The 286,173-nt window shown below is 45.3% G+C and overlaps 7 protein-coding genes and 3 long non-coding RNA genes across 19 annotated transcripts; 4 read left to right on the top strand and 6 right to left on the bottom strand.

The window, feature by feature from the left end:
* Positions 1-11,361: 11,361 nt before the first annotated feature.
* H3-3A (H3.3 histone A) lies at positions 11,362-17,862 on the top strand. Its single transcript, XM_066993634.1, has 4 exons — positions 11,362-11,512; positions 12,762-12,916; positions 14,334-14,487; positions 17,223-17,862. The coding sequence occupies exons 2-4, from the start codon at positions 12,789-12,791 to the stop codon at positions 17,349-17,351; spliced, it is 411 nt and encodes a 136-aa protein (XP_066849735.1). The 5' UTR covers positions 11,362-11,512; positions 12,762-12,788; the 3' UTR covers positions 17,352-17,862.
* A 20,382-nt stretch (positions 17,863-38,244) lies between these two features.
* ACBD3 (acyl-CoA binding domain containing 3) lies at positions 38,245-53,115 on the bottom strand. The gene is made up of 8 exons (XM_048057547.2): positions 52,804-53,115; positions 46,540-46,681; positions 45,357-45,497; positions 44,479-44,637; positions 43,108-43,282; positions 41,033-41,225; positions 40,017-40,301; positions 38,245-38,954 (listed from the first exon to the last, which is right to left on the bottom strand). Exons 1-8 carry the CDS (start codon positions 53,066-53,068, stop codon positions 38,743-38,745), a joined length of 1,572 nt encoding a protein of 523 aa, XP_047913504.2. The 5' UTR covers positions 53,069-53,115; the 3' UTR covers positions 38,245-38,742.
* Positions 53,116-57,101: 3,986 nt separating this feature from the next.
* Positions 57,102-70,080, bottom strand: LOC136790346 (uncharacterized). Of its 3 annotated transcripts, none has more exons than XR_010830106.1 (7): positions 69,957-70,080; positions 68,475-69,039; positions 66,385-66,655; positions 65,112-65,212; positions 62,516-63,874; positions 59,611-59,672; positions 57,102-59,389 (listed from the first exon to the last, which is right to left on the bottom strand). It is a non-coding gene; the product is annotated as an uncharacterized lncRNA (long non-coding RNA). The 3 variants fall into 3 exon arrangements; XR_010830107.1 differs by lacking the exon at positions 69,957-70,080 and adding an exon at positions 69,139-69,204; XR_010830105.1 differs by lacking the exon at positions 69,957-70,080 and having other exon boundaries at positions 68,475-69,069.
* On the top strand, positions 69,234-70,079 carry MIXL1 (Mix paired-like homeobox). Its single transcript, XM_048057549.2, has 2 exons — positions 69,234-69,554; positions 69,636-70,079. Exons 1-2 carry the CDS (start codon positions 69,249-69,251, stop codon positions 70,077-70,079), a joined length of 750 nt encoding a protein of 249 aa, XP_047913506.2. The 5' UTR covers positions 69,234-69,248.
* A 1,251-nt stretch (positions 70,081-71,331) lies between the features above and the next one.
* On the bottom strand, positions 71,332-111,452 carry LIN9 (lin-9 DREAM MuvB core complex component). 3 transcript variants are annotated; one of them, XM_066993631.1, is made up of 15 exons: positions 111,328-111,452; positions 100,131-100,163; positions 98,954-99,048; positions 95,385-95,489; positions 93,375-93,508; positions 90,607-90,732; positions 85,830-85,987; positions 84,512-84,645; positions 83,401-83,520; positions 83,130-83,231; positions 78,007-78,087; positions 74,583-74,708; positions 74,059-74,241; positions 73,866-73,963; positions 71,332-72,696 (listed from the first exon to the last, which is right to left on the bottom strand). In XM_066993631.1, exons 1-15 carry the CDS (start codon positions 111,404-111,406, stop codon positions 72,591-72,593), a joined length of 1,680 nt encoding a protein of 559 aa, XP_066849732.1. In that variant the 5' UTR covers positions 111,407-111,452; the 3' UTR covers positions 71,332-72,590. The 3 variants fall into 3 exon arrangements, with proteins under 3 accessions (XP_066849732.1, XP_066849733.1, XP_013029505.1); XM_066993632.1 differs by lacking the exon at positions 95,385-95,489; XM_013174051.3 differs by lacking the exons at positions 98,954-99,048; positions 100,131-100,163; positions 111,328-111,452 and having other exon boundaries at positions 95,375-95,491.
* A 1,369-nt stretch (positions 111,453-112,821) lies between these two features.
* Positions 112,822-119,734, top strand: LOC125182047 (uncharacterized). The gene is made up of 3 exons (XR_007160957.2): positions 112,822-112,931; positions 114,186-114,281; positions 119,518-119,734. It is a non-coding gene; the product is annotated as an uncharacterized lncRNA (long non-coding RNA).
* Positions 114,276-143,610, bottom strand: PARP1 (poly(ADP-ribose) polymerase 1). Its single transcript, XM_066993630.1, has 23 exons — positions 143,437-143,610; positions 140,679-140,841; positions 139,675-139,793; positions 138,397-138,611; positions 133,018-133,114; positions 132,571-132,687; positions 131,479-131,655; positions 130,883-131,024; positions 129,204-129,344; positions 128,310-128,552; positions 127,199-127,267; positions 126,265-126,397; positions 124,740-124,935; positions 123,123-123,251; positions 121,663-121,746; positions 120,619-120,741; positions 120,077-120,205; positions 119,277-119,375; positions 118,604-118,756; positions 118,213-118,340; positions 117,782-117,843; positions 116,613-116,727; positions 114,276-115,104 (listed from the first exon to the last, which is right to left on the bottom strand). Exons 1-23 carry the CDS (start codon positions 143,554-143,556, stop codon positions 115,023-115,025), a joined length of 3,036 nt encoding a protein of 1,011 aa, XP_066849731.1. The 5' UTR covers positions 143,557-143,610; the 3' UTR covers positions 114,276-115,022.
* Positions 143,611-156,759: 13,149 nt separating this feature from the next.
* Positions 156,760-173,943, bottom strand: LOC125182008 (uncharacterized). Of its 2 annotated transcripts, none has more exons than XR_007160849.2 (6): positions 172,011-173,943; positions 164,067-164,143; positions 161,452-161,541; positions 160,860-161,051; positions 160,010-160,111; positions 156,760-157,332 (listed from the first exon to the last, which is right to left on the bottom strand). It is a non-coding gene; the product is annotated as an uncharacterized lncRNA (long non-coding RNA). The 2 variants fall into 2 exon arrangements; XR_007160850.2 differs by lacking the exon at positions 172,011-173,943 and adding an exon at positions 165,242-168,377.
* Positions 173,944-174,078: 135 nt separating this feature from the next.
* STUM (stum, mechanosensory transduction mediator homolog) lies at positions 174,079-216,233 on the top strand. Of its 4 annotated transcripts, XM_066993627.1 has the most exons (6): positions 174,081-174,359; positions 203,785-203,964; positions 204,785-205,152; positions 206,945-207,142; positions 210,158-211,127; positions 213,352-216,233. In XM_066993627.1, the coding sequence occupies exons 1-3, from the start codon at positions 174,173-174,175 to the stop codon at positions 204,808-204,810; spliced, it is 393 nt and encodes a 130-aa protein (XP_066849728.1). In that variant the 5' UTR covers positions 174,081-174,172; the 3' UTR covers positions 204,811-205,152; positions 206,945-207,142; positions 210,158-211,127; positions 213,352-216,233. The 4 variants fall into 4 exon arrangements, with proteins under 4 accessions (XP_047913468.1, XP_047913469.1, XP_066849728.1 ...); XM_048057511.2 differs by lacking the exons at positions 204,785-205,152; positions 206,945-207,142 and having other exon boundaries at positions 174,079-174,359; positions 210,329-211,127; XM_048057512.2 differs by lacking the exons at positions 204,785-205,152; positions 206,945-207,142 and having other exon boundaries at positions 174,079-174,359.
* Positions 216,234-219,086: 2,853 nt separating this feature from the next.
* ITPKB (inositol-trisphosphate 3-kinase B) lies at positions 219,087-279,188 on the bottom strand. Of its 2 annotated transcripts, none has more exons than XM_048057508.2 (8): positions 278,809-279,188; positions 276,414-277,524; positions 231,692-231,791; positions 230,802-231,015; positions 229,109-229,313; positions 224,850-224,951; positions 223,829-223,900; positions 219,087-221,529 (listed from the first exon to the last, which is right to left on the bottom strand). In XM_048057508.2, exons 2-8 carry the CDS (start codon positions 277,362-277,364, stop codon positions 221,314-221,316), a joined length of 1,860 nt encoding a protein of 619 aa, XP_047913465.2. In that variant the 5' UTR covers positions 277,365-277,524; positions 278,809-279,188; the 3' UTR covers positions 219,087-221,313. The 2 variants fall into 2 exon arrangements, with proteins under 2 accessions (XP_047913465.2, XP_066849727.1); XM_066993626.1 differs by having other exon boundaries at positions 278,813-279,188.
* Between the last annotated feature and the right edge of the window lie 6,985 nt (positions 279,189-286,173).

The raw sequence follows: 286,173 nt of genomic DNA, 5'->3' as shown, positions 1-286,173 counted from the left end.
AAAAAAAAGATGCCCGTAGAAGGGAAGAATGTAGAAGCAGTTGTTCGCTGAGGTACCCAGATTAACAAAAGGTGGGTTAAAAGTTGCTCTGATAAGAATTCAATGTTTCCCACTTTTAGAAGTGTTCCTATACATAGGAGGGAGAAGGGCTAAACGGTATCACTTAAAATATGAAATGGATGTGTATGTTCCTTTTACAGTATTTTAAGTGTGCAGAGATATTAACAAAAGTGATATTGAAGTCACTTCAAGAAGTTGAAATCATATCTTTTAAGAATGGATTTTCCATCTCCTAGACAGTCCATCATATGCTGTAGTACATGTGGAGACTGTCTCATCTGGATATATTTTCTCTAACATTTTAATGGTATCACAAAGTATAAGTTGCAGATAATATATTTGCAAACCTTAAACATGCTACACATGTTAGTTTTTCATGGGGGATCAGGATAGCATGAAAAGAAACCTCTGTGTGCATGTTCTCATGACAATAAATAAGACAATAAATAAGAGAACATTTTTTCCTTCAGATACTGACATTGTACTGTTTGACAAAAATGTAATTAACCATAATTAATCTAAGTTGATACTTGCAAGTGAAGCTTCCTGCCAAATGTCAATAATCACCTGCTTCAGTTTCTGTGTCATCAGCACAATGGCTCCAGACAGTGTGTTGTGATACCTGATGCTGGGTTGGTAGCAGCTGGGGGAGAAATACAGATATTGCATTACTTATATTACCCCTTATTAGTGCAGTAGCTTCTGCTGTGAATGCCTAGATATCAATTTCCTAACAAGTCTGTGGTGAATAACTATATTTTATTCTTACAGATCACAGTTGGTAATGATGGAGATACTTAGACGTAATCAGGATTTAAAAATAGTTGTTAACCTGCTTTTTGCCATCACAGTACTCCCTTTGCTGTGTATCTTATCTTTGTCTCCATCTTATGCGAGGATGTTGAAACTGGGTTCTTTCAGGGAAGAAATATGCACTGCTCTGCATATGTAGGTAGTGAACCTGAGAAACCGAGGTCTGGTTTTGTCTGGCCATGAGTATCAGCAGCACAGCCAGCGTTGATTGTGGTGTTGTTAATAATTTTAAATTTGGCAACAATGGTTTGGGGTGAATTGGCTAATTAGACACCCAGGTAATATTGTAGAAGTTGATACTTCTCTAGTAATCAAGGAGAGTCTAGGATTTCTGTAACCTTGTGTTTACTCTTATTTGCTAGTCTCAGTGCTTAGATTTGATCTGTCCTGATTAATTTTAACTGAATGCAGCTGGAGAATGATGAATGGGTTAGTTGTAATGTACAGTATATTTTATAGGAAAGCAATACCGAAAGTAGGTCTCTGCCTCTTTACTTTTGCTTTCCCCATAATGAAGCTAACTGCTTTTAATTATAGTTTGTAGAGATACTACGCTGAATTACTTGCTCTCTGTGTAAGATCTGGATTCTAGTTTCTTAATTGGCATCTGAATGTTTGGCAGCATTTTCAAAAGTCCGAAGTTAAGAGTGAGCGTACAAGATGAGATCAGTACCATGCACACGATATATTTCTAATGCATCAGACCTCTATGCCTTAAAGTTTTGAAGAAACATTAGAGATTGAACATTCACATGCCCTTGCAATGTGAGCGTTTCATTCAGTTGTGACGCTGTTTGCAATAATATGAAGCTCCTAGAGCAAAAGAAATTGCGCTTTTCTTGAAATGATCAGCTGAATGAGAGGGGAAAAAAAAAGAGAGAGAGATTAGGTATCCTTATATGTCTTTCATCTGAGATGAAAGCGAATTTGAAAATGTTCCTTGCTAAAACTGAAGCTGTATTTCCAATAGTTGGGAGGAGCTGCCAGGTTATATTACCTAACCCACATCTGGTTGCTTTTGGTTTACCTGGGAATATTCTACAAAGGAAATGAATGCAGAAAAGGAGGACATCAGGAAGGAAAAAAAAAAAAAAAAAAAGAAAAAGGAAGAGAACTGTTTTTAAACAGAAATTTAGAGCAGAGTGCCTCAAACAAGCATACCATCTTTTCAAGTTATGTTCAGCAGAGATAACAAGCGGTTAGCAGTTTGTTACTAGGCATGGCACACTGTGGGTGTTCATAAATCCTGTTTAAAGCAGATCACACTGTTGGTTTGTTTGCTCCTTGATACGATGTCAAGTCAGGTCCTCAGCTACCGTAAACTGTTAAAGCTCCACTGGCTTCAGGGAGAAATGCCTTAACTTATGGATCCAGCCTGCAGTGTAGAGAGGCTTCATTCTTTGGATGCTGAGTTTGACACGGCTTCCTTTTGCCGAAGTCATTACTGACCAGCTACATTCAGACAACGTTCTTGTAACAGTAATATTTATCTTCCTGTTTAGAGAACGTTCTGCTAGCTTAACGAGGACTTGCGAATGAATAATAATGGGTGCAGTAGTACAATTTTGGGGGGAAAATGCTCATTTTTCTCCGTTATTTTTATACGATAAATTCAACTTTGGAGAACACTGACTTTATAACGCTACAGCTATGAGAAGCTTCTTGTTTGCTCAGTATTTGAATGGTTTGCCATTTTGTTTATACAACAACTGTCATTGGTGAATTCTGGACTCTTCTCCGGTATTTCGTCTAATCCTTTCCAAAATAGAGGTAATTATGTCATTTATGAGGAATTTGTAATACAGCATAGTATGCCCCTTGAGGATTTTTAAGTCATATTTATGTGAGGCCTGGAAAAATCCTGTCCCCACATGGTTATACTTGAACATCAGCGACACGACAATGTTACAGCTGTGCGTTTGTTCCTTTGTGTTCCTGCCTGGCTTGGGCTCTGGCCTAGGAGTGTTGTCAGTATCAGAGCACGTCAGACGGCTTGATTATCAAAGAAGCGCTATGAAGAAGTCGTGCTAGTGTGTAAAAGTCACAGTCAGAAAGCCTTGTTGATGATATTTGCTGGTTTGTTTGTTTGTTTCTGTCTTTTTTTTTTTTTTTTGGTGTTGTCATCGTCATACTTCCCCACCCCACCCTCGTTGTTCTTTTGTACCAGGAAGTATCAGGAACAGTTTATCAGGAGAAGCTGTCCTGCCACTAGAGCCATGTCTCAGGTCTGCAGAAATAAGCGTGGCACTGAAGTGCGCTCACTGCAGGGTTTGTGCAGGCAGCCCTCTACCTGCTCTTTACAAAGTGACATTGTGGGTCTCGTAACCAAGAATCCTAAATATTGCAGATGTGGGGTGGCTGATCTTCCTGGACCTCTGAGCCACGTACCAAAATGTGGTACTGCTGGATAGCTAGCTTATTCTTCAGCGAACCAAGGGAGAAGGGTACTGCCTGTTTTTTGCAGGTGGGAAATGACAGCAGCTCCCAGGAATGCTAGCTGGCCATTGTGGGTCAGGGCTAGGCCGAAGGGTGTAACTTCACGATGTTATGGCATGTATAATGTCAATTTAAGTAGTATTGGACAAATTATTCCTTCACAGTGGGGATTTAGTCTTTGTATGTCCTCTCTGTTGGATGCAGGACACAGTGCCAGCATGGGAGCTGTGCTTGAAGACCTTCTTGCCCAGAGGCTGGCAACCTTTCCTATAGCTCTTTGTTGCTGCGGTTCCGGGTGGTGCTTATTCGCTGCCTTTGTCTTGAGATCCATACTCAGCACTCCGCGTTAAACCCAGCTGATGTTCTCCACGTTAGTGGCCTGGATCGAGGCTGGTATTTTAACATCACTCAAATGCCTGAAGTAGTAGTGCCAGGACTTAGCATACAAAAATCGTAGTCAGTCCTCGCAGAACATAAGGTTTGCCAGGAACACGCAGTGTTAGCACATGCTGAATGTGTTCATTCACATTTGCCTTGTGCTGCTTGTTTGTTTGTTTTGGTGGGTTTTGAACTGTTAAGGAATCAAATGCGTCTCCGCAAGCACAGCTGCCTGACATTTTCTTTAAAATTCAAAACTGAAAGATGAGATTTTGATGTTATCATCACCTGTCTGCAGGGATTTGGGGCTTATCAGCAACTGATTAAGATATACAAGTCACGTAGGAAGAACTGGTGCTGCCTGAGAAATTCTTCTTATACACCAAGGACCACTGCTTTAAAGGAACTGGGCCCTGTGAAGGTGGTCAGCGTGCTCAGGAGCTTCTATTTCTTGCTCTAACACATGCTTCTTCAGGGCATGAAGGCAGGTATGTGGGCATATCTAAAGCATTTTTTTTTAAATGGGTTTTAATTGTGGTGCCCCAGTTTGGAAATGCAGTTAAAGGCATACTAGGCTAGATTAAGTGCTTAATACCTGCAAATCCTTTTATTCTCAGCTGGGATTGTAGGTACTCAACGCTGTGTAGTAAGGACATGTTAGTTATTCTGTAGAGGAGTTGGATGCGAATTGTGTTGGATAAGTTCCTAGGCATTAGGAAACTTTACTGGACAGCACTAATATTAAGCACTAATAACCGCAACTGTAGTTTTCACATTGGGATGCCTCATGAGATGCAAATTTGCAAAGAGGAGGAGGAGACAAGACCAAAATAATTTCAAAATGTGGCACAGTACAGTGTAGTCTACAAAATGTGACTTACAAGGAATGTTGGGAAAAAAGGAAGCTTTAATTTCTTTTAAAAAAAGCAAACTGTTGTCATCTCAGACTGAAAAGAACATAAGTAATGTTCTTTCCTGTCATCTTAAAATATGCTGTCTGCCACTCCATCTTTTCTTCCCCTTTTCTGATGTCACTTGGGAGACTAGTTTTCCTTAAAGTGGGTTTTCAGATTTGGGAGTCCTTGTTAAAAAAGATGGCATATGGCAGAACACCTCACAACTGTGTGAGGGTCAGCCCTCAGAATAATAATTTCATTTCTGAGAACCTTCCTCAGCTAACTCACAGGTTAGGCTTGTGAAGCATCAATGCCATCTCAAGACAACCTTTGGCTCGTGTTTTCACATAGAAGAAACAGGCCTATTTTGAAAGTAACCCATCCACAGAATATTACTGCCAAAAATTAGGATATTGGGCATCATACCTGATGTTTTGTTCTGCTGTTTGCTGTTGGAGCCTGGGTACTGCACTCTGTGCTGTTTGCATTGTACTAAAACATGCCTGAGTTTCGCTCTGACTGCTGTCCCCGGGGCCCTCATGAAGAAGAGATTCATAGATTCATATCTCATGAGATTACCCCACTGAGCAAAGAAATTAAATAAATAATGTAACTCTTTTAGTTCTGTCAAGTATAGTAGCTCACAGAAAGAGCTTTTAAAGGCAGTGTCAGCATGGGCTAGATACTGCATCAGTGCAGGAAAAAAAAGACATCCTTTCTAAGAACAGTGCTGCAAAATGAGGCCAATGTGAGCCTAATGGGTGGTGGAAAACAGTGAGCCTTTTTTTTCCCCCCCCACTCCCTAATGCAAGCCTGCAGGGGTTTATTTGCCAGTGTGTATGAGTCTTAGATCAAATCAGCTTGCTGAAACTGTACTACAACAGGAGCTCAAAATAAATCATTAGAGTAGTGGGCATCTTATTTGGGAACCAATCGGAGTTTGTGCCGCTTGTTTCTCCTTAGCAGCTTTAATGAATTTATCAACACAAACTAGGAAATAAAAGATCTTACAGTAGTCTCTATGAGGATGAAGCCCACCAGAAGTCCAGTTCCTTCCACAGTACAATACAATGCTTCTAAAAGACGGAAAAGTTTGTTATGATAATTTAGTCATGTGCGAAGAACCAGGAGAGCTGAAATGAGTTTAATAATTTTGTGGTACTGTAACTTTAGAAAGAAATGTTCCCTGGAAAAATTGTTCTTCCCTGTACTGCAGAAAATCTTGCAAAAGCCCACTTGGAATGTGTCTATCAACGTGCACTAACTCAGCCAGGTACAATAAATTTCAAAATCTTCTATTTCCATTACAGAGGGTAAGTGCTCTTTTCTTTTTTATTTGTCCGCCAGCCCTTTCATTCAAGGCCTTGGACATAATTTTGTAATAATAGTTCGCAACATATTTCTGAAAAGCATTATGACATTTGATCACGTTTTATCTAAAAATCACAGATACTCTGCCCTATCACATAATTTCCAGCCTTTGAGTACAACAACCTCCCAATTATCTGTTGAACGCTATTCCCTATCTGGTGCTAGGACTCTGTTTCTGTTTCAGTTAACCCTTCGGTGCACTCTGAACGGATGGTATCTGGTTAAGGGTAAGAAAAATAGCGTAGTGGTATGCTGAGAAAAGCGAGAAGAAAGGTGTAAGCTCAGCAAAACCATTAAGAAGGGGAAGCTCTCTTGACAAGGGGAGGTCCCTGACTGTGTAAACGTGTGCTACCATTATTGTAGTGCTTTTTCATACCATATATTGTAACAAAAGAGAATATAATTATCCGATATTAAGCTTGCAAGTTAAACATGGTGAAAACATTATATAAAATAGAATATAGCTGTTAAAAAAGCTACCTTGGTTTCTGCATCGAGTTTTTATATTGTTAATGTAATAGGAATTCTGTTTTTATGTGTGTGCGTAACAAAGTCCTGTTTCCACCTTAAGATAATGAACTGTCATATACAAGCCCTTGCAAAGCTGATAAGTAAAAATGGAGGCAGTGGTTACAGCTACAATGAACCTTTAGGTACCTGGAACTCTGCCTGATGCGTAGAGAAGAACAATTAAATATATTTTTAACTTCCAGTCTTTAAAAGGTAATGGACTTGAATTTTTACGGATATTAAAGTATTAAGCATATTTTAAAAGCTGTAAGAAATAAATAAGAAACCAAGATAGGAATTGGAATGTAGCTTTGGGACGTCATTATAGGGTGCTTTTACAGGTTTTCTGCGCACCACACTTTCCTCCAGAGGAAACTCAGTAGACCACGGAAAAGAAAGGATTAGTACTTTCTAATGTAATGTTATTTACTCTTTCATATTCCGTAGTACCTCATTACTGATGAGAGATGAGTTCCAGCAGTGCATGCATGTTATAATAGGCGATATAAATGAGATTATAATAAGAGAATCCTTGATGATACACAGGGAATTAACAGACAGGAGTCCATATAGAAAAGCGAGCATGTACTCAGAGAAATTAAGCATGGGATAAGTCGTTGCTGGAGAGGAACCACAAAGGTGGAGGTTGAATCAAACTCATCAAGCCTCCTAAAAATTTGCAATAATCCAAAAAGAGAAGCAAAATCCATGAGTCCCAAACTTTATTGTCTGTGCTATCGTAGGCTTATTTTCACTCCTTAGAACCGTGTCCTTGAAATTCCTTTTGGAAGAAACTTTTCATTCTCAGTCTCAGCGAAATGGTGTAAATTAGAGGGGAAAAAAGGCTGGAATAAAAATAATAATGATAATAAAAACAGATTTACAGTTCTTAGGTTATGAGACACTAGAAAAATACAGTTTTTCTCCAAACTAGATTGTTCTGAATCTCCTGTGCGTAAGTGTGAAAAGAAGTGCCTTTGACAGGACTGATTTTTTTTCCATTTTAAAGTATTTTAAAAATAAAATAGCGTATTATATAGATTATTTTAAAGTGCATTTTATTTTTTTTCTTAATTTTCTTTTAAGCTAAAGTTTATTTTAAGTTTAAAAGTTTCTTTTAAACTAAAGAACCCAGGAATTCCAAGGCTCCTGTACCTGTGGCACGGGTACTCACTCATTCGTTATTTATGCAGTGGGACTTTCCTCAGGGATCAGTCTTCGGGAAGGTACATTAGCATGTGTCTAAATCTAAGAGTATCTATCTACCACTGAAGTCAATGGAGCTTAAGTAGGGGCTTAGAAGTATATATGTTTAAGACCTTTCTTTAAATAGCAGGGCCATAATGTCAATATATGTGAAGTATTTTGGAGAACAGGAAAAGGCAAAATACATGCTTGAAAGACCCAATGAAAACAGATGAAAAAAGTAATGTGTGCTACTATTATACAACTTTTTGCCTGTATTTCTGGTAAGTGCACATTTCTACAGATCCAGTTACTAGTTTTGGCCTGTGTATAATTTTCCTCTTTATTGACAGAGTATAAATAATACACATGGTTGTGCATTGTATGATATAATAGCCGATCCAGCATGCCAAAGAGCTGTGTATTACAATGGACGCTGTTACAATGTTATGTATACTTTCTGTGGTTTACAAGCTCATGACATAGATAATTTCAAAACAATTAATAAACAAAAATTATTTACACAGAATTATTGTAAATCATTTTGAGGTTTTAAATGACTCGTACTTTCCAATGTAAGTGCCAGTGCTTGCTGCCCTTAGTAAATTCCTAGTAAAAACGCTAGAAATTGTGTAGATGATTATTTAGGACAACATTCACATACACACCAAAATGTACTATTAACACAAAGCTAGGGTTACAAATGTTTTCATCCTGCAAAAATACACCTTAAGAGGAAGATAGTTTAAAAACTTCCTAGCATATTGTACTTAGATTTTACTTTAATTTCCAGGAGAAGTTTTAACTGTATAGCTGCTGCTGCAACCACAGCTAGAAACTAGCCAGCAGGCTAGCCAGGGCTGGAGCGGGGACAAAGGAATACTGGACAAGAGATTGGAATCGCCTAGGAAAGGCTATCAAGGCTGGGAGCTGCAGAAGGAAAAACATCAGGTAAGGGACTGGGACTGGCTGAAAAACTAGGGGGAGGTGGGAGTGGTCTGGCATGAAAAATGAGGGCATGAAAGATGGAGATAGGGACGAGGAGAAAGGAACATTAAACTGCCTGAACAAATACATGGAATCGAGGAGGTTGTTTAGGGAATGTGAAATCATGAAATGTCCAGCAGTCTGGGAGCTGAGACAGAGAGCGAGTATGCAGAATGTGAGTGCAGATGTGGTTAGGGGTTTGAAGGAGAGAGATGGATCTTGAAGGAGAATGGGAAGGGAGAACTGGATCCTGGAGGAGAGGTGTGGAAGTCTGAGGCAGGCAAGTGTGTGTTGTATGTAAATAAAGCTAGTATTTTATACTCCTTCCCTCACTGGAGTGTCTGAGTAACTTTTCACATAAAAATTAATAGCAACCCTAACCTCCCCTGGGTAACAGGAGGAGACCTTTCTTTATTTGTTGAGTGGGGGTTAGCGGGGACAAGTGGTTTGGATTTTTACTTTGTGCTTTCTGTGGGGATAGGAAAGAAAAATCTTTGATCAGAGACTGTTTGGAATGAGTTTGGTGATATAACAAACTGTGAATGTCTCTTATAGTGGGAAAATCTTTTTCAGGTGTTCCTGAAAGATGCCTGCAGTGTTGCTTAAGAACAATTATACTCCGGACTTGCATGTTCTCCTTTGTCCAAGTGCCTTAAAAAAGGCACACTTCATCTTCTCTGCTTTGTTTTGTTCTGGGGTTTGTAGTCTGTTCTGTTGCAAAGGAGAGCAGCTGCTGCAGTCTGTGATGTTCCTGGGGATGATGATTTGTTAGCTCTTGTGCTAACCAAGCCCAATGCCTTACTCTGGTATTTGGAGCTGACTAGGAGGTGTCTGAAGGACTCAAGCTTGAGGCTTTTGCTCCAAAGCAAGTATTTATTTATTTATTGTCAGTAACAATTTTGAAGCTGTATTTTCAGCTTGATACAATGAGTTGCAACTAATCCAACCTGGTATGAAAAATGCATTCCTTTCTCTGTCCAGCCTGTCCTCAGCACGATAAGAGTCTCCCAACAAGGTGAAAGATAGGATTTTGGAAAACGTATGCTGCTTGGATATAAAGCCAAAACGTGTAGGGGCTGAGAAAGCCTGCCTCTCTGAGCTAGATAAGGGCCGTGCGCTTCCTGTGAAAGGTGTTAAAAACATCAGACAGCTTCTCGTTTCAGTGTTCCTCTTTTCTGCCCAGCGTCACTTCAGTTTTCTTTGGCTCCAGCCGCTCTCCACCCTAATCTCATTTCCTCTACCCATCGGGACACGCTACCAGCGGTTACTCCGGCTGTGGACGAAGTACTGCCGCTGCCCTTGGCACGCTGTTGCCAGCTAAACCCGCGGGATCTTACTAGGTTGGATTTCTTGGGGGGTGTCTCACAGAGGCTGGAGGGTATCCTTGTGGCCTGCGAGATGAAGGCCCTGAGAGAGGAGCACCCAACGCTGGTCGCTCGAAAGTTGGAGCGGTGCGTGTAATTACCGCCGCCCGTAAGCGCGGGGGGTCGGCGGGCACCGCGCCCCCGGGGGCGGCCGCAGGTTGGGGCGAGCCCCGCCGCCCCCTGCCCCCCGCGCGTCACGGGATTCCTGCGCGCTCCCGCCAATCGCGGCGCCGGGCGCTGCGCCAGCGGCAGGCCGCTGAGGGGCGGGGGGGGGCGGGCCGCGAGCTCCGTGCGGCCGGGGGAGCGCCCTGCCCCGCCGGCGGGCCCGGCCGCGGCCGGCTGCTGGCTGCGGGAACGGGGCTCGCGGGGCTGCTTCCGTCTCCCCTGCTGGCGTTCCCGGGGCTGTAGTTCCGATGGAAGCGATCTCCGGGTTGTGAACCTCCGGGAGGTTTCCTGCAGCTGGGAACCGGCGCCGCTGGCTTGGGACTCCCCCAGCTGCTCGTTACCCTACGTGTGTTGTGTCGGGTGGGTGCCCAACTTGGCGCCTGGCTCTCAAAGTTCGCAGAATATTCTGCTGTGCGGCTCCGAGTTCTCCCTCCGGCTACCCGTTAGGATTCTGTTCTCTCACAAAATAGTGCCAAGAGGTAAATCAATCCTCTAATTCTGCTTCCTGACTAAAATCCTTGGTAGCTTCACCCGAGCAGTCGCCTCTGATAAACTCAGCAGGGTCACAGGGTGCGGTACGTCCGCACGCGTTGTGTCATCGTTTGTAATAAAGACTTTGCAAACCAAATATGACTTCCTGTACCCAAGTGACAGGCAAGAGAGGTTTGCATGAGTACAGAATTTGAGGCTGTAGCCGAAATGTAGTTAAAATCGCAAGCGGCTGTTCAGCCAAAGCAGAGGTTACTTTCACATGGGGCGTTTTGTTACCGATGTCAGCAGAAAACAGAGTGAATTTCCCTCGTTACACAGCACGGCAGCAGCCCCGACTGAGCGGGGCCTGCCGGAAGCGCCTGCTAAAATTCACACCGCGTGTCCCACCGGAATGGAAATAGTTCGGGCGATCCGACACGGGAACGAGCTGCCTCCGCCTTCCCGAGCCGTTAGCGGGGGGCGGTTGGGCGGCCGTTACCGCGGGGCGGCCGTTCCCCGCCGCGGCCTCGCGCTCCCCGGTCGGTGCGGCCGGCGGCGTGCCTTTTGTGTTTGTACACACGGCGCCCGCGGAGGGAGGGAGGCGGCGAGCGGGGGGGCGGCGCCGGGGGCGGGGCGGCGCCTTCCCTCCATTGTGCGCCATTGGCCGGCGGGCGGGCCGGGGGCGGGGCGCGGCGGGGCCCGCCCCTCGCCAGGCGGCCATCTTCCAATTGTGCTCCCGGCCGCCGCCGCCGCCAGCAGCGGCCGCCGCAGCTCCGGCTCCTCCCCGCGCCCGCCCCCTGCCCGCCCTCCTCCCTCCCACCCTCCTCCCTCCGTCCCTCCCTCCCGCACGGCAGCCGCGCTCGCCCAGCGGACGGGGTAAGTCTCGCGCCGCGCCCGCCGCCCCCCCGCGCCCCTCGCGGCCCCCCCGCCGCCCCCCGTCCCCCCTCACAAACTTTTGGGGGCTCGGCAGCCGGCGGCAGCCCCCGTCCCCCGCCGCCTCCCCCGCTCCGCCGGAGCGGCTCCCTCCGCCGGCACCCCCCGGCCCCGCTTCTCGGGCCCTTTGCCCCCCGCTGGCCCCTTCGGCCCCGCTCCGGACCCCCCCCGGCGGCCTCCCCGGCCCCTCGGCTGCCCCCCGGGGCCGGCATCCCCCCGGCCGGGGCCGCGGAGCGGGGGCTCTGGGCAGCCCCGGGTAACTCCGCTGCCTGCCTGCCTTCCCCTGCTCCCCACAGTTGTTGCTCAGCTTCACCATCTTGTCTCTTTTCTCTGGTCACCGACCATATTTTTTTTTCCTATTGCATAAAAAAAAAACAATAAAAAGGGAAAGAAACGGGCCGAAGGAACGACCCAAACCCCACGCAATTTTTCGGTTTTCGAGCGTAAACTTTTCCGCTGCCCCCCCCCCCCACGGGCACCCGCATGCTTTGCAGCTCCTCGCAATTTTTTCGCGTTATTTTTTTCGCGTTTTATTTTTCGCCTCCTTCGCCGGAGAGGACTGGGGCTGCGCTTCGCGATTGTTTCCATCTTGTTCTGGGGCCGGGAGCCGAGTTTGCCTCTGAGAGGCGCTTGGGAGCGAGGCGGCTTCGGGGGAAGCGCTTCCGCGGAGCGCAGGCGAGGCGGCTCCCAAGGCAGCCCCCCGAAAAGTTTGCCGCTCTCCTGCGCTTCCCCCCGGCCCCTTCCCTTCCCTTCCCGCACGGCAACCGCCGCTCCGCGCCTGATCGCCCGCCGAGCGCTGCCGGCCGGCGGAGTGTGTGTGTGTGGGGGGGGGGGGGGCAGCCTTTGGGTCCGGCCGCCCGGGGCTGCCCCTCGGCTCTGCCCCCTCCTCCGCCGCCCCGGGGGGGGGGATTTGGCCGGGCGGAGGCCGCCCACCGCCTGCAAGCCCCCCCCGGGCGGCGTTCGCGGCACTTTGCCGGTGGCTGCCGGCCGGCGGGGGAACCGCAGCCGCCTCTCGGCGCCCGTCTCCCCGCGCTGGTGGGGCCGCAGCCCCGCCGCCCGGCCGGTGGGCGCAGCGCGCGGGGGGGGGGGGGGGGGGGGGGGGGGCAGCCGGGGGGGGCCGGTTTAACGTCCGTCCCCCTCCTCTCCCCGGGGGACAGCGGTCGTTACGCGGGGCGGGGGCTTGTCGCCGCAGGTGTAAGGCAGCGACGTCGGCAGGAGCATGGCCCGCACCAAGCAGACCGCCCGCAAGTCCACCGGCGGCAAGGCGCCCCGCAAGCAGCTGGCCACCAAGGCGGCGCGCAAGAGCGCGCCCTCTACCGGCGGGGTGAAGAAGCCGCACCGCTACAGGTAACGCAGCGCCCCGCACCGGCGGCACCGCACCGCTCCGCACCCCCCAACCCCCCCCTCCCGCAACGGGCCGCGCTGCGGGGGGGCGGCGGGCGGGGCGGGGGGGGGGGGGGGAGCCGCCGCCGTGCTCCCTCCCTCCCTGCCTGCCCGGCCCGCCGCGGCTCGCCGGCCTCCCAACAGCCCCGCAGCCCCCCCCGTTAATTACAATTTAATAATTATCGTGCCTTTTCGGCGCCTTCCGCCTTTAACCCTTCAACCGTTAACGCACCGCGCGCGCGCGCCGCTGCCGCCGTGGGGGTGGTGGGTGCGCGGCGTTCATTTTTGGCACGTGGGGACCGCGGCCCCGCAGCAGGGTGCTGCCGCCGCCGAGTTTACCGCCGCGGAGCGGCTCCGCTTCTGTCCCCCCTCGGTGCCGCTCCGCCCGCCGTGGCGGTGCAGCGGGCACGGCCGGCCACGGGGGGGCGCGAAACGCCCGCGGGCGCACCGCGGCTCGTCCCCGAAACAGCCGCTCAGAGCAAGAAAGGGAGTAGTTCGTTCGGGAGGAGAGGCGGAGCTTGTCAGCGGCGCTCCGGTAGCGAAGCGCTCCGCCCGGGGAAGCCCCTCCTCAGTCCGGAGCAGTGAGAGTCGCGCTGCAGCTTGGGGACGGTCCCGGGATAGGTGTGCGTGTCACCTGGGGAAAAGCGCCAAGTTAGTTGGAGGAGGAGCGGGTTGCGCATAGTGAGCGTAACCGAAAGTTTACTGTGGGAGGCGTGAGGCTGAACTGACAGGCTAGGAGGCAGGTTATAAGGCTGGAGTTAGAAAGTACCAAACTTCTGCAGAAATAATTGCGTTGCTAACTTTTTGGGTAAACTCTGTGTGTAAGTATATTGTCCATCAGAATTTGTAGTTCTAACACCAGGAAATAGATGGGATACTTTTACTGGTAACGCTATACAGAATATAAATTCTCTTACTTCTGAGAATGTCGTCAGTGGTTTATGTCAGCAGGGAGGAAGAGCCAGATGACCCTTAAAATTGTATTGCTTTTCAGGCTAATTGCTAGGAGGGTACCTCCGGTACTGCTGAACAAGGTAACTCACGGCAGTCTGCCCTGAGACCACTAATGCATATCAGTGTAAGGTAGCTGATGTGCGTTACACAGCCTTTTCATTGCCGTCAGGACCCTTGACAACCTGGTCTTGTCCTGCAGGGATCCCTGCTGGGGCCATTGGAAGTCCGTACAGATCAGTGGTGAGAAATAGGGGCCCTTTGAAAGAGAAACTGGTTTCCTGTTGTAGATGCTGGGATGCTTCTACGCAGTATGTGCATGTAATTAGTTTAGGTTAGATTGCGAACCCGTATGTTAAGGTGATGTAGAATTATGTTTTGAATACTAATTCTTTTTTTTTTTTTTTTTTTAATTATTTAATTTTAAAAGGCCAGGTACTGTGGCTCTCCGTGAAATCAGACGCTATCAGAAGTCTACTGAACTTTTGATCCGCAAACTTCCCTTCCAGCGTCTGGTGCGTGAAATTGCTCAGGACTTCAAAACAGATCTGCGCTTCCAGAGCGCTGCTATCGGTGCTTTGCAGGTAAGTGCTGCTGGGAGAAACACCTCGCCTGGGTGGCAGTTGGTATGGGTTCTCAAGGAAGTTGCTAAAGCATGCATCTGTCTGCTTTCCAAAAGAAGCCATTATTGTAAGGACACAACTACTGCTATTGTAAATGTTGTAATAAAGTGGCTCTTGCACCCTAAAAGGCAGAGGTTTAAGGTAGGGGAGGGCTCTGCCCCCTGCCCCGTTGGCCAGAATGTTTCTGTGGTTAGCTCTAGCTGCTCTGGATTGGTGGGCAGAGCTGCTGTCGGAGGGGCTTTGACATGGGGGATGCACCCTCACAGGCATCCGTTGCTCACAGTTGATGCGGTGATGCCCTGCAGTTACCATAGCTAAAATAATGCAGTGGCAGGTCAGCAGCTCCTTATAACAGCTACAAATGTGTTTTTGTAACCAGCTACCCCAGCTCTTCTCCAGGTGACAGAAGAGTTAGTTTAATAAGACACTTAAGATAAATCTGTTTCTTCTGTTTTCAAGCATTGTTAGAGTTCTTACCTTTGGAAGAGAGGAAAGTGTCATTGTGTAGAACTTTCTAGTCTGTCCAAATGGAGGTCTTCCTTTGAAAAATAAAACCAGCTTGATGAGCCACACCTAAACGTGGTTGAGGAAATAAGTGGTTTTGTGTAAAGTACTTGATAATAAACACATTTTCTTATATGTTAGTTAAATAACTGACTTAAAATACATTGACAGTGAAGTATCGATTGCTCCTTCTGACCAAAAATCTTGGCAGTATAACTTAAAATCTAGTGTAACCTACTTAGAACTTGATATCCTTGTTAAAGTAGTTGTATGCTTTTGCTTCCTGTGTTCTGAAAACTGATGGACTCCAGCTGTGTAGCTGTACTTCCTAAATACGGTGCCCAAAAGTTTAATTCTGTGGCAGAGATTTTGCATCTAAGTTAGGTCCCCTCCAAGGCTGTGGAGGGAATTCATGGAACATCATGGAATTAAATGCTGCATTTCTTTCTCATGAGAGAAATAGATTCCTGATTTAAAAGATTGTTCCAAAACCGATCTGTAATTATAGAATATATTATATCCAAACACAGCTGTCTTTTTCTGATTCATGGCTTCCACTTTGGCCAAAATGTGTGCCATGATGTCCTGTAAACTTGAGCACACACTTGGCTTCAGAAGGTGACTGCATTTGTATGGTTGCTGCTTTTGCTTTTAGTTGGTGTTCTGACTTTATTGCTGTGAGTGAATATGTTAGTTCTTAAATCGTGAGGTTTATCTGTGTTTTGGTTTTTTAAATCAGGAATTGTGTGTTAAAATTTAGTCAGTATTAGATTCAAATTCAGAATGCTAGCTTGAATGTTCCTGGTTTTGTGTTAAGCAGTTGTTAGAGAAGTTGTTTGTATAATATTTGTACAGGCATATTTTCAAGAAAAAAAAAAGGCAAATTTTTAACTCTTCTAGTACCATGTTGTTCATGCTAGTATTGCTTACTTAGTGAAGTGTCTTAACTTTTCATGTAGAGAATTAGCAAAGCTGTGTTAGGATAACTTATGGCATATGAAATGACTTAATACTACAGTCAGCATCTGCTGTAGTAAATACTTTTTTCTTCGAATTAAATGTTCTATGTAACCTAGTAAGTTGATTTGGCGGCTCACACAAGCTGTTCTTTTGCATGTATTCTAGAAGGGTGGACCTCGGCCTTCCTTCTGGAAGCGAGCCCCATTGCTTCTGTCTTTTTATCCGAAGTGCATGCCGTGTCCTGTTCTGCGTCTGATAGTGGCATGCTGCTTAGGAGGCTGCTAGGTGCTAGAATTCTGAATCAACCCCAAAATGGGTAAACTGTTGTTATGTGCTAGGTTTAATACCAGCCAAATTAATGTGAGTTAGAAGAATAATTAGGTCCAACTGGGCATCTGTCTAACCCCAGATCCGGTCTGCAGTGGTTTAGTAACGGGGACAGCACAGTGATATCGGGGTTGTAGTTCTCCTAGGACAGGGCTTGTCCTTTGCCCTTCGAAGGTGCTGGCCGTGTGATTCTCACAGACGTGAGAGCCTGCTGTGTAGCTGGGGGCTGTGGCATCTGTGCCCCAAATATGATGCTTAGGGAGGAACAGAGCATAGGATCGTGAAAAGTGTCTAATAGTAATTCTCAGACTGCTGGTCTGCTTTTGGTGATTCGAGGGGTTTGTCAGTCAGAGGTGTCGTAAGCTTGTATCAAATAATTCTCAGTACGTTTCTTTTGCTAGTTTGTGATTTTTGAATTAAGCAACCTCTTCAGTTGTATGCAGCATCCTACAGCAAGGAGCTGTGTGCCTTAACTGTGTGTTGTGAAGGAATATCTGCTCTTTTCCTTAGCAACAGCCAATTTTACTTGACGCTCAGTAGCTCTTACTTTGGAAGAACAGAAGAGTAACTTAAATGGTGTAACACTGCCTTTAAAAAGAGAAGTTCTTAAACAAACTCACCTTTTGATAAGATGATCCCTTATCTGTGAGAGTGCTGTCACAATATTTATTCAGTTGTATTCCAGAGGATGTCCTCACTAAGTGGTAGTAGATTTGACATAGAATATTATTTGGAGGTTTGTAAGAAAACGGAGTCTTTTATGTTTTAACAATCTAAAACTTTTGGTGTGTATTAATAAAGATAGAAGCTTAAACTTAATGCCATCTTATGTTGTACTTGGAATTCTTTTTTCTCCCTTATACTCAGAGAGTGAAAGTGTTCTTAACTCTTTTGTTCTACACTAGGAGGCAAGTGAAGCCTACTTGGTTGGCCTGTTTGAAGATACCAACCTGTGTGCTATCCATGCCAAACGCGTCACAATCATGCCAAAAGATATCCAGCTAGCACGCCGCATACGTGGAGAGCGTGCGTAAACTTCACCACGATGGGTTTGTCATTCTTGAAGCAAAATATTCTTCCTGTTATTGGTAGTAATGAACGTTAGATATTTTTTCCATGGGGTTAAAAGGTACCTAAGTATATGGTTGCAAATGGAAAAATAGGGGACAGAATTGGTATTGGCAAGTTTTTTTCCATTTTCATTTGTGTGTGGATTTTTAATAGAAATGAGGGGGCATAAAACATCAATGCAGGCAAAAAAAAAAAGTCTCAGTGAACAAGTTTCAACAATTCAGCTTTATAAAAATTATAAATAAACCTGTCAAATTTTTTCTGGACAATGCCAGCATTTGGATTTTTTTTAAACAAGTAAATTTCTTATCAATGGCAACTAAATGGTGTTTGTAGCATTTTTATCATACAGTAGATTCCATCCATTCACTATACTTTTCTAACTGAGTTGTCCTACATGCAAGTACATGTTTTTAATGTTGTCTGTCTTCTGTGCTGTTCCTGTAAGTTTGCTATTAAAATACATTAAATGATGCCTGGTTTTAGTCTTGATTTTTAAATATTACGTTTGGGTTATATTCGATTAAAAAGTAATCAGTCTGTATCTGGATAAATTTTCTTACCCCTTTCCTTCTTCTCTTCCATATGTGGCCTGAATACCTAAGGTAGATTTAGGAAACAAACACAGCTGATATTACCTTGGCTGAAGTACTGTATATGTAAGGGTTTTTTTTAAGAGGTTAAAATCTGTCTACTCCACATGAAAGCAAGTTTGGTGTGTGTATATTGCTGCGTAGAGTCTGGAGCTCAACTGAGCTTTCTAACTTAACTGCTTTTTCTTAGCACTGTAGCTTTGTTGCTGTTTAGATTCTTCTCTTATTTGAGTTAATGCTGAATTTGGAACCATTTATCTTTTTGTGCTTCACTAGACAGTGCAGTCAGTATAAGTGGTGTTTTTTTTCTTTCTTTTAATTATTATTAAACCTTTCTGCACTCCATTATCTGGTTTCTTGATTTGTAGGTATTCACTTTCTTGGTTGACTACCTCCTTTCTTTTTCAGTAACACTCTCTAGGATGTTGGAGAGCTTAGTCCACATGACTAGTAGTGGTTTGTACGCTCCAACCAAAAAGACACTTTCGTAATGTTTTTGTTAAAGTACTTTATAGAAGCAGTACTTAGACATGAACATACATTTAAAACCTACTGTTTTTTATATACCTCCTTCCATCACTGATGAAAGCTCCTGCAAAGAAATTTACTGCTGAGATTGTCTGTCAAAACGTGGTTTAAATTTTTCACCTGAAACTGGGTTAAAGATTCTGATGGGACGATCTGAAAATGAGTTATGTGGTGTATTTCTTGATAGCTCTTGCAGATGATGAAACGAGTTACAGAGAAGAAAACACATAGGCAGTGAATGGATGCAAAGATTCATACAAAGCTTATTTTGCTGCTAACTACTTTGAAGAAGCTCTGAGTGAGTTCTAAACACACGAGTGAAGTTGTCTGAAGATTTCTAAAGAGGATTAATAGAGATGTATTATCTGCTTTGGCATCTAGAACAGAGCCAAAGATTACAAAATAAATCACATCACTCATAATTTGCTGTCTGCCAGGGTTGTGCCATGTAAAGTTTGTTCTGATGGAGCAGTTTGTCACAGAGAAAACTAGTGCTAGACAAAATGTGACTGCACACACTTGATGCCAAGCAGTTCATAGCTATGAAGTAAAAATTAAGGAGAACTTGTTTTGGAGCATCCTGAACAGCAAATATAAAAGGTGTACAACTGAGATTTAACTGATATGAGATGTCACTTCTGTTAGGTTGATAACAGCCCTGTTAAACTTGATATAAATGCATTTCAATATACCAAGTCTGCAGATACTAAATACTATTTTGTCCTATACCTCAGAATTGTTTCATGCATCAGTCAACAATGCTGCAACCACTCACACAAAAAGGTAATAAAGCTGTTTTGTTTTTTTCGATAATGTGGAATTGTGAAGTATTGACAAAAGAACTTAAGTTTTTCTTTCTTGTATATATATTAAAAAACCAAATCTAGAAATTCTGGTATGCAAATGTAATACTGAGTTTCTCCCTTTAAAAGAGAGAGTCGGGATGAGGAATACGATGACAGTGCAGGTAAACTGTTCAAGGCAGAAGAATTCATAAGGGAAGACTAAGAGGATCAGGAATTAGGCAGCTGACAGCATTAAAGTGTGCAGTGCTACACCTACAGCTTAGGGTAAGCTTTGCTTCTTTGAGAGTGTTCTGACAGTTGTGGTCCTAGAGATACCATGTGTATTGATACCAAGTGTGTTGTCTTGTTTTTATTCCTGAGGAATCTTAGGGTGCCACCTCTCTGCTCTTCATTTGTCTTTTCAAATTAGATGAATTTTAATTCTTCAGAGATTTTTTTTCCCACTGCGCAAGGGAACAAATTATTTAATTTCTAGCTTTCTTACCCCCTGTCCCAAGTGCATGTTTTGTCTTTACTGTGCAGCAGCATGAAAATAGGAACAATTAATCGTCAGCTTTCACTAAGAGTTGCTTTTTTCTTAATATTTCGCCAGAATGGTAAGGTTTCAAAGGTGTCAGTGTAATTTTGGATGGATCTTCTAGTCAATGCTGTTTAGCTAGGGTTAATGAAGGGAGGAGAGTACAAAAGGTGACTTTCCTTTTTTCTTCCTTTTTTTCCTTTTTTTAATGCTGAGAGTTCTGTTATTCGGGATTATATTTTCCAGCAGATTTTGAAGCTATCTGTCTGTTGGCATAACTTAACCAGAGATGACAGTTCATTTGCCAGGCCTGGGAGTCTCTCAAAAACAGGCTGCAATATAGAAAACAAAGCAGAAAGATGGGCTTAATACAAAAGCTGCTAGAGGAGATGGACCTTCTATGGTTCCTGTTTAATCAACTTCTTTTCCTTGTGTAATAGCATTCCCACAAAAACGTTTTTGGAAGGTGGTGTGGAGGGACAGGAGGACTGCACAGCACTCAGGATCAAGGATTAGGGTATACACGGATCATTAGAGAAGGTACGGTGCGGCATGTTACTTAGATTCAGTTCTTAAGCTGCAGAAGTGATGCTGGTGCTTCCTTCCTGTAGCTGCTTCAGGATTACAGGATCCTGCTCCCTGGAGTGAAAAGGAGGTGCTTCCAAAATAGATCTGATGCAGTTACGTGCAGTAGAGTGTTTTAAAAGTAACTGGAGAGTTGTGTTTTGATTGCATCAATCTTCTTCTTTCACACATCCATCCATGCTGTTTGATGGGAGTGAGCAATAGCTGTTGGTGGCCCTGTTAGTTGTCTGCATATGGAGGTTTGGGTATCAGCTGAAAGGAAGTTCAGCCTGTGCTGCAAATTATGCAGGCATTCATCAAATAGGTACTGCAGCTGATCTTTTCACTCTCAGTTGCCTGGGCTGCTTCCACTGAAGCTGGCAGGTGGGGAAATGGGTTGCATGGGGAGGTAGCTGACCCACAGGATGTCTGCTACAACATTTTGTTGCTCTTGGGTGCCCTAATTGTTCTTTTGATAAAACCAAGGGGTCGTCCTCTTGCAACTGTATATGCCTACTTACTGGGTGACATCATTTTTGAGGAAACTACTGACAAATTTTAATGCATTTTACAATAATTTTAAGTTTTTCAGAGTTGCAAGCTTTTCTTTGGCCAGTTTTGCAAGCACTGTTTATAATCTTACAAGAGTCTTAGTATCTACAGTTACCGTGAGTTGAGGAAATTGTCATATTTAAAAATGTTAAATCCTATTAACTTCTGGTGTTTGGGAATTGTGGGAAAAGGGGAATATCATTAAACTTGAATATGGACTGATTTAACAGTGACAGAAAAAGAAACCCACTTAACTCACACATGCTGCATCATCTTTTTACACGCGGGAGAGATGTAATGCTGATGTAAAGCATCTGCATTCTGTGGAAGAAACGGCTTCAGGTTTCTTTCCTATCTGAAAAAAAAAATAGGTTGAACTTAGTTCCTAAAAATAGTTAGCTTTTTTCCCCTTACCGGTTCTACTGTTTCCTGGGCAATTCATTACAGGTGGGATTCTGAATATTAGAGACAAGTTGTGGTCACTGGGAGCAGTTTGGGTGGAGGGATGGAAGTGATGTAGCTTGCTGCATGTTAGTGGTAAATGTTCAAAGGTAGATCACCTGTTCAAGACATTGTTGCATGCATGTCTACGTTTGAATGTCTGAATTACCTTGTGAAGTATTTATACACATACTATACATATATGTAACCTGTTTTTTAGGTCCTTGTTTATTTTTTTTATGTTAACAGCTGTATTTACTTGCATTTTTTCAACAGTAAAACCAAAAGATTTTGTAAAGTTGAACACTGTCTCAACACAAAGCAGTCATGCCTACTAGAAACTAAAGTGAATGTACTGGGAAGTAACTTTTCTTTTTTTTTTTTTTAATCTGAGGAGGCTTTGATATTTTCTGACCTGGATAATATGTCAAAAACAAACAAACAAGGAAAAAAAACAAAAAACACACCACCTAGAAAAAAAATGAAAAACTCTGCATCTATCAATATTAGAATTAAAAGCGTCCATTTTGGTTGTGTACTCTGACCTGCTTATTGCATGCTATTGAATTTCATCAGATGGTACCTAATCCAGTTGGTATTGTCTCTTTGAATTTGAAACATACGATGGATCTAGCAGTCTGAAGACTTGCTATGAAAGTGCTCTGAAAGCATCTCTAGTGATTATCTGGTTTCTGTTTGGCAGAGCCACTATCTGATAGTTAAATAAGGCAATGAATTGCTCTCAGAAAGAAAATAAATCCCCAAACTAAGATTCATCCCACCTGTTTTTTTCATTCATACCACCCGTTACCTTGCTTCTGGCCCATGCATGGGGATTTTAATTTATTAAGAAAAAGATATTCAGATCCTTGTAGGAGGCTAGGTACCGTCTTTTCTTCATTCGAGGATTCTCTATTTTTGGCAGTGATGAGATACTTCTGAATGAATGGGAAAGGGCAGCATGAGTTACAGCTGTAAGTCTGAGGAGCTTTTCGGTGGCTTTCTGCCTGTCAACCCTCTGAATATTACCTGTTACATGATCACAACTAAATACCATATGTAAGAAACTATTCGAAAAGGAGAGTATTGCGTAATTGTAAGGAAATGGGTTTAGGAATGCTCTCCTTTGCAGCATGCCTAGGGCGTAATTTCTGCTTTTTCCTTAATGGTGCTGCTTATTGCTCCTCTGCAGTAGTAACACTGAATATCAAGATGCTAAGGTAAAATCTCACAGAAGATGAGGCTGGAGCTGAAGGCAGGTACAGCATGTGCTGTCATTCACGAGTGGGAAACAAGCCTAGATTACTGCCCATTTCTCTTGATAACACATTTGTAGGCCTATCCTTAGCTTGGGGTTTGAGATGCGCACGTGTATTCTCTTCTGCGTTGTCCCCTGCCAGCAGCATCCTCCTCATCTCCTGCTGGAGGCAGGCAAGTATGATCTCTAGCACCGCAGGGGTGCTTTATGTTGCTGGAAGCTCCTGTGAAGTCAGAAAGATTTAAGGGGAAAAAAAAAAGCCAAGAAAGAAAGAGAGAGGGAAAAAAAGCAAAAAGCCATCCCTACAGGTCTGGAAAAAGCTGGTATCTCCTGCAAGCATTTGGACCATGCATTCCTTTCCTCTTACCTTGACAGGAACCTAGCTTCACCTCCTCGTTGATGGTGAGTATAATATGTGTCTTGTCTGTCTTCATCTTCTTATGCTCCGAGTGGACAAAGATGACACTGCAGCCGTCGGGTGGGAGATGCTTTGTTCTTCCCCTTTGCTGGGGGAGGCGGCCTGGAGAAATGATACCTGCAGTCCTGCTCTGAACACGTAACTGCCCAGCAGCTGAGGCTCGGTCAAGCAGCTTGTGGGTTGGAAGGCTCCCAGGCCAGCACGTGGACGCTGGCCACGCGGGTGCTGCTACATGAGGAGCACAGGTTCTGGAGAGGAGCCCCAGATGGGTGCATCCCCAGGACTGCCTTCTGCTGAGGACCTCTGTGTCACTACATCTAAAGGCTGGCGTGGCTTCAGTCTCCCCACCAGCTAATTTGGGTCTGGGATTGCTGCTAGGCACAGGTACACATAGACCTGAGACTTCAAGCTTTGGCTTAGCCACAGAGCAGGTAGAGAACTGTCAGAGGCAGCAGCACAGGCTTCCTCGTGTGAGCTTGCCAATGCGCCTCACCCCGCGGGCCCACCTCCAAAGGTGTGCAGATGATGGCTCTTTCTCCTTCCAATTACACTCTGCTGAGGCTGTGGGCACAGCTCCAAGGAGATGCCTGGAGAGGAGGCACCTGGAGAGATGCTGCTATGGGTGCACCCCCTGGCTTCCAGGAGGTAACTGGCAAGGTCGAGTCCCCGTTGGTCAGCAGGGCTGTGCCAGGTCCCCAGAACTGCAGGTAGCGGTGCCAGCTCTGGGAGCGGTCCCGGAACTGTTGTCCAGAAGCTTTGCCCTGCTGCTGGCTGGGGCTATGCTAGATGGGGAGCTCAGCTGCTTCCCAAGGTGTGTAGCAGAAACCAGGATAAATGGTGTGGGGAGGAAAAAAAAGCAAACAACAACATTGGTTGCTTCCTGCAGCGCCCATTTTCATGCCCACATGTGCAACAATGCAGTAGTAATAGAAATGAACAGTAGGATTATTTTTTTTTGATTGAGGAAGGTGGATTGATCTTCCTTCAGTGATTTGGGGTAGGTTTATTCGGTCTTGCCCTCCCACCTCCTGTCTCCTCCCTCCATCCCCATGACAAAGGACGCCTTCCTGCTTGCCCTTCTCTGCCAGCTGAAACGCTTTACATTGGTAGCTACTTGCACTTGTTTTGAAGCTACAGACCCGACTCTTTGATATAACAGCCAGCTAGGGAAGTTAAGAGATGCTTTCTCTGTAGTGTGAGCATGAAGCCTACCAGACATCGAATCCCTCTAGAGGAGGACACATCTGTTCAGGAATCTGATCTCATTGCTGCTGTATAGATTCCCCAACTAAATGGACCGTTTGCTTTCATGAAAGTAATTGCTTTGAATGCTGTGGGAGAAGAAGCCAAAGCCACAGACAGTATCGAACCTGCTAGTGTTTATTCAATAAATTAATAAAATAAACACTAATAGGGGAGCACTGAAGTTCACAGCAGTGAAGTAATTTATTTTTAAGCCTTTGTGGCTACTGCTAGCATTGAACACCACAGTTGCCACTATCCATAATGCAAAAAACCTGGCTGCCCGTGCAGATAGCAGTTATACTGCACCCGTGAGCGTAGTGGAACCCAGGCACAACAGCTCTGCAGAGCCATATCTGTTCCCATCCACGCTGGTGAGGAGCTGCTCTGCTTCCACCGCAGCTACGTGAGCAGCAGGACGTGCTGGGAAATGTGCTGATGCCGAAGGGGGGCTGGTAAAGGTAGATTGCCTTAGGTTTACTTGGTAATATTGCCTTGGGTTTTGTTTTGTTTTGTTTTTTTAAAAAAAGTAATCTTTATGATGAAGAATCGTTTTTACAGAAGCACAGCTGTTAAAGTAGCACTGACAAAACTTTCAAGTTTTTTGCCTTTACCTAGGCCACAGCCACCAGTGCCTGTGCAGGCACTCTTCGGAATGTGTGACGTGCAGCAAAAGGGAGATCTGTGGCTGCTCTCCCTTGTGAATCCACACGTGCACTGCTGCATTTTCCATCCTCTCCTCACCTTCCTCTGAGAGGTTGTGTTTGCAGCTTTGAGGCAGACGCAGTCCTAATGAATAAGTCCTTTCTTGCCTATCTTTCAATAAATGCCAGAATAGCCTGTGTCTGTATTTAGATTCCAGCATTTGCTTTGCAGACAGCTCAGAGTCAAGGTTCATGTCTCAAGTTCCAATCTGCAAAGATGTGCAACGTGAGGTAGGGAACGGGACACAACAAATGCCCAATTTCAGCAGTCTCCTGGCTTGATCTGGTGTCATGCAAAGATCTGGTTCCTCCTAATGCCAGCAAAGGTTTTGTTGAGTGGTTATGTGCTTTACTGGCTAGTGAATGAAGATGGATCCAACTCGGGACCAGAGCTACCTACACTTTCCTCTGAGGAAAATACATGCCCATCCCTTTCCCCAAGATGGAGCTTGTTCAACTTTCTCCCTCCGAGTCCACACCCCTCCCCATGCAAGTGAGAAGAAGGCAGTGATGTTAGCTGAAACTGTTAGCCCTATGCCAAGGGTATTTCTCAGTCCAAAAAAATAAATAAGGTAAAAATTCGGTAGGATAAGTGTTTTAGTTCTGGACTTCCAGAAAGGTACAACACAGAGATAAAATCAAAGCTCTGCTGGTGTGCAAGGAAGGAGTTGAGGCAGGACTGCAGAAGAGGTCCCTTTTGGGCAGCCAGCTGAGAGCAGAGTATTCCTGCCGATGGAAAATCTGCTTTCAGCAATGATGCTGAGCTCCCTGCTGCTCTAAATGTTAGTGTGGATGTTAATAACGATATTACTACATTTCTGAACAGCTTCAAGCAGCAGGAAGCGCATCCACCTTATTTAAAAGCAGCTGAATAAATGTATTTTATTTACTGGAATGTCACAATGCTCTTCTGGCTATCAGACCCATCGCTGGTATCACCAGTGTTGGTTTCTGCAGCTCTGCTGGATACAGAGCCACACGGCGCTGATGTCAGCAGCCAAAATGGGTTTTTAAGTGAGAAACTCACATCTTTGGCTGCGGATTATGTCTCTACTTCATGACAGCCATCAGCCAGCGATAGTTGAAGGCTATTACATTAAACATATATGTTTTAACTACAGTTAATTGATTCTCATGGGAAATCAGCATGCAGTGAGCCATTTACCATCTATTTATCATTACTTTTTGCTACATGAGGTCAGCTGCCTGGTGCCATGATAGGTGGATCTCCTACCTCGATGGCGCTAGCCTTTGGTTTGGGCAAGATGGAGCTGTCTGCCTGTCTCAGCTGCTCTGTAGGTGCTGTGTGGGACCTGCCTCCCCCTGTTTCCTGTAGCTGCTTTCATTTTTCTGCCTGGCTGCTGAAGGCAGAGCCATGTGCATGCCCCCAGGCTGTGTATCAAAGCCAGACTTCCCTTGGCCATGGCTCAGGACTTGCTCTGCCATAAACCATGAGCGGAGCGTGCCCCTGCTTGGCTGGTGTGTTGAGCAGATGTTTAGGATCCAGTCCGAAAAAGCTGAAAAGCGAAAGAAGCAAGATGCAATGATTTCCTCTCCTTCCTAACAGATGGTAATGCCCTTGCAAACCTTCTGCATTTGCAACGCCAGCCTGCAAATTCAGCATTTGCAGCTGTTCTGGAGACGGTGGATGTATTGCACAAACGGTGCCTCCCAGGTTACGTGAGCGTGTGTGAGGCTGACTCCAGCTGCAGGGGCGGAGAGGGCTGAAAGGATGCCTTGGAGCCACCCAAAAAATACTGCAAGGGTCTGCTGGAAATTTGGGGATTGCTTGGCTCTGTCACATCCAAGCCAGCCACTTTAACCTCTCTGTTCTTTGTATTTATTTCTCACAGAAGCAGCTCGGTTTTCATGATAAGCTCGTTACCTGCTGTTGCTGCTGTTCTCCAAGGCTAAACAATGTGGCTGTGGTAGAAATACAGCCCTAAGAAGAGTCGTGCCTCTTGGTCCAGTTCCGTGTCCTTCCTTTGCCCCTGCACATGGGCATCAGCGGTGGGAAAACATGCTGACATTGTGGGTGGCATTGGTAGTAAGGGGATGGTTGGACCGGATGATCTTGGAGGTCTCTTCCAACCTTGATGATGCTGTGTGATATAACGAGTGGGGGAGACTTCAAATTCCCCTGGACCTGGCTGTGCACTGCCAAGAGGAGGTGACCTGCTCTTTTCCATCTGAGAGAGGAGCAGAGTGCTGGAAGCCGAGCTGATTTCCCCTATTTTCAGCCCTGTTACTCAGTGATCATCCTTCCTCTGCGCCAGGTTAACCACCCCCCTGAGCCCACTCGTGAAAGCATTTGGTCAGCTAATCCCTCCCGTTCCTATTTAAGCCGCCTTGAGTGCATGGATGGTGTCTGCGTACGTACAAGAAGGGAAGGCATCAGTCAGAACCACACCTGGGGGCAAGCAGGAGAGCTGAGCTGCAGCGGGCTGTGGTGCTGGCTTCACCCTGGCGCTGCTCAGCTGTGAGCATCCGGGGACAGAAAATGGGAGGGTGATAGTGCACTTTTCAGGCTGCTACGGAATAAATCCATCACTTACCAGACCCAATTAACCTGTGTGCTTCGTAAGGAGAAATTCCTTTCATCCACAGCACAACGGTCTCTGCAACAGGATGCTCGTGGCAAGCATCGTCTTGGGGCTGCGTCAGGCAAGAAGTTCACATTTTGCACAGGAACAAACTTCACTGGGCTGATTTTCTTCTCTCGGCAGCTGAGAAATTCAAAGAACACTCCTTGGGGCAGCAGCTGAACCGTGCTGTGCGATGCCTTTTGCAGGTGATTGATGCCTCAGTCAGCAGGGCTGTGCAGTTGTGCAGCACCGCGGGGGGCACGGGGCTGGACCCACAGCCCAGCTATGGGGGCAGCACTGCCCTCAGCTTCAGTTCATTCCTGGATCTCTGTGTTGCAGGGAAAGGACAAACGTTTCGCAAGGAGAAAAAAGGGGAAAATGCCTCTTTGATCGATTACTTTGCTAAAGTAGTTGAAAATTGCTCCTGCCCATTAGACATCTATTCTGGGAGCAGAGGTACGGAGCGATTCAGCGAGGAGGTCAGGTAGGCTGTGCTGTGTGCACTGGGGCATTTTTTGCCATTTTTTCGTTCCTTTAGCAAAAAGACAAAAAGCACTGGGGGTAAAGGGCTCGTCTAGGAGGAGATTTGCTCAGGGCATGGTGTCAGTGAAGAGAGGAAATGGGATGCTTACACACGGGGGGGAAAAAAAAGGTAATTTTAGCCTGTGCAGTTAAATTTCCAGAAGCACTGAACACCTGGAGCTGCGTCGGGCTGTCATAGGAGCTTGTCAGTCTGGCAGCACTGCCGGGGGAAGTGGCCATCTCAGCACCCAGCCTGGCCTGGAAAGGTGAGCGGTGTCAGGCACTGCGGGACAGAGGCAAACTGGCAGCCAGGGCTGGAAAAGAGAAGATTTTGGGTAGGGTGGGAGAAAGCGAGGGGGTCTGCCCAGCAGGCAAAGCTCACCAGGGCTGTCCAGCACCACGAGACCTGGAGCCCTTCCTGCCTCTGAGTCCTGGCAAAGGAAAATGAGGCTGGAGGCTGTGGTTTCTGGTTGGCATGCCTGAAACACATCAACAGAAATAATATTTGGCTGGCCTGAGTGGGAGCGTGCCAAGTCTTTTGTGTCAGAGAGAGCGGATGTGGCACTCGGTGTGCTCTGGGTCAGGGATGCCAGCTCCTGACGGGATGGGATGGGCAGCGACAGGCAGGGCTGGTCCACAAAGTGCGGACATTGGCCTGGGCTTAAACAAAACAAAAAAATAAAACAAAAAAACACCCCACTACATCGCTTGGTGAGGCAGACTTGGGGAAAGCTCCTCAGTTCAGTTTGGTGCTGTGGCAGGACAGCCGGAGCAGCCGCTGGATGTCTCATCTGTGTCTCCTGGGGGCATCCCTGCCTCCCCTCTGCCCGCCCCACATCGTTCCTGTAGCAGCTGCTGGTCGTCCCCATGGGGATGGATTTTGGCGAGGAGATGTCGTTCCTTTTCACCCATCTGTGTTTGCTCACTTGGCTGTCTGCCTGACATCCCGTCGGGCTTTGCAATTAGCACCCATCACCTCTCCCACCAGTAATTTTCCTGGGTTGCAGTTGGGGTGTTCCCTAGGTGTTTTCCTGTCCCTTGGGCTGTGAAATGCCCTGCCACTTTGTGTTTTGTTTAACCTGAACATAAGCATGCAGAGGCTGACGGGGGAAGATGAGAAATGTGGCAGAGACGCAGGGGGGACAGAATTTGTATCAGAAAGATGCGCAGTAGTGCCTATTTTAGGGGTTTTGTGCTTCTGCTCCTCATCATCCCATAGAAATACATCTCTTTAAATGGACATCAGCTAAGAGAACGCACATACGTTCTTCCATGAAAGGCTTCCCATGCTGTAAGCCAATGTTCCCAGCACTATAAATTGTTCCTATAAAAGATGCAAACTCTCCCTGCCTCTCTTTAATAACCAGGTGTCGCAGCTGTAACAACACTGTCATAGTTCACGCCAGGTCTCTAGTCCCCCTTCTGCTTGCCTCCTGGGGGCAGAGCATCCCCACACAGAGGTGGGTGCCCCGCTGGGGACAGCAGGGTGGGCTGGGGACGGGGAGGGGAAGGTGCTGGTGAGGGTGCTGGGAGAGAAGCTGGCCACAGGGGCAAAAGCAGTGGCAATGGGGTTTGAAATAAGCTACTAGCTGTCCTTCTGAAATGTAGAGGTATTATTTGGTCACTGAAACCCCCAGGGCCAGGAAGAGGTGGCTTTTGGTTGTGGTTCACCTTTTCTCTCTTGGATGTATGGCTAGGTGCCTCAGGTGGTGTGGGAGGCTATAGGTCGGGGAGGATCTGTACCTCTGAGGTCAGTTGCATTTCTACAGTCAGAAATGGAACTTAAACACGCTCAGCCTCTTTGCTGCTCATTGCATGAAAGAAATGGGGAAAATTTACAATGCAGCCCGTCTCATCACCGTGCATCTCATACGTACCATACCGCACATTTAGCGAACAAACAGCCCGCATCCTGCCCAGGGCCAGCTGCCCTCACATTGCCCAGTTGAGTCTGAAATTTCTACAGGAGAGCAGATTTCCCTTTCCCTAAGTCCTGTCTCAGCATCTGTGAATTTGAGACCCTCCAGCTGCAACACGGGGATGATTCCCCACTGAGACCAGCCCTGTTGCGTTATGCTGTTACAGTAATGCATGGCCAAGCATTTGCACAGTGACAGCTCTAATGAGATAGTTTTCTAACTGTGCATATAACCTTGTCACAATCCTGATAAACTAATGCTGCCAAAAAACCTTTTTAACTAGCTAAAGCATTAACTATGATTGCCTTACGGCTTGTTAATATTTTGGTGTTCTGCAGTGGGACTGAAGTAACTCCAGGAAGGTGGACGTGTTGGTGCTTCTTGCCCTGGCTGTATATTTAGCTCTTATGTGAGGGAAGAGGGTGATATAAATAATTCCAATAAATTCATCAGCTCCTCTTGCTACACCTCGGGGGGGGGGGGGGGGGGGGGGGGGTGGCAGAGAAATCCATGTAGAAGCATGCTTAACAAAACAACATGGGGCTGTCTAAGTGGGTGCTTGCACCTACATGTGCTAACTGCCTACTGCCAAATGTATGAAGAAGAAAATAATGAAAGGGTTAATCCCATGTCAGGGGCCGTAGTGTGTTGGCAAGTGGCTGCACTGATAAAGTCTGATAGAAACACAGAACACGGTTAATAGTGTATCTATCTTCTCACACCCTTTTATTGGCACACCACCTTTCATGTGTGGGAAGTCCCCATGCCCTGAAGGCAGCATGCCGGCCCACAGTTGGCTGCTGCTCATCCCAGCAGCTCGGATCCGGAAACAGGTTGAAAATATGGTTGAAAATATTCAACCATCCCAACGGGGCCTTCAGCTGGACAGCCTTGAGCAGGAGCCGCCATCACCTGGAGCTCATGAAGGCCACCAGCTCCTCCCAGACCATCTCCAGGTGTCACCCATGGAAAACCTTCTCCCAGGTGCTCCTGCCACTTCCTGCCTCTCCACGTGTCGAGGTACGATGGAGGCCCAGGCTGCTGTGGGTTTTCACTGTGGATTTAGGTGAGTTATCGCATCTCTTTCCCCCTGCTTTGATGTGACACTGGGGATGGGCCTCATCTCACAGCAGACAGGTGGTCCTCAGTGGGGGACCAGACCTGTGTGGTGCAAGTCTCCTGACACCTCCTGACGGTGACACCTCACCGTCTGCCTCCCAGCTATTGCCTGGGCCGTGGTACCTGCAGGTGGGTCGCCTTCCCTCCTCACGAGCTGCCTTCTGTGGTGCTAAGCTCTGGGGATGAGGACGGCTGTGGCGAGGATGCTGGCTGTCCTCTGGGAAGTGCCCGGAGCCCCGGCTCTGTCCAGCCCCAGCCCGGCAGCGCCTGGAAAATGTCCCCTGGCTTCCCCTGCGGAAAGCAGCTTGGAGACGCAGTGAAAAGCCTTTGTCTCAGCTTCCTATTGTTTTTCCTGCTTGCCTGTGGCCGGGCTCACCGGTGGCTCTGGGATTCCTGCTGGGACAGCACATCCCTTGCTCTACAGCGTGTCCTCCGCTGCCCTCTCCAGCAGCGGGGAGCACGGTGGGTTTGGGGCAGGACAAGGGCCTTGCGCCTTCCTCCCCGTGGCTTATCTGCAGGGATTTATCTGCAGAAATAACGGGAGGTGGCAGCTGGGGAGTGCTGACAAAATCCTGCCTGTTTCTGACAGCATTGTGGCTTTTCCTGTTGTTTCCTTTGTTTGGAATTAAACAGTCGGTGAGGAGAAAAAAAAAAAGAACGTTCTTAAAATAACTTTGTGGGCTTGCTGGTGCTTCAGCAATCCCCCCATGCCCAAGCACGCTGGGGGGAGGCTGGAGCCTCAAACAAAATGCCACGGCTGATGTATGACTGCTTTTTGAGACTGTCCCACTCATCCTGAATTACCTAATAAGCACTGTGCATCAGTAAGAAAAAAAAATAATGAGGAGGAAGGGTTATTTATTTATTGTGCCACAAAAAGAAGCAGCTGTGGGAGCAGGAAGGCAGCAGTGACTCCTGTGCACTTGAGTCCTTAGGGGAGGAAAGTGCTGGGACAAAAAAACACTTGTGTTTATGGTGAGGCGTGAAAATCTAGAGGGGTGAGTTTGGCAGCCTCATGGCATGGAGAAGGTCAGTTTATGGCTTATAACCCAGTACTTAGTCACAGAAAAAATACTGGGCTGAGGATCCTCAGTCTCTGGCTCCTCTTTTTTGTTGTTTTTGTTGTTGTTTGTTTGTGTTAGGGTCACTGGCAATGTGGTAACACCCCCACCGCAGCTTTCCGAGGGCTGTGCAGGCGCCATCCCTCCTGCCATGCAGGTGGGGAGCCCAAGGCAGGGGGCGGCCAAGCCGTCCCCACTGCCCCCTGACCGGGCAGGCTGCTGGCTCTGAAACTAATTCCCAAATCCTGATTCTTCAGCCACAGCCCCACCTAACGGCACAGCCGCAGCTGCTCCCTGTGAGGCACTGGGACATGGAGCTGGGGGGGGCTGACTGGCCGGGAGGCCTCGCTGCCGTCCAGACGGAGCGCCACAGGCGGGAGGGGTGGGCTGGCACGAACCTCCCCAAGGGCAGCAAGAAGTGCGGAGCCCTGCACCTGGGGAGGAATGGCACCAGGACGTGCTGGGGGCTGCTCAGCTATTAAACAGCTCTGCAGAGAAGGACCTGGGAGTCCTGGTGGACACCGAGCTGAACACGAGGCAGCAACGGGCCCTTGCCGTAAAGCAGGCCACCGGTACCTTTGGCTGCGGTAGGTAAAGTCTCGCCAGCAGGTCGAGAGATCCTTCTGCTCTGCTCAGCACCGGTGAGGTCACAGCTGGAGTACTGTGGCCAGTTCTGGGTCCCCCAGTACAAGAGGGACCTGGACATACTGGGAAGAGTCCAGCTAAGAGGGCCACCAAGGTGATCAAGGTACCGGAGCACCTGTCCTGTGGGGAGAGGCTGAGAGGGCTGGGACTCTTCAGCCTGGAAAAGAGGAGGCTTAGGAGGGACTCTTAGCAACGTGTATAAATACCTGATGTATCGGTACATAGAGGATGGAGCCAGGCTCTTTTTAGTGCTGCCCAGTGCTGAGGAGAAGAGGCAATGGGCAGAGACTGGCACACGAGAGGGCTCATCCAAATATCAGGAAGCACTTCTTTATCGTGCTGGTGACAGAGCCGTGGCATGGATTGCCCAGAGAGTGTGTGGAGTCTCTGTCCTTGGAGAGTTTCAAAAGTCACCTGGAGGTTGTCCTGGGCAACCTGCTCTGCTTGTCTGTGCTCGAGTTGTGGGGGTGGGAAGGGGTGAGGTGGCTGGACCAGGTGACCTCCAGAGGTCCCTTCCCAACCTCAGCCATTCTGTGGTTCTGTGAAAGATGCTGATTGATTGATTGATTCTGTTTGTAGCCAAGGAAGTCACAATAATGGTCTGTATCAGGGACAACCCCACCCTGTGTGTGCCTTGCCTCGTCCCCTCCGTTTCTTTGCCAGCAGCAGCAGCGACAAGCACAGGTCCATCACTGTGGGAACAAGGCTTGTCCCGCGGTGCCTCAGGGGTCTCAGGGAGCCACAGGGCTGGGGCCCAATGTTATGCACGGACTGTGAGTGCACACCCCGTGCCAGGCAGGAGAATAACATGGCCAAAGTTTGCTCGTGCTGCCGCAGAAGGCCCCTCTCTCTTTCTCTGACCCTAAGCAGATGCAGAGGAGTGGTCACTCTTGGCAGCATGGTTTCAGATTCTCCTAACACCAAAATCTGGCTCTGGATCACAAGGTCAGCCTCGTGTGGTGACATGGCTTGGGTTTCAGCCACTACTGACACTTGAAAATTCGGAAGCTTCAGCCACCAGGACGCAAAGCAGCAGCAGGACCTCCTCTTCCAAACCAACCCCCGCTTCTCATGGCCTTTTGTGCCTTTTGTCACTGCCTCATCTTCAACCCTAGGCAGAGATTAAGTTCAACTAAAATGATCATTAGATGCGTTTACCGTTAGGAAACTGGTGCATGGCAACAGCACTCATCTAAACACTTGACGGCCAACACCAAGGACTCTCTGATTCAACAGTGAATTAGAGAGGACAAGTGTAGGCTGAAACAAGGTATTGGTGTGATCATCAGGGCAGCACGAAGGAGCTGGTTAACGAGAGCAAGGCTCTCACTCTCCTTCCCCTGGCTTGTACAATGAAGATGACGTAAAATGGGAAGGTGAAAAGGCCAGGGGCCAGGAACAGAACTGGTTACAGAGAACAAGTAGCATCTTTTTTTCCTCATTCCTTGCGATTCCCTTGTAGGACACCACAAGATAGCTTTACATGCATAGTATCACTAATCCAGATGTTTTAATATACTTAAGTCAAGCTGACGTTGTTTCTGTGAACCTGACACCTTTGAAAGGCTTTGAGTTTGCAATCAGCAGGTCTGAGATGACTGCTATTTGGAGAAAGACCAGGGATAAAATTTCATGCTCTGCTTAATCTTGCACTGTGTGGTACCAGAGGATGCAGCTGCAATGGGAGGTTATTTTTTTTTTGCCTATTAATACTTTTATTTAAAACAATGGATCCAGAAGCACATAGCTCACATTTGTAACCTGCCCTGTTAACCCAGCTTTTGGTACTAGCACTGCTGGCACACCTTAGCCCAGTGCAAGCAGAACAGAACTACGATTTACATGACTGCGTGTACATGCATTTTAGCTGGGCTCTCGATCTAAGCAGTGCCTTTGAGCAGTGCCATGTGTACGGAAGGTGCTGGCCCCATCCCAGTAACACGTGAGTGCAGCAAATGGCTGATGAGCTTAAGAAAGGGCAGAAGCTACAGGACATGAAGCCAGAAGCCAGGAACGTGAGTGAAACAGGCTGGGAGGGGTTTGACAGCTCAAGGGGGCTTTTTTCAGCTTCTCTGTACAGTCTTTTCCCTGCAAGTGCACTAATGGATGGGAAGAGGACTGGGAGCGCAGGATGTGATGCTAGAAAGAAGACAGTACTGAGCTGTCAGAAAGCAGCCCTCATGATGCTGTTTTAGATTCGTAGGGCTAACAAATCCACTGAGCTGTTACTCGGTTTGGAGAAGAACACACAGCACACAGATAAAGGATGGCTGCTTTATATCTTTACACTCAACAGTTCCATGAAACCTACTCTTGTAATTTCTAGAGCAACTGCGTAAGTAGGAGGTGGTTAAATGGCTGAACTATTCTTTACGGCCTCCTTTGACAACAGATTAGCGACTTCATGACCCCCTGCCCTTCACACTGCAGTTACCTCAAAGGCTGCATGCAGCTGCTGTAAATCACACAGCATCGAACCTGCAACTTACAAAGCAAAGTAGAAGGCACAGTGTTAAAAGCCAAGGCAGGGTATGGGGGGGGTGACGAAGAGGATAGCCAAGGCAAGCAAGGATATCACACAGCAGCCAAGCACCTTAATTAGCAAGTTATTTCACTTGTACTAAACCTTCTGTGAGATCAGAAGTGAGGAAGATGTTGCCATGTCTCCCATGCAACTGCCTCAAGAGGCAGCACAAGCAACATCCCCACATGAACAGTGGGTTTGAGAACAGTATCATTTCTAATGACTGCTTGTACAGGCCCCATTTGTCCATCAGATTGTTTAATATTCCTCAAAAGAGCAGTGCATTTGGAATCTAGCTTTGTCAGTCTACATTGCATCACTGAGCTATATTGCAAGTGACCCAGGCGATTTCAGAAAAAAAAAATGTTTGTGATAATGCTCTTGTGGAAGAGAGCTACCTTAAGTGAGCTGGGAGAAGTACAGTGCTTCACTTTTAATTAGAGAAAGGAAGGTTTATACATGCATGTGACATGTAAAAGTCAGTTTGGGGTAGACTTGCTGTTGTAATTACTTTGGTTTTCAGAGCACTTTCAAGATTCACATGAAACTAATCCGTAACAGAACCAGACTAATAAATGGCAATTTGAACTTATTTTTCAGCATCCCCCAACAGCACAACACTTACTTTTGTTCTCACTAAAGAGACTTCTGCTCCCCAGGTGAAGTCCTGAACCACAAGCTAGAGATGCTGCTGTCTATGGGCATAGATGAGGCCCATAGGACCTGAAACACTGAACTTGTAAGAAACCCTCTCCTGGCCTCAGCTCCAAGGTAAAACGCTTCTTAGTAGTAGATAGCAGCACAGCACAGGGTGATTTGGGCCAACCTTAGCGTAACTTGGCTTTATGGACTGAGGAGGAGAACCAAGATGATGCACAGTGATACCCATCTCCTGCTCTTTGGGCCAAGAGCCATGCCAGGAGCCCACAGCTCAACCTCAGGCACCCATTACTGCAGCACCCAGATCTTGTACAAACCAGCACTAACTAGCAGGTCTCATTGAAAATATGCAAACAAAGTTATGTGAGTGATGCAGCTGCTGCCAGCAGTACTTGGCTGAGTAACTTAGAGCCAATTCACTGCTGCTGGATCTTCAGGCTCTTCAGGACCACGTAGCCAGCTCACATTGCTGCTTGAAGCTGGGCTTGGCTCATTAAACCTCAGGGGCAAAGGCAGGCACGTTTCTCCCAGGCAGAAAACAACTCACGGCTTTTGGCTGCCTGCATCCAACCTTTTCTGACACGGAAGATTGCTTTCAAAGCCAAGTGATTATGCTGTTCAAGCTGGGCTCTTCCAGTATGGATGATGCCATCTACCAAACAAGCTCGAAACATTTCTTGTAGAGAGCTTCTGGCCCAACTGATTAGGCTGCTAAAACCAGTGTTAGCATGGAACTGACTTTAAAATTGAAAGGGAAGATGACAAGCTTATGGCTATTCAGCTAAAATGCATAGCAATGCCAAGGTTCCCAAATTAATAAGAAGCCAACAGTATTACAGATAAATGTATTTTAATTAGGATTAAATACTATCTCAGGGTATCTTGAAATTGCACTTGTACTGCACTAATCAACAGCCAGAGGCAATAAAAAAGTCTGAAAAAACGTAAAAGTTTAACATCGAGACATGACAGTAAGTGCTGCCATTTAAAGCAACAAACACCACTTCCAAGAACAGATATTCTTAGAGGAAAATGTCATAACAGTTTTGTATGGACAAAAATCTAAATTGAAGACTAGAAGAAATATATTAGTGCCTGCCTTTTTAAAAGTTTTTTTTTTTACATTAAATACAGTTTTTCTTTAAAAGCAAGGTACTAAATTCATGGTTTATATACTGTATGTACACAAGAGCAGAACATTGTACAGTGTTTTTGGATAAAGCAGCACTAACTAGCTAAAAGCTGGTATGGTGTTGCAGAACCAAATGCAAGATGACAAATTAAGCACTCTAGGAGAAGTATCTCCATGGTTGGTGTGAGTAAAGTAAAGTATCATGTATGTACAAACTGATCATTCAGACAAATCCCCCAAACTCAACATCATTTGCTGTGGAATTGTACATGCTACAGCTAATCAATGGAAATCTTACTGCAAAAACTGATCTGACAGACCCAAAGTAACCAATTCCTTTCAGTAACAAAGTGCATTACCCATGCAGAGCGCACTTCCACAAGTCATCATTGTAACGCATGACCCCCTGGGTGCAAGGCTCCAAGGAGAGTGTTTACTGCATCCTCAAGTCAAGTAGCCACCTGCATTGTTCAGCTACACAAAATCTGAAATGCCCCAACCGAACCATACAAGCCATATGAACTTGAGATTAAAGATACACTATTAAATATTTATGTGCATTCTGGCTTTCTGCAGTTACAGATCAAAGCAGAAAGTTTGCACACAAGTACCACCAGTTCAGATTAAAAGGGACTGGCAGTGATTTCCATAATTAGTGCACGTTAATTCCTACACTTCAGTAAAGCAACGTTACTGTTCTTCAGATGCATGACATGCTTCTTTCTGGCTTTAGAAAAAAACAGACAAACCAGGAAGTTGTGCAGATTTTTTTTTTTTTTAAACCTACCCCGTTAAAAACCCAAACTTAGAAATTGTTTGCACCCTGGATCAAGGTCAGTTGCCTCCAGAAATGACTTTTGTTCTAGGATTAGCAGCAGGGCAGAGATTAAGGTTCTACTTGTTACCTATGTTCTCAATTGTGTTTCAGTTTATGTCTTCAGAAGAGGTTACTTGCTGTACTTCCATGATGCTGTTCATCCTTGCCTAAACTACTACACTAGTTTAAGGAACTGAACGTTTCTTCTTTGATGAGGACAGAATTGAGACAACTTGTTTCTAAACTGCATCAACTTAAATTTTCAAGTTTTAATGGTGTAAAAATCTGACATTCGATTACAGTTAAGAGAAACTCGCTACACAGCAAACTGCATCCAAATCTACCAGCTATTGATGGGACCTTTAAATTAACTGTTAACAAGGTATTCAAAGCATACAGACCTGGAAACATCAGATCACTCAGCCAGTGAACCAGCAACTTCCTTCCCCCTTTTTACATGAGGCTTGAACAAATGCAGCTGATGTGACCTTAAGCACTGGATCCAATGATTTCCATTGGTTAACTTCAATACCCAAAATGGCTGGGGAGATCCTGTGTTAAGCCCAATGCAATATGCATTAGTGTCATGGAGCAGGAAGATCCCAGTGTCTGCTTGGGCAAGTTCACACAAACCATACAGATACAGACAGGGTAAAACACAGACTCAAAAGGATCCATTATGCTTGAAGAAAATTCCAAATAAAATGACATCTTCTGCACAGCCCAGCCTCAAATACAGCCACACCTTTATCTAGTATAATAAACTCTGTAGTAAACTGTTTTTGACCGCCATAGAGAGTAGGAGTTGTCAAATTTAAGGAGATAAACTCCTCTCCCTGGGTACTGGTGGCTGCCAGCATACACTTCTTCATGACAGTCTCGTCTGTACACAGGCACTATTTCATCTAGCTGAGGCTTGTTGGCATTCTTTTTGGCTTTTTCTTCACTGCTAGTATTTTCTGTAAGAAGAAAAAAAAAGCAACGGTTAACAAGGATGACTACTTTAGAAATAGGAGTCAGATCTTAGTTTTGCAGCAGACAAGAGACTACTTTGTTAGTTTAGAAATCTGATGGGCTGAGGTTCATACCAAGGCTGCGGCTAAAGCATTCAAAGGGAAGAGGAACAGTACGCATAGGTTTGTGTGTTGTGCTCCTTCACTGAAAAAGCATCAATTACTACCTCTTCAAGAAAACAATCATCAGTTTACCATTGCAATACTGCACTGGATGAAAGGTAAGTTTGACTCTGGTTCAATATAGACATTGCTTGCTTTAATCACAAGATTTACACTTTGATATAAAAACCTTCTACATGTATCTCCAACACAGCTGTGTCAGCTTGTAAAGATGTCAAGCTCTAGTTTTAAGATATTACCCCCACGTTGACTGACTGCTACTGACCTTCTGACACACTTGCTACTGTTTAGCAGTAATGTCCAAAAAGCTTCTGCTTCCTATGTCAGAGCAGTTCCTTCTAAGCAAGTTGCATGATGTTTCTTGCATGATGGTTTCAAAACATTGTCTTTTTTCCTGATGGCATGCCAGGCTCCCCTGTAGGTAAAGGCTAAGACCTGGGTCTTGGACAATATAAGGAACTGCTCTTCTAAGCTATTCTGAAGCCTCAAGGAAGTTTCCTCCTTAGAAAGAGCTCATGAACAGAGGGGCAGGACTTTTCTTAAAGTTTCAATGTGCCGATCTGCTATGCTGTACTATAGCATGGGTTTCAATCTAGCCTACTTGATAGCTGAATTGGACAAGAGGGCACACTAATTTACAAGTAATACATACGAGAAGGATTTCCTCACCCTCAACTATTTTAACCTATCAGTGATCAAATGCAGCATCTAATGTTACTGTCAGAATTTTACTTTCTATTTAAAATTGCACACAAGATGCCAGCTAGATGGAAGCCACACACTGTAGACACTGGGGATTTAGGAAATGGCATAAGACGGTCAGTGGGGTTTTCCTGCATCACAAGTTCTGCAAGACTGGAATTTCGTATAAATAAGCGTGCTTACCTTCCTCTTCATCCTCATCATCACTGGATTCACTGACATGCACACTGACTGCAGTATTAGGGGAGTCTGTCCATTCAAAATACACCCCAAAACCAATATCATAATTGTCTGTAGCAAACTCCCAAAAGAGGTAAGACCCCTCTTCGTGAGTTGGTACTCTAACTGTAACCACTTCTCCTCGGCCCACTGTGATCACAGAGTCTGCATCCTGACGGATTTTTTCTTTGAAGTCTTTTATCTGGGGTCGTGTCCACATGGATGGAGCAGCTATCACTGGAACAGAATCTAGACAGGGGAAAGATATTCCAGTTAAGCTTTGTTTCAGTAACGTATGTAGCATGCTGAAGTCTGCTTTAGGTGCACTTGAGGACCATCAGAGTTGCTTCTGTTCAGACAGGGACTGCACTAGTACGGGTTTCTTACTGAGATCCAAGCAGGTCTTGAAGACTACTGATTGTGGATGAATGTAAAAAGGACAACACCCAGAAATACCAGTGATGGAAGATCTGCTGGGAGGCTACTATTCCTGCTCTACTTCCGCAGCTTCCTAGAAGCAGCTGGAGGAAGGTGGGAGATGCAAGGGGACTGCAGCCTGAACTGCACACAGAACAAGGCTAAACCACAGGAAGGGCAGTAGTAACAGAGAATAAGACAACTTTCTTTGAATCCCCAAGACTAAATAAATGCTCAGTTTTGACATTTGAATACACCTTTGCACAAAACAGCTTTCTGCTAGAACTCATGCAATAAAACAGACTAAGTCAAGAGTGAAAGAAGATTCTGTATCCCATCCACTTTGCTGGAAATGCTTTTGCTGCTTCCTCTGTCCTCCCCCAAAACATCCTCTGCCTGTGCACTGTTCTCCCTTGAGAAAAACTAGACCCAGAAATCAAACCTAGCCCTTGCATAGCTCAATGAAGCCAAGCAAAGAGCCACAGTAATCATACCTAAGACATCTAAATCCTAATGAGGGCTTTTGTGATTTATCTTTTATTAAGTGATGTAGCTAATCCTACCTTTTGGTCCATTCTCCAGTGCTTCTTCCAAAGCCTCTGGATCCAGCTCTTTTTCAGGGCTGTCTGCATGCGTACTGGCTTGCCCATTAATGGATGGGATATCCCCTTGGGCAGGTGTATTCACCTTTGATGCAGTGGTCAGAGGTGTCCCTGCTGCTGCCACGACTGCCTCCTGCTGTTTTTGTAAGGCTGCCTAAAATGAAAGAAATTAAGTGAAGAAAAAACAAACAACAACAACAAAAAGTCTCCCTTTTGCAGTAGAAGTTATAAATGGAGTCACCAAATTTCCTTTCCTCCCCAATAGGAAGCTTGACACAAAACACCAGAAGCAGCACACATTAACCAGTGAGAATTTCATGTACTTACTATCAGGGAAGTCCATATCACTTAGTGATAGTCAAATATTAGTTAGATTCCAGATTTTAGCAATCATACAGATTCTGTCCAGGTTCACTACCAAAGCTCCATTTCAACGGAAAGTGGTGAGGAACTTTTTATAAGGTACTGTATACAGCCTTTGTGAAATTAATCATATCAGAAGATCAACCAGAAGCAATCGTGACACAACAGTACTTTTAAACTGCATTAAGTTCCAAGGTGACTGAGGTAACAGGCATCCAAAAGGAAAGGACTCGTCAAAAGTGTTACGTAGGCTACCTGAGTCTTCAGGAACATTTAAGCAGGATTAGATAATCTTAGCTCAGTTATTGCTTCTTTTTCATTTTTTCCTCCAGCAGTGATGTCCAAGTATTGATTTGAAAGATGAACTTCATTGCCTGGCAGATATATTAATTTGTAAGCCACTACAAAGAAAAGACTGTTTTGCCCTGGATCTCAGTGGGCATTAGTCTTCTCTGTGTAGAAAACAGGCAGCCATAATTGCAAGCAAGAATGCTGGCAAGGAAAGTTTTCAAGGAAAATTGGCAGCATCTCTTCAGACACCTCGGTCTCAAGGGAGCGGTATCAATTACAGAAGGCATCGAGAACAAGACTGATGAGACCGTAGCTTTCACTTACCACTATGGTACCAATGCTTTGGTGTCAAGGTGGCATTAAGCCTGAAGAGCAACTATAAAAGGGCAGAAAGCCCCTGACTTTCCTGTACCACTTCGGTTCTGCTCCTTCCGTGAACAGCTCTTAGCTGAGAGCATTGGACTCTTTAAAATACAAATGTCTTCACAGGGAATTAGCCACTGGATTTTACCTTCAGCTCAAGGATAACAGACCTCAAGCTGGCAGATACAGGTTATTTAAGATTCAGATCCTGCCCATCGAGGTCAGACATGCTGGAGTCTGAAGCCTGTTTTACATCTGTTTAAGACACTTACCCTGAACTTTCAAAATAAGCTTCAGAGAACACAGCACGTTTTCCAGAGATGCAACATTCCTCCAAACAGAGGAGTAGCTTTTGAAGCCCACACACAAAGTCTTTGTGCAGAAGCAAGGTCCTTCTCCCACCCACTGCTACCAGAAACATGGTCTCCTTCCACCCAGACCACAAGCAGGCTATTGCAGGCAACCAAACAACTTCTTAGACACTTATGTCAGACAAGATGCAAGAGGGGAGAGAAGTCAGTACTGCTGTAAGCGGATACTGCTATAAGTTGACAAAAAGGAACAATCTCAAACCCAGTAGTGGTGTGACTGTGCTACGTGCGTGTTCGACTAGAAACATTGCCAACCAAAGCCTGCTGCTCTGCAGGTCCTCAGGTGTGATACATATATCGAGAAGCACTTGAACAGGGTTGTTCATACTCACTGCACTGGTGCGTACCCCCATATAACTGGCCATAAAATAGATGCTGCAGCAAAGCACTTAACATTTTGTTTCCAGGAATTGCATCAAAGTGGTTAATAGATGCTGCTTAGAATTTTCTTAACTAATGGCTGCTTCAGAAAACTACTTGAAAAGACAGAGAGGCTTTGGTGTTTGGAACTGAAGCAGCATTAGTCACTAGAACACTCTTTCTCCTCCTTCTAGCAATTAGCTTTTCAAGGAGATAAAAGTAGGCAAGTTAACATCTCCCAAAGAGATTATAACACAAAATCCAAGTTTCTCAGCTGGTCTGTCATACCTGTTGCTGTGCAAGCTGGACTTGATACAACTGTTGCATGTATTGTTGATAATGCTGTTCTTGAAGCTGTCGAATTAGGATCTGCTGCTGTTCATAGTTGCCCGGATACTGCTGGGCTGCGTACTGCTGGAACTGCATGGCGGTCTGGGAGTTCAGTGCTGCCATGATCTGTTGCCTACATTAGTGGGAAGAGAGCATGAAGATTACAAACAGCTGAGGTCATTGGGAAATTCCTGTACTTAGGTTATTTAAGTGACATCTAATTCAATTTCTGCAAAAAAAATGAAACAAATCTACATAATACAGCAGAGCCCAGAGGTATATGCAAACGTGAGTTTTGTCTAAAAATATGCTGAGAATATAAGACCGAGCAACAGTTTCTACCTAATATTTTGACAACATCAAGTGTTAAAAAAAATCAAGAGCTCTTAGAGAATTCTCTATCTATAGTCCAATATATAGTCCAATAATATATAATATATAATAGTATTATATATATATAATGTATATAATAATATATAGTCCAATAAAGAGGTAGTGCTAGAAAAACATATTACTAAATTTCTCAAACAACCAACAAATTTCTCAAAAAAACACATTTTCTTCCTCCAGAAAACATGCAGAAACCATCCTAGTAGCCCTTCTACAAACAGTAGTAAGAACAGGCCCACTGTGGTACTGCATGTCAATATTTTTTGTTAAATCTAAAAACACTTCATATTACCACCTTAATTTCCCAAGACACTGTGCAACCATATGAAAGCATGACTGACCGTGGCCTAATTCACAAACAGAAAAAAGCTGCCAAATAGGGCATCTGCATCTCCAACAAACTGAACTGCTGAAACTTCAGGAGAAACACATGGGTTCATCAAGCACAGGCTCAGTTTTCCTCCCCTCTCCAAAAGAGGGGCAGAAATTGTATAGTAAGAACTACCACCTAGACCCAGGATTCATTTTTTCCTCATGTGTTACATTCATCAATGACCAGATATTGATACTTCAGAGGAAGATAAAAGTATCATGCAAACTTAATAGTTCTTTCCTTCCTATCCTTCTTTCTTGCCCTCCTCTAACACATTTCATGAGGTGCATGCAGTCCTTGAACACACAGATCTCCAGAGATTCTCTTCAAACAAGATCTCTCTGGCAATTTTAGCTGAGAAGACTGCATACAATAACATGTTGGGATAGTTATTCTCTGCAGACTGTATCCCTCTTCACTAAGAACTGCAAGTGTCACTGCTAGACTACAGTGGTCTGGAACTTCAGGTATTCAGTGCTAGCATAACTATTTATATGGTTAGATAGAATTGTCTCAAATGTAAGACAATTACTTTCTTTCAAGTGTTGTTTACTTCAGCTACTCACTTTTGTTGTTCCATCCGAAGCCGTTCCTCCTCTATTCTCCTCCTCTCTTCTTCTTCTCTTCTCAGTCTCTCTTCTTCCTCTCGCCTACGTTTTTCTTCTTCTTTTTGTAAACGCTCACGCTCCTCTTCTTCACGGCGCCTTCGTTCTTCTTCTTCTCTTCTGCAACATCCACTCAATAAGATATTGAAATATTTCTACAACCCTAGGATGAGCTATTTTCAGCATGCTGTAACCTGCCTTTTGCCTACCCCAAAAAAAGCTTTTCATTTGGCATCATCTCCCACTTCAACTTGACTGGAGAAGTGTCTTATTGCATACCAAAAGAAAACCTTACTGTTTGGTCTTACTGCACTACGCAGTATGACAAACGTAAATTGTGTATTTTAATTTGATATCCACTCTAAGCTATTATTATACGACCTGTAGCAAAGAACTGTAGAAAAAGCATCTGGAAGAAGTCTTCAAGGCTTCCAAGTTGTAATATATGTTCAATAATCACAGAGATACTACTATTTAATAATCACATGATTTATAAGAATAGTACAGGACATCCGGACATCCTTTCTTTTAGTATGGGTTAGCAACTTGATAAGAGTTTCAAGTATCTAAAAATTTCATTTTCTATACGTTTAATATACTGACGTACCAGAGCAGATATTTTGTGAAGTGCATATTTCTTAAAGAGATCACAGCATCACCACATTTAAAAAAAATCTTATGTTCTAGTTATATTCACCTGAGAAAAAAATCATTAATTGCTGGCAACGTACAAAGACTTTGAGAGCAACTGGTTACCAACAGCCACCCGAACTTCAAGCATTTCTCTTCCCGAAGTGATTTCATCAACCTAAGCTAGATGCAGCAGTGAAAAACATTACCTTTTCTTTTCTTGTTCTTCTTTTTCTATCTTGTGTGAAGTAACATACGTTGAGAACAAGTGGCAGCACCTATTTAGGAGCTTAACAAATTCTGTCATAGCTTCTTGTTTTGACATGTTTCCAAGGGCAGCCCATTCCTTCCTGGGGGGGTAAGAGAAGGGCAGAGAAAAGATGAACAGGTGGCTCAACTCTTTGCAAGTCAGCAGTGAACTCAGAAAACACAGAAAAGGAAAAACAGTTGGGAGACCGAGGACCAAAGTTTAGTATGTGGCATTTCAGAGAATCAACAACTTTTCCCTCGAAACAGATCTTAAACCTGCAGATTTCAGTGCTCTCTTCTACCTGAACAACCATTTCAAACAGACATATCCGAGTGCTTATATGAAATCTAATACATACCATCAGCCAACCCTACTTAGAATTCTAAATAGTGTCCAAAAACTTCCAAGGCACAAGTAAACTGGAAGATGAATCTTTTATTTTCACCCTCCTTCCACTCTAGCTTGTGGAAAAAATGCATACACTTTCCCAGATGAGCAAACACAGTAACAACCATTGATTAAAGTTCTCAACCTAATTGACTGCAACAGCTTGCTTCTTTCTAAAGAATGGCTACATCTCTTTGAGCAAAAACAGTGCACTGGGTCCAGCTCTGAGAGGCAAAGTACAACACAGGACTGCCCTTCTCCACCAGAAACAGCATCAAACAAGAAAACTGCAGGCAGAGACTGCCCTGACCTCACCTAGATTTACTAGACTGAATGCAACATGTATCTTATTTCACAAATTATCCTTAGCATTAACAGGAACGTTATGGCAAATGCTGTTACCACTGGCAAAAGACTTGGACTGTTGCAGCCCTGATGTGAAATTAGGAGGAGGAAACTTGGGCCTGCACGTTAATGCAGAGCTGACAGGCTTTAAACTGCTATGAGAAACCGGACCTCAGCACAAGAGCTTCTCCCAGTGTGGCTTAAAAAAAAATCAGTAATCGCCTGATAACTCCTTTACTAAACAGTGACTCATATTTCTAAGATGTATTTGAAAAGGCTGCTCTCACATTCCACTACCATCCACCCATATTGAGGCAACCCACATACTTTTCTTATTGTCGAAATTAGGTGGCATTTACTTCAGGCAGGAAAAGCAGAGTTATGATCAAGGAAGGCAACAGGCCTTTTACCTTCTATCATTCCCCAGCACATCAAAGAATCCAACTTCAGGGCAAGTGTCAGGGTTGTAAGGTCCCAGCAGAACCTGCTTGTGCAGCGCCACAAGTTTGAGTTTTTCTTCATATGTTGGATGAAAGGCTTTGCCATCTTTTTCTGTAGAGGAAGAGAAAGTTTCACTGTTGTGATTAATTCGTTAAGCACAAGACAGCAGAGTATTTTGTATAAACAATCACAACCTCTTCTCTAAGAAAAGGAGACGAAGACAAGTCATTAAAGGTTTGACAACTGAAGTCGATTCGATTCAAGTAAAACAATTTGTCCAGAAGAAACACATCTAACTTCAGCTGCTGAAACTTAACTCTGAAGTGTTTTTATCATGCTATCTAGAGTGAATCTTAGCTAGAAAGTTATCACAAATATTTATGTTAATTAATGACCATCATACCATATGGACCTATATTGCCAAAATACCTGAAAGCTTAACTTCATTTCAAACATGTCTGCCAAGTGTATTGTAATGTGGATAGGAGGGATTTTCTACAGAAAGATGTGAGGTTAACTTTATAAATAGCTCTTCTTCCGTACTCTTCACACTGGTGAATGCAGAACAAGCAAGGTTAAAGGCAAGAAAGACTGGAGTGAGAAAAATTGTAACTATGGGAAAGTTTTCCTTGAGGCAGTTTGATTGCTGCACTTTGCCCAGGCAGCTGGAATAATTCCTCACAGTGAGAAATTTTAGAGGTGACTTAACCAGCATCAGCGCGTATAGAGAGCTCTGGCCGTAAGATACAGGCAGCATAAACCAAAACAGTATCACAGTTCCAGGGGCTCCACACCAACACCTTCCAAAGCACACCCGGTTAGATCCCATCACGCCATTTACTGGTGAGAAGAAGTTGCATTGATTTAAAACAATACTTGAATTAGTCGACTAGGACTTGCCTCAGCCCATTTAACAAACTGTCATGACAAGTCTAAGAAACAGACACCCCTATATGCAATGACTTGGTTAAATAAAGACCCTTTTCCTGAGCAGGAAACCCAAACGAATAAGCATCACCTCTTTTGGGAAGGACTGAAACGAGGAAGCTGTTATCGGAGGTAAACAACAGTAGCACAGTCACGTGAAACACGTAACTGCTCTGCGCTCAGTCGGGAGTCACAGCACGGCTGCCACTGATTTCCAGCTCTCCTTTACCATAAAGGTCACTTCGGACCAAGCTGCCCAGAGCCCAGAACCGAACAGTTCAACTCATTCTCAGACATTCAAGCTGACACACTAAGAAACTGCTCAGCTGATGATCGTAAACAGAATCATTAACAGGAAAAGAAAAATCTCAGAACAGAAGGGGAGGGAAAACCCCTCCCCTGGGGCTTGCTGAAAACACTGCTATCAGTCGGTATTTCTGAAAACTGAGAATCAGAGACAACCCCAGAGGAAAAGCGTTTGCATATCACAGCAAGATTTTTTTTTTCTTGACAAAGTTTACTATGTTTACTGGACTTATTCTTACTGGATTTATTCAGCTAAAACATCATGCAGAACAACTGTGCACATACCATTAGCTTTTAAGCCCGAATCAAATTAGGAAGGCGGACATTTAATCACTTCTTACCCATTCCTAGAGGTTAACTTCACTCTTTCAGAATCTAAAATTATTCGCTTTTTTCCCCGCATCACAGAATCTTTCAGCAAATATCTATTCCAGCTTCAAAAAACAGAAGGCTTTGTGCACAGAAGTGTCTATTCCTGAAAATGCACCCCCCCTCTAATCCCATCAGGTAAAGAGTGACCCAGACTCTACCTGGTGGTACCCAGTGAAACGACAAGAGACAGCAAACAAATTGAAATACAGGACATTCGACTTAAGTGTAAGAGGTGGCCTTTTTCCACCCTCTTTGCTGGGCGAGTGATCAGCCACAGGCACAAGTTGCCCGTAGAGGCTGCGGAGCCTTCATTCTTGGGGATATTCAAAATCCAGACGGACACAGTCCAGAGAAGGCTGCTCTTGCCAAGCCCTGGAGGTCCCTTCCCACCCCAGCAAGCCTGTGATCCTTAAAAGATGCCAACTACCACATCCTGCAGCTCCACCCCCAAGGATACAGCACTTTTTGCAATGAAGCCAGCAGAGGTAAGCTCTCTCCCTGGTCTCAGGTCTTACCACCCAGACACCCAAGGAGCCCGTTGGCTTTTCCTGACTTCCAAGCGCTTTGCACTTCCATCAACCTTTATAAACAGCAGACACTTGGAAATCACACTTAGTACCCCAGGGCTACATGCTTAAAACCAAGTCAGTTCGCAAAGGGTACTGAAGTGAAGCTGTTGCTAGGCTTCTGCGAGAGGCATGCCTCTCGAGGGGTCGCTGCAGCACCACTTACCTTGCACAACCTGTGTACCTGTACGGGTCTGCCAGAAACGCTGCTGCTCACTCTGCTGGACTGATGCCTAAGCCAGCTGACGCAAGCATTTGTATTCACTTTTGAGCAGGGTTAAAGCAGAAAAAGAGATGATTTCCTTGGGCAGCTGAGCGCAGCACACCTGCATTTTCACAGAACTGAGAAGTCAGACCTGAAGGCCTAACAAGGGAAGGCAAAAATCTGCATTTACGAAGAACAGGAACCCAAGGGAAGAAGAACGAACAAGCTAAATAAGAGATGAAAACAGACCAAAGAAATAAAGAGGCAGGCATTCAGCAACTTGTAGATAATACAGATCAGAAGCAAACTCTCAAAGTATTTGGAGCCAGTCAAGAGAGAGTAGTCATACGCTAGCCATTTTTCAGTTGAATTCTTAGGCAGAAACCATGCTGTACAATTACCCTGAAGATTTAGAAGTGCTGCAAGTTGACCTGGACCAGAGGAGCTGAAGCCATCTGCAGAGTTAAACGTGCCAAAAAAGAGTCTTAGTGAGTGCAGATAAGCAGAAGTGCCAAATTCATTCACGTATCCATGACTGTATCATTCAAGTAGGTATTACCCACGGATCTTACGCAGCTGACAGGGAACTTAGGAATATCAAACAGCTCTAAGGGACACAATAAGAAATCCGGACGATGTGCACAGGAATAGGTGGGGAGACCGGAGGGGACAGATACACTCAGCTGAATATTCCTGAATAACAGCGCATGGGAAGCCAAGGACATTCCTTACAGTACAGGTAGTTGACAGGGGCTTGAACACCACCGTTTGTATTTGCATACACCAAAAGATGAAGTCATCCCAATAACTACTAATGAAAAGCACATAATGGAGATTTATGTTGCTATATGGCACTGTGCTACTGGAATGAACTCGTATAAAACCACAAATTCAGGCTCCAGGGAGCTTAACAAATATGCTTCAGAAAACACTGCATCATGCAGTGTACTTTCCAACTTCAGATTTTTTCTTCCTGTAAGGAACACTGCACAATCTGCTGCAACTTCCACTCCAGCTCATCTACTGCACTCACCCGAAATGCTTAATTCCCACAGAACGGCACTCAGTCCCAGGCAAACAAGGAAACAGTCTGAAGTGTCGTTTGTCACCTTGTAGCTTTTAAAAGCCAGTATCACATATGTCAATGCTATTCATTTGCAGTGTTTTAATGAGCAAGACTAAAACCAAGAAACATGAGAACTGCTTACTTTGGTCTGCAGGCAGTGATTCCACCTCTTACACTTGTAATTCTTTTTTTCCTGAAGATGCTCTGCATCAACAGGAGCGTTACCAATCAATCCTTCCTATTAAATCTGATCGAAGCTTAACTTTATAAAAAAATGTGGATATATTATAGGGTTTTTCCTTTTTTTTTTTTAGGCAAGAATCTACTTAACTAATGAACTACAACCATGCCATCAAATTAGCACACCAAAAATGAGGTCAAAATTCATTTTGAATGCTATATTGCTGAGTTGAAGATGCACTCCTGTTAGGATAAGAGGAAATAACTTGGAGTAGTCAAACAAAGTTGGAGTACTTACGGCACCAGGAGAGCTTTTACACTGCAAAGTGAGATGGTTTGTACAGTCTGCCCAGATATGCAGCACTGCAAGTCACTTCAGACAATGCATGCGCACTTCAGGGACTGTCTTATATTGAAGGCTGAGTAAAATGGCATTTCAATCACGTGATACAGAAAATTGTAAAGCCAGGCTGATACCAGAAGAGATTTGCTGGCAGATCTATGTGAGTTACCCCCTCCTACAGCAGGGGACAGCTAACACCTTGAACAGATCACCTGCACTGACAGATCCCAGTTCCACAAGCAAAAGCAGCTGTCAGAGACACTCCTCTGTCTTCCTTTATCAGAGACAGACTAAAGTAGCTTTCAAGGCTCTTTAATATCCTAGCCTATTTTCAGTTGTGTTTTTCACTGTGTTTACACGCACTCCCACCCTGCCGTCTTGGCTCTGAGCAATTCTGCAATATGCCACCACAGACAAGCATTAGCAGCCATTGTAGCCATCTCTAGGAAGAGAGTGCATTACGAGTTACAACCAGAGAACTCAGTCTATACGCTGAAGCAGAGAAAAAGCTACTGAACTGGCGATTACCACTTAGCTTTGACATCCAGCAACTTCCTTGGTATCCCCCCCGCTCAAGCTCCCCCCACCCCAACAGCCGCAGTTAACCCAGACACCAACCTCCCCGCGGGCTGCCTTTAGTCACCAGCTTGCCTCACAGTAGCTGTATGGTACGTTAATATCATACACTGAAGCACTGGTACCAAACAGCTTTAAGACGGATCAGGTTTTTCAAAGATTTCCCCACCACCACCTCCGTATCAATACGGCGTAGAAGAACGATCAGAAAACAAGCATGCAGAATTCATCCCTGTCGACACACGACAGCCTTCAGATCCCGAGCGTGTTCCTTTCTGAAGTAAAGGAGGAATCTGTATTTGTTCCTCAGCATCCACAAGGCTGCCCACTCCCACCGCTGTTTTGACAGCGGATAAACCAAAATAATTCGGAAACAAGGCCAATTACTTTTGGAGTCATACAGATATAGAACGAGCTAGCAGAATCAGTAATCTGAGTATTATAAGCTCCTGTAGCTCATCATCACATCTATAAATAAAAACCCTCGTGTTACACCAGTTTCAGCAAAAAAAAAAGTACACGTGAAGATAGATGCGATGACTCCGCATGACTTATTCTAGCCATAAGGCCAGAGGAGCATGGTCTTCAGTTGGAAAGTCTGACAGCTTCATACAAGGCGGGAAGTTCTCTTATGAACAGAACTGCGCACTGCAAGGAGCTGCGGAGGGCTAAAGAGCAGCAATAAATTGCAGATGCGCTTTTAACAAAAGGAAGGCAACAAAGAAACTGAGACAAAATGAAACGCGCCACAATGACCTATAACCTAGAAACATGAATTCTCGCCATTCAAAAGGAGTTAAATGCAAAGGGTGAGTAGTAAGAGATGAGACGTAACAGACATACACCAGGTAAGCCCAAGCACAGCACGGAATTTCTATACTGTCGATACCGGTTTCAGCAGATTATTAAGCCGAAGACAAAATGAAATCACAGCTGACTGAGATGAGGGATTTGCTACTGCAGAACCATTTTTCTGCATCACGTTTTAAGAACAAACACTCATTAAGAAACTAAAACCCTCCCAAGCAGCTTGTTGTACAGAGCGGCAAGAGACAGAAATTACAGCGCTCCCTGCCTGATACGGGGCGGCAGCAGCTTCTGACACAGCAAACCGAGACCTTTAGGATTCAGAGATTCTTACCAAAAAAAAAAAAAAATACATCTATATTAGGATTTAAATGCTTTGTGAAAGTAAATAAGAACAGGGCCAGGACGCAGAACGCTGCTTATAGCTTCACATGCTAACAGCTATCGGGGTGTAAGTCAACCAGAGTGACGAAAAAAGACGACCGTCCTCCCAGCTTTCCACCTGCTGCTACACTCGCAGCTCTGCCGTGGGCCACCCCACACCAGACCGCCACCCGACCAGCCTTCACAAGCACAGGGTAAAACCGTCTTTACCGCGGGCACGCCGCTCCCCTCTGCCCTTCCCCAGGCAGCCAGCGCCTCTCCCCCCCAACCACCGCACAACTGCCTTCCGAGGGACGGAGCTGCGCGTGGCGAGGTGCCTCCAGCTCCCCGCGGGGACAAACCTGGGCGCTGGGCTCGCTTTTTGCGCCGTGTTTAATCCGGGCGGCACGAACCCCAGCACCTCAGCCCGGCGCCGCCCGCCCCGCGCCCCCCGGGAGCCCGCGGCTCCGCCCGGCTCCGAGCGGCCCGGGGCCGGCCCCCGCCTCCCTTCCCGGCGCCTACCCTTGAAGAAGCGCAGCGCCAGCCCGTACAGCTCCTCCAGCGCGAAGCCCCAGCGCCGCTCCGGGCTCAGCGCCGTCTCCTCCGCCGCCGCCTCCCCGCCGGCCTCCGCCTGGCCCTGGCAGCCGGGCCCCGCTCGGCTCCTCCCCGCGGCCGGGTCGCCCTGCCCCGGCCTCGCTTCGCAGGGCGGCGGCGCCTCGGCGTTGGGGCTCAGCGTCAGCCCGTCCACGGACACCTCCAGGCGGCCCGAGCCCAGCGCCGCCGCCATCCTCCGGCTCCGCTGCGGCGGCCACGTCCCGACTTCCCGTCCCCTCCGACCCGGATCTTCCGGGCCCGCCCCGCCCGCCGCCAGCGGCCGCCCCCCCGCGGCACCTGAGGGGAAGGAGGGAGGCGGGCGGCCGTGGCTGCCGCAGCCGCCCGCCCCCGTGGCCGTGGGGCGCTGCTCACAGTAACCCTGCTACCTAGCCCCGTGCTGCACCAGGGGACAGCCCCGCGCCTCTGTCCCCAGTGCCAGCAGCCCTCGTTACAGCGCTTCGCGGAAGCCTTGGTCACGTTTCTCACCGAAACACAGAAGGCACTCGCTGTCCGTGCCCTGTGTTGAATGGAAACACCGCGGGGAGAACCAAACACGAGAGAAAAGCAAACGACTCCGCTTCCTCCCGAACCTCAGGGGCACGTTGAGGAGCCCACCGTCCACAGGTGCTTGCTGGCCTGCCGCCGGTTTCCTAGGTTGTGTGGCGTGAAGCTGCCCGGGGGTTTACCTTCCTTCGAGGCAGCTTCATATCCACCTGCTGATTGCCCAGGAATGCTGCTGAAGAGATTTTATAAAGTCACGCTTATAAAGTGTTCTGAAGCCCTTGGATGAAAGAAGAAACATAAAGTTGTACTCACTTAATTTCCAGCTGGTATTTCTTGAAAGAGTGAATGCCAAACAGGACGCTTTATTAGAAACGTGTAGAGAAAGGCGGAATTTAACTCAGATGATGATTGATCTAAGCTTCAATAGATATTTTACAACCAACCAGAAATCCTTTGTAGCGTGTTCAATAGCTTTTGTTTTCCTCTTGGTTAAGGATCACAAACAACACCGTAATGTTTGCTTTATCCCAAGACTACAGAACAAGGTTGTATCATCCTCCTCTGACAATTTTTGCTTTCCAGGGCATGCAGTTCCCTGTACTGACTCTGCTGCTATCTTGTGTACCAGGCTATCGGCAGCACAGATAATTTTATCTCCTCATGCCTGCACCCTGCTTTACAAAGTCTGGCATTTCAGTATCAGCTTCACTTTAACATTTGTTAGTTCATCTATAAAATTACTTGTATTAAAATACCTGTTTTCAAAGTTTTGGTCTGACACATTTCCTGCTTGGTTTGCAGAGTTTGTACTTCATAAATATTTTATTTTGCATTAATTTTACAGTTTATTCCATAGTGAGATTAATCTTAAAATTTCTGCTTTAAGAAGCTTTGATTTCTTTATCCTAAATGCATCCTTCAGATAAAAGAAACAGACATCCTTAATGATCCCCACAGGGTTTGCTATGTTTCACCCAAATGGAAGGAAATATTTATTTCGTTTTATATACCAGCAAAACCGGAGGTGTTTCTGCTTCATGGTAGGAGCTGCTTGAAACTGGACAGCCCTTAAGTTTGCCTTCACGTTGGGAGGCCAAGCTAAATCCAAGCTAAATCCACAAGCATCTTGCTTGACAAGCTGATTTGGAGAATAGTCACAGAAAACTGATTTGTCTCCTAACAGGATCTCTCCTGTAGCAAATGTTTGGTACATTTAGCGAACGTGTGACTGTTCCTCTCTTCTCCTGCCAGCAGCAGAGATTTGCCCTCAGTGGCTCCCTGCCTGCCCTACCCCTAGCACAGCTGTCTGGTGAGCATGGAGTAGACCTGCTACATCCACCCTCCTCTGTTTCACAATGTTTCCAAGTCCTATTTACAGAGGCAGATATGCAGTGTCAGTATAAATGCCGTGATGTGCAACTAGCAGACAGGCTGAGTGCCTGATCAGGTATAGGAAGGGGAAAAGCTGTAATACAAAATACTAGAAAAAAAAATGCAGGTTGAGATTTTCCATCAGGAAATCCTGTCTGGAATAATGTAATAACAAATGAAGAAATATTTTCCCAGAGTTACCAATAATTTATATCTTTGAGAAAACCATTAGCTTAATTCACGGTTAAGACGAAGATACTGTGTTCGGTCAGTAAATAATTTATTTCTTGTAAAAGCTGGTTATGCATGGCAAATGAAATACAGAAGAAATTCAAGTCCCAGAGAGGTAGTCTAGTCCAGCAACAGTTGCCTCCGCTAGGAAATGCAGTCCTAGAAACTTTTTGTATAATAAATTAATTATTTAAGTGAAGCTGGTAAATGTTTAACAGTGAAAAATAGCAGTATTTGCAACTGTACAGTAAAACATTAAAATATTCATGGGGCACAAGTCTGACTTAAACTAACTCTTCCTGGTACTCACAAGTACCAAGACCATCATCAGTCCTTCTTCCCAAGGCGCCCATGGGTGAAATATGTGTGTTCCTGGCCACTGGGGCTGTGCTTTAAAGGAGTCCCACTGGCACAGCGGCTTCTTGCTGGGGAAGGAGCCTTGCTTTGTAAAATGTTGCCTGATGTGTTGTTTGCTAGAGCAAGGGCTGCTAAATATTTGGTTATCTTAAATGAACATCTCTGAGCAGTTAGATCTGGCACTGCATTAGAGGCTCAGAAACGTAAATCATTCACTATGAAAATATTGTTATCAGCTTTGCAGGAATGGCTACGTTAAATAAAACAGGTATCAACAGCGTTCCCAGCCCTACCATTGTCATACCAGCCCAGAGCTCCTGTGCTTCAGGACTACGCTAGAACACTTTGAATCCGTTTCTGCAAGACCTCCACCATTGTCACCTCCAGAACTAATAGTTTCAGTTTTACTAAGAAATAATGAAATCTCCAGAAACAGAGGAAAAAAAAAACAAAACTATTTTTTGACTAGAAACCCGTATGTGATTTGGGTTGATGCCTGAAAATAACCACAATACTCTTTTATTTTTCCTTTAAGAGGTCTCCTCTAAAGCACGGTCTAATCTTGCCTTGCACACAAGAACAAACAGTGCTGTGTGTTTCACATCCTGTTAGACAACTCTGAAAAGCTGCAGTACAGTTGCAATCTTGAAAACATGTTCTGGTCCCTTCTGGGACCTCTGTACAGCAGGGTGGATAATACTTGTCTCTGCTTTGAAGGTAACAGTTCACTGTGCTGCTGCCTTGCATTTATGTAGTAATTTATGGTGACATGCACACCGAGTTCTTTAAATTATTACATGAGCTGCAGAATAACAGTTAATCAGATGTAGGGTCTGGCAATACCTTTTCAGCAGTGTCAGCAAACTGCTGAAAACAGGTTTATTGACAGAGTGCTAGAGAGACTCATGAGGAAAAATGCACGTGCTAAAGTCCGTCTTCGCGTAATATTGCCATTTTGACAGCAAGCAAACATCCTTTAGGAGGATGCAGTTATAACAGATATTGGCGTTCAGTCTGATAAAATAAACTATAGCAGTTTAATATACCTTACGCTGATACAATTCTATCTGCAGGAGTAGAGTAACCGATCACGCCTTTTTCAGGCACTTGCTGAGAGAAGTACAGCTCTGTTATCAAGAAGTCTTTACTAAATGAGATATGGCCAGGAATTTGAGCACTTCCTGAATTTAACCAACTCCTCTAATAAACTCATTTTACAGTAGAGAGGACATGGAAATTGGTGCAATTAGCAATTGCATTTCTGGCTGCCTGCCCAGAAAAAACTGTGAATCAACAGCCGGAACAATGATTTCCACCCATATAAGTTCAGAGCACCTCTCTCGGTGCTCTTTTAAAACACCTCCAGGAGGGTACTGACCTCTGAGTCAGTGTCTAAACCCAGCTAGCACGTGTCCCCAGTGGGAGACCCCTGCAGAGCCAGTAAAACCCTGCCCCGAGTTCTCCTGATGTTCTGGGTATATCCTCCTCTGCGCTTTGCTGTTGTACCAGCTTCTTCTCTTCTGTGTCCTCTCCTTTTGGATTTATTTTAAAATGAACTGTATCTGCCTTTGGGCCTCCAACCCACCCAATAGCACAGGAAATAATAGGCAGCAAAGTGCCTTTGTTGCAAAACTGTTTGCTGACCCTCCTGCCTGTGTCTGGGGAAGAGCGGGGCTGTGTGTGCAACAAGCAGTGCTATTCACGTCACTCTCTTCCATTCAGCAGTCAGGAGGATAACATACCTTTCAAAAGAATGCATTAAACCTGTAAACCTGTCCTTCTTCATCTAATGGTCAGGTGCATGCTTTTCAATGAAGAATCTGCTCAGCTGTGGCTCTCTTTTCCTTTTTTTTTTTCCTGGTTTGGGTTAAATTGAGAATGAGTTCTCAGGAAATGGCTGCTGTCATAAGGAGCCACACAGCACAGCACACAGTCCCACCAGCATCCCTGTACCAGCTTTTATGCTCATCCCACCTCTCTCCTTCACCTAGTTAAGCAGGCAGAAAACTATTTGCTTTCTAGGTGCTGGGTAAATTTCTTGCTGGCTTAGAGAGCAGGCCTAGTTCACTGAGGGTTCAAACAAGCACTGGAGGTGGCAGGAGCAAGCTACTGGGAGCAGGGAAAGGAAGATGGGAGCAGGCTGTCCTTTCATGGACAGCCTGCAGTTAGAGCCACGAGCTAATGCCAAATAGTGGTGGTTTCACTACTGCTCCTACCCGCGTCCTCCATCCCTCTTTCTTGTGCTGAGTCCAGCAATGGAGCAACTCCTGTGAGAGCTGATGCAGCTGGCTGATCTAGACAAAAAACTATTCATTTTTATGGCACAGTTAGTTTTCTGCTGTTATCAGTCAGATGAACAGAATTGCCCTGTGGCCACACAGCCACTAGATGCAGTGTAAGGAAAGTAACGTAAATGGGAAACATGGACAGCAAATAGCTCATAGATTAGCTCAACTGTAATACTGGACTGCACCTTAACAAGTAGCTATACCAAGTCAGCTATCCTGCTGTTAGACTAGATAGTTTGCTTTCCTACCTGTGCTCTTCTGCTCTAACAAACATATTTTTAGTGCAGGAAGTGTATTTTTATCTCCTTTATTCTGTGCTAGTAGAGCTGCACTACAGCAGGCAATTTCAGCCTCTTCTGATTTGTGCACTGCTAGTGGAGACGCACATCTAAATCTATCGACTTCCACCCCGTTATGGCTTTTATGGACCTGGGAAGTTGTTCACAGTGGCAACAACCATAGATTGAAATATACTGCACAGCAGAACTGCTGAGGATCACCCAAGTCCCTTAAGACTGGCGAGAGTGTTTGGCATCATTTCCTCCTCCTATTTTTTTTTTTTTTAATTTTATTTCTCACCCAGGATAATAAAATCAGAGTAGATTACGGACAGCAAAGCAACTGAACAAAGATGGAAACTTGAGCTAAAACCTCCTCACTCCAGTTTCTTAACTGACAGCACTGGACAAATTACTGAGACAGGGCTTCCCATTTTCTTTATGTGTGAGTAGGATGTCCTCAAAGGAGATAAACGATAACATAATCTCTTACAAGAGTAATGTAGGATCCTTATTTACATGTCAGTATAACAAATCTGAGTTTGCACTAGTAACTGTGCCTTCTCTTGGCTTTCAGAAGTCCCTCTGTGAGAGATGGTGGCTCCTCCTTCCCATCACTGCAGAAGGCAGTGCTGGATCTTAGTGAAATACAGCCTCCCTTCTTTCTTCCCTCCTCCCCCTCCTGTTTATTTTATTTTATTTTATTTTATTTTATTTTATTTTATTTTATTTTATTTTATTTTATTTTTTCATTTCATTTCATTTCATTTCATTTCATTTCATTTCATTTCATTTCATTTCATTTTTTTGTTTTAAAGAGCTTTATTCCAAGATCTGGTTCACAGCCCAGTCCCATAAAAAACTGAGTCAATACAATTGTCAAGGCTGCAAAGAGAGGAGTGTGACTGAGTTAAATGGTAGGCAGGAATTCCTTAAACTGCCGAACCCTCATTCTTCATCAAGCCTAAAGTCCAGACTGGCACATCAAGTACATCTGTCACCTGAAACAGCACTTTTGGCTTAAAATATTTATTTACATACCTTCTGGCCCATATCTTGCCGATGCTTGAGAGGAATCACTACTGAACAGGTCATACATTTTTCCTCTTAAATATAGAGATATGTTGAATCCTCTTCCTTTTGTATGCTTTTCTGCAAGATCGTAGAATCTTTGTATGTGGAGGGGAAGGACATAGTAACAAATAATTCAATGTAGTCATGGAGTCATCGACTGGAGACCTCGTGTATCTCATGTAACAGGGTCTGGGGTGGCAGGCATATGAGGGAGTTTTATGAGGGAAAACATGGCAAGAAGTAGAAAAGTTTTCAAAGGAAAAGCTTAAACAAGTTTACAAATAAAAAGCTTATTCAAGGTGATTATATCTCAGTGTCCAGATTTCTGAACTATATTCCCAGGAGAGAAGTACCTGAAGTGTTTTATTCAGCATCTGGGCTGCAGCAATCCCAAACATAGGTCCTGAAGGCCTAGAGAAGAAAATTTCTCTAACCAGAAGTAAAAGAAACAAGATGAAAGGTTTAGCAACACACCAATTGCAAAAGTATCCAAATACTGTTTTTTTTTTTTTTTAATATATATCTTGTTTTCCTAATTTTGTAAAGTACATCAGAAGGAATGCGTCTGCTTGTAGAGAAAATGCCTTTTCCCACCCCCCCCCACCCCCCAGTGGCACACTGCAAGATCTTACCTTTTAATGCCTTGCAGGAGTTAGTTTGATGATTCCTTCTGACACCCTGAAGCTCCAAGACCCTACAAAGCAGTAGTGAAAGGATTAAATAAACTACTCACTGTGGAAAATACTCACTGTGAAAAAGCATGGAATCAGAATAGCAGGCACCTAAGGTTTCTGTGGCTATTGCATGAGAACGACAGATTCGTCCTGTCACCAGTGAAGGACTGCATACTATTTTCTTTTCTTCTTTGAACAAATGGGCGCACGGCCAATGATTTACCAGTCTCAATTCTAGACGTGTGGAAGCCACTTAGTTGTCACAAAGACTCAGACAAAGGCAGGCAAAAGCTTTGCAAACAGTCTCAGGCATCCCTATTTAGAATGGAGACTGCTAATGCTTCATTATCTAATGAAATAAACTCTTAGTTATCATGGGATATAATAAAGTTTTAATCTGTGGAGTATTAGAGGATAAATAAAAGCTCTGGCTGGGGAGTTACTGAATGATCAAGAATTTCCAGTATCCTGTTTTCTAAGTGCCATTCAAAAAATGCAAACTTAAATTCCACAGCAACTCAGCTTGCCCCCCTCCGCCCCGAATATTATGATGTATACACGACTTGACACAAAAATGTGCCGATTCTTACCTGACAGCATATTGGTACATGCTGTAGCACGTAAATTCATCTCTGTTGACATGTCACCCTTCTTCAGCATGATTTTATTCAAACAACCATACAGTGTGTGCTTGCATGTGCATTTGTACTTACGAGAAACTAGTTCCCCTAGGTCTTTACTCTGCTGGTTTTGCACCTGGGAGCTGTTCCTTAAAAGAATTCATATGCCACATTGTGAAACAGGGTGTTGAGCCCTATGAGGTTCACACGAAAAAGAAGCAGAGCCCCAGCGATACTTTTTGGTGAGCGGTTTCCAGAGAAAAGCAATCAAGGGCCGGTGGTGCCTCATTGTGCTACCTGTCCCTTGCGCCGGCGCAGTGATGAAGTAGAGGCAAATCCCAAACCACAGGAGTCCTTCTGCTTCGAGCAGCCCCTGGGGCCCCCAGTAACCCACAGGGCCATCACGTGGCACAACTGCTGGACAACAGCTAGCGTGCGTCTGTTTTTCTCTAGCCTGCACACAAGTGGGACTTGAGCTACCAGATGCTGCTCACACCTGCAGAAGAGTGAAAAGCCGAGTGAAAGTGCGTGTGTGTAGGGGATTCCTAGAAACCCCAGGGTTTTACAACAGAGCCAGGAAGGAGCACTGGCGCTGAGGCTGCTCCTCGGCTCTGTCCTAAACTTCCCGTGTGACTGCAGGCTGCTTGCTTTCATTTCTGGGTGCCTCTGAAATATTCCTGTGTGGGAACTGGGTGCCAAGACGGCCCAGAGAGCTAAGTCGGAGCTCAGAGACACACAAGGGCCTGTCCTACAGTATGCGTGTTTCCAGCCCGGTGGCTTTGTCTGATGCAAAATCGCTCCTCACATTGCCTAACTGTCCTGTCACCTTCGGTAACAGTCGTGTTTGGGTCTGACCATTTCCTCTCAGACTGGTGAGCTCGCCGCCACTTCAGACCCACGTCAAAGGACTTTACATGTCACTTACAAACAGGCAGTTCCTCACCCCTGCTACAAAGACCCTATCTGCACTACAAAACGAACAAAATCAACCCAGATACAACAGCGTGGCTCCTCTGCACTGGTTTGTCTCCTTGAGGATGCAGAAGGGACCCGTAAGCTGCTCCGCACTGTGAGGCAGCTTGGGGCTTTCCGTCTGCCTGAGCGGCGTGGCTGGCCAAACCACAGGGGCAATGCTCTGCTTCTTGTATTGCCAGAGCATACCTCTATGCCTCTATACCCAACTGTATGTGAGTACCATCCAGCAAAACCGCCCAGAGAAAAGCTTCGCTGGTGTATTGCCACTGTGTAGGAACTGCTAATGGCACATAGTCAAGTGCTAAGTTAAAGTCGGGCTATATTGCAAATCAGGATAAAATTACCTTTTTGTTAACAAACTGTGTAAAATTACCCAGTTCAGCTAACCTTGAATCCCTCCTAGTTTCTGGGGAGTTTATGTCCCACATTCCCTGAACTATATAACAAGATGATTGCTATAATATTTTATTTTGGTTGTGTGCACATGAAATAGGGCAGAGTGTTAATACAGACGAGAGGGTGCAGAGCAGCAGCTGTTACACTTCCAAAGAGCATTACTGATCTTTTTATAGTTGGCTGCAGTTGGCATCACGGCTAAATAGAGTCTCACTCTAAAATATATTCCACCCGGCCTGTGCAGCCTTAAAGCCATGCGTTGCTGGGAGGAGAGAGGGCCATAGGAAGCGATGAAATGCCAGAAAGGCAGTAAAAGCATTGGGTTTGTTTTCTTCCTTTTCCCTGTACCCATTACAAGAAGCGGTCTAGAAAGACCAGATGCCTCTGGAGAACAGTGACAGTGAAACCTCTAAAATCACCGTTGCTGCTTTTGCACTGGGTGCCACTGTGGTGCTGCTAGAAGCTGGGTAACAGTAGCTGCGCAGTGAAAAACATTGGTGAGGAGCATCACACACCAAAGCCCCTTCAGGGGCCTGATCAGGAGTTTCCAGAGCTTTCAGGAGAGTGCTTTACACCAGCAGGACACTTGCGACTAAGATAATAACGAAGCTGGGTTTGGGGGAAGCTCATTCAGAACTCAGGGGTGTTGGGGATGATGACAGCTGGAGGTGAAATTTGTAGCAGCACAGACCTCCCAGGCAAAACCTCTGCACTTGGGATACTCCAGTGCGTGAAAAGCCACTTCCTTCCTCCACCTGCTGGAGATATGGGATGAGATACAGGATTTGTTTCTTCCATATGCCTAACATTTCTGTCAGCTACAAATACTGCCAGGCTGTGGAGCTGAAGTCACACATACTAACTAATTTTACCTGAAGTATGCGAACTGTTGCCTAGCTGGTGTTGCCTGGGTGTACTTTGTGCAGGGAAACTGGGACCGGTGCTCTACAACATCCCCCACGATGTCATCCCCAGTGCTGCCTCCACGCATTCCTTCACCGTGCTTCACAGGAGGCACTCTCCTTCTGATGTGAAGAAAAAGTAAAGAGGCGTGTGATGTGCTCCACGGTTTCTGCACCTGCTGAAGATGCTGGCAAGAGTTTGAAAACTGATTGTGGGAAACACAGGCAGAGAAAAGAAGTCAGGCAGACATGCAGTGACCCCATCTCCTACAGCTCTTTATGCATATGTGGTCCTAAATAAAATTAATGTCTGAAAACAGCTTTTCCACATTGGCTAGCCAAAAGAATCTGGTGAAGATGCACTGTTGCACACCTTGTGAACAGCACTAGGGTAAGACCTGGAGAGCAGGAAGGAGGCACCATCCCCGTTCTGGAACAGGGATCGCTCCTGGGAACGACACTGTGTGTCTCTGCCAACACGCCATGCACCTTCCCTTGAGCAACAGGGCAGTTCAACTAGAGATTATTCCAAGGAAACTCCTTATCTTCTGCCTTTATTTTTTTTTTAAACGATTGATGTGACATTGTGCCCAGTTTTGCAGTTTCCAGCCGCTGTCATAACGCCTTTGTTTGTGCTCACACTTGAGGCAATGATGGCTGAGTGTGGTGACAAAAGACGACAGTCATGGTGGCACTGCAAACAGAAACACACACCATGGTGCTGCTGCACCCGTGTAGTGGGTTTACGTGGCTAGGCTTTGGTAACAGGGGGCTGCAGGGGTGGCTTCTGTGAGAATGATCCAGAAGCTGCCCCACGGTAGATAAGGGGCAGTTTCAGCTGACTCCAAAGGGCCCTGTTGCTGCCCCCACTCTGCGTCTGTTTTGCCCATGACGGTAATTGTTGAGTGATCTCCCTGCCCTTATCTCAACCTTTGAGCCTTTTTCATCGTATTTTCTTCCCCTTTCCCTTTGAGGAAGGGGAGTGAGAGGGCGGTTGTGGTGGACCTCAGCTGCCCACCTGAGTGAAACCACCACAACCCTTCTTTTGAACAGCCTTGCAGCAAACTCACCACTTCTCTTACCTTCTCTTACCTCTAAGACCTTAGGACAGCCTGCCAGGTAATGAAGATATGATTGTAAAAGAGGGAAAATGTGGTTTCCTAAGGATACGCGGCCTGGCTAAGATGGCAGTAGAGAGCTGCTGTGGTCACCACTGCCTGGAGTCACCCTCCGTCTGGGACTGCAGTGTCTCTTAGAATAACACACACGTTTGCTCTTTGGCCTGTGTCCCGTGGCATGGAGAAACTTCCAGGGGATGGGGAAGAAAACCTGTCAAGGAGAAAAGTCTTAAATCTCCCAAGCAATATCGATAAGACAAGCTTGGTCAAATGCAAAAGAGAGGAGAAAGAATCTACGTGACTAAAAGATAATGGAGAAAGAGATAAAACTACCAAAGAAAAGGAAAGAGGAAGACCTTCTGACAACAAAGGGGAGGATTAGACTAAAGAGGTGACAAGGGTGTGCACTTGATAAATGGGGCCCAAGTCAGATAGAAAAATAACCCTGCCAGAAAGCAAAGCAAAGGAGCTGAGTCTGAATAATGGGGAAGAAAAAGAGCTGCGGTGTAAAATGGGTGAGAGGGAATACGAAGCACTGTGAAGGTCTGGGGTCATAGCTGCACGAGGCAGGCAGCTGGGGGCACCGGCCAGGCTGGAGGGCAGGGGCAGTACCTGGGAGGAGGCAGCCGGGACATGCCCATGTTTGCAGAGAGGAGCGAGGCAGCACGCAGGGTGGTGTGAGCCTGCTTATCCGGGGCTGCTGGGGCAGGGAGAGAGGACAGGCGGGGAGGAAGACGGGGGTGCTTTTCTATGCAAGCATGCAAAGCTTCAGTGTAATCCAGACAGCAGGAAATCATGCCGTGGACTTACAAAAATCAGGATAACCCACGGAAACAATGCCAACTGCGTTTGTTATGTGGCATTTTCTTTCTCTGTCTCTTCTTCAGTGCAGTTTTAAATAGCAAAGGAATATGAGTCAATTCATGCACGGAAGAGGATTACTTCATTAAATGGCCTAGTAACCACGGTACTCCCCAGCTCTGATCACCAGAAACTGCTGACTTAATGATCAACTGCAAATCCTCAGCTCAGGTGGAACTTCCCCCTTCCACCTAAATGTTAAAGCTGAAAATCTTCCAGACTGTACAGGGGGCCTGAGTATCTTTGAAATAAAACACCCCAGAAAAAAAAATGCCACTGCAAAACAAAATGACTTTGTTGCAACTGCCAAAATACTGGAGACCAGTAGCCCCTTGTCTCTAAAACTAACCAGAAGAGAAGACAGGAAACATTTAGAATGAATGGTGAAGACCGAAGCCTGAGCACCAACCCCGGCATGTACTAAGCACACGCCTGAGCCACAGAAGAGACGTGCAGGGTGGCCAGCTGAAGAAGCCTGCAGTGCACTCAGAGATGAACGCTTGTGGGGTTTAACAGCACCAGGGCAGCCAGGAGAGGAGAAAGAAAGCGGATCTGTGTTCACATTGCTCGCAGGCATCCGACCTTACCAGGGAAGTTCTGTCTCTTTCCGTTGCCTTCTGGCTTAGAACCATCAGAGCACAATTTGCTTCACACTTGGATTCTTTTCTCAACAACCCTAGGACATTAGCTTAAAAAAAAAAAAAGAGAGATGAAAAATTGAGATTCTTATAAAATCTACTAATTTCAGCAGTTCAGGCACTAAGATACCAAATATTGCGATACAGAAACAGAAATCTTCTGGTTGTCGTTTGTTTACGCTGGGGCAGGAGGAAGACCGTGTCACATGCAGGGGGTGACAGCTTAGGAGTCAGCCAAGCAATGGTGGAAGACAATGGCTTAACACTGCCTGCTATGACCAAGCAGTCTAACAAAGGTAGACACGGGACTATTGGAACTTTTCTGTTTATTATTCAATGCTATTAAAGATATGGCCCCTCTGCTACATTATCACCTGCCTTCCCTTGCCAGCACTGCTGTGTGTACATATTCTGGCTGCACCATAGCGGGCTGGCTATAGGTAAATGGGTACTGTACAAAACCTAAGTAAATAGGGCTCCGTCTTTTTCCTTAGCTCTTCCCTTCTCACCTCCCTTTCTTCTTTTTATCTATCTGCAGAGATAAGAGTTTCTTCCTTTGCCCATGCTGTGAATTAATTACACATTACTGGGAGTTCAAGTAACCCAATAATTTTATATATACAAGCACCTGCATCAACAAGTGTTCTAAAATCCTTCAATAAAGAAAAAATATCTCTAAGGATAGGATAGGACTCTTCTAGAGACCTCATTCAGAGCATGCAAATAAGCAAAGCAACAGGATGAACTCAGTTAAATAAATGCTTTAAGCTCTTCCACAGCATCACACTCTACAAAACCAGAGAGGGCACAGAGAAAATAAGGCAACAAGGATTTACTTAAGCCTCAGGTTTGCTGCCACAGGAGTTTTTGAGACTGCCCACTCACTTCAGAAGCAAAATGACTGACAGATGCATGCAACCTGCCATTCTCAGGGTATCTCCAAGCTCAAAGGCAAGCTCAGGTTTCACAGTGTCTTAGTTCAACCCTAAATATCCGTGCTCCTTCCAACCAGCCTTACCTGTCTCGGTGTAGCATCCCCCCTATTACCTTTTCCTTTCCCCCTTTCTGACACCACCCCTGCCATTTGCTCTTATCTCCTTCGCACTCCCAAATACTTGATCTTCCCTCCTCTGAAGGTAGGGAGCCAGCTGCCAGCCATCAGACGTACTCTACTTTTGCCCCTTTGCTATGTCTGGATCCCCTCTGAACCTGGACATCTCACCCCAAATCTGTTCCTGTTGGGACTTAGCAAATGCAGACCCTTGATCTTTTCATATGCATTTGCGATGCTCTTGTGCCTCCCCCACTGCTGCTTTCTTCGAGGCTTTTTCTGCGTCTGAAGCTCTTATCGACTCTTCAGGACCGAATACACGAATGGCACCATGAGGTCTTGAAGTCCCGTCTCACACCTCCCAGGAAATGGCTTACTTTATCAACTCACATCCCCCTCCTAAAGGCAAGGCTTGAGTCAGGAGACACTAAGTAGTTCCTTGCTGTTAAAAAAAAAGAAAGGCAGGGGTTTAATTTTCAATGACTAACATATTGTGTACATATAGATGTTACCAAATCCCAGCCAAACAAGCCAGTCATCTTTCAGAAAGGACACAAACGCTTGTCAGACCACATTTATTTTAACACCACGGAAGACCTGTGCATGCAAGACTGGACTTTACTTTGTGATCTGAAATAACCAGTGATAACTACTGGCCTGCATGACCAGCGTCTTGTACAGGGGTTTGGTGTCACCAGGATCTGACGCTGCTCTGGGACACCCCTATGAGCAGAGGATGATGTGCAGGGTCCTGTGAGGAGCAAAGGTGACGCAGCAAGGACGACCTCAGCATGTCACCGGGGCCCTGGCAAGGTGCTGAACACCCACGATGGACAGGCAGCTCAGATTTCTCAAGAATAAGCTTCAACACATCTGCAAGCAGTCCCAAAGTGAGGACAATATGCAGCTCACCTCCTCAAACTCTTCCTTTTTGCAGCTGTGAGGACCAGAAGCACAAACACTGCTAAATAACAACTTTAAATTATGAACATGAGATCACAGTGAGATCTTAGAATATTACTTAAAAGTGTGGACGTGCCTAAAAACGTAAATCCCAGTGTACGTACATCGGGAAGGACTGAAAAACCTCTAAAAACGTTAAGAAGTTGTGAAGAGCACTGTCAGAGGAGTTATACAGTAACTAGAAGCAATGGGGGGGGGGGGGGAATGAAGTGTTCATTCTAAAGGATTCCTTTTAGGCAGAAAAAAAACACAAACACTTGAAAAGCCGAGGCTGGCATGCATTAATGATTTTTGCTATCGGGGCTCTGATAGAGAAGCTGGAAATCATAAGGAATTTTCATGTCAACAGAAGCTCTGGAGCAAATGCAGTTTTGCAACCATAAAGGTATCTGTGGCCTACTAAATGTATATGGATGCAAAACTCGTCAGGGAAAAGGAAACTCTGCCGAATCTAGACAGAGTGCTTTTTCTCACAGCAGGAGGCACACTGTGATACCTGGCAGGCATCACTTCTAGCACATTGGTGGAATGAAACTCTGTGGGAGCTGTGGTGAGCACTAGGAGGGGAGAAAGCTGGCAAGAGAAAACAAAAGAGGGGTCTTCTGTGCCATCCTGCTTTCCTGTGAGGCAGCAAAAGACTTGTACTTTATTCTCATCCAGCAGCATGCTCCTTTAGAATTAGAGCACCGACCCCTTCCTTGCTTTTCTTCAAGCTTACAAACCTTGCAAACCAGGCCAATGCGAAAGGGCAACTACCAGAACCCTACAGAGGAAATTTGTGTGCAATGCTCAGAGCAATGGCTTTGGTCTTGCCTCCGAACCACTCTGCTCCCCCGTTCAGCACACACCTGTGTTCAGCACAGACTCATCAACAAGATGCACCAAAGCGCCAGCCAAAACAGGAAAGGAAATTCAGGCGTGGAGCACGGAAGTGATCAGCACCACAGGTGTGCAAGCAGTCAACGCAGACAGCACCTTCGCACGGCTGTGTCAGCCCCTCGCCATTAACGTGTGTGAATGTGTACTAAAAATACAATCTGCATGTGGGTAATTCAGTGACTGAGCATCAACTACAAACCCTGGAGTCTACATCTGTAACCCCGTATCGAGGACCCCAACCCATTTTGCCTATTGATTCAGACACAGTGACACTGGTGTACCCATCCTATTTTACAGAGCTACAAAATACAGACTTCCTGACTGGGTACTGCAGCCAACCACTGTTAACTGTACAGGATCTACTGAAAAAAGAAAACAGTACGTGCAAGTTGTCTCTCTTCTACTGTGACAAAGCTTACTTTTCTCCTTTTTATGGTCTATACATGTTGTATCCATCAAGGCTTTCAGGCCTGGGAAATGTCGCCGGTCTTTTCCCACCATGGGACGTGCGTTGGCTGCTGTTACAAGACAGTTGTTGGAACACCTCTGGTACGTGAAGTGCAGGGGAACCGCTTCTGGCCCGCAGGGTATCGCCGCAGCGACAGCCGTCAGAGATCAAAGAGCGAGCCCATTTCCAGATTTATGGGTTGGGAATAGCTCTGTTAGCTCCGGGTACTCGCTCTTTCCTAGGTATATACTCAATACACATCGATAAAGTCACAGTCTTAACGGGAAGTCTGACACTGGCACCACCGCACTCTGGGGAGGTCTGTCCCGGTTTTGCCCTCATCCAGCCCAGCACCGGCTCCAGGTGCCGGCAGCCCCCACAAGCACCCCCATCACCCCGTTTCCATCCCGGCCCACTTGGCGGCTCCTTCTCCCCCTCACAGCCGTCCCAGGGCTGTCGGTGATCCACGACGGGGAATCCACATCCGTTAGGCAGAGCGGGCGGCTGCCGGAAAGCACGCACTTTATCGCTTGTACCTGAAAGAGCAAACCCTACAGCACCGCCACCCCCGGTGTACCAGCGCCCAGGTGAGGGCACGCCTCGCCCCAGCCCAGCGTGGTGCCCGGACCCCTCACCTGCCTCCCGCCGGGCCGGGCCGGGGCCGCCTTCCACCGCCCCCCGCCCCTCAGCCCCCCTCCCCGGCTATAAAGCCCCGCGGGGGCCGTGCCCGCCCCGGCTCACCGCCATGGCCACGCTGCGCTTCGGGGAGCCCTTCCCGGCGGGGAGGTGGCCCCGTGAGGCGGCGGCGGGCGGTGGCGGTGTCGGTGGCGGCGGGGGGCCCGGGCCGGGCTCGCCTCCCGTCACGGCGCTGCCCCGCGGGGCGGCGGAGCCGGCGGAGGGGGCGCCGGCGGCGCAGCGTCGGAAGCGGACGAGCTTCACGGCGGCGCAGCTGGAGACGCTGGAGTCGGTGTTCCAGGACACCATGTACCCCGACATCCACCTGCGGGAGAAGCTGGCCGACGCCACGCAGATCCCCGAGTCCCGCATCCAGGTGAGGGGCAGCCCGCTCGCCGCCGCCGCCGCCACGCCGCCTCCCGCGCCCCCGCCCCTCACCGCCGCCCTCTCTCCGCAGGTCTGGTTCCAGAACCGCCGCGCCAAGTCCCGCCGCCAGCGGGGGCCGCCCCGCCCCGGCCCCGGCCCCGGCCCCGGCCCCGGCCCCCAGCCGCCGGGCTACCCGCGGCCGCCCCACGCCGCCCCGCTCCGCTTCGCCGCCCCTCAGCAGCCCCGCCGCCCGTTGTGCGGCGCTGCCCGCCACAAGGAGGACGGCTGCGAGTGGCCGCCGCCGGCCGCCGCCGCCTTCCCGCCCGGCCCCGACTTCGAGGGCTGCCCCCCGCGGCAGCACGGCGGGGCCGAGGGCGCCTTCGCGGGGCCGCCGCCGCCCGCCGGCCCCTACCCGCCCCCGCGCGGCCTCTGCGGGCGGTACTCGCCCCTCTCGGAGGCGGACGACAGCGGCGGCTTCTCCGAGCCGGGCTCGGAGTGGGAGGAAAACGCCCTCGGCGCCTTCCGAGCCCTCTGAGCGCCGCCCCGGGAGCCTCCCTCGGCCTGCTGGGACTCACGCGACGCCGTCGTGGTCGTAACGGAACACCGTGCCCTGCCCTGCCACTGTTGCACTTTATTCCGGAGTGACAGACTTCACCTATTTATTTAAGGGAGAGAGGGGTCAGCTTCACCCGCCGATGGCAGCTTTCTACGTATTGAGCGTTTTCTGTTGGCACGTTTCCTGTTTCTATTTAACCTTCCTTAGCCAAAAAGCTAACCAAATCCGCTGTTTTGGGGGGTGGGGGCTGGTCTGTCGTTACTTTTTGAGAGGAAAAATAAAAGTTTACGTTTTTGCTCTGTGCTGCTTGCGAGCTGGGAATTGTGTTCACGCCTCTGGCAGGAATAGGGTTTCTCACCTCGGAGGCGCTGGAAATCCCCCTCCCAGGTGAGGTCCTGGCACGCCAGGGCTGCAGTTTGGAAGAAGAGACCTAATGGGACTGAAGGGCAGTTTATGAAAAATGTCTGATCTCTGTGGTCAGTATTCACTTTACTTTACAATTACGCTTTTCCCTGAATGAAAATGTAAAGTTGCAACCTAATTAATGAAAAAAATACATCTCGAACTGCCTGCTGGCTCAATCAAACAACAGCATCAACTCCGACACTTAAGGCAAGGTTAATGTGAAACTAGAAAAAGACTACAATAATATTTTGTGAACACTAAAAGCACATTATTCACACTCAAAGCTAAAGTGTTTTTAGTGTTCACAAAATATTATTGTAGTCTTTTTCTAGTTTCAAAACTGAATCTGTCTGGTGCACCAGTAGGTTTTTATGAGCACCACATGACAAGGCTAGGGGTGGGAGTAAACAGCAAGAGCATGGTTCTTTTTCCCTGAGTTGGCTGTAGATCATGTTAGTTACTGTCAGGCTAAGCCTTTGTGCCTTAAATTAGGCCTTGACACTTTCTCTGTTCAAATGAAAAGCGTGGTGGCTGGGGACCTTTCTGTCCTCTTTACCAAACAGATGGTAACCCCACAAAACACAGGAACTGCAGGGACCGCTACAGCAGTCTGTTACATTACAAGAGGTAAATGTCCACGGCTAACTCAAGCAAAATTACTCTTTAGTATTTTGGAATACGCCTTGTAAGTTTGGTAGGTATCTTTTAAAATAGCTGCTCACCTTGTTCTCCAGCACATAACATTTCATTTTCAGAAATTAAATTAACTTCTGTTGAAAAATGACCTGAAACGATCCGCCAAACGTTTGCATTTTTGTGAAATATATCAACTCTCATAGGTCAATTTATTCAGTTACAAATTTCACTGAGAATAAAAGATTTATGCATTTCTCTTAATTAACAGAACAAGTTTAGCTAAATATAAACTCTGCACTAAAGTTTTGCAGTGGCACAATACCAACACAGAATACAGAAGCATCTTTAAACTATACAAAATTTTAAAATTGAAAATAATCCTGTTTACATATTCTTTATACATTAACATATAAAAGACCTCATTTAATGAGGCATCTAAAAGAATGAAAAACATCTCTACACCTATCTTTGAAAATTCATATCTGGAAACGATTCATTACACAGAAGCTTTACAAGACTATTTAAACAAACCAATACATACTTTTTACAAGATTAACATTCCAAAATTTACTCATAGGCAGGTTGTCACTTTTTATTTTTGCAGTTTACCTCACTGGTTATATTTCACTATAAAAATCTTCATATTTATATATGTTGGATATTGTTGGATAACCAGTAATCTAATTCAAAAGTTGTGCAAAACAAACAAAAAAGTTGGAAAAACTGTATGTTTAACCAGTCATGTATATAAAATACCAACTAAAACACTTCCTTTGCCCCATGTAAAGGAAAAAAACATAACGACTTTCTGAAAAGTTACATTTTTATATTCCTTCATTAGACTCCTTATATAAGTTATGATAAATTAAAAGTTCCAATAAGACGCTGACTGATCTATAGATCTGCCCAACATCCCCTAGTTTGCAACTTCCGTTCACTGTCCATATCCCACTGCTGCTTCTTCAGATCAGGAACACTCAGCTTGTGCTGTCACCGTACTAGCTGAAGGGTGCAACGGCAACTCTCGGATACCTACAGGAGTGTAGCTTTAAGGAACAAAGACCTGCCATATGGCTAACTGATGTGAGCCATTTCCTCTTCATCATTTCTAACACACTAGGAGAGCCAACGAGAAGAGGTGGGCAGAATTAATCTGAACTTTTAAAACTAAGTTCAAATTATATGAAAATATATTTCCAGGTTTATTATAATAAATGCAATTACTAAGAGATTACCAGTTAGCAAAACTATTGTATGTGAATAACAAATGGAAAAATCTAACATAACGTTGGCCAGTAATGCTGGTTTTCTTAAGAAGCAGATATATTTAAAAGGGTCCTTTCTGAGAGGTTTTCTTTTCCCTTATCTTCTGGCAGTTAGGATATTTGGTGAAGCCTATGTAAAGGAGGAGGATTTTCCAGAACTACTTGCTGTACACTTAGAAAATTTTCAGTCTCTGTTGGTGTTATTAGCTGCAAAGGCATGTAAATTTCCCATCTGGCTCAGACCACTCTGAATATGTGCAACATGGATCTCCACATTATTCTGAAAACAACTACAGGGGAAAAGAAAGAAAAAAAAGGATTAAACCTCTTAAGTAAAAGTCACATCTGAGTATTTCTACAAGTTACAAACATAGATTCAGATGAATGAGTGAGTACTACATACTCATGCACCTTAATAAAGACATATGAAAGTAGCACTTGTATAAACAGCTGTGTGAAGTCAGACTTACTGACTTGGGTGTTTTAAAAATGACTGTAACATGGTTGGAGTTAATGAAGCAAAAACACGGTGAAAAGATGCTAAAATACCCAAGCTAAGTACACTGAAATGAAAAGATCATCACCTTCTTAGCAGTGTTTATCAGTTGATCCATTCCAACTTTTGACTTGCAGTGTTGATTACAGAGAAGTTTCACTAATATTTGGATTTTATTTTTGCTTTTACCAAAATAAAAGCGTGCTATAAAACATTTTTTTTTTAATTTTAAATCAAAAGGCCGTCTTACTATCTTTGCAAAAAAAAATTCATGCACGTAGCCTCCCATTATTACGTAGCAGTATGAATATGGAAATTATAAGGAAACACTTGGCATTTAGGTAATTTTTTAAAATTATGTAACTCAGCAGCTATATAACTGAAAAAATCCTGGTCACAAATTCTTGGAGACTGCAGAATACTCAGGAAAAGTATCACCACATTCTTGCTATTTTTATAATGATTCCTCTGGCACCTGCTTCTGACAACTGTTGAAATATGGATACTAGATTAAATGGGCCTTTGATCTGGCACAATACGGCTGTTCTTCTGTTTCTTCATTTAAAATACTGCTAATGGAAGCTGGTCATAAGCTATAATAATTGTCTCATATACCAGCTTTTGATATTTACAGACGAGAGATTGAATAACACTGCAAAACAAATACTGAAATTGTACTGAAGGTGATCTAAAATAACTTCTTGTTAGTTGTCCTGATTTTCTTGCTCTTCATTTTAGTTGTTGTTGTATTGATTTAGCACTTTTTTTTTTTAAAGTTCAGTTTACTTCACTGAAAACTAATTTCACACTCCTTTTAAGAAGCCCCCTTTAAACGGACCTTTCCTATAAGTAAAAGTTACCAGATTAAAACTCTTATAATGACCATTCACCTCTAAAATATATCAACAGTTGCTTGCTGGCACAAAATGTGTAATTAGGAATTAAATATTTAAAAAGTAATACCTGATATTTGAGGAATCTATTGAATTCTTAATGTCATTTAATGAATCCGTTAGTGATTTAAATTCAAAGGAATTCAGGTCACCTCCTTCTGCTAGACACTGTAGGAGAAGGAAAAAAAGGTTCTAATAGTTCAGCACAAAGAAACCGACAGAGCTTTAATACTAATTGGAAACTATTTTTACAAACATTTTACCTTAATCTGTAGCAATATCGCTGTGAGTCTAGAGATAAGATCAGTTAAATTTTCACTTTGAACACAAAGCTGTCCTGTTGTTGAGGAATTTGCTTGCCTAACAATCTCCTGAGCTTCCTCTTCACATCTCCGCCTCAGATCTGTTGGTTGGTCTGCAGGTTGGAGGCCTTGGTCTGGAGCAAGCTGTACAGATAAAATAAAGAGAAATGAAGACTAAACATCTCCTTTTGCATTTGGTGCGTGAGTGAAGTGACAAATCATTTCAAAGAGAGTCCACAGGTATATAGCCTGCAGTATTTTCACTTATGTACATGCATGTTTATTTCAAAATTGGCTACTGGCATCAATAAACGCACATACGTTCTGATAAGAGAAACAGAGAAAAGAGACAATGAAACTGATAGAGCTGCTACTAGTTTCATTTCCAGGTGAGCCCCACCCATGCCCTATTCCCAGGAAATATTTTTTTTAAACTTAGTTTAAGCAGAAATATTAAATTCATACAGATTCCAGCGAAATCTTACCTCATAACAATACTGTTGAACTTTATGCAACACTTTATTTAAGTCTTTGTTTAGTTGTTCTAGATCTAGAACAATAGTTGCGTATCTCCTCTGAAACTCAATACTTATTGGCATAGAATAGGATTTCTGTGGAAAAGACAAAAGCATATTAAAATTAATGCAATACTTTACATACATACCTTTTGAACTCATCAGAACAGATTTTCAATTTAAAAATAATACTGAGATATTTGAAATCCCAGTGTCCAATAGAAAAGTGTTAACATGCAAAATCTTAAAACCTAGTAATGCTATTTGCAACTCCAAGTGACAACTGTGTAGTAACTAGCATGCTTTTATTCTCTTCAGAAAGTGCTGTGATAATCTGTGGTGCTAAATACTACAGATGACAACTGTGTTCTGACCTAGTTATTTCACCAGTAGCTGGGTATGACTTCTTTCTACCGAAAGACCTGCATGAACTGAAAATGATCCTGTCAGTAAGAGAAAAGTATAGGACAACATGGCCACAACCACCTGTACTGCAGGTGGGAGGTACGCTTGGCTAGTAAGTTAGTGGTCATCTGAGAATAATTCCAGTGCTACATACCTTCTGTTACAACTAACAGTTCTGCCAAAAAATAAAAGTTACTATAGCTTACATTTGGTAACGTAAGTATTTTGGATAAGCACAATTTCAAAACACAAAACAAAACAAAAAAACCAATACAGTACTGTTTTTCTTACATTGCTTTCACAGCGTATCTTGATGTTGTTTGGGTAATATTTATGAAATTGAAACAAAATACACAACATATTGTAAGTTTCCCCTACAAATAGCCTCTTTCATGGTAAGTTAGATACATTTCCACAGTTCCTCAGCCACAAGTCTGAGATACAGATACCTCATACAATCAATCCTATAGCCATAGATTTTACAAGAGATGAAGTAAATTTAAACGTCAAGAGCCTTCATCAGGAGGCTTCAGGCCAGAAACTCCAAATCAAGGTTTTAGTTATCAGTCCTGGATTAAGGACTTTAAACTTGACCTCTGAAATGATGCCCAGGGATTGACAAGTCTGAATACCAATTTAACAGTGCTTTAAACTAACATCATGACTTCAGAATTCACCTAGCAAACAGGAAACCTGCATAAATTTGATATGCTTCCTCCGACTCTAGAATATAAGTAAATAACTGTAACTTTCAGACCTTCTTCAGTGACCAGCCCCCTCTAGAGCACACTGGCCTAATACAGGGTAGCCATGAAAGCCACAGGCGGTTGTGAACTCCGTATCAGAAAGAAATGGGTGAGGGCATTCTGTATTACTGAAGATGAAAGAAGTATTTCTCAACACCAGCATTATTTATGATCCAAGACCAATCCAAGATCTGGAAACACTGACAAACAGCTGACCTCACAGACAAGAGACAGATGGCTTTCGGTAGATGGAAACAGGTAGCATCTCTTTCATGGAGCATCTACATGCTTCTCTTGGTCAACCAGCATCACCTTTACCTCATCTTCATTGCAGGTCAAGTGAAAAAATGAACCAGCCATCCTTTTTACTTGCATTCGTTTCTCCAAGTGGCTATCAGAAAAGTAATTACTGTTTTGCATACATAACTTGTTTATAGCCTGCAACCAAGATTAGTATAGTGATGTCAAAATGCTTAACTGTTAGTAAGCTGTCTTTTCCCTGCCTCATGTAAATTTGAATTTATTGTTATTGCCAGATAATAATGGACTTCATTCAGTACCACTTCTGATTTTGGTCAGTTCTCTTTACTTCTATGTTGGACCAATCACTAAAAAAAGTGTCCCCAAACGACAGCGTTATTCTAACAATTTTATGAATCTTATGAAAGATTAGCAAAGTCTGACAATTGAACTATTCCTGAATGAACTCAAAGCATTCCATTTTATGCATGTTCAGTTGTGATACTGACGTTCAAGTGGACTGGTGCCGGAAAGAGGAACATTGAAAGAAAATACTTTTTAAGGGAGAGATAGCGTATGGTAAGCAGAACCAATGTAGATGGGATTACCAAGAGGACCAAGAGTATTACAGACAGGCTAAGAACATGACCCAGTAGAAAGGTATCATGTCCTCTATTTTTATCAGGACAGCTTTAAATAGTGACAAAAAAAGTGTGTTACGATCGCTTATTTACAAAGCAAACAGCATAAGAAAGGTATCTCAAAGTCCTTATCTAGGCTATAACTGAGTTAAAATTTAATGTTTATTCCTGAATCATTATCTTCCTTATTGCTTCTTAGAATGCTCTCTCCATTTTGCCATTTTCCTTGGTATTCTTATTTCACAATAAAGTGAAATTTATAACACAGTAGCTGAGTGGCATGTTAATATCTGGGTTCTTGCCAGAGGAAGGCTCTGAAAGTTCAGCCCTTTCTGTGGATTTCTTTACCTCTGCAAAAGTACTAATATCTCAGTAGGAACAGAATTCTTTTTAGTTTATGAAGGGCTGGTAATTTTTCAGTATCAGAGTTACGTGCTGCAATAACATGTTTTAATCTTGCTCCTTTTTGCATCTATTTTAATTATTATTTTTATTAAGCACAATTAAAAGACAAAAAGATAACGTAATAACTGAAATACTAACAAGGTTTTGAAGATCAGCCTTGGGACAGTAGGAAACAGAATAACAGAACGTGCAAATGATCACTGAAAGGACAAAGAGGGAGATCTTACTACGATAAAGTCTTCAACGTTCAAATATTTTAAATTAAAAAGTCAGCATTTTTGGTTTAAAGAAATAAAAAGGATTCCTTTTCCTCTCCACAAACTTCAGCGTTCTTTCTGTGCATTGTAGAGATACTGGCAGAACGGATGCTGGCAGACGGTTGAGACTGACACCTTTCCACATTCAAGTTGATTGATAGCCATGGGTGGTAGAAGAGGCATTCTTATCATTTTGGATTTACTGACTGATGATTAGATAAAAACCTAGCAAGAAAAACTGTTCTGCTGATGATAATTATGCCATAGCTGGTCTAGTATTGTAATATGAAATCCAGGTTAAGGGCATTCAGTGATGTATAAATAAACCCCCTAAACTGAGTTATTGTCCAGAAAGCTAAATGAATACCTACCTCCACAAAGTAAAATTAAGATAAATGCCTTACTGTATAAACTGACCCCCCAAACCCTCCAAGTACATAACATATATCAATTAACACATAAAGGAAGCAAATACTATCCTGATGTTCACATTAATCTGTTTCCAAAGCATAATGCTTTCAAAGTGGAATCACATTTGAAACAACTGACCTCTCTGACTTGTCTTAAAAAAATAAGAATCCCACCACATAGTAGAAAGCAATAAAATATATGGATTTTATATAGACTTTTAATTTTTATCTGTTTGTATTAGCTGTTAAAGTATACCATAACTTAAGAACTGAAAAGAGAAAATTCTCACCAGCTTTTCTGCTTCCGTATTCATCTCTCTTAATTGTTTGATGTGTTCCTTCTTGATCATAAGGATTTTTGATAACCTGGTCTAAAACAAAGGAGCTAGTTTTAGAACAAACAGGTCCTTATGCAGTTTTGAAACAGCACACAAATTCAAGATAATAAAATGTATGTTTCTTTCATAATTTTAAAATACATTTCTCAGTTGTTCTTCAAGCGAAGATGCAGAAGTAAAAAATAAGTAAAACTAAACAATGGATTTTTTCAGAGATTTTAAAAGCATTTTCAAGTGTCCTAGATAGAAGAAACCTAAAACTTATCAGCTGGAATTCCCTATAGAAAAACAATATATACTGTTAGAGGCTGAAGAATCAAGACTCTTCATGGTGATACCACCATGTGCTACAACTAACAGCCCGTGTCCTACCATAGCTTTTGCTCAGAGTTCTAATTCTGTTCTCAGCTGTGCCCTGGACTAAGCAGCAGCCCTTTATGTACGTTCTTGCAGTGAAACCTTGTCAATCTCCTGGTATAAAGATTGAATCTACTTTATAGAGAACAACTCTGGTCTTTCCATTTTCCCCGCTTCTTTTATAGAGGGAATACCCTGTTTCTTCTGCCCTGTGAATCTACCAAGCTGACGAGGAAATCACTTGGACTGCTCTCAACACACACATCACTTATAAAGCCATTCATATTCTCTCAGGCACATGGAGAGAAATTATAGCTCCACTACAACCAACAACAGTTTTATTATTGATATAAAACCTGACATCTTGTCTCCGTTTAAAAATTTCAAAGGGTTTAACTGCATTCTAAAAGTGGAACACGAGACTGGGAGAAACAGGAACTTCTAGTTCAACATACATCTCCTCATCTACAATCCCCATCATTGATTTTGAAGCTCAGTCTTCAGGCAGCCAGGTTTATTGCCCTCACAAATCCTAATGAAAAGCTCTTCCAGGACCTCTTTCAGCTAATTATGAATCTTCTTGAAATTTCCATGTTAAATGCATTCTTACTCACTTCATAGCAATTTGTTCTGACCAAGCTGTTTTTCAGCTTAAATACAGCCTGTCCTCTGTGTTTAGCCCTGTTTTCACACACAGTAAAAGCACTCCATTTATCCACCATTCTCTCACTAGACTTTCACAACCCAAGCCTTTCAAGTCTACTCTCCCATAAAAAGCTCCTGCTCTCTTACACTGTTGAGGCTCTCTGTATCTTTTTCTATTCGCTGTAATCCTTCCTTAAATATGAGCACCAGGACATCTACACCACTATTCTAAACAACATTTTTACCAGCATCAATACTCTCTGCCACAAATACTTTGCCAGGTGCATCTTATGAACTGATGACAAGCTACAGCCAGACACACAGAACAATACTGCATAGATAACTCTTCCCATTCCAGACATTCACTTCTGTCCTTGTGCTATCCCCCAATGCCCACGGTGAGCCAGCACATGCAGTTCTGCAGCTATATGGAGAACCCCATCAGGAAACTGAAAACGATGAACCATACATACAGAAAAGGCACGAAAAAGAGTTTTTAAATCGTTGCTTTTGAGCTGGATTATCTTGTTCACTACCACACAAATGCTCATGTTGGCAAAAAAACACCTGGGAGAAAGGAAAGGATTGTACCTCATCTGACACCGCTGCCAAGAAGTTCCTCACCAAGCTATGCTGCCAGCACCACCTAACAGCTAACACATGTAGACCTCTCTCCTTGACGAAGTCTGTGAGTCCCTAGCTTAGTGCAGGCTATATTACCTTGCAGGTTTGGGGGACAGGTATGCGGTGCTTCACTTCTATTTTGATGCCCAGATATATTCAAGGATGTGGGCCCTAGTTCTCCAGTTCATGACCTTGCATTTTATTTTATATTCATCCTACTCCCAGAAATATTCCAGTAGTCAAGATAATTTAATTCTTTCTACAAGAAACTGACTTTCCACCATTTTACGTCTACTAACTTTCTCCCATTGGTATATTTTTATTAAACAGAATTGCATTTTCATTTGCCAGTATACTTTAATTCAGGCCAGTCTGAATTTTATTCTAGCCCAGCAGCTCCATTTTCAGCATAACTCATCCTGTTTACTGTTATATAGGCCTCATTAAAGCGGTTTTAGTACAATGCTTTTCCACACCTTAAAAGACATGAAGGAACAACCCAAGCAGTATGCTTAGATTTGTACTTTATATTTCATTTTGTAGTCAAAAGAATATACAACAAGCATTTCAATGTCTGCAATAGCTTAATAGGGAATATTTCCAAAATTTTTACAAGCAGAAAACAGACAAAAATCCAGCATCCGCTCTTAGTTTTTTCTTCCTGTCTTTTAAGATGAAAAAATATTTATTTTCTCCATAGCAATCTGAAAGACTGGTCAACTTTTCTGATTGTTCTGTATTCCCTCTACTGGACACACAGCAGCATTGCAAACAATCTTTTTTGTCTTAGATTGTTTTCTTCCCAATATAAATTTAAGCTTTTCCCAAATAATACAAACAACAACAAATAAACAACAAGCAAACAAACAAACAAAACCAACCACAAACACAAAAACCTAAAACTGCAGCTGAGCACTTGGAAAAAACATCTTCTAACTTTTAGTATTGACTAGAAGTACAGACTTTGCTGAATAGTCGATTAAATATCAAAGGATATATATTGCATGTAAGGATAAAAAACTTTTTAAAAAAATTTATTACATTTATTACTTGTTTCTTGATGACTTTATTCTCAGTCATAATACATACAAGCCAGGTAGATGACATCAGTTGCTCTTTCCTTAGGCACCAATGCTGTAACCCCGTTGTAGAAGGCCACCAGATTTGTTCTGGCATTTTTTGCCCTTTGTGAAACCATGTAGTCTGTCACCAATCACCTCCTCATTTTCTGCGTGCCTTGGCATAGTTTCCAGAAGAACCAGCTCCATGATCTTGCTGGGCACAGAGGTGAGACTGACTGGCTCATAGTTCCCTTGGTCTTCCTTTTTTCCCTTTTTAAAAATTCAGGCTATGTTTCCCCTGCCACAATTTCTCAGGTATGATGGACAGGGGCGTAGCAACTTCACCTGCAAGTTCCCTCAGGACCCACAGATGCATCTTATCCAGTCCCACGGACCTGAGCACATTTAGGTTTCTTAGATGGTCTCAAACCTGATCTTCTCCTACAGTGGGTGGGGTTCTTCATTCTCCCAGTCTCTGTCTTTGACTTCTCCAACTCGGGCAGTGTGGCTACAGCACTTGCTGGTGAAGACTGAGGCAAAAAAGTCGTAAGGAGCCTGTATCCTTGTATCCTTTCATTCCAACGCTCCAGTCATAGGAGCCATCCCACCACATCTCCGTAATGCCAGTAAGATTACACTCCTCAAAGCAAGTCCCATGGTCTAAATAGCTGAACCCCTGGCTGTGGCACCAGCCCTGTAACCATTTGTTGATTCGCCAGATTTGACTGGTCCTTTCAAATCCCTTCCCTTTGACCAGGAGGACTGATGGAAAAACTACCTGTGCTCCAGAGTCCCTTATCGCTGTTACCAGGGCTCTGTAGTCCTTCTTGATACTCCTCAGGCTGCTCCTGGTTGTATCACTGGTGCCCACATGGAACAACAGCAGTAGATAATAGTCAGCGGGCTGTACAACGCTTGGTAGCCTCTTGGTGACATCGCTAATACAAGCCCCCATTAAGCAACACACCTGTCTAGAGAAGGTATCACATCAGCAAATGGGTGCCTCTGTACTTCTCAGAAGAGAGTTGCCTACTACCATCACCCATTGCCTTTTCTTAGTTGCACTGGTTGTTATAGGAGCAAACCGGGCTGCGTTAGTCAGCTCCAGCATCTCTCCTGATGTGACGGGTCTTTCCTCTTCAGTCTCCAGCGATTAAGTGGTTCTGCAATGGCACCTCAAGGTTTGGGGAAAATCTCTTCCTCTTGCTGGCCCTTGCTATTGCAAGTTTTCATTCTTCTGTGTTAATGGCCCCTCTGCCTGCTGCACGTGCTGGTTGGGGAGTTTTTTGTTTGTCTGTGGGTTCACTGGAGACTGTGCTTGGAACCAGCTAACTCCTTTGTCAGCCTCCCTGATGTTATGCAGCCTTCTCACTGCCTCCTGCAGCGCAGCCACCTGCTAGAGGTCCTCCACCTGGGCACACCTTTTGCAGGCCACAGGAGTCGAGGCACTTCCTGCAGTCTGAGGTCTTCACTGCAGCTTCTCCCTTCAGCAACTCTGTCTGCGTGGAGGCGCTGGCCATCTCTGGGGTAGATGGTGCAGACTCCCCGCTTGGAACAGCAGCCTTCGCTCTAAAATTCGGCCTTGAGACTCAGGCAGAATGAGTACTCTTGACCAGGTCCCTGGGTGCTGGGTTACATGCACTTTGAGTGTCCTACTCAGCCAGTAGGTTGGCACTCCTCCATGATACACTCTCCCCGCACACCCACCACACACAAACTGACACTCCACACCCTGACTGCTGCACCAGACCGTGTTTGTAGCGCTGCCTAAGGGCTGCCTTTTGTACATGTAGGGGGTGGCTGCCATTGTTCCTGGCCCTGCCAAAGTACCACCAATCTCCCTCATGAGATCTGCTGGTTCCTGGCAGGTCTTGGTGCTCTCCTGGGAAGAAAAAAGATCTATAGCATACATTCAGGGAATAAAGTGGTTCATTTCTTCTCCAAGGCAGGTGGGACACACTACCTAACGCTGGATACAATATTATACAACATATGATAATGTAAGACGGGCAAATGTTCTTTGCATAACGCAAGAATATTTTAAATAAAAAAAAGTCTTTAGCATAGTACAAAGTTTGCAGGTAGAAATAATATATTTTTTTCAGACCAACTGGTATAGCTAAGAATACACATTTGGAGTCAAAAGGCCATCCTGAGGTCTAAATTAAGAGTAGCACATTTCAAAGCTTATGAACAAGTGAGAACAATAAAAAAAAAAAAAAGGAAGAAACTCAGAACAAGCATTACTGGTATCTTCTGAAAAGTTCATTTTGATATCACAATATCACCACCTCATAAATCAACAGGTGGTCATTTAACTGCGGAAGAATTAGAATAAACACAAAAAAGACAAAACACAACAAAGTAAGAGTTGCAGTTAACACTTACCACTTGAATGAGGAATTCTACTGGAAAGCCACCTAGTGTTTCACTATCTGTGCCGGAAATTTTGTTTTTCCATGAAGACTGTCCTAATAAAGGATCACTATCCTATAAGGAAAGCAGATTGCAGTAAATCCCTCTAAATTAAGCTATTAAATGAAATTATCTTAATGAACAACCTCAGAAAATTAAAAACTGTATAAGGTAACAGCTGTACCGTGTATCGGAAAATATATTACTGATTAATATTACAAATTACATGAAATAAGTAACTTACTGTAATTGGAGACTGGAGTGAAGGTGTATAATGCAATCGGGGAGGGGTCATAAAGAACCTAGAAGGCCGTTGTTTCTGTCCAAAGGCAGCAATTGGCATTGTTTCATGGGGCTCATTACTCTATATGACGGGAAAAGGAAGGACATACTTCAGGTGCTAGGCTAATTAAAAACACCCCTTACAGTATACATATTTTATTTCTGGAATCTGGACTAGCCACGCACATCCATACCCCAAACCCAAGAAACACTGAAAGACTGAAAGAGTAACATTTTGCTTTTGGGCTAGCAAGAGCTTTAAAACCATATTCCAATGCTGGAGTTTGCATCACATCAAAAAACAGACCCTCACAAGAGTATTTCCAAAAATTCTATTGGCAAGTTGCAGACAAATCATGACTGAACACAAGTTCACTAGAGGCTCCAAACTCTCATCGTAACAGAGACTAGTCCTCAGACAAGTTAGTTGTCCCTTAGTAGACTGAATGCTACACAAGATACTAAAGAATATGATGCCATCTAAAAATTTTGCAATCTAGGTCAGAACATTTAGCAGGAACAATCCATGGAGCTCATAAATTTGTACAAAAGCACGAGAGCTAGGAAATAACTACAATTTTTTTGACCAAAGCAGTGTCATCACAGTTAGTTTCATTACCACAGAAGCTTGAAAATTAGACTCAATCAACTCATAATACTTGCTTCCAACTACCACAAGCCTTTACTCATTTTGTCAAATTACAAAGGGTCAGATTTCCTTAAACATTTTCTACAACTCCTGCCTGGATGCCATAGCAGAATTTTTTTTGGGATCTTACACTACTCATTATACTTCTTCATACTCAACTCAGGCTATAACACTAGCTCTAGTAAGTTATTCCAGTCTGAGCCATTATGTTTGTATTACAGAAGGTTATCCTGCTCTATAAAACCATGAGCAGTATGAGCTCACTCTCCTGGAAATTCCCAGGCACCTGGTACGCTTGTTTCTATTTTATGACAATACAACCTGGATGTAATATTTTGAATTTTATTCTTTTTGGTTAAAGGATAGAATTGCATGCTGTTTTCTTTCATTAAAACTATTTTAAGAATGTGTTGTTAATACTTACAAGAACTTCATAATCTGGGACTGTCTGTGTTCCAAGACCTGCCCTGTCGAAAGTAACTCTGTATGTAGCATTAAGAGTGTCCACGGCGTCTATTTGTCCTGTGAAGAGTCCGTCATGGACACCTCGCAACCGTGCTAAAAAAAAATATATAAATGAATAAAAAACAAAGAAACACCACAACACACACAAATATTATAACATTGTGATGCCAAAAACAGACTTAATGTATCTTTTGCAAGTAACCCTGGCATCATCCAATACATATATATTTGTATTAAAAACAAAAAACAAAACTGACTAGATTAAATGAAAAAAATCAAACCCTGAAAAAGAATTGTATGCACTAGAAATACTACCTAATTTTTGTCAAATTTAGTTTTGCAAGTCAAATATTTCTCAAATCTACTCCTTAGCACTACATTTATGTCTATGTAGAACAGCATTTAATACTCAATACCTTCTGACAGTCAGATTCTGCAGGCAAAAATCAGTTTCTGAGTGATTTTGTATACCATTTCTATTTGATGTCTTCCACTGATAACTGCATATTTAGTGAAAGACAACAAAGAATACAGCTCAAGGATACATCTCTAGGAGAGTAAGGAGATACAGCATTTTGCATGCCTGCTCATCAGCAAGAATTAAGGATAGTGATGCTGAAGATATCAGAAAGGAATAAGCAGAAGTGGCCTGAGTGGGCCATACCGTGCTCAAGAGAAAACAACCCCACACCACGAATAGATAGGATGGAGGTATTCAAGATTTTATGAAATTTAACAAAGCTCAGTGTTTTAACAAAGCTGAGTCATTTTCCAAAGGAATGTTTTTACCGGTACTGCTTTCTCAGTTCTGTGCAATTTTTTGTGTAAAACAATGTCATGTTTAACATGTGTGTCTAACTACACTGGAAAATTAATCGTATAACTGCTTTGAAACAGGTATTTTTATGTTTATGAAAAACAGAGCTTAAGTTTTATATTAGGTCAGATTTTAAACTTTCAGACAGTACTCAGCTCTTTGCATTGAAGCATCTCTCTCTCCAGGATTTTTTAGATATACTAGACTTAAAAAAAAAAATAATAATAATCTGGATTATGAACACCAGAAATAGTAAACCGTAATAAATCCATATCTCAAAACTCTGTCGCTGTTTTACAAATACTAGGTAATCCTCACAAGCACTTTCTCAATGAGCTAACAATAAAAACATACAATTTGTAATCTTTTAAATTTATTTTACCTACATAGACTAAGTACTTTATGGTTTACTAAAATTTGCAGAACTTTGGTTTTCATTTGTTTGTTTTTAAGAAGTTACCTGTAACTTTTGTTCCTATTACAAGTGGTAATGGAATTTCTTCTGGAAGATCTTTGAACTGTGAAATATCTGCAACTTTACGCTGCTGCAAAAGCCTTATTTTCTGCCGCTTCTGTTTTAACGCTGATCTCTCTTCCTCAAAGAAGGCAGAGGAACATCTATAATACAATTAGGTAAAACTATACTTAAATTCAACACTGAAAACATACATACACAAAGACATAACAAGTAAATAAGCACAGTTTACAGCTCATCAAGAGAAAATGAAAAAGCTTGAAGTGCTCAAGAGAGAACAATTTCAGTGAACAGATTTAGACAGCCTGAGTCCCCAAAATTATCCTAGAATAACAGTTTACTTAAAAACAAAGAAAAAAAAACAACAACAAACACTCAGAAATGCTGTTTGCATTAGTATTTCAGAAGAGTATAACTTTTTAGGACTTTTTTCTACTTACAGTGATCCACCTGGTCTCACAACAAAGCTAAAGCAGGTCTCACATCCAGCCTATCCTGAATACTAGTTCAGTGTTTGTACTCAGAACTTACTGTGAGGTCTCTGCCTGCCATTTCTTGCCAATACAGAACAGAACCCATTGGATCAGTTAGATCAGTTAAACTGACTTAAACTGACTTTGTAAGAAAGAGTGTCAGGCTCAACATAAAACGTCACTTCCTTGTCTCTTCTACTTGCATACGTGCAGAGTACAACTCAGATACAAAAATCTCTATTATGCAGGTGAATTGCTCTGACATTGATCACAGTAACAGTATAAATTTGTTTGAACGTGGGCTACTGTGTAAAAATCAGATAACCTCTAACAGTTCATACTTCACTTTGTTTTGGTCCCAAAGCCCTTACTTGTTTTTATCCATTTTCATTGTAATCTACTGATGCACGAGGAGAATACTAAAAGCATAAAGACATTAGGATTTGATCCTGTCTATTGTTCCTTGTTAAAAAGGAATATAATTCTTGTGTCAACAACAGAAGCCCTTTAAAAAAGGAATACAGGTTGCTACTGTAGGTCTGCTTAATTGCAGAAGTAGTTATTAAAGAAATAATTTACTACACCTTTCTTAATTGCTTTACTGCAGTCAAGTGCAATTTAACCTTTCTCTGTAGAACGTCTATAGGTATATACTGATTACTGATCAATAAGAAGTGCTACTTTACAAGACTGTTTTAGAAGACACTGATACCTCCTCCACTGGTTCCTATCACTATACTGTCAACTATTTTCCATTTTAAAACCTTTCAAGATCTTGCTTCGTTATTTATCTATCATGTAGCACTGAGCAGTCAGCTCCTATTTGCAAGTCTGCTTATTACTCTTGCTATATGATGAAATAAACAATCTTATGCTTTCTGTATACCCTTCACTCAAAGAATTTCAAAAAGCCATTTTGCTAATCTCCAAAATTTCTCTTTCTTGCAGTATGTATGATTTCTCTTAAGCTGCCAATGTACTGAGACGATTTGCTTTCACACCAAGCAGCAGTTTCACACTTGCTGTCTATGTGCATACACATATTTTGCCTTTTATCTTATTCATGGTTTCAAAGTTCTTATGGGGCATGAACCATCTGTTTTGATCAGTATGTACGACATTAAACACAATGAGATCTAAGCCCCAGGAAAGACATACAAAAATGCATGAACAGAAATAAACTGAAGCTATGCTGTACTTCTGCTAGACCTGGGCAGTAATGCACTGCAACAAAGGTTCTTTTTCAAGATTTTCAAATCCCGATGTGTTGTGTAGTCTATAAACATATAGTAGATTGAGCAACTGTGGGGGTGTGTCCACTCACTGGTTTACCATTGAAGAGCAGAATTAATTTACCTTGGAGTTGTGTATTGCCTAGTGATCCTCATTAGAAATTCAAACTATCTGGAAACGGATATAGTAGAGATATATGGTGGTTGGGGGATTTATGCAAAGCTTATTTGGATATTGCTATTTAAAGACATTATTTGCCCTGTATTTACTACTGGAGAGGAACAAGTATGAAATAGGGCTTGTCATGTGCTCTAAATGTCAAGTAGCAAAATGCAGGTCAGGGCATTTCAATTCCATTGAGGAGAACAGTGACTAATCACAGCAAGACAAAAAAAAAAGGGAGGAAAAAAAAGGGCCAAGAATAGACGTAATCAACGACACTGAAGGCCCTACAACATAAACGTTACGAATGTTTCTCTACTAGCCCAGATGTTCTCAAACAGACTCTTTCCCAAATGCTGTGGGTCATGGAGGTAGAAAGTATTTGCAATGTATTTCTGCCTTCTGTTATAGGAAGTCGCCAAGCCCTTCTCCCTCAAAACGTCCTTAAAAAAGGTCCTCTCATCTTTGTACCATTCCTATGAAAAAAAATGAAGGTGAAAACTATGGTAGAGATCACATTGCAACCTCTTTAGTTTTCCAGAGAGACTTATTTAAGAGGTTGAACACTCTTTTAGGCTTCTACCTTGGTCACAAATGTTTGAACACGGGAATCATCACCATCATACAATGTCAGGACAGGCATATCTAAGCTTAATTCACATCCATTCCTATTTCACAACCCCACTGAAATTTATATAGAGTAGACAAGACTAACTATTACCTCTTCCTTTTCTTGGAGTATATCTTTCCCCAGAGTCTACTGGAATCTTACAAGCTTTGCAGGCTCCCAGGAAGAATACTGTTGTGCCAACCAACCACACTGTTGCTGGTGTGATAGGACATTTAAAGTAGTAGCAGACATAAGAAAATATTACAATATATTTAACACAAAATGGAAGAAGAAAAAAGACAACCATGTGCACAGCTATCACACAGAGAAACTATTATTCTCTCTGCCATTAACACTGTGAATGTAATATGTCGTATGTTTTTTCCTCCCTCCAGGGAAGATACTAGTATGGCCATGGAATTTGCCTTACTTGCATATGACCGAGGACAGACAAGACATTTCTAACAGAATAGTAATGTCAAAAGACTTTGTCCTAGAACTAGATGAAAACTGTCTTGAATAAGCATTCAACTGATTTAGAATCATTCAAAACCTGTTATAACTGAACCCAAGGACCTCTCCAGAGATCTTGAAAAATTTTGCCAGTATTTCTTTGTTTTTAATTATTAAAGAAATTAAAAACAAACAAACGCCTATTTTAGGCTGACAAAAAGCAAGATCTCATAATCTTTTGGTTAACAAACAAAACCAGACTCTACATCCAGTCAAGTGCTTGTATTTTAGAATTGATGTAAAAGAACTTCCTGACCATTTAGAACTGTGGCTTCTTAAGCATGAGGCTCTCTTTTCAAAAAAAAAAAAAAAAAAAAAAGACTATACGACAGCTTAACAAAAAAAAGTATATACATCTATTATATAGTGGTACTTACTTTTGGCAAAAGTCAAATGAGTAAGAGTTAAATGATGATTGAAGCTCCAGCTACACCAACTCCCTCTCAGTGGGAAGCATAATGATAGAAGAACTAAAAACTCACAATTAAGCTTAAACGATATGAACACCTTTCCAAAAGGAGCTATTGTTAAGGTGGCTCTGCTGCTTTCCACGCAGTAGCATTTATAATTATGTAAAGCTGTTTACGGCCATGTAAGATTAAATAGCCTCCATCAGACAAAATACGATCTGACTCGATACAGTGATCTATGAAATTGATTCAGTGCTTTAAGTTTGCATATTTAGTAATTTATATAAATAAACCAGTCTTTTCTTACCTGAACACTACTTGCACATTTTTTTCTCCTGATCTTACAGAATTTAGGGAATCACAGACTGGTTGAGCTTGGAAGGGATCTTTGGAAATTACTTGGTCCAACTCCCCTGTTCAAATAGGAACACTGAGAGCAGGTTGCTCATGACCACATCCAAATGGCCTTTGAGTAACTCCAAGGTGGGAGACTCCACAGCTTCTCTCATCAACCTGTTCCAGTGCTCAATCACCCTCACGGTAAAAATCTGATTACTTACATTCAGACAGCACCCTCCTGTTTCAGTTTGCGCCCACTGCTTCTTACCCTGTCTCTAGACATCACTGAAAAGAGCCTGTCCTTTCACCTTCCCTTGAGGGATTTATACACACAGATGAGATCCCCCCTGAGCTTTCTCTTCTCTGTCCTAAATTGTATAGATTCTGTGAAAAGACTGAACTGAATCATTGCGTTTAAAATCTAAGAATTCTTAATCAGAGAACAAAATACACTTTTCATTCAACTCTGGATTCTCATCTATGATGTTCAATATTATATGGGTGACTTCCCCTGTCCCTGTTTTGGCAGCCAGGAGAAGCTGAGGATCTAAAAAATGGTTTAAAAAGTAATAAAAAAAATGAGAAGAAAACATGCATTTGTTCTCCCCGCCAAGAGCTAGTTATATCCAAAAAACATGTAGTGGAAAACTGGCCTGGCTTCATGCCAGGAAGCAATGCAACATGGAAGATAGAGTAATAATTTCAACATAGGCTAGCTTGAACACTCAAGTTATCTAGGATGGGAAGAGAACATTTAAAGTACTGGCTCATCAGAACTGCATGGACTGAACACACACACACAAGGAATGGGAGGGGGGTGGGAAGCAGTGTGCGCACTCAGAGAAAACCATTTCAATAAAAAGTTGTTCTACACTCAGCTATTATTTAGCTTTACTACCTGCATGCAAAATAATTCAAAAAAGAACAATTCAGGTAACATGAAAACTACATGTAATCATTGACTGAAGAGGAAGAGAGAGGGAAAGGGTGAGGGAAAGGGAGAGGTAGGGGGAGAAAATTACCTCCGTGGTTTTCCCATCAATCGTCTGATTTTTCCCCACTCTACTCTCGTCAATTTTCTGGTTTTCAAGTTTGGAAAGGATTCTTTCAGGCATACACAGAAATCATTATCTCCTTCAAATAGTGGTCTGTTAAAACATCAAAAGAAACTTCAGCAAAGCCAATGAAGTGTCATGAAAGTACTGCAACCCACTAAAGGAAACCATAAACATATGGTGAGGTATTAAGAGTAAAGGAAAGGACAATAGGTGCAAGGTGATACAGAGGAATACAAAAATAGTAGCCTTTTCATAAATTCATTCAATTATAAACCAGATTCTCAACAGAGGGTTCCAAAAATACAGGAAATTGAGCCAACTTGTCCTTGTCAGTAGCTCTACAGGAGACTTTTATTCTATCACAGCATGGCTCCATGATAAAGCGGAGGATCACTATTACAGAAGTGACAGTTTAGAGAACCTACCTACACAAGTTATGAATTTTTCTTGATGCTATGACCTATCGTAACCCAACGATATACCTTATGTTTTATGACTGTCTTTTACTTTGTAGTACCACATTCTTCTTGGGCTGAGGAGACAAGGGAGCAGCAATGGATATGCCTGCCTAATAGCAGGTTAATGATTAAAAACCATAGCAAGTGAAATAAATCTCACCTGGTAAGAACAAGAGAATAACTGCATCCTAGGTAAAGCCACTTTCCTCTATTCTCTACAGGGTACTAGGGTTTAAGAGGGAAATACCCCAAAGAGAGAGGATCTTGGAAGCAACACCACTTTCAACTGAATGTGTCAGGTGTCAGGAGAGAGGGAAGGTTCATGGAGATAAGGAAACTCAGGCAAGAATGGAAGAGAGTATTTTTACAGTAAAAGGATCTGCAACTGTGGCATGAAATGAAAGTAAACTGCTAAGGATGATCAATGGCGCTCAAGAAAAAGGTAAGTGTATAAAGGTTTTATTTTATCTAGTTTTAGTGTCTTTAACATTAGCATCTAAGAAAGTTATAAAAACAACTTTTTTTTTTTAAGAGAAAATCTGTATTTGATTTTTTTTTTAAACTATCACTTGACTTTAAACAGGTGAACTATAAACACATTGATAAGACTGGAAGGTCTGCGATGTGGTGTAAGCAAGCTACAGCTGTATCTGGTTCTGGGGGGGTCTATGATCACTGTGGTAGTAAGCTGTTCTTTAGATGTCTCCAGGTGTGTCAGAAGCTTACAGGAAACCATCCTACATATAGCACTGTAGACAGAATCCAACTGAAACAGCCTCAATAATCTAATAATTGCAGATGATATATAATCAGATGATAGCTTGATACATTAAAATATTTTTAAAACTTATGGCAGGCATACGGCATTTAAATAGATGATGTCAATTGAGGATAAGATTTGATTAAAATATGTTGAGCTTTGTAGAGAGTGCCGTATTTCATCAGCTGACAACTCTATGCTTTAAACTCTTCTGTGCTTCATATTGTCTAGATCGTATCACTCACAACATAAATCAGTTTTTCTTCTGCAGATATGTACTTTCTTAGTAAGCTATACTATGATAATATCTTAACATAATCATACCAGTGTATGCTTGTAATGTAAGATAACTATCAAAAAGGTTTTTAGAGTCACCCACTAAACACAAATTTTAGTTTACTGATAGACCTAAAGCTCCACAGACAATTATTCGAGAAAAAAAAGTTCTTGGACTGTTATAAATATCAAAATTATAAGCATCAGATATTAAAATTACTACTAGGAATAATAAGGTTTTTGTTTGTTTGTTTTCCAAATAAGACCAAGGGGGAAAAAAAAGTATGTAAAGACTATTTCTTTCAAAACAACTTCCACAGAATAATTATAAACAAACTAAAATGAACATGCAGTTTTTCTGCTTGAGGTAAACATATCCTAAAATGTTCTTCTGTTGCTATGACTGCCTGCTGAAGGAAAAGAGCTACAGCAATCCTTATTAAAATAGGAGAAAAGAACAGTAATTATTTTATTATGAATAAATTCTGGAAAAGAATGCTTGTAAACTCTGAAGTCATCCTTTCGAATATTGAATGTTAGCGTTTCATATATTAGTCAACCAGTAACAATTTTTACATTTTAGAATTTTTAGTTTTTACGTGATTAGGGACTAAATTAAAATGGTTCTTTCAAACAATTCATACCACCTTGACAGTGGTGTTAAAAGAACAAGTGCCAAAAGACTGAAGTATAGACTGTGGAAACAATCTGAGAGCTATCGATTAGGAGATCCAAGAAAGATTCTGACATGTAGAGGTGACCTGAACAGTCATAACCCAGCACTCTGTTAGTGATCACAATAAAAACAGGATAATGGGAAATAAACATACAAAATAAAAATGTATAACTTTTAGGGAAGCAGCATCTTACAAAGAAGCAGTCTCCTTTCCATCTCCATTGAGTACCACTGACCCAAGGGTTCACAAAAGCTAAAGTGTTCTGATAACTTCAGGCTTCAGAAGATAAAAGTACATGAATAAAATCTTCTATTTGGTAGAGGCAGAGATCATAAAAAGAAAAATATTTCCATGAAGGAAGACATTCCATAGAAGACTAAAAGAGCTACCCAAGTAGGTTGCTCATTATAAAAACAAACAAACAAAAAAAAATAATTTTCAAGATCTAAAAATTTAAGAATGAACTTTGGCATGTTTAACCAGTATATGGAAAACTGTAGCTCAATTTCAGAAAACGACTTGTTTTTATACTAATAAAATACTTATATAAAGAATACATACTTATCTATATTTGAGTAGAACCATTCATATATGCACCACTTGTGAGCTTTAGGAAGTTTGAGCAGGTTACGAAGCCGTAAACCAATCTTCTGTGATGCCTTCTTGTCTGGCGTTGGCATTGTTGTATTAAACTTCTATACAGTAAAATAAAGGAAATAGTTAAACATGGTCTAATATTCTTCAATATTCAAATTATTAAACTAGGTTTTCTTGATAAAAATTCATATATTAATAACTGTTACATCTTCATTGCACATATTGTTTCACGACAATTTTTTGTGTTGCAGATGTACAATTGTCCTTACTGCACTATATCAGCAATGCAATCAAAACAGATGGCAAACTTTAACAGGATCAATATAAATTATCTCTACATGAAGCTCTTTTAAGGAAAACATTTTCCAGCAGCGAAACTACATTATTAGTAACAACAGTATGGGCACTAACTACACACAGACCTCAAATGTTTGAGGCACCACTGAACGTTGTCTCAAGTTGGCATGTGTGATTTGGTGACTCACATGCCAGCACCGCCAACTCCCTCATTTGCACTAGTGATTCCACTCTTACTAATTTGGTTTAATCAAGTCAAAGCCCTGAGCAGAGTGTCGCCTTTTTATAAAAAGGAAGAGTACCTAGCATGGACATAATCAAGTTTTAACTAAATTTGAAAGATATTTTATAAATCCCAAAACAAGACATTTGTCTTAGATCACATGCATACTACACAATGCTGTGTTTAAACAAGACTGTGGAAAAATAATTCTGTAATTTCCTTGCAGGGATGGCTATCTTAACTGACAGAAAAACTTACTCAAAAAAACAGGTTTTCGAGAATATTAGTTTAACTGGGTCCCCATGCCATAATTAGTTGTTATCAGTGTCTAAATGCTCAAAAATGACATTGAGCAGCAGCAATAATAGAATAAAGTTGCCATCTTGTTGGCTCCTGCTGCGCTGAACTACTGCCTTCTAGATACAATTCCACTTTCTTCTGCTGGAACTTCAGGAAAACAAAGCCTAGCACAATGGCAAGATCTGTGAGCTACAGTAGCTGCAGTCTCTCACAAAGGTTTATCTAGCAATCCACAGGACATCCTGAACCAGACATTTAAGTACAAACTAACTGGGCTTAGAACATTAACCAGGCCTTTCTACTGTTAAGAAATCATAGTAGCAAAAGAGGAAAAATGCCTTGGTCCTCATCTCTGACAAAACAGACCCAGCAAAACAGCAATTGCTAAGTCTTCCCTATTCTACACTATGCACTACAGTTCAGAAAGGAAGTAAGACCAGTATTCAAATACTATCTTTTCGGTGTGACAAGTCCAGGCTCATAAGGTGACGGTACATACAGAGAAGTGATTTGGATGACAAAGGTATTACAGAGTCAATTCTTTGAGACAAAGAGATGTTGCCCTGTCTAACATAGCAAATAAAGGGTGAGAAAAATTACTGCTGCTCTTTCATGCTATACCAAGGAGTAGACAAGTAGAAGAGTAGAAAACCAAGCTGTTTGAAGTGGAGGACAGTATCGTTACAGGATCAAGAAGGTGCAGATGGCCATGAATACATTTTGGCTACTAATCTAAAGCTAGTTCCTACCTATTGGAACACAAAGTTCTACAGCAGCCTTCTAAATGATGTAGTTAGTTTGTGGAAGAACCGTAGTCAGTTTTTAACTGAGGTGGAAAAAATTTGTGCAGATTACAGAATATGATTGTTCACAGGAGCCAGATAGGCAATTACGGACTGCTTTCTAGCTCTGTATGCTTATGTCCAGGGTCAAAAAGAACAAGTACTCTCACAAATAAACTTAGGAACCCAGTTGTGAGGAAAAAAATACAAATCTGTTTTGAATTGTGGCTTACTCCTAGCAACAGCTTTCCTCACAGGCATATTCATAAACTGATAATGCAACTTGAAAAGCAAATATATTCTAATCTTCAGCTAACACAGATAGGCTTGTTCCCCTTTTTGGTAAAAAAATATCTGCATACATGTAGGTACCTGTGGAACCATCGCAACCTTCTGATTTCTTTTGGGTGACCTTGTGTTTATTTGTCTGTCATCTTCTTCACAGAAGAGTCGACTCCGTTTTGAATTTCTGAAGGGCTGCACGTATCAAAATTAAGAATGAATTACAAGAAAAAAACACTGATTTCTCTGTACATGCACAGAATTCACGGTGATAGAAATGGAATGTGTTTTCTCTTGCTGCCTACTGGATTTAAGGCACACGGTACACAATAAATAGTGCCTCCTAGCAGTTAAAAACCTAAGGGCTGAGAGAAGAGAGGAAGGAATTTAAGATTCTGGGCTTTCCAATGCTAACTATAACCCATTACTGTACTGCTGGCTCAGTTCCACTGAAGAATTTAGAACCTGACTCTCACTTGTTTCCAGACAAGTTAGGTGTCTAAACACTTTTGTATCAAAGCTTAAAATAGTACTTGTTTATAAGCACATCTCTCAAGCAGTTTGTTCTAAATTTGGGGTAAAAATGTTTATTCAAACTCTGTTTTGGTATGTTAGCTTTATATAAAATTTCTTTCAATAGCTTATGAGTCTAATAAAGTGTTTTATTTATTTATTTATTTTTAAACTCACTGAAAATGCCTACGCTGCAAAATACTAAGAAGCTAATGCCTGAAGAAAGCAAAGCTTGAGTAAGTTATATAAAAACATCAGATGAGAGAAGAATTTAGAATTTATGCTAAAATTTACTTGTGTGGTGGTAAGATGTTATAGCTCAAAGAGAATCAGAAGGCTGATTGAAAATGAGAAATCATATTGCAAATATATGTCATGAAAATTGTCTCCCCCTTTTCAACCACTTCTGTTTAGTTATTCCACAACATTTAACTCTACAACAAAAAAAAAGAGCTTTCAACGAGGACAAAACAGTAACCTATGACTGGCTATTAGTGCTGAAAGCAGGAAGCTTTCCCTTCAGCGAAGACTTTGTGGCCCAGCACAGGAGCCAGCTACAACTGAGATGTCTCTCCTTTGCAGAACTCCAGGACTGCACTATGTAGCACTCCTTGTAATTCAAAATATTAACAAAGGTGATGACTAAAGGCCAAATAAACGCAGATTTTGCTTCTTTCAGTAGAAATGGTGGAAATGCTACAAATTGTATGCAAACCACATAGGTATGAAATCTGTAGTACCCAAACGTGAAGAATTCTGATGACAAAGATAAGCCCTACATATTTTATAAATGTAATTACACTGGTGTATTTAAGTAACAGCAGTGCCATATATGTGCTAGACACCTAAGCACATTCAGCACACAGAAGAAGGAAACTCCTATTCCTTGTATACTTTACAAACAGAAAAGAGACGCACACTGGCAAGGGAACCAAACAATGCTCACAGCACATTAGCACAGTAATTAGTTTACCATGTTAATTTTTCTGGATGCTGTTTTTCTCTCTGCACATAAATGCATTGAGTTCTTTTCTTCCAATTTATTAGATCTTAAAAACAATGTTAGATTTCAATTACAACTTTTTCTTTCTTTTATATCATCTCTGCTGTCCTTGAAAAACCATGATCATAAAAAAAAAGTTCAGAACTATTCTAACTTTTGAGCAAGGAAATAAATCCACAAACCTGTTTCAACAATAAAAACTCTTACATCACTAAACTCCAATTTTTTTTTTTTTAATAACAGCGTTCTGCCCACAGGATGAGGCGTCAGGTTCTCTTGAATATTTGCAAACATATTTTGGTCCTGATACTTGAAATGCTGATTCTAGAACAACATTTTTTTCCTCACAAACGTCTTGGTGGCACTATACCCCACAAACATCACGTGCCAACACAGGAACACAAATACTCCATCTAGACAAAACATGAAAGTTCCTCCAACCTTACACTACGGCTATGTTACAGATCAAGTGAACCGTTTTATAACCCTCAACAAAAGCTACTAAATTCTATTCCAAGGAACTACCCAAAACAACAAACTTTTATCAGTCTGGATAACAGGTGCCTAACAGCAGAATAAAAGAACGGGTGTTGAAAGGAAGCATCATCTACCTTAGCTGAACAGGCCAGGCATTTTGGGGAAGAGTTTTCAATTGGTAGTACAACATATCTGCAAAACATCCAGTGTTCATGGAACTCAACCTAGTATAGAAGACTACATCACATCTCAGCAACATGAGCCACTGCTAAAACATCAGTCTATCCTCTGATCATGCCCCAGCTTTCTAGAGAATACTGAGTCAAATTCTAAGTTTGAATCCTTATTTTCAATACCTACAGGTAGCATACCTGAAGTCTAACAAAGTTTTGATACAAATATTATGGCTTAACGTGACCTCCAGCGGGAAGTAAGGGCCACCACAAAGTTCCAGTCACTGTCTGGAACTGCGTTTTTTAGACCTTTGTAGTTCTCCAGCATAAGCACGTAGCAACATGTAAACATATACCTGCATGAATCCTACCAAAATAAATACCTTCTCTGTGTAAGTTTCTCTCTTCAGGGATAAAAATCACAGAACAAACTACACAGGAGATGTCAGTCACGTTGCTTAATGCTCTGCTGGAGGCTTCTCAGATATTTTGATTACATGGAGAGCAGGCAAGTACCATAGTTTCTAAACAAAATTCTTCCCTTCAAGTAAGCAAGCAGTTCATAATAAACAAACAACTTGTGATTTGAATAAAAACCAGGTGAGAATTGGCAAGTTGGTTGCAGTTATTGTGGAAGAAGGCAGCACCAAAAGAATATAGGAGAAAGATCTGCATAGCTGTTGAGGGAGCATATCATATACTCTCCAGGGTGTTGTAGAAAGAGCACACAGTAATACATATGTAGACAAACAAGGCATCAGGTGTGATATAGCTGTTGGCAAAACCAAACCAAAAATCAAGTAACTAGGTAAGGTAGGGGAAGTCCAGAATAATCTAGAAAAGTCTGAACTTGATACAACGGGGAAAGAAATGACAATGGAATGCTTCAGAAAGGTGGAAACGGTCAACCTAAACAATGGGGGAAGCCTTGGAGGCTTCAAGGCCTTTACCTTTACCTTTCATTCCCCCACTCCAAGGCCATTCTTTAACTTAAGGTCCCCTTATGAGTCCTCTCAGAACCCTGCAGGACATTTCCCTAACATTTCTTTATTTTTATTAAAACCTCTCCTGCAGAAGGCACAATGATAGAAGTGCGCTCTGATGTTTTCTCTTCCTTTTCCTTATGCATCAGTTCTCAGCCAAAATTAGAAATGAGAGATTTCATGAGATAAAGCAAATGGTTGACAAGAAGTGGAGTTTCTTACGTTCAAGGTCTGTAGATTCAGTACAGACATTTCACACATTTTCTCGACAAAAGAGAGAGAAAATGATTATGAGCTATCTTGAACAAGGTCAGCAATTTAGTTAGTTTGCTTATTCATTTATGAAAAATGCTTTCAACTCATGCTGAAACTGTGTAGACTGCTTTCGAAGGATACAGTTTAACATTCTAAGATTATGAAAGTATGAATTCTCAAATTTTCTGATCCTTACATTTGATTAACTTTACAGTATTTAACCAATCTAAAAGTTGTCTTTTTACTGCTTCTTACCATTTCCGCAGCAGAACCAGCATTCTTGCTTTTCCAAATGGGTGTTTTCTGGAGAGAATTATATTTTTCATTCCACGAATTGGATAAGCTTCCCTCTGTTGTGAAGAATTTGTGCCATTAATATACATAGCCATATGTGTGTGTTTTTAACAGAGCTATTACCCAAAAGCTAGCATAACATCATCGTCTACTAATATATCTTTTGTTATTTACAGTGTCTTCTTTGGGTTCAACTATAAATGGGTTTTAGATCTCAATATTTGTATTAAATTGTTCTAAACATTAACTAAAAAAATTGAATGAAATTTTCAGTACAAGGAGAAACTTGAAAAAACTTTATTATTCCTGAGAAAAATAGATTTCAGGAACCTCCTTTGCTGGAATCAGTTACTTCCATTATTTCCACTCACAGGGGAACATGCATCTAGACAGCTTTATCACAGCTGTAACTTAATCTTGGAGAAGGTAAAGCTCTAAAAGACCTGGCTACCTTCGTTTTAAAAAGTGATTAATAGAATGTACATCAACAAGTCAAACAAATTTAACTGAAACAAGCTATGTTAATTAAAACAGATTCAGCAGACCATGTCTTCTTCCTTGTGTAATATAAGACTCATAATATGTAAAGAAATTTCTATTGTTGGGTATTTTGTAAGTGTTCAAAATTTGTATGTAACGTCCGGGAAAACACTTTCAAATAAAAGATATAAGAAAAAGATTTTTGAGTTAGTTTACAACTTGCTGACAGAAAACGCAATGGGTTTATGAATTTCCTTCCTAATGTAAATTTTGTCACATGTTTAGATCTCACTGAGAATCCTTCTCCTGTCTCATCTTCAAGACAGAAAAAAATTACATCAATTTTCTCATCAAACCTGATGCCTAAGAAGGTACTTAAGAAGAAACACACTTCAGGAATGTCACCCAGAAGATTAGTGTCTAAATACACCACGACATATGCAGTTTCAACCACCAAGGATTATCAATCTACAGAATTAACAAGTAAACACAATAAAACTAATCATATTTTACCCCCCCCCCCCCCCAAAAAAAAAAAACACCAACAACACTGTTTTTCAGTGTTATTTTCTTGAAGTTTTTGAAGCCAGAAACTAAGCATGCCTAAAGGTCAGCATGGCTGTTTCATTTGTACATGTAAATAACATTAGTTGCTTACCTTTCAAGCTCACAAGTGCTTTTGCTGAAGAACCTGCAATAGAATACATCAGAAAATCCACATAAATCGTAGAGTTATTTCAAAGAATACAAATGCTGAGCGCTTTTATTTAACACAGCGGATTCTGAACGGGCTTCATGTCCAATCTACATGCTTGCATGCAGTTGTAACTATGTTATACAATTTACTAGGGTACAGTAATTAACTTTTTTATTGTCCTACTAATTCAAAATTCTTCAATGCCAAAAAAATCCATGGAAGCAGCAGTTTAGGCAAACTAAGCTTGAACCAAAAGTAGAGAGATGGCTAGCCCATTGCCCCCTGGTGGGAACTCCTTGCACAGAAATGCAGCAGTCAGGCATTAGAAATGCAGGTGTGAGCTTTATTCTGCTTTCACTGTTCCAACTGGGTAGCGCATCCTTCAGAATTTCACTGCTCCCGCAAAACCTCTGCAGTGGTTTTGGGCCAGAAAGCACAAAGCCAAGCCTGACTGCTGCCCTCACGCTCTGCGATTTGCAAGTGTCTCTCTAAGAATAAACCGTTTGAAGCAATTATATTAGGAGAAGGAAAAGATATTTCTGCTTGACGGTGCTTCAACATTCATGCTCTTCTTTCAAATCAGGTTTAACTTCCCGCATGTTCCACTGTTGCAACACCTTTCATTCTTGCATTGCATCCTCTCCTCCTCCTCACTTTCCCCAGGTTCCTCCTTCAGTTTCTCTTTGGAAATTCCATGAGAACTTTTGACTCCAAAGGTCTGAAAATCTCTTTGCTTGTGACTGCTCTGTATCTAAGTCCTAAACCCATTAACTTTATCGTGCCAAAGATCCTTCCTTCACTGGGACTCATTCAAGGGAATATCACAGAGCCAAAAATGAATTATTGCCCCTTTCCACGAGAATGGAGTATTTTGGCTTTGGGTGGACCCTTGAAGGAAACACAGGTGTAGCGAGGACAAAAAAGACCAAAACACCTACTTTCCTTATTTTTTTCCAACATATTTTGTTCACTACCATCTCACTGTACTTTGTGTAGAAAAAAATAATACAAAATGAAAGTATTATTTGCAAACAGTTAAAAATATGCTTGAGTTTGAGATATAAAATTGAACTAGTTTTCACTTGTTGATGGTTTAGAGGGCCCCATCCCAGTATCTTCCAAGCTGTCCAAATCTAAAATGGCTATTACACATGGGATTAAATGTCAGAAATACAGTGACAGACCTGGGCTGTACTGTTGCCCTTCCTACGCGTTTCTTTTCTGATCTATCACCTTTGATGGTTTGGAGGCCTAAAAGTGGCTGGTACAGGAACTCACTTCTATGGTGACCTTGTTCACAGTGAATTCAGCTCTTGTAATGGAGGTGTGGCACGGTACTACTGATTTATACCTCAAAGATATTACAGGATTAATTAAAGCCATCGTGGGCATTTTTTTTTCTTTTAAAGTATTTCATACTAATAACACATGCCATACACCGTGCTTGCATAAATACACAGATACCCTGCTATTCACTAGGAACGCAGTCCCGAACAGTACAAGTCACGTAACGGCTGCTGAAGAAACCTGTATCCTCCCCCCAAAAAATCGTGTAAGGGATGGTGGGAAATTTGCGCAGGGATTACTAAATACTCACAGTTTAAAAACACAGGGGGAAAGTACACGTCATTGAGGATGGAGAGGCAAAAGCTGAATCATCAGTACCGTTGGATGGAGAAGATGCTAGCTTCTCAAAATGGAACACTAATCTGAAAAGTCTCAAGCATTTCACCTCAACACACAATAATTTCCTTTTTCTGACCATCTTCCTCATACAAATGACATTAAATCAATTCAGTCAAAGTTTAATTTGTCAACAGCAAGAACGAAACAATTCAGCAAGAGGCAGCAAAGCTGCTACAAGGGGATTCAGTCTCATAGGTGAAGTACCTGAGACTGTTTGCTAACCACCAAAGTTCGGTGCTTCACTGGTAAGACTGATGACGGTCAGTAGAACAGGGCATTAAATGACTGGCATCAAAATCACCAGGTGGAGAAGTGATGGACATCAGAATGCTGCTGTGCTATCGTTCAGCTTTGTAGGATTACCACTCCAAACACCGTTAGCTGCCAAGGTCTTATCCACTTGGCATAGCTAGGAATCAGTAGGTTGCCCCATAACCTAAATCCTCAACAGATGCATACTTAAGACAATTTCCATTTTTTTTCCCCACTTAACCTGCAAATGAAGTAATCTAAACAGAAAAGGGAGTTTTTATTTAGAAATACGGGTGTCCAAATAAAGTTCATCATCTTATCAAACTTCAAGGAAAACTGTACATTCCCCTGCTTTTTCCATTTAGTTTAGCTGTATTTTACATACAACCAGGGCCACAAAAACAAAAACTAGGATGATCTTCTGAGCAATAATGAGTTACGATAAAACATATTCAATATTTAACACAGATAAAAGCGTTTCAGAAACTATAAAAATTGCAGAGTGATTCAGAATACATTCACTTTTTAAAAACTATCCTAAGTTTTAGTTAGAAGAATTGTTGGATTTATAGTAGCACGACCCCACATTAAATACCACTGATTTTATACACTCCTTCTGTTCTGAACAACAAATATATAATCAGTCTTTTTAAACAGCATTTTAATTATACAGATAAAGATTAAAGCAGAATCTAAACGTGTGCTCGAATGTAAATACCTATTATAACAATGACACATCTCATTTGTACAAACATCAAACACTTAAGAAATGGGTGGAAAGGATGAAAGGCCTATCCATCGCATTAGATGTTACAACCAAAATCTAATTCTAGCTCCTCCCGGTTCAGATCATCATGGAAGTGACTCAATACTGAAAGCAAGAAAACCTCAGCCTAAGGTGGAAGTATAGCCAACACCACAGCAGTGGAGCAGAAATTAGATCTGCTTTCAACATGGCCATGTTATTCCACTGTGAACTGGATGGGCGGCTTAGATGCGTTTTAGTACCCTGTTGAGTATAGGGCAGCAGTGGGGCTGGGCGCACGCTCAGCAAGTTTGCTGGTGACACCGAGCTGTGTGGGGCAGTGAGCGCGCTGGAGGGAAGGGATGCCATCCAGAGGGACCTAGGCAGGCTTGAGGGGTGGCCACATGCAAACCTCATACAGTGCAAAGTCCTGCACCTGGGTCGGGGCAATCCAACATGAATATAGGACGGGCTATGAGCGCATAGAGAGCAGCCCTGAGGAGAAGGACTTGGGGGTGTTGGTTGGTGAAAAGCTCAACATGAGCCAGCAATGTGCGCTTGCAGCCCAGAAAGCCAACCGTATCCTGGTTGGCTTTTTTTTTTTTTATTTTTATCCTTTTACTTCCCTGGTCCTGCTGGCCATACCACTTTTGATACAAGCCAGCATGCCACTGGCCTTCTTGGCCACCTGAGCACACTGCTGGCTCCTGTTAGCCAGCTGTCAACCAATGCCCCAGGTCTTTTTCTGCAGGGCAACTTTCCAGCCACTCTTCCCCAAGCCTGTTATCGCTGCACGGGGTTGTTACGGCCCAAGTGCAGGGGTATGACCCAAACACTTCGCCTTGCTGGATGTCACGCAGCTGAACCTGGCCCATTGATCTAACCTGTCCAGGTCCCTCCACATAGTCTTCCTGCCCTCCAGCAGCTCAACATTCCCACCTAACTTGGCACCATCTGCTAGCTTACTACATGTGCACTTGATCCTCTCATGCAGACCACTGATAAAAATGTTAAATGAAACTGTCCCCGGCAGCGAGCCCTGGCAAATACCACTGGTGACCAGCCACCAACTGGACTGAACTCCAGCTTCACTTATTGCTGCACTTGGCAAGCTTGTATTTCATCAGAAAAACCTGCAGAAAGATATTCTAAAACAAAGCAAAAACATCACCGCTTCCTACGCACTTCTTTGCTTACCACGGTTCTCATAGTCTGTTTTTCCTTTGATGGCAATTATGTAACAATATTTTTGCAATTTACATCAGCTCCTCTTTAAGGTCCCTTCCGACCCAAACCATTCTATGATTTTATTGCTTTGCTTATGTTGCTAGTAAATGTATTACTTGAACACAGTGTCCATACTTCACTGAGTTTGAAAAATTGGAAGAGGATTCTGCACAGAGCTAGGAGAAAGACTGGAACCTCTAAAGACGCCTTAATGCAAAAAAGCCAAGATCCACCCAATCTTGTTCTTCCCAAAGAAGGTCAAGATCTGCAGTGACTGCAAACATCTACAAAGAACGAGAATTCAGATCGGAAGTAGCTCTGCAGCCTTCTCTTCCAAGGAAAGACATAACTAGATTTACTTGTTGAAAGATGACATTGGGTAAGTTTGGATTAGCAACAAATGCCGAAGTTTGCCACTTTTCGTACTAACTATGCTAAGGAAGGGCAACATGGACTCCCTACCATTTGAACTCTTTAAATCAAATTCACGTCTACTTTTAAAGGGAAAAGTGTAGTTGAAAAGGGAAACACAGAACTGATGCACTTATATTCCAAACACAATGGCCTTTTCTGGCCTTAAAAAAAAAATCTGTAGAATATATGCACCACAGACGTGCAGTAAAAACAACTGTTATGGATTGCAAGGCATTTAATAGTCTAATAACAGGGAACTTATTAGTACCTAAAGAGTCAGGAGTAAGAGTATTTATGTTTTTACAGCTCTAGTAAGAAATGATTTTCCGGAAGTCCATATAAAACTGAATCAAATAAAAAATCAACGTTAAAATAACGTTAAGTCTGACGGGTTTAACACCATAAGGACCATGTTTTTTCACACCAGGCTGTACAGAAAAACTGGCAGCAGGGGCCATGCCGAGGGACAGCTCCCCCAGTCCCAAAGCACCTGGTCTGCCAGCCCCATCCACGCTCCAGCAGTCACTCCTCTTGCCCCAGCCTCGCTCTCCAAGCACCAGCTTATGGACATTGCCATGAAGATAACCTAAAACACCTCCTCTGACTGCTTTGCAAGTGCTATGAACAGGCTTAAAGAGGAATTCTGATAGCTTGCCCTCTAAATAGTACTTTTTAATGTGGAGATCAGCCGTGAGGCATGAGGAAAAGCACTGAAATCTGACTTCAATATTTGGAAAAGGGGAAAAGCTTAAGTTTAAAACCAAGAACCTATTCCCTCTTCCCATTTGAAAAAAACATATCTGAATGACAGAGAGGGAGCATCACTGCCATTCAGTATGGGCAGCTGTGGGTGCCCTGATGTGTATTTTCAGTACTAACATGAAGGCAGAGCAGTTTAAACAACTTCTCAACAGCTGAGATTCACATTTAAACAGGAACACCGAGTGGATTACATTTGTGAAAGATTATTCAGTTTTTTTTTTTTATAATGAATTTGTAACAGCTGGTTATAATTTTGAAAATAGAAGTTAGAAATAGCCAAATGGATGTCCCATAGGTGCTGATTTTACTAATGTGTGAGCACAAAGAGGTATTCCAAGAGCATACCTAAATCAATACAGGCAATTATATTATTCAGGTAAGTGATAATATAAGGTAAAACCTTTCTTCACTAGACTGTTACACCATTTTGTCTCAATTCAGCACAGGCGAGCAGTTATTTTTTAACACTGATTGCATGAATACCTCTAAAACCTATGTAATTAAACTCCATTGCTGGCTCTAAAAATGGTGTGACAGTGGACACTTGTGGAGAAGAGGGGAGAAACACCAGCCTTTCTCACAGAACGAGTCGCTAGTCCTCCTAGAGATCATTCACTTGCACAAGCACAGCAAAGGTTGTTGGCAGCAGAGGAAGCATCTCTAATGATTTGCCACTAAAATTCAGGAAAACTTAGAAAGTTAAAAGCACACACATCATAGAAAAAATGAGTTCGAGAGCTTTAAAGCTCCCTGTGAAATTTGGGTTTGCTGTAGAGGTAAATAAATAAATGAAAGAACAGTAACTTTAGCTTCAAGCATGGACCAGCATTTCACTCACGTTATGAGACCACTAACAGACTGATATTTGTGTGTTTCCACATCCTAATTGAACTTCTGGGGGGAAGTCTATTTTTTCAGCCTTGTGAATCCCTTTACAGGACTTGTGCAGATAATAACCACGACACCAAAGCCCTCTTTTTGAAACATTACATTCTCATGATGGACAATATGCTGACACCATGGTAATATACAATTCTGAACGTATGCAGTACAAACAATGCCAAAATGATTAGTTCTGGGTACTGCTTAGCAGCCATGAAATACGTCTTGAGCCCTCTCCTGAGTGCTGTAATCTCGAGGCTCTGCTGAGCTTCTGCCTCAAATATCCGGCGTGGCGCTGCATTCACAGCCCCTTTGCCCTAGGAACGGAAAACCGAAGCAGCAATGTGTATGCCCCATCCTTCCCTCAGCTTCTCAGAAGCGTCATACACAGGGGGCAGTGCCATGAACCACAGCTAGGTGTGCTGGGGGCAGAGGAGGATTTCTTCCTCAAGCACTTGCCTGTGCTGCAGCCTTCACCTGCGGGATAAAAGATCCACATCCCCCTTCCCTTCTGCCTGTCCTAAAGCACAAGCCCCTACAAACAGCATTAGCAATGTCTACCAGTACATATGTGGCTGTATAGTACCATTTTCAGTACCTGCATTGCTAACGCTTTGCCACCCAACGTTACCGCATTCTGGCTTCCTGCTTGGGTTCACCTGTCACTTGGTGGCGTTTACCTGCAGATGACACAAACGCAGCACTCGCTATCAGCTCAGAGGCTTGCTCCTGCTGGCGGCACCGTGCTGATCTTTTAGTTAGCTTAGCTTGCTTTCACTTCTTCCAAATCTGACTTCTAGGGAACCAACTCTGCAGGTCCTCTCCATTCAGCTTTACTTGTGCACAGGAAGGCACTGACCCAATGATCTACAGAAACAATTCTGTCTCTACAATATAAATCCAATTACGAGTATTTTGTACTTATGCAGTTGGGACCTTGAATGATCTGGAATTTCTCTGTTACAAGATTTGCGGTAGAATTGTTCCTTTTTCACAGAACTTTGCTTCACACCAGGTCACTGCATCCCTCTCCCCTTGCAAAACTAGTGAGAAAAGGCTTAAACTAAAGGCACAAACTGCAGACGAACTTATACACTGCCATCATTTTGATTGTTTAGGTTGTTAGTGTGAGCTCCCTTCCTCTGCCTTCACCGCTCAGCTGCATCACGCAGCTTGCCAGAGGGCAAGCAGGTGCTTTCACAACACCGAAAGCAAATGCCATTTAATCAGATTTATAAGCGTAGCATGGTTAGAATAATGGAGCTCCAAAATTTCAGTTATCTTGTCACTGAGTACACTGCATTTAATTATAATTCTAGGTGAAAACTCAATTACAGTCCACTGCTCGACTATAAACTCTGCTAGAGAAAAGTCATGGGATTAGGCATAAACCTCAAAGTTTGATGGTTGGGTACTATTGTAGCTCTTTTAGAGACTGATTTTTACATCACCATGGAAGATTTCAAAAACAATTTTGCAATGCTCACTGTTATTATCCTTTATAAGTTAGAGGCAGAAAGCCACGTGAAGACAGAGTTAAACTGATCTAAGCTTATCAGACTAAGTTTGTATCTTCATTTTAAGTATAGGACTGGAAGTGAAAGACCTAGGTGTAACAATAATTACAACGTACCTGGAAAACAACCAGTTCACCAAAAGAATTAAGAATAGGGATGAAAGCACAAGACAGACACTTTTTGACACTTCTATGTTTCTAGCAGTTCACCAGCACTCCAGAAAGCTCCCTCTCTATTTGATGAAAGCAGAGAAACGTCCCCTACTTGCACCAAACGCTGGCTTCTGCTGTGCTGACCTTGCTTCTATTTACCTATTGCCTTCAAAACATACGCACCGTGTGCCTGCTTCGTGTGCCAGGCAGACACTTCACGTGCCAATGGTCTCACTGCTGGCAAGGGTTTGTGCTACAGCACAATCCTAAGGCAAACTGAGCAACGTACTGTATTGTAGGAACTGTTACAGGTGGAGCAACAGACCTGTCAAACCTTTCTGGTGCTGCTGTAGGCAACATAAGTTTTTTCTTCTTTTTGCCACCTTTAAGTTAACTTCCCGAAACACACAGTACCTTCCCTGGAACATGGGTATGACGGAAGTAGGAACGGCAACTTAAACACTGTCCATTCTAGTGAGGATGGAGAGTAAACCCAATAAGCAATAAATTGCTGCTAATTACAAACTGTGGTTCTCTTAGTTGGCCTATGATTTGTATTAGCCACATTCTAAACATGGTACAGCACACATGACTGAGCTGTACCAAATCAAGATCGTCCATTCTATCAGTAATTTACGATGATCCTTCATAAATCCATTTGGCTAAAACAACAAGACATGCCACAAAGGAATGAGTTTTTCTCCTCACAGTTGTTGGAGCTGTAACAAAGATCCATGCCGTGCAGCCAGAAGCAAGATTTCAACTCCAGGCCATCTCTCACTAAGACTCTTCTGTTACAGAAGCAGTTCACGTATTCACGAGCTTGCATAGTGATGCACAAAACAGTGTCACTAAAAATATGAATCTGCCTTGTTGTACATACATTTATCAAAACTATTAAATGCCCTAGTTTTAGTTTGACACACATTTGCAGCTTCATTTAAAGTTTTACAGAGCTTCATGTAAGTAGAGATGTGCTACAGCTAACATACAGGACAACAGAAAGCAAGTGACAGATCCTGAAAGAAATATAAAACTTCTTAGATGTCCCATGTGATTTTTATTTTTCATTTTTTTGGAAAAGCCACTGTCAGAATAACTTTTACAAAGAAACAGTTATTAGTCTGTACACTTTCCTAAATTGCTGAATGATTTAGTGATTACTCAGAGTAATTTTCTTTAAAGACTTAAAATTATTAAACTGAAATCCATTATCAAAATTCAACTAGTGTCATGACTATCGTCTATATAATCTTACAAGAGCACCGTGTCAAGCCTTTCAGGAAAAAACCCTTCACCTGTAAATCCACCTTTGTGTTCTAATTAAATGAATGACAATGGATTCCCCACGCATATCAATACAACAAAATCTTCACACACAAACAAGTGAATTATTTTTCCCCTCAGAAGAATAGAGGCCATAAAACCAGATGTGAGGCAGACCTTTCTCTGCCTGATCTTACCCTACTCCACGTCACTTCCAACAAAACGTATTTCTCTCCGCAGAGCTCTTGTGAATATCCAGATCCATATTCACACATAACCAATTCCGTACCAAAATAATTCCAAACCACCACAGCGCACTCATAGAGCTGACAGTGCTCAAGATGACTACCATTTGGTGTTAACAGGAGGGGTGTGATGTAATGTTTATTTTTCCATATTAAGCAATTGCAATATATGCTAGCTCATTTGTAATGAAATGCACACAGGGCTGTGTTCTACGTGAATAAGCAAGTGCAGATATACAATGTACTGTAACACTCTACCACAGCGATTAACGTAGGAATCTTCCTGTATAAGCTAATATGAATATCACATGTAAACGGTACACAAATATCTCATGAGTAAGGCTGAAAGTCAATGCTGTAAGATGCACACTTTCTGGAGCTGATGAAGGTGCTGAAAAAAACCTCCAACACTAACGCCACTTATCTTGCAAAAATACAGAAGTACTAGTCTGAAGGAAACGTTTGTGTAAATAGTAATACAGAAATAACATCTGCGAGTATCAATATGCATGACCTGCACGCAGGTGTGCAGCTGTGTTCTACGTAGGCAATGCATTCACATTTGCTCAGTCCTTTCCACCTCAGTTATTACTTCCATCTCGTGCGCCATCTCTGTACGATAAGCCATCTCAGCCTTCCAAACTGCCTCTCACAAAGCCCATCCTTTCCTCTGAATCTCCTTTACACAGACGCTGTCTTCAGCTATAAGCGCCAGAACGTTAAATACAGCAGGGATTATAACAGTAAACAACAGATTTCAGTTGTTGATGTCACACCGTTCCCTGTCCTGTAGTTTCTCAGACTGAGTGAGGATCACAGCTCCTGCTTACCACATCACTAGAAACAAAAGGATCCCGAAATACCTGTAAATAGGGTAAAGCAAAAACTGCAGTACAGAAAGGGCTAAAAAATGTATTTTTTAATACCCTTTAAGTCAGCTTAGGGCCCTGTTCAGCCACTGCTAGGTATTAAGGAACCCTGGCAGCAGGGTGTTTCCCCCAGTCCCCATAAAGCAGCAGTGTAGGTGCCTTATGGCATATGGTAGAAGTTAAAACTAGAATTCACAGCACACAGAAACTGCCCCACTGATTACTTTGAACGCCACTGGAGAATACAAAGAAAGCGGGTTAAGTCACAAACAATTTCTCCTTTACGTACCCCCTTCTCCCTTCATATTCTCTTCTTCCTGGCACACCAGCACCTCCAATTACTCACTTACAGAACTCAGCCTTCCTAAATTCTACTGTATTCTCTCTAAGAAGGCATGCCGGTAGACACATTTTACATTGAAGATTTCCTCTTCTGTAACACCTGTTGTACGTTATGTAACATATAATGTACATTGTGCATTAATCCCTGTATACAGAAACGTGTACCTTATCTATGCATGTTTTTACCTAACCCTTGTTATGTTGAAAATACACCTAAAAACACTACGTAGGCATATGGGTCTGTATGTAGACACACACGTATTTCTGTACTCCCTTCCTACATGACTTGCTTTCACCACTCACACGCAACACAGAGCCTGGGAGCTCTCCCCTCTGGGTTTACCAGTGCCCCCTAGGGCCATGCCCTACCCCCCGGCCTTTCAGAGGCGCTCCCACACCACACGTTACGGACCCATTCCCCCTCCTGCTCCCAGCACGGCGGAGGGCACGGGGGCAGCAGGCTCCTGCGGGAGGCAGGGCGCTCCTCGCCCCGCCGCCCTCACGGCAGGGGCAGGGCAGGGCAGGGCCGGGCAGGGCAGTGCCGCCCGGCCCCACCGCCGCACCCAGCCCTGACAGGGCGGCGGCGGCCCGGCCCCAGCGCCCCCGGGGGGGCTCCCTGCTCGCCGCCCTCCCCGCACCGCCGCCTGGGCCGGGGCCTCGCCGCCGAGGGGCGGCGGCGGCGGCGGGGGGCCTGGGCGGCCCGGCTGCCGGGGAGGAGGCCGGGGCCGGGGCTCCGAGCCCTCGCGAAGAGGCGGCGGCGGGGCGCGGCGCGGCGGGCGCGGGCGGCGCGGGTACTCACTCTCGTCAGGCAGCTGATCGAGCTCCGCCATCTTGAACGAGCCGCGCCGCTTTTTCAAAGGCTGCCTGGCGCGGGGCATTGTGGGGGAGGAGACGGGGCCTTGCGCGGGGCGGCGCCGCCGATCGCGGGCGAGGCGCGCGGGGTGGCGGCGGCGGCGCGTGCGCGGGGCGGTAAGGGCCGCCCGCCCGCCGCCCTCAGGAGCCGCCGGGGCGGGTGAGGCGGCGCCGTGCCCGGCCCCCTTCACAGCGCTCCGCGTCTCAAGGCTCGAAGGTCAAGGGCTTGCTTGTCCCCACGCAAGTGGGGAAGCTCCTTTCCTAGTCACCGTCTGCCCTCACGCAGCCCTGCCTGTCACACCTGAAAACTTTTTAGTACTTGTATAGTTCCATCAGGGACTTACAGCACAGCGAATTTTAAAGCTTCTGCAAGAAGTCTGTCTGTACAGACACAGTCGTAAACCACAAACATCTTATTGAAACTAGGGAACCCACAAAACACACAAGCATGTAGACTGAACGTAGTTTTCGTGTTCTTAATTAGTAACCAACTCCTATGACTAAGCACTACACCAGGTTGAGAAGAGCAGGGTATAGGCCATATTATTAAACAATTAAATCAATGCTGCCCGTGCTGAGGAGGAAAATTGAGTTTAAGAAAAAAACAGTCCTTTTGAAATTGCCCCAGGACTTCCTATGTACATTGTACATAGAGTATGAATGTATATATATAAGGCAAAATTTAATATACATAGTTTTAAGACAAATTATCATACATCCTATCAATCATACATTTATAACCTTTTTCAGGTCAGGCTGTTAAAACAGCCTTCCTTTTCCTTAACCCCCAAAGGGCCTTAAAATACTGCAGTGAAAGCTTTCCATACAGCGCAGCACAAAGTGCAACTAAAGCAGATAGATGAAAAAGAGTGTAGGCATAGCACCAAATAGAAGTAGTTTAAAAAAAAAACACAAAACTTTGCTATCTCAAAAGCAAAAACTACCCAGCATTAAACTTTGCAGTTTACCCTTTTAATAAAAACATGTCCACCACCTAAATAAAGGCTCAACGCAGACAAGACCTTGTAGTCTTGGGTGAACGGTAACGTGTTAACGGCATTAATACTTGTGTATTTCAGCTAAGCTTCCCTTGTACCAGAAGCTATATGCTAATGCTCAGCTAAGAGTGGTAACACAGACTTCCACAGTTGATAGAAGACACTGATCCCTAGCAAGATTTTTACCGATGTGCTTTGTAAACCTTGTCATCAGGTCTCCTTGTGCTGAAAGCAGGAGTTGCTGCCTGGAGCCTCCCCAGTGCTCAAGCGTTGATCAAGGCAAGGAATTTTCACAGGAGGGGGAGTGTGGGTGTAAGGGGGTTGTACGATGCAATCGCATTTTTCAATACTCTTTAGAGCCTGAATTTCTAGAAGACAAAGAAATGAGACTCCCCCCTCCCCAAACTAACACCTTTTATTAGTTCTTACCTTGTGACAAACCTAGAAAACAGATGAAAAAGCTAACAGATTTCACCACCACCACCACCGCTGACAGCTCCTGCCAGTCATCTTAAAAATTACCAGGTCAGAAGGTAGAGTTCCACTCCCAACAGTAAGTATTACACTAGTTATTCCTGGTGCTGCATTCCGAAAATATTTACCAGAAGCTATTACCATTCACTGTGTTGAAAGGGTAACAATCAACACCGTGTCGTAAGGATTCCCGCTATAAAATATCTTCCACATCTTGGCCTTATTTGACTGCTGCAGTATCTCTGTAGTCTTTTTTTTTTTTTTTCCTATTGTGCATGCCATTTCCAAGTCACACAAACATGACTCTTTGGCAAAGCCATACCCAGTGCTCTTTGACAGTCTGTAAAGAGAAACAAAATTTTCAGCGTCCTTACTCCAGCAAATTTGCAATTCACACTCAGTATAATTGTGTCATTTCCACATCACATGATAGACACACACTAAGAACATCTGTGCACACTGCTAACAACCTGTCATTAAGTATTGCTGACTCACCTGCTTTGCACAGATGGCAGAAGATCTTTAAATTGGCTTCAGTCATGCTATTAGCTTTCCCAGAGAGTCATGGCAGGTGATTACTCTTAATGGTATGTGCCAAAATGCTACAAAAAGCACTTCCACACTCCCATTTTTCCCCAATTATTGCAGATGACATTAAGATACTGGTTACAACACCTACTAATCAATCTGTTCATAGCCTTGTTAGCACTGTACAGGTAGTTTTACATCCCAGGGACAGAAGACAGCTAGGGCGTCATTTTCTGACATACCCTAGGCAGGCCCTGATAGCAGGAAGAAAAGCACAACTGGCAGAAACCACGAGTGTGCTCTTCAGTTACTGAGGCACATTCTTGTGAAGTCTGAGTCCCCCTGCATTAATAACCTTATACAATTAGAATTTGCAATGAGGAGGTGGGGGAAACAGCAGTTTCTCCTCTCAGAACTTGGGAAGCCAATCCTTCTTGTATTCAGGCTGTACTTGCATCTCACTTTCTGTGAAACTGTGCATTGGCTTGTACGCTACGTCCGCACTGGAATGAGTAACAGTAAGTACTTTCTTTACATTTCTCCTCATAGGTTACACTACATCTTCAAAGTGATCATTTCTGCAGAAGTAGCCTGGTGTGTACTTGAAAGTAAAAGGGCACCAAGGTCAGGTGCATGTACTCCATGACAGGATTTTTTTTTTTTTTTGAAAAGGTTGTAACAGAAGGAAGTTTTCTTACCTTGAGTAAACTGAACCAGTTCTCACATTCTCTTTCAGGAACTGACAAGATTACATTTAAGTCTTAAATGACAAATCAAAAAATTATATACCCATACCTCATTTCAGGTCATGACAAGTGAAGCTTGCCCTGTTACATCCAAAGTCAACTTAAGGCTTCATTAGGATTTAAGTCTACAACAACCAACTTACATCATGTTGAAGGTAGGTATTTAAAAGAGGTTTATTGGGGCCAATACTAAATTCAAACAGCTACAAGTTCATTTTCCATGTTTACCACACCAACCGTTGACAGATGAAGTCTCAGTGGAAAATTTTCATTTCACCGTGACTTCCTGAGATGCGACTACAGATTTTAATGTTTGGCTTCTGATCTTCAGAGAAATGATATTTTCAAGAAACATTCCAGCAAATACATTTAAATCATTACTCAAAGTCAAAACAATTTGCAAGTTTTGAAACATAAAGCTGTTAGTATGAAATTAGTTTTTATTTTTTACCTCAAAATAAATGCACATTTATCATTTATTCCAAATGAAAACTGAAAAGGATATCGTGATCAAGTGGGAACCTTAACAGAACAAACATCACAAACGTCTTCAAGTTCTTTGCCATTTCCCATCTCTGGCTAAAAACCACAAGATTGAGTTTATTTTTTATTTTTTGTCAATTTTGTTTGCTCAATTAAAAGAAACACTTGATAGCCCCACAGTTATAAGTGGTATAAAACAAAACCAGCTAATCATTCTCATCAGAATTCAGGTCCACATGTTGCCAAACATTTATATAAAACTTCCACTAACTGTCGTACTAAATAGGATTTAGTAACCGCTTCTGTAGTTTAGCTCTTGGTATCTTGACAAAAGAAGTCAATGTTTAAGTATGTCAGAAGTCAACGCTATAGTGTAACTACAGTATAACTCTAACAGGGCTTCTAAATACTGTTCACCAGAGTGATGTCTTATAGTTGAATTTCAGTTTCAGCAGGTACTTCAGATTTACCTGAGCAACATCATACACAATGTATCTAGGAAGAATGTTAAGGAACAATTCAAGCCGTTGATATTAGTAACACAGAGAAACTCAAAACATAGTCAAACTCCACCTTTGAACTTAAGTTACCATATGGTAACATGCCTGTGTGATTAAGCAGTTCTAACAGCTTAAACTCAGAATCTTTAAGTTTTACTTTTCTTTGAATCCAAAAGTGTTTTTATACAACAGTTAGAAACTGGCAACTAACAGCCACGTGCAGAATCAATAACGGTGCAGTAGGAAACCTCAGTGGCAGGCACGTGAACTGACTTAGGTACAGAGCTGTAGTTCTTGAACATTATTTCTGTCAGGCAGACATAACACACAATGACTTTCCTCCTATTTAAAGAGTGGAAGAACATAGCCTAGATGAGATCTTCAGTTACATACCTGACATTCCTCAAGTTATGTGTAGTTCTATTACTACGGACTTTGTGCTGGAAGATTATCTCCTCTCCATTTCTCACAAAAAAAAAATCTCCACAGAGAAGAGCTCTACAGCAACTGGTAGCATTAGAATGTTTTGTGACCGCACTGTACCATTATACTTTTTCAGAAGACAGTTTCAAGTCCATCTTGCCTATTTTTTGTAATGCTTTAGGGCCAGAAACTTACCTCCGATCCCAACTTTAGATGAAAAGCATCCCCATTAAACACAGGGTAAAATGAAGTAAATGCACATCATGTTATCTTAATTACTTATTAACTGCATCTTCCTATCATCTGACCAATACAGATAAAGTACTGAAGAAAATTCAAGACAAAGCCAGTACTGCTGCGAGTTCCGTTGACAAGAGGGCTTGTAAGAGAAAAACCTACCAAGGGAGAATTCAGTTTCTACATAGCCCAGAGTTTGTATAAATTAGTTATTTGTATCACTGACAGTGAGCAAGTAGTAACCAGTCTTTTCACTGAGACTAGACATGACTTATTCTCATGATCTCTCGTGAACGTAGAACACACATTGATTTGGGGATACTTCTGACTAGGAAGAGGCTTAAAGGCTACATTCTCTGATAGGCATTTTGAGGTTTACCATAATATTTGTAAAGGATTTGGGAAACAGAAGAGAAGCTGGGTCATAAGAGACTACAAGCCTGCTCCCCCATCTACTCCTAGCCAAGCTGACTTTCCCTGAGGAAGAAGCCACTAGAGTGATGTGAAACCACAGGCTGCATTCCACTTCTCTTGTCCTGGCATGTCTCCAGGCAAGGTACTACTTGGCAGCATTCCTAGGCCACTCCAGCACCTTCAGCTACTGAGTCCTGTTGGGGCAACAGCTATTTGCTATGTGTACTGTTTCCTTTTTTGCAAGATGACAATTTAAGTGTGGCATCTCTAAAATCAGCCTTGGAAAAAAAAAAAGTCTGAGTACTCAAAAGCAGATCTAAAAGAAACAAAAAACTCCATGGCAAAAACTCCTGACTGACACTAGCAAGATCCCGCTAAACTCAACAACACTCACACACAATGTGCAGCCAACGTGACAGCAAAGGATACTCGTTATACAGAAGACAGGTATCATTAATTCCTGTTGAGATTCCATTCCCTAAGGGAACCTCTACACCATCAAGGTTGGTAGTAGCTGTGGGATCAGGTGCAGTTTTGCCTAAGCCTAGAAGGGGAAAAAAAATTAGTTAGAAATCTTGAAGGCAAACATACTTCATGCATAAAGAAAGTAACTCAGCCAGCCAAATATTACTTCACATATATGGTCAAATGCTGACCAGGAACAGAAGTATCTTAAAAAGAACACAAAGGATATAGTCTGTTTACTCAACTCAGCATCACTGCATTTATAGTAGTTGTACTCTGCTGTATTTACAGTGAAAATTGCACTTTTTGCTGTTAGCTTTGGTCATACAGATTAGATGATTAAAATGGATCAGACTACACTTACAGCTTTCATATCCTAGCGTGAATACGTGCACATTGTAACATTTTTCAGAAAACTTTAACAAATCAATTCTTGGTCTTTAAACTCTTTATTACAAACCTCATTTGACATAGTAATATGATTTAGCTTTTTCTCAGTGCATATTAAATTCAATTTTAGAAAACTAATTTTAAGACTCTCAAAACAAACAGTTTAAGAAAAGCCACTCATTACTGAATGTTACTGTTCTCTTTTCAATCACTGTACAGAAGATAATCATGATTACCATTTCTTCTGTTTGAATTAGATAGTCTTCTCTTTTTTTTTCAGTGCAATATACTGCTACTTCTTGGTGATAGAAATGTAATGAGAACAGCTGTTCCACCTGAACTTTTATTCTTAGCCTTTCCGTTCTCTCCAAGCTTCCAGAGCACTTAGAAAGCTGAACAATTATTCCTCTGATCTATCAAACCTCTCACCTTTCTAATGTATATAGTATTATGTTGAAAGTAAGAAGTTGGAAAATACACATTGCTTCTTCTCTTGTATTTGATCAAATGAAAGTCTGCTCCTGAACTTCAGACAGCTCTTTAACTTCAGTTTTAGTGTGCTAACTCCCATCTCAAAACTCTCACATATTCTCAGATGTGATCATAAGGCAACACTATGCAAACTCTTAAAGGAAGTACAGCTACGAAATGCCTATAGTTCTTTTCACTAAGCAGAGAACCAAAAGGTGACTTTGCCATCAACAACAGATTACCAGTGACAACTGCTAACTGCTAATACTTACCTTTCACACTGTGTTTTCCCTTGGGCAATTTTGTTATGTGAGAAGCATTCTTTAGCTCATACCTGGATAGCACAAAGAACACACAATGGCATTTTACATTCATTTTTAATTATCTTGGTGGAAGAAAAAAAACAAATTTTTTCAAGCTTCAGTGTATTGTGAGTTAAATTCTACTCTTCTGAAATTCAGAGGCCTTTCATCTTTGTCTCAGTGTCTAATTTTAATGATATTGGCATTTAAGAGAGGATTCTAGACTTGCAACGTGTTCCCCCTTTCCCCTCCCAAAAGTTCTTATTTAAAGAAAAAACATCTTATTTTTGAAGAAATACAAAGTGCTCTTTTTTCACACTGAAGAGGCTTGCAATTTTAACATTAACTTCTATCATGACACCTTAAGTATGTTTAGGAAATGCTTTTCATCTGTTACTTACATGTTTCCAAGCGCAACTTCTCCCAGGAGTATTAACCCTATGGGATCAGCTTGAGATGTGTGACAGTAGTTAGCACTCTTGGATACCATGTCTGCAAAATAGATGCCTTTCCCAAACATGTAGCCAGTCTGCAAGCAACAAAGGAGGAGGAATAAAAAATTGAGACATTAATAAAGGCAGCGTTGAATCCACCTGGCTGGGCTCCCAGGAGAGCACAGCTGCAACTCTAGCTCTTGTAGATACTGTACAGCAACCTGCTCTGGACACCCAACGTTGTTCTTCATGCTCAGAGATAACATTGGGTAATTCCCGCAGAAATTCTCATATTTAGGTTCTCTCTGACAATCGCCATCTCTGGGAGGCAGCCAGAGAAGGTATCTGTTTAACATACCACAGGAGCTTCAGGGGGAGCTATCCGGAGACCCTGTGAGAGGATACCAGCAAAGTTGGTAGTGCGGGAACCATGCCACAGCAGCTGGCGATTATGAAGCTGCTTAAAGGGCTTGTAGCGCTGACTCTCTCCTTCACGCTCAATCCTGAAGATCTTCAATTCAAAATGGAATAGGAGAAAAAGAAAAACCAAGTAAATAAACCATCACCTGCATGCAAGTAATCAGATTTAAAAATTACCCAATTTGGAATACACATCAATCAGCTATGAAAAATGATCTACATGGCTTTCAGTATTTGCAGCTTGCTATGTCATGTTAGCAAAAGTAGCAGCTTTGATCACACAGTACATGTTATTAATTATTTCTCCAGCCTACCTTCTACATTTTCCTGAGACCATAGTTTTCTGAAAAATCATTTAAGGAACTAAGGCTTAGTTTCAGAAGATGATTATTCGTTTAAGAAGCAAATTAAAAGGAAATAGAAGCACCTCAGTAAGCTTAGACGTACTTTTGCCTAAACTTTTGCTATTCTATTAAATACCAACTGGTCTATCAAACTACGCCTTCAAGAAGGGAAACAAGATAAGGTACTCGAAGAGAAACCACAAACAAGTTGGTAGACTCGTATATGCCAATCTTCACAAACTACAAACCCAGTATTGCCACACTTACATCCACGACTTTGAGGTCATATGCATTGTGAGTAGCAGCATGAGTATTTTTCACATATTGTTTAATAATCTTGGCTTCCTCTGAATCTTTGTCAACGACCTGAAAAGAGGCAAATGAGAAGTTTCTTTAGAATGTAAATTAGTAGGCTTCTTATAAGATGAGGACATCCACCCTATGCTTGCAACTCCCCAGCTTAAGCTACCTCTTCGTATTATCATTTATGTGTTATTTTTTTTTCTAGACAGAGAAGATATAGAGAGAGCCCTTAACCAGAGAGAATGGCTGACAGGTGAAGTGGGAAGGCAGCTCTGGACGTCTACATGATTTCCAATAGCCCTGCTCAAAGGAGGGTCAGCTGTAGCAGGTTGCCAAGGACTGAGTCCAGTTACACTTCAAATATCTCCAAGGACGGAGCCTCAACAGCCTCTCTGGGCAACCTCTTCTGGTGTTTGACCACTTTTGCAGTAAAAAAAAAAAAGTTTAAGTGGAATTTCCTGTATTTAAATTTGTTCCCATTGCCTCTCATCCTGTCAGTGGATACCTCTGTCTTTTCTGCTCCCTTCCACAAACTGTATTTATACACATCAGTAAGATACCCACCAAACCTTCTTTCCTGCAGGTTAAAAAGCCTAAGCTCTCTTAGTATCACCTTGTGCAACATATGCTCTAGTCCCTTAACCATCTCAGTGGCCTTTATTGAACTCATGCCAATACATCTGTCCACTTAAAGTCTACTTGATCTGTTGCACTTCAAATCAACAAGGTGTCAGGTTGCATTCCTGGTCGCTCATTTCCTTTACCTTAATATCAGTTCGGAGCTTTTCGTAGTTGATGTCAATTGGGTCTTTATCTCCATCTTCATTTCCACCTCTGAGAAGGCTGTAAGCAACCTCAATATCAAGCAAGTTGTCCAACATCTGCACTTTAGCCTGAATAATTTAAAGAGTTCTTTTTACTTGCGCCCTTGCAATGTTCAGAATAACTCTGTAATACCCCAAATTATAAAAATGTACGTGAAGCACATGCCAGGCACTGGCACCTAACAAGACTGCCTTTCACATACATCTATGAAAATATATTTAAATATATGTATATTCACACACACATAAAAACAGATCATAATATATAACATATCTTCTGATACCTTATATATAATCTGTGTATTTATACACACAAATATATGTGCACATAAACAAAAAAGATATTTTGAGAAAAACAACACAAGCTTAACCTCATGCTTTCATGAGGTTAAAACAAGTCTTCAAACCTCAAAAAGTTTCTGTGTTAGATATTTGGTATTAGATTTGTTGCCTGCAAACAGCGTACTGTTTCTCATCGTTACCTGAATGTATTCTAAGTTATTTAGGAGAGGTGGTTTCTTCATCCCAAAGTCGTGAGGAATCAGAGTATAGAAGCGGTTGGAGAGATCCAAGATCTGGGATTCAGAACCATTGTCAGAAACCGCCTACACAAGAAAACAACCATTAAAGAAAATTATCAAGCATGGCAGAATAAGGCTCCATGGCAACAGACATACACAAGATACTTGAGAACTAATAAATAGAAGCAGCAATACAAATCATGTTAATGTTGAACTCCCACAGGAGTAAAAGGGGGAATTGTACGTAATCGTTTTGCATGTAGTAAGTCACTGTACCTACCTAGGAATATACAGAACTTCTGGTATAAGAAAAATCTAATGGGGACTATGTTTCCTGGAAAGCAAAATAAAGCCTTCTAGGTATGGAAGGTATGCATGCACACGCTCAGCTAGGTACTCTAGCAATTGAAATAACTTCTTGTATCTATGCTTTCCCAGGGAGTCCATGACAAAAAAGAAAAAGGGGGTATGCTGATACATTTTTGCAAGCTGTTCAGGAAGTACTATGCAGTGATTCTTAGAATGGTCCAGGTCACGATGTATAAATATTCTTCTCTGAGTCAACCAGACATTTATTCTCATAGCCAGACTCCTCTGGGGTGAAAACGCCAGCTCACTACTAAACCAAGACACCAGTTTCATTTGCTCAACGGTCATTTGTGTCAATAGCAAGCCTGTCTCAGTCTGAATTTTGTGCTAGAAAAGTTAGAAAGATACAAGTACTACCTAAACATTTACAGTAGTGAAGAGAACTAACTAGTTACCCATGGAAACTACATCTTCACCTAGAAACAGCTCAGATCTTTTCCTAAATCACTAATAATTTCACGTTCAACAAAAAGGCTTTCCCCTCTCCTTTTTATTTTAAGACAAATGCCACCTCTTTCCATTGTCTTTTAAGTTATGGAATAGGAAAGAAACCACACAGGCTCATACACACACGTCAGCATTCATCCCACTCCAAGCTCAGAACAACTCTTGCTCTAACATCTCTTTCACGCTCACCTGCTGAACCTCATTAAGGATGGAGTATGCGCTCTGGATCTGTCGCTTGCTCAGTTTTCCCAGTGGCATCTTCTGCAGGTCAATCTGATGAAAATTTAAACAATTAAAACAGGATTTCATGACACTGAAACCATTGCAACACAGAGTCAAATGTGAAGAGGTTACAAGATACTTCATATTCATTGTTGAAGAACAAAACAAAAAGAAACAAAGTCAAAAGTGATGTCTTGGCTATTGATTTATTTCATATGTCACTGTTGCTTTTGTACTGACTGATCTTGGGAGAGTTTCACATTTGCATTAAATTCTTGCATAATTAAGGACTGTCCGAATACAAAAGCATGTAACAAAAGTTGACTCCAATGGAGTTGTTTACAAAGGTCATACACATACCCTCTGGACTCTTGACAGTACTCACTATACACCCTGCAGGTCAAACTAGCATTTACTTAATCTGATGGGTTTAAAATTCAGCTCAAAGACAGAAGATCCTATGAAAACATGTACTATCTGGATAAGCTTTACATTATTGACTCACTATAAAGCTAGGAAACCCAGCTGTGTGAAAATCTCCTCTACAAGCCGAACCTCAGAAGGCTCTTCTAAAACACAGAGACTAGTTTGAAAGCCTTGTGGTGATTTTTTTTTAATGGAGATTTTTAAGGAAATACTTTTACTTCTAGTTGCAGCTATGCATACATATAGTCAGGTACTAAGAAAAGCCAAGACGGACTGTAGAAAGAGAAGAAAGGCTTCAAAACTGATCATGTCTTGGGGACACATTTGAGATTAATACTGCCAGGTGCACTGAGAGTAACAGCACAGATCACTAAATATGGAAGAAAAAAGGGTATCATTAGAACAAGTGAGAAATAAAACAACAAAAAAATAGAGTTTGGCCCAGTTCAAAAGAGGATCTGGACTTTGACAAGGCAATTCATTAACACTTGGTATTAACTAGCAACACTTCTCAAGTCTGAGCTGCATGCTAAATTAGTGGCAGCATTGCCACAAAAAATCTGTTTTACCCCTTATAAAAAAAAAGCCTCACAACACCAGCAAACTGGCTAATATGTGTTAATATTTTAAGAATATTCATCAAACAGTAATCATGATGCATGTATCATTGGAAAAAAAAATGATTACTGATACCAGGACCAGCAGATGAGTTTCTCATAGGCTTGCGAAGTTAAAGATGCTGATACAGACATTCCCTACTGAAGAGCAAAGAACACACTTGTTTTAAAAGCTGTGTGCATCATAACTAAGTTACTACTTCCAGTGCTTGGCAAATTCTGGTCAGATTCTTGCCCTTCTTTCAAGGCTGATCTAAAACTGACACTTATTTCTGGTAAGCATGATGCACCCTGGGTTGCAAAGAACTTGCTTCTGGCTGTGTAAGTGCAATGTAAATGGAGAAAGGAAGGTTAGAAGTGAAACACATGAACGTGTGTGGTCACCTCAAATTCCACCATTGCTTTCTTCATGCTTTCCACATCAAAGATCATCTTAATGAGGTCTTGGATTGGCTTAGCAAGTTTTGATTTAGTCCCGGCACCCACTGTGAGTTTCTTGACAGCTTCTTCATCCTGGGAAGAAGAAATAGTATCAGAAATAGCAAAGTCACAAAGGATAAAGGTGATAAACTGGCTGCCATGGTAACAAATGAAACTCAATTTAGTGTATGCATACTATTATTAGACTGAAATTCATAGGGAGTGTGGGACATTGCTCTGACATTCTGGAGCAAAGTGGCTTCAAAAATCCACCTATTCAGTAACTTAGCAGACCTTATTTCATGAGGGAGAATTGCCAGAGGTAGAAATGTAGAATTAAGGAACTGAACTCTGTGTGCATCTCTGGTTTACCTCAAGGAAGAGGTCATTTACTTTTTCTGGGAGCTTTCTACTACATAAAGACCTTGATATTGAAAAAAAGACTGTTTACTTCATTGTTTTATGACAAAATACAGAGGTAATAATTAGTTTTGCTAAGTTCTTATAATAAAAACTGTCATAGATGAGTACAGGAATCATCAATTAGCCACAATACCATCTAGGTACTTTCATGGATAGAGCATTTCACCAATAAAGCATCTGCCAGATGCTTCAGTGTCACTGTACATTGCAGTGTAACAGACACTTTGTCGCTGCAATACTCAAATTTCCAGAAATGAAGCTAAGTACTGAGTGCTTCATACTGAAAGAAGTCATCCAGTAATGTGGCCATAGAAAAATGTAATGTCTAGAAAACACGTCCTCTGATATCTTTATAGCTATTAACAGCATTCAACTATGTCATCTGAAAATAGCTTAAGTTATGGGTAAATATTTAAATAAAGACACAAACCCCAATGGGCAGGAGAAATAGAATTCTTATTCTGCTTAGCTGTCTAAATAGCCAAATCCTACTGACGAGTGATTTCTCTGTCTGCTCAATATCTGCACTAGGCAGTGTGCTACATAAGATTTGCTTCACCATTTGGGAGGCTTTTGGATGCAGAAGACAGATGAGAAGTATCTATTTAAATACAACAAAATGGTGTTTTCAGAGAAGGGAGTATATGAAATGACTGCTCATTTAATTTCAAATTAACATCTGTAAAATTACATAGAGTAAACAAGAGTAATTGCTAAACGAACTTCAGTCTTGACAATGGAAAACAGACTAGTTTACCAACACATCTATTTTAATCTTTACACACGTGACTGCTCTCATTTGATCTACAGCTCTATTTCTCTAGCGGAAAGAATAGGCACTAGTTACTTTACTGCTTGGTCAGTTCACTTTGTTAGTAAAAATCTCAATGTTCCCCTGACTGGACACTTTTTCATACAACTCTATGAATATATAGATATATTTTTTAAACATGCCCTTAACAGTACACACAGTAGCATATATTTGTCCTCCCAGTGGTCTCCCTACGCTTATATTAATAACCCGTGCAACAAAAACATCTGCGCTTCATTCCTCAAATTTGTTAAAGCGTAAATGATCCAACAGGGAGCACAGAAGAGAACGTTACAGGAAAGCAGCTGAGCAATGCTCCAGCTGGCACAGGGACATTTCAGAGTTACCTGTCCATAATCTATTTCCAGTGGGTAGAATTTTTTGGGATATTTAGTGAAGTTCTTTGAATGCCAAGAATTGCCGGTTTTCTCTTCATACAAGTTAAGGAAGTGTTCAACAGCATCTTCTTTTGATGGCATCTGCTCCAGCTTGTTACTCCCAATTACAGTGCCCACACGACCCCAGGATCTAAACACCCAGTACCTAGAGAAGTGAAACATGAGAAAAGACCAGATGTAAGATCTCTGTCTCTAGATCTCAGTACAATTTAAACTGATTCTGCAACAACCATGCAACTGTGAATTAGCCATTTCCGTACCATTAATTTAAGGGGAGACATTCTGCAGGAGAGCAACAGAAGAGCACAAAAACTGGTGTAATAAACACGCACTGTGTTTATTACATACCAGACATACATCCCTGAAGACAAATGCATGCCCAGGAGAAGGAAAAAAAGGCTATCACCACTTCAGTCAATGCTTCGTGAATACACATCTTCAGACTTCTGGGGGTATATTTGAAAAACAATCACCATGCACTTTTAAGCCTATGACTTCAACTCCCTAGAATTCAGATTCCAATTTCTCTAAGAAGCAATTCAAGTATTCGCTTGCATTACTGACACCAACTAGTGTCAGCTTATGTATTATTTACAGGGATACAATCAAGCAAACAATCCAATTTGTCAGGTACGAAACGCAGGTGCTGAGATCCCTCCATGTACCAAATCACAGATCCAGGTAAAAACTCCAAATACAGGAGCCAGCAAGAAAAGCTTACAATGATCAAGGTAGAGTACAAATCCAGAGACCAACCAGGGTTGTTGCTGACAGCTACTAGCTCCTCTAGATTTCCGTGCATCCCTTGCATGTTTGTGGGCACAGTTCCATTTTAAAGAACCCTCTTCACTTCTTTATCTGCTATCAGAAATACAACCACTGGACAGCTCTGCCACAAGCCTGATGAGACTGGATAGCTAAATGCATTACCATCCCCTGACCATTTCAATGCATTTTGCTAAGCCTCAGTACACTCAATTCAGAAATACGCTGTAATGGAATAGGCAGAATCTGGTTTTGTTTCCCAGAATTACAACTCTGCAATTGGAAGACAAAACTAAGTTCGAGAATATGGGAAAGATTCCTAACATTGCAGACTTCATGCGTAGCATCTTAGATGTTAAAACAGAGGAACCTTCTCCTTCTGTATTTTCAAGGGCAGCCATCAGTCACAGAGCAGCACGGCCCTCCTGTCAGTCAGTTAACCTAGACCTGAGAAGATTCCTATTGTATGTGCCTCACTTATCCCATGATGCAAGAATGAATGCTTCCAGATACAACTCAGCAACCTTTATTACGTTGGGTTTTGTCAACACCACAAAGAAATGTCTCCATACAGGGCAGAGACCTCCCCTGGATGTTTGTATATCCTCAGAAAAACGTTTTACCCATTCCTTGTTTTTGTAGAAACAAAAAATCCAGTACTTACTGGAAAAAAGTAAACAAAGACGTTTATGGGGAAAGCTAAACCCACCTGCTCTCTCTGTCATCCTCTAGGAGCTGCAGTTTGTAATAGGAATTTGTTCCTTTCACAATATCCACTAGACCAAGAGTTGCACTGAAAATCTTTCCACCTTTTTCAAACACATGAGCAGAATCCTCCAAACCTACATAGATGAAAATCAGAAACAGAAGTGGTTATCATTTTAGATTGCCTTGCTACATTCACACAGACATTTCATAAAGTTGTGTGAATTTTAACAGAACTACTGGAAAAAAACATGGATAACATGCTAATTCAAAACTAATTGAAGCTTATTTTCCTTTCAACAGATAGTGAGCACACACCTTCAGATGTATTGGAATGAACCGCAACCCTAACTTGAGAAAAAAGAATTGTATGCTTGGGAAAGGACCATCTAAAATCTAGTATTTAACACTGCATGGCTGGCTGGAGGAATTCTCAAGAGATGTAGTTTTGCAGGTGTCACACTAGAAAATAGACTGAAAAAATGAAGGCTCGTCTTGGTTGCAGTATGACTTCTCAGGATGACATCTGTACACTGTAGGTTTGGAGAGCAGCAGAATTTGTCCCCCAGTCAGAATCTTGAGGCAGATGCTCATGCCAGACCCACGGCCTCTACTGGCTAAGCTTTTATTTACTCCTCTGACAGATGCTCACAAAGCTGAACAAGGTGTATACTTCAGTTTAAGTGGTCCTTCAGGCAGCTGCACAAGAAAATCTTGGAAAACCCATCTTTAGATGTCAATTGATAGCCTTCCTCCGAAAGCAAGAAAAGCTGGTTTAAAAATTCAGGTTCCTTTTGTGGAACCCTTATTTTTTATATTAACCCTTAACTTTTACGTTAAGGACTCCAAATCCTCATCCTTTCACAGAAAAATCTATTTTGTAAACAATCGCGCATCCTGTGGGCTGTGGCGCAGGTTCAACCATTGCAATCACTCACCAGAATCAGGATCTACTGCTGCTCCACCTTTAACTGTTAGCTTCATTTTCTTTTCAGACTTGCTAGGTCCTGCAGGAATAAGGAGTTATTTTTTCCTTATACAGGCAACAAGGTTTAACTTGAAACAAGATACAAATTCTCAGTTTGCCTAATTACCACCTTAATAAGACTTTAAATCAGGTTCCCAGTATAAGAACACCAACATGTCAATGTTCTTTTTAGCTGCCTTTAGCAGCCAATTCACAGCCATCCACTCCCACCTCCCACCCAAAGAAATGAAAAACCAGGTCTCCCCACATAACATCCATTTTCCTTCCTCCTGGCCCCAAAAGTCAGGCTGTACCATTTTTTCACCTAGACAGTAGATAAAAGTCACATTCGTGGTTGTGTTTAAATAGGATTTAAAAACCTCATAGGGAACATGTGAGACATTCAGCCCCCCAGAGATCCTGCTGCTGTGAAATAGTTTGGCAATAACACACCCAGTTGAGTGATAGAAATCAAAAGCTTGGGGAATATGGAAAAGAATGGGTTCTGAAGATAGGTTCTGAGCAGATCTAATGGCTTTCTTCACTTTCCAGCATGAATAATGCAAACTTGCCCGGCAGTCATAAGGAATGCCCCTGGCGTGGCATTTTTTTTTCCCTCCTTCATTAAAAAAATACATTCTATACTCACTACAACAGAGACCATTGCTTTGGGCTCCAGCATTTTCTCACGTGTGAGCACCCCTGGAGGGGGTGGTCACAGTAGTGTCTGTCACATTTTAGCGCCCCAACACCTCTTTGGAGCTGCAACAGTGACCCAGACTGGCAGAGAAACAGTGTGTTTTAGGGAAGAGTTCAGACTAACGTCAGGGAGCCTGTGCACGTATAGGATGAAAGATCTCTGAAGCCAGACTGACCTAGGACAAATGACAGCCAGTTCAGAAGACAGCTTCCTGTTTACTTAAAGCTAGTCTTGCCCTGAGGTTTGGTTATTTAAATTTATTATGAGAAAAAAAAGTCAGAGAACTCTAGCAAAACAAGAGGCTGGACTATACCCAGGTTTCCTTTGTGCACACACAAAGCATTAAACAGGCCCCTGGAGAAACAACTACATTGTTCATCACCTTGTTCTTCTTTGACCTTCCCAGCACTCTTTGTATGCTGGGGCTTGCTGCATTTCCCATCCACGGCCACCTCGTGGTGCTCCATTTTTATCTCTGCACCCCAAGGTGAAATTGCATGGATAGAAAGAAGCTCCTGAAAGCTCTTGCTGGAGGATTTCACATCCTGAAGAAACTCCTCTGAGACCACGCGGACTTTGGCCTCCTTCACTTCTTCCATCTTCTTGCTCATTTTCTCCAAATCCTCTGCATAAGCAGGGTGGGGAAGGGAGAGAAAAAAAAAATCAGTGAGGTTTCAAACTTTAGCCCCTACCTCTGGCCATGATTCAGGACTCCAAAGCTTTGAGGACATACATTTCTACAACGTTCAAAACTGTAGCCTCGGCTAGAGCAGGAACACTTGTGTTTTACCTGGCTGGTCCAGCTCTCCCCTTCCTAGAGCTGGGCTGGGGTTGCCCTCTTGGGCATCCTACCAGGTGGGAGCAGATCTCCTACCTCAGCACCCAGTTTGGAGGTCAACACCAACAGAGAAAACACTGCCCTCAAACGCCCACAGTCAACTCCACAGCTTCTCCAAGGCAAGGGTGGCTTCTTCAAGGTCATAGTCCCCAGCACCTTTCAGTCCACCAACACTGGCTTGCACAGGGATCTGAGCTTCAGCTGCTGCAAACCCAACACAGCCTTATGGCACAACCCACAAGGTTAACGTACTAGGTGAGTAAAACTTAAAGAGCACATAATGTCTTTACTTTTCCAAACACACTAAGGCAGTGTGCACACACAAACACTCCTCCTAGTCCGAACACTAATCCACAGAGAGCTCTGAGGATGTGCACCCTCTCTAATCTGCTCAGCTCTGTGAGGAGTGCTACCAGAAAGCACTGCATGGCTGCTCACTCTGTGTGCTGATGCACAGGGTAGCCTTGTTAGCTGTCGTCGTCATCTTTCCTCCCAACTCCTCCACAATGTTCTTCACTTCCTCCTTGTTCTTGGACAGCTTTCCAAGAGCCAGGATCTTCATGTTGGCCAGTGGTTTGTCTAGGGGTTTGGAAACAACACAGCGTGTTAGTGACAAGCACAAAGCCCCCCAGACAAATAACAAACAGTAACGGACAGCATCCCACACACTCAGAATGATCAGCCCAGCTAGCAGGGAGACAAGGGTCCAAACAGGTCTGACCTGTGCTAAGGCAAGTAGGAGAAAGCTTCTGTTCCCCTAGGAGAGGCAACAAAACCCAGCTCACCCAATGAACAGAAGGGACAGAGGGCAGGAAAGATGGATATGTAGGCACATTATTTGCCTGGATATTTTTTTCCTTTAAACAAAAATAAAAATTAAAATCAGTCTGCTTCAACACTGTGCTACTAGAGACTGTTCAGCTTCCCTCTTCATTTGATGCCTGGACAGCATGAAAGCTCCTGCCTCTTCAAAAGGAAATCCGTTTTTGAAGAGCTGGAGAAGGTTTGTGTCTCAAACAGCATTCCCACGTTACAATACATTTGAGTTTTGATCTTGTAGACAGTACAAAGTTGTAAGCTGGCTGAATCACACAAACCCTGTAACAAGACAGAAGCAAACTGGTAACCAGCTGCTGCTCCGTCACATCACAGTGTGAACACTGATGCAGTGAGCTTCGCAATGTGGGTGGATCCAGGACACGGGAAATGTCTCAAAGCATATCTCCACTTCTAGAAGTAAGTGCTATTAACTCTGGTTGACCAACAGAGGTGTTTGTTCACCCCCTACCGCTCAAACACAAGTGAGTTAAGCTGCTAGTAAACAAAGCAACCTGGGCTTAATTCTACTTAACAGATTGAATTTACTTTCATGGAACACTGGGGTTTGAATCAACTTGCCAATCTGAACCAGGACATCAGCTACTTTGCCTTCATTGTTGAAATACCACAATCGGGCTAAAATTAGCTGGACAGAATTATTCCCACCCTTTTCACCAAGTAACAAACCCCTTACTCCCAAAACTATAGCCAGGACTAAAAAGACTAAACAAGCAAGAAGTCATCACACTTCTTAATGGACTAGCCAAATCACTAAAGGGTGTAACTTGTTCCAGTGTCCTAAGTGGAATTGCATCGTTTGCCTATCTGCAGGTTGGAGACAGCATATCTTTTGTGCGCAATGCTAGTCAGCGGTTGTTAAGACCAAATCCAAAGAGAGGATTTCAAACAACCTCTTGACCTTGAAAAGGTAACACTGGACATGGCATATGGAGTATGGCACTACTAAGGACGCTGGATGTTCCCCAAGAAGTCAAGCAAGAAGGCATTTCACAACAGATGTCACTTGGGACACAGGCCTTTACATTTCTAATTCATCACAAACATACCAAAACATACCCAAGAAGATTTGTCAGAAAACAACCAGGATCCCAAGCGCATGTCCCCAGGCAACCCACCATAACAGGGTCTACCACTGCTAGGAAGATGAAGCACATGAGACTCTGCTATGCTGTTTCTCACCACAAAATCTCAGTCGCTCACCAGCAGAACAGCAAACAGCATGCCTGTTCAGGGTTTTGATAGCAATGGCATTACACAACATCCTGAGCTCCACTCACCTTGGGGTGCAGAAACGGTCTCTGTCAAAGGAGCAGACGCATGTGGAGGAGGTGCAGAGTTCACAGTTGCAGCCTCTGGAGGGAATATCCTATCCTGTTTCTTACACTTAAATTTCTTGAGATAAGGAATTTCACGAAACTCCTGTGGGATGGAAGCATAGACAGACTTTAAAAACAACAAATAATATTAGAAAATGTAAAGGCTAAGTTGAGCACTGATCAGATTTTGTCATTTACTGCAGATCTCAGAGAGGATTTCTGAGATACTCATATTCAGACAGGCAAAAACCCGGTTTACTGACAGGGAAACCAAAGCTAGAAGAGAGTAAATGACTAGTTTCAAATCAAATCAGCAACATCTCTTTTAATTTAGTGTTACTGGGGAAAAAAAAAAAAAGATGACTTGTGTATTAGTTGTCTAGCCCTGTAGGGACATAGCTGTGACAGGACCTCCCCACTGTCACAGTGGCTCAGCACTGCAGCGCACTCTTCTCCCTAGCATCCAACACTGACTGCTGTCTATTCAAACTCCTTACAAGAGGAAACATCAATTAAGAAGCATACTTCAGATCATCAATTTTGCAATTAATACCCACCTTCGGGATTACCCAGTCTTTCCTGTTGGGAGTCTGTGTTTTAGCAACACACTTAGTCCAGGCAGTGATGTCCCCTGAACAGTAATACGCATCGCTCTTGAACACAAACTGCCCTTTACACTCCTCGCAGGGAAGCAGAGCTCCAAATGCCATCCCATCTGCCACTCTGTCCAAGATCTAAAACCACAAAGAATATAAAACATGTCATGGCAGGAGTAAACTGGAAGCCCACATATTGCATTACACTGGGCTGGACAAGAAAATTATTGTAAAGTTGTTGGCACGCAGACAGACTTTTCCAGTGCTTCATGTCATATGTACATTGCACATAAGCCAAGATTCTTTGCAGAACTATTTGATTTACAGTGCCTTAAAAAACATGGCATGAAGTTTCCCCAGTCACACCACATCTGTTCACTCACATTCATGACTCACAGTATCTCCTATTCGGAGTCAGCATTCAGGAGAGCATATCTACCACACGGCCCCTGACCGGACAGCAGTACAGGAATGGGAAAGAAGGAGATGAGTTACTGCATCTGAGCACAAGAATGTAGGTGGGAATGTAGGCTCAGACAAATCCCAGTTTTCCTGCCTTGAGATTTTCTTGACCATTTTGAGTCTAGATAGTTCCCATCCCATCTACATCCCATCCATGTGGATGCAGGTCCACATCTTTCTTGTGCTGGGGTCCACAGACCTGGTTGCAGCACTCCAGGTGGGGCCCCACAAGGTCAGAGTAGAGGGGGACAATCACCTCCCTCACCCTGCTGGTCACGCCTCTTTTGACGCGGCTTGGGACACATCTGGCCTTGCAAGGCCAGAGACAAAAACAGGGACCAGTTGGGATACAGCAGAAAAATGGCACATCACTGAGAACAAAGCATTTAATCCAGCATCAGACACCACCATGCAGTGCCTTCACAAGCCAGTGTAATAGTAGTATCGTCAGAGTCCTGTGACAAAAGGACTGGGGTTTGCACTTTTTTTTTTTCTTGTTAGGAACATGCTGCATGCTTGCGGACTGTGCAGCAATATCAGTGTGGGTTGGCTTCACTGAAGACCCAGTACACATCTAAATTTAGTACTTACGGCATTCTCCCCTGAAGGCACTTCCTGCTTGTTGGCAATCAGCAGCTCTTTCAGATCATTAGTGGAGCAGACCTTCCTCAGCTCATCCTTGATGCCCCAGATCAGCTCTGTCTGTTCCTGTTAACAAAACCCAGCAGCTCAGCTACTTGCAGTCAGTCACTAAGAACACACCTGAAACTGCAGTGTGTGGACAAGGCTTTAGCAAGCCCATGGGATCTTAAGGACAGCCTGGGAGACAGAGAGCAACGAGAAGCTCTGCCAAAAGGGAGAGTCACACATTTTACCCAAACAGCTAGAACAGATTTTTAAAGCCACTCTGCACTGCAGCTCTGCTTTGTCTGGGCACCAGGTACAGTCCCTCTCCAGATACCACAGCTCTTCAGTTAGTGCCTGACACTACACTCTTCTAAGAAGGCAGTCTGTAGGATCTGATCAGCTAAAACTCACCTTCAGCTGTTTTTCCTGCTTTGATTCCTTCTCCTTCTCTTTTTTCTGCTTCTTTTTCACAGTCACATTTCCATCTACTTCTTCTCCTTTTCTCTTCCTAATAGAGAAAAAAAAACAAACACCACACACACAAAGGTATTTTAATTTATGTTATGTTAATTCATTTAATATTTATGTTAACAGAACTCGGTTTATTGACTGCTGATATCTGCAGGGACTTGAATGTCCTGAGCTATGTCCTGAGTTTCAGCAGGCAAGACCACTTTTCAAATTCTTCAATTCTAGACTGCAAACGTGTACTTGGTTCTGCAACAACAGCCACCTCAATCAGGTCAGGCACACTTCGAGCTTTTCCACAAGATAACTGTGATCTGGCAGAAGAGCACAGAAAATACTACAACCCTGAGAGCTTCAGGCATACTCAGCCACACCTGTATTAGTTACTCCAAAGGTATACATAAAACTTACTGTGTATACTTATATCTCTCCACGTCCAAGGAGAAGTAGCAATGAAGGTTAAAAGACAGGACTATAGTGTCTTTCGGCTGAATCAACAGCTTCATTTTTCAGCTAAGACAATGCATATTGAAATAAAGAACAGCAAACGTAATACTTTAATAAGTTAACACACCGGGAAACTTGATACTTCCCAGCTAGTTCCTCTTCAGCTTGGAATTAAGTCTGATCTCTGAAATCAGACAGGAGGAAGTTTCTACCTGTACAGTACTCCCAGGCTGACTGCGGTTTTATGATGTACTTACTACCTTGCAGTTTTGTGTGATAAAATATACTGCTATTAGCTGGGCCCTCAGAGCTGCACAGGGAGAAGTTATAGAAAACTGTGCTCAAGAAAGACAAGGAAGCCAAATGAAAGCCAGGGGATTTTGGCAGACTTCTGAAGAATAAGAGACCTCAGAAGAAGATCATTTACGTTTCCAGACTCCTGTCATCCCCTTGGTCCGCATGCCTTCAACACACATCAGTATCAATAAATCATCTCAGTGCCTGTTCTCATCGTGAGGAAATAAAGTGAAATTTTATCCCATTTGAGGCAGGATGGACCTGGCGCTTGAGGCACAATATGAGCACAGCTTGGACACCTTGCACTTCGTTTTGACAGAGCTGCTATCCTTTGGAAACATCAGCCAGGAATCTTTTTAAGTATGCAAATTCTAACTTTATAAGCTGTGGCTGATGGTTAAGTCAAAGTTAACGTTCTTGGTTGCCCTCCACAATTTTAAACACTTCATCTTCTAGTGCTTTGCTACCATTAAGATAAACTTAGTACAATAGCTTATTAGCTATAAAGCTGCAGGAGAATGTTGAAAGGTACTGTCCCTGAGGACTTATCCATGAGGGACCTGCAAGTTCTAGGAAAACTATCCTGGGCTTAAAACTGGGCCAAGATCTCATTTTATTTGCAGTAGCTACCTTAGTCCTTTGTTAGCACCTCCGACCAAATTATGACTCAGGCCATTCTGCACGTCCTTAAGGTGCTGGGTTTGCAGAAGATCTCGTCTCACAGCTGTCCCCTTGCAAGGTCCAATCAGTCAGAGCCTGGGCTATGCTGCAAGGTTTGCTACCCCAGGGGACACACAATGGCTACACCAGGCTATCAGCATTTGCTTGCATTTTGCAAGAAATGGTCCCTATTCTTTATTAAACCACGTAACAGGAACCAGCGTGGCAAGAATGGATTCAGCACAAGCACAGCTGTGCCTTCAAAGGTCCCCAGACCTCGCAAGTCCCCTCTCCTCCCTTTGGCTGCAGCCCTCACTAGGAGCAAGGCCAGAGCATCCACTGAGCCTCAGCACAGCATGGAAAACAAAGCGCTCACCATGAGAATCACAGCTCCTGAATTTTTACCCGAATCAGAGGTACACAGCATAATCTGGGAAAAACACATCAGCCTGAGCACAAAGCGCCCTGCTGTACCTTCCCAAGCCAGAGGGCTTAATCATGCAAGTATTTAGGATGGGTGCCCAAGTGCTGTGTATCTGCAGTCTCTCTCCCTTGGCAGGCTGAGAGTCAGGCTGCCTCCAGCAAGCCGAGACTCATGGCTGTGTAGTAACTTGTCTGAAAAGAGGAAAGCCAGGACTCAAACCACTGGAAGGCAATCACCCTGCTGAGATGCCTTAGGACCAAGGGAAAGCATCCAAATCCCAGCAGGAACTTGCACTTTTGGCAACTTCTCAGAGCTAAGGGGACAGCAGGTTGCTTTCCACGTACAGAGCAGTTGCTGTACCTGATCCAGCCACTCAAACTGCAGAATGAGAAGGATCACCTGGATTGCAGAGGCATAAAACTGCAGGCTTCTTACTTTCTCTTTTGTCCCTGGCTATGCTGAAGACTTAAAGTAAACACTAATCATTATTTTATAGTTTGAAGAAGGGATAGGCAAAGCTGAATTCACCTCCTGTCTGCCCAGAATTGCAAGTTTTAGAACTGACAGAACAGATCCTCACTGACACAGAACCCATCAGCCACCCTTGGGACCAAACACCACGTGCTGCCAGCAGCAGCCAGGTGCTACTGTGTACACCCTTTCTCCTGCTGGGGAAGGGACAGTTGAGGCACTCAACACATAGGGTCCAACAGCTTGTTTAGAAGGACTGGCACACAGCATCCAATGCAGAACACTTCTCACCTCCCTGGTAGATACAGAAACACAAGGTCTACCCGAACTTTCAAGAGGATGAAGAGGAAGATGAACTGGCACACTCTAGCTTGGCCCTTCCTTACCATCTACTCTGTTTTTCACATTCTCCTTACAACAAAAACGAAGAGGTAAGGACAATCAGAGCAACCCTGGATAAAGCAAGCAGCTGATGCAGGGAGGACCTGACACCCCCTTCCTTTCTCTCTGTGAAGCACTCGCAGACTGTTGCTGACCTGACCCTCTGCCTCAATCTGCAGTTATTCAGGTGCTACCTGATGGCACCTCCAGAATGAGACTTTGTTCCTGTCCTGAGCAGCAATTCTACTCAAGTAAGCAATGTAGAAAACATTGCAGAAATAATGCAGATAGCATTAAAGATCAAAGCAGGAGGGCAAAAACACATGCTACCAAAGAAGCACAGTGAAAAGGACCAGGCAAGCTGCCACTGCATTTCCTACACCAGTACATGAGTGCACCTGCTGCAGAGAAGCCACTGGGAAGGACTCAAGACCCTCCTTCCCCAAGCCTGCAAAATGCTGGCACTCAGGCAGGACAGCCTGCAGCCCAGGGGAGGGTCAGCATGTCTCACCCAGCGCCGACCAAGAAAAGCCACCAGGATTCTCGCAGGAAGCTTTCCTATTTTTTCTCCCTCAGAGGGAAGGGATTTCCCCATCCCACTCTCAGTAACCCTGCTCAGTGCCTCAGTTTTACTAACCTGCAATACAGACGTCACACCACCACCCTTTCAGAAAGGGCTGATGGGGCAGCCCGAGTTGGAGCTTCTCTGCAGAGTATGGGCCAGACATGCAGAAGCAGGACATGAATTTGGATACGTCATACCTGAATTGCAGACAACACCTGACTCAGGATGTAAGTTGGATGCAGCACAGGTAGAGATAACTTTAAAGTTCATTTTCAGGATCTCACCTGTAACAGATGCTCTAATGCTGTTTCTGCGAGAAGATGCAATTTCTGTCATTAATTTCTGTTATCTGACTGAACACACAAGATGAATGACGGGAGGTAACTGTGTCTCATTCAAGCTTCTGGGCTGGTTTTTTTTTTTTTTTGAGGGTTTGCTTCTTCAGAACTTGTCTGCTTTTTGGCAGACAGTCACCAGGTAGGAAGCACACCCACACCTCTCTCCCCTATTTATAGTCCCACTCATTCAGTTCATTTGACAGACAGCTACTTTTCCAATTGATTCTTAACACCCTTGTCTCAAGCACACAACCCAAACAGCAGAAGAAAGGTAGTCCAGATCACAAGAGCCAGCCAGCATCCCCACAGTTGAGGGGTTTGCTCATGTAGTGCTTAGAGAGCAGAAAAGATCAGATGTTCTGCTGCTTTTCTGGCATGAGGTCAAGGTTCACACTACCCTACATCACCACTCTAAGCTTTTTTCCACTGCAATTCTAGGCTTTTATTTACACAGTGACTTGGCAAACTACTCTGTGGCCTATCTTTCCGAAGCCTTAATATTTTTGCAAGTATGTGAAAACACCGTACTTCTACTTATAGCCTGCAACACACGCAGAGGGAAAGTGCCTGTGTGAAAAGGTAAGTTGGCAGGGAGTCACAGACAGCTCATCTCAGCCTGAAAGGCCACAGCCTGCAGCAGTTCAGCTGAACAAGCCAGTTGGTGCAGAACCCAACAGGGCTCACGGAGCAGCACCCATCTGCACGGCGCTGCAGGACCCTCCCCATGGCACCTGAGCCACTGCTGAATGCTTCTGGAGCAGCTCCTTGCCAAACAAGAACAAAGCATGGAAGTTGAATGGCATCCTCTTAACAACACACAGATCAGTTTACACAAGCTGCACTGTTACCTATAACCAAGGACAACACTGAGATACTCAAAACGCTCTGAATCATGCCCATCAGCCACCTCCTTACAGGACCAAAACCAACAAAGACCACAGATTTGACTTGACTGCTTCTTTTCAGAAGCCAGTGTCAGTCTCACGGTGAATCCTTATAAAAGTAGAGCTGAATTCAGTCTACAAGGTACATGGAAAAGCCCAACATCTTACAAAAACATCATCTTTCCTGTTTGTAGAATCCAGCAATACCTTATGTTTCTTCCTTCATGGGAAAAAAAAAATAAAAAAATCAAACAAATGCCTCCACTATCAGAAAAAGATTGACCGAAGCTAGCAAGCCACCCTGAAAGGCTTCTCTGTTAATACTTCAAGAGCCTCCATTCAAAATTTCAGTGCCTGGCAATACAATTTCAGTTGTACCACAAAAGATTTTGCCAACAAAAACATCCAAGTGTGAACACTAGGCAGCCAACAAGCAATGTTATCAGACTCAGCATCTGTCACAGATCAGCAGTACGTAGGTAAGATATCAAATCAACTGTCTAGCAAGTGGTTAGACCAGAGGAACCACCGCTGATAACAGCATCACACAAGGAGGCGCAGAGCCCAGTATCCATTTGTATTAAGCACACATTTTAGGGCCAAAAGCCCCACATCAGTTCTACAAGTCACAGCTGCTGGTCTCTGCATTTCCCTCACAGCAGCCACAAGGGCAAGCGGACTATAGCCTCCCAGGGACGGGGAATTGGTCTGTTGCCATTTACCTAATGCCAGAGGAGTACCTCATCATCCTACAGCTGCTGTTCTTTTAACAGAGACACAATAACGACACAACACATTCATCACGGATGTACGTGAAGGCAAGTAACAACACAAACGGTTGCATTCCGCACATACCCTTCGCTCTTGGTAGCTGGGAGCTGCTTCTTCAGAGTTTCTTTATCTTCAGCTTTCAGGATGCCGAAGCCAAGGAGCTGGGTGGCCCCGTATGCTGGGAGGAAACCCAGCTCCGCTCGGCGGCTCACAAAGCAGTCTGGGTGGTACCAGTTATCGATCATTCCCAGCTGTGGTTTTTCAGGATGTACCATCTTCTTGGAAATCCGAATCTGTCCCTAGAGCAGGTTAAAGAGACAAAGCAATCGTTAGGCTGCTCTGGAAAGAGCAGGGTATTAGTAAGCTCATTACCAACCTGATGCTTCCTAAACACCTGCGAAATAGTAATGGTCCCTTCACCAATGCCTGCAGCTATTGCTCAAGCCCTTCCCTACAGTTCCTCTGCTTCCACTAATACTCTTTCTAGGTTGGAAAAAACATCCTTTAAAGTAATTTTCTGTTCAAAAAACATCCAAAACAGGTAATCCTGTAGTCTTTACTCCTTCAACTCCCTGACTGCCAGTTAACTTGAAGAAGCAAAGATCACATCACCAAACCCCCTGCAGGCAACTCTGAATAATTAGTTTACATTTTTACCAGTCAAACATCAGTGCTAATACTATCTAATCCCCTCTAACTGCAAATTACTTTTCAGATGCCCCAAAAGTAGTCGTTTCATGTAGTTTTAGACTGCAATACTTCACGCTCCAATAAAGAAATGCCTACACTCCAGCCACCGATGTTTCCGCAGACAGAGGTATATCAGCACTGGTGTTTGACCCTCATCAACTTTACCAAATTGGCAGGTCTGTTCACATCTACCACAAGCTCACAGCTTCATTTCACCAACTGCCTTTAAAAGCAGAGCAATGAGACATGCTGAAATACAGGGCAGCATCGTTAATTAGTTGCATCACCGTTTTTGTCTGCTTCAGTGGAGCCAATACAGATGCTCTGCACACAAACAAAGAAGGAAGAAGAGGCTTACACCTTTGCAGTGCTTCGACAGGCACGAAAAGACACCTGTCTCTTCCTACCAAAAATACTGGCAAGTAGCATTCCAGCCTACTCAAAAGCCCAAGCAAAAAGAAGCACTGGCAGGTCTAAAGCCCAGGCTCCAACGCCTGAAAGATGCCTTTGTTGTCACATGTCCAGGACACAGCTGCTTCTCAGACGCAGAAATGCAGCTCGAAGTGCTTTCCGTATGCAAAACGGATAGGAAGCAAGTAAAAAAGCCACTGCTGGAATTGGGACTGGTGGGAGAAAAGACAAGCAACAGAGAATTAAAGAAAATCTTCTTACCTTTTCTATTTTCTGTTCACAGCCTTTGCAAGTACTCCGGTTAGACTTCGCATATTCTGCAGCAAAGTCATTTAGACTCTTCTCAGCCTTGCCACCTCCTTCCTGGTCCCCTCCTTTTCCTGGAGAACAAAGGCAAACACAGAGCTCAGCTTTAAATGTGATCCTCCCCCACTTTTAAAAAATATCTCCTCTATGCCAGATTGTTAGCAGTCTGCATTAATAAACCTCTGCAGTCCAGCAGTTCATCTATCAAGAATCTGCATTCAGAGCAAGATAAGCTGTCCATGCTCAAAAGCACTGTTAAAATAGGATTATTTCTTTAAGCGAAGGAGTAGCAATTGTACAGGATTGCACCTTTGGAAGTCTTTACAAATCACCAAGCAAGCACAGAGCTGACACCTTTTACCTCTCTCCTGAAAGTAGTGTAAAATGAGGTCTTACTAAGGACCGACTGTAACAAGTCACAAACATCTCTGCTTCACAACGGAACTCTTCTCAAAACAGATGTGTTCTAAGTGCCAGTTTCTTTTTTGTATTATTACATTTCAACAGGCAGACATCAGCCTAAAACTGCTCAGCATCCTTGGTTTACAGAGTGACTCGGGGTATTTGGTCTGGTCTGTACTTAGACCCTTCTCACTTGCTCTGACTCAGTTTGTTGTGTAAGAATTTCAAAGAGCTACCATAACCACACATTGCAGTGAAGATACCTTTGATACAGCATATGACAAGAACGTTCATTAATACTGAAATACAATAGTCTTAAAAACAACAAATATTTGGCAAGAACTGAAAACAGACATGTCTGCCAACTGCCTTGGCTTTTTTTTTTTTCCCTCCTTTAAGAACAGTCATACTGCCAGTGTCCTAGCCCTGGAGTGCAGCGGCACCACAGAAATTCTTCTGACATCACTTGCTAAGAGGGATGTGGCAATCGAATAACCATAATAATAGCTTGAGAAGAGACAACATGGTTCCAGCTAAACCTCTGAATCTCTGCATACCTCCTCCAGGGCCTCCAGTTTCAATGGCTTTCTTGATTTTCTCCTGATCTTCCCACCGAAGCTCAGGAAAGCCATCAATGTCCGTGTGGGACACAATCCGAGCCCGCTTCCAGAAGCAGCTGTAGTGGTGCCAGTGAGGGACTTTGCCATCAAACATGGGTGACTAGGAAAAAAGCACATTAGGCTAAGATGAAGCGACTCAGAACCAATGCAGGGAGTGGAGGGAGATAAAATAAGAATGTCTGGGTAAACATAATCTATTTATTTTAAAATTAACACCTAGACATGACTTAGGAAAAGCCTAAGAAGAAAATGTAGCGTGACAGACAAGCTGCCAACAGAGATCCCAAAGGGCACAGATGTGGAAGGAACAATGAGACCATCACTGAGCTCCTTAGCCCATCCATATTACTCAAGACAAAAAGGCTACAGCCTCCACATGGCTATACCAACGCCTATCAGACGAGGAAAAGATTTCTTCTCAGTACGAATCAGTCCTTCTGCAGTGATGAGCAGGGCGAAACAGAGGCTGTGGAGAAAGCAGCACAAGTAACAACACTTGACTTATCTGCTACAACCTCTTCTCAGACTCTCGTAGCAGAAGAGGCTGCTGGCCTCGCTCTGTAAGACCACCAAGTGCAACACACAGTCCCTCTGAGGACCACTTCTCAAGCAAACTGGCTCGCGACCTGAAGAAATTCCTAAGCGGGCTGCAGGAGGCAGAGGCAAAATTTGAAGGGAACGCCAGAACCCAAAGTCCTGCATCAGGACAGAACCATAACAGAAGTCTTCCCCGAACAGCAGCTCTGGAGCTCTCTCTCCAGCCTCGTCACAGGATCGCTCTGCTTTGTTATGACTCAGACATACTAGGTACCAACCTGTCACCGCTCCAGCTACCCATCAGACCAAATAACTGTGCAGCGGTTTGGCTCCGAGCAACACACACAAACACCTGCTGTACTAACAACACTCAGAGTGGTATTATTATTATTACTGATGATACAGGATTACTGACCTGGGAAAGCATTCTACATACCACTCAGTAACTCAAGGGACGGCTCTGAGCTGAAAAATCATCAGAGTTTCATGCAGGGGCAGTAAGGAGGCAGAAAGGGCTTCAAAGATGGGAGCCCCAGCGACAATCCAACCATCGACCAGAACCGTAAAAGGACATTCCTATTTCTAGCCAGACTCTTCCCACAATCAGATTATATGGTTACCCTTGTAGCACCACAGCCACACAGCTGCCACATTGGGGTTGCTCTCAACATGCCTGGAAGCCACACACACCTCTGACACTCAAAGTCAGACACTCCTGAGCTATGGGCTCACGTTTGGTGTTTTCCTGGAGGACTCCTCATGGCTCTGTCCCTAACACAAAGGCTTTAGGGGCACCAGCCGCTAGGGTGCACAGAAGGGGGCAGATCTCCTTCACCACTTGAGTCGCACACCCGAAGCATGACTTCTCTCCGTGCGGGCAATGGAACTAGACTTAGGTTTATACAATTTCTCCCAGCACACCTCTCTCTACCACAGTTTCCTAAATAAACTATGAAAAAAAAAGAGAGACCAATTTGCTTTCTGGCTGCACACATAGATAAACTGCCAAGTTCCAGGTGGAAGCAAAAGTCAAAGTCATGATGGTGCTGGAAGGCCTGGGTGCCCACACCATGCCAAATACTGCAAATCACACTTCCATGCAGAGTTCTTCAGGTAGGAACCCAAAAGAAAAGAGCAGATGCAGTAAAAATAGCACCAAGTTGGTGACTTGCCATGGGTCTCCTTTTAACCTCTTCTGCATCGTCTGCAGAAAACCTCAGCACACTTCCTGTGGCTGCTTGCAGGGTATTTTTCTAAGAGAAAAGAAGGGACCACAGCGTGCTGGTGAAATTCAGGCCCTGAGCTTGGGGATGATGCTCAGCAGCAAGGTACAAAAGGCAAAAAGAGAAAGAAAATGGCACAAAAAAAAAAAAAAAGGAGGGAGGAGAGAGCCTTTCACAGAAAGGATCAAGCAAATTCAAGAGTTTTGAGAAAAAAATTGTAAGTGGATTGCAAGCAGTTGGCACAAGACCGGTAGCTTTAAGGAGACGGTCGGCTGAAAAGGAGCGGCTCCATGAGGGATGCCACAGATCCGATTGCCACCTTCCGCTCATCCACCAAGAGATAAACTTTATCATTTGATAAACTTAACCCGGCCTAAACAAACGCTTCCCCGCTGCCCGGCGCAGCACCCAGAGCTAAGGGACGTTGCAATTCGAGGTCCCGCGCTGGGGAAGCGCAGCCTGCCTCAGGTCGGGTCAAGCTGCTGGGGACGCGCACGAAAGGGAGGAATGACCAACGTGGGGGGACGGGAGCAAAGCAGCGAGGGCACGGGTGAAAGAGGAGAGGAGTGGCAACCCCGGGCAGCCAGAAACAAGAAGGGGAAGCGGAAACGCACGCAGCAGCGCTGCCGCCGGGTCAGACATCCTTCCCAGGGGGCTGCCCCTGAGGCGCGGAGGCGAAGGCGGGCTTCCCCTGCGGGAGCCAGCCCCAGGCGCCAGCCAGGGGCCTCCCTGCGAGAACCAGCCCCAGGCCCTTCCCTCCCCCTCCCCGCCTCCCGGGGCCCGGGGGGCAGCGCCGTGTTCCCCCCCCCCGGCCCCTCGCGGGGCCTGGAGCCGCGGCACGGCCCCGGGGCGCTCAGCCCGGGGCCCGGCCCCCAGCAGTCCCCGCCGCTCCGCCCCGAGCGCGGCCCTCAGCGCCGGGCCGGGCCGGGCGGTACCTGCACCATGAGGGCGAGGCGCAGCGAGTCCTTGGCGATGCTCTCGCCGCACTTCTTGCAGGAGGCGCGGCCGCTCTTGGCGTACTCGGCCCGGTACAGCTTCTCCGACGGCTCCGCCATCCCTGCCGCCTCCCGCCGCCTCCCGCCGCCCAGCTGCCCCGCCCCGCGCGAGGCGGCGCCAGCCGAGCGCCGAGCAGCGCCCCGCAGCCGGGGCCCGCCCGGATCCGCCGCTCGGCCGTCGGCGCCGCGCGCCTGGCAGCGCCTCGAACGTTCCGCCTCGGCGGGGGGGGGCGGGGACGGGAGGCGCGGGCACGTGGCGGCGGGAGCGCGGGCTGCGCCCCTCCGCGCGGGCGCCCCCTCAGCGCCGGGGGGGGGGGGGGGGTGCGGGCGGTGCTGACGGGACCCGGCCCCGCCCCGGCCCCCAGCCGGCTGTGAGGCAGGTGCCGGGTGCCGCTGGGGATTAGAGGCGCAGCCCGCGTGGGCCGTGAGGTGTTAGCGCCGCCTCCTCCTCTCGTCCCTGCCGCCCCCCGGGTCGGCGGGCGTTTGCTGTGGGTGCCGGCAGCGTTTCACGGCGCAGCAAACCCTGTGGTGGCGTGCGGGCAGCAGCACGGCGCGGGGTGAAGGGGGAGCTCCGCCGCGAGTGCGTCGCTGCGGTTTGGGGGAATGAGGAAAAAAAAATGGCTGTGATGCACTAGGTGGTGCTGCGTGCCCGCAGTCAGATATATATGCTCAGCACAGCACCGCACGACCACCACACTGCCCTCACCGTACCCAGCTACTTCCCTCAGACGTTCCCGAGCCAGGCACCGGGCATTCAGGGGCAGATCACCACACGGAGCCTCACACTGGAGAGGAGACCCAGGAGATGTGATCGGGACCCAGAGGTGGTGCCCCCACATGACACCCAGCACGCCTGCCAGGCTCTCTGTCCAGTTTAAAGCGAAGCGAGGAGTTGCATGCACCCATTTCAACAAATACACCGCTCCATCAGTTTTCATGAAAGCAAACTACGCACATACGAAGGTCCCAAGTCAAGGCAATGGGTTATTTAACCCAGGTCCCGTCTCTCCCAGTGTGCAAGCAAGCAGTGCTTGCTCTCCCAAACATCTCCCAGCCTCCTGGGATTTCCTGCATACTGTCTCCCTGGGGGGAATTGTTCTTCCAGGAGTTTGTCCAGCTCCTCTGAAAACACTCTTCTGTTTATACAGCATTTATTTACAGAGTACCAGACAAGGAGATAAGGCTTCTTGTTAGTGTTTCCTCCTGCTGGGGCCATTTTCACTCCTAAGGCAAGGCAGCACTTTCTAAATACTAATGCGCTGCTATACGACCTACATCCTAGAGACCAGCAGGGGATCTGTAAAATATCACGAGGTGGCCTACAGAACCATACACAGACATTCACAGGCATGTAAACATGAAAGCATGCAAAAAAAAAATAAATGACAGTAACAAATGGCTGTTCAAAGTTTAGCCTTTTTTGTTGTTGTTGTGAAGGCAAGCCCCTAAACAAACACTATACAAAATGGGTTTGAGTGGATTTTCTTTTTAAAAGGGGGTAGGTGGTTCTTTAGGAACGAGTTCAAACACAGTGCTTGAAAGGATCAGGGTAGAAGCTCTGTGTATTTTACCTTACTTTGAGAGTTGGTGTACTGGAGTTTGTACAGTTATAACCAGTGTAAGTCTTTCTGAAACAGGAATGTCTACACAAAGAATTACACTGTTATTCTTCTAACTTTAATAAAATGTAATTTGCTCTGTAGACAAACTGTCATCCTGATTTGTGGTGTTACATTTGCCAGGTCCTGTTAGTCCCTGCTATAAATCTAACGGTCTCAGATGGCTTGCCTTTGTCACATCTTTGTTTCTCAAGTGCGACACGTGGATCATAACATATCCCCCTTCGCCTCTCACACGCCAGCAAGGGACTAGTGAGTTAGTGCTCACACAGGGCCCTCAATAATGCAAATGGCACCGAGGATACGAGGTTTTGTTGCAAACCAGAGGATGCTCTGGTGGCAGCTGTGAGATGCAGCGCCTGCAAGGCCAGTTTCCTAGGCAACCATCCATTTAAGTAAATCTGGTATTTTAGAAGCCCCAGTATTTGGCTGCTGGGTTTTACAAGACGCTGCAGCAACAACAGTTAAAGAGGGTATGATTTTTGTGTTTCCATGCAGGCTCTCCACGTATCTAACAATATTCCTGTGTCAGTGGACTGCCAACTTTTGGGATCGATCCTGCTAGATGATGAGTGCCATGGGGACATGCGAGACCAATGTTTTGTTTTTCCTTTCTGTTACCAGAGCAGGAATTGTGAGCTAGAGAAAGTTTAGAGAAGACAGAGCCAGACCCTTTGGAAAGGTGTACGCTAGAAGGATGAAAGGCAATGGACACTATCTGGAACAGAAAATTTTGACTTTGGTATCAGGAAAAAATATATCCTCGTGAGTGTGATAAAGAACTGGAACAGGTGCACAGGGAGGCTGTGGGATCTCCATCCCTGGAGATATTCAAAACTCATTTGGACAAGGCAAGCTGGTGTTGGTGGACTCAATTCAAGCAGAAGCCTACAGTGGTCCTTGTACATCTGCCCCAATCTATGGCTCTGTTATGAAGCCTATTAGCAACACAGGAAAAACAAAGTAATCATTTCCACATTTTCCTGAAAGAGCAGTAATTCTTGTGTTCCTGGTGCAGAACCAATGGAGTAATATGGCATTTAACATCATAGCCAAGGAGAAAGAGTCATAAGCTATATACAAAGGCATAAAGCAGAGGGGCCAAATCCTGTCAGTAGCTGAGCACATGCATCAACCTTAACAGAATTTGAGGCTGTTCACCATCTTGTAAGATCACATTTTAAGAAAGGGAACCAGTGTGAGATCCTTTTCACACTAAAGTACGTGTAAAAATGCCCATCAAGTTCAGTGAATGCAACCATGGATGCCTCACTTTCCAAGCTCAGAATGCACATTTTGTTGGAGGCTGATAAAGTGCAAAGTACTTCACAACGTCCATTTTTGTAGCTAAAAATGGAAAGCACACCCAGAAAGGTGATATGGTGGCTGCATCCTGAAGGGAGCTGGCTGAACTGGCTGCTCGTGGCTTGGACTGGCGTACACTTCGCTGGGTTAAAAACTGGCTGGATAGCCGGGCCCAAAGAGTTGTGGTGAATGGAGTCAAATCCAGTTGGAGGTCGGTCACTAGTGGTGTCCCCCAGGGCTCGGTGCTGGGGCCAGTCCTCTTTAATATCTTTATCGATGACCTGGATGAGGGGATCGAGTGCACCCTCAGTAAGTTTGCAGATGACACCAAGTTAGGTGCGTGTGTCGATCTGCTCGAGGGCAGGAAGGCTCTGCAGGAGGATCTGGATAGGCTGGAGCGATGGGCTGAGGTCAACTGCATGAAGTTCAACAAGGCCAAGTGCCGGGTCCTGCACCTGGGGCACAACAACCCCAAGCAGCGCTACAGGCTGGGAGATGAGTGGTTGGAAAGCTGCCTGGCCGAGAAGGACCTGGGAGTATTGGTTGATAGTCGGCTGAATATGAGCCAGCAGTGTGCCCAGGTGGCCAAGAAAGGCCAACAGCATCCTGGCCTGCATAAGAAACAGTGTGGCCAGCAGGTCTAGGGAGGTGATCGTGCCCCTGTACTCGGCTCTGGTGAGGCCGCACCTCGAGTGCTGTGTTCAGTTTTGGGCCCCTCGCTACAAGAAGGACATGGAGGTGCTCGAGCGAGTCCAGAGAAGGGCAATGAAGCTGGTGAGGGGTCTGGAGAACAAGTCTTACAAGGAGCGGCTGAGGGAGCTGGGATTGTTCAGCCTGGAGAAGAGGAGGCTCAGGGGAGACCTCATCACTCTCTATAGGTACCTTAAAGGAGGCTGTAAAGAGGTGGGGGTTGGTCTATTCTCCCACGTGCCTGGTGACAGGACGAGGGGGAATGGGCTAAAGTTGCACCAGGGGAGGTTTAGGTTGGATGTTAGGAAGAACTTCTTTACTGAAAGGGTTGTTAGGCATTGGAATGGGCTGCCCAGGGAAGTGGTTGAGTCACCATCCCTGGAGGTCTTTAAAAGACATTTAGATGTTGAGCTTAGTGATATGGTTTAGTGGAGGACTTGTTAGTGTTAGGTCAGAGGTTGGACTCGGTGATCTTGGAGGTCTCTTCCAACCTAGACGATTCTGTGATTCTGAGTCTCAAATCACAACCATTTCCTGTCACTTCCCTCTCCTACTGGCCTCGGCTGTTCTGAATAGCTTTCTGACTTCAGTGAACTTTCTCAGCAAAAGCTGTTTTCACATTGGGTTTCAAATCCCACTCAAGCTCTTCTTTACAGAGGAAAGACACAAACACCAGCTTGTCTCTTTTCAATCAAGGAACATGCAGTGCCAGAAGATGAAGCATCAGATTTTTTACTTTTGATTGAGGCTCATTAGTGTTTGCTCTAAAGAACACTAGAAAAAATTCACTGGGTATTGAAACCAGAAATTGCCTGAACTCACAACCAGAGCACTGTAGCTTGAAGGGAACTGGGTTGCCTGATACAACTCCAGAGGTTTTCAAACACTTGTTTGGATATCTCATTGATGGGTGAGGAGGGAAGCCCATTGAAGGCAGTTGCTTCTAACTTGCTTTAAAAGCAGCAGAAGTCTCTGCTTTTAGGAATCTACAATAATAATAATAATAAACAACAACAAAAAATCATGTATTGGGAGAAGTATGTTTCTGCCTTTTTGAGTTCCTCTGACCTTTGCAGTAAGAAAACCAGTGAGATGAGGATCAGGAATTCCTACTGCACTCTGCAGCTGTGGCTGCAGTCAGAAACTTACCCCCATATTTCTGAGCAGGGGAGCCTCAAGGACTGTGGCCTGGCAATGGCTCCAGGAGGCTTCAAGTTAGATAGCACTGGGGACTGAAGTCCTTCCCTCCCTTGAGGGCTCTGTTGCCCTAGTCCGTAAGTCCAGCCATGAGAGCGCTTTGGCTGCCCATGTGTTTCCTGAGCAGGACAGGCACAGTCCCCTTCTACAAACTCACGAGTCCCTTACCAGGCAACTTCAAAAGCATGGGGCCACCACATTCTGCTCACAGTTGGCAGCACAGAGAAGCGACCCTGAGCCGTTGCCTGGCTCTTCCCTTCTCTGGGCTCAGATTTCTGCACCTGCTCCACAAGGGAAAAAACATGATGCTCTGCACCAGGAGCCAGTGCATCCTGCTGGCTGCTTCAAGTTCACGATGGGGACTCAGCACTGAGAGTATTTTGTAATTCATGTTCTTATTGCACAGGACACTGAGGCTCTATGTAACATGCACTGGGATTAGCAAAGCAGCCAAAAGAATAAACGTCTCAGTGTCTGCTTGTTCAAAGTAGCTATTGGCAACATGTACTGACCTCTCTGGCCCTGGCAGTCAGAGCTGGGGCAGAGATCTCAAGGGCACAAGGCTCAGATAAGCAGATAAGTAAGAGGAGAACTAGAAGGATGATAAAAAGGAATAAAATAGGAACAAAATAGGAACAAAGAGAAAGACAGATGAACGACAACCTAAGGTCCAGAGCTGGGATTGCAGAGTGGCACTTTCCCCACATCTTACACACAAATTTGAGTTCGGGACTCCGGCTCTAATACCTCCTCAAGCTCTGTGTTGTGGTGTAGCCCAGGAGGCAGCTAAGCACCACGCACCAATTCTCTCTCCCAGCCAGAGAGATGGGGGAGAGAATTGGGAAAAAACAGTAAAACTCATGGGTTGAGATAAGGACAGTTTAATAGGAAAGAAAAGCAGGAAACAATACACAAAGCAAGTGATGCACAATGCAGTTGTTCATCACCAGCTGACCGATGTCCCCGAGTAAAGGCAGGCACTCCACCCCAGCCACCTACCCCCAGTTTTATTGTTGAGCCTGTCATCATGTGCTATGGAATATCCCTTACAAGCACTGCTCAGCAACTAACACATCAGTGTGTTATCAACCATATTATCATCCTAAATCCCAAACCCAGCACCCTACCACCTACGGTGAAGAAAATTAACTCTATCCCAGCTGAAACCAGGACGCTCCAAGATCTACATTTCTGGCTGGTGACTAGCTTTACACTAGGACAAAACAAACTTTACATGTGAATGTAGTTCAGCTGTGGAGAAACATGCCAGACAGAAAGCTTGTGCCCAGATATAACTCTTTTCACATATTGCAAGAGTGGGTTTTTTTGAGGGGGGGTGAAGTTAAATCCTCTTGCTTAATGGTAAAGATCACATCGATCACTGATTTGTGCAGAACAGATAGGAAAGGTATTCCATAAGGCCCAATTCATGTGGTTTTGATTACTGCCTATTAGCCTCTATCTCAGACACTTGGAAATACCAGCTTCCTATCAAAAAGGAAATGTCACTGCGTTAGCTAATAGACTTTTTTCTTTCCTTTGCAAGAGACTCTAATTGACATTTTTTTCCAGTTGAATACAGCTTTAAAAATGAATATTTTATGTCAGGCATTAAAGATACCACATTGGCTTACAGGGGAAATCTTGACTCACACAGATGCTTGTTAAGAGAAAGAAAAGGCAGACCATGTCTCCCTTCCCCCCCACCACGTAGAATAGGATCGTATAGGTGATTTTATGCCTGAAGGGAGATTTTTGCATACGGCCCTTCCCAAAGGCCCTGAGCTATGGGACAGCTGCCTCCAGTACCCATTACCTTCAGCATCCGCACACTCCATTCAAAGAAATGCTGAGGCTGGAAGGCCTGTGGCTCACTCCTGTCCAGCAGTTGAGGAAATGTGCCATCTGCATGCCATCAGTGTTTTGCATTTCTCCCCAACTGAATAATTCCCCAACCTTACAGGTCAAGCAAGAGATGTTAAAATCACCTGTCACCTCATGGCAACCTGATGGCTGATGCCAGACTTCTTTAGGAGAGTAGCGTTAATTTTAGTGAAGTGCCATGTTTAACGTGACACTTCTCTCACAAGTATAGGTGCTCTCCCAGACCTCTGATCACACACAGACTAAACCATGGCACAGCCACCAGGCTCAGCTGCTGCAGACAGACGTGCACGTGTGCCTTGTGGCAAGGCCAATGAAATAATAGCATGACCTGCAAAATGCCAGGTACTGGGTGTCAGCCCCTTTCTTTGCCTTTTGCCTAAAGGAACAGGAGGAAGCTCAATTCCAGGGCCAGTTCTGTTCAACATTTTTGTCAGTGATCTAGATGCAGGAGTGGAAAGCATCCTCAGCAAGTCTGCTGATGGTACTAAACCGGGAGGTGCTGCTGACTGTCTGGAGGGACAAGAGGCCTTGTAGACAGATCTTGGAGAGTTGAACAATTATCAGTGACATGAGTCTCAACAAAAGGAAATGCTTGGTGCTGCACCTGGGACAGAGTAATGCTGGACACAGGTACAGACTGGGAGATGGGCAGCTAGAGAACAGCTCTGTAGCAAGGGATCTGGGGGTATTCATTGACAGCAGGCTCAACATGAGCCAGCAGTGTGCCCTGGCAGCCAAGAGGGCAAAAACACATTTTGGGGTGCATTAAATACAACATAGCCAGTCAGTTAAAAGAGAAGATTCTCCACCTGTATTTAGTGTTGGGACAGACTGACCTCGAATATTGTGTGCAGTTCTGGGCTCCACAATATAAAAAGGATATTAAGGTCCTTGACAGTGTCCAGAGGAGGGCAACAAAGCTGGTAACAGGGCTGGAAGGCATGTCCTGAGAGGAGAGGCTGAGGACACTTGGGTTGTCTAGTCTGGAGAAAAGAAGGCTAAGAGGCGACCTCATTGCTCTCTACACATTCCTGAAGAGGAGATGTGGAGAGGGAGCTGCCAGTCTCTTCTCCCTGGGACACGTGGAACACATGGGAGCAGCACAAAGCAGCACCAGTGGAGGGTGAGACTGGACATTAGGAAATACTTCTTTACTGTGAGGGTGGTCAAACACACAGTTATACAGGCTTCCTAGCAAGGCGCTTGGTGCTGCATTCCTGTCAGTGTTCAAGAAGCATTTGGATAATGCCCTCGTTAAAGCATTTTAACTTTTGTTTAGCCCTGAAGTGGTCAGGCAGTTGGACTTGATGATCTTTGTAGGTCCCTTCCAACTGAGCCATTCTAATTCTAAAGCACGGGACTACTGCAAGTGAAGAACTGTCGCTGGCTGCTACTGCAATCCTCATGCTGCAGCACCAATCCTTATGCCAAAGTCAGCTTTGCTGATCTGAGCCTCGAGTCTGTACCAAAGCCCCGTGCCTCCCTGGGAACTCCTGTCAAGTGTATCTTTATGCTTCCTGGGAAAATTAATTGCTGTTTACAACACTGTATGGTTTATGGGAAGACACAAACCACAACAGGCCAGGAAGCTCAGATAGATTTTATGAAGGGCTACATTCAACAGAAGGGGTTTGCCAGATGGAAACAGATCACACCCATCTACTGAGTATGTTAGCCATCGCTGTGATGGCTCAGGGGAAGGTCTGAGACTGTGAGCTGAAAGGAGTGCTATGCAAAGTGTTATCACGAACTAGGCAAGAGATAATAGTCAAGCTCTTCTCAGGATGGGGGCAAACAAATGTTAACAGTATGCCCCAAGTTTAGATCCCTTCCTGAAACCACCAAGGGGTCAGTTTGTGCTGTGAAGTGTGCAGATTTCCATCTGTGTTGAAAATAGTGAACGCTGCTTTTATCCAGAAGAATATCTGATCCTTTCTGATAATCTACTAAGCCATTTGCTGTCTGTGCAAATCATGCAAGGAACATTTGAACATGGCTAATTGCTAAAAATAGCCCAGTTTTCAGCAGTAGAAAAGCTGGCAGTTCTTTCAAGTCATGTTAAAAATACTGTTTTGGTATGGCTTCAGCGAGAGCTGCCACCTGTGCATGCTGAGAGAATGGAGTGGGACTGCCTTGTCCCTGGATGGGATTTCCTCCAACATGTGGTATGAGTTCTGGGTCCCACAGCTCAGAAGCAGGGAAGCCACAAGCTCTGAAAACGTGACTTGCATGAGTTCAGCAATGCGTGCCATATGAAGTAGACAAAATGGCTGCTTCTAAACTGAAGAGTAAATGTGCTTTAAAGCATGCCCATAGTACTGGTCTCCCATTTTCCCGCTGGCAAGCAGGGCATACAGCAGAGCTGAAGAAAGGATGCACATCTGGGTCTCAAGTCTGATGGGGTCCAGGTGTGGAGAGAGGAAGTGCCACCAGTCTGTGTGGTGGATCTTTTCAGAGTTGATGGGTGCAGCAGGTTGTCCAGGTGGAAAATTGGCTACTGCTGACCCTGCTGTATACCAGCTGCTGCGTTGGGCAGAGAGCGCTTAGGAATACAGCTGAGTGTTATTCTCTTGTTTCAGTAAGGGAGCTGCCTTCTCTGGTACTTTGTATTGGTCACCAACAACATGAAGTTTAATGAGAGCAGTCCCAGGATTCTGCACCTGGGAAAGGGCAACCTTGGCTATACGTACAGACTCAGGGGCAAGAGGCTGGAGAGCAGCCTTGTGGAAAGGGATCTGGGGGTTTTGGTCAACAGCAAGTTGAATATGAGTCAACAGTGAGTCCTGGCAGCCAAACGGGCCAACCCTACCCTGGGGTGCATCGGGTATGGCACTGCTAGCCAGCTGAGGGAAGGAATTGTCTCACTCTGCTCTGCGCTGGTGCAGCCTCATCTTCAGTAGTGTGTGCAGTTTTTGGGTGCCACAATATAAGAAAGGCATAAAACTATTAGAGAGTGCCCAAAGGAGGGCAACAAAGCAGGTGAAGAGTCTAGAGGAGAAGATGTATGAGGAGCGGCTGAAGTCATTTGGATTGTTCAGCCCAGAGCAGAGCAGGCCGAGGGGAGGCCTCATGGCGGCCTGCAGCTCCCTCACGAGGGGAGCGGAGGGGCAGGCGCTGAGCTCTGCTCTCTGGGGACAGCGACAGGACCCGAGGGCATGGCATGGAGCTGGGACAGGGGAGGGTCGGGCTGGGTGTTAGGGAAAGGTTCTGCACCCAGAGGGTGGTCGGGCACTGGGACAGGCTCCCCAGGGCAGTGGTCATGGCACCAAACCTGACAGAGCTAAAAAGCATTTGGACAATACTTTCAGAGATACAGTTTGCTTTGGGGATTTCCTGTGTGGACCCAGGAGCTGGACTCGACAGTCCTTGTGAGTCCCTTCCAATTCAGGAGATTCTGTGATGTGATTTTCACCCAGCATTAGCAGGAAGTTTCTGAGAGCAGCTGGATTCTGCTAGTCAGGATAAAGGACCTCAGGCAATACGTCCAAGTGCTGTGCTTTAAAATCCAAACCCATGATGTAACTGTTTCAGCACTGAATCCTGCTTCTGAAGTTACTCTTAAATACCACGTTAGCTCAGATGTACTTTGAATTTATGTATCTGGAAAGTATGCATAGCTCACAGAATATTTAGGACAGTAGACCTGGAATAGGACTAGGGATGGAAGAGGTGTGAATGTGTCCACACAAGATATCAACTGTGTGAGAGTGTAGACACATTGATAGCCCTAAAGGAACAGTATTACAATCATTTTTGTGATAATCAAATAGCCTTTTGCTAACTTACAATTACATCTCAGTATTTTTGGATTTCTCTTTGCATCAACAAACACTGTGATGGAAAAAAAGGCTTTCGTTGTGCTTAAAGGAGCAACAAATTGTGCCCAGCACCACTGGTAAATCAGGTGCCAGTGTTATCCCTGAAGATCAGGTCCTACTTGCAGGCACTGGGAACCTGACCTGAGGAGCTGTGAGTGGAAACACACCTCTTAACCTTGGCTGCTCAGATGTGCCAGCCAAAGAGATCACTAACCAAAATGTACCAGACCCAAAGGCTATATTCTGACCTGCTTAATTTGATCTTTGTCTTGCTGCCTTTCAGAAGTGCAGGATAGTGGCCAGTTAAGGCAGCGAGACATAACCAACTCCGGATCCTCCCTGTAAAGCAAGGGCTAGAAATTGTTTCCTTCAGCTTGTGCTTTGCTTGTTCCCAAGGATATGTGGAAAAAATGCAAAAACTTGACAGACTAATATAACTCAGTGGCTCATAGGAACAATGTGGTGTAGAATATTGCCAGGCTTCTTGGTGTTGACATACCGAGTGACTGTAAATCAGCAGAGGATTGCTGAGACTGGGCTTGAGCAGGAATGTGATTTAGTTAACATGCATATCTTGCTTATCTGGCCAAAGTACAGGACAGTTGGAGATTTGCAGTCTACCAGGCCCCAGTGCAATCTGGCAATGTGCAGCACCTGAAGAGCTCTGGCATTGCCAGCCTTTGAGACTCCAGCACTACCTCTCTCTGTGCACCTAGAAGAGCTGTCTGAGGGTCAGGGTTTTTATCTTGCTTGCTGAACATCATACTGTACCCTTACAAGGGATTTTCATTAATTATTTGAGAGAAATCTGTTGATTTGATAAGATTCCATTAATAAATTAACATGTTCTAACAAGGGATCTCCAAGCATTTCTATCAATATAAACTTCAAATCTGCTCAGTGGGCAAGGCAAAAATCAGTAGGATCTCTTTTTGCAAAGAGGAAAATTGAAGCCAAATGCCCACTGTGCATCAGCAGCAGAAGTCAGGACCCTCTGACACTCAGTCTCTTGCTCCAAGTTCTGACTGAGCTTCCTTCTGGTGACAGATCAATTGCATATGTGCTACATAAGATGGCAATGTTATATAAGTACAAAGTACTTATGTTGCTGCATTATGGGTGTGGGGGAGAAAGATCTCCTGGGTAGAGGGGACATTTTGCATCAATCACTCCCTCCCCCATAGCCACCCACCAACTGCAGGGATTTTTCTGAGCACTGAAGATGATACAGTTTGGTACATTTTAATCTGTTCCTCACGCCCATAGAATCATGGTGGAAACACTGCTTAAGGAAAAACATATATGGAGCAATTAGAGATGGTGTAACCTGCAAAGGAGCAACACATATGTGACAGTATGTGCATTGCAGGCAACATGGAAGAGATCGCAGCTGCCACCTCATGTCTCATTTCGCCCCGGTGGACAATCACTGTCAAGTACTAGGACTGCAATTAAAAGGGGACAGAAATCTGAATGTCAGGTAGAGCAGAGGAGCCTGGAAAAGGGCTGTGGCAATGGGAAAAGAGATGCACATTTTACTGGTAGAAGCGAGGAAAACCAAATTATGTTTAAGAAGGAAGAAAGTAAGTTAGAAGTTAAGCCCTCTCTGTGCTAGTAAGAAAGGAAATAGCTTAGAAACATTTCCCCCCTTTATGTAAATAAATTGTTCCTGCAGCAGCTGTTTGAAGCAGCATGACTGCAACTATTTTCTTTCAGTACACTTAATACATGTCCCTGTTGGTTATTCGGAGTGTATATAGTGCTCCATGCACTTTGCAGACTGTGAGGAGAACCTATGAATATTAGTCCCTAGGTATATACTTAATTCAGTGCTAAGGCATTTACTCAAATATATTAGCTGGCTATTTGCTTGAGTGAAGATGTGAATTATTTTGGCTTTATACATTTCCACTCACTTACCAATGTTCCCCCCCTCAAAAAAAATTAAAAAAAATAATCCCATTCTGTGATTGCATTGGCACAAATTTTAAATTAATTCATCCAAACAAATCCAGATGCAGGATAAATACCTAAATTCTGTGATCAAACAAAACAGAAGTACCTCTGGATCACCAGATCACCATCTCCCATCAACCCTCCTCCAAAGTTCAAAGAGAAAGCTAACAAAACACCTGGAGACAAAGAATCATACCAGGGGGATAGTCATAAAAAACATTTCCTCCCTCTGTGATTTTTCTCAAGAGGACTACTTGTTCAATTTGTGGAAAAGAGAGCAAGAATTGCCAGATGAACTAACCATTTAAAACTGAACACTCAGCTTATTAATGACATAGCTCTAATAGGAAGTATTTTCCACAGTAGACACAAAGAAATTGGTAGGCTTACATAGAAGGCAAAAGATGCCTGAAACAGAGACCAATGGTATAACTACACCAAACTACATACTGCAGTTTTTCTTGACTTGTACAGCTTTCACTTGTACTTTCCAGAGGTGAATAACTCTCTTGAAAAATGTATAAGTTATAATTATATTCAAATGCATTTTGTATTTTAGTTACATATCCAGTTAGGATAAGAAAGCAACTGAATGCCGCATTTCACTATGCCATAGAGCACCTGTGAGATGGGTGAACATTTCCATACATATATGCCATACATATATGCCTTTTCCCAGCTTGTCAGTGTACTTGTCAGTAGATCCAAGAGGCTCAGAACTATTTTGCCAAAGCCACCCTATAGGTCTCAAAAGTAAAGAGCTACAGCAACTGCTGATTCAAGCACGCAATCTATCAGCAGAATAACCGAAGTCCCATTCCAAGTCACAGCACCAAGCCTGTCAGAGTTTAAGAAGCATTTGGACTGCGCTCTCAGTCATATGGTCTGAATTTTTGGGTAGACCTGTGTGGAGGCAGGAGTTGGACTCGATGATCCTTGTGGATCCCTTCCAACTCGGGATATTCTGTGATTCTATGAACTATTCCCAGCACGTTCCAGCTGCTGGGTCACTGAGCTCCACAGCTTATGCTGACTGACTACTCCTGTTATAAATAATTGTTTGGAGATGTCACTGCAACAGTGATTTGCATTTAAGGCATAGTTTGCTGCAGAGATGATTTATTCTTTGAGAACCATCTTGTTCTTATTACAATAATAAGTTCTTCCTACCCTATTAATACCATGGCAGTTAAAGACTTTCTGCTAGCATTTCCACAGGCACTCACAGTTTAACAAAGGTATGTTTGTTTCTTCAAGAGCCATAGGCTCTTCCATCAGATTTTCATCTCCTGAAAATGGATTTCCACAGCATATATCCAGTAGAGCTCTCTGGAACCACAGAGTTGGTAGGGGAAGTGAAAGACCTTTGCAGGTAAAAGACAGTAGTTATTCACAGGACTGGACAACTGCTTCTGCTACAGCAAAGTGCTTGCAAATTCGAGTCAAATAAAACCTTTTTTTAAAATCAATTTCTTTCTCCAGTCAAAAAGTCTAAATGCAAAATAAATTCCAAAAAGAAGTCTAAAGGGGACTTGTACTATGATTTCAGGTCCCAGCTGTGTTATCTCACAACCGCCTGCAGCTCAGAGCTGGACCTGCTCCATCCCCTTCTCAGCCCTGCTCTGCCACTCACCTGTTGCCACTGTGAACCAGATCCCAAAGCTGAGCTGGTCAAATTCTGTTCCTCCTATTCTGCAAAGCTGGGGTCCCTGCCAGCTTGGTTACCTGAATTTCATTTCTCAGACAAATACCAGAGCTATGCTTAGGGAAGCCACAGAACTACTTATCATAGAATAACAGAATGGTTTGAGTTGGAAGGGACCTTGAAGATCACCCAGTTCCAACCCCGCTGCCATGAGCAGGGACACCTCCTACTAGATCACAAAGCCCCATCTAACCTGGCTTTGAGCTCTTCCAGGGTTGGGGCGTCCACAGCTTCGCTGGGCAACCTGTTTCACTGCCTCACCACCCTCATAGTAAAGAATTTCTTCCTAGTGTCTAATCTAACTCTACCTTCTTCTAGTTTAAAACCATTACCACTTGTCCTATTGCTACATTCCCTGACAAAGAGTCCCTCCCCAGCTTTCCTGTAGGCCCCCTTTAGGCACTGGTAGGTCTTTCTCGAGCCTTCTCTTCTCTAGACTGAAAAACCCTCAGTCTGTCTGAGAAGACTCAGACTGTTTGCTCAGGAGAGGTACTCCAGCCCTCTGATCATCTTTGTGGCCCTCCTCTGGACCTACTCCAATAGGTCTACATCTTTCTTATGATTCACTGTTTTTGTAGTTTCACTGGCCTGGAACAACAATAGCCTGCTAGAAGTTTTATTTCTCTTTGACATTTGTGAATAATTGCTGTTAAGAGACCATCCAGGGGACTCCTGCAGTTTCCAGAGAATGTAGAGGGAAGCTGCAGGTGCTCGACATACCTGTGAATTTGGGCACAGAGGATTTTTAATTTTGGCCACAGCTGAACACTGCTCACGTAATGCTCTGAGCATTCTCTCTTCCCTATGAGTGCATTAAGATCAGGTGATTTCAGAAATACTCATTTGCACACTTAGATGGGTGCTAATGCAGTTAGTGCTTGATCACTCTCTCTGCACATACTCCTGGCATTTCCTGGCATTGAAGTCTCAGTATAAACACAACCACTCAGAGTCCTTGAGTCCTCTGCTGTTATCACAGAGGGGGGCTTGGGATGCCAAATTTCAAGATGTGCAATTTCACGTCTGGATCTCAAACCCCTCTGTGCGACAGCCCTATGTACCTGGAATACAGATTGAGGAATCATTTTTATTTTTCCACATTACTAGTTTAAAGAGTTCTAGTTCCATTCTTGTTTTGCAAAGAGCAAAGCATAATTTGTCCACAAATATTACTTGTTGCTTCTTTAGCAAGACAAATTGTAGCCTTCTCAAGTGTCTCTACAAGCCATAGGAGACATTCTCCTTAGTTCATTCAATGCTTTCATGGGAAGAATCACATTTTTTCCTGTACAGAGCCATTTATAATTTATTTTTAATTTGTATGCGTGGCACAGTTTTGTCCGAGGAGTCTGCTGCTGCGGCTTTTGTAATATAATATTTCAGGAAGATTAGGATAAAAAAAAATGGATTGGAAAAGCTGTAAGTTTCATTACTTAGCTCTCTTTTTAGGGGGGGATAACTATCAGGGGTAGGAGTAAAAAACGATGATGAAACACGTGCTTTCAATAGTGACTGCTTATTTATCATACTTTCCCTGAAAAAGCCTCAAAGTGTTATCAGTGGAAAGCCTGAGAAAGCTGTGTTTTCAAAAACTTGCAAGACTGGGTAAACATAAATTGCTTCATTATATAAGAATGGTTTGTTGCAGCTTCTGTCATCGTGCTGTCTAGCAGAAACAATGCTTGTGGTTTTAAGGTCTCAGATCAGCTTTGACTTCACCAAGATATTTTACGGCCTTTTGTACTCACCCGACATGATCGGTATCATCAGCTAAACACCTGATATCACACTAAAGTGGCTTTAAAAGTGATCATGCCTGAACCAGATGTCCCTATTGCCCCACAACAAACATACTAATCATCTACATACACACATATACTCTGTTCCTGCACAACATGAAATGAGTACAGGTAAATCACTTTCAGCAGGTCACTGCAGGAAATTTGGAGTGTGTGATGAACAGTTATTGCCAGAAGAAGCTGGGGGCACAGACCACCCACCCGATCATACACAAACAATGTCCCTTTCAGCAAAAAGGTATGTTGGGATCAGCACAAAGGATTTCAGGATCTTTTATATATAGCTCACAGGCCAATGCCAACATTAGATCCATATTTACTTAAACTATTGGGGACAAGGGATTCATACTAGCCTCTATCCTGTGTAGGTACTTAGTACAAGTAGCCCCAGTCTTTGTGGGTCTCTAGGGATTAATGGAATAGTAGTAATGTTGTGACCTTTCAAGATCTGTTGGTCCCAAGCTGGCAAAAAGAAATTGCTAGCTCACAACCCTGCTCCATGAGGCTGGAATATGAATAACAACAATGGTAGCTTACCATCTGTTCAGTAACTGGTATAAAAAGCCTAGAGAATCTTGGTCCAGTTCTTATCCATGGCATCCATATCCATCATGGGTGTACTCACGTGTGCACAGTCTGCTGCGTGGAGAAAGTGAGACAGGTACTGACCGCACATTACTTTTGTATGCTTATATCCTTAAGTCCCTCCCTAGGGCAGCAACCTTATTTTTAAACCACCTACAAGCCTGTATTCTGCTGACACAATGAAGAGCATGGCAGTAATTTGGATCAAACATGAGCCACATAGCAAATCATTCTAGGGTCTTTACTAATATACATATTACACCCCTTTAATTATACCCACAGCAAGGCACTAACAAGAAAAGCTCTGTAATAAATTAAGCCCATACTAATGACCTATTAACACCACAGCTGAGAATTTTTCTCCTGGGTGCACTCTCCCACTACAGTTACATGCTCCACCTGTAAAGTGTACCAACTTTTCAATTTCACTTTAAAAAGTTACACAATATTGCACCTGAAAGCTTTAGTTTGTTTAAAGGTCCAACTTCAGAGCTTTACCAGTCTGTCAACTGCACAGCAAACTGTTAAGTTGCCTCAGTGTTTCCATGGAAACAATAAAATGGCTGTTAATTTTAAAACACGATAGGATATGACTCCCCGATGAGCTACTTCATGTTTGATGGGGTGTTTGCTTTTCTCACCTGCACTACAAGGTTCTGATCACCTGTAATCTTTCTGGATCATTCCTGTAGGGAGCTATATCAAGCTGGCTTGACCTTCTGCACAGACCTTACGCAGTCAGGAGCTTTATAGGAAAACTCTGTGCTGGGAGGTCTACCCATGAACATGCAGATACACTTACCTGGACTAATTTCACAAGCAGCTCCAGTATTCCAGTCTTGGGGAGCTCAGTAGGCCAGTGCATGGGCTCCTGCAGGACCTGCTCCCATTCTTGCTAGAAATACTGTGAGGGCGGCTGGCCTTATCCTCCCTCCTCACTCATTATAGTCAGCCTGAAGGTGTGTGCAGCAAAGGAGAAGTGGTTCAGCTGTGCCTGATGAGAGAAAAAGAAAGAAAGGAGAGCCAGTGGCTGGTGAGAGAAGATGTTGAGAACATTGGTAGTGTATCCAGTGTTTGAACAGAAAGATGCTTGTCAACAATGGAAAGTGACAAGATGGAGAACAGCCAAGAACTGCTGCTGTCCTTGAGCTAAACAGGCTAGCTGGGGTACCCAAACATCTTCTCTTCTTTGAGAACTCTCTGGGCATCACTAACAGATGTCACAGGACCTACAAAGCCTGATACCCTTTGTATCAATGTCAAATTAGACTCTCTTAGTCTTAGAAAATGCACTGAGACAGTAAGACTGGAAGTTGCCCAGTCACTGGCAACTGAAGGTTGGAGATATATTCTGAGGAAGAATTGCTATTGATTTTCCTTGTTCTTATACTCACCCCAGGCATCCTTTCTTGGCCACTGCCCAGGGACAGGATGTTGAGCCAGATGGACCTTTACTCTGAGCAAGTATAGCCTTTCTGATGTTCCTGTGCAAAGTATGACAAACTGGCAGTTGCAGAAAGCAGAACATTTTAATTTATTGCTGACAAAAATGTCAATTCAATTTCCATTGTACCAATTCTTAACATGCCTGATACCTACATCTGTTTTCTAATGAAAACAATACTAGTTAAAAGCAACATACTCAGAAACATGTTATTTAATAGCTCCTGGATTAGCTAATTGCTTCTAGGTTTTCTAATTTTCTTTTACTCTTCAGAGTAAAACCCCGAGGAAGGTAAGAACAACCAACCTCTCCGTGAAGAAGTTGGAGAACAGCCTAGAACTCCTGTTTTCTTAGGGTTATACAGGCTAGTTGGGAGCACAGCTTGTCTTTCTCTGAGTTCTCCACAAGGGTATCAAACCACAGACATGGTGTTTACTTTTGCAACTATATACACTACCAGATATGGAAATAGCCCTACTGCATGTATTCTAAACCATCGAAACTAGTTTTCCTTTAATAAATGGGATATTGGCAAGTTAAATCCCATGTGGCTTCAAGTAAGCTCACCATTTCTTTACCCTCTATCCTGAAGCATTATGTAGTAGTGCTAAACTCAATTAAGGAGATGTCCGGAGAGAAATTGATCTCTATGTGCTACTTACTGACTTCATCTGGGTGCTTTCAGATTTAATTAATATTCCAAGAGTACATTTTAATCATTGAGTGAAAAGCCTTATGGCACCCAAATGGCAGTATTTGTTACATTAACCTGATAGCAGTACGAAAGGGGAATAATGATTTGAAAGGACAAAAAAGAATAAGTTGTCTCAAGGAGCAGGCCAAGCAGAGAAATAATGTGACGGAGGACAAAGACCCAATAGTGTGAATCACGAGTGATGAATTTGGCCTACTCATTGATGTCAACAGGATTTTGTTGTCATTAGTAAGGAAATAAAGGCTGATTTTTTTGTGGTCTCTGACTGCTGAAACGCCTAGCATACAATCTATTGAACATCAATGCTGCAGACTCTTTTTCAAGAACAATTCTGTATAATCAAAATTTGCCTGTTGGAGACTGGTAGTTTTAACCTTTATGGTTTCTTTTGAAAAAGTTTTATGGATTTTAAAGCTACTTTTTTTTGGACCATGGTGTCAAAAATTGCATCCTTGTTATTTATTTGAAAAAAAATAACTAATACCTTGTCTGGTACCTGACAAGAACAACTACTCAAGTCCAGAAAAGACTAAAAATTACCTAATTGAAAGCATTATGTTTTGTAACACACAACAATACACAGTTAAAAGCCCACTGTCTACCTTAAGGAATTACACTTTACACTCTCCTTCCCATCTTGCGGTTCATTAACTTCATACAGAGGTGGAACAACATTGTTAGAAACTAAGGACTAAGAATTAAGTACAAACACATATATAAGTGAATACAAAGGCTGTTAGTGTGTGAATCACTGAACCCACACTGGTGATTGAGTGTCAACAAATGTGTTAGGCTTACTGTGAGGACATGCAGGAAAGGAAGTTGGATTTGGAAATTACAGCAGTGATTGTCAAAATCTTAGGGCTGGGGCTTAGCTCCATCTAAAGTACCAAATTCTCTGTCCTTTCAGCCAAAAGCGTACCCTGAATCACATTTTTTGCAGTAAATGATTTAATAGCTGCCTTGGCCTTAAATCAACTGGCTGAGAAATCCACACTTGAGCTCAGTGAATAAATTGTTGCAGCAGTATGTTGGGATTGCGCAGAGAATATCTGCTTTGAAGAATAAATTCTAATATATCTGTTTGTGGATATGGATGCTTTAGGTAGGACTGGCTGCAATTAAGGTGTCTCCTTATTTTTGAGGTTTTACAGATTTGACACATTTCAGTAACGTGGGCTGATTCTTCCTATGTTGGCTTACTGGCTGAATTTGAATTAGTGTTGAAGGTTCACTTACAGTGTAAATAAATTAGAGAACAATACATTATTTTGTTCTAACTAACACACCTTTCTTTTGCTTCTGAAAAACTGTTGTACATCCCTGTCACAGTGCTCTCATAAAGAATATAGCTGAAACACTCTATTCACTACAGTCAAAGCAAAATCATCATTAGCTTCAAAGGGAATAGCATTTCATTTTACAAGTAAAATATACTGTCTTGTGGTACAGAAGTTTGATTTTCATTAACAAAGAGGTGGACACTAAATTACTTGAACTCAGCTCTATTATTTTCACCTAAATATAGATACTCCTCTAGCCTCAGTACTACTCAGTAGAGTTCTTTGCTTTTAATGTTAAAAATGGACTTTGTCACACATACTTTTAAAACAATTTCAGATATTATGACAATGTCACAAAACTGTTTAAATCTTGAAGCTGTTCAAGTTCTTTGCTTTAAAAACTGACCATTTTTAAAATTTGGCTTGCATGTAAGGTTCCCCCCAGAAAGCTACATCATTTCCCCCATCTACCCAAGGGAAGTTTTGAGCAGAGCTTCCCTTTCATTAGAAAGGCACAAGGATACTGTAGAAACCAATATATTCTTTTCTACACTACTACTAACTTACTTTAAAGTACTTCTGAAAAAGCAGTCTCCTAGTGAGGCAGTTGTGTTACAAACAGCTTTGGGTCATGTCAAGTACTGCTAGAGAGATAAAGAAAAAAAATAATCTTGTAAAAATCTCTTAGCAGAGAATCACAAAACACTACTTTGTTATTATTATTATTATTATTGCTTTGGGGGACTGAGCCAAATAATATTTAAAAAGCAGATGGGTCTCAGCTTCATCCTTCTAATGTAAAATGGATGTACTGTGTTGAGCAAATGCCTAATAACTCTGTGGGTGTTTGCTTAGAAATGCCATTTAGGTTAAACACTGCTGCAGTATCTGTACTTTAAAGGCTCACGTGTTGTTGCTGAATTTGAAAGAGGATGAAATGCTAATGCTTGTGTTGGTCATTTAGAAAAGGCAAAACTTTAAAAATCTCCTTTTGGAAAATAGTAAGACTACAGCAGCAAATAATACTCAGGACTGTGCAAACAACAGTGTAGCTTGTGCACTGATGTACACAAGGAGACAATGTCCAATGTACAAAGGGCTGCTCACATTCCTGACTTGTGTTACATGAGATCTGTTGTCTCCTGAGACATTTCTGGGTTGGACGTATGGTCAAGGTAAAGTGTGTTTGCTCTGCTGTTGAAGAAATACATCTGTACCCTTAAACTGTTAAATAGTGAAGTTGACTTTGTGACATTAGAATAAACTGTTCTTGAGATGGTCCCTGCATAGAAAGTTCATGTTTGGATTTGTCCTTTAGGCATGCATAGTTATGATCCAGAGCTCTGATTCAATCTCTTACTTAGTTTAGCGTAACACTGGGCAAAAGCCTTGAATTGTTTCAGAGCATTCAAATGTGAAAACCAAAACTCCAGAAACGATGCAGGCCTGCTGAAAGTCAGAAGTGGGTCAATTTATGGAAGTCTACAATAAGGACATCTTTGTGTACTTCACGGTGAACCTCCTTTTCACTGTCTAGGTATTTCTGACTAAGTGTGGATTCCAGTACTGGACATTATAGAATACATACTGAGTATAAATACAAGGTTATTTTCCATCTTGATGCTAATATCAGCTGCAAGTCAGTTTTCATACCCTCTTAAAACAACTAAGTCTCTCAGCAGGGTTATGTTGCTGTAATTCCTCTTTGCTCATGACAATGCTGTAGAAAACACTGCCCTTACCTTCTCAACACTGCCTGAGCAATACAATAACCATGGGATGTTTTGACAGCATCTCCCTTGCAGTCTTTGGAAACAGAGTTTGCTGAAAATACCTTAAATAGCAAATTAGAAATCTGAGTTTATAAAAGGCTTTCTTCCTCAGTTTATCTGTTCTATGTGTATTTGTAAATCTTATCTTTACTAATGAAACAGCAAGAAGGAAGGAATGAGCTGGATTCTGTCCTGTCTCTGGCACCACCAGTAGAAATGTCAGCTCAGAGCTATTTGTAGATTTTTCTCTTGCTTGGGTGATGTGAGACAGAACAGGTTTCTCAGGAAGGGGGTAAGCCTGTGGGTCAGATTCTCTGCTGTAATACAGACTCTGTGATTTCAAAAAGTGATCATTATGGGACAGTCATGCTCCAAAAGTCACAGTGAGCTTCCATACTCCATAGTAATCAAGTCTCTTCACATTTCAGTTTATCCTGTCACACCTAGAATCAATGGCAGTTGCAGATATGCAGTACCTGTGGAAGACCTCTCCCCTCAGAAAAATTAGATATGGAATACAGCCTGTCAGATCATCTCCTGTCACCCTTCCTGCAAGCAGTGAAGAATTTTCCCTTACAAAACCAAACATCTGAAAAGTATCTATTTCAGTCATATTTTGGAAGGGGAGCGGAAGGCTGATAGACCTGCAATTCTAAGAAAATGTCAACATATTGACTAGGAAATTTGTGGCATAAGATATGTAAAAGCACTCAGAGCTAGACCTGGATTAGATCTGGAAGAGAATTCAGAGCCTGTGTTTGCAGAGAAGCTGAGGCCAACTTTACCAGCCAGTCTGAAAACTACAGATCTAACTTCAAGATCTGACATGGGGCAGCTTCTGGGCTCTTCTCACAGAGGCCACTCCTGCAGCTCCCCTGCTGCCAAACCCTTGCCATGTAAACACAATACAATGTGCTATTATGACATTAGAGGAATAGGAAAGTTATGAAAGTAAGGAAGAAATAATACTTCCATTTTAAAGGCTCTTTAATTCAGCATCAGCCTGGTGGCTATGAAAAAGAGGCTCTTCAGAATCTGCAGTTACACTGCTTTCACGCCATCACCACCTGTAATGTTTCGTAATGGCTTTAGCACAATGCCTCTCCAGGTATAAAGAAGCAAATGGCACTGTTCCAGAGAAAAGAATACATTGATATTTTTTCTAGTAGGAGGAATGAGTTTAAGCAAAACATTTTAACTCATGTCCCATCTTCCTTTCCTCCCTTCTCCTTTTTTCTCTCCTTTCCTACTGTGATTGCATATAAAATACGTAAGTCTCAAAGAGGCTGTTTTGCCTGAAGGAAAAACATAGCCTACCTGCTACACAACAACCTTACACCATGTTTCAGTCCTCTAAGAAAGCAATGATGTGGGAAATGACTTAACATGCAATTCAATCTATGTTCTAATATACGCATTGGCATCACCAAGGTCACTGCTATAGCACATGTAGTTGGAACACAGGAACACATACCTTGGTGCGACACACAGCTCATAGCTGTTGACGACCAAAATCACCAGGCACAAGAAATACAGAGGGAGAAACCCTCAGAAGCCAATGAATCAAGAAGGTGAAATGCAAAAGAAAGACTTGGAACTTGGGCATCTGAATGGCTGACACACTAAAGCTTAGTATCAGCCTCTGCTCTTGTAGGAATTGTGCTGCGATACAACAACAGGATAGTGAGAAAAGGATGCTTCAGGGCTAACGCTACTGTCCTGCAGACAAGGCATGGGTGAGTCAACAAACACAGCAGGTGAGCTGCCTGATTCAAATAACAGTTAATAATATCTACCTTTGTAGAGAGCCCCAGTAGGGATCATAAAGTGAAAAGGATACAAACTATTCCCAAGATTGCACCCACATTTCCTTCTGGAACCCTGCACAACCTTTTTCTCACTAGCATCCCATTGCCTCTGGAGGAATAACCTATTCGTTGATGATTGTATATCAGGCAAAACATCTTTTACCATTTCTCTCCAAGTACGATATGGTTCGTGTTCTTACTGACTCTTCCTCCCCCATCTCCTCTGTGCTAAATCTTTCCTGCTCTTCTTCATCTGACGAAGGGGACTGCACACACCCAGCAAGCAGCACCAAACCCATTGGGCCTGCTGTTGCTAAGAGACTGAATTTTGAAAATATGGAGAGACCCTGCCCACACAATTTTCCCTCTGGCTCCCAATATTCCTCCTATTGCTACTGTCGGTTCTTACAGTTGACGCAACCTTGGTGTCATCAATACATACGGTTTTTATGGGATGTTTCTTCCCCCTGACTCTCACAGTACATAGGCAGATGTATTTGCTCGTGCCTATAGAAAGGACAGCAAGTTTCAAATGATAACAAATCTACTGATACATGAAAGTTTTGGGGAAGTTTCAGAAACTCTCCTAGAGTATTGTCATATTCCTAGGCTGACAGAAGGTATCCGATCACTTTGGTCCCTGACAGTAGTGACAGACTTCTGCAGAATCACAATTGGTTGTGATTTTGAAGTCTGTTTGCTGCCTCTCTCTTCCAGGCACGCAGCTGACAACTTGCTAGATATCTTGCTCTCCATTAATATAGGGTCAGTGATAGATATGAGAGAATTCAACCAGCCCTAGCTTCAGGAGCCATCTAGTCGTGCCTTTGTAAACAGGACCGAAAAGCCTTCCATGCAGTCAGATCACAACTCTTTGCCTAAATATGCATATAAAGCAAGCAAATCTTCTGTTGATCTCTTTGCTTACCTGAATAAAGGTGCGTTTTCTACTCCTGGATCATTTGACTGTGATTTTAAGGATTTTTAGGATAAGATCCATCTGTCCTAGGAAGATTAAGGACTAAATCCCTTGTGCTTCATTTGCAACGTTATATGGCATCTGTAGCCATTGCAAAGATTGTCACTACAAGTATTCACCTTCCATGTGCTAAAAGGCAACTTAGGATTAAAGTCCTGGGCAGGCTACCTTAGGTCAGCAAAAACATATAACAAAGAAATCAGAAGTACATGGGAAGCTGATGAGCAAAGCAGCAAGTAGAGACTGACCACTGCACAAATGCTTCCCCCGATGAAGGATTAGAGATAGCCTGAGAACATGACAGGTTTGAGGACACGGCTCTTCAGAAGGGTAGAAGGGTAAGTCATACACAGAAGAAGCAGACACTGATAAAAACAAGTTTTCTGCACACTGTTTATAAGGAATGGGGAATGTGGAAAAGATGCCAAGAACAGCCATATATTTTTCTAGGGAAGAAAGCAGAGATGCTGTCAGAAGTTGAGATCATGCCAAAAATAGTTATAAATTTTTTTTAGAATGTCACAAGGCTGACAAAACATCAGGGCCAGATGGGATCTGTCTGAGAAAAATCAAGCAATTAACTAAAAAAATGCGGTGGCATATGAATCAAAGGAGCAAGGTCCATCATGCTTTACCCTGCCAGTTTCACATCGGCAACTGAGTGAAATAAACCCTGCCTGGCCTCAGGAAAAAGCCATGCTGTGTGTGCCACAGGAGCAGGAGGGAGAAATCAGGAGGATCCTGGTTCTCATGGGAAAAAACTTCATGCTGTTTCAGTCATAATGCTGTGTATGTGAGGCAGCCGTCTCTAAAGGCAGAATGTACCTTTGGAGAACACTGCTCTTCACTTTCTCCTGGTAGTTGAGTACGAGGGATGCTGACACTGCTTCTGGGACAAAAGGTGCTAGTATATACTGAGGTTTATGCAGGATCCAAAAACCAGGAAGAAATCCACAGCTTGACTTCCACAACGAGGGGGTGGATATGGAACGGAGGCACTAATTAAGGGCACACAAGAACCACTCAGGAAGTTATGACTTCATTAACGATAATGACTAGATGGGGAATCATACTTAAATCTGTTAGACATGGATTTTCTAGTTTAATTGGATATTAGAAATGCTCTTTTATATGCAGTAAAATCTAATGTGGAAGTCTGTTCATCAGGGCAAAGGTTCTCAAGTAACTAGACCAAAGTTTCACATGAGAGAGGAAGAACTTGGGATGTCTTGCAGATAAAGTACTAGGATGCTTATGGTGAGATCATGGGATTGAATGTCAGTCTCTGGTGACATGACTGGGCAGTTCTCTACTACTGCACCGTTAATAAGTATTCTGGCTGGCTCAGCCAACATTCCTATAGAGCCCTGGAGAATTGTATGCTGGAGTGAAGTTTTTGGCAGCTATTTCTGACACAGAGCCCAGTGCATGTTCTATAGGCCTCCTTTTGTGCAGAATATCATTTGGGGATGAAGAGAGACACCAACAACTACAATCTCAAAAAAAAAAAATATATATATATATCAGTTTAAATCAGACAGTTATACTTAAGGGTTGAAAATGGAGGCTGGTCTTCCCTGAGCCTTTGAAAACTGAAAGCAGCAATGCTGTTCTCTTTCCTTGTGCTCTCCAGTCATCTATCCAGAATCTATGTAGCCTGGGAAATTCAGAAATGTAATAATCTCCACTGTAAACACCCCTTTCAGGATTTACAGAATGTTTCCTGTCTAGTCACCATTGCACTTGACTCAACTCTCAATTAATGTACCGGCTATATTCTTCCCATGGGCAAGAACAACTCAAATGGAGATCAGCAAATGCAACACTGATTGCATTCTAGATTAAAATGAACTTAAGCAAGTTTCGGTTTTTATGCCAAGAAATAATTTAAAATAATTTTCCAACTCCAGCAGGAAGGGCAGGTAAGAAGCAGATAGATCTCAGGAAGAAAATAAATATATCTTAGGGAGCAGTGGTTCAGCCTGATAGTATAAAAACCTCTTTTACAGTTAGTTGAATTGCTGAAATAAACGAAGAACCAGGAGGTCACTGGCCTCCCTCCCCACATGTCCTTCCCCAACAGGGCATTCACTCCCTCTGCATGCTACACATATCATCTCTCATTGCCTGAGAAACAGCTTCTGTCATTATTGCTTTCTTGGTTATGCTAATTTTCACTTTTACATTCTCATCTCGTGCCAGAATTAGTTGGGTGCATTATGCTTCAAGTGAAGCTTTGCTATTTCCTCTTTTGCTGAACAAGCTTGAAAAAAAAATACTGTTTCTCTCCTATTTTAATTCCTAATAGCCACAGAATATTGCTATGATTTGTAGCTCTCTGGTGCATGTCAGCGTAGTATTTATAAAATGGGCAAGTACAGTCCCAGAAAATTAAGTCTCCTACTTGCTCATAAGAGAGATACAGACTTGGCAGCATCAGAGAAAGTTCTTATTGCAGTAACTACTTAACTGTGCATAGATAAATCTTCTCCTGACCATAACAAAAGACCTACTGAAGAACATGTGAATATCAGGCCTGTCTCTACTGACAGAAAGCAGAGGACATAGGTTCTACAGTGTTTTTTTCCACACCTACGAGAGATTTCCACACCTAAAAGAGCTCACAGGATGACTGTTCACTGAGTCCCATCTCCACTGGAAACCTTGAAGCCCACCGGGTTATATCACAAGACAAAACAACAAAACACCTCTGATCCTTACATTTCACAGCCCATCAGTTAACTCAAGAAAGCAAACTCAGGCAAAAGCCTTTGTTCTCAGCACATCTCGTTGAAACTGTTAAACTCTTGGAGAGGATATCTACACTTCGAAAGACACCAGAGAGCTAATGCTGTTCCCCAAAGAGAGGGCCAAAAGCTTTCAACACAGACCAGGAATCAGGCAGCCACGTGTAAAACAATATAAAACTCCTTACACTCTACGTATAACGCTCTCCATCCCACTGGAAATCCCTGAGCTAACCAGCAGTGCTTACTGCTTCTATCTATTCAGATGTGACCTGTATCGCAGTAGCTGTTGACTTCACATCAATTGACATTACAAAGCTGCGGAAAATTGTAGCAGTGAGACAAGGACTGAAATGCTTGTACTTTTTGGACTTGTAACTCATTTTTAAAATTGTTCCTTCCAGATAAGGGGTACAACAGTATGAGGAAGACATGCATTTACACTGCTCTCATGTTGGTTAAATAGAAGATCTCATTCCTCACAGCTGTCAAATAGGTGCCTTTCTCCAAGATCAAAACTTATATATGCTGGTAAATCAGCCTCTGTTGGCATCATGATTTAAGGGAAACTTAAGAAAGGGGAGCAGCATATGTTTTTCTATTTCACAGCTTTCTGAAAAGACTGTCTTACAAAATATAACATTTAATCCTGTCTGAGCCAGCTTTTACTAAGAAAGTATTATATAAGTAGCAAGGAATCTGATCTGAATCGTAGCTTCATTTAAGATGGAGCATAGAATCATAGATGCATTAAGGTTGGAAAAGACCTCCAAGATCACCTGGTCCAACCATCCCCCTACCACCAATGTCACCCACTAAACCATGTCCCTAAGCACCACGTCCAACCTCTCCTTGAACACCCCCAGGGACGGTGATGCCATGCTAGAGCCTGGAGTACCTCCTGGTGATCCTGGTAGTATCACATACTCTCAGGACAAAGCAGAACACAGCCACAAGTGCCACCATTAAAAGTTTTAGGCTAATAGAAACTTACAGAAAGAACAAGACTTTCTGTTATTTTGACAGAGAAAAACTCCAAACAGAAGATGAATTAATAAATATGAAACTACTACTGCTCCCTCTGGAATCGGTGCAGGATTTCTGTGAGATTTGGCACAAAGAATACACTTCAGCTTGATTTGTCAGTCTGAAGTGTGTAACAAAACTTGTCTGGAGTCTTGTGAGTGCAGGATATACTTACGTACTCTGTAAGCAATAAATGTAGTTCTCATCTGCACTAGGAAGGGTCCATTGAGTCAAATCCAGCCTCACAGAACTGCCTGACATCTGTAAGATGGGAACAACTTATGAGGTCTCAGTGCCATGACAGTCCAGTCAGAACAGAGCCTACAAGTAGTACTGGGTGAATAAAGCATTCATCTGCACAGAAGTATACTTCTTCCTTGCCATCTCCATTTTCAACTGATAGAATGGATTTGTTAATGACTCTCTCATATCTGTGATCCAAGAACTCTAATCTGAATGGATTTAATTGATCTCTTTTGTTCAGAGAAAACTGGACTCCTTGAAACAAACTCTGCTTTCAGATGCAAAATGCTGTGCACTACTGGATTTATAGGGGTATAATCGGAGTGCAGACTGCAGATCCCCTCCTGCCCCCATGGGACTGTCAGTGAGCAATAGCTCTGCTTAGCTTATTGTTTTTGTCAATAACACCCATCATTTGATTTGTGTTGTTATATCTCTCCTAACATGCTTGTATGCTACTTAAGATGACAGCTTAGGAATAGATCCAAGCTCAGCAGTAGGGTGTATTTCAAAGAAACTGACCTGTAGTTACTTTAGGTTATGTCAATCGTATTCAACTTGCAGGTTTTCTCCCTTTTCATAGGAGAGAAAGAAGAAAAAAAAAAAAAAGGACTCGGGCGTTCTAGTGGACAAAAGGCTTGACATGAGCAGGCAGTGCACATTTGCAGCCCAGAAGACCAACTGTGTCCTGGGCTGCACCAACAGAGGAGTGGACAGCAGGTCGAGGGAGGGGATTGACCCCCTCTGCTCTGCCCTTGTGAGGCCCCACATGGAGTGCTGAGTCCTGGTCTGGGGCCCCCAGCACAAGAAGGATGTGGGGCTGTTAGAACAGGTCCAGAGGAGGGCCACGAAGTTGATCAGAGGACCGGAACACCTCTCCTACAAAGAAATGTTCAGAGAGCTGGGGACGTTCAGCCTAAAGAAGAGAGGGCTCTGGGGAGACCTCCTTGCGGCTTTCCAGTACTTAAAGGGGACTTATAAAAGAGATGGAGAGCGGCTCTTTGCTCAATCAGATAATGACAGGACAAGGAGGAATGGTCTTAAGCTAAATGAGGACAGATTTAGACTAGATGTTAGGGGGAAATTCTTCGCTCAGAGTGTGGTGAGGCACTGGCACAGGTTGCCCACAGAAGTTGTGGATGCCCCATCCCTGGAGGTGTTCAAGGCCAGGTTAGACGGGGCTCTGGGCAAGCTGATCTAGCGGGTGGCATCCCTGCCTATGGCAGGGGTGTTGGAAGTAGGTGATCACAGAATCACAGAATGACTTGTGTTGGAAGGGACCTCTAAGATCATCTAGTTCAAGCCCCCCTGCCATAAATACCTAACAGGAACTCCTCTAGTGAAAATACAGTTTTAAAGCGTGCAGTAAGACACGGACTACCTCTCATGCAGAAATCCTGTATGCATATCACACTTATGCTTTGCATCAGGATTAATGCCTTTAATCTTTCTCCCAGTTCCTTTGCTGAAAGCCGTCTGCAACGCCCAGCCTCGCCATCATTTCTAACTACAGACACATTGAAGTCTTATTACCATTTCCCATTTTACTGTGTGCTGAATAAATACCAGCCCTACAAAGGGATATTTCACTTTGCAGTACTGATGTTAATGAAGACACATTCCCACATTATCCCAAGCCATGATTAACTTGTGGGGCGTGTATTTTTATTTTCTCCTCTAACTCTTGTGGCTCTCCCCCCTTCCCCTCTCCCTCTTGACAGTGCTTTTTCAGACAACAAACGAGCGGCTAACTGCGTGGGCTTCATTTACAGCTCCTCTTACACCTGCAGGCAGCTGTTTTTAAAAATACGAGGGGCAGGCAGCGTTTTTTTAGCGCTGCCACCGGCCCTGCAGGGAGGAAAGGACCGTGTGAGGAACCGGGGCACGGCGGGGGGGGTGCGCCTGAGGCGACCGGGCTTCGCTGAGGCGCCGCCGGGGCGGGAACGGCCGCGGGAGCGCGCGCGCGGTGCCGGGGGGAGCGTGTGGGGGGGGGGGGCGGGTGCCGCCGGCACCCAGGCGGGGCCGCGCAGCGGCGGGAGCGCGCGGAGGCGGCAGCTCGGAGCCCGCCGGGGCACCGCCAGCGTCGGCCGCGCCGGCCATGGATCCCTTGCCCAAAGACGGCGAGAGCGCGGCGGCCGGGGAGCCCAGCCGGGGCGCCGGCTCCTCCAGCGGGGTGGTGGTGCAGGTCCGGGAGAAGAAGGGCCCCCTGCGCGCCGCCATCCCCTACATGCCGTTCCCCGTGGCTGTCATCTGCCTCTTCCTCAACACCTTCGTGCCAGGGCTGGGTAAGGAGCTCCGGGGCGACCGGGGCGGGGATCGCGCGGCCGGGGCCGCGCGCCTCCCACCTGCCGCCGCTTCGCTCGGGCACCGCGGCGATAACTTGGGCCGGGGGTGCCGCGGCAGGCGGGGAGCGAGCCCCCGCGGCAAGTTCCGTGCCGGGGCCGGCCGCGGAGCCCCGGGGGGGTGCCGGGGGCGCGAGCCTCGCGCGCGGCCGTTGGGCGCCTCAGGGCGGTGCCGGCGCCTCCTGCCCTGCCCCGGGGCGCTGCGGGCGTTGGGACTCCTAAAAACTTAGTTGTGGTGAGAGGGCCGAGACACGGAGTGACCACCGCATCGCCTGCCCGCCGAGGCTGGCGGTCGGAGTCCTCCAGTCGCGATCGTGCCGAGTTTCCCAAGGAGGCTGACAGAAATGAAGCGCACCGCTGCTCTGAGGGAGCGGTGTCGAGAAACTGTAGGAATTTGCTGCTTCTGGGTATGAGGTCCCGAGTAAGAGGTTCAGGTAGCGTATTTGTAAACTGTGGCTGTATTTTTGTATTCTAGCGATAAGCAAAACACTCCCATTATAAAAGAAACAAACCAAAAAAAGTAGTCCATACCTTGACTCTACCATAGTCCTAGATACTATTTCAGCTACTGTGGCCATTACTGAAGATTTCTCTGCAGAAACAGCAGCGCCTGTCCTGTACTTTAAAAGCCACTGCCCTGCCCCTACCCATCTTATTATTTTCAGGTGGCTTAATTCCTTAATGAACCTGAAATTCTTAATGTTCTTAACAATTAATGATTCTTAATCTTTCTTAATGATTAAAGAATCACCTAAGTCTGGTTTACTATGTGCAACGTGCACAAGTCATCGTTATTTCTATGTGCCTGCTGTTAACCTACAGGTGTGTTCCTGAGGAAAACATTCACCTTTTTAAATCCCCCATAATTTTCCTGTAGAAAGAATGGCATTGGTATATATGCTTCCAGATGTAATGCTGCACCCTCAGGTGTGTTGTTTTCACAGTCCTTAGTGCAGACACCTGAAGATCCTGGAGTGATGAATCAAATAGAAACTCCCTGGCTCAGTACTTCCATGAGTTTTTATGTTACTGTCACTTACTGTCACGATTTTCCACCATCTTCAGAGAGAGGTTTTCAAAATCAGAGCTAAGTGAATGTAGTTCTCCATTGCATTGAAGATGCTATGTCTTCAATGTAGACAAAGAAAAAAAATGTAGATGGGAAGACTTAAAATACCCTTTTCCTATCACATTTGAATAATACGATTTTGATATAATATGTGCTTCGTACAGCACACTAGAAAATCCTCCCTGTCCCTCCCTCATCCTAGGAGGGTAAACTCTTTAAGCTGTCCTCATGCCAGAATTGGCTTGAGGTGTGGTTATCTGCACAAGCTCTTCTCTGTTGCTGCTGCAGGGCTGTTGGAGATAACCAGTGCTGTGCTTTCCCTCACATGGAAGGGGTCAGTCAAGAACAGCAGTAGGTAGTGCTTCCTTTCTGAAGACTGGTGTATAGGGCTCCCAGCCCATGCTGGCTTGAAAGCTTGAGTGTTGAATCTGGATTTTGCAGCCCTGCTGGTTGCACTATCACAGTTTGGCTGGACCAGCCCCAAATGGTATTATTTTGCTTGCCTGTTTCATTTTTTAATGACCTTAGATTTTTTTAAGGTCCATTTTCCTTTTGATAAGCTGATTTCAGTAGTACTTTCTGGGTGTCTGTTCATCCTGATCATCTGTCATGAAAGTAGCAAAACAAACTACAACTTAGAAGATTTATTTATTTATTTATTTTATGTGGCATTCCCACAGACTGGCCAAAAGCTTTGTTTGGGAGATGCATCCCAGATTCCCTATGCAAAGCCCAGCACTTAGTTCATACATAAAGGAGTTCTTCTCTTAATGAAGCTGCTGATGTCCTATACATTTTCATATAAAAAATTTACTCTGAGGTAATATAACCAAGTAGAATATGACTGTGTACGGTCTCAGCCAAATCCTGTCATATATCACACAGCTTATATGCAAGGAGAAACAGGAAGGGTACAAATCTGCTGGTAGGAATAGTCAGGGTAAAAGATCTTGTGTCAGTGTCACACTTCAGCTATCTCCATGAACTGAGCAGCACTTACAAAATAAATATTTGCGGTGATGTGAAGTATTCACATCTAGCATCTGAGCCTGTTCCCAGTGAAGTAAATGGCAAAATTCCCATCCGTTCCTGTAGTACAGATTTTTAACATGTTAAAATGGTGTTTCACAGGCTTGCTATACATTTTCTCTGCTTAGGTGGGGAGTGTGACTTTGTACTGGTGATAACAGTAGTTCTCCGTTTTCCAGTCCTCAAATTCCGTTCCTCATCTGTTTTGCATGTAGTTGCAATTGATCTGTAGTCTCTGCAGTGTAATTGTAATAAAAGGTCAGAAGCCACTGGAATAGGCAAGGAAGTAGGCAACGCTGAATAAATCCAATGTTCCACTGCTTGGAGCCCAGTACCTTTGATGTGTTCGTTAGTGCCTAGTACCTCAGACAAGTAATATTCAAACAGAACTGATGCACTACCAAACACACACAGGAGGTCCCTTAGCATCTGAAAGCTTCTCCTTTCTTCAGTTAAATTATCTTTTCTGTGTTATGGAAGTCATCTATGAGGGTGAAATCTGAGAATTTTAAACATCCAGTTTATTTTTCCTGTATGCTATTTATGTTTTGCTCCATTACTCTGTTTGGGCAGGAGAAGTAATACTTTCTCTTTGTTTATAATCTTTTTTTTTTTCCCTAGTTGGGTAATTTTTAGGGTTTTCTGTAGTAACCCAGAACTGCAGTTTTTAAGATGCATTGTAAACTGGGTTTTAATTACCCTTTGCATAAATATTACAAAAGACTCATGGAAAATTTTTCATATTCAGGGGATATGTTAAATTTTGCCCTGCCAAAAATTAGATTTCCAGACCAAATGCAATCTAGAGAAGCTTGATTAGCCCATCTACTTGTAGTCTGCTTTGCGGAGCAGCTTTGAAATTGTATGCTGCTTCCATTCATTACGATAGATGCAACTGCTTGGTGATGTCCTGGATCAGGATTTTCCATGGTGTGCTGTGGTCTTCCTCATATGCATCTGGTAGGACTGCAGGACTGAGCTGTAACAAAGCTGTCCCTTGTTTGGGTGCATAAAAGGAGCAGTTGGTATGAAAGGGAGAAGAGGGAGCTGGTATCCTTAGGAAGTGCTATAATAAATGCTATGGTGCTGTCAACTACCAGTCTTCCAGCTGTGTCACAGGCAGTCTGTGCCACGGACTCTGTGAACCTGTAGTTTGGTATAGGGCTTTCGGAGAAGCCTCTGGGGTCTCAGGGCTAACTTGTACCCCAACAAGCTCTGGAGGATGGAAGACAAAGGCGCCAGCAGAGGTAAATGGTGGTGTATCCTCTGTTTTTCAGTTCCCGCAGGACTGAGCAGTATGCATCTCCAGCCGGTACGTGCTGCAGATGGCAGCTGAAAGAAGGGTCTGTCCATGCCCTTTAGCTTGCAGACTGTGTTCTCTTGGAGCTGCCATGTGCCAGTCAGCGTGGGAGAAGATCTGGCTCTCTGTCATCCCCTGAGCTGATACACAGTAGTCTTGCCCTCCTTCCTACCCGTTTTTCCTTCTCTCAACATCACATGTGTGGGAAGAGGGGAAAGCAAAAGGGGAGAACTGGAGGAAAATATGAGGAGTGGAATTATCTGAAAGCATGAGGTATTCTCCAGGATGAATCCCCTGTGTCAGGAAAAGGGTAGACTTTTGGATCACAGCCTGAATTACACATGAATACTATTTTTATACAGGGAGTAACTGAAATACATAGTATAACGTTAGCGGAAGATAGAAGAGCAGCCTCTGATGAGGCATGAAATAGCCAGTGGTGGAGATCATGAGTTACAGCCTCTCACAGTCAACTAGAGAAAAAAAGGATGATTCCCAGACTGTTCAAACTTTCTCTTCAGTGGTGTACAGCTCTCCTCTTCTTGGGTGTGACAGCTCCGTGTAACAAGTCTTTTGTTATCTGTTTAATCTGCTTCAGTCTTGATAGATTTCAAGGGCTAGACCTTCAGCTGTGTAAACTGAAGTGGCACCATTGGCTTTAAGGCTTCATTTATACAAGACAAGTATCTGCAGAAGGTTCTCATTAGAAGCTAGTGCTCTCTTCAGCAGAGTGAGCTCTGTAAAGAGCTGAAGAGAAGTTTAGAACACCACTCAGTAAAGCTGCAGGAATGAGATCTGTCTAAAATTATCAATACCCATTTTATTTTTCTTCATGGAATTGTAAATAGATGCCTCAAGTAAATATCCCTCACCTTCATTATTGAAACAAATAAATTAAAGGAAAAAAAAAAACCACATTTTCTATCTACAGTAGGGGAAATACTGCCAAAAAGAAATTGGGACTTTCAAATGTCTGTTCCTTAAAACCTCAAGCTTTCTTTGGCATTTATGATCCTTTTTATTCTTTTTCTTTTCTATGGACATGCATATGGGTGATTTACACCCTTCTTTGTGGAAAACAAAGGTTTTTCAGGTGTTTTTATGAGTTTGTATTTGTGAACTTTACTGCTGGAATTCTGTAGCTGATGTTGCCTTTCAGCCTCTGGTGCACAGACCACCCGCAGTCTGCAGAAACAAGCTATTTTTTCATGAGAGCTTAATCAAGCAGAGCAAACCTATTGTCGGTAGACCTTACTCTGCTTTTTTGTATTTCCACTGAAAGTGGCCCATACATTGAAAAGATCAAGAAGTTCTTTGTGGTAGTTTTTTCTCTTGCACATGTAAAGTAGGAAAGGAGACCTGTGGTAACTCGTGTATGTTCACAGGTCGCTGCTCCCTGGTATAGTGGCAGAGGTACCAGCTGTTTGGTAGGCATTCCTAGGGTTGTATCTCTGCTAAGGGCTCTGTCATGGCCCCTCAGTTTTAATCCAGTGTCCATAAAATACAGCAGGGTGCACCATTGAAGAAAACTGCTTTCTGCTTTGCAGTTGTATTTTATTAGCTCATACTTACCTGAATACTTAATATATTCTTCTCCTTCCTCCCTTTCCATTGTTTAAGACTGGATTCTTTCCTTGTGTTTATCTGCCTAGGCTTTATGCCGCATCTGTGCATGCCTTCTTATTTGTCATCCTCTCATGGCCGTTGCTTTACAAATGCTGCTGCTATGGACATACACAACACACGCACAGTAACACCTTGTTCTTGACTACAGTCTCTGTCATAGTCCAAATATTTAGTATTGTTTATGTTATTTGGTCAGTTTTTGCTCTTCACTCATTGTGGTTGGTAAAAGTCAGCTGTTGAGCTCTACTTGTGTTTATAATGACTTTTTGGTTCTTTTTCCTGTCAAGCTGCACACTACCTAACGCTGCTGCTTTCTGAACTGTGGTCACTGCCAGACCACCTTAAATGTGAACAAGTTTCTCTCCCCTCCCTCATGCCTTCTGTTCTCATCAAAATAGAAGACAAAAGAAGTGGCCAGTGACATTTTTCACTGCTGTAGTTTCAGCAGTTCCGTGGATATATTCATTACTTAATGAACACATAAGGAGACAGGGTTTGCTCAGCATCTTGCAATCTAGCTTGTCAATGCAATTTGGACAGATGTACTTGAAGATTAACAGTGCAAGTAGGAGCAGACAACAGAGAAAAAGTATTAAGTGGTCAAGTGAACCAACGGAATTTTAAGGGTTCTGGGAAGCTGTTCCAGATGAATGGTGTGACAAGGAGAAAAATAGAGGATCAAGCCCAGAAGGAGAGGAGCACAGCCTGGGAGAGTACATTAGCAGAGATTTGGTAAGAAGGACAAAGAACTGGAAATTCTTGCAGAAAGAGAGAAGAAGAATGAAAAGATTTGAAGCTGGAAGTTGGATGAGAAGAATGCTTTAACAGATGAATTTTGGCTAACAGGTGAACTTGAATTGCAGGATAGATGTGAATTGTTCTAGTGCTCTGAATCAGTGGGCATCAGAGGTATTTACAAACTTTGATAGCGCACCGTTGCCTGCAACAGTTCACTGCCATTTTCTCTGGTCCACCATGAAAAGAGCATTGAGAGGTTGTAGAGCTGTTCAGGATAGTCAAGGGAGCTGGAATCCAGGTTTCTCAGGTTCTTTCCTACCCATCGAATCACATGCAGTGCCCTAACAAACACTCCCCTAGGGTGGCAGAAGATGGCATAAAGTAGAAAAAGGCATTTTAGAATACATGTACAGTTCTGTGGAGAAATGAGATTGGATGGTAACAGGATTCTAAAATAGTCCCTAATTTTGTAAAAAGGACAGTAATTTTCACTGGACTGATGAAAATTTTCATTCAGAGATAACCTGGAAAGAACAAATACAGCAGAGTGTTCTTATTTTCTACGACATATACAATCAGTCTGACGTATAACATTCTTTCGTTTGTCTTTAGACTTATCACTGTTAAAGAGCTCTACAACTTTAAAGTTACACAGCTGCAGCATTACGATGGATCTGTATGGCCTTGTTTGTAGCAGTATGTAAAGATGCTCATCAGTAAAGATGCTTGTATGACTAACTATGAAATGCAAAGTGAAAATATTCTAAGAGCATGAAAAAAAAAATCACAAGCCATTCTATGTAGCTATATTTTGCTGGTTGATTTCCGTTATAAACTTCCTAGGTTTCATAACGTATAGAATCAAGGAGAAAATTAAGTAGACAGAACTTGAAATTTCCAGACTAGTAAATATAAATGAGATGTTTGATGAAAGCTAATTGGTAATACGCTAACTTAAATGAAAAGTTCCAGTTATAAGCATACCCAAAGGACATGCCCAGAGTGGATAATGATTAAATCTTGCTGGAGGAAAGAGTGAATGTGATCAACAGAGAGACTCCAGGAACATAATTGTGCTCACTGCAGGGGTTCAACCTGTACTGCATTTCTAACTTCAGTAATAATGCTTATGCAAGGTAATGTGTAGGGGACTAAGGCTGCCGTCTCTGGGAATATGAATTTGAGTATACCACAGATAATTATCCAGCATCTCAACAGCTTGTCATTTATCTAGGCTGAATTCTCAACACAAACATTGATGAATATCCACACAAAATTACACATTCTCTGTCAGCTTGAGTTTGTGGCTAATCGTTTTGTACAAGTCATAATAGGGGAAAGTTTCTAAAGAACGCAAAACCTAAATGGTCAAATTCATGCTGAGAATTGGAAAAAAAATCATCTGAACCAAATGAGTATGCTATTTTAAAGAAAGTCTGTACACTTGCATATGTTATAAGCCCCTGAATAAGTGAGATTTTAATGGAGATTAATAAACTAAATAATAATGAACCATTGTTACAAGCTTTCTGTGTTAAAAAGCTGAGTCATATCACAAAGTATGAATGGTAATATATGAAAATATTGTACTTGAGATAAAATAAGCCCGATGATCACATTAGTATTTGTCCAGCTGAAACTGAGCTTTGCTGTTTTCATTTAAAATACGTATTTATAGCTATGCGTCTATTACATATACCAGTATGATAAGGTGAAATTTTTGGTTTAAGTGATTTCATCCTTATGTAGGTAGAAAACCATTTCTTATATCTGTTTTTAAGTGTATTCCTGAAAGAATTGATCTTAGATTTCATAAACGTGTTTTGTTGTTATTTTTAAGATACTTGCAAGACCTATTCTGTTGCCATGACAATTTAATTTCCATAAACATGATTTTTGTGTGTGTGAATATTCAACATTGTACTTGATGTGTTGTGTTGGGGAAAGGAGATGGCAACTTGACACCACAGAAATCACTGTGCTAAATGGGCCCATATAGTCATAGAATGGTTTGGGTTGGAAGGAACCTTGAAGATCATCTAGTTCCAACCCCCCTGCCATGGTCAGGGACACCTCCCACTAGATCAGGCCACCCAAAGTGCCAGCCAACCTGACCTTGAACACTTTCAGTGATGGGGCATCGACAACTTCCTCTGGGCAACCTGTTCCAGTGCCTCACCACCCTCATGGTTCCCTGTCTCATAAAAGACAGAACAGAGCACAGATACTACAGCCACTGGCAATTCCAAGTGCAAAGCCACTTCCCTGTTCTCTCTTTTTAAAGCCAGTAAAGGTGATTTTGTACATGGACTGCACCTGAGTACTTAATTCATTCAGTCCTCTACACCTCTCACACATCCCACATAGTAAACATTTGAAATTGATTCTGCTGGTACTCCTGTGAAGCTGACTCCCTGAGGTGATCTTATAAGAGTTCATCCTATTTACATTGGTCAGCTGTACATGTTAACCTGGCCTTTCTGTCTCAAGTGGTAGACCTCTTGTGTCATATTTGTCACAGAAGGCTAGTGTTACTTTATTGTTATGCAAAGGTGCAGGTAGCTGCTGAAGTGCAAGGCAGAGCTTGAACCTAGCTGTCATAGAATCATAGAATATGCTGAGTTGGAAGGGACCCATAAGGATCATCGAGTCCAACTCCTGGCACCACACAGGCCTACCCAAAAATTCAGACCATATGACTAAGTGCACAATCCAAATGCTTCTTAAATTCTGACATGCCTGATGCCGTGACTGCGTCCCTGGGGAGCCTGTTCCAGTGTGCAACCACCCTCTTGGTGAATAACCTCTTCCTGATGTCCAGCCTGAACCTCCCCTGTCGCAGCTTGACACCATTCCCTCGGGTCCTATCACTGGTCACTAAAGAGAACAGATCGGCACCTGCCCCTCCACTCCCCCAATGAGGAAGCTGTAGACTGCCATGAGGCCTCCCCTCAGCCTCTTTTCCAGGCTGAACAGGCCAAGTGACCTCAGCTGCTCCTCATACGTCTTCCCCTCTAGGCCCTTCACCATCTTTGTAGCCCTTCTCTGGACACTCTCCGACAGTTTCATGTCCTTTTTGTACTGTGGTGCCTAGAACTGCACACAGTGCTCAAGGTGAGGCCTATGAGTGTGTATAGAAGAAAGTGGGGAAGGAGGAAGAGCTGCTCTCTCCTATTCTATCTCATCACCAGGACGGAGGCTCTATGGCGATATTGTATTAACGTACAACATTTTGCTTACTCCCAGAGAAGGATTAAAGTCACGGCCAGCCAGGAGAAGTCCAAACAGGCAAAACTGAGTTGGTAATACTGCATTATTTGGGTTGGTCATTTTCTTCCAAATCTGAAGAAAAAGGTTGTCTTCCCTGTGACACCAAGTCGTAGGTTAGTGATAGAACTCAGTAGGTCAGGTTGACAGTTGGACTTGATGATCATGAAGGTCTTTTCCAACCTAAATGGTTCTATGATTCTGTAGTCCTCTGTCTAGCCATCAACTATTCCATGTCACCAACCCATCTGGATACAAACAACTCCTTAGACACAAGGGTGCCAACAGCCAAATTCTCATTTCCATCAACGTGAAAACCTAACGAAGCCACTTTGGGTGGTAGATTCAAGGCAACATAGTTAGAAATAGGATATGTCTCCTTCTGTTGAGTGCAGTTGATGTTTAGTAGAAACCTGTGGTGGAGACAGGAATGGAATTTAGACCAAATAGTAGTTCCCCAGAACCACTCTTGATTGACAGCTACACGGTGAATCCTTCTTTTGCTGAAGCCATGATGAATGAGTGTGTTAGCATTAGTGACACTAGGTAGAAAAGTTTTTTTGTTCTGTGTGTTAGCTGAAATGTGGTATACATATCTCAACTGAAAATCTGTCTTGTGCTCATCTGTTCTGCTCTCGCATCAGTGCTTCTACTGTACATTCTTTCACCGCTCATTTAAATCTGTGTGTGCTAAGGCAGAGCTCATCAGACATGACGTCCTCTTTCTAGTTACTCTTAGGACTCCAGATCACATTGCTTGGTACAACAATCAGCAGAACCAGAGCAATGCAAGTACAAAATGCTTCCATGATAAATCCACGTGTCAGAACTCTTTAAGTCCACAACATGCAGAGCAATGTGGGGTTGACCCTCTAGAAACATTTCTCACATCTGCTCACCATTTGTTTCTTACTGTAACATTTATCAAACAAATCCATGGTGTGATGAAACATTAATAGTGGAAAGAGAACTGGGCTCAAACGTAAGCACTAACATAAGTTCACTACTCGAGGCTGCTAGTGTGAATACGTATTACTGTGACAAGGAGCTTCAGGGCTGAGCTCTCGTGCATTTAGAAGCTGAGAAGATTCATCCTAATTTGCATTAGCCGTAGGAAAGCCATTAAGAACTATATTTCCCAAAATAGCCAATAACCAAAGCTAAAAATCTGAGGCTCTGGTATCACAAAGTGTATTCTTTTTTCTCACTTACAATTGCGGTTTTAAATATTTATGGCACTATCATAGGCTAGTAAATGTTCTTTGATGTATTTTGTGAAAGGAATAATACCTAAGCAACACAAGACCTTATTCCAGTGACTGTGATTAAGTCTTGTGTTCACTATGAACTGGTGCAAGAAGTGACAAGTCAGTAGCTCAAGGTTTTACTACATTATTTCAGTAGTATGATACAGAAATACGAAGGAGAAATACGAAGGAAGATTTGTGTCAGACTTAGACTGTTGGTAGTATGAATAGAGAAGTCAGGGAAAATAATAGGAAGATTGCCCAGGAAGATGGTAGCAGAACTGGCCTCAGGTCACACAGCCATACTTCGTTACCTTTAATCTCTTCCCAGGAAACCGTTTTTAATAAACTACCTCTATTACTCTTGGACTTTATATTTGTCAAGGAGCAAGATGTTTGCGCCACATCTTAGTGAAAATGCTATTGATAGGTAGAACAGACAAGGCAATTTGTAGTTCTTACGCGCTGGTTATTTCCTCACATTACCCTGTGATCTGTTCTACGCTTGTGAAAACACACACCATCTTGTACACATGAGAGGGACTTCAGCATGTTTTACTTAGTATATGACCACCCCCCCCGAAAAAAAACACACAACACACCACCACCACCAATCCAAAACCACCAAGTAAGCTAGTTTGTTTTGTAGCATATACGCACCTCAGAGTTGCCATTTGAAAGAACGGTAATTTGTATTGTTCATTATAGTACAGTGCTAACAGATAATTGCAGTAAGTAGGCTCCATTGTACCTCTCGTTGTTTACACCACAGTTGTGTGCAGAATGAGTTCTTGCTGTGACCCTAAAATGTACTATTTTAAAATAGATTTGTTACCTATAGAGCAGTGTAGGTCACTGTGGCACTGTGCAGACAATGGGAAAAGAACAGGTCCTATACCAGTAGGTTGTGTTAGAAATGTAGCCTCAAGAGTCAGATCAGAATTAAAAGAAATCTTAATAAAAACACACAATACAGTGTAATGAAAAGAAAAATACTTCCTTGAGTTGTATTTCTAAAGACAGAGCCTTAAAGGCACAGTTGGGACTTGTTTCTTAGCAACAGTGTGCATCTGAGCTGTGCAAGCATTCTCGTGTTGTAAAAAGACACCCTCAAGAAGAATGGTAATGTGAAAGGAGCTAGAAACATCAAATTTAAGGGATATCATCCTGCAGGAGCGTTTTATCAGCGTTGCAAAACCTTGTATCCAGTACTAGATGTTTCAGAGGAAGATCTCTAATGGACAGAGCTGAATGCAATGACCTGCCTGTAGCAGAAACTCCTCCTAAAGAAGTTTACTAGCTAGCTGATATACCAAAACAGTAGATAATATTATTAATATTATTTATTCAAAGTGGCTTAATGGCAAGTGTTCTTTTTAATGGACACATTAGATGGTGTTCATCTACCTGTATATCTGAGTTGGTTGCTGTTACAGTCTGTGAGGATGAATTAGACACTACTGGCATGTGACTCATCTCTTCTGTAAAACAGGTAAAGTGAATCACACCCTCAGGGGTCCTGTCTATTTATTTATTTTTTAAACTGCAAAGGGAGCTAAGAGTAACTGGCTCAGATTGAGACACATACCTGGCAGATACCTAAAGTTAGATGAAAGCTACCTAATAACTGGTTTGAGTGAAAGAGGGTCTGGCAGCCATTCAAGGGCAACCAATTGCAGCATGTCCCTGATTCCTGCAATGCTATTATAACCTCTTCCATAGCATCCTTTCTTTAGTACAGTCTAAGATCTTGTTAGCTTTGCTGACTGAGGAATAACTTGAGCACATGTTCTCACTGCACTGCTCATGGTGCTATTTAGATCTTTGTAGGATGTGCTGGATGTTCAGTGTTTATTTCCTTTTCCTACCTGTTTATGGTGCAGAGGTGGGAGAGAGGTGCTTGCATGCTCTTTATCAGTAGCCTTGAGAGCTACTATACTTACTAATAAGGCTGACAGATATATAATACAGATATAATATCTGTAACTGTCTATTGCCTCTACTCATCCTTTTTTAGCTTGCTTAACCCCAGCCAGGAGGATGCCTGGCTGTAATCTTTGGTTATGATGGATGACATGGGGTTCCCCCCTCACTCTTCTTCTGACTTCTGAGGTATCAACACATTGCATCAGAAGCTTGATTGTGACAGCTTAAGCAGTTACCGCAGAAGTAACAGTCTTTTCCATGCTATTGCTGGAGATTACGCTATCTCACATCAGAGATCGCAGAAGAAAACATCTACTGGGACCTCTGTGCAAAGCCATGGTTAAACTAAGTTATGTTTAAGCTTGGGTAAGCTTTGGTAAGACTTTGCACTGAATCTGCTGTAGCACAGTTATATGTTCCTTTCTGTTAACTCTGATATGGGCTTGCAGCCTATACTAAAAATAAATTAATTGCCTGGCGGCTGGTGCTCTTCAGCCTGTAAGTCCTTGTACAGTTACACACCATAAACACTTGATAACATACCATTAGACCAGTTCTGTTCTCCTCAGTTAAAACAAAAAAAAAAGAAAAAAACACCGATTAAACAGAAATACAGTGACAGCACAGGAAAGAGATTTTTCAGACAAGCTTGGCCTTCTTTTATACCCTGCAATATCCTCATTTTCAGGTACACACTTATCTTCAGAAATTAATAGATTCCTAACGTATGTTCCATTTGCATTGTAGCTAAAAGCCTTGGAGGGCAGCGAAGCTAAACTAGGAGAGCCAGAATTTGATCACGTATCACAGTATCACAGATTTCTAGGTTGGAAGAGACCTCAAGATCATCGAGTCCAACCTCCGACCTAACACTAAGTACTCCACTAAACCATATCGCTAAGCTCTACATCTAAACGTCCTTTAAAGACCTCCAGGGATGGTGACTCCACCACCTCCCTGGGCAGCCCGTTCCAATGCTTAATAACCCTTTCAGTAAAGAAGTTCTTCCTAACATCCAACCTAAAACTCCCCTGTCGCAGCTTTAGCCCATTCCCCCTCGTCCTGTCACCAGGCACGTGGGAGAACAGACCAACCCCCACCTCTCTACAGCCTCCTTTAAGGTAACTGTAGAGAGCGATAAGGTCGCCCCTGAGCCTCCTCTTCTCCAGGCTGAACAATCCCAGCTCCCTCAGCCGCTCCTCGTAAGACTTGTCCTCCAGACCCCTCACCAGCTTCATTGCCCTTCTCTGGACTCGCTCGAGCACCTCCATGTCCTTCCTGTAGCGAGGGGCCCAAAACTGAACACAGCACTCGAGGTGCGGCCTCACCAGAGCCGAGTACAGGGGCACAATCACTTCCCTAGCCCTGCTGGCCACACTGCTTCTTATACAGGCCAGGATGCTGTTGGCTTTCTTGGCCACCTGGGCACACTGCTGGCTCATATTCAGCCGACTATCAACCAGTACTCCCAGGTCCCTCTCGGCCAGGCAGCTTTCCAGCCACTCATCTCCCAGCCTGTAGCTCTGCTTGGGGTTGTTGCGCCCCAGGTGCAGGACCCGGCACTTGGCCTTGTTGAACTTCATACAGTTGACCTCAGCCCATCGCTCCAGCCTATCCAGATCCTCCTGCAGAGCCTTCCTGCCCTCGAGCAGATCGACACACGCACTTAGCTTGGTGTCATCTGCAAACTTACTGAGGGTGCACTGGACACCCTCATCCAGATCATCGATAAAGATATTAAAGAGGACCGGCCCCAGTACCAAGCCCTGGGGGACTCCACTAGTGACCGGCCTCCAACCAGATTTGACTCCATTCACCACAACTCTCTGGGCCCGGCTATCCAGCCAGTTTCTAACCCAGCGAAGCGTACGCCAGTCCAAGCCACGAGCAGCCAGTTTCTTGAGGAGAATGTTGTGGGGAACGGTGTCAAAAGCCTTACTGAGGTCAAGGTAAACCACATCCACAGCCTTTCCCTCATCCACCAAGCGCGTCACTTGGTCATAGAAGGAGATCAGGTTCGTCAAGCAGGACCTGCCTTTCATAAACCCATGCTGACTGGGCCTGATCGCCTGCTTGCCCTGCAAGTGCCGCGTGATGACCCTCAAGATAATCTGCTCCATGAGCTTTCCTGGCACTGAGGTCAAACTGACAGGCCTATAGTTCCTCAGGTCTGCCCTGCGGACTTTCTTATAGATGGGCGTCACATTGGCTAGCTGCCAGTCAACTGGGACCTCCCCCGATAGCCAGGACTGCCGATAAATGATGGAAAGCGGCTTGGCCAGCTCCTCCGCCAGTTCTTTCAGTACCCTCGGGTGCATCCCGTCCGGCCCCATCGACTTGCGCACATCCAAGCTCCGTAGCAGGTCGCCAACCATTTCCTCATGGATAGCGAAGGCCACATCCTGCTCCCCATCCCCTTCCACCAGCTCAGGGCACTGGGTATCCAGAGTACAACCGGTATTGCCGCTAAAGACTGAGGCAAAGGCGGCATTAAGCACCTCAGCCTTTTCCTCATCCTTAGTAACTAGGTTTCCCAAAGTACTTCACAACTCTTTCACTATGGCTTTGGGCAAGGTCTTAGGCTGGAATTCCTTGATTTCAGTGGGAATTAGATGCCTAAATATCTTCAAACGACTGTGCTTTAGCCTCTCTGCCTTCCTTCTGTCATCCTTCAGAAGGAAGAAAATGGTGGCATACATAATTACACAACCTGTGCTGGGGTATCATTAGTACTTACAGAATGCTATGATTAAAAAAAAAACTAGATGAAGTGCTGCTGTTGCTTAGCATGTACATTAAGAGAGAAGTAACAGTATGGTCAAAACAGAATAAGTAGAAAAATATATGCAGTTATTGGCATATGCTAAGAAATATTAAAGGATTGTAAATAGTTTGGAGCCAGACATTTGAGAAGGGTTAAGAACTATGTCCACGTTCTCCTCTGCTGAGTAGTATGGCTCAGCTTCACTGACTGGAAAATAAAACACACTTTTCCAATAGTCCAATAGATTTGTATTGCCTTAATCCCGGATCTGTAAATGGGATGTTTCACATCAATCAAGTGCATGGTACCAGCTCTGCTAGTCTTGTGTCATTTGTCATTCAATGAAGAGACTGAACTTTCCCACAACACCTGGAAAAGGCAGGGAAATATGACCATTGACCACCTCTCTGGGTGTGGCCTTTAAGCCAATTCCTTATTCACCAAATGGTCCACCCTTCGTCTCTCTCCAATTTAGAGATCAAAATGTTGTGTGGGACTGTGTCACAGGCCTTATGGAAGTCCAGGTAGATGACATCCGTTAGTCTTCCCTTATCAACTGATTCAGTCACTCTGTCATAGACGGCCACCAGGTTGGTCAGGCATGATTTGCCCTTGGTGAAGCTGTGCTGGCTGTCTCAGATCAAATCATTGTCCTGCATGGATCCTTTATGTATCATGCATTTCACCTGATGTGTTCTGCCTATACCCCAGGCCCATCCATGGTTCTCACTTTGCTCAACTACCAGGCTCAAGCACACATTGCTTTTACTGTCGACAGAAATTCCTTTTCTATGTGAGGAATGGATTTTGGGTGAAAACTCTCATGATCTCTATGACTCTCAGGAACTTATTAATGTAAGGAGCTCAAGCCACACTTATCCCTACACCTCTTCCTTCTCCCCCTCTGTCCTTTGTGCCAGCTCGCTGCTGCCTTCCCCTACAAGGAGCTGCCGTAGGATAGTGGTTCGATTTGTGGAGCACAGTGTAATAATTACAAGCTTGAGTTCCCACAGAAGGCCATTCTGCCTTGGTTATCACACTGCTTTGATCACCCTGGTATCTCTAATAGTCAGACTGTTCACTGCAGATGGCTCTGATACCCGAGTGTCAATGATCCTGTTCCAGTGTGTCTCCAAGGAAAGTTTAGTAAGATGCTGTTGCTTTGTGGTGTAGTCCTAATGCATCAAAATCTCTGGATTCCATGCAGAACAGACCTTTCCTCTAGAAAATACTAATTGTAAAATTTAAGGTGATTTTTTTCATGACTGTCTGGTTAGACAAATGTTCCTCTAAATTACAATAACGGGCTTCTGCTATCAGATTGTTCTGTGTAGCATAGTTAGCTAAAAATACTTGCTTATTTTTTCATTGCAGGCACAATAAGAGATGGCACAATAGATGTAAAATACCAGATGGTTGCTTTTGAACAATACTGTACTAGAAGTCTCTTTCTGTAAAAAATGCTATGTTTTTATTACTAAAATGAAGAGAAATGAAATACTTTAGCTAAAAATTTGGGGTTATTTAATGCTTAAGTGTAGGAAGCTATAATGACTGCAGAAATACACTTTAAGCTTCTGTAGGGATTAGTGTAAAAGAGTAAGGAATTGTAAGTAGGAAGACAATATTTTGATATAGCAGTGCATCAGTGGTCTACTCTTTCAGAGAATACATAGTACCCCGTGCTTTAACGAGGGGAAAGAAAAACATGGACTCACCACTGTGTTAGTGAACACCCATCTTTCTGCCACTAATTGACTTTGAGCAGAGTGCAGCCTTCTGTCATTTTGATGTTTAGAACTGCAGATTTCTACATGCATAAGAAAAATCTGACCTATTTTTTAGTCTTAATAAGAAACAGTGAATTGATTTAGCCTTTGTAAATTCCTAAAACAGGTGGGGATATATATTAACTACAGAAAGGAGTTGTTGCACCAAGTTACCTCATGTCATACAGGAACTACGGCAGATCCCTAATTCAGGGGTAGGGGGTTTATGTTGCAAGTTATATAAATAATAAGAGCAACAGATGTTCATCAGTTGTGAAATTAAGTGAAAAGCAGTTGATATGGTGTTTGAAAGAACTATGGCTGGAGCAGGCAATAGTGGTTGAAGCAAATGTAAGGAAAGAAAAAGTTTGAACTTGGTATGAGAGAGGAAGAGGAAAAGTATTTGGGGTGACAAATGCACGGCAAAAGGAGAGGAAGGAATTAAGTACATAATCCTCCTTTTCTCTTCACTTGCAAGCCTGATTGATGGAAAGGTTGTTGGTGGTGTCATCGGTAAGAAACATTCACCACACAGTGAAATGGAGGTTGACTTTGCTGTCTTTGGGTTACGACAAGAGAATGTTCAAGTAGAGATCGCAGAAAGAATTAAAAGGACACAGGACAAGCGTCCTACAGAGGTGCAGGCATAGAAATGGAGATGGTTCTTAAATGCTTGTGTGTGGATCAAGTTTAAATAAGGCATAGCATTGAGGGAACAGAAAACAAGGGGAAGAGAATGGCAGAGGCTCAGTCAGTGCCTCTCTGAGACAGAGAGAAAGATGTGATGTGGTAGGAGAGAGGAGAAAGGCAGATGACAAGGTGTCAAAGACCAGAGAGCCCTTAATGGACTCCAGAGCATACAGGAGCCAGCAACTCAGTTGAGGTCCTGACACCACAGAACTTAGTGGGAATGTTTTCCACAGAGGAGACAGAAGCCTCATTTGTAAACGAGAAGCAAGTTGAGGTAACATTGCACGACTTACAAGGCACAGGGAAGGAAGAAGGTGGTTAGGGTAACTGGGGAGAGGAGTAGAGCTCTACAGCGCTGATGTGGTTCTGCTGCAATAAGAGAGTTACAACAGGCCTTTTTCTGCAGTAGAGGCAGAGCATAGTTCTCACCTTAATTCCAGTTGTACAGTCCCATAAACTCAATTCACACTAGAGCGTGAATGCAGATGCAGTGAATCCAGGCCAGAAGTGACCTCAAAACACAGTCAGCTACTAGAAGCTGCAGGGTTACAGGGGCTGGATAACTGGTCTCCTAGCTGGACAACCTCTGGGCTGCCCTGCAAAGCAGAGTACTCTGGTACAGCACAACAGACTTGTTAAAAGTTTGGAAAGTGGTGGATTTGACATGTATGTGTGTGGTGTGTGTGTGTGTATATATATATATATGATCAGATTTCTAATTCTGCTTGAACTGCATGGATACATGTTTATGGTAGCCCTGTACAAGTTCATGTTTGAATTTCATTCATCAGCTTCACACAGAGCGGCAGACATGTATGCTTGGCCTGGCACTATTATCCGTAGGAACAATCTTTCTGGTGTTTGCATTTCTGAATTTCTGCCAAGATCAGGTTAGACCTGATGAGCCAAATTAATCCCCAGTATAACTCTCAGTGGCAGCCATTGAATTTAGGTCAGAAATGAATCTGGGCCTAATAGAGATGATTTTTCTTTTGGCAACAGGAGAACAATAACAGAGGAAGGCTAGGTGGATGGTCCCTCAGCTGAGCCTGCCCTTTCAAGAAGGTTTTTCTCTCCTTGCTCAAAGTGTCTTTTCTTTGGGACAAGGAGAATCTTTTGAGGTTCACATACTGCCTACTACTACTGGCCCCGGCTGGCGCACAAGTAACAAATGTGAATTCCCTTTCCTCTACAAGACTGGTACTCCCTAAAAAGTAGCCTTGTTTTAGAAACCACCATGGAAAACTGGGTAAGAAACCAGTATAGTGATTTCCAGATTATCAAACTGAAGGACAGACAAGAGTAGAAAAGCATCAGCTTAGTTTAGGTTGTGAAGTCTTGTGTTGTAACATTAGTCCTGGTTTTCAGGATTGGCTCCCTGCCCCCAGTTCAATGGCTTCTCCATAAGGACATTTTAAAGTCTAAATCTCATCTCAGCTTCACCCTTTAGCATTTAGAGAAGTGTTTCTAGCAGTCTCACATAGGAGAGTCAAACCATTCTACCATTGCCTCTAATCTTCTTGTAACCCATTCAACGTGAGAATTACAAAAGAGAACAACAGGCAGGGTAAAGGTATAACAATTAACACTTCCTCTTTATGAGACACTTTCCTCAGTACATCTCACTCCATATACATCTTCTCTAACCTCTGAAAAAGTGATATCCTTGATTTACTGTATAAGAGAGTACTTCCCGTATTTCACCCTGAATAATTACTTGCTATATTTTGATGCTCGAAACTCGGTTCTTTGAGATATCTACAAACAAACATATATGCATTTTTATATAATGCCTACCTGTAGCTAGATGGTTAATATTGGAACTTATTTGGTAAAGGGAAAAAATTTTGTCCTTTAACTGAAATCAGTGTAAATCAGATTCTATTTCCTGCAGGTTGGGAATACAAGAATTTCAAGAGATGATGTTGTACAGCCAGAATCTGGCTGATGTGTTTGATATGAGCATGCATGCACATACTTGGGGGGTAACATCAAAGGGTGGGGGCTGTACACTTGATGTCTGCCTGCTTTGGCATGATCAGCAACTCACAAGCAGACTTTTATGTTTGAGGCTGCTGATTGCTATGGGAAGCATTGCATCTAATGCTTAAAAACCAGAATAGCTGTTCAAAAAATAAACAGGAACTCATGAAGTACTCTGTCTTGAAGAGCCATTAGTTGTGTGGCGGCAAGAGGACATGGCTCTGGAAAAAGAAACCAAGATAGTTTGAGATGGCTGCCAAGAAGAGGGAGTCTTACTTCAGTTCCTAAACACAGGAACTGAGAAAGCAGAGGTTAAACAGACATGTCATATCCTTATCACATATAATCTTAATTATTTAAAACAACCTCAAAAAAGTTTGAAGGTTCCTATTAGGTTCCTGTTATTTAAGAAACACTTGAAAGTAGTAACATTAAAGTTAACAGAACAAGTAAAGAAAGTAGTAACGTTAACATCTTAATTGTGCTACTACAGCACTACAGAATAAAGTTGAGGTTCAGAATTACTTTGCAAGTGACAGTAAATTTGAGCATGATTTAGTAAATAAAGCCAGGGCTGAATTCTGGTCTCCTAAATCATATCCCAAACTCCTGAGTTCAACACTGCACCTACTGGCTGTAGAGTGCAGCTCTACCATGTCCCCTTCAAGTCCTTGCTTGAGACTCTTCAGCTCAAAATGCATGTACTGAATTTTCTGGATAAAAACACCATTCTGTTAGTCTCCTGCGTACTCATCACTGCAGACATCCAAACATCTGTGTCAGTTTTACATTCTCATACTACTTAATAGATAGCTTTACTTGCAGTGATTTTGTAGGCTGGTACACTTTATTACACTTCCGTTTCAGCTATCTTGTTCTACAACAAAATCTCTAATTGCTCTGTGTCCCCATCTAACTTTCTGATAAGATTCTGTCTTATGTCTTGGTAGTCCCTAGTTAACATGATTTGTCTTCACAGTTAAGGACTCCAGAGTATTGCACCAAGGTGAAACTTACTGTTCAGTGCATCTTTTATGTAGTTAATTGTTCTTCCACAAGCAGAGCAAACGCTGTTAGGTAGCTTCAAAGGGCTAAATTAGCTGCAAGGCAGCGATCAGAAAAAACAGAAGGAGGCAACATGACTACACACCTAGCCTTGAACTGCGGCTGCTTGACTCAACACAGACAGACAGGAAGGATGGACCTTCATACTTTTATTTTTCACTGTTACGCAGCTCTTATTTCCAGGGCCCTTTGGGGACTGGATGTACTAGAAAACCAAAAAGCTTTCTTTACAGCTCTCATGGCCACTCTGAAGTAAGGATGAGCTATCTCCAGACATTCTGCTCTTGAAGGTTTCAGGCTGGTAAAGGTTGGATGAAAAGCTGTGTGCAGGTTATTTTGATATCAGTAGCAGAAAAAGAATGGCTCAAGGTTCATTTCTGGATTTATACCAACAAAACAGAAAAATGACTTTTGGAGGTGTTGAGAATCGTGAATTAAGATCGTAATCTTAAAAATAAGATTTTAGGGGAAGGTTGTTTTTGTCTCCTCAGTTCTCCTGTCTCTTGGATCCTGAGATCCTGCAATGGGTGGGTACAGAGCTCCTGTGACTAGGGCAGCCACGGCCAAGTGCACAAGTTCCTGCTTAGCTGGTGGGCAAAGAGGGGAATAAGGCTTATTACAAAGTGTAAGAAGCACTTAGTTTATTAGCGGACAATATGAATATAAGAAATTCTACACAGCAGCAGACAGAATACAGTAAGTATATCTGTTTCCATGAAATAGAGCTACTTAGTTGCTGATAAAGTTACAGAGCAGCAGGGCTGCATCCACTCAGGGAAGATGAGCTTATAGTGAAGAGCCCTATGCCATAAATGCTGGTCATGCCTTTTGTTTTTCTGTATGTTTATTATTATAATTGGAACCCAATTACATTATTTCTCTCAACGATGACATACTTAATAAGGATGCAAATTTATGAAAATTCTCTCATCATTCCATTAGCAAAGAAGAAGAAGAAGAAAAAAGAAGCAAGCATCAAGCATAAGAAAGGCTGTACTGTCTTGGACCTTTTCATAGCAGTTTCTCTCACTGACAGCAGAACAATGGACACGCTCCTTCAGCCTCCCTGGCTCTTTGTTCGCTGTCTGTAAAGTACAGACAATCTGTTGCCTGCCTCATGGCAAACACCTACCTCACTAACTGCAGAGCACTACTACTGCTACTTGCACTAGCTTTAACAAAGCCTGACTAGCCATGGGCAAGAAACAAGACAGATCCTTTTATGTAGAACTCAGTCTGCTCTTGCTAGAGTGCTGGCTGTACCTGAATTATGACTTCTTTGCATCCTACAGAGCATCTCGCTACACCACTACAATCAGCATCACAATTTACTGAACGCCTTTTGTGCTACTTGGGCAGCCAGGGATCCCAAGTGACCCACACAGGAGCCAGAAAATGGAGGGAAGGAAAGATGACTGTTAGCAAGGCGTTAGGAAGAAGATGGGAATGAGTGACAGATTATTGCCAAGTACAGGGTTGATCAGAGCGTCAGCTAAAGAGCGGCAAATAATTTCTCCTTGTGGCACATTATCTTAGTAATATGTCAAAAGATGATGCTTCTGATGTGGAGGGACTTATCATAAGCAATTATTTTTTTTGTGACAGCAGGTGGTAGGTAGCGCTTGTGACACCCTTCCCATTTCCTATATGGATACCTATGGAGTTTCTACATCTCTCCCCTTCCCCGCTTCTGGAAAATTACAAATCCTCCCCAGTGGTTGAAACTATTATAAAGTGTGATTCAAAACATGAGTGACAGTTCTGGGACCACATAGTTATATAAAGGAAAAAAAATAGTTTGGGAGGTGGGCTGGTACAGCTTGCAAACACAGCTCAGCAGCAGAGCTCTGGCAGGAGCCTGAGGTCTGCTGTGCTGCTGCAGCTTACACAGTGGGGCCCCGCACCACAGCTCGATGGAAATACTGCTGTCTCAAGTACAGGCTGAATTCTAAACATCAAGTCAGAATTAAACCATAGACTAACATACAGGAGCTGGAAAATATTTATCGGTAGCTGTTTTTAAGTATTCAGAAACATTGCAGAGCTGCAGCATTAAACAAACAACAACAAAGAGCCACTGATGGCTCCATTTATAATTAAGGGTTTAGTAAGTCACTTGCCCTTTGTGCAGCCCTCCCCTACCCCACTATGTACCTTAACATTTTGCTATGAATTTTTAGCCTTGGAAGTCTATGAAAGTTTGTTGCAGTCCGGTTTTTGAGGTTCCTGTTAAAACTCCACCTTGTCAGTAGAGTTACCTCCCCCCCCTCATGTTTAATGTTTTGGAAAGCACTTCTTTTGCATCAAAAATGATATCATCTTACATGCATATGGGCCACCTTTAGTAGTTGCTCCATAAATACTGTCAAGGCTGTTCAGACCATGGTACACAATCTTTTTAATAAAGAGATACAGAGCACTAGCTCAGCTTTGTCACGACAGCAGTGTTGTGAAGCAGCTGTCATCAGTTACAAGGCTACAATGCTTTGGTGCAGGCTGGACATTTGTCACATAGGGAAGTCAGAAAGCAAATCCCATATACAGCCCACCTTATTCAGGCTTAAGAGCTGTGACAAACCCCGTGGAGACAAGAATCACAAGTGCTAGCTCCCACTTGTCAAGCCACTGTATATTTTTGTTGATACTGAGTGCACAATGATTGGACAGTCAGAATTCACTTCAGATGTCCCTCCTGTATGGGAGGGAAAAAATAAAAACCATGCTGGCAGGAGCTAAGCAATGCATTTTTAATAGCAGGCCACAGAGGAAACATCATGAGCTGCTCTCCATGGTAACATGCAAGCTCTGTCACATTTGCCTGCCTCCGCTCTTTCCTCTTCTCTCTCTCCTACCCCACCACTCCTGGTTTTCTTGCCTGAGTCCTGCATGCAGTGCTGTCTGTGACAGCTGGCATTTGCAACTGGTCACTTTGCCACCAGGTGTTTGCAATTCGTTGGTTTCTCCCCCACTACAGCTCATGGTTGCATCATTACTTGGTCACAGTTTGAGACCATAGTTTGTGCTTGGCCTATGAATTTCAAATATTTTTTTTTTCCCCCCAGTCCTAAAAGGTGATGACTGGGACCAAGCAAGCCTGTCATTATTTTAATCAGTCCTCTGCTCCTGCTCTTCTTCCCCTTCAAATTGTTAGAGCTACTCATCTGTCCTAGCCCTCCTTACGCTGTGTGTGGAAGAAGTTAAGCTTTAGTCTGTTTGGACAATGGAAAGGGTGAGAAAGCTTGCCAGTGCCTATTTAATCAAACTTTATCCAAAACAAAAAAATCAACATAAGCTTTCTTTTAAGATATGGAGATAAAGTACCTTTATTTCTAGAACAGGGTAATTGCACTGACTCTTGGATTAATTCCATGACTGAAGTGATCTGCAAGAGGAAGGGTTTAATGAAAGCCACAGATACGCAGGTTGCATATGTTCTTGTGGGAACACCTAAATCTTGTTGATGCTGTAGCATTGTGATGCCATCTTGCCACCTCTACTTTATATTTCAGAAGAAGCACATGCAGCACCCGCCAAAGGTGAAAGAACTGCTGTGTGACAAGCTCTGTATCCTAGACTGCGCACTAACCCCAGCCCATAGAGGCACCAGTGTTCCCAAGCCGCTTGGTGCCAAGAAGGCTACAGACACATTAGCTGGAGCAGCCTTTTATGAGCAGAGAGCTGTAATAAGCTTGTGATGACAACACTCATCTTGGAGGGTTTAGGTAATACACTCATGCTGGCAAGTTCTCTCTAATGCAGCCTAAGCCCTAATGAGTTCCAGCAAGGCAGAAACTGAGGAGAGTGGTGAGGGCTCACGCTGGCCAAAACATTTCCCTTGGATTTTGCTTTGTGTCTGTTTTCTCAAGGAAAGACATAAACAATTCCCTGACTAGAGAAAGGTCAGCAGCTACTCAGCCTGAACATTAGTGCTCTACAGTTTCCTTTTCTTGGGCTGTTGACAGTGTCCTCTCTGCAGCCCAGCTCTACCCATGTGGCAAAGGGGAAGGACTTCAGACGTCAGCTGGCACTGCTAATGGCTGCTTCTTGGGGGAGTTTTAGTAGTTCTTTCCCTTGTCATAATCCAGAGGACTACAGATTAGCATTTTGACTGATGCCACCAAGGATGAGAGGCCTCCATAACTGAGACTCCTTACAGACGGGAGTGTGAAAAATGAGTTCAGAACACCAAGGACTCACAGATGTCTCAGGCAGTAGATAACACAGTCACTATAACAGCAAGCAAACTGCAATCCTTATCACCCTTTTTGTGCTATTTTTCTGGCTTATTTGAGCAAGAACGAGCACATCTCATGAATTTTCAGCACATCCACAACATCTGCCTCATACACCTGTCAACACTGTTTAATGACAGCTAATAATCATTTTAGTTAAAAAATTCAGACACATTAGACATGTCCCCACACACTGCATTCCCCTGACACAATACTGTTACACAGTTCCTTCTCATCCCCACAAAACACGCACCTTAACTGCATCTCCCATCATCAAGCCTGCAGCCTTCCCTGCTTCTACAGACATCTCAGACATCATTCCCCTGTTCTTCCTAACTTTGCCTGTGCTTACCTGCACGCCTCCTAGAGCCTTGCTCCAGCTCTTGGGTCATGACACGTTTTGCTTTTTCCCTTAGGAGAGAAGCAAACGCTCCCACTGCCTCATTCACTCCCAGTACTGCAGGAGACCATCTTGTACAACTCCTAAGCTTACAGGAAGAGGAACAAACATCTCCAAGCCCCTCTCTAGCTCCAGCTGTCGTGCTTTGTAGGGTAGAGAGCATGACCAGCAGCAACCTAATGAGCTGCCCCAATCTAATAAGCTGCCCCAGCTGCAGTAATTTTGGTTTCTTCTCTTCCTCCACCTGTAACTGGGTAGCTCATCTGGCCTGATTTCCTCACTGTGTAGATACTTTCTGTGGTTCCAGATACCTGGCAGTCAGTAGGAAGCCCACTAACAAGTTGGTGTGCTCGAATTATTTCCATTTGCCCTGTGGGCACTGGTGTCTCATCTTCCTCTGTTTTGCACCTTGACTGACTAGGTTTCTACATCTGATATTTCTGGGAAGATATAATCAAAAGTTTGTTCACAGCCATGTCCTTTACATGAAACATGCCAAGCTCCATATCTGACTGAAGCTCCTGCAGGAGTGCCCAGGATAGATAGACTTTCTTGCAAAAACAGGAGAGGAAAATTCGCGTGTAGCTTAAGATGGTCCATAAAACAGTTGTCGCTTAATATCATGTTTATATCACCCAGGACGAGTGACCCAAACAGTAGTAAGCCAGGAGAGATCTCTCTAGGGTGTGAGTCTTAACTCTAGTAGGGAAAAAAAACCACATACACAAAACATTCCTGTCTCACACTAATTCAATGTGCTCTGTGAGGCCAGGAGCTGACAGCTGATGCTCTTGGGAAGGCTGGGAGTGCCAGGATCAGAGGAGCATACAGCAAACAGAGCACAGCAGAGGGGATTTTATCCTGTGTGACATGTGGGAGAACAGACCAGAGAGGGGAGAAGGGGCACTCCCCGCCCCCCCCCCCCATTTGTCTTTCCCTTAGTGGTGGTATCCTACAAATAACAACAGAAAGCCTTCCTTATTTACTTGTGTAATCCAAAACGACCCCAATTGATTGGTGAATTTTCTCCTGGTGGAGGGAAGCTCTTAACACGTCTGTTGTCTTTGTGTAACCCTGGCCCTTACTCCACATCCCTTACCTGCAACCTCTCGTTTCCCACCTATGGAACAAAGCAGGACATGGCTACCAGTGCAATCAGCTTCTGCTCAGAGCTAAACAGAGAAAGCACATGGTGTAGAGTAATACCAGATTTTACTAGGTTTGGGCCACTTTCCGTTGGGAAGATATGAGAAATGCCTCATACAACTTATTTTTCTCATGTTATGCTGGCAAGGTTGTAGGGATTTTTAGTTTTCACTTGTTTGCAGTGTTAAAAGTTTACATTCACTGGCTACATTCACAGCCTGAGATCTTTTTGGAGAGCTCACTTATTTGGCCTGTGTAATCCCAGCTGCAATTTTCTCACCAAGTTTACACTTTATATGCTGCAGGTATCCAAGTGCCCACACATTGGGTCAGGGAGGTAAATGCATCGGTGCCCTAACTGCCGCAGACACACGGTATCAGCAGACACAGCTTTCCTTCCTCCTCCTCTTCAGGAATGTGCTCCCAGATGCAAACTCTTCCATATTTGGAAACGTGCAGCTAAGAAACTTTCTTAAGGGGAAATCACATATCTTGGAAAATGTAAGGCTTTCTTCTGCCTCACGTTTTGGAGTGAAACTGGGGCTAGAGAAGAGCATTTTCTCCAGGTTTGTTGAAACACAGATAAAATGCTTGTCCTCTGAAAGAAACATATGTTGACTAAAGGAAAACTACTTCCATTTTGTATCTGCTGGCACATCTTGATTATTGTATTTAAAAATGCCAACATTTTAAATTAGTATTAACTAATCATAACTAGTAAAGAAAATGCATTGGCTCCCAAGAGCAGGAAAGTGGCCTGAATGGGGAGTCAGAAGGCAGGGTTCTTGAGATATTAACCAAAGTTTCCGTATTAATTCTGTCTCCAGACAGGGACACTTGGCTGCTTTGTTCCCTTCAGAATGGGACTAGACATTAGCTTAGTCACTGTGGTGTGTAGGGGATTAATCAGGCAATTCAGCACTTCACTCTAATAATGTAAAAATATTAAAAGCGTCACTGGAAGGAACTGAAGCTGTATTTTAAGAATTATTGCTCATTTACAATCTTTTTTGTAACACATCTTGGAAGAGTAAAGGTAAGGCAATTTTCATTATCAAAACAGATATGCATTGCCATTTGGCAAGATTTAGCATCTTGATGGGAAAACATAAATATTCAGTTTCTGATCCTGCCTCAGTCCAATCTCAGATACTGCTACGCTGTAACTTTGCAGAGAACTGTTTGAGGATGCACTGGGGAATATTTCAGTCTTCCTTCTGGTCTGAGGAAACTATACAGGGAAAAAAATGGTGGGTAAAGCAGGGCAGAGATCTGGGGTAATCCCACATGGAAGACAGCAAAGCCAGGGAGCAAAAGGTAACCTCTCTCTTAATGAGAAACAGGGAGGCTGATTCAACATCCTTCAGGATAAAAGCAATTACCCCTTTCGCTCTTCCCACCTTGCTGGGCAGCCTGCCAGCGATGCTTGGGCGTGGGGCTGCCTCCCTCCGTTTCAGCGCTGCGCACCCACTCCCTCTCCCTGTGATGCTGCCACGTCTGCTGCACTGCTGGCTGCAGCACAGGGCGCCTGTGGGAGTACGAAATCAGCTTGCACCAGTGGCAGGAAGACAAGGGGGGGGGGGTTGGGAGCTGGTGGAGCATTAGGAAGATGCTGGAGCTGAAGCCTGCAGAAGATGGTGAGATTAAAAATAGGCTGTAGCCAGCCTTCCCTAGCATGTAACTGACTGTTCTCTGTGTTACCACTGAGAAAGGGAGTGGTGGCAGAGAGTATCTCTCCCACTTCCATGATGGAGCAGGACAATGGCATTTTGCTCCTAACCAGACCCTTCTGCTCTGTCTGTCCTGTCTTCAGGAAAGATGCAGACGTAGCGTTTCCTCCTGCCTGCAGTCAAGTCAAGGGACTCCCTCTTTCCTCTGAGTTCAGCAAAGTATTTGTGTACATCAGAGATATCACAGATGAGCTCACTCATTCACTTCTCACGGGTTGTTTGCTTGCTCCCATCCTTACAAAGGTAAAAGGGCAAGCTTTGTAGAAAACATTGTTCATCATTCTGCACTGTTTGTAATCCCAAACATTCATCGAGGAAACTTTTACAGAACTGGCTTATCCAGCACAAACTATACCACACCTTTGTGCCTACCTTGGCAATGCCCTATCTAGATTTTAAAAAAATTACAAAGACAATTTATAATGATAAAAGCTGTTGAAATGCACACTTAGCTCAGATAATTGAATCTCCTGACCTACAGCTTGTACATCGTAGGAATCAGAAACAGCTTCTGCTACTCTTTGCTGATGGTGTGCATTTCTGCAGGTTGGCTGTGGGGAAGATAAGACTTCCCCGAGCTGCAGTTTCAGTTATCCATGGAAACAGAACATCAGCTGCGAAAAAATGGTCAGGCCCATCCAATGTGGTAAATTCAGAAAAAAATCTTTGTAATGTCTGCTGTGTAACTCGCCCCTACTTTTACTTTCATGCATCAATGAGATCATTTGTCTGAATTGTTTCAGGAAGTCCTGAGGGTGTGTGGAAGTTTTGAAAGCTTGGCTCAGTTTGAGCCGGGGTCTGCAGCACCAGGTGAGCCTGGCTCAGTGCTGAGCTTTGGTTTCGCTTTTCCTGCTCTGTTAAAACACTCTCCCACATAACAGATTGCAACTGGGGGGAGCACTATGCAAAAATACAGTGCCTCAGTAGCACCCCTTTTTTGCGTATGCTACTTCTGGAGCAGTATTTGGGAGTAGTATCAGACAGTTTTCATGCAGACATGTCAAAAACGTACCACTTTGTACACCCAGTAGCACCCTAATTCTCAGTGGAATTTTCCCTTATAGAGCTTCTGTGGAGAAAGTATTCTCCCCAAAAGGGAATCATGAGACAGAAAAAAGGTAGACAGGTGAAAAAAAGAATCCAAAACCTGAAACAGGTTTTTCTGTCCTAGTTTCACATATACATATCAGTGTAATTCAGTGGAGACAGCAATATGTTCAAGGTAGATGTGGCTATGCCTCCGTTTATCCTCTAATGATAATTGTAGATTTCCAGCACCGCAGTGAGAGCACAAGGAGCAGGATGCTCTGAAAAGTAGGTTTAAAGGAAGGAATTTGGCATGAAGCTGTGGCTCTCACTGTGTGTTTTCTTGCTGCTCTCTCCATAGGAACACTTGTATCAGCTTTCACGGTGCTGTGTGGGGCCCGGACCGACCTCCCTGACAGGCACATGTGTTGCGTCTTCTGGCTGAACATTGCCGCTGCACTGATTCAGATCCTGACGGCAATCGTGATGGTTGGCTGGATTATGAGTATATTTTGGGGGATGGACATGGTCATTCTTGCAAGTAAGTACAGTGCACTCCCCCTCCCATCTACCCCCCGCCTTTGGCTGTGTTGCTGGGAGCCAGCTAATGGCCCTGCAAGCCGCCAGACTACAAAAGCCACAGGATGGGCTCTGCAAGTCGATGAGAAACAGTAGGCAGAGGAATTGTGAGGGGTGGTTAGGAGCACTTGCACCCAGGCTGCCCCATCACATATCTGGATGTCTCTCATCCCACCATGCAGGTTAGGATCTTACATTCCCCTTAAAAAAGGGAGAATTGTAGGAAGGGGTGCAGATCCCAGCACTGTGAACGCTGTTGTCTGGTGGTCTTCCTGGTTGCATCTGCGTGTGGTTTGAACAAGAAAGACCTTTGTCTCCCCGTGACTCCAGCTGCACCTCTCTAGCAAGTGCTAGTCCATCCCTGCTAGCAAGGCAGTCCATCCCCAGAAAAGCTCTGGGGTTGATCTAGTACCTTCCATCCTCCTCTGAATCTATGTATCCAAAGGCTTTTTTTCATGTTTCATTAAGTTCTTAGGCTGAATAGGACTGTTGAGCTTTTTCTGGAAGGAATTCCCCTACACTCTTTAAGAAGGCTCTGACCCACTACTCTAGAGGAAGAAGAGAAGAATTCTTCCTTGAACATACATAACTTAGGTCATCCAACTGGTTAACTACGTATTGCCAGCCCACAAGCTCTGTCACTTTATCTGCTAAAGACTTTCACTGATGGGCACTTTCACTTTGGTGGACACTGCCCCAGCTTGACCAAGTGGGTCAGCAGTTCGCAAAGTGAGGGCTTCTGGAGAATGTCTTACCAGTAGCTTTTGCTGTTTTGTTTGAAGGGTCTTCACGTAGTCATCTCTGCTGATGACATCTCTGTGGGAGGAGGATCTCAGGAAACTGCCAGGCACCAGCAAAACAATTAAATGGATGAAACTGAAAAGAACAGCAGGAAAACAGAGCAGATTTTCAGATGCCAAACCCATCGGTTAAACCCGTCCACCAAACCACCTGCTACTTTCTGAGCCAGCTTCAATTTACAGGCTGAGTTCAGGGTGATCCACATACACAGTAAGATGATGTGAACATGAGTGAAACAAAAGGCTTTCCTCAAGACAAAGGCAGCACTACACTTTGTTTTCCCCTGCAAACCAGCAGAAGTTTCATCTCAGAGGTACCTGCATGTTGGGTAGCCTGATGAGGATAACATGTGAGTCAGTCTGTAACTGTGAAATGTCTCTAAGAACCTGCCTGAGTTGTGTGTAATTGGGCAATTACATGCTTGTACCTATACATGCTAGCGCTATTGCTCTGCTGGACAGCCTCAGCATGTGGAGCACTGCTGGCAGACCCACTTTTGGAGTGTCAAGCACCTGTTCAGATAAAGAGCTGCAGCTGAAACTTTGACTGACCTTACTCTGTTGTCCTCCTTGTGTATAGCGAAGACACACATCAGCTGGGCAAATGGCTGGTGCTCAGGAGGCTCCAACTAGTTTTCTGGTTTGGCTGCTGGGGATAAAATCACAGCTTCATCCAGGTCCATCTGCTAGTACAGAAGGGGAAGGGGAGCCCCCATGCCTCATGTTAACCAGCTCTGTATTACCTGACAAGTTGCAGCCCTAGGCAGTTTCTTGTGGTCTCATTAAATAGCTAGGTTTTAAATTTACTTACAATATATAAGGGTAATCCTGAATACATTAAGCAGCTCATGGTTGATGGAAAATAAAAGAAAAAAATAGCTTTTCAATCACAGGAAAAAACGGAAGTGATCAATTGCTCCCAGCTGGATCAAACAGCCTGCCAGGCCTGAAGTGAAATGTGTGTTGTTTTTTTTTCCAATGCTTTGTTTTCATGTAAAAACAAGAACAAAACTAAAACAAAAACAAATTCAAAACTGAGTCATTAAAAATGAAACGATGTTTTAAATGCAAGAAATAAGATATTTCATTTAAAAACACTGCCACAAAATGTTTTGCTTTGGTTTGAGTTTGTTTGCATACAAATAGAAACAAGTTGTTTGCAGTTTGTTCTGCACTGAGCAGAAACCATAAACTGTTGCAACTTGAATCTGCATTTGGGTTGGGAGTAGTCAAAACCTACTGAACCACTGCCCCTGAACCTCTAATCTTCCTCACCATGAAATGGTTGAGTCCATGCCTCCCTGTGGCAGTCCCGTATATACAGGTAGTGTGATTCTGATGGGCTAAAGGTGGGCAGAGTGTGTGATATCACAGATAAAGGGACTGGGGGGCCTTTGCTCTGGATTTCCACGGATGCCATGAGGGATCAGTGCCTCTTTCATGGGCTGAAGGCAGAGCCTGTACCATTACATTGATTGGCAGAGCGCTGGGTCGCAGGTAGGAAGGCTTGTTGCTATTCTTCCCTTCCTAGTCGCTATTCTTCCCTTCGTAGTGCTCCTTAATTCTCAGACTCTGAAAGGGGAGCACCGCAGGAGCCTGGTCCAATAGGAGAGCCTTGAGGATAATGTCATGCTGCCCGTCTTTAATGCGGAGAAAAATGAGAGGAATTATAGGTCAGTCAGGTACGCTTCAATTCCCGGAACAACTAGTCACGTGGATGATTTGCAAGCATTTAGAAAATAAAAAGAAACAAAGCAAGAGTCAGCCTGGGGTTGTTAAGAACAAGCTGTGTTAAACTGGCCTAATTCCCTTCTGTGACAGAGGAATTCATTTTGTGAATAGAGAAGGTGATCAGACATACAAATCAACAGTGTGCATGGCTGTGCCTACGGATGAGCAAAGGCACTGTCACTTGTGGTTTCAGAGGAGAGACTCCTGCTGCAGCAGCCCTTGGCCTTTCAAGAACTCGCTGGAAAACAGTAGTAAGAAATCACTCGTAATCATCCTGTCCACTTGTCACTCACTCCTTTGCTAATTACAATGCTCACACCTTGCCAGAAGCAACAGATGATTGCATGGTTACTGTACATTTAGGCTCCCAGAGACTTTGGGAAGTGTCACCAAGGCCTGTCTTCTCCACAGGGCCCATCCTAGGGTAGGTTCTGCAGTTGCCCTGGTAAGGAAAGAAAACAGAAAGCATGTGAGAGACTCAGAAGAAAAGAGCATCCCTAAACAGCTGGTAACCCTTCGTGAGATTAAGGAAATTCTGGGGGCAAATTGCCTACTTTACATTACATTCTTTTCAGTCTAAATAGAACCATCCCCCAGACTTTGCTTAAGGTAAGTAGGTGGAATAATCTTTGTTGTGGTCTCCTATCAAGTGCTGCAGTGGGTTAAGTTCTTGACCTAATTTATGAATGTTAGATACAGCCAAGGTCAGCAGCAACCAGTCAGGCTGGGACATGCAGAAGACACCTGTGGGCACGAGCAAACATGGCAGCAAACCTGGAGAAAAGCCAGCAGGTGTAGTTCTCCTGGCTGTTGGACCACAAACAACGTGTACCACGTGCCATCCCATACACCATGATGTCTTGTTTTCCACCTTCAGTTCTTCTTCAGTCCAGCCCATGTAATAGCAACATCACCGAGGAAAGCGTTCATGAGAGCACCTCTTGGGCTTGGAGGTGTTCGGCTCAGGGCCAGTGACCTGAAAAACAGACGAGGATTCCACTGTCCTCCATAAACAAGAACCCCAAACAAAACAATCCACTGCAAATACAAGGATTTTAGCTAGATACAGCGTTGTCAAGGGTTAGCTTTGGTGTGAATGTTTGATTGTAGAGATGTTCTCTGTTTACTTCACAGCTCCAATTTATTCATTCTTCATGTGTTTCGGATATATAGTCTACAGTTACATTTCTCCCTCTCTCTTTCTTTCATGTTCCTTTGCCTCCTTTTGTTCACCATCAAAGTTTCACAAGGTAAGTTTGTTTCTGTTGCTCTTCCTTCCTCCTCACCCTCACACCTCATGGCAGATCCCAGAAAGCACTTGTCTAGGGTGAGGAGCTTAGGTCTGGCTTGGGCAGGTGCCGCCTGCTCCCAGCCCATGTCTGGCTCTGTCTGTGGTGTCTGTGCATGTCTGCCTGTGTCTGTCTGTCCTTGTCATTCCAGCGGACGCAGGGGAACAAGAAGGGTACCGCCTCTGGCAGTAGCCTGCATCCCCATCCCAAGAGCAGATTGCTCACAAATCCCAATGCCCCTACAACAGGTGATGCCTGAGCTCTCGGAGAAACCCAGAACACCTGCAACAGTCCCACCATGTGCCAGGTGGAAGATCCTGGTATATTGCTATAGCTGCAGGACAGACCAAGGTCAAAATGTTCCCTAGGCTGTGTCACAGGTGTTCTGGGGACATCCCCAGAGCAGGATAGGGGTGGTAGCAACCTGCTCTGGCCTCAGAGAACCTTGAGTAGGAACGTGGTCCTGGGGAGGGCCAGTGGAAGGACAGCCTGTGTACATTGGTTGCCTTTTGCCTGCAGCTTACTCTAAATGCAATCTTGCAATGGTTTACAGAAGTGCAATTTCAAACAAACTCGGTTAAGTTGGTGATTTGGGGCACAAATGCTGGTTCTAGACCTGTCTGCTTTACCAAACTGCACCTCAACTCTATTGCTACACAAGCACACTAACATAAAGTTGCTTTACACAAAATACCTACTGCTATACAAGAAGCATGGTAACTATTTATTTTCATGTATAAACTATTTAATAGGACAAGTAAGTCTTAAATATTTTAATAATGTAATTTAGCACAGAAGAGGTCATCTTTTGGCTTACTTTGTTCACGTAAAGAGCGATACAAGCTCTGCCATTGCAATTGGCTTCTAGCCGGTTGCAAAACCAAGCAGCAGAACTGAACAGATTTCTGTTATATCTTAATTAAAGGCAAGGCTACACAAACAAAGTAACTGTAAGTATAACCTATCTTGTTGCTTGCTTCAGCTAAGGATTTACAGCATGACCCCAGCTTTCTGCTCCACATTTTTTTTACTGAACAAGTTAGAGTAGTGCCTTAGGTAACTCCACATTACAGGGCTTCATTTTGCCTTCGCAGCTGACTCACAGTTAGAACATAAATGGACAAGAAATCATTTTTTCCCTACAAAATACTGTTGGAAAGATCTGAGGGTCTTTCTGTTCAGCTGCATGGCACGGGAAGCAGTGTGGTGCAGCGCCGTCTGTGCTGAGAAGTGTTAATCCGATCCTTGCCTCCCTGTGCTCCTTTAACAGCAGGGGATCCAGGCTGCCAAGGCTGGATGCACACGTGGACATTTCCAAAGTGCAGCAAAGGTCATTTACCAGGGCCACCTCTTGGTTCACCAGTAAGTCCCTTAAAGGTAGAGGTTGGAGCACTTGAGTGTACTCTGTGTTTAGCTTCTTTAAATGGACTTAGAACAGCCTTACGTGTGAGTTGGAAAGAAATTTTAAAAATATCAACGTTCAAAGCATTAAATATTCTTCTAAGATGCAGAATTTCACTTTTTTTTTTGAAATTCAAAATATGAACTTTACAGTCTACTTACTTTATTCAAGCAAAGAAAACAATTTTAAAAAGGTACCTGGTTGGAAGAGCATCACTGTTGCAGGCAGCGCAGGTATGGACAGTTTGGGATTGGACAGTTGGGATTTGTTGTTGTTTATTTTTTAAAGAGGAGATCTGTCACATTACAACCTCAGCTGCTTTTACAGCAGAAGCAGGGAAATCGTCTGGTGAGGTCGTTGCAACTACCTAGGAAAGTGTTAAAAAAAAACCACAACACAAAACAAAACACAACAACCCATTTTTCTCATCACCTCGTGTCACACAAGAGCTGCGGGTGCTCTGCTGTCTCCCTGGCCCCCGGTAGCTCACCCCAGCCACCACAGCAGGGGCAGCTGACAGAGCAGGGGCTTTTTTATGTCGAACAGATCCCTTGTCCCTAGCGCAGCTGGACTGCTGCTGCGCCCTGACAAAAGCACCTCTACTGCTGGTGGGCTGGGGCAAAGCAAACGGGTAATGAGGCAGACAGAGTACCCTTACGGGGATGGCCTCAGCGTACCCACGAAGCCATGAGGTTATTAGGTTGCACTGGAGGTTGCAGACACATACCCAGCACTTTTGAAACCCCTTCCGGCAGCGTGCCTCCATTCCGGTCAGGGCTGGTGGCAGCCAGGCGCTGCATGGGCAAGTGGTTACCCCCCCTGCGTGGGTCAATGTACACCTCCTCGTACACCAGGCTTGCCAGAGCCTTGCTGAGGCTGGCAAGGGACTTAGGAACTGAGACTAATCGTGTTCCCTTCCCCTCCTCCTCACAGGCTACAAGGAGCAGGGGATCCCACAGCAGCTGTAGTGGCTGGGACAAATATGTTCAGAGAAACACGGCAAGAGATTTCCTTTGGCAGCCGTGGGCCACGGACCTTTTCACTACCCTTTGTCTTTCTTCTTCCTTTTGTTTTGTGTTCGGCCCTGTCCACCTGCCCATCCAGCGGAGCGGAGGTGCAGAACAGCAGAAGGAGACTTGCACTGAGTGAGGAGCAGAGATGGGGCAAACGCAGCGTGCATTGGGACCAGCCCCAGCCAGAGTGCGGTGGGTGGTCGAGGAGGAGGAAAAGGAGTGTGCCGAGAGGAGGAAACCCCCCGGTGAAGGTGGCTCCTGGGCAGGCAGCAGAGCTGGGAGAGAGGGGAATGGGAGATATTGCTCCCTCTGTCCTCCCAGCAGGAAGTGGTCAAAGACATTTTGCCTCCTGTTATATGTTTTTGCCTCCTGTTACATTAAAGAAAACCAGCTGTGAACATCAAATGCCAAGGAGCTATCAATAGACAAACGTACAGCCTGTAAAAGCAACAAGCGTTACTTTTTTCCCTTCTGAGAGCCCGTTCTTGACTGCTTGGTGGCAGCAGAGGGCTCAGCCCAGCTTCCTCAGCTGTGTACCTTTGAAGCTCTATCATTGCAGATGTCTTGAGAAATGTGCTTGCTGTGAATTGTATTTTACTCTTAAACTGAGTTGGGCTGTCCTCTACTTCGATCCGCTGGCTCCACGCAAGCACCAGACCTCCCACTGGCCCCGGGAAGCTCCTACCAGCGGGAGACGGGGATCCCCTGTGTGCTGCCGGCGTGGCAGTGGGACAAGCCCTGCGCTGCCAAAAACCTCCGGTGTAAAGACTTCTCCTCCCCTTCCCCTGGAAGGAACCCGCTGTCAGTCTCTCCTTGGTTTGGACATGGATCCCTGCACAGCGTGTCCCGCAGGACCAGTCGATGGAGCATCTCCGCTCTGCTCCCCAGGGGTAAGTGCCTGACGCTTGAGGATTGTGCCCTGGTGCTCCTCAGGCACTAGGTGGTGGTTGTGGCCAAGGCACAGAGCTGCATGCTCACGGTGGGACTGCAGAGCTGCAGCTGCCGTCTGGGTCCTTTGTTCCTGGCTGCCTTTTTGGCAGGGCGAGAGGGGCTGTGCTGGGGCAGGTAGGACCTGCTGGGAGCCCTTTGGGAAAAGAAGGGGGGAGGTGGGAGGCAGGAGAGAGAGTGCGTGTGTGTGTGTCTGTCCGTCCGTCCTTAGCAAAAAGAAATCCCATTGCCTTCACCAGGATGTACCCAAGCAGACACCTGAGTTGCTCCTCAGCTGTCGTTTTGGCAGGGAGGCAGCGTGCAGCATGCATCCCCTGCTGTGCAAGGGCCCGGCCTCTCACAGCACGACCGATGGCTTTGGAAAGCACATTTCGAAGCACACTGGTGTGCTTGCAGCGCAGACCCTGTCACTTAAGATAACTTTTTTTCTGGAAAGGGATCCTCGAAGTGAACCAGCAGAGTGCACTGAGCATACGTGCCTCCTCCTCTGACCGCCTGCACAGCAGAGAACAGAAACCCCAAAATGCTGGGTGCAGTGAAAGGTACACCAGGTGTACACCAGGACAGCCCTGCTAGAGTAAGGATGCACATCTGTAACACGTGCAGCTCACTCAGTATTTACTGAGACAGACTTCAGCCAAGCCAGTATAACTTGCACCCTTTGTGTGTGTACAGAAGCCAGCTGGGGCATGAGTGCAGCATGCCTGAGTCCACATGCTCAAATAAACGCATGCACAACTGCCTTGGCATCACTGAACACATCCTCTGGTGCCTGTGGTCTCTGGAAGACATGGCTTTGGCTCTTGGGCAGAGAGAACTGCAGAAATAACCCAGGGGAGTTTCTGCTGGGCTCGTGCACGGCACATGGTTGTGCTGCGGTGCTGGACAGCCTCAAACAGCTATTTCCAACTATCCCGTGTTAAAATGGGTGAGCTGAACCCCGGTTTTTCAGCTGCTCCACAGAAAGCAAAGGTCCATAACGTGGTGCAGACAGAAAAGCCTCTCATTTTCAATTTTTAGAGGAAAACGATGAAAAAACACCATCTTCTAGAGCAAGTTAAACCACATAGCATGGGCAGCAGTGAAGTAGGTTTCTTGGGTGGACAGGTGCCAGCTGGTGCTTCTTGATAACCTAGGGCTGGGTGTGCTCAAGGTGAAAGGCAGCATGATTGTCACAGCATGACGTGGTGACAGGTTGCACGACAGCAGCACTTCGGAAATCCCAGCCCGATTCACAAGGGGTGGATTGCACTAGGAAAGGTTAAATATGGGGACAACCTGCATTAAAGACAAGAGCTGAGCTCCTCGGGATTACCCTGGTGTTAAAAAGCAAACAGACAAAGCCTTCGGGTACAAAAGCCCTTCTCAAGTTCTGAACCAGGAGAAGCAGAAAACTAGTTAAACGTCATCTAGGAAGAATGTGTTTTGGTACCTGTGAGGACTGATAGACTTGTGTGTTTGGTGCTGTCTGTCTGTGCACTGTAGTGAGGATGGGAAGATTCAGTTAGCCAGGGGAATGCTTGCATGAACATGCTCAACTCCTCAGGACTGCTGCACACTGGAGAACACCACGTGGATTATTTTTTTCCTCATTTTTAACCTTGCTGTCAAGTCAGTGAAGTCGACAAGTAACCAGTGCGCAACTCCAGAGGTGCTGAGGTCTGCCAGATGGACACCAAGGCCAAAGGGTCCTATTTCTGCCTGTGAGAGGGATCAGTTTTAATAAACAGCCAGATTTCCTCTCCCTACTTCAGGACAGGAGCAGCTTTACAGATTTGCCACTCTCCCAGCTACCTTAGAGAGAGCGCACTGGACTAAATTACCAACCAACTGCTGCAAAAACAATGAGGAACGCTGCTTTTTCCAGTAGCCCTTCCCTGGAGAGACATTTCTGTGACACCACTGGATGGATGGATGGTGGATGTTTTTCCCCTCTCCCAAGAGACTAGACCTCTGTGCAGGGCTGGATCGAGCAGAGCCCAGACCCCTGACACTGCTCCCAAGGAGCCCACAGCGGGGATGCCAGCAGCCAGAAGCAGGGGGCCCACAGTTTTCACTGGTGAGAAGACCAATGCAGTGAAAGCCCAGGTAGAAGTGCTGATTTGAAGCTCTCCCTCCTGAGCAATGCTTTTTATTATTATTATTATTTGTTATTATTATTTTTAGGGCCGGGTGAATCATCCAGCACCTTCCCACCTCCTCTGCCACGGGTGCAGGCGCCTCCCTGGTGCATGCGGCGTGCTCGCTCCTGCCTGCAGGAACAGGACCGTCCCAGCCACCCCTCCTCACCGGTCACATCAGCTAACGCTTTCAGGGCTTCCACCAAAACATTCCTCCTCTTCCACCTGGTAAATATTGACTCCCTTCACGTTTTTGGTACAGCAAATACCAGAAGGCTGTAACTGCAGGCCCTGCACATGATCCAGCTGCTGACCTGGACTGAGGCGCACTGGGACAGCTCAGTATCATCCCTCGCTTTATGAGTACAAATGCTTTAGGTGCAAGCGTTACAGCTACAGAGCAACAGCAGGTTACGAAGAATAAATGCAACTGCTTTACCACCATCAGCCAGCAACAAACTATCTTCTGTTGCTCTTTCTTGACTGGGAAAACCAGGTTTCTCAAAAAGGGCTTTATTGAAATAGTTCCTTGGTACTTTGAACTTAGCCAGGCTGAAAAAAGCTGATTTACTGCTTGCTGGAAAGCACTTCCAGGTGGGAACCAAACCAAGTGTGCTTTTGAAGTTCGTGGTGAGTCATAAAGTAGTTTCACTCTGAGTGAGCCGAACCATTTCAATGTTCATATATTTGTTGGTGTTGCCAGTTCTGTACTTACCATGGAAAAGGTGCTGTGAAAAATGGTCCCTGCCCTCCGCGCTCCTGCCTGCCCAGCAGAGCTGCCTGCAGAGGCTCAGCACCTCCTGGCCGTGGCAGCATGATGGGTGATCCCAGCACTTCCTAAAACTTTGCCATATTAACACTGGACACCTCCTGCTGTCCTCGGTCAGTCTTTTTGCTAGGAAATGGTCTGGCATGCAAGGACACCACAGCAGGCATTATGGGTACATGACATGTGGGTGCCTGTGTGTGTGCCACCGCATCCCACACTGCCAAGAAATCCGCATGTTCCTCTCCATGTGCATCACTTAATTTATTAAAGACCTTTCAGTTATGCTGGAAATTGCCCTTTGTCATAGTCTCTCCATGATGCATGAGGTGTTATGCAGAGCTCCACATTTGGGAAGCCCATGCATGAAAACCCATAATGCCATTACTCTCCAGGGGCTGCTTTATCCCATCCTGGTATTTCCTCCTCACCATTTGGGGATGAGCCATGCACATGCTAAGCCATCAGGGTGTCCTCATACCCTGCCACTGTGCAGCTCTGCAGGGGCAATGCACAGGGCTTTGTCCCACAAATACACTTAAAACAAAAAAATATTCAACCTAAACTACATCCTCTACACATCAACACCAAGACTTCTTTGGCGCTTTTAGTCCAGGCACAAGAGGAGCCGTTAATACAGCCAGACCTGATGTTCCTTCCCATCCAAAGGAGCGGCTTCTCCCATGCGCTCACTGGTGCTGCATCCCTGTATTTTCCAGCTGGCATTTCTCCATGCTCATGCACACAGTGCACTTTCAGGCAGTTCTGGAATTGGTTTTCCCAACTGGAACACAGCGTTTCAACCCCTCCTGCACGCCCAACCTGCCGTACCACACCAGGTGACGGTGCCACTAGCTACACAGGGATTAGCCCACACCACCCACCAGCTGTTCTTCCTCACCCACAGACCAGGATGGTCGGGGCTAAAAATCAGTCCCACCTCACCCAGGGGGCAGCAGCACCCTAGTGAAAGGGGAGTCGGTGCCCACATGCACCATCTTCTCCCCACATGGGGACCATGCTGGTGTCCCGACGTTCATTCAGCCTGTTTCATTTCCATGCTGGAGCCCAAACTGACCCAACCACGACAGTCACGGAGGAGCGCTTGTGAGCCTGCCAGTGTTGCCAACTGTTTGGTTGTGACTTGCTGTGTTTTGATACTGTGGATTATTATTATTATTTTTTAAGTTAAATATATTCTATTGCTGTACAACTGGAATGAAATACAGTCTTTTTACACAGAAAAAACCCACCAGCCCCACACTGAAGGGAGACTTTTCTCTTTCCACCCACTAAGCAGACGGGTGAGAACCTCCAGCAATGCCCACACTCCCTGAGAGGGGAGGCCGGGGCCAGGACAGTTTGCAAAGGAAAACAAATGGATGTGGGCTGCAAACCCAGCAGGAGTGCCTCAGTGCCCCAAACTTAGTTTTGCATTAAATATGCATTAAGCAGGCCCCAAGAGGGAGTTCAAATGTGGTAGGCAGAGCATCCCCACACTAAATAATGGTATCACTTAACAAGTTTCTAGTTCTGCACTGAGACAGCACACCTGCTCAGTCTGCTGTAATGCAGGGGGTGCGCAGGAGCTGCAAGCCAGACTTACAGACGGGCACACATCCAATATCGGCAGTGCACCTTCCAACAGGAGCTGAAATTTGGGTAGGAAACCAGCTTTCCTGTTGTGCATTTACAGAGCAGCTGGGTCAGCAAAGCCCAAAGCCACAGTGCTCCGTGCTGAAGCCCTGCTGCAGATAGGAATGGGTGTTTGACAGCTGCATGTCCAAACACAACCCAAAAGATGCTTTTTTTTAATGGGAAAGTGAGCATTCCCATGTGTTTGTCACAACAGCGCTAAAAGAAAGTCAAGAGTGGAGCAGAAGCATCCTTGTCACTGGGGAAACCCAGGGGCACCTGATGGGGGGTGAGCAAGCCCCACACCCAGCTGTGACAAAGGACATGGGTAAAGACCAAAATCGTAACCAATGCACACAAGGCCACCTTCTTCCATGAGGATCATCCATCCAGAGCAAGCTGAGGATATTTGCTTAGCAGCAAAAAGTACTTTATTTTTCAGAGCTGCCACTCTTTTGCTAATGTTAATTTTACGTTATGTTAATCCAAAGAAGGATGGTTTGCAGCAACTCATCTCTGCTCCAGAAAATATTAATTATATATATGTATATATAAATAAAAGGCTGCACAGCTGTTTTTATTCCTTCTGAACCTCCCAGGGTCACTCAGGCCTGCACTGGTGATCTACCTATCACCAACCAGCATGTGAATTTTGGGAACTTTGCTTCATTGCCTGGTGCTTACACACGAGCCGTCCCCTTGGCTGCTCAGAGATGCTATGCTCCACTTCAGCACTGGTGCAGCGCAGTTCCCCTTCCAAACAACGTTGCTCTAGCCCTTGCAGATGTCACGGGCTGATTTATTTATATATTTTTGGGGAAAAAAAAAAAGTGCGTGAGAAAGGAGGGCCTCTGAATTCCCATGTGGACTGTGCAGTTAAGTCCCAAAGTTAGCATCCAGCATGGCAGGACACAAGACACTCCCAAAGCAGAGCATGTACTGATGTGGCAAGGGACAAGTAGAAGCTGTCCCAGGAGGAAGAGGGTGGGGGGGATTCGGGTGGTGCAGTATCACCCATGTTTGCAAGTCTCAGGCAGCCAAGAACATGACTGGGTCTGTCCATGTCTGGTGGTAATACTGTGCATGTGACTCTTGGGGGAAAACAAAAATATGATTTTCTCCTTCAAGTGCTCCTCATTTCTGCTCCCAAGTGTAAACCAAACCCAAATCCTTCCTCACTGTGCTCCAGCGTCTCGCTGGGAAGCAACTTTTGCGGAGGGCCAGAAGCGCAGGAGCTGCAGCTCCCCATTCCCAGCCCCACCACGGGACCGGGCTGGTCCCCTGGGCGTGCTTCTTACAGTGCTTGTGGGGGCAAAGCGTTACTGTGGGTGTAAAACCACGCTGGGAAAAGCATAAACTAAGCTGGCATATACCGCAGCTGGGCTCTGCTCACCTTCCCATTGACAGCCTTAAAAAAAAAAATCCTAATCACAAAAAAATAGGAAAAAAAATATCGTTTTAAGGCTGAGGAGGAGAACACAGAGCAGACCCAAGGGGACACAGGGCTGCCAGCAGGCGGTGGGAGCCGGCCCCACGCCGGGCAGCGGAGCCGGGCCGCCCCTCGAGCCCCTGGGGCCGGGCACTGCGGGGCCTGCTGCCCGCCCGGCGCCTGCAGGCGGCCCAGAGCCGGGGCAGCGCCGCCCCCCGCCGGCCTCGGGCGGCAGCGCCCGGCGGGGCCTCCCCGCGGGGCCTCCCCCCGCTGCCGCTCCCGGCACGGCCGCTCGGGGGCGGGCACGGGCCGAGCCCGGCGGGGCCTCCCCGGAGCGCCTCCGGAAAGGGCCGCGCCTCACGGGGCGGGGAGGCGGGCTCGTGGGGTAGGGCCGAGCCTGGGCACGGCTCGACGTGCGGGTTAGGAACAGCCCCTGTCCTCTCAACGGAGCCCAAAGGGTGCGCAGCCCCCTCCCCACACACGGCAGGGGGACATCAGCACGGCTCGTTTCTAAACCAACAGCCCCTGCCTGCAGCCCACCCGTCCCTCTTGCTCCTGCCTTCCCCCGGCAAATAAACCATGCCCACGGAGATCCGAGCTGAACGGCTCACCTGCAGGGGTCAGCGAGGGCTCGCCAGGACTGGGCTCGCTGCAGCACACACAGGAGGAAAAGCCTATTTTTGCCAGCACTAATCCCAGCAGCGTTTCATCCAGGTACAAATGTGGGTTTGCCCACTTCCTAATACCTTCATTTATAGCCAGCAGCCATAAGGTGGCAACAACTGAGGTAATTTATCTGAATCATCATTGCTTGGGCTTCATAAACCCCTCCAGACATCTCTTGTGGATGGGGCTCGGCAGCACAGCTGCCCTGCATCACCCATCGTGAGGCCCAAACACATCTCCAGGTGCTCCCCCACAGCTCCCAGCACCAGTACCACCAGTAGTACCACCAGTACCACCACCAGTACCACCTTGCACAGCCTCAGCCACCATCACGCAGCACATCTGAGCCCGGCATCACCCAAAAGTCACAACACGCCCAGCACTCCCAGGAAGAACTTAAAGGAGGCTCATTCTTGCAAGTGCTAGATAATTAGATAATTAAGAAGATGATTAGTAGAAACTACACAACCTGAGCAGAGTGCCCTGTACCACGTGGCCCTGTGGTAGGTGCTCAGAGGCTTCATGGTGTAAGTATCTACAGCAGCATCTAAAGTTTGCTTTGTTGCATCAATGTAAATGCTGACCTCTCTGGTGTGAACTGAGTTTGTTGAACGTTTCGCTTATTAATCCCTGATGTGGCAGGGAGCCTGGAGAGGGTGGTTTTGCTTTGGGCGCAGCAAAGCAGGTGGCAGGGTGCTTGCTGTGGCATGTGCTGTGTGGTGCTTGCAGACACAGCTTGGTGTGAAAAGCTGCCCGTTTCCAAACTACACGTAAATTTCGGTACTGCCCGACTCCAGCACTCAGTTGTGACAGGTTTCTTGCCCTGACCTTTTCCTTTCCCTTATCTACCACAATGTCATGGTATTTCCTTCAGTAACAGGTGAGAACAGATCTGAGGATCTCATTATTTATCTTCTAGGTTTGCATTTTAGGGGGTGGCTTGGTGAGTTTCGGAGGCCCTTTTGGAAATCTTTGCTGTCCCCTTCAGCAAGACAGGACTCTCAGTGGCCTCCATGACCTGGAGTTAGTAAGTAAAACATCAGATATTGGCAGTGATGCTGCAAGAGTGTGAAAGATAGGAAAACACAGACTTCTTTCTTGCAGCCCGTGAGAAACTGTTGAGTGAAGTCATAGCAGTGCCAGTTCTGTAGTACTACAAGCTATTTTTCATAGCAAGAGGTTCCCAGTCTTTAAGCAAAGTTTTGCTTTGGGAGAACCATGGAGAAGCCATGGGTTGCCCCAAGGCTGCTGCAAGCTGTGCCACAAACAGAACCGACGACAGAAGGATGCTTCCCATATGCCTTTATTTGGAAAGTTACAGGAGTTTTTTTTACAGGCACTGTGCATTGGTGTTTCAGACCAGTTTAGATTTTCCTCCATGTTACCCAATGACTGAAAGGGGAGGTGGGAGCTGGGAAAATACCTCACAGCAACCGTTCCAGCCTCCAGAAAGGCATAAGACAGCTGGGAGAAACAATCTGCTTCTTTTGAAGCCACAAAGTGAGGAATCTATTTTATAAAGTCTTAAAAAATAATATATATATATATATATAAGAGCACAAAGCTAAAGTACAGCAATAACTGGTACATATCTAGGCATATCGCTTCAAACCTTTTCTCCAAAGATGGAAAAGGGATGGTTTAAAAACTAAAAACACAGTTTAAAAAAAAAGGGGGGGGGGGGGTTCCATGCATGAAGCTTTAGTGTTCTGTGCAATTAAAATGGGATGAAAATAAATATAACATTTAAAAAAAAATCCAACCTTTTCCATGACACTAATGGAACAGAGGCAAGTCTGTAAGGCACTTCCATAAGGGCTAGTCTAGAAAGCCTGGTGAAGAGCTGCAACAATGCAACCATTTACAATGGCATCATATGAGCTGAAGACATTTGTCTGCTGAGACATGAGCTGAGAAAAACCTTGGGAAAGAGGCTGGGGCACAGCTGCTGGTGGCTCGACAGCCCAATCCTCCTTATTGCTGCCAGAAGACAACCTTCAGCAGGGGAGTGGTACTCAGCAGATGATGGCAGAGGGGCTCTCAAGCATCACTGCCGGGAGCGAGATGAGCCAGGGTCTGGGGCTCGAGCAGGTGCAGGGTTTCTGGCTGCAGCTCGGTCCTGCCGGCCCATCAATAGCTGACCTTTAGAGAGCCAGTGCTGATGTGAGCAAGCTGCTTAGTTCAAATGTTCCAGGAAGTTAAAAAATAGCCTCCACCCTGAATAGAGAACTGGTTGTTTTCACAGGACTCGAAGCAGGGAGGCCAAACACAAGCTGGGAAGCTAGCGACTGAGAGTAGTGGCAGAGCCAGCAAGCAGTGCAAGAAAAAGGGAAGGCACAGGAACGCTTGCCTCCCCCCTCTGCTTTGCCATGCGAGTCTAATGTGGCACCTTGAATGCTGCTTGTCTGCCATAGCTCCCACCTGCTGGGAAGCACTGGGCAAGAAACTGGCACTGGTACAAATGATGGAGGTGCTCCAGGTGGGAGGGTGGTTCTGGGCCAGGAGCAGGCATTGGCAGCACAACCCTTAACACACGTGAAAAAAGGAATGACCAACCTGGATGTCTGCCTTACATCTTGTAGTCGTCCATTATAAGCTGTTTTTCTCCCTGCCAGCCCTGCCCAAAGCCTTTATTCACTGTGGAAGGTCAGCGATGCCAATTAGGGAGGTGGATCACCAGTAAGGAGCTCATGGCGTTACCCACCAAGCCAGTGCAGCCAAGGTGGGTGACATGGGGGGGCAGCACCCGGCCGTGGGAGATACCTGTACCCAACCGCTTGGCCCTGCAGCGAGAGCAAAACCCTCACCCTCCCGTGTGACTCAAAAATAATGGAGGAACCGCCACAGGATTAATGGAATGTGTCCAACACAAAGAGAAAAGCTCAAATCTGCAATTCTAGTGACTCTTACGTACTCAGCAAAGACAGTTCCCAGGGCAAAAGGTGCTGGCAAAGGCAACTAAAGGATATCAACCCCAGTATCTTCCATCATCTTCAAGCCTTGCTCATCCACCCTGGGTACTAAAGGATCCCACGCATGGCCAGAGGTGTTTTGGAGATGAAGCTGCTGAACCCAGCACAGGCAGAGGCTCCTTCCTCCACCACAGCCCTGTTCCAGGCAGCACTTCAGGGCCCCAGCTGCAGCAACCCCTGACCCACAGTGTCTCCATGGCCACCCAGGGAGAAAGGTTCCCCTAAAACCATGCTGCATGAGACAAAAGCATGGTAGGGAAAATGTGTATTTGCCTAACCAACCCCTCCCAGGCTGCTCCAGCACAACCATGCTACTGACTCTGTGAAGCCAAGGTTTCAAGTTCAGGAGTTGTTCTGGAAGGTTAGCTCTGTATTTACATGTGGAATTAAAAAAACAAAACAACACAACAAAACCACCTTAAATAGGGAGAGAATAGCTTTAAAATTGGAAGGGCAAGGGTTGGAAAGTGTCTTGTAGTGCAGTTCAGAAGAGTCAGTTGGGAACAGGTTGGGGGTAGTGGCAGAGTCGGACGCATGGCTTTAATGCGAGTCCTCGTTCTGGGACAACTCTGTCAGGATCTGGATGAGATTGTCCAGTCCCCAGAGGTAGCCATCCTCTCTGTTCCCTTCCACCCAGGGCACGTTGTGCTGGAGAAATTGTCCCTCCGGCAGCGGGGTGGTTTTCCCAAAGTCAATCATCCAGACTTTGGCTTGTTCCTTTTTGTCGTGAATGAAGAGGAGGGAGCTCCCAATTACCTGCGGAGACAAGAGGTCAGTTAGTTGTGCACCTGCTTCACATCAAACCCAGCTCTGAAACCTCACCTACAGCTGCGTTTGCAAGAGATTATGCCGAGATTTTGCATGAGCGAAAGCGAGATCAGTGCTTTGCCAGCAGTGTTTGCCCATGCAAATCAGGTATTCAGACTGGCTGATTTATTCATACAATTCCCTGCTTCTGGCAGAAGAAAAAGGTCAGCAAAACACAGGCACGAAAGGTACAGATGTAATTTCGGAAACTGAGTCAAGGTTCCTGGGGAAGGAGTGAGATGAACCTCAGCCTGCTGACCGAAGATTTTCCAAGGTCGGCTCTTGATGGCTGTTTAGCACCACTCACACCCACCAACTCTACAGGCATCACTGTAGGAACAGGTATGCTCCAAGGATGAGGTACTTGCAAACTGCTGCCTGAAACACCATGCATTAGCACCCAGATCCCCCCCTAGAGTATCCTGGCTTTTACAGTGCTCTGCACAAGTTACGGAGGTGAACAGGCACAAGTTTCATCTTCCATAAATTTCTTCTGCTACACCTGCTTTGGAGGGCTCACTCTTACTCTGACTGGCCTTCCAGAAAATCCAGCAACAAGCCCCAGGAAAGCCCGCAGGTACGTTCATTTGTGAAGGCGAAGCACATCGTCTGGACGTGCACAGATTTGGTGGACTATGAGCCCACTTGCTCTTGTGTCACATACGGGGACTTCGGGTGAGCAAAGCGCAATGGCCTCAGCACACGTGCCATGGCATGCACACAACTGGAAACACCTCGTGCGCCACAACCTGGGCAGCCAAGAGGAGGAGCACAGCTCTGGGGACATCCCGCTGGCGTCAGCCCTTCAAGGCAGCAGCACTGAGTGCTACCAGGGACTCCCATGTCCGTACTGTCACTGGGGTTTGCCTTTAGACAAGGGTTTTAAGCTGGATGTGTGTGCTGTTTGCGAAAGTTATTATGTATTCACATTTTCAAGGAGACTTCCTCCTCCAGTGCATTGGGAAAATCTCCAAGTTCCAGCAACATGCATTATTTCCCAGAAATGCTTATCTTCAGCTCTTCTCCTCCTAAGCTCTTAGAGCCCTCTCTTGGCTGGGATACAGCATTTTAAGGAAAAGCCTTTTGCTGACGTTCTTTGCTTGCCTGGCCTGAGTCACCAAATTCTCTTGCAGCTACTTAGAGGAGCCCCAGCCCACGAGGGGAGACGTGAAGGGCTTGGCAGCCCTCCTGCTATGTTTCATCTTGAAGTTTGGTGGAAAGTCAAAGCCTCTTCTTTGTATTTTTTAAGGATTGGAAACTCCTTTCAAAACCTCTTTGAAAAGGCTGTTTTGTTTCTGTGTTTTCAAATGAACTCTTTGGCACTTCACTTCAAGGAGCATTTTGTTTCTGTCACTGAACTGACCCAAAACACTCAGCTGTGACATTTCCCTGGGTTTTCCCATTGCCCTGCAGGCACTGCCGTGGGGAGGCATGTATCAAGGTCCATCAGAGGGGCAGCACAGCTCTGCCTCGGGGCAGGGGGAGCAGTGACTCCCAGACATGTCGAGCTAGGCATTATTCTTGCTAGGCTCCCTTGCCCGTGTGACAACATGTGCCAAGGAAATGCACTCTGCAGTTTGCCAGGTAGATGAAATATCAAACACTCTTTGTCAATGATAAATCAGTAAAATGATTTAATTAAATAACACAGCCTTACGTTTCTTGTTGTAATGTCCCAAACCCTAGCACTTCCTCTCTGTTTTCCCACCAGAACTGAACCGTCACTGTAGAAAATTTTGTTTTGTGTACACTCATTTCTGGAGGAAAGTCCTTCCAAGGGAAGCGTCCTGCTCATGGTGCCCCAGCCAGCCAAGTGAAGATAGTCTGGGGATTATCTGAAACTTGTGGCTAAGACAAAGCCTTGTTTGAAGGCATGGAGAAATTGGCAGCCAAATGATACCTGACCTGTGCATTCAGGCAGGAATTTCTCCTGAGAAGACCTCTACTTTTAAACTAGGATTTTTTTTCTAGTCATATAAAACCATAAGCAGATTGAATTCCTTCAACATCACTTCTAATCTGTATGAACATTGGTTTCCATTAGATTTGAGCCCATGTCAGATGCATGAACATCATTTCAGTCATCTGCTGTATTAGATAAACAGGTATGGAAATATAGATATAAGAATAAATTTGAAACTGTAGAAATTTACCACCTCTGAATTTGACTCCTTCTCCTTGAACAAGCTGGGGTTAAAGCAGTCAGATCTACCTACATGGCACCCAAGGAAGGGAATGTGAGCGTTACCTCATGGCACTTGAAGAACGGGGATGTCTCCAGGGTGGCACGGATCCCCTTCAACCGGATCAGGTAGCTGTTCTGAAACCACAAAGGCAAACAAACCCTCAGTGCTGACCGCGTGGCTCGTTACAAGCAGCCGTGCAAACTGCTGGAAGGCACTAAAGGTTCCTCGGGGCCCCTTTGGTAATTCATGTCTGAGGCACGGACAGAAGGATGAGGCCCAGCACGTGCACAGCAGGTATCCTGGCAATGTAACACAGTTAAATTGTTCACACCGTGACTGCCTGAGGAGACCTGGGGTCGCTGCATTGCGATGGCTTGGCCAAGGAGTCCTGTCCAGAGACAGTGTGTGACGGTGTGAGAGCTCCCAGCTCTCTGCAGATAAAACACAGCCAGGCAGCTTAATTTGCAGATCCAAGAGTAATCCCTGGGTAACTACTGTCAAAGCAAATTTGAGAGAGGCAGTGCCAAGGGCTACCCCATCTGCAGCCCTTCATTTGTAGGCTTTACGTAGTGCAACTTAAAATAAAGCCCTTTGTCAGTAGGATATTTGACACAGCCTATATGAATTGTTTACAGCTCGTATTCTCCTGGCAGCGCAGCACAACTTGGGAAATGCCAGCTGCGGCATGCCCACGAGAAGGGCACCTGGCGCACGTATGGGGATGCCTTGGCCTCTCTTCCTCATGGAGTAAGCTTGGGGCAGCCTGCTCTGCCGGGGCAGGAGTCTCTGGCACCTGCTGTGTCAAATCCAAGGCTAAAAAGGAGGCTCGGAGGCTGCCATCAGTCCTAGGGGTGATGGGGCAGAGCCTCTGCAACAGGTTTTGTGGCTGAGCCCTCGGTGGACTTGGACCTGATGGGTACTGCTGCAGTGAATGTGTCCCCTCCCAGCTCTCCTCTCCTCGCCCTCACCACAGCATGGTGTTTCTCTCTGCCATTTTTCTTTTAAGAGAGCTTCCCTGGGCTGCAGAGTAGCCTCTGCGGGAGAAGCCCTCTCGCTGCAGCTCCCACAGAAGCCCCTGCTCACCAAAACGTTGTGGTTTCCCCTGGTGAACTCCCTGAAGGCTTCCGTGACTTGTTCCTTTGTCCGCGTCTTCTTGAAGTCCCGATTCACAGTGCCATCCTCTTTCTAGGAAAGAAGGAAGAGCCGTGAGAGGGACAGGGAGAGAAGGAACCAGGAGAAAGAACTGGTGTGTCAGAAGTCACGCACGTCTCCATGTGGGGTGCGACCAGCCTCTTTGGTAGCTGAAGGACCTGTCTGTGGGGGGTTAGCAGAGGCAGCAACTCTCTGCCTTGTACGTCCCAAACCATCCCGTGGCTCTGTTGCGTTGCCACAAGGCAAAAGGCAAGTCTCCACCATCAGGCACTTGCTGAAAACACTGCTAACGTGGACAGGCTGCCTTTCATGGACCTGGGGCTTTCACAGACCTTTCACCGAACGGCCTTGAGCTCTCCTCTGCCTCCTCCACAGAGGCAGATTTGTGCATGGTCCACCGCGGGGACAGCACCCAAAGGCTCCTGGCCGAACCTGCCCTCTCGGCCCCTCGCCATTTCCCCGGTACCCCGAGGCTCTGATTTTCACATCAGTGCCTTTCATTGTCTGGAGCCGGCTGCCGGTTGGACAGGCAGGGCTGGCTTCCTGGAGACAGGGGCTATTTTAAACAACACGCGCTCGTGCTCACAGGTCTGTTTCCAGAGCTCTGTCCCACTGCTCCGGACAGCTTGTTTGCACACAATGGAGTGAAGGGGCAGAGGCCAAAAAGACATCCTGTGGGCTGGGTAAGATGAAGTAAGGATGAAGAAGCGGAGCAGAGGCCGGGGAAGGAAGACAGCACAGTCAGTCACCTGTCCTGGAGGCTGATGTGCCCTGGTGGGACACGGAGACCCCTCCAGGGAAGTGACCCTGGCTAGGGCTGGCTCCTGGCCGTTGGCACGGTGGCAGTGCCAGTCCAGCTGCGGGCACGCAGGGCGCACAGGCTGTGAAGAGCTGGGCACGGCAAGTCCAGCAGCAACCCGAAACCTGATGTGCAGCTCAGGATGAGCCACACCGCACACATTCAACTTCCAGCTTGCATTTTGTGTGAGCGCTAACAAAGGCGGTACCAAAACCAGCACGTGAATGGTCTCCAAGGAAGCGCTTCGCTTGCACAGGGTGCAGCCGATACACCTAGCTTCAAACCACCCTGGAATGAACCTGACCACCTTCTGCCCCTGCAGTAGCTCTGCCGTAGGGTAAAAAAGCAAAGCCAACGTCTGGCAGAGGCAGATGACCTTCTCGCTGTAGACCCCCCTGCTGTAGCAGCCACCCTGGGCACGGACAAAGCAGAGCCAGGCTCTCACCACACGTTTTTAGCTGCAGCCACACGTGTAGGAGGACTCGCCAAGTACGTACAGGGGAGGTGCGCTGCATTGCTGTATGTCTGTCATGGGGCAGTTCAGAAACCAACCCACCCCCTCCTGAGGGGGTCCGAGGCCCGTGGGGGTGGGCTTCCACAAAGCAGAAGCGTGAGGGGGGTTGAAAAGGGCTATAGGCACCTGCCTCAGCTGGCCCCCGCCCAGCCAGCAGGTCCAGTTGGTGCTGGTGTCACTGGGACAGGGCTGGGGCTGTCTGCCTGCCCCTGGCACCACTGGCCAAGGGGCTCGCAAGCTGCCCGTCTGGGGAGAAGTCAGGAAAGGGCGGTCAGGACTGGTTACGAGACCCCACAAATATCTCAGACCCAGAAATATCTCTGCAGCAACATCCCACCGTGGCCTTGCGGTGGGAAATGGTGAACAACTCTCAGGTCAGAGCAGAAACTTCAAGATTTTTTTTTTTTTTCCAGTGAGCAACTCTCCAGAGAACTCGAACTGGGTCAAGAGGGACCATTTGTACTACTTTTAACACAGTGACTTTGTTAATAGTTGCTGTTTATAACATTTTTGAGCTGCTCCAGAAAGTTAGGTGTCATTAACTCCTTCTGCAGAGGCGAATTCCCATTCTGAAGAGGAAGAGCCATCATCTCAAGGCCACCTGGGAAGTGAGAGCTCAACCAATGAAGGCTCCTTGTCCCTGTTCCCATCCCTGTCCCCATCCTCATTCCCAGCCCTGCTCTGTCCCCAGGCTGTGGCTGCTCCCTTCCTCCTCCTGCCTCCCTTCCCAGCCCATGCACCCAGGACGGATCCTGCCCTTTCTGCGAGCACCCAGCTACTTTCATGGGAACCTGTCCTCTTCCATCAGCCTCAGGCTGTCAGCGACGGGCAGAACAGGTTCACCTCTGCTTTTCCCAACGTTGTATCCTCAGCAGGAAAGGAAGCATGGAGAGCCTTGTCATTAAATGACACTTCCCTGAAGTTTCCTGAGGGCTCAGAAGCAGCCTCAGGACCCCAAAACAGGTCAGATGCAGCGATGCAACTCAGCTCTCCTGGTTCTGCAGCCCTGCTGGAGAAACGCCAGCCCCAAACCAGCCTGAACAACTAACGCTTTAGCTTAGGGGAACATAATCCAGAAGCCGAGGGACTTAAGTAGAATTATAGTAATTAGAGCCTTGATCACATTAGTCAGTGCCAAGCAGCAGTGGCAGAGTTACTCCTGGAGGCCAGCACTTCTCAGTTCTTCAATTAGAGGGCTGCCTAACTGCTTTGAAAAAATCCACTGCCCACATCACGTAGCAGCTCACTTACACTTGGCTAAAGCAGGGGTGCAACTCACACCCCTCAGTCATGGCTTTTATTTCCCTCCACAGCATTTTCTGGCCTGTTTGAGAACAGGATTTTTTTTTTTCCATTTCAAGTGCTTTGCATGTGACCTGATTTTGCTGTAAAGCCCATGAAATGCACCCAAACCACAGAAGCACCACTAGAGGCCAAGGATATATCAAGTTGGACTATAAATAGACAGATATTCTTGATTATAGCATGAAAACAGGGAGAAGAAAGAGTGCACGTGATCTTTGGTCCAAACTGGCACACTCTTATTTTATATAGCCACAGTTTTATAAGACGCACCAGTAACAAGAACTAGGTGAAGGGCTGGCTGGAGCAGCTCACAGCATGCTCGTGGGTGCCTGCAGCAGAAAAGGGACTTTGGGAGGGCTGCGGATGGTGGCAAAGAGCTGTAAGAGCAGGGAAACGCCTTGACCCACCGCAGAAGGATACTTCGGGGAGCGTGACCAGCATGGCCACGAAATGAAAGAAGTGCCTTCCTCCCGACATGCAATGCATCCCATCCGAGTTCCCAGCCTGCTGGAAGCCATCCCACACAACTGGATGGATGGATCCCTTCCCATCAGTGCTTTGGTATGCAAGTAATCAGAAGTAGCAGCTCTGAACGACTCCTCCTGCTGTGTTCTAACATCTGCATTTGTTTGCTTTTTGACTCGTGAGGTCAAGGGGAAGGCTACCAGGAAAATCTCCCAAATCTGGCCCCAAGCCACCTCTTGGGCCCCATCAGAGCCTCAGCCATCTCAGGCACAACTTGACTGAGCCAACACCTTGCCACGTCCTAAAACTCTTACCTCAAACCCGGTATTGCTTTTAACTCAGTGTCTGGCTATGAGAAGGCACATGCCATTGCTAAATTCCATGCAAACCTTCCATCACTAACACAAATGCGCTCAGTTACAGACCTACCTCTGTTCAGATGCCGTTCCAGATGCCTTTCTCACTGCAAAGCCTGTTGCTGATCTCTGCCACTTGTCAGGACAGAAACCCCGGGCAGACTCATCTAACAGACATCCAGAAGCATCCCGACAGGTATCCCCAGAAACACGCGTGTCGGCTCAGAGCAATGGCACTGCCCAGCTGCTGTGCTCTTTGCAGAGTGCCAGGCAAAACTGAGAGAGATAGCCTGAACATAGACAACACTCAGGTGCTGAATTTTTCTGAACGTGGGATGTAAATACAGCCTTGTCACCAGCTAAACTTCCAGCTCCAGCCAAACACAGGCACAGGCCAGCATACACTCCGGCTGGGAATTTGGATTAATGGCTCAGGCTGGCAGCACCTTGGTATTGAAAGCAAACAACTAATTTGAACCTTCCGGTTGGAGCCCTACACTTTGCATTTCGTGGTCAGGGAAGTCAACTAAGGAGCGGATTTTACAAGACTGTGGCTAAAACTGTCACCTTTCGCTGATGCCCTCAGCTCGGCTGTGCTCTCAGGAGAGCAGTGCAGCCCTCAGCCAGGTGCCTGCTGAGGGATCAGGATGCCCTGAGGTGACAGGATCTTGCCACCAGCCCACTCTGCGTGTGGTAACGGAGAGCTGCCAGCAGCTCCTCCTCCTGCTCTGCGCTCCCGGAGCGCCCTCACCTTTATCCCCTCGATCCTGAAGCCCAGCGTGGCGGTTGAACTGATGGTCTCCCTCCACTGCATGTAGCGGGGCTTGGTTACTGCCCGCAGCACGTTCTCCTCCTCCGTGGGAGCGTCAGGGTCCACCTCGATCATCTTCTGGTACATGTCCTTCCTCAGGCTCGGCTTCTTTCGGGCCTTTATCAGCTCCTCCTCCAAGTACGTTCTGCAAGGAGATGGGGGAAATTAGCAGAGCCACAGGGGCCGATGGCTGGGAGACCACTGAGCCACGGCAAGGCTACGATGATCTTTAGAAGTCCCTTGAACCCAAACCATTCCATGATCCTATGATCCATCTTTCACCCTAGGTGCTGTGGTGGTTTTACCGTGCTGGGCAGCTGAACTCCACCACAGCTGGTCTCTCACCGTCCCTCCTCAGAAGAGGAGGGGAAGAAGAAAAGGAAAGAAACAACTCACGGGTTGAGATAATGGTCATTTAATTAAAGGAAAAATAATTAGTAAGGGAAAACTGTTAGTAATTAAATAATAATACTAAAGGGGAAGGGGGAAAGGGGAAAAACCACAAACAAAACCCAAGCAAAAGCCATGTGGAAGCACAGAAGAAAGAAATGACTCCCTACTTCCCACCAACGAGCAAAGCTTGACCACATCCTTGAAGCAGGGCCTCAATACACATAGCTTGTGTTCGGGAGGACAGACATCTTCACAGCCAGAGCCCATCCCTCCCCTCTCCTTCCTCTTTCCCACCTTTTAGTGCTGAGTGTGACACCACAGGGCACGGGACATCCCTTTGGTCGGTTTAGGCCAGCTGCCCCGGCGGTGTCCCCTCCCCGCCTCTTACAGCCCTGCTGGCTCTGGGGGCCGGAGGCAGCCCTGATGCGGTGCCAGCACTGCTCGGCAGCGGGCACAGCACCGGTGTGGTACCAGGGCTGTTCTGGCTACACGTGCAGAGCACAGCCCTGTATGGGCTGCTGCAGGGAAAGGCAACTCCATCCCAGCCAGCCCCAGCACAGGTGCTTTACTTAATGAACCTACTTTAATTAGAACCCCATCACCAACACCTGTTGTTTTACCATTTTCTCAAGGAACCAAAACCCGCCTGGCAATGACAAGGGAGATTATTTCTTGCAGGTGTCCACATTGTCGCTGCCCTACTGATATCCTCTTGTTGCCAACTGTCCTGGGAGACCAAGGCACAGCGAATCTGGGCAGTGACTTACTCCCATAAACTAAGTGCAGCTTTCACAGCGTGCTCAGGGAACTGCCTGATGGGCAGATGGAATAAAAGAGCGGAATAGAGAAGCAGTGTTCTCAGAAGGGCTGCTCACACTGCTCAGAAAGCTGGATTTCCTTTTGAATAGAGCAACAGATAGTCTTTGAGGTATTGGTACCCCCGCATTGCTCCAGACTTGAAACATAGCCAGGGTTTAAGCCTGACAAAACTTACTTCAGGGATGACTGCACTGCACCAAACCACTTTCTCCACGCACCAGATGGTCAACGAGCAGAGAAGAAAAGTCTGACATGTTCTTCCCAAACCCAGGCTTCCTCACATCCCTCTCCTCGTGCTGTTGGCTTAGCTTTTCCTGGAGACAGGCGAACCCGGTATTCTCACTTGCAGGCTTCAAGGGTTTTAAGCTCTGCTTTCAGTATCCAATCTTAAAACTCAAACAGTGTCCCCAGAGCCACTCACCTGACCCCCATTTTGCAGTCCATTACACAGGGGGAGTCAAATTCAGCCAGCAGGTCCTCCATCTGGTTGTACCGCTCCCCATCCTTCACAATGTCCCCGTGGTAGGCAGGCACGTAGGGCTTCAGGACATCGTTCATCAGGCGGTCGAGGCAGCGCTGCTCTGATTCACAGTGCTTCTTCAGTATCCTGCCGTTGGCCGCTGCCTTGAAGCTACCTGAGGGTGGTAATGGGTGTGGGATGGCACGGTGCCTTCCCAGAACAAGAAGAGCAGCCCAACAACACCTTGGAAGCGTTCCCATGCCCAAAAGAGCCCCTGCAGACTGGGACACACAAGCTCCAGCTCCTGGATTCACGTATGGGGTCGGAGGTTTATGACCAGCAGTGTCACACCTCAGACAGAGCAGAGACCTGCCCAGCAGCTCCCGCAGAGCACATTTGTTTCCCATTCTTTGTGTACTTCATGTTAGGTCCACACCACATGGCTTCCTCTCTGTGCTCATGTGTGGGGTGTCTTCCTGCCAGGCAGTGTGACACACTTCCCTGTGGATCTGCGAGGGGGCTTGGGTCTCACCCAAAGGACCCAGCTGGCTGCTGCCGGAGAGAGATATGTGGGGCAGCAGCAGTAATACCCGCTGGCTTTGGGATACTGAAAGCACAGAGCACTGCAGTTCCTTGTTACCCCCCTGAACATTTAGAGAAGGCACTGTCCTGGGCTACGGACATGGGAGATGAAATCTGCGACATTCACGCAGCGGTCAGAAGCAATTCTGGCCAGAACAGCCCCTTAGCCTGACTGAACCAGACCCTCTCCACCACCCTGCACTTTCCCAGCTCCCACACCTGTGGCTGAGCTGCAAATGGGTCGGGATGGCCCCTGTGATGCTCTCTACCTGCATGTCCTGCTAGCTGAATCCAAGGGTACTTCTTCTTGAAGGACATCACAAATGGAGACCAGTGCACCATGTTCTTGATCTTCCTCCATGATTTGCTCTAAGGGAAAAAAAAAAAAAACAACATGAAGTTGAATGCAAAGTTTTAAGCTTTTACTGTCCATAAAGTCACTCCATGCAGCACGTGGCTGTCTTGGACGATGCAGGAGGCACTGGAGCCAGCACAGGATGGAAAGCAAACAGAGAATCTGCTCTTTTCCCATTGCCCCATGCCAAGCCAGAGTCACTGGGCCTCATCTCCACATTCAAAATTCATGAGTAACCTCACTGAAGTGGACAGCCTCGCTGTTTTGTTCCAGCTGGCTGCTTCTGATGAAGAGAGCCCAGCCATTTGCAGCACCTCGTGTCCACTTCCATGTACCCCTCTGCAGGCACTGTGAGGACATTAACTCCTCTTTGGGTTAATTGCTGCATCAGATCATAGCAAACCGAGTGGGAAATTGAGCCCGGGATTACTCCTGGGCCACAAAACTCCACTGCAGACCCAGTGGTGGTAGGAAGAGACACTTGCAAACACGTGCGTGTGCTCACCGATGCATTTCTGCTCCCCACTAAAAGCCAGCTGCTTGGTTCATCACGTTTCCGATCCACCTGTGTCTGATCCACCTGCTTTGGCCAACCATTAACCACATTCTGGAGAACAATTCCTTCCTGACATGTTGTGCTTCTTGCCAGATAGATTGCACAAAACTATTTACATTACCTTAGCGAGAGCTGCATCGGATATGCAAAAGCCTCGCTTGAATACATGTTCCTTCCTGCACAGAGGTTTTCCCTGGATTGTTCTGGGGAACGCACTGCTAACAAAAGGCAGTGGCAATGGAAAAATGCCTTCTCGCAGATGAGGAGACAAACAACAGGCTTTATCCTGGCCACAATTTGCTACTGGGTTCAGCTGGAAGCCCACAGAAAAATTATCCTCATTTGCTCCATGCCTAATGCATGCGGGGGAGCCTTCCAGAAAGCCCCAGTAATATCTTCCTCGTGTTTGGAGAATCGGCCTCTGTTCCAGTAACGCTTCACAGACAGGAGGAGAAGAGCCAGCAACCCCGACTTGCAGCTTGGACGCTTGTCTGGGCTGAACTCAGAGCACAGGAATCCGTGCTGGGAACTGCTGACATGTTTGAAAGAATAGGAAGGAGCCAAACAAGGATGTCAGTGTCTGCAGCGTGGAAACTGCGCCGTGTTGGACCACACCATGCGCTGCGTCCCGAGGGAGCAGGGCGCTGGGTGGGCAGGGGGCTGGAGGCGGGCAGTGAAGCCCATTCCCTCCTCTCCTTTCCCATCTCCCAGCCCAGGAGGTGAAGCTCCCCTGGACCACCGTGTGGGGCTGAGGGTGTCCCAGCGCACCCCGGCATTGGTGCAGGAGAAGAGCATTTTGGCAACGAGCTTTGAACAAGCGTGCAGTGACTCCGGGCATGCCCTTCAGCCAGGCTCCTCCACGTGGCAGGTTTGCACCACAGCATGGTTTGCTTGCTTTGGCAGGGGCTTGGGCAGTTCCCTACCTGACATGAGGGAGTGTTTTAATTCCCAAGTGCAGTGCCAGGACCGGTGCGCTGTAGCTGTTCTTTGTTCTCCTGTTGGCAGAGAGCAGGAGGGAAAGTGGAGGGGAGGTGAAAAGGGGGTGGAGGGGTGTCCCTGCTTTTGCTTTAAAATAGTAACAGGCAAGTCCAGACTGATGTTGCGAAGAAAGAGGGGAGAAAGAAACTCCATGGGAGTTTGCAACCCAGATGAGTGCAACGTGCCTCATCTTAAATGAGGTGTCCTACCCAGCATCCTAAGTCACACAGTCCCAGGAAAACAGCCTAGGCAATGCACCTTCCCAAGCCAAGGTTTTACTTTTCAGTGGTAAGAGCTTTGTAGCTAAGACCATGATGCACTTCAAAGTGCAGGCAGAATGACGCCAAGCGGTCCCCAGAGCAGTGCAGCCACCTCAGCCCCGCCTTCAGCAGAGCTCTCCGAGCAGAGGAGCACTCAGCTCCAGCACTGCTGGTCCCTGCTTGCCGTGCTGTTGCCCTTATGGTGCAGGTCGATGGCCCCGAGTCCCCAGGAAAAAGCAAAGAACACAAAATCCTTCTGCCGAGCTGAGCAAGGCAAAAGCCACTTACTGAGAGCATCCACACAGGGAACAGCCATTACGCTCCCGTTCCTTTACACCAGAGGGAAACATCTTCATCCCGCCTGTTTTCGTGCACAACTTTGGCTAGACATCTCCAACCCAAGTTTTAGGGACGTGCCTAAGGACAGTGTTTCCGGCAGCACTGCACCCACACACACTGGGCCTTGGCTCAGCAGTCAGACCAAAGAGAGGAGGGTGAGAAAGAGATGCTGAAGCCTTGCTGACTTGGCCTGCACGTTTGGTTACAGGTTTGTCTTGGCAGAACTCTGAAGATAAACCTAAATAAAGCAAAGCTGTGGAAGATGGTTCGGATCTGAACCGAGGTCAGGCAGTGAACAAGCAAGGCCTTCCTATCCTTTCAGACAATTGCCAGAGGTTTTTACGGAGGTACTGGAGGTTGCTTTGCCCTCCTCAGGTCACTCCCAGCCTGCTGGAAGTAGGCTGAGTTGTGGAGGGACAACACTGGCCAATGTCCCCAGTGATGCTGCAACCCTGTTCGTTTGAAGATAATGAAATTATCTGCCCAGGTAAGCAGTTTCTCTTAAAGTTCATCCTTTGTGCTTTCCCTACAGCTTAAGGGTGACTTCGGATGTCTGCGAGCCAGCACCAGGGTCCTTCCAGGCGCTGGGGACGGCCAAGAGCTTTAGCAAGCCTCAGCTGAAGATGCCTGTGTTTATTCACATGCCAGCGTGGGTTCACGCAGAGGTGAATATCTCAAAACTGACAGCCTCGGATTCCTGTCATGCCAGCCCCGTGTCAGGCTGCTGTCGATGGCCACAGAAAATCACTGTCACGAGGTCCATGCTGCTCCACCCTTGCTTTGTGGCCACACACAGCACACAGCCCCTCCGAGTGCAGCAGGCTGGGCTCTCCCACCCTGCCCTGCTCTATTAATATGCAACGGGAGTAATAAAGCCATGTACGGTAGTGATATCTCTTTTGCCTTCAATGAAGCGAGCAGGCAGCGCATCACGCCAAAAGCTGAGCATGTCCAAATGTTTTGTTTGGTTAAAGCCTGTGGCATACATCACTGGCACCTGCTTGTGGCTCCCTGGCACCCTGCTCTCCCCAGACTCCAGCTCGTGGCTGCTCTCCCTCCCACAAAACTCAAGGAGCTGTGCTGAGCTCTTACAGCCACTGCACGTAACCTACAGAAGCAGGGGATGTGCAGAAGGTGCCTGACGCAATCTGACACTTGTTGTTTAAAACCTGTTTCAACATCAGCAAACGCGGACTGATTAGCAAATTATTTAATAACTCTGAAAATGCGCGGAGCTTGTTGTCTGCCATGTGGAAACAAAGCTGAGCGACTGGCAGAACCAACTCTAAAAGCTGTTTCTTCAAGTGGGTTTCAGCAGTGCTTTGCTCCGGCCCCTGCCTTTTCCCAACTACTCACCGTGGAGCTGGCAGGGTGTGGGACTGGGGCCAGAAGAGCTGAGGCCTCCCAACAAGTACCCACAAGTGGTCAGTGGGAGAGGAGTGCTTGGAAAACAATTTTATCTGCTGTCTGTTTAACTTCACTTATCTGAAGCTTAAAGCAAACTCCAGGCTTTCCCCATCTGTCAATAGAGCTTCATATGGAAAGAACAACACGGAGAACGTAGCACCAACCCACAAGGTCAGAGGGTATGTGGTGTTTAATTAGATTAAACAGAAAGGGACTGATGAACTCGGTGCTCACTGCACATTTTCCCTGGAGCAGATGGCTTTCCTTTAATGCCTGCCTGGGGGAGGTGTGACATTTTGGGACTGCTGCTCCCCTCCCTCTCCCAGCATGAGTGTCGATGGGGTTTGGTCAGTGTCACGGGGAGCTGGGGGTGCTCTGCCCTTCCCATGCATTGAGCCGGAGAGATGGGCAGAAACCAATTTAATTTGCTGAAATTATTGTTTCCTGTTGCTTGACAGGACCAAACATCCTGAACATAGATGGAGTTGGACCTGTATTTCAGTACTTTTTATTAGCCAGAGCATGCACCACTGGAGTCAAGATCACGTAGCTGGGGCAGGGAGGAGCAGGAGCAGCATTCAGTTAATGATTTGAGAAGAACTTCAGCCCATTTATCCCAGGAAGATCCTGAAATAAACTAGGAGCAGAAAATGGTGGAAAACTGAGAGGAGACAGCAGGGCCTTGCCTCTCTGCTTTCACTTCCAGCCCTTCCCAAGTGGGAATTGCAGCTGTGGCGCTGGCTGCCTCCTTGGGAGGGGGCTTTCAGCATGGCCCAGGTTGGTTCATTCATGAGCAGCAGGGCTGACAAGGCGCTCCTCGTGTCTGGAGCCTTGATGGGTTGAAAAACAACAACTCCAACAGCTGAGGGGAGCAGGCTTTGCACTGGAGAGGCCTCCTCTGTAATAAATAAGTGGGGTAGTGTTTGCCCACAGAGTTCATTCTGTCAGCCTGCCTGGGGCCACGCACACACATGCCATATAGTTTTCCATGTTTAAAAGAATGAACGTGTTTTCTCATGGTCTGTAAAAAGTAGTTAAGCTTTTCTTAGTGATGGCTGTTTCCCTTCACTGGGAAAAACATCATGACAGTCGGTGAGGCCAGAAGGCCACCTTTGTTCTTTGGGCGGGAGGCTGGGAGCAGCAGAGCAGCACCAGCAGGTACCCGTGTGCTGCTGGGTGCCTCCTCCAGCACCTCCCAGCATGCAGGATCCCAGCTGAAACAACTCCCACCGTGTGCTCCAGTCTGCTAACACGGAGCCAAGGTTATGCTCTGCTCTGCTGTGCCATCCCTTTGGAAGGAGAGCCCATCCAGCCCCCTCCAGTCTCTCCCTGTCTTTGCTCTTCCACTAGCAAACAGAGCGCCGTGTGACTGCATCAGTGTGCACGGGCTGCGACTGCTGCCCCGATGCCTTCGGCAGCCAGCAGCCCATTTCTTACAGTCTTCCTCTGATGCAAACTGCCCTCATCCTCACCGATGTATTTACTCCTATTCTGCACAGTGGCAAAATAGCCTTTTTTGGCCTGAGGATCCACTTGTGATGGGAGAACTTTGGACCAGAATGCAGTTTCTGGTTTAGTCATATAGAGATGTCAGCAGCTCCCCAAAATATGGCAGGGCAATGCCCATCAGGTGCCTGTGGTGGTTGTTCAACAAACACAAAGAGACTCCCTCAGCAGACTGCACTGAAGTTAATAAATGGGATGACAATATTTTGGTAATTGAAACACTCTCTTCTGAGTGCCTAGAAATTGTAGTTTAAGCCCTCAAACCCTATTAGATTAGTTATTTGCGTGGCTGGGTCACAGTCACACAAATAATTAATCATAACCCGAGCCTGCCTCACCTTGAGCTTTGCAAGAATATGCTGAGTGCAGCCTGGAGGACTCAGAAGCAGGGACCCCATCACGTCTAGAGAGAGAAAATCTCCTTGTGTATGTATTATTTATTTTACTTTCAATGATTTGTTTTTCAGAACAGTTTCATTTCAGCCAGCAAGGATTTTGGCTTTTGCAGGGGAGAAGCCAGTCCTGCCTGGCATGGCGAGGAATACCCTTTTCTCTAGTGCAACCAGGAGCCAGCTGCACCAAGAGCAAAAATCTGGGGCAGAGGGGCAGAGACAAAGTCACTGCCTTCTCTGCCGTCTGTGAGAGATCAGCACGAGCAACAGAGGAGCTTCAGTCAAAACACAGGGAAGGCAGGAACATCCGTGGGGATCGCTGAAAAAAATATTCCAGCATATTGGAAAAAAAAAAACAAACAGGAGCTCATTGCAGACTCCCCCTTCCTGCTTACGATGCCAGAAAGGAGAGTTAGAAGCCAAATGCACAGACGGGTGGCAGTGGTGCTTCAGCTGGACCTCCCCCCTGACAATAGAAGGAAGCCCCGCGGCTGTGGGAGCGGGCTGCTCAGAAGGCACCCAGTGCACTGGGAATATTCCCAACCTTCCCCTGCCCGCCTGCAGGGCACGGGCAATTGGTGGGCACATGGCAGCCCCGCTCCCGGGGGACAGGTACACAGAGAAGAGGCAGCGACAAAGCATCGGCATCGAATTTGGCCAAGAAGGAGAGAAGCCCAAGTGGGAGCAAAGGCAGAACTGGCACTGGAGCTGTGGTTGTCTCCGCGTCTCTGTTTCTTCCCGGTTAGGAGCCTTCACTTCAATGAAGGTGAAAACTTCCTAATGCAGATTAGTCATTGCTGACTTGCCAGGACAGCTGGATGAACTATTAATTGCATGCATTAGACAAGGCCAGCCTACTTTTCTGAGCGGGAACTGCTCCAGATCTCTGGAAATGTCTCGGGAAGAGCTGTTCACTTCTGGTGGACTGCTATGGAAGTCCCACGCTGCTTCTTGCCCAGCAAGCAGCCCACTTTTAAAATCCAGCAAACAATAAAAATGCTCACTAGTAGCCAAAAGCAGGCCTTGGTGAATGCGTTTGTAAGAAGAGCCCAGGAACACTGCAGCCCAGCTCCAAAACGTTAATGCCCAGCGCTGGGGCAGCAGATCAGCTGTCCAGCTGGGAGAGGCAACGTGCTGTCCAGAGGCCTGACGTGCATCAGGGACCTGTCAGCAGCTTAGATGGAAACTGCTCCACTTCCATCTGGAGACCTGTGTTTGATCCCTTCAGCAGCTCGAGGCTGTTTGCCACTGTCTTTCTAGCTCAACATGCCTTTTCAGCTTGTCGGCTCCTCCAGCAGCGTGGCACACGTCGAGGAACCTCCCAGGGTGCCAGCTGCCAAACACCCTCACCTACAATTTGAAGGCAAGTTTTCAGGGATTTAAACCAAGACGCTAAATTTCCAGCCTGCTTAGAGGCATTTAGGGTCTGAGGCACCAAGCACAGAAGCAACATCCATAAGTGGAACAAAGGAGCTTCTAATACCTATTTTTGGAGTCCTTATTTTTGGAGATTTCTTCCTATCTGCTTCTGGATGCAACCCAGGACCGCCTGGGACTGAATCAGCCTGCTCCTGGACATGTGATGTGAACTGAACTGAGATGGCCAGAGCGATGGTCCAAAACAAAGGTGGTTTAGGGGGATTTTCCCCCAGCTCGAGGCCCCCACGAGCACACAGTAAGAGATGAGGGCAGATCCACCACCCGTTCAGCCTGGTGTATTAACAGGTACATAGATGTATATAGATGCCGTAAAACAAAACTCCAGGAGCACAATGTCTACAAGCATTGACGCTGCACAAGCAAGATGATGCAGAACCGGTGCCATATCATGCGGCATTAATGAAGCAATCTGCAGGAGAAGCTGGATGTGGAAGACCGGCTTTTAGAGGTGAGCTCTTCTGTTGCAGAAACCCCCAGCAGCTCACGCTGCTCTTGGGCACCAGAAAACATTCCCACTGCCGTTCTCTTGCTCTGCCCACCCCTGGAGCTTGCCTGCTGCTCTGACACTATATAAACTGAATTTCACGCTATGAAATATGTGAGTGAGAAGCGCATCCCTCTTCCACAGCAGAGTGAAATGGTCGGATAGCAGCTTGAGTGCCTGAGGCTGGAGTGGGAAGGCAGGCAGAGAAGAGAAAAGGGCAGGGTGATGGCTGTGGTAATTTGTTTAGAATAAAGTTGTTTTATTCTATTTTTTTAATTAGTCATAAGCCTTGAACATACCCGCACTTACCGGGTACGTGGAGTGTAAAGAGCTGATTTAAAAGAGCAGTTATAAGTTTCATAAACATGACTAAACCCTAAAGCTGTGTTCCACAGGCACGACCTTTTAATTTGCCTCTAAATCAGTTTAGCACTTTCATTTGTGTTTGGATAGCACTTTGACAGTCTAAAGCACTCTGCAGAGTTTATTGTCTCTCCCGTGCTGAGCGGCTGGAGCAGTCTCCGCTTGCACAGGAGCTGCTGGGAGCCCCAGCCTGGCTCAGCCATGGCTCCATGCGCCTCCCTGGCACCACAACATGCTGCCACTGCACGTCCCGTTTGTACCCCTAAATACCCCTAAATACCCCTGAGTACCCCTGAATATACCTGAAGGCAAAGAGAGGCAGGCACCGCACACCCGCTGTGCAGCACGGTGACGCTTCTGCAGCTCTCTCTCTCCTCCCCGCCGGCAGCGGGGCGCACGCACAAGAGGGCTGCTCCCCTTCCTGCAGCCATGGCTCGTGTGATGCTGACCTCTGTCCGCCAGAACGGGACAGGCAAAAATTCGTTTGCCACACTTTGTTTCTCCATCGTGGAGGAAGATTAAACGCATCCCTGTGAACAGGGAGCGTGTCTCCTCCATATGCCCCAGCCAGGGTACCCCATTTGGGAGGACCCAGACCCTTCACGCAGCACGCCTGCCCTCACTGCTGACATGCTGCCCTTGCAGGGGCGATTTTCCATGATTAATACTCAGAAGAAAGTCCTGCAGCAGAGTGTGGCTGCCAGGCACCTTCAAGAACTGGACAAAGGGAGAAACGCACCCAGCCACAGCAGGCGGCCTGAACGGCAAGCGGACCTCAGCCCTGCACCAGCAGCAAGTTATTCTCTGCCTAATTTTCAGGGTCAAAGCCCTACGCGCACCCCATCACCATTTCAGTTATGAGTCACAGGACGATGTCAGTTTTAGCGATGCAGCACAACTTGTGCAGGGCTGGGTACGTACCTCCACCAAAGCCAACATCCTGCCACGCGTGCTGGGTGCAAGAGCACTCAGTGCGCACGCTGCTGCCGTCGCCCCATGAGCACCCCAGGGGGGTGGCAAGGGAAGAGGCCATCACAGCAGGAGGCAGGGAGGTTTCTTGCTAGCGAGGAGCTGAGGGGCTCTCTCTCGCTGCCGCTTGGGTTCTGCCCTTGAAGCTGTGGTCGGTGAGCAGGGCTGACAAGGTTGCTGCACCCCCTAGAGCCCGCAGGGGAAGGGACAGGGTCCCAAGTGCTCCCTGAAGCACACCCGACTCTATATTCCAGCGCAACACCCGGGGTTGGGTTTTCCCACCCAAGCACACGCTCACACACAGGTGTGGGGCAGGGGAATTAAGAGAGTATGATGATGTGTGAGGCCACAGCCGGGGAGATCCCGGGTTTCTCGCGTGTGCAAGGTGAAAAAGAGGAACACAGATGCCAGCAAGGAAATTTGCTGCTTGGATGCATGCTTACCACCTTCCATAGGTGCTGGGAAGGAAGCAGTTTCTCTAACCCAAAGGGTAAACGCTCGTTTGAAACAGGAAAATGGAACTTTCTTCTGAGCATTAATGATGGAAAATTGCCTTGCAAGGGCTGCATATCAGGTCCCTGGGCACGTGGTGGGGAGAGGACATTCAGGCAGGAATGCCCTGACCCAGCCTTGGCCCAGAGCCTCCCTCGGGACCCCAAGTAACCCCGGAGGGCTGAGGCAGGCATAGGCGCATGGGGGGGACGCTGGGGCTCAGGACAGGGGGAACCTTGTATGAGGAGAGCTCCACCTCCTGAACATTGCCACCCCCTCCCCTGGATGCTGGGAGAGAGCACCACAGTGGTGCTGTCACCGTGCCACATGCATGTCACCCACGGGTCACCCAGGCAATTTTTCATCATTTAGAGATCTGAAAAAGCAGATTGCTCCTTTTTTTTTTTTTTTTCCTTAAGTGAAATAGTTTCTAAAATAAATATTCCTCTTGAAAGAAGCTATTTCCGAGGGGAACTGCAGAAGCCAGACTCATGGCACGGCATGGTGGCTATGGACATAACTCCAGCACCAGTCTCTGGGCACTGGGTTAGCGAGGAGCTGGGTTACCCATGAGCTGTGGTGTCCTACGAGAAGCAGAAGTTAGAGTTTTTGTATTAAAATCCAGGCAGCCTTTCCCAGAACAGCCCTGTTAAATTTGAAGAGGAGGCTCAAGCCATTTTCTGGTCAAAAAAAAAAAAAAAAAAAAGAGAAGAAAACGAAGGGTAGGAGGCTGTTATATCTAGCCATATAATCACTAAGGCACTGGCGGAAGCAATACAATGAACCCATTATAAACATGGGTGGAACAAAGACAGAGTTTAGCTCATTGTGTCTTGGTGTTGCTAATTATATTTTATCTTGAAGGAAGAGCAAGGGAGAAGAGAAATTAATGTAGGGAAGGCGCCTGGTTCTCCGTATGACTGGGGCTTTGCAAGCCCACGATCTCCGAGGCTGCGGCTGTAGGCAGCAGCGAGGTCCTCTTGCTGCAGGAGATTATGTTTAGTGCTGAGGGAAGCAGAAGAGGAGGCAGAAAAATTTAGTCATCTCCCCTCAGACATCTTGTTTTACTCTTCGTTTAGCAGCACACGAAGGACTTAGTCACTAGATCTCCGACGGGGTATTTTTAGTATTTTTTTTCAGAAGAGAACGAGAGAAGAAGGAGGCTCCTTCCCAACGCAGTGGGGGTGAGTTGGGTGCAGTAAGAAGTTAAATGGCTGGGACTTCACCCGACAGCTCAGCACCTGCTGCACATGCTCGGGGGAGTGTTTGTGGCCTGCAGGAGCCCACTGGCCCCTCCTTTCAACAATGAATTTTGCAAGAAACACAAATGCCAAATGCAAGTGTGATCAATAGCTGGCATCCACAGTTCCTTGAATTCCACGCCCAGTGCTCAGACCCAGCACCCATCTCCTTCCCCTGTCAGAGAACGAGCCTGCCAGCATGGAGGCAACCCGGTGCATTTTGCAACCAGTTCAGGAGGGGCTTTTTGGTGGGCTCAGAAGGCACCCAGGCGGCTCACGGCTTCCTATTGCTTAATCTTGACTACAGAGCAACATTAATAGGTCTTCATTATTTGTTGACATTTGGCGCTACAGCAAAACACACATTGTTAATGCAAAAATAGGAAACTGTGGCAGCTTTGAAGAAATTCAGTGTTTTTCCTGTACTGATACAAGCACAATGGCCGAGTGCCTGATGCATCTGCTCCTGCTTTGAAGACTGATGAAATTCCTTGCAGAGCTCCTAAGCTACTGCTTTGTTAGCACCCAGCAGGCTCCGGTGACACCAGCAAACCCTGCTATTTCCTTATTTTCCCTTGCCACATCGGTAAGGGCTGGGGGGAACGCTTAACACTACATTTCACCGCTGTGCAAGACGGACAGCCCCACACACCTATCACCGAGCCGAGTGCAGGCGGAGGTTGCCAAGACAGCCAGTGACGCACAGCTGGCCCCACTTCTACATTTTTCCATTACACAGAGTTGAAGCTTGCAGAACAGGAGGCGGCTTTCTTGAGCAAGCTATCAAGAGATCAGCAAGACGCAGCAGGATCCTGCAGGGCATGCTGCGCGCTCTTTGCGCTGCATCTAAATGAAGCAGCAGAGAGCGGAGCCAGAAATGAAGGGTAGGAGCATGCATGTGGTTCAGATCTCTCCTGGGAAGCTGTGCACCCACTGCTACACCCCTCAGAGAGCCCCAAAACGTAGCAAGGCATTGGTATGAAATGAGAAACCCATGGCTGTTCTCACTGGGGCAGCCCTGTGCCTCGCAGTGGGGGCAGAAAGCAGCACGCAGCACCCAAGGAACCACAGCGTGAGCAGAAACATGACCCGGAGACATGGCTCCAGAGCGGCCATTCGCGTCTCCCAGCTCCGTGACCGGTGGCCCCGGGTGGCAGGTCTCTCCAGGAGACGTTCGTCTTCATTGCCTGACTTACTGCAAAAGCCTGTTTTGTGACTCCCTGCGTGCAGAACTAGAAATATCACCATCTTGTCCCTGTGCAGGCATCTCCTGCCCCACAGTGCAAATCCCCCAACACCGCTGGGTACCACGAGGCTGCAGCCGCCACGGCTGGTCTCCACGCTCAGCAGCGTGCTGGCTCAACGCACAGCCTCCTCCCACTGCAGTCAGGGACCAGTGGAGAACCGATGCATTAGTTCAGTGGTATTGAATTAAGAGGCTTAAGAAACCTTCGCTTCCTGAGGGAAAACAGAAAACAACAAAACCAAACCAAACCAATAAAAACAACAACAACCAAACCAAACCAAAACCAAAGGCATTTCCAAGGGGCAGTGTTGCTCCTGGCGTTGGCTGGGAATGGAAGGAAGCTACAGAAAGGCAATTTCACCTATGGGATGGATGCTAAAATCTCCACACATCTCCCCTGGAGATTTCTTATCTGAAAAGCCAGCCCTATTCTCTACAGAAGGGTGCTGAGACTTGCACAGTCTCAGGCTGAGTAATACCAAGATCAATTAGAGCTCACGGTACCTGTCACTGCTTTACCTTGGGTCTAGATACCTTCTGGTGAGTTTGCCTCTGCTGCCCAGTGGGCTAGCACTGCTTGGCAGGTGGAAGAGAAGACTCTACAGGCTTAACGCAAACAAAGCCACAACCATGTGCAATAGTGCAGGGCTGCTGGGGCCCTGCCTCTCGGGGGATGCAATGTCCTAGGCTCCTCAACCTTACAAGGAGTAAGGAGTGGAGATGTGCAGAAAATAAGCTGTGCCACTTTGCAAATGTACTGTCCCTGTCACGCAGAAAGCTATCAGTAACAGCAATGTTTGCATTTTTTTGCATGGAACCACTTTGGATTCACTGTTCCTTCACCTGCACAAACATCAGGACTCTCTGTGTTAAAAACAAGTCACAAAGCTACAAGAGCAAGTGGCACTCCAGACATGACAGGAATTACTGAAAATGCTTTTTTTTGCTCCCACAAAGCAAAGATCTCCCAGCTGTTGCCACCACAAGCAATTTGAGCCGCAGTGACAGCACCATCAACGGAGGGAGGAGGCTCACACGTCCTCAGCACTGCAGTGGCACTACCTGGCTGGGATGTACACCAGCATGTTCAAAGCTCTGTACAAGAGCTATGCAAATATTATGGCTAAATCCTTCCCGTTCTCAATCCCAAACGTGATTGCAAATGCAAAGACCATGCAGCTCCCGAACACACAGCTAGGGGCTGGCCGGCCACAGTCTGATCACCTCCATGTGGTGGGAAGGGAGGGACCCTCAGCACCCAGCAAGGCTAGCTGGGCAGCTGCAGCTCAGGAGGGCAGATTTAGAAACCTCGTGAGAGCTAAAAGTAGGTTTCAAAGTGCAAACGTTACTGCCCAGGCAGCGGTACGATGGATGCAGCCACAGAACCAAAAATCTGCAGACACAAGAATTTCATCTTGACCAGGAAAGGGCAGCACCGCGCAGTCCCTCTCACCCGGCGTGGGGGCACACGGCCATAAGCAGGTGGGAGGTGTCCTCCTTCATGCAGCTGATAAACAACAGTAGGTGTTTTAGGTAGTCACGGCCAGTCATTCTGGGACAGAAAAATGTACATTCTTTAAAAAGCGTCTTGCTAACGAAACAAGGTATTTCTAATAGCCAGGGTGTTAGAGGTCATACCAAAAATGTGCTGAAGAGGTGATTGTTTGGCACCTGGCCTGACACCAGCAAAGTAATCACAAGTCAGTGACTGGCACATCCCGGAGAGTGGCCGGATTTAGAAAGGATGGTGGAATTTTGGTTTGATGAGATGTCATTAAGAGGGCTTCATCTGGAGCATCTGGACAGTGGCAGCTACGGCAGGCAGCTAACAGTCTTATTTGGAAGACGCAGATCCCATTAAAGCATCGTTAATTTGTGTTCAAGCAGCTTCAAAGGCAAGGACCAGAGGAAATCACAGACTGGGGATCTGGACAAAATCACCCCGGGAGCTGCAGTGCAGCTGTGCTTTAACCACACTAACAAGGACTGGGACTTGGGATTAGCAGCAAACTTCACCCCATGGGCTCTCCTCTTCAAGCAGAAGGTTTTAAATGCTGGGGGACACATAATGGGGGACACACTCTTCTGCTTCCTTACGTCAAGAATACGACAATATAAAATCTTATTTATTCTGAGCTATTGGTCTCAGGAGCTGGATTTATTGAGTCAGTCGCGGGTCTGGTCTCCCATTGGAAAAATATATTTAAAAATGCTCTTCAGACAAGCATGCCCTTTGCACACTGGTGCCATGGGGAAAAACACACCGCTGCAGCCAGGACCAGAAGAGCAGCCTGCACATCGGAAAGCACGGGATAAATCTGACCCTGAATGAATCTCCTTTTGCGAAGCCCCGTTTGAACCACTCTCACAGGAGCGGTGCTATGTCTGCAGTGGTGTATTGCCTGAATATAATTTAACTTTGCAGTAGTTTTAACCCATTCAAATGGAAGCCATATAGGCAGCTTGTGCCTTTCAGCCCTGCAGGAGAGCAGCCGTGCCAGCAGAGCATCCCACGCCAGCGAGCATTCACGCCAGCCAAGCATCCTGTGCTCAAGAGCCATTAACACCCGAATAAGGGTTAGGAAGACAAAAAGCTCTGGAATAAAAAGCCTGAAATGGAAATATATCCAAAAGCTCAGGGTTTGAGAGACTGCTTTAGCCTTTGGGTGGCTGCAGACGACATTTGCTGTGTGTGTTTGTTGTGTATGGTGTTTGAACACAGCAGCTCTTCCTCATCTGCATGCAGTGTTGGCATGACTCAACACCAGAGTTGTGATTACTCAAATTAAAACAGCATTTCAAAGCCAAGCGGGAGCTACACCATGTGTGCACACATGCCTGAAGACATCTCCCTCCTTAACCCACTGCTGTCCTGCACACACAGCGTTTGCTCCCATCCCCCAGTTCTCTGCCGGACGGTGGAGGCATGCCAGGGCCTTGCCCAGCACCACCTTTAGCAGCCAAGAGGGCCAAGAAAAAGCCACGCACTCAGCACAACCCTGTGCCCAAGCCCCATGTCCCACGGCACAGCCAGGGTCATGCCAGTGGCATGCCCAGCAGCTGGACCTGCCTCTGCTCTGCTAGCAGCCAGAACCCAATCGCTTTGGCACACTCCTTCCCTCCCTGGCAAGACAGGCCAGAGCTAAACTTTTCCATTGAGGCTGGTAAACAAAGACTTTGCTTTTTTTCCCAATAACAAAGTTTAGTCCAGAAAGTCACATGAACGCAGCTGCGTCCAGCATTTATATGCCAAACGGCTCAAGCGGCTGGTGGTATATGGATATTCAAAACTTGATTCAGGACAAAGCTCTGCCCTGGAAATGAACCTGGAAATGCCCTGGAAATGCACCAGAAAGAGCCTGACCCCCACGGCCAGCCTGAGGACCAAGGCTGGAAAATCACCCTGCAAAGTATCTATGCTCCAGAGTATGAATAAATGATGAGCAGTTTGCCTTGGAGGCAGCGAAAACACAGGGATTTACTGACGGTCATTCTCTGCTATTACAGCCATAAATCCATTCATCAGTCAGCCAAAATGCCAGAGCAAAGAATGTGAACTTAGGGAAAGCTGGAAAAAAAGAAAGGTGTGATTAGACCAAAGTATTTTCCAGCCATGTTTAGAGGCAGTTCTAAGCCCAGCACCAGAAAACCTGCTATTTCTGAACCGATGCCGGGCTCCCCCTGCAGCTATTGTGCTCTCCCTGGGCTTTCTCACCCTGCACAGAGCTTTGCAAGCCCCAAAACACTGGGAAATTCACCCAAAGCACCTGAAGAAGGTGGTATACGTGTGCCCTTCCCAGGGAGGAAGGCAGAGGCTCAAGGGCAGTGAGACAACAGCACGAGGTTATGACTCGGCTCTCTGCTTGGCTGTGTCCAGCTGTCCCGAGCCTGCATTTTATTTGCTGATAAATAATTTCCATTAATGACCTCATTACTGCATCCCCACCTGCGTTCCTTCACTTACCTCTCTTCCTCTTTGCTCGGCTTTTCTGGATGTTTTCCAGTGGAGGACCTCATCCCAGTAACCTCAAACTTTTGGGAAAACGCAGGGCAAACCAGCTGATCTTTTCTGTCTCTGCTTCTCCTAAAGCAAAACCCCCGCCGCCAACTGGGGAGGTGCCTTCAGCGTAGGCACGGGGCACCTTCCCCAACTCCTGCAGAGTTCCTCCTTCCTCCTTTTTCATTGTTGGAAGGCACAGCCACCCAAAGCACCAGCCTGCCATGGGATGGGCAGCCCAGACAGAGCAGGTGGCTTATCCCACAGCAGGATGCTCATCTTGGAGAGGACGAGGTTTAGCAAAAGCTTTCCCAAGACATCTCCATGAAGAGTTTTTTTGGCACAGTTTCGGACCACCAGTCCATCCCTGCTTTCCAAATTCAAGGCCTCCCTACGATGCATACTTACATTTGTGCTGCAGTGCACTGGAAATGGGAAGCTGTGTGGGTGAGCCAGCCGTGGGGAGAGGAGGAATCAGCCCTGCTCTGCTTGGCCCTGTTGGCTCCTGCAGTCACTGAAGTGGCACTGCTTGTTGATGTAGCTGACTCAGTGGGAACAACCCTCCTGGGAAAGGTCCTTCTGAACTATTTGTTCCTATTATTTACTCTGTGGCTTAATCAGGCATCTCTGCAGAAAAACCAGCAAGTAGCTCCGCTCCCCGCTTACTGAAAATGAGGTCATTGGCCCTCATTCATTTGCAAAGAGCTTCCCAGGAACCCAAGAAAGTTTGCCCTCATCTTTTGCATCCTGGGACTGTCATCACCTAAAGCACATATTTTAAGTGCCTGAGCCTGAAAAAGCAAGTTCTATTTTTTTTTTCCCTGGGACATACTTGTTCCAGCTGCAGCCAACAAACAGGGAGAGATGAGGACATACATGTTTTGCTGCATCTGCACGGGAAGTCAGGTGGGAGTGAACTGTGCATCCATATCACGTTCATTGCTGAGATTCACTGTCAGGCACAAAGCTCTGACAAGGAAATGTCAGGATTTGGCTTCATTCTTCCAGCCTGATGTAAAGCTTCCCTTGAACTTTAAGCTTCTGACTCCACGGTTGAGCAGTAACATCTGCTACTTCTACGGGATCCAGGGGAAACTTCGCAAGAGCAATCTAGGAGCCAGCCATTGAGCACAAACACATTTCTAAACGACAGAGCAACCGTATTAAAACAAGCTCCTTTCAACACACACACACACAGAGCTGAAGAACAGGAAAGGCAGAGGCCCCACCACCTAAAGAGCTCTGAGTCTGAGATCAGTGCTTTGTGAGTTACCCAGAGCAGAACTGCAGTGCCTGGGCTCTGACAACAAGGGACGTTTTCAAGGAAAGCACTTCAGCCGACAGCCGAGCTATCAGCAGCTCAATTTCTGTAGGAGAAAGTTGCAGCTTCCCAGGGAAACAGCTCTTGAACACAACTCTCACCTGACAGGTTTCTCATATTGCATAGCTTCCCTGAGCTCTGCCTTAGATTTTTGATAAGGCACTGGGAGTTTGCATACAAAAGAACTGTGATCTGCAAGAGCAGGGTGTACATGAACACGAGTAAGCCTCTGGATCGGGTGTTTCACAGGCAGCCCACATGGCAGGTGGCAATCCCGGTTTGCAAGGATCCCTGCCGATCCCTGCCTCCTCCCTCTGCCCGTTTTGCTCTGGCAGAGCAGCCTCTGTGGAGCTGTGGCGGTGAACTTTTCATTTTTAGCCTTGCCTGTCCTTTCGGCATCATTTCTACCCAAACGCCTACCAAAGCTGAGGCCCCTTGTGCAGCAGAGCACAGTGCTACCTCTCCAGAAAGAGCCCTTCCATCTCGTGGGCTGCCGCAGCTGGGAGATGGGGCGTCCCTCCTCGCAGATCCCTCCGATTTCCCTCAAACTGTGACAAGTGCTCATCCCTCTGTTCTCCCCTTACTTCTAAAGAAATGACTGAATACAGCATCTGCCAACCCCGGATCATCCCGACGGCGTGGGATGTCCCCTTCTCTGCGGGCAGGCACGCAGCACCATCGGAGGCTCCAGGTTTGCGGTCTCTGCCACCATCAGAGCCCAGGGGTCGGCAGAGCGGACGTGGTCTTCTGCAGCCAGCAGCCTCGTCAGCTTGGGGAGTGTGGCAGCGTGTTTCTGGCGGTCTCTCCAAGCAAGGATGGTCCCTCGGGGGCAAAGAGGTGGCAAGGGATGAGGGGAAAGGGCTGGTGCTGGCAAGGATGCAAGGGGGAGGAAGGCAGGCAGAGCAGCCCTTTCCTGTTGGCAGCAGAGCACACCCTCTCCTGAGTGAATGCCCTCCAACAGCCGCTTCTTTTGTACTGAGCTTCTTCCCTCCTTGCTGAACCCCGAAGAACCCTGCGCCAGCAAAACAGTGTCTTACAACACTCGCTTCAGCAAATCACAGCTGCTGCTCAGAACAAAAATATCTCCGAGGGTCAAGGAAAAGCTGAACTGAGGGGTGGTGGGGCTGCAGGGATACACTTTTGAGGATGCGAGTGCGTTAGGCAGACAGAAAGCCCAGACTGGAGTCTAATGGCAGCCAACAGCTATCGCAGCTCATGCTCAGAGACTTTTCCCTTTTATGATGGATGGGCTTTTTGTTGTAAGAAAAAGTGAAATCAAGTCAACGGCTTTGCCTCCTTATTCATGAGAGCGCTCTCTTCGTCCACATCTAGCCACTAGCCCACAATCTCCCAAAGCAAAACGCCATGCTGCTGTGGGGATGAGCATCCTCGAGTCCTGCTGATTTTCTGGAAGCACAGGTACCCGGCACCCCTGAAACCAGAGCCCTGCCCTCCCACGGCACTCTGCTCGGAGGCGCTCGGCCATTTCATCCTCTGCCCTCTCCCATCTTTGTGGCAGAGGACCCGCAGTGCCTTGCCCGGTGCCTCTCGCTCCTCCCCACCTGTCCCCACAGCCCTACCTGAGACAGGCGCTCCCACAGCAGCTGCAGCAGCCCACCATCGGTGCTGGCTCGCCCCGGGCCACCCTGCATCTCAATCCTTGCCCACCCAGGACGTGACGAGCTCCGGGAGATGCTCAGAAAGCTATAGGCTCTCTCCTGCCTCGTGGTGCGCTCGTCAAGCTCTGAAAACAGGTCTGTGTTGTGCCCAGGAGGCTTTATAATCCCCAGGTGGCAATAAGCTATAGGCAGTTTTCCCAGAGGTTTCCCGGATCTTCTGTGCAAGGCTATTGCCATAAATCAATTAGGCTGCTTAGTCACCTGTTTGTCCCGCCAGTGCCAAGCCAGAGCTGCTATTTCACAGCATGTACTGTACAGAGCACCAGTGCTTGAAAATCAGATGCACCGCGGCAAACTCAATCGCATATTGTTTTCTACATTGCGTTGCTCTCTGCTGGACTGGGTGAAACACACATTGCAGTCATAAATAAGAAAAAAAAATGAGCTAAGAAGTCATGCTAAAGGTTAGCAGGAGGTGCCTGACCCGGGGCTGTATGTGTCTGGGAGACTGAGGCCGAGTTTGTGAGCCAAGGAGCGAGTGAAGGGAGGTCTGACCCTCACTCCTGAACCCATCACGGGCAATGGACCCTCACTGAAGCCAGTGTTTTTGCCTCAGTGTCACTTATCTGGAGCGCCATCAGGTGAGGAGGGCTGAGGCCCTTTGGGCAATACACAAAACAATTGCTACTCTTCGCCCCTGTCTGTCTCAAAACAGGTCCTAAAACAGAGGTACCCAAGTATCTACCCGGACTTGTGCAAAGTATTTGATGTCCTGTACAACATCCTTGTCTCCACATTGGAGAGACGTGGATTTAACAGTCGGAACATTTGGTGGATAAGGAATTGGCTGGATGGTCGCACTCAGAGAGGTGTGGTTCAAGGGCTCGATGTGCAAATGGAGACCAGTGACAAGCGTTTAAATCAGGCTTAGATTAGACATTAGGAAGAAATTCTTTACCGTGGTGATTATGAGGCCCTGGCACAGGCTGCCCAGAGAAGCTGTGGATGCCCCATCCCTGGAGGTGCTCAAGGCCAGGCTGGATGGGGCTTTGGGCAGCCTGCTCTGGTGGGAGGTGTCCCTGCCCATGGCAGGGGGTTGGAATTAGATGGTCTTTAGGGTCCCTTCCAACCCAAACCATTTTGTGATTCTATGAAAGTGAACGAGTACTGAAGAAAATGCTGACCTCTCTGCTGAACCTCCTCAGTGCACTCTAACTGCATGCCGGGGAATTTGTCACAGATGCCCAGGACACAATTATTCCCGTGGAGCTGCGAGCCCTGGAAGCGAGGTGGTGTTTGCCACCCCCACCTCCGGGGCTGCACCCCGCAGCGCCCAGCGAAGGATCCCCTCACCAGTCCCAGTTGCCCACCGTGGCTGCAAACGTGCTCCCAAAAAAGTGCTGAGAGCTTGATGGGTCTCATCTAATCAAAAGAACAGAGGGGCCCCACGTCAGCTGGGGAGGATGCCAAGAAGCCACATCAAGCTCTTTCCCATTGGAAAGGTTTGTATTTCAACACTCCTTCCTACATTTATTATAAAATGTAATGTTTGACTAGCGTGACGTATAAGAAAGATGCATTTAAAATCCTGGAAGGCCTCTGGCAGAGGAGGAGGAATAATGAGGAAAGCACATGTAGTAATGTTCTGATAGCACTTAAAGTAAACAGGAATCAAGGCCTGCTTGTGGTACATCCTGTACAACAAAAAAGATGTAAAGAAGATCCATTGCCACAAAGACTGTATGGTACGAATGCACAAAACCTATTAAAACATTAAAACAGAGGCAAAGAAACTGTCTGACTACTGGGAGATGCAAGTCATCTCTGGTGGCTGCAGGCAGAAGGGATCTCCAAAAACAGCCAAATCACTTCCACAGAAGGACAGTAGTTTAATAAGGAGGTTGCAGAGCCCTCAGGAGCCTGCCAAGGACATCAGCACTGCCAGCACCCCTTGGGATTTGGTGAATGGGTTTAATGGCATTGACTTGTCAGGAGAGAGGAGAGGGAGAATAATTCAGGAAAAAAGAGGAGAGGAGAGGAGAGGAGAGGAGAGGAGAGGAGAGGAGAGGAGAGGAGAGGAGAGGAGAGGAGAGGAGAGGAGAGGAGAGGAGAGGAGAGGAGAGGAGAGGAGAGGAGAGGAGAGGAGAGGAGAGGAGAGGAGAGGAGAGGAGAGGAGAGGAGAGGAGAGGAGAGGAGAGGAGAGGAGAGGAGAGGAGAGGAGAGGAGAGGAGAGGAGAGGAGAGGAGAGGGAGGAGAGGAGAGGAGAGGAGAGGAGAGGAGAGGAGAGGAGAGGAGAGGAGAGGAGAGGAGAGGAGAGGAGAGGAGAGGAGAGCAGAGGAGAGGAGAGGAGAGCAGAGCAGAACAGAGCAGAGCAGAGCAGAACAGAGCAGAGCAGAGCAGAGCAGAGGAGATGGAGATTTCTTGCTGATAACAGAGAACCACAAGGGCACATGCTCACAGTGTCAGATGTCCCCTACTAATGCAGGTACAGCCTGAGCTTCCTCTGACAGGTCCTTGCAGTGGAGCATCCCCGTGTAGCAGCAAGTCAGCCAGCCTGGGCTACGGGAAGACATTAAGCAGAGCTGATCATCTGTGAAATAAAGTGACGATGCTGGGGACAGCTGCCTAGCTCTGAAGTTTGTAACGAATGCCACACATGCCTCTGCTAGGCTGGTCCTTGACTAGCCATCTCAATGAGGAGGCTTTTTGTGTTACGTTTTGTTGTTGAGTGTCACACACAAGTGCTGTGGGTTTAAAGCTTCACCATCTCTGTCTTGCTCCCCCTCCAAAGCAGCTCGTTTCAATTTTGACCTCAATTACTAGAGCAACTAGGGATGCTTGTCATTTTTGTGAAGCTAAAAGCAAAGGCAACCTTCATACTGAAATCCTGAAGTCCTTTTTCTTTTTTTTAGAGGCTTTATTTGAAAAAAAAAAAAACAACTTAACTTCAGTGTAGTTTCATTGAGACCTTTGCTTTCCAGTAAGGACGGAGTGAAAATTGAAAGACAGTTTTGGAATCGGGTCCATGTGGCGTAAACATGATGCAGGCACTGCTAATGCACTGGTGGAAGCACTCACACAATAGTGCAGGAACTGACAGAGGAGGATTTCCCTTCTGGTCCCTCCCATGCAACAGCTCCTGTACCCATCCACACCCTGCACCATGACACAAAGGATGTGGCTCCCTGTAAAACCCTCCTCACGTCACGGTCCTCATCCCAGGATGCCATGATGGGGGCAATCGTGTTGCAGACGTGCTGCCTGCGTGTGCATGTGTGCCACAGCATGCGTGTGCCACACACACATGAGCTATTCCTGCCATCCCACGTGGCAGCAGCACACCGTGCAGCTGCATGGCGAGAGCAGCACCGCGCCGAGAAACAATGCTCGTCTCCTGTAACAGACCACAGGGGTTGCTTTCTGGGTTTTGTGTGGCTGTGTGTGCATGCTCATGCTTTCCTCTTCCTCCTCGGGTCACTTACACTCAGCCTCGCCTGAATGAAAGGGTTCTTCCACCTGCACCTCACTGCACCTCAGGTCAGCTGAAAGAGGCTGCAAGAGAAATGCAAATCCAAAGAGGAAACCCACGTGCCCCTGCTTGAGGGTTGCACAGAGCGGTGTTTCTGTCAGTGCTAACCTGCTCGCTTTAGCGTGCTGCCACCAGGAGAAGAAAACATACTGCTGCTCTCTTCTTGCACAAGAGGTTAAGGAATCCCTCCATGCAAGGCAACATGCGTCTCTGCAGTCATACACCACTGTAACATCTGCTCTTGCATCCAGCTTCACCTGCTTGATCCTTCAGCAGATACTGTGGGACGTGAGCCTTGAAAAAGGCGGGGAGGCAAGGACCCAGTGCTAGCCAAATTACGGATTGCTGTAATTCATAGAGCTAATTGTTGCAAGGAGCTGCATAGATCCCTGGTTCAAACTAAGCAAGGAAAGAGATGAAACTCGTGCAGAACTAAAAATGCTGCTTCTCCCCAGAGCAAAGCCCAGGCCAGAAAGCAGCCAGTTGTCAGAGACAATGTCTATTGTCCCCCATAGGCAGCAGGGCCTGGCTGTGAGCTGGCAGAGCTCCCAGCACTGTGGGATGCTGAGAAGAGCCTGCCCTGCTGGCCAGAGGACAAAATCCTATCTCCACCCCATGAGCTCCCTGTTCTGCTCCCAGCACAACAGGTTCACCCTGAGAGCCCAGGACGAGTGCTGCTTAGTCTCTGAGCAAGGTCCACACAGCTCTGCGGAAACCTGGGGGACTCACGGCCACGCCAGCTTTGCTATAGCAGCGCTTGATGCAACTAGAATATGTACAGAACTCCCTCTTAGACTGAACCACAATTAAGGGCATAATAATTTTTAGATCTACTTCACTCCTTGCTTAAAAAAAAAATAATTTACAAGCACCTACTGAAGAAAGCATGCCTTCCCTCCCACCAAGACAAAAAGCTCAGCCGCATACTTTAAAACAAATATCCTGTTACCTTGCTTCTCTCTGATTCTCTTCGTTTTCTGTTGTGACAAAGCATCACAAGCAGCGCAACCTCTCGAGCTAAAACTGCAGGAAGAGGGTGGGGTTTCTAACACAGCCCAAGCCATATTATTTATGTAACCCCTTGAGACAGCGGCCAGACCCTCAGCTGGTGGAAATCCAAGAGCTCTGCTGAAACTAAGGCAGCACCAGGAGGAAGGGTTTGTCCACCCGTGGCTCCATTTACCTTGCAGGCTAAATAAGCCCACATAGATGCTTTTTGCATCTCCTTGCCTCAATCTTCTTTACCAGGACCTTTTCGCTTTCAGCCTGGGGGCTGACAGAGGAAAGCATGAAATAATGTTTCACACAGGCTTCTAAACAAAACAATATGAAAACTATTACAGCAATCAGAAACTGGGTTCTTGCCAGTCCCCTCTGAACACGCATAAGCAAACTTAGTGGCATGATACCCTACAGCTCTTGTGAGACATGTTTCAACAGTTGACATGGATGTGGAAATACAAGGACTGCACCCTCTGTGCTGCTCCTGTGAGCAGGGCCAGTAAGTGATCTCAGGATGGACATCAGCCCTCAGAAATCCTCATCTTCAGAGATCCCAAGACACAGAAGCAAATGAAAGCATAGATAAGAAAATTAATTGCATAAAAATAAGGTGTTTTTTTTTTAGTCCATCTCTTGCCTGAGAATGAATTCTGCCCCTTGCTAGCATTGGTTCTGACAAATACACATCTTCTCTTGACTTGTAAGATTAAGAGCTTCCAGGGAAAATCATCCAGGGGGCATAAATATTGAGAATAAGTAAATTTGGCATCCAAGCCTTTCTAAGTGCTTTTACAGGCAGAGGAAATGAACAGCATGACAATGTGGCAAGCTGCAACAAAGCACAGAGCAAAGGAGGAGTTCATTTATGACTGATCAGATCTAAGCACTGAAAGTGTTTGCCGGTGTCACCATCGCTAGATTTAAAACCTGTTCCACAGTGAAGACTGCTGACCAAGGTCAGATAGCACCAGAGGCCCTCAGATTCATGACCACCATAAGCAAACTGCCACTTCTTGGTGCACAAAGATGTGGGGCTGTTAGAGCAAGTTCAGAGGAGGGCTACAAAGATGATCAGAGGGCTGGAGCAACTCTCCTGTGAAGACAGGCTGAGAGAGCTGGGGATGTTCAGCCTGGAGAAAAGAAGGCTCTGGGGAGACCTCACTGCGACCTTTCAGTACTTAAAGAGATCTTTTAAAAAAGATGGAGAAGCACTCTTTACTCGGGTAGATAATGATAGGACAAGGGGGAATAGTCTTAAACTAAAAGAGGATAGATTTAGACTAGACATTAGGAGGAAATTCTTCACTGTAAGGGTGGTGAGGCACTGGCACAGGTTGCCCAGAGAAGCTGTGGATGCCCCATCCCTGGAGGTGTTCAAGGCCAGGCTGGATGGGGCTCTGGCCAACCTGATGCCACCTGGGGGGCATACCTGCCTATGGCAGGGGGTTGGAGTTAGACGATCTTTAAGGTCCCTTCCAACCCAAGCCATTCTATGATTTTATGGTGCTATGATATTCACAGGCTTTCCTATGAATAAGCGAGAGTCTTACCTACAGGCAGAATCAAACTGCATGCACCCCTCCTTGTGTACCCTTTGGGGGCATTTTTGGCCAGGGACATGCCTGTTCCTGTAACTGTGATGAGTGTTTTAACGATGAGCAGTGGGACTTGCAGACCTAACTGCAGGAATCTGGATGCACCCCTAGGTTGGGACAGGGAAGGAGCAGGGCTGCAGGGAACTGGCTGAGCAGCTACAGGGTGCTGCCAGCGCAGCCAGGCTCCGTCTCTGTGCCCTGATCAGCCCACCAGTGCCAGTACCATCCACATGCGAGGGGGCCCATGAAATAAATAACTGTGCATGTGTGCGCCTGGGTTTCTCTTGGCACGTCCTATGGGTGTCCCTGCAGAGATGTGGTGTTATTCTTTCCAAACTGGCTCTCTCTCTCACCAGGGGAGAGAAACTGTTTCGATTTAAGGACAAGCAGTGAGGTGACATGGGGCAAATGGTATGCACATCAGCGGACAAAACACGTTTCCCCCGTGACACTGGCACTTGCTGGCATGAGTTAAAGCAAAGTAACCACCACACTGGGGGAGGCAGTCCCCCTAAGCCAGTAGCCCCATGCTGGTAAAGGCAGCGTGCAGAGCTGAGCTAAAACCATGTGAGGGTCTGGGTTAACCCTGCAGTCCCTTCCACGGAGATGTGGAGAGTTGTGAGGTCAGCAGCAGCCACCCCAACACTGCAGCACCCCTGCTCTTCCGCGACACTCTCAGGCACGAAGATACAAGCTGCAGGTGCCTGAGGAGCTACAGCCTGCTCCAGAGTCATGGCCCAGTTTTTCAGGGTTCAAGGTGCAGAGCACTTTTGCACAGAAGATACGAGACACCAGGGTCTCAGACACGTCTGTGCTGACCTCACATGCACGAGTCCCACACCGGGGTGCACGCCTCCACTGTGCACACATGGAGGAGGCATGAATGCACCCAGCTATATAACGTGAGGCTGTTGGTGTCCATTTATTGTAACGTTTTGTCCTCGGGACTGCAACTCATCTCACCTATTTTTAGACACGTTCAGTGCAGATGACTGCATCAGTGCAAGCTAACTGCTTTTAGTCAGGGCATTGCTCAGCCACGGCTCCCCTCGTGCTGTGCCGGCCGGTCACACCAGCTGCGCTCTGCAGGGGCCTATTTCTCCCCACTAATGTCACAGCAAGATTGGCTCACACCTAGCTGTTTCTCACAAACCCCGCTACAGACGTCATTGAGAGCTTTTAAAATCCCCCTTTCACCAGCACTTCCACAACATGTTTTCCCACTACCTGCGTCTTTTCATATTACTTTTCCCTTCCGTTTCCTCCTTTCCCACCCCCTGACCATCTTCCTCACACAGCTCTCCCCGACCTCCCCCTTCTCCCCCCACCACATGCCGCTCCGCCTGCCCACAAGCCCAGTCCCTGCTGGGACTCCGCATGTGGCCAGAGCTCTGCCCGCACCCTTAGGGTGTCCTCCCACATCCCCTCATCCCAACCTCCCCTGCACCCGCCTGCCACCGTGCCCCCACAGCCGTGCGGGGCTAGGCCCCGCGCCCCCCGCCGCAGGCTGCCCTGCTGCCGGCCCCACGCAGGCTCACCCCACGCAGCCGCACGCCGCCATCCCGGCTCTGCCCGGCCTCCTCTGGATGCCGGTGTGCTCTGTGCGGCAGGGGAGCCAAGCCACAGGCACGTCTGTGATTTACACGTGGCTAAAGCAGATTCCCAGATGGCTTCACAGCTTCCCCTGTATTCTCTTTAGTCTTCCTGGCCTCGGTGGTCATTTCCCTTTTCTACCTGCCTTTTCCCTTCCTGTCCGCCTTATCTCTTTCTTCTGACCCTGCACTCCCACGCCGCACCGCTCCCTCCCTGCAGCCACCCTGTGCAGCTTGCCACGGGCGCCCCTGCGGCCCCTCGTGCCCCGTGCACTCACGGCATCACCTCTGCTTTGCAGCTTGAGCCGGCCTTCACCCACCCGCAGCGCGAGTGTCACAGGCAGAGGACGGCTAAAAAGTCAGTCGGTGAAAAGCTGGGGAGTATCTGCAGCTAAACTTGACAAAATCCTGGAAAAATAAGGTCAGGAAAGAATCGTGCTCTATTTCCAGATGGAGCATGTGACAGGACTGAAAACTCTTTGTATGCCTCTGTGAGAAAGACGAATGGAAAAAAGGCTGAAGGAAATGGTGACATGATGAGACAGCAGAGAGGCAAACAGCATACGGGAGTAAGGGTGGGAAAGATAAAAAGGGAAAAAGGAAACAGGAAAAAACAGGTAGATTCTTAGATGTACTTCACATGCTTTTATAAAAGTTGCACTTCCTTTGAATTATCTGTGCCGGAGATATTTTCAGCCCATCTCCGCTTCCCTTGAAAGATTAATTTGGCATGCATTCAATTCTCAGATGAGCTTGCAAAACATGAAAGAAGCTGCAAGTGTCACTAAAATGTAGGACCAGACTCAGTTCTGAGATCAAGAACCGGGCATCTTCCTCTGAGAGCAAAATGGTGCCTCTTGTCCCCTCCCTCCCTCCTCACATAGCCCCAACTCCCCACGCCCAACTCCCAGTGACAGCAAGTTTATTTCTCTTCTAAATGGCATGGAAGGTGTTGAAAAAATATGTAGGATTCTGATCACATCGAGAGATGAACTCATCTGGCACCTGATCCAAGGACACCAAGGGAAAGACTTATGCTTCACCCCTGGGTGCATATCGTGTATATATCATCAAAAACAAATGCTTTGTTTGCTTACAGATGTGGTAGTGGCAAATGTAAGTCCCCTTGGCATGAGCAACAGTCCTGATCTAGGAAGAGAAACTGCAGTAATTTCAAAATCGTTGGCTGTACTTTCACAAAATGTACTCATACCATTTTTTCCATTGATCTGACGACTCTGGTTACTCACACAGCTCCTCAGACTACTTCCTGTTCTGCTGGAGAGCTGAACAAGCCGCGTTAAGAAACAGAAAAAAAAAAAAAGTATCTAAATTTATTTTGAGGTCATCTGAAATAGCTCTGGTGGATGGTTCCTGGTTTTGCTCCAAAATGTATTTATAACTTTACTCCCATCGGAGGGTATGGCAATCTGGACCTGTCCTCTTCCTTGAGATGCCAACACAGTTTTATGTGTGCTGGGCTCCTACAACACTGATACGTTCCTCAGCTCTGGGCACAAAAAGACCTGCTTAGGGAAGATGGAAAACTTAATCTTTGTGGTACATTTTGCTGCTGCTCTGTCTGTGCTGTTTTCCGAAGGATCCCAAATCATACTAGTTAGCCGTGAGGGGGATTTTGCAACGCGGGCAGCTCTCCATGGTTTTACATAAACAGTGCATTAGCCTTGCCCATCTGTTTCATGTAATTCTTACTGAAATTTATTCCTGGTGTAAGCCCACCAGACTCAGTAGAGCTATGATAGAGTCGATTTGGCCCAATCTCGTTCCTGTCTTCAAATTTAAAAGAAGCAATGCTCTATATTGTCAGCTATTCTCAATAAAAAAGAGAGAGAAACATAGTTCAGGGAGTCAGTAAGCTTTGTTTGAAGCCCTGGTTCCTGCAGTAGCAAAGGAAGACAGCAAAGGACCAGCAGACAGCAGCAAATAAACACTTTGCAGTGAGATCAGCTGGAGTTGCTCCTGCAAAATCAACCACCAAGCCTACACCTGGAGTCTCCCTTGCTGTTCCAAAAAAAAAAAAAAGGCAGGATTTTTTCAAGATTAGTGGTTAAATCTTTGTCTTTCCATTATCCAATATGAAAATTAATATATCTTGGGGGTTTAAAGGGTTTAGCAGGTATTTTCAAAGTATTTTGTCTTTGGAAAAAAGACAAAAATTATTCCAAAAAACTATAATGTTAGCTGTGTTGCTTTACAGATGTTAAGTGCCATCACATCACTTTGTTAGTGTTCCCTGGGCCAAGGCTTGTTTCTCAAATCCCCACTCTGTTCAATAAACACTGACACCAAGTAAAAACATTCAGTATGTGTGTTGCAATGTGTGTTATTTTACAGCTGGCCATGCTGTTGAAACTGACTTGCAGTGTAATTCCCAAGCAAGTAACTTAATCGCACAGTATATAGAAAATGTTGCTGTTATGCAAGCCTATGTTTTCTGACAATAGCCAGTAAGGCTCCTTTCCACATTTAATCTTAGATACTAGAAATATTCTAATTCTGTTTATTAGGCCAACAGTAAATTTATCTAGTTTTCCAGAAACAGCTGCTTTCCAGAAGAACATGTTCATGTTGTTTACAATCTTTAAAAGTGCCCTTGTGGTGTAATGTCACTGAAGTTAACCCTGCTGATGGGGCACCTAAAAAAAGTGAGCCCATCAGCTGGAAGTGGGATACAGCCAGCACTGATGCCTTTGCTTTGGGGATTATTCCCTTTAAACATATACCAGCTCAAAAGATGAACTAAAAAGAATATATTTGCCTCGTTTCCCTTGGGGAAATGAAGTTACATACCTATCATCTGGAAAAAAAAAATACTGCGGTGTCTTAATTTAAGAGGAGACCTGGAGAACGTGTCAGTGTATGTGATGAGAGGAGGTTAAAATCCAAACACCCTCAGTGCTGCTAGAGAACAGAGAACTTGGCATCGTTTCAGGACCTTTGCACCATTCAATTACAAGGAAGTTTAGGAAGGATGGTTAAACAACCTTCCTCAGCCTTTTCTGACCACTGTCTGAGCCTAATATTTCTTATTAAAACATCTGTACAGTCTTCAGTAGATCACTGTCTAAATGCAATCGTTTAGTTGAAAAATTGAGATTTTTGCTAAAATCTCATAATCTGCACAGAAGTTCTGGCCAGCAGGCTCTGCACTGTTTCCCATTTTAAGATTAACATAGTCAGAGCTGCTCTCCCATCTCCTGGCAGCTGATTTTGTCAAGATCTCCGAATCTCCATTATCAGTAGAGAAAAAGTGCTTAGCTGTCAAATTTTATTTTACATAAAATTTGAGAGGGAAGAATCGTGGGTCTCCGATGTGCAGTTTGTATTGCCCTTGTTCTCCAGTCACCACTTTTCCCTTGTCTATGCTCTCACCTCCCATTTTTGCCTTGGAGATGATTCTTAATTTCCATGGAGATGTAAGAGCCAAATGCCACCTGCTGTCCTGGGCCCGTGACACACGTCCAAGCAGGAAGTCAGATTTTGCTTTACTCGAGTGTGGGCTTTTTGTTTCAGCTGGGGCAGGGAGGAGAGCTGGCTTTCTCAGTGTGTTATGGTAAAGCAGAATAAATTAAATGCTCTTCTGGCCTTTCTTTCCATTCACCAGATTTCTCAACTGAGGGAAGAAGCTATCCCAATAGTGCATTTGCCCACCCTTGCAGCCTTACCGTGAGCCCTGCCTTGTTTTTGCAGCCCCCAGCTCTTGCAGTCAGGTGGCTGAGACTTTGAACTTTCATTTTCAAAAAGAAAGCACATTTATAACCTTCTAGCTAAGGGAGATATGACTGTAAAATCAACCCAAGTGTAAGTAAAGGCACAGAAATCAGAAAAACAAACACAGCACTTGCCCCTGCCCACCCCACCAAAATAAATAAATAAATAAATAAGTAAATAAATAAATAAATTGGTGGTTTTCAAGGCAATCCTCATTATTTTGAGAAGATCCATCCTTCAGTAACAACAAACTACAGCAGGACAGGAAAAAAGCTTACAAATCTTCCCACTGCAGGTAAAACACGGGATTTTCCCAAGAACGGAAAAGCTATTTCCTACAGCTCCTGACCAAGAGAAGCTGCTGCTAAAAGGTTTGCTGTCCTGCACCACAGCATCTGTTTTGCACCCAAACCCTCCCAATACATGGAAGTAAAGGGGTCAGAAGACAGTCACGGTAATTCCCAGCAAAAGGCAGCTCCAATCCAGACACCAAGTGATTGATCCCTGCAGAGGAAACAGCACGAAATGTCCCAACAACACAGAAAAGCAGCAAGGGACAGAAAACTCGGTGATGGCTCAATATAGAAAATGTGCCCATTCCTTCCCTTCTGGCTGCAGCAAGGCATCTGCTAGCTGTTTGTTTGCTTCCCATTAATAAATCAGTTGAATGAGCCCAGTGTGACTGTCAGAGGAGTGAAAGTCTGCCATTCAGCTGTGTGTAAACTCCGGCTTTTCTGAAGATTTCTAGATCAGATTTCAGGGCCTCATGCGTTTGGGTAATTTTTCTAACTGAGGTTCCACATTACGTCTTCCGGAGAAGCTGCCAGTTATCTACAAAAGCTACAGCTCTTAATCATTTGATACCACAGGTTTCAGGTTGAATCACAGCAAAGTGTGGTTGACCTCAGATTATAGTGAAGTCCTCGCTCCATGGCATTGCACTTAAGGATTGGCGAGCACAAGAGCTGGAGGGAGCATGGCTTTCTTTACATCAGAGCTCAGCCAAAAACCTGGGGGAGAGGAGATGCTCAGGTCAGGCTGCACACAAATTAAATTGTGGGGCTGCGGAAAGAAAACTCTGAAATTTCTCATCTGGAGCCATTTGGTTTCATTTTGGGTTATGTAATTTCTAATAACCCTTTCTCTTTTCCTTTCTGAATGCGTTTTGATGCCGAGGTCAACTTTTAAGTGAAAAATGCCATTTTGAATCAAATCTACATTTCAAATGCTTGCAAAACATAAACAAACCATTCCCAAAATGAAACATTTCATTCTGAAAGTGTCAGAATGACACACGTCGCTATTTTTAACATCCCACCCTCTTCCCCCACCTCTGTATTTTATTTCATTTTTTTTCTAGACCAGAAGTATTCAGGAAATGTGTTTGAATTTGTGAATCATTTTGACTCCCCCTCCCCCTTGACATTCACTGGAAAATTTACTCTTTGCCAAAATAACTGTTCTGCCAGCTCCAGCCAGCTCCTACGATCTCCTGTCCTGCTGGAGTTTTTCTGGACAGGACTGGTGGTCAAGATGTCTTAGGGAGGCACTACAGATGCTCCTGGGGTACAAGCAGAGCTGGAGGGCAAATCACAGCGTCTCTCCAGGCAGCTACAGGTTCTGTGCCATAAAGCAGCCCTGTCCCCCATGGCGATGCCTGAAAAAGCCCCGAGTCACCCTCTCCGGAGACCAAACGGGGAGTCAGCCTCTGAGAGAAGCCACCACACAGACGGAGTTCCTCAATGAGGCTGGGCTGGCTTCCGGATAGTGGGGGAGAGCGCAGAGTTTTGGTTCTCTTGGAAAAATTTTAAACTCAACACCAGGCCTCTGAGGGCGGATGGGGTGTGCCAGGGCTTGGAGATGCTTCCATGCAAGTTCACGGAAATTTAGGCTTCGAGGTAAGGGTGACTGCACTGTGGCTCGCAAGGCAATACAGACGCTTGATTTTTCACAGCCTAGTGATTTGCAGGACAATTTATGCCTTTGCAATGCGAGTGTAAATATTACTGCTCTCATTTGTGAGTGTTTCGCTCCTACCCTGAAACTTCTAGCAAGTGGAAAATTTGGATCGCTCTCTCTCTTATTCCTCACATCCAACCTATCTGCAAGCCTCCCAGCTTTTTCAGGATAATATCCCTGACAGAGCCTTTCCAACTTACACACCCAAGTAAAATTCACCTCCAGGGCTCATCATCTCAGCTCTGAATTTCACATCTCAATATAGCCCTGCAGACTTGCTCTGCAAAGATCCATCAAACCCATGGCTGAAAGATGGCTTTCTGAACCTGTCATCTGGCCCTTCTGCAGCTCTCTCCACCTTGACTCCTTCCCCCTAGGTGCATCAAGTCTCGGTTACTTGGCTTTTCTTTCCAAATGTGGTTTAATCTATTCCCATCACTAATTTCAGTGCTGAAAGGTCAACTCCTGCGTACACTTAAGCATGAGATCAGCCTATACTCAACAGGCACCTCTGTGTGTTCCCCCCTTCTGGGAAGAGTTCCCATCCACGAGAACAAACCTGGGATGTGGAAGAGTTTTTAGGCTGGCCAAAAGCGCCAAGACCCAGTACCAGAGCTGGTCTGGCTGTAAAATACAGGAATGGCCAAAACCAGCACAGGTGGCACTGTGCTACCTCTGCATTGCCTTCATCACTGGCCTGTCCCCCGATCAATGTCACGGACACTTCTGATGAGCCAGACTCCCACGCTGCCTCCCTCAGCTCAGAAAAGCCATTCCAGCACCAGAGAGAAACACGAGAAAACAGAGACCCGAGGAGAGAGGCCAAACCTTTTCTCCTCAAATGAGATGTAGATGAAGGGATGCTAGCAGTGAAGGAGCAGAGCTATAGCCATTTGTTTCAACCTCCTGTGCAAGGAGGCTTCCACAAGAGCCAGATGATATTAGCTGCACGCTTCTCTGAGAGAGGGTCTGGCTCAGGTTGGAGCTGGTTTTCCACTCCTTTATCTTGAATGTATGAGCTTTAAGCAGACTTTTTTTTTTAGTGGTGGCACATCTAGGTCAAAAACTGTGAAATACGGTTTTTGTGAAGGTGGCAATGTGACACCTGACAGGTAATTCTGTGGGCTTTGCAAAAAGAATAGATCAAGGTTAGATCTCACTCTGTTGAAAGTATGGAAGGAAAATGCAGGATTTGTCAAGCAGAAAGAGATAAACCGGACTGGGAACATTGTATATACAAATTCCTAGGAGAACATTAAAACAATGGAGCTGGGAGAGCACACTTGTCAGGGTTTCTTTTTCAAACAATTGGTTTCACATACACTGCCTTTTAAAATATAACAGTAATTCAGGTGGATAGAGACAAGATACAGTTCCAAGATCTCATTCCTTTGTTTCCCATATGGACACCCTCATCTCTACCCCAGTAAGACATTCCTATCATGAAAGTGCAGGATGAAGGGCTCTCAGCTCTAAGTAAATAAGGCTGTGAAGAGACAAAAACTAAAAAACTTTTTTTTTTTTTGAGGCTGCTTGGCAATTACATTTCTGAGTTCAAAGCTTATCTACTAGTGGCAGCTGAGACTACCCTACGCAGCAGGAATGGGCAAAGGGGAGAGGCTGCAAGGGGTGCAGCTGTGTGCTGGGAAAGGACTCGGAGGCCAGTGCAGTGCTGGCAGCTGTGAGAAGCACCAGCACCTCTGCCTGCCCCCAGTACCAGTAGCCACTACCTGGGCAGCATGCACTTGCTGCTGTCCCACACTCCCATCTGCAACAGCTCCCAGAGGTGGAAATACTACCCTGGCTCCCTCACGGTCACTTTGTCTGAGTACTGAGGACAGCAGAAGGTACGAGGCGATGCTGAATGAGCCCCAGTGGAGTTAAGCTGATGCTATACATGGATTGAAAAAAAATGTTTCAACCTATGGGGCCTTATTCAGGCTCATCTCTAATTATATCCTAGGATCAGGCTTTGAAACCAGTTCTGTAGTCCTCAGTAAGGGTAACTTTGCAGTTGTTATTTGAGTTCCTTGCCAATCTGTTGTTGGATTTTCCATTTGACATTATTAAGGGATTAAGTTGTTTGTCTCATCATTTTTATCTGTCCTGCCGAATTTCCTACAAACAGACTTTAGCCAGCCCAGAGCAGATAGAAAGTGGAAAGAAAAAAAAAACAATCAAACAAACAACAACACAAAAACTACAACCCACTTTCAAGATACAATCTTGGTTCAGGATTTGTTCTTATTGTTTAAATTTATTACTTTGGATATATAAACTTTGCTGACTCCTTAAATCTGGAATGTATTAAAGAAAGCATTAGGTGTTACAACACGTTATTGTATTATAATGTCCTGATTCAGCTACAGCTGTGGAAGAAATATATAACAGGAGATCCTGCAGAGTTATACATTTTCGACTAAGATCATCAGTTGACATAGAGAAGATAAAAACAAATGTAGCTGAGCCTGGAAAGAATGTTGCTATAATTGGACAAACGTTTAATGTGAGTAGCCTAGGGGTGCAATAACTTTGCCTGAAACTTAACAAAACCCACCCATATAAAACATACCCAGGGAGATTGCAGATCGGACTTTGACCTGCAGTCAGCCAAAAAAGCAAACCTGACTTTTCCTCCCTTCCTACAGATGCAGGTTTGAATGGTCCCTGCAGTGTGTTAAATAGATATTGCCCATAACAGCACACATAACACACACAGGCGTCCTGGACTACTGTATTTAAGTACCAGCTTACTAAAAATGCTTTGAAAACAGGTAGCTCAATGGGATAAAAGCTATTCTTCCCCCTCCCCACAACACCTTGTCAAAGGATGGCGGCAACAAACGAGGCCTAGGAGCGAGCCGAAGACGAGGCACTGCTCCTGCCCTTTTAGCGAGCAGTGGGAATGGAGACCAGCGAGGAACAAGAAAAAAACATTCAGCCTTAAATACAGTTTCCAAAAAATCACCCTTCAGATTTCTGTTTATAAGGCTCCTGTCCCCAAAGGCTGTGTGCACCAGTGGACAGAGCCCGTGTGGGGCCTGCTTCTCTGCTTCGTGAGTTCAGTTTCACGTTGGACTCGGTGCAAGATGTAACTGGATACATGAAGGGGAGAGCAAGGGGAAAAGTGATAACGGACCGCATCTGCAGCACGCTCCTGCTGGCTTCAGCGGAGCTACAACAGCTTTTATCAGCTTTTTATCTGACCCTAACAAAAGGAGCGAATTGTTTAGCAAAGGAAGAGGGTTCTTTGATTCTATCTTGCTGCAGATGAATTGCCCAAGCAAGGGCAAAGGGACAGGAAGCGAAGGGGGAGGAGGGGTGATGCTGAAGGTAGGTGCTGCCGTTGTTGAGCTCTCTGCTAAACTCCACTCTGTGCCACATTTCTGCCTTCTCCCTGGCATTACAATCCTACCGAGAAGTTGTGCCGAGTGTTCCTGGCATTGGTCTTCATTCCAGCAACGCCCAAAGCATTCAGGCTGAAAGGAGTTTTGTAACAATAAAGACTGCAGGATAACTGCAACACACCCCCTCTGCTTCGCAGTCTGCAAGTCCTATCTTCCAAAACGCCAGGTACAAGAGTCAAAGCCAAGGATGAAAACCCAGAAGCCACCAACGAAACCCTTATCAATTCAATGAGGCCCACGCCACAGGAACTACAGGTGCTGTCCTCTCTGCAAACCAAATGCACAAAGCAAACAGTGAAGAGCATCTGATTCTGCACTTTGAACCAAACTTCATTAAAATGTCTGTCAGCATGGCACTTCAGAGCCCATGTAGGTCTCTCCGGGGGAGGACGGATGCTTTACTATTACTTAAGAACCGCAACAGTGCTAAATGCTAATGCAGTTCCTGTTGTGTACTGCTGATCAGATAATGCACTGTACTACAAGTCGTTTGAAGTGCTAAGCACTTACTGTTTTACCCCCTAGCTCTCCTCCCCAAAGCAATCGCTGTGTTTTGGCTAACAATGTATCACAGATCTGAAGGGAAGAATTGAAATCCTTCCGCCAGGTTGTGTCCTTTTACACTACATTAATGAAAAAAAATGTTCTTTCCTATTAAATAAATAAACAAACAAACAACTTTTCTTCTCATAGCTGAAATGTATGATAACATTGAAATAAATATTATAAGGAAGGATAAAGGCTAATATGGGTCTTAGCAGCCTGCAGCTGCTTCAGACTTTAATACTGCTGCTCAATGACAAACTACAGGCCGGAAAATTCCTTCTGCAGTCACCACAACCCACAGCTGACTGTGGTAGAAAGGGTCTCCCTCCACAGGCACAAAGCTGCAACAGAAGCTCTCCAGTGCTGAACTCCCACCACGGCTGGGAAAGAAGAAGCTGCGATCTGCATCTCTTAAAAGCACCCACCAAACCTGAGTGCGGACTGAAACTTGCAGCTGGAGACCCTGAGGTTATAAACATACCCACACCAACTTGTGCTGCTGGGCGATCATCCCTGTTACAGAGCAAATCACACATTTTGCTGCCTAAACACCGACTGAGGAGCCAAATCACAGGCACTTTCATTTGAGGCTGATAGACCTCAGACTGAAGCGGGTTTCTGATGTACTTGCAACTATTGTGCGGGTTATGCATGAGGTGGATTTTTACGTGTATGAATACGAATGAAATTCTGACAAATGTTATAAAACACATTTACGTGTATTTTAGGAACAAATTCCTGTCTTAAGCACACTCCTTGGCTAATCCTAAAGATACCATCAGAGTGAATAGAAAAGAAAGGTACCATAGGAGGGGATTTATCCCGAGGAGATACCCAACGTGGCTGAACATGATGAATTCTGTCAAAGGGCCACTGCAAGTGACCCAGCAGGTATTGAAGCACACGTTGCCCTAAAAGTCACATTTGAGGATACAAATTAGGCTGCTAAGTCACTTGGTGATTTGCAAATGTTAACATTCAGTTTTCACCGTCTGCTAAATATTAACTTGTCTTTCTTAGAAAGCTTGGCTGGGCTTCATTGGATGAAAGCAGGTCAAATTTACTGCACAAATTTTCCTACCGGTATAAACAAAAATAATCTCTAACAATTACAGAAGACTAATCTTAGCTGAAGCGACATTTAACATCATACATAGATGTCATTATTCCTCTAGTGAGTTAGAACAGATTTACATGTAAAGAAAACATTAGCTCAGCGCGGGCTTTCAGTCACTGCTTGGCATGCAAAAGTTCAGTGCTGCACTAATATTTTCTTCTTATGCAAACCCAACACATTATAGAAATCATATGGAAAACATGAGACAGCTGCTGACTATTGTTTTGATTGCTTTTTGTCTTTGCAAGGCTCTAAGAAGTTAAAGACAAAACTGTGAAGTTTTCACTGATCCAGGAACTTCATTCTGTGGACATTCAGCTTAATGCTCTAAGAGGTATTAAGGGGTAACCAGCAAAGCTCCTGACATCTGTGATTCCCATCAGAAGGGGACGAAAGGTGGCTGTTTCCAGAGCTGGAGACCCTAAGAATGATGAACATCATGCTTGTTCTTGTCTCTTTTTTCACCTCAGAAATGTTTTGGACTTTATTCCATTTTTATGAACTCTTTTAGTGTGAAATTGTTTTAAAAACAAAATATGCAAGAGACATCATCTGTGTTAGCAAGTAAGGCATCTGCTATGTGCCATGTCACTCCTGTGCTGTCAATCATGGAGAATGTTAGCAGAAAAGAAACCCTTCCCAATTAGCTTAAAAGTGTTGATGAAAATGGGTCTGAAATAGCACCGCTCATCTCCCACTGGGTTATTGCACCATCTTCACCTAGCCTCTGTGGGTGGGAGCCCATAAAAAAGCTGCTTATCTGCCGAGAAGGCCACATGAGTAGGTAGAAGATAAACTACCAAAGACAGAGCAGTGCTTTGTGAATTCCCAGGAGTGAACAGACTCAGTCTAAGAACAGCCTGAACCTCTGCCCAGCCTGCCAGGCACTGGGTGGTCCTGATCTTGTCCCATGCTGTGCCACCAAGCCTGCTGAATGTGTGGTGCTCTGAGCAAGGAGAAGCAGAGGTGCCCACCTTATTCTCCTCTTTCTCTGAGTCTTCCCAGAGCAGGGCTGAAAGAGGCTCCATCCTTTGGCACTTCACCTGGTGGGCTAAGCATCTTCCCCTGCCAGCCACAACGCCGTGCACACTACTTAAAAGTACACATTACGAGACTAAGAATAACTTCAGAGCAAACAAGCAGGGCCCTAATATGCTAGACATTGTATCGATATTATATTGGTAATACCACTCAAGCTCATCACCTTAGGAGCTTTTAATATAACCATGGCAGGAGGAAGGAGCAAAGTATGTAAACAGAGTGAGCCTAAAGACATATATTCACAGGGCTTGCATGCATCACCATAGCCATGTGTTCATGGTTTCTCTTACACAGAGACTTCCTGATCATAGTCGCAGCTATGAAAGGGAATGAAAGCACATTTAATTTGATGGATTTTTATAGAAACAAGCCAGCAGTGTTGTTGTCAGCTTACACCTTGGAAGATCTGAAAGAGAAATAAGCATGGGTCCCACAGGCCCTTGGCTAATACTAATCCTATCTAAACTTGGCTCTTCAGAAAAATGCTACAGCCATTGTGAGTCAAACAAACAAATCAATAAAAAAATCATCTGTCAGCAGCAGTGCCATGAGCATTTTCCAAACACTCTTGTCATTTTGCACATGGTAATGGAAGTCTCTTATCCTAAGCAAGCTGTTCTGCCTGCTGAAAGGAACAGAGGTTTCACAATGTACCAGGAGTTTCTTGATTACTGTTCAGCATATATCCCTGTGTTTACACAGTGGTGGTGGGAAAACCAGAAAGAGGAACACTGTAGTATCTTCCATTATTTTTCCAGGAGTTTTGTTGTTGTTGTTGTTTCCTATAGTACATACTGGCACAATTTCTGCATTTCTTTTGACTCTTCTTTTGCTTTGTTTCTAGCAGCTGAGGAATTGAAAAATAAGGGGATTTAGGGGATTTGGCTGAGCAAGGATCTGCTGCTCAAACTGAGGTGAAGATTGGAGGCAGTCTGGGCTGCAGCGATCATACCCTTGTTGAGTTTGTGACCTCGAGGAATATGGGCCTGACAAAGAGCAAAGTCAGGACCCTGAACTTTTGAAGAGTCAACTTCCAGCTGTTTAAAGACCTAGTGGATGAGATCCTCTGGAACACTGTCGTTAGGGACAAAGGAGCTGAACAGAGCTGGCAGCTCTTTAAGGATACTTCTCTTAGAGCACAAGACCTCTCCATCCCCATGTGAAAGAAATTAAGCAGGGAAGGCAGCAAACTGGCATTGCTGAGCAAGGGCCTGCTGGGCAAACTGAGGCACAAAAAGGAAATTCACGGGCAGTGAAAGCAGGGACATGTGGCCTGGGAAGAGAACAGCCCTTCCAACCCAAGCCGTTCTATGATTCTATGACTCCCAGGGGATGACTGTGCCCACCTTGCCGAGCGTTCTAGAATCACAGAATATCCCGAGTTGGAAGGGACCCACAGTGATCATCAAGTCCAACTCCTGGGTCTACACAGAACCACCCGAAAACCAAACCCTCATGTCTTAGAGTGTTGTCCAAATGCTTCCTGGACTCTGCCAGGTTTCATGCTGGGACCACTTCCCTGGGAAGCCTGTTCCAGTGCCCAACCACCCTCTCAGTGAAGAACATTTTCCTTATATCCAACCTGAACCTCCCTCATCACAGCTTCATGAAATTCCCTTGGGTCCTATCACGGGTCCCCAGGGAGCAGAGATCAGCGCCTGCCCCTCCACTCCCCTCGTGAGGAAGCTGTAGGCCATGGTGATGTCTCCCCTCAGTCTCCTCTTCTCTAGGCCGAACAAACCAAGCAACTTCAGACGCTCCTCATATGTTTTCCACTCTAGACCCTTCACCATATTTGTAGCCCTCCTTTGGACATACTCTAATAGTTTTATATCTTTCTTAAACTGTGGTACCAAAAACTGCACACAGTGCTCAAGGTGGGACAATCTTGCCCCTCAACCAGCTACCAATGCCGTGCCTGATGTACCCCAAGATGTGGTTGTCCCTGCTGGCTGACAGGGCACACTGCTGGCTCATGTTCAGCTTGCTCTTGACCAAAACCCGCAGACCCCTTTCTTCAGGGCTGCTGTCCAGCCTCTCATTCCCAGTCTACACATATAGCCAGGGTTGCCCCTTCCCAGGCGCACAAACCAGCACTTACTCGGGTTAAATGTCATATTGTTGGTGATTGACAAATCAGCTCTCTGATTTGTCAAGATCTTTCTGCAAGACCTCTCCACCCTTGATGGAGTCAACAGCTCCTCCCAATTTAGTATCATCTACAAACTTAATGAAAACACCTTCTAGTCCTACATCCAAGTCATTCATGAAAACATAGAAAAAAAAAATGGCCCTAAAATGGAGCCCTGCTGAACCCCACTGATGACTGGTCGCCAGCCTGATGTAACCCCATTTACCATAACCCTTTGAGCCCAATCCGTCAGCCAATTGTTCACCATCATATTATGTTTTTATCTAGCTGTATGCTGGACATTTTGTCCAGGATACTGTGAGAAACAGTATTGAAAGCTTTGCTAAAACCCAAAAAGATTCCTGGCTTTCCTTGGTCAGCTAGGTGGGTGACTTTGTTGTAAAGGAAATTAAAGTTTGTTAAGCAGGACCTTCCCCTCATGAACCTGTGTTGGCTAAGACCAATGATCACGTTGTCCTTCAGATGTTTTTCAGTAACTCCTAGAATAATTTTCCCCATAATTTTACTAGGCAATGAATGAGACTGACAAGCCTGTAATTACCAGGGTCTTCTTTCTTGCCTTCTTGAAAATTGGAGTGACTTTTGCCAGCTTCCAGTCAAGCGAGACCTCTCCAGATTCCCAAGACCATTGAAAAACAATTGAGAGAGGTCTCGTGACGACATCAGCCAGCTCTCCGAGTACCCTGGGATGAATCCCATCACGCCCCATTGACTTGTATGCATCAGATTAGATCACTGATGATGACTTACTGTAATAACCATCATTTGAATATATTTTGCTAAAGGAGTACAGTCAGATTCCAAGACTGGGGACAGTTGTCCTGCTGCTAAGTACACCTCGGTCTATCAGCTATCCCTTGGGAAGAGCAAACAGGGTCCCCAGAAGCAGCCAAGCTCACAGATACAAATTTTTCCACTGAAGTTAGTCACAGTCATAGCTAGAATGGGGCTTCTTTTGCGTGTGAAATCCCTTTCTACTAGGCTGCCATCTTAGGCTATTTGTGCCACTTAAGAGTTGGGATGGGGAGCACCCTCTCACTTCCCTGCACATTCAACCTGCACAACCAGGCAAGAGGGAAGAAGCCCTCCCCCAGCACGATACATGCTGTGACAGAGACAGACATCCTTCCAAGAGCTGCTTTGCCTGGCTTGCAGTTAGAGAAACACGTACTTTCCTCAAGCTGCCCAGGTTGCTGTTGCAAGGATTTGCAGCAAGGGCTGCTCTGCAGCATGTCAAACCGTGGTGTCCTCATCCAAACACGCTGCCTGGACAGGCCATCCCTCCCACACAGCCCATGAAGTGTAATCCCTCAAGCATCATCGAAACCTTGCAAGCATCAATAAACAAGCATGGAGCTTCTCCATCACCAGCCCACAGCCCAGGGAAAGCCACAGCTGCAAAAGCTCTTACATGGAGGTTTACTCAGACCTTAAGTAGACTTGCAATTAAACATCAGCAAAACATCACACTGCTCTTATTGTCTGTGTACTTCACAAGTCCTTTATAATCATGGCATAGTCACTATTTTCTAATGCTTTATGGCCACCATGCACCAGAGAATGCACCAGGGACATGCAACGTACTGAATAAAGTGTTTCAACAAACTGGCGTGGAGCCTGTATCAAATTGGGTTATGGGGTCAAAAAAAAGTGGCCACACTACCTCCCTTCCTTTCACTAAGCAACATCATTTTCCCCTGATGACTGTCCAGTTTGTGGACCCCACTGCAAATGCAGTTTCCTACCTGAAGTATAAACAGAGGACAAGTCAGCCGGAGGGATCTGCCTTTTCCCCGGGAACACCAGGAGGAACTACAATAGACAGCCGGACATCCCTAATAGACTGGCTAAGCTAGACGGCATCCAGAAAGGAAGGGCAGAAGCAAGCCTGCTGTTTATCAAATCTATAAACATGCAATAGGAGATGTGCAGTGCAGAACATATTTGCAGTGAGAATGGCTTTCCTGCAGCTCATCGTGACCTCTCCTCTAGGTACAACAGTCCTTCCCTGCACCAGCAGCAAACAGGGCAGACCAGCAGGGCTCTGCCCCTGCCCAGCATTTACCTACTCAGCTCAGAGGAACGATGTTGGTTTCTATTTTCTATTTGGGTCAGAGCAATCATAGACGTGAGTAGGGATTGGGTGAAGAACTCAATGAGAGCAGCCCTACAGAGAAGGACTTGTGGGTTCTGGTGGACAGAAAGCTCGACACCAGCCAGCAGTGTGCGCTTGCAGCCCAGAAGGCCAACTGCATCCTGGGCTGCACCAACAGAGGACTGGGCAGCAAATCGAGGGAGGTGATTGTCCCCCTCTGCTCTGCCCTTGTGAGGCCCCACCTGGAGTTCTGCAACCAGGTCTGGGGCCCCCAGCACAAGAAGGATGTGGATCTGTTAGAGGAGTTCAAGGCCAGGTTGGATGGGGCTTTGGGCAGCCTGATCTAGTGGAAGGTGTCCCTGCCCATGGCAGGGGGGTGGAATTAGATGATCTTTAAGTTCCCATCCAGCCCAAACCATTCTGTGATTCTATGGGCCAAGGTCTCCCGGAAGCACTTATTTTGACAGAAAAGCACAAGTTGTGGAGACAGCTTCTCACACATTCTGTCTCGTTACACAACTCATTTCCAGACAACATGTGTTGTTAAAAGGAAACAGTGAGTTCACAAAAACAAATGAGTGTGCAACCTGAGACTGCTTCGGTAGCTGTGTGTCATTATGGACTTAAGATGTTGCCAACCAGTACACACAGTTGGGTGTTATTTATATGAATCAGCTTTGAATTACTTGGCATTCGCACACAGTCCTGCTGAGAAGTTGACTATAACCTGCCAAAGCCAGTGATCAGCCCTGCACGGGACCTTTGGAGCCCAGCGGAAAGCATCTTTGCAAATTAGCCCAGCCGCTCCTTCTGAGACGACTCCAGCACTGAAATACTGAATCGAATGCACCTCCTCAGACTTCCTGACACATTTTGGACCAGTTCTTCATCGTGTTTAGCTTGTAGAAGTCCTACTGAGCCCAGCAGAGTTACTCAGGTCTTAGACCCGATCTGATCCAGGCCTACTGGTGATACAAACAAGCTCTGCCTGTCCGCTGCCGAGCCACTGGGCTGGCTGAGCTCACTGTAGGCCACAGGAGGCTGCACGGAGTCAGCCCGAGACCCCGGGAGGCTTTCCACAGTAGCATCAGGGATGATTCTGCTCATCGGCGAACTGTTTTCGGCAGAAAACCAGTGAGAACTGGCATAAGTAACATTCATTACTTAGTTCGGAGAATAGAGCAAAGATTACTACAGCTCGTGCACATAAAACCAGCAGCATTTATCAGCAGAGGGATTACAGCAGCTATGAAAGGGAGAGATCTGATTCATCTGTCAAGAGCCCCGAAGTACAAAACTGTCTGCAAACACGGTGAGCCACGGATTCCTAGCTTTGTTAACCATGCTTTTACTCAACTGCTGCTCCATCCTAAGCAGAACTGAGCCTGAGTTCTTGGAAAAGGACAAAGCAAATAGAAAAGCAAATATGTTTATTTCAGTCTGCTGAGTGTTTTATAAACCACAGCATGTCAGTTCTTCATAAGTTTGATACCTCAACTCTGCTTAGGTATTTCTCCGCTCCAGACTTCCTCGTGTAATTGAGCTTAGCAACTGAGTTTCACTATAATGTGTCTACGGAAAGTTAAACACAATGAACCACATCACTGAAAGTTGACGGGCCATTATCAATCGCTTTACAATTCAGGAGGCAGTGGGCTGCCCTGCATTTTTCAGAGTTTTCCAGCATGATCTCAAGCTTCAGCACTGATCTCAAATCAAGGTAATATCTTGCATCCAGAATATGGGAGAGCCCACACTCTGATCAGAGAACCTCATGACAGCTGCCCTGCACTGGGATAAGGCAGTTCAAAGCCTTCCAGATAAACAGCGTGACAGCTCAGAGCAAAGTATGCTCTGTATGGTGCACTCAGACATGGAACGAATTCCCAAAGCGATGCAACAAACCCTGTGAGTGCCTGTCTTTAGAGAATGCCTCAAAGCCCTCTCCTCCACAGAGACCTCTTTGCTTTTGAGGGTAACATGGCACCGATGCTTTATCGCTGTTTTAGCCTCTGCGAGGACTGCACAGCAGGATGAGTGTCACTGCTCTCTCCCACGAGCTCGGCATTTTCAGACTTGCGACAGGGGTAAGTTTCTCATGTGAGAGAAAGCAAGCACCTCCAAGTAAATGCAAAGTTTCTCTGTGGACCTCTGCTGCAACCTCGGACCCCTGCAGTGGCCGTGCCTGGGCTGTGAGGCCATGCCCAGCACGGGGCAACTGCCAACACGTTCCCCACCTCCCCAAAAGTGGTCACTCACCACTCGAGGCTTCTGCTGGTCCAGGGTCTGCAGGAAGGCGGGCGTTTGGTCCAGGGTACGCTCGGGGTCACTGGAGATGTCCTCCTCTGACTCCTCCCAGGATGACGAGAAGCCAGTGGAAGAGGCTGAGGATGATGAGAGCTTCCGGACGGGCAGGTTGCTGGGGGGCACGGCACCTGCCTCCTCCTCCGGGCCCCCCAGGTCCGTGATGATGACGGCAGGGATGCTCCCACTGATGGCAGGGCATCGGCCCTCCAGTCCTGTGGGGGCCACTACCATGTCTCCTTGCTGCTGTCCAGGCCCTGATGGCTCCAGAGGGCTGCTACCCTCCGCCTGCCCCACGGCCTGCGCCTCCATCATCACTAGGCCCCCCAAGGACCCTTCAGTGCTCGGCTGCCTCAGCACCTCACCAGCATCGGGGTCCTTGCTCTCCCCATAGGCTCGCAGCCAGGGTCCTGTGCCAAGCCCCACCGCTGGTGCTGTGGGGCTGGCAGGCCGCGGTGAGGATGGCCAGGGCGAGGACGGCCGAGGAGAGGACGGCCCAGGGCTCCATAAGAGGTGGGCAGCAGAGCTGTGCGCCTGGATGTGTGCCTCAAAGAGCCCCACTTTCTGGTTCACTTGGACGTTGTGCAGCTCCCGCTGCAGGCAGCGTGCCACGGGGGAGCCTGGCTGCCCATCTCCGTCCCGGCTGCCCCTCCGTCCCCCAGGGCTGCCCAGCTGCTGCGGGGGCTCCTCAGGCGGTGGCAAGAAGAAAGCAGAGCCAAGGCACGGCGTGCGGGGCGGCACAGCGGCTGGGCTGAAGACAGGGAGTGAGTGGCAGCCGCCGGGTGTCTCCGGGCTCCTGGGCAGGACTTGTCTGGGAGGAGACGGTGTCTTGCTCCCACTGCTTGTCACCTCGCTGTTGCTATTCATCATCACCAAGCTATTGAACGCATAGCAGTACACAGCCATAGTAGTCAGCCAGGGTGCACAGGGAGGCCACCACCACCGCCTCGGCGCTCGGGCTCAGCGGGGCTGCCGGCGGTCTCTCCACACCGGGAGTGGCAGCATCACCAGCAGGCAGAAGGGGAGCTGGGCTGGCCCCGGCACACAGCTCCATAAAATGGAAAGCCTGGGGAGAGAGAGAGAGAGAGAAAAGTGGTGAGAGTGACTCTACTCCCCCCTGAGTTCGCCCTCTAGCTGTGTACACCGCTGGCTAAACCCTTCCCTTCCCGGGTGGCCCCTGCTGCCATGGATCCTGAGGATGCCTGCGTGCATCCCGGTGTGCTGCCTTCAGGAACATGGGCCACACTGGTCACCTGAAGGATATGAGCCAAGGGGAAATCAGTTTGGGGGCTGCTTCCCCTCCTTCCTGCCCTTCCTGACGCTTCCCTAGGCTGTCTGTTGATGAAGCCACAGAACTGGTGTCCAAGAAGATACCGCAGAGTCAGCAGCTAGTCCCACAACAGAATTGGGGAGTTACAGCCAACTAGTGCGAACTTTCGAGGTGGAAAAAAGTTGGAAGCTTCTGAGTATCTCGCCCAAAAGATGTCATTTTCCGAATGAAAGAAAAAACTCCAAAGAGCTCAAATTTGCTACCTTCTGGTTTGTCACCTGTGTCCAACCATGATCCAGTCTCGTGCACGGATTTCCGTTCAGTAACTGCCTGCCCAGTTTTGTACGTTATGGGACCACGTCTCCACTAGCTCCCTACCTGCCCATGTACAACATCTTCACATATGCCCTGTCTAAGCGTGTTTCCCTTGCACACACCTGCCTTCTGGGATGCCGACTGCTGCAACCACCTCCAAGTTACAGCCTGGGTCCCACGTATGCACATGGCTGGCGGTGTTTGCCCTACTGTGAGAGCATGCATGCATGTAAGAGAGGCTCTGCTTTTGTATGCGGCCATCTGTGCCCCTCTGTACTTTTGCGTGCCTTCCTCTGTGTCCGTTTATTCCATGTGCCGCTGGAGCCGCGATCCTCATGCTATGCCAGGGAATGAGGAGCCCATAAAAACGCAGGCTGACTGGGGGTGCGGGCTTGTTTACACACACGTGTGCTAACCCTGGCTGTGGCTGCACACTTCTTTGGAAGTACCTGTGTGTGATGCCGGCACCCCTGCGAGGACCCAGGCAGACAAACGCCGACAGGTCTAGGCGCAGTCCCCAGCGCCTCTGTAACCAAAGGCTCCCCATCGCTCCAGGCACCTCTCCGCGGCTCAGCAGAGCGCAGGCTGTGCAGAACCCCCCTCTCCGCACGGCCCCCCGGCACCGCGAGGCGCTGGGACACATTTGGGGGCCGGGACAGCCCGCCTGAGCCTCCCCCAGCCGGGGGGGGGGGGGAAGCATCCAGCCCCCGGTCCCCTCCACCCCTCCCGTCCCTCCCTCCCTCCCTCCCCACCACCGCCCCGTACCTGCCTGCAGGCTCCGCGCCCGCCTCAGTGCTCGGCGCCCGGCAGCGCCCGCAGGCGCCGGCGGCCGCAAGGCGCTGCTGGAGCCATCCCCGCGGGCACGGGGCGCGGGGCGCGGCCGGGAGCCTCGCTGTGCCCGCGGCTCCGCTCGGCTCTGCGGGGAGCTGGGGGAAGGGAAGGGAAAGGGAGGGAAGGGGGAGGCCGCCGGGCTCCCCGCTCCGCCGGCTCCCGAGGCTCCGCGCCCCGGCCAGGTCCGCGGGGCGGCCGCGGAGCCCGCTCCCGGTTGCGGCTTTGGAAACGCGGAGAGAGGAGGAGGAGGAAAAGGGAGAGGAGCCGAGAGAAGGAGGAGAGCAGAGAGGGAGGGGGTAGGAAAGCAGGAAGGAAGTTGTGAGCCTGTCTGGGGTTGAACTCAGCGGAACAAGTTTCTTTTTTTTTTTTTTTTTTTTTTTTCTCTCTCTCTCTTTGCCGCTTGGCAGGACCGCTGGAGGGAAACACTGAAAAAAAAAAAAGTTTCCATTGTTAACTAAGAAAAAAAAAAAACACGTTTCGGCCTCTGTGGGTTAAAGATACACGATCCATTTTCCACCCCTAGCCCCAGAGCACGATGTCTGTCTCGGTGCATGTCTCTGCACCCCGAGCCCTGCGTGAGGCCTGGCCCCATGGCCCAGGGGTCCCCACAACCACCGCCAGCAAGGCAGATGGGGGCACAAAGCAGACAGGAATCCTCACGTGTTTCGCCTTCCAGCCACCCTACTGGCCTTGGTATCCGGCCCCTGTGTACAATGTTTGAGGCAAAGGCTGGTCCCTACGCCCATAGGAACAAAGGCCTGGGGGTCCCTGATGTCCCCCTGCACCCAGCTTGAAGGCAGAGACTAACCCAGCCGCTTCACCCCGCATCCTCCTTCCTCCAGACACAACGGCTTGGCCCCGGTGCTTCTCAGCACGCTGCTCCTTGACATCAGCCAAAGGTGGCACAAAGTCCTCCCTGCCAGGCTGGGTGGCTTTGGGCAAGCATGTCCCGTGGGGGCAGGTGGCTCCCAGATACCAAACTCCAGGCATGTGAAGACATCACGGGCACATCCGCTCACTGTGGCTCTGCCCCAGGTTTGCGCGGGGCCGCAGCTACCGTGTCCAGGACAAAATCTGACGCAGGGTGGACCACAGACAGCCGTTTCCCAGCTCCTGCAGCCCCCAGGCACAGGTCCCACTTGGCAGACGGAGCAGGCTGTTGGCTGTGATACAGCACGATTTCTGTATCAAGATAACTCATTGGAAATAGCTGTCTCTATGTCAGCACTTCAGGAGAGCAGGCTGAGCAATTTGTTCTCAAAGTAGGAGTCAAGGTCAAACCCGGATGGCAGCTTTTGGGTTGGTCTGGACTGGCCAAGGGAAAAAAAAAAAAAACTGCTATTTGTCTCTGCTAGGATTTCTCAGATAGGAATTTCCCCTAGAGAGGGAAATTGATGTCACAGTGGATCGGCTTTTTGTAATTAAGACTTAACCTCTGGAGTGTAAACAGGAGCAGAAAGCTCTGAACCTGCAGGTGGGGATTGCCAATCCTCCAGGCAGACAGACAGAGACACCTAGAACGAGTTTATGTTTGTTTTTCCACTAAGAGAGATGTTATTTTGAATTCAGTGTAGGAAAGGAGATTTTTAGACTCTTTCCACTTGAATCTGTTTCCTCAGTTAGGAACTGTTCTTTCATGATATAAAGTATGTGATCAATCTTTCTCAGAAAAGCGACCCCTCTGAGTATAAAGGCACTATTCATGAGCACGAGATTACCCATGTGTGCAAATATCTGCAGATTCTGGTTATTTGTTGCTCCCGTTCCCTCGTGACTGCATACACACATCAAAAAGTAGGGACACTTGAAAGAAATAAGGAATTCAGAAATACATGCAGATGAACAGCTTAAAAGAGCTGCATTACGATACGCATGTATTTGCAAGCATTACGGATATTTGTTTGCATGTTTTGACTGTTCTTTAGGGCTATTTGTGTTAGGAGTATTTACACAGCATAACCAGGGTAGGTGCTTAAAGCTTACAGTGCTTAAAGCCCTTTCTTAAAGTCACACAAATTCAAGCACCTTCTGATATACATCTTATCTGTATGGGACAGGACAAAGAAGCGGTGAATTCACTGTGGCATGTTTACTGATAGAAAACTCCCTAAGGGAGACATGGCCTTAAAATACAGCAGATTTTTGTCAAAAGAATAGAAATACGTGATGTTCAGAGCCAGAGCTAGAGCTGTTCTGTGGGCATTACATACAACAACAAACTTTTCTTTAAGAAGGAAGTGGCTAATAAAAGTTGAAAGAAAAAAAAAAAGGCCTAGGGATAAATCTCTTTACAGAACGGGCAGGTACAGGAGGGAAATAATTGCTTCCAGATAGGAGCCAGGCAGACGTCCACATTGTATAGCGAAGAAAGCGCAGTTGGCTTTCAGTACGCTTGTTTCCAATCAAGTGGAAACCGAGCGTCTGAGTTTAGACTAAATGGAAAGCACAAACTGAAACACGTTGCTAGCCCAAACCATGGACAAGGATGGAGGCAAGAAAGTAGATGAGTATTTTTCATAGATACAGATGGAAGTCTGCAAACACCGACACTGCTGTAGATGCCTGGTGCTGCTGAGGAGCCCCCTGTGGGTCTTTGGCACGGTTGTGTTAGGTGCTGTAGAAAGAGAACAGAAGGATGACCCCGTTTTGATCTGCAATCTCAGCACACATCATCAACCAAAGTGCAATTTTCATTCTCAAAAGATCTTGCTTCTGCTTAAGCCATGTTCTTCATTTGAATTTGAAGAGGTATACTCTTGTTTGTAAAGAAAAATAGTGCAGTACTTGAGGATATTGAAGCAGGCTGGGTTAGGACTTCATATGCAAACACTTAATCCAGCAAGCTTCTATTTTGGCATTTTGTTCCTATTCAAGAGGGTGAGGCACAGAATCTTCCACTTAAGAAGGGCATGTGTTCACTGCAGGATGTATTTATTCGTGAAACAAAGCAAGGACAGACAATTACAGAAGGCCACAAGGATATCCTAGCTGTGTAACATCTCCTGCTGACACATGGCTATATCACAGCTGTCAAAGTCAGTGACCTCCCAGCACCTTGTTCCCAATGTGCTTGCTGCGCCCAGCGATCATGAGAAGCGTGTGTGGCTCAGCTACTGCCACTGCAACCCTGGTCCCAGGACTGCCCAGAGCTACAGGGTCAGAACTGTGGGTAAGGACAGGACCTGATGTCTGTGAATTTGGGGTTGGGGAAGAGAGGATTTGGGGTGGCTGTCTTGGCCCCAAAGAGCAGTATGTGGGGGGAAAAAGACCTGCAGAGTGTTGACATGCTGACCCCTGGGATAGTATCTAAACAGTTGCCAGAGCATGAAGATGAAGACAGTGATCCTGGCCTCTGGCAAAGTGACACTCACATTGTTGTGAGGGCCTGTGGCTTGGCAATAGACTGACTCCCCCAGACTGAGATGTGTTGCAAACCTCAGCACTTTACACTCCATGGCATATTCCCCTGACTTGCTTTCTTTAGGGAAAACCCAGGAAGATTTGTACTGGTTTGAAGAACCTGTTCCCCAATCTAAACCGCAATAACAAGCCAAAAAAAAACACAACAACAACAACAATAATAATAAATAAAATAAAATAACATAAAATAAAATAATAAAAAGATCCTGTACTGCAGAAATACCTCCTTCCATGGAAAGGGGAGAACAGTTGCGTGATAGATGCTGGTGATCCTACTCATTTAAATACCCAGAGGTACTCAATTCACATGTCACGGGCTGCATTATAAAGCTAGAATAGGGCAGAATGGACCACAATCCACTTAGTACCAATTCGATTTTGAAACCAATACAGAAAAAAATAATCATAAAAGTGTAATCATATAACAACTACAATCCCAAAGCATCCTCCTTCTTCCATTCTTCTTTTATAATAAGATTCATTTTTTTAAATTATCATTCTGTTATGTTTTGGACTGGTTGGACAAGACAGTCTTCACTGTGTTTTCAGAGTTGAGTCTTCTGAATTGTCACTGTTTATCTATTTCAGCAAAAGAAGGATTGTCAGCATCCTTACACTGGAAGCCAGTATTTTATGGCAATTACTCACTGCTGAGCTGAATCTTATAATCCTGTAAAATATAGAAACTGATAAATACAGAGTAATTCTATAGCCAAGAGACAGTGTGATGGAGAGTCAACTTGGCTAGAATTTTATGAGAAAGAGGATAAGAGAAGACTTGAAGGGAAATATAACACAGAATTACGTGCTGAGATTTGGCTACTGTTCAGGCAGGTGACTGTCACAGGAATGGCACACCTCTGGTCTGGCCGGGCTGGCAGGTGAATCCCCAGAAGAGGACTCAGGGTGTTGGTCTTGCACCAGACCTTTGGCACTGCTTCAGTGGCAAAACAAGTCAGAAAGCAGCAGTTTTCCTCAGCTTTCAGTGACCTCTGAGCTGGGTTACCTGCTCATTTGCTCCCCTCCTGCTGTCCCGCAGGCACACATATGAAGGCAGATATAAGGGGTGACTAGTTAAAACCCTTGGTTTGCCCATGTGCGAAACAGGCAGCATGTACCAGGACACCCTGTATATCCCAAGATATTTGTGGATGTGAGCTACCTGAGGTTTCATACAGACTTGGGGTCTTTGGAGGCAGACCCATACATTCACACACAGCACACGCACGCAGTGTGTTAGTGCTGTATTACAAAGTTCGGGTTGGCTTACAGGATCCAGGTTTTGCCACAGGGCTTTGATGAGCTGTTACAGAGCTCAAGAGATTTAAAATGTATGTATGGAAAATATTATGCATGGTGAAGTACTCTGACAAGGAGTTACATGCACACACAACAGGCAGGAAAGTTTAGGAATCCTATCACAAGCACGAGAGGTTGCTTTTCCTCTTGATGCAATGCATACATGTCAGTAACACCTTTCTTCTTCTCTCATCTAGTAAGCTACTCAGAATGATGATGTGAAGGTCTGATGAGAATGCCCACTGACTTTATGCCTGGATACGCCCAGCAGTTGCAGTGTCATTGTTCCCATTTTCTTCCTGGTGCCAGACCAGAGCCCGGCTCTGTAGCAGGTATGTGCCACAGCTGTGGTCCTCTGTGCTGCAGCAGGGCTTCACATTGACAAGTTGGTTGCTGTTTGTTGATAATGAGAATACAGACACATGTGCATATCTGGGGAGTAACCCATGATTCAGCATTAATGTTTCCTTTTTTTTTTTTTTTTTGCAAAGACCAAACACGAGACACTAGGAGCACATGAAATATGTATCATTGTGCTTTGCTGAGTTTCAGTAAAAATGAAATTGTAAAGGGAAATCCGTCCCCACTGAACCCTGAGGCTATTAAAAAGTGTACCTCGGTCTGTGGTTGAGAGAATAAAGTGAGATATACTGCTTCATTGTCTGAAGCATTTTTTTCCTATTCGTAGGTCACAGTTATTCCTCTAGACTGTGACCACATAACCATAATTGGGCAGCTTCGCATTTGCTTGAGATAGCTACGATTGTGACAGGAAAAAAGACAAGCTATTTTTTAAGCGAGCAGTGTGTCACATAGACTGCTTTGGGTTTTGTAGTATGTGACAGGACATTCAGTCTCCAGGGCTGTGAAATTCCACTGCACCTTTTAGGGTTGAGATGAACATGAAATCACAAGAAATGTTGTCCAAGTTTCCACTCTGCAATGAATGATCTCTGTTTTAAAAAACTGGGAAAGAGAGGGCACAGAAGACCCGTGATTAACGATTTTAAAGCCTGTATTGGGATGTGGGCATCTAATTTAGAACATCTTGGCTCTCTCCAAGAATTTATTTTTGCATTCATCTGAAAGCCCATAGTATAATAGTACACTTTTTATTTACCACAATATTTCTGATAATGCACAGAGAAGAAAGGACAGATGATTATTTCTGTCTGTTCCTCTGTCTGTGAAAGGAAAAAAAAAGCATGAGTGCAGCAGAATTTATTAGACTGGCAGATCTAGATTGATTATTCATAATTTTGAATAGCTAAGGCAATAGAGCCATGAAAATATTTGTAAATGATGTTGCCAGACAACAGTGTATTATGCGTACTATTTTCTTGTATGTAGTACCATTTGATACTACCAAGAACAGCTTTTCCTTCCCCAACAAGTACTAGTACCAACCGGTACTCAGAGCCTTGCCTCCTGTGAACTGCCCTCTGAACTGCCTTTGCAGCTCTGGATTTGAGCAGCAAATTTAGCAACACAGAGCAGTTTTCCTTGCTGCCTGCCCACCTCACCTGGCTGGTAAGCCCAGAACAAGACTCCCTCTTGTGCTTCCTCCACCTCCACGTGTTTCCAGGTTGCTCTTGAATTGTCCAAGTTATTTATCTCTGACAAGGCACCTGTCTAAGATTTTTAAACCATTGCTACAGCTTACAGAGTTTAAGGTCTTTGGCATTTCCCACATTGCTACCATGTGCTCTTAAACCTTGGGCAAATTTATATGACTGGAGTTTCCACCTCTGTGTAACTGAACTGAAGCATTTAAATCCACATTTAGTTGCCTGTGTAAGAAAACAGATTTCAAGACCAGGAGTGCTCCCTCGCCTCCCCGTGAAGTTTGCCATGCTCTTCTCTGCACTGTTCCTCTGTGTGCCAAAGATGGGGCTGCCCATTCCTCTTCTCCTTTGGAAAAGGTAAAAGATATTTCATGGTCTGGCAGGAACCAGTATGAAGCCACTTGAAACTATCTATCTAAAAAGCCATTACAGCTGGGGAAGGTGAAGTTCTGGCCTGGAAAGGAGATATTAGCTGTCCATTTCCGCGCTTGCTGAATGGGAGCTGATGAGCCTGGCCACAGCTCTAATGGCTCCCTAAATGGTGTACATTTGCTCCCTGCTTCTTGCTGGACAGGGATGGATATCACAGAGCTCCAGCTGGCTTCTCTCTTTTTCCCAGGGGAATTCACCTTATTACCTAGGTAATGTAACGAGATGCAAAAGGAAGGACAGAAGAGGGGAGATGTGGGGCCTGTAGGTCCTGAGAAGAACCACCGTGTTTTCGTCCCACCAGCTCTTTGATCCTTTTCCATCCTTTACTCTCCTCCTTTCTGGACACACCCCTGGAGAATGGTCGCCCTTGCTGTTTGAGACAGATTCCCCCATGCTGCCTGTTAGTGGCATTCAGGATTGGATTACACAGGACTTCAGGCCGGCCTGAGACAGGCAGAGGTGGTCAGGGATGGCACCTCGGAGGGTCACAGCTCCCTGACAGGGAGCTCCTAGGCCTCCCTCCATAAGGACCTTCGCACATCCATGCTCCTGCCATCTTGCTCACAGTCTTCTGCTGTTTGAG

This window comes from Anser cygnoides, chromosome 3, assembly GCF_040182565.1.
Source record: "Anser cygnoides isolate HZ-2024a breed goose chromosome 3, Taihu_goose_T2T_genome, whole genome shotgun sequence".
In the NCBI taxonomy this organism is placed as follows: Eukaryota; Metazoa; Chordata; class Aves; order Anseriformes; family Anatidae; genus Anser; species Anser cygnoides.
The sequence above is the reverse complement of the archived record's forward strand: the minus strand, read 5'-3'. Positions and strand labels throughout refer to the sequence as shown.

Bases quoted from the DNA above. Each gene is read 5' to 3' on its own strand.
- H3-3A (XM_066993634.1), top strand. From the start codon at position 12,789: ATGGCCCGCACCAAGCAGACCGCCCGCAAGTCCACCGGCGGCAAGGCG. The intron at 12,917-14,333 runs GTAACGCAGCGC...TAATTTTAAAAG, and splicing joins AAGAAGCCGCACCGCTACAG to GCCAGGTACTGTGGCTCTCC. The intron at 14,488-17,222 runs GTAAGTGCTGCT...GTTCTACACTAG, and splicing joins CTGCTATCGGTGCTTTGCAG to GAGGCAAGTGAAGCCTACTT.
- ACBD3 (XM_048057547.2), bottom strand. From the start codon at position 53,068: ATGGCGGCGGCGCTGGGCTCGGGCCGCCTGGAGGTGTCCGTGGACGGG. The intron at 44,638-45,356 runs GTAATGTTTTTC...TGGATGTTGCAG, and splicing joins GAAGAACAAGAAAAGAAAAG to AAGAGAAGAAGAAGAACGAA. The intron at 41,226-43,107 runs GTATGACAGACC...CTTTCATTTTAG, and splicing joins TCCAGCTTGCACAGCAACAG to GCAGCCTTACAAAAACAGCA.
- MIXL1 (XM_048057549.2), top strand. From the start codon at position 69,249: ATGGCCACGCTGCGCTTCGGGGAGCCCTTCCCGGCGGGGAGGTGGCCC. The intron at 69,555-69,635 runs GTGAGGGGCAGC...CTCTCTCCGCAG, and splicing joins TCCCCGAGTCCCGCATCCAG to GTCTGGTTCCAGAACCGCCG.
- LIN9 (XM_066993631.1), bottom strand. From the start codon at position 111,406: ATGCCCCGCGCCAGGCAGCCTTTGAAAAAGCGGCGCGGCTCGTTCAAG. The intron at 99,049-100,130 runs GTAAGCAACTAA...TCTTCACAACAG, and splicing joins AGCACTTGTGAGCTTGAAAG to AGGGAAGCTTATCCAATTCG. The intron at 84,646-85,829 runs GTAACTTCTTAA...ATTTTTTTTTAG, and splicing joins AATAGGAACAAAAGTTACAG to CACGGTTGCGAGGTGTCCAT.
- PARP1 (XM_066993630.1), bottom strand. From the start codon at position 143,556: ATGGCGGAGCCGTCGGAGAAGCTGTACCGGGCCGAGTACGCCAAGAGC. The intron at 121,747-123,122 runs GTGACCACACAC...AATTTTCATCAG, and splicing joins AAGCAATGGTGGAATTTGAG to ATTGACCTGCAGAAGATGCC. The intron at 120,742-121,662 runs GTGAGCGTGAAA...TTTCTTGTGTAG, and splicing joins TCCTTAATGAGGTTCAGCAG to GCGGTTTCTGACAATGGTTC.
- STUM (XM_048057511.2), top strand. From the start codon at position 174,173: ATGGATCCCTTGCCCAAAGACGGCGAGAGCGCGGCGGCCGGGGAGCCC. The intron at 174,360-203,784 runs GTAAGGAGCTCC...CTCTCTCCATAG, and splicing joins CACCTTCGTGCCAGGGCTGG to GAACACTTGTATCAGCTTTC. The intron at 203,965-210,328 runs GTAAGTACAGTG...CTGCCCATCCAG, and splicing joins GGACATGGTCATTCTTGCAA to CGGAGCGGAGGTGCAGAACA.
- ITPKB (XM_048057508.2), bottom strand. From the start codon at position 277,364: ATGGCTGTGTACTGCTATGCGTTCAATAGCTTGGTGATGATGAATAGC. The intron at 229,314-230,801 runs GTGAGTGGCTCT...ATCTCCTTGCAG, and splicing joins GACTGCAAAATGGGGGTCAG to AACGTACTTGGAGGAGGAGC. The intron at 224,952-229,108 runs GTGAGGGCGCTC...CTTCTTTCCTAG, and splicing joins TCAGGATCGAGGGGATAAAG to AAAGAGGATGGCACTGTGAA.